Source organism: Rhyacophila brunnea, unplaced genomic scaffold, assembly GCF_057557595.1.
Source record: "Rhyacophila brunnea isolate RB1 unplaced genomic scaffold, BYU_Rbru_1.0 scaffold_9, whole genome shotgun sequence".
Classification (NCBI taxonomy): Eukaryota; Metazoa; Arthropoda; class Insecta; order Trichoptera; family Rhyacophilidae; genus Rhyacophila; species Rhyacophila brunnea.
The window spans coordinates 37,233,938-37,458,168 of record NW_028233361.1 but is presented as its reverse complement, the minus strand read 5'-3'; the positions used below and the strand labels follow the sequence as shown (position 1 = coordinate 37,458,168).

The 224,231-nt window shown below is 34.4% G+C and overlaps 9 protein-coding genes and 1 long non-coding RNA gene across 14 annotated transcripts; 4 read left to right on the top strand and 6 right to left on the bottom strand.

Moving 5' to 3' along the window:
• Window positions 1-1,526: 1,526 nt before the first annotated feature.
• Window positions 1,527-11,329, bottom strand: LOC147063592 (methyltransferase-like protein 22). Of its 3 annotated transcripts, none has more exons than XM_085959539.1 (6): window positions 11,142-11,329; window positions 5,170-5,248; window positions 4,790-4,900; window positions 3,904-4,095; window positions 3,336-3,500; window positions 1,527-2,027 (listed from the first exon to the last, which is right to left on the bottom strand). In XM_085959539.1, the coding sequence occupies exons 1-6, from the start codon at window positions 11,142-11,144 to the stop codon at window positions 1,729-1,731; spliced, it is 849 nt and encodes a 282-aa protein (XP_085815665.1). In that variant the 5' UTR covers window positions 11,145-11,329; the 3' UTR covers window positions 1,527-1,728. The 3 variants fall into 3 exon arrangements, with proteins under 3 accessions (XP_085815665.1, XP_085815664.1, XP_085815666.1); XM_085959538.1 differs by lacking the exon at window positions 11,142-11,329 and adding an exon at window positions 7,146-7,281; XM_085959540.1 differs by lacking the exon at window positions 11,142-11,329 and adding an exon at window positions 6,862-6,906.
• A 467-nt stretch (window positions 11,330-11,796) lies between these two features.
• On the bottom strand, window positions 11,797-13,451 carry LOC147063591 (uncharacterized). Its single transcript, XR_015072140.1, has 3 exons — window positions 13,417-13,451; window positions 12,954-13,179; window positions 11,797-12,649 (listed from the first exon to the last, which is right to left on the bottom strand). It is a non-coding gene; the product is annotated as an uncharacterized LOC147063591 (long non-coding RNA).
• A 2,477-nt stretch (window positions 13,452-15,928) lies between these two features.
• Pdi (protein disulfide isomerase) lies at window positions 15,929-27,739 on the top strand. Its single transcript, XM_085960068.1, has 9 exons — window positions 15,929-16,145; window positions 18,120-18,317; window positions 20,697-20,968; window positions 22,270-22,434; window positions 23,604-23,713; window positions 24,128-24,248; window positions 24,682-24,848; window positions 25,308-25,563; window positions 26,207-27,739. Exons 1-9 carry the CDS (start codon window positions 15,992-15,994, stop codon window positions 26,255-26,257), a joined length of 1,494 nt encoding a protein of 497 aa, XP_085816194.1. The 5' UTR covers window positions 15,929-15,991; the 3' UTR covers window positions 26,258-27,739.
• A 13,045-nt stretch (window positions 27,740-40,784) lies between these two features.
• LOC147063589 (uncharacterized) lies at window positions 40,785-73,926 on the top strand. Its single transcript, XM_085959609.1, has 4 exons — window positions 40,785-40,922; window positions 55,512-55,573; window positions 67,570-67,910; window positions 68,718-73,926. Exons 3-4 carry the CDS (start codon window positions 67,613-67,615, stop codon window positions 73,808-73,810), a joined length of 5,391 nt encoding a protein of 1,796 aa, XP_085815735.1. The 5' UTR covers window positions 40,785-40,922; window positions 55,512-55,573; window positions 67,570-67,612; the 3' UTR covers window positions 73,811-73,926.
• LOC147063588 (TOM1-like protein 2) lies at window positions 42,540-87,326 on the bottom strand. The gene is made up of 12 exons (XM_085959611.1): window positions 87,187-87,326; window positions 81,920-82,167; window positions 77,798-77,905; window positions 76,104-76,199; window positions 74,731-74,916; window positions 66,159-66,305; window positions 63,587-63,809; window positions 61,927-61,989; window positions 60,540-60,654; window positions 59,823-59,916; window positions 56,104-56,163; window positions 42,540-44,287 (listed from the first exon to the last, which is right to left on the bottom strand). The coding sequence occupies exons 1-12, from the start codon at window positions 87,251-87,253 to the stop codon at window positions 44,090-44,092; spliced, it is 1,605 nt and encodes a 534-aa protein (XP_085815737.1). The 5' UTR covers window positions 87,254-87,326; the 3' UTR covers window positions 42,540-44,089.
• Window positions 87,327-88,092: 766 nt separating this feature from the next.
• LOC147063587 (dynein regulatory complex subunit 3-like) lies at window positions 88,093-100,264 on the top strand. Its single transcript, XM_085959612.1, has 8 exons — window positions 88,093-88,528; window positions 90,261-90,433; window positions 90,797-91,006; window positions 91,568-91,708; window positions 91,875-92,079; window positions 97,264-97,449; window positions 98,557-98,696; window positions 99,957-100,264. Exons 1-8 carry the CDS (start codon window positions 88,133-88,135, stop codon window positions 100,114-100,116), a joined length of 1,611 nt encoding a protein of 536 aa, XP_085815738.1. The 5' UTR covers window positions 88,093-88,132; the 3' UTR covers window positions 100,117-100,264.
• Window positions 100,265-103,246: 2,982 nt separating this feature from the next.
• On the bottom strand, window positions 103,247-109,639 carry LOC147063586 (enoyl-CoA delta isomerase 1, mitochondrial-like). Its single transcript, XM_085959550.1, has 5 exons — window positions 109,505-109,639; window positions 107,324-107,571; window positions 106,705-106,851; window positions 106,119-106,331; window positions 103,247-104,321 (listed from the first exon to the last, which is right to left on the bottom strand). The coding sequence occupies exons 2-5, from the start codon at window positions 107,564-107,566 to the stop codon at window positions 104,067-104,069; spliced, it is 858 nt and encodes a 285-aa protein (XP_085815676.1). The 5' UTR covers window positions 107,567-107,571; window positions 109,505-109,639; the 3' UTR covers window positions 103,247-104,066.
• Window positions 109,640-110,449: 810 nt separating this feature from the next.
• On the top strand, window positions 110,450-115,812 carry Cnep1r2 (CTD nuclear envelope phosphatase 1 regulatory subunit 2). Of its 2 annotated transcripts, XR_015072113.1 has the most exons (5): window positions 110,450-110,574; window positions 110,665-110,736; window positions 111,243-111,377; window positions 112,429-113,692; window positions 114,652-115,812. XR_015072113.1 is itself a non-coding variant. In XM_085959717.1 (4 exons), exons 1-4 carry the CDS (start codon window positions 110,547-110,549, stop codon window positions 112,575-112,577), a joined length of 384 nt encoding a protein of 127 aa, XP_085815843.1. In that variant the 5' UTR covers window positions 110,450-110,546; the 3' UTR covers window positions 112,578-114,332. The 2 variants fall into 2 exon arrangements, 1 of the variants encoding a protein (XP_085815843.1); XM_085959717.1 differs by lacking the exon at window positions 114,652-115,812 and having other exon boundaries at window positions 112,429-114,332.
• A 5,097-nt stretch (window positions 115,813-120,909) lies between these two features.
• Window positions 120,910-149,766, bottom strand: LOC147063584 (CYFIP-related Rac1 interactor B). Of its 2 annotated transcripts, XR_015072135.1 has the most exons (5): window positions 149,106-149,766; window positions 135,216-135,347; window positions 130,747-131,039; window positions 122,746-128,866; window positions 120,910-122,367 (listed from the first exon to the last, which is right to left on the bottom strand). XR_015072135.1 is itself a non-coding variant. In XM_085959882.1 (4 exons), the coding sequence occupies exons 1-4, from the start codon at window positions 149,418-149,420 to the stop codon at window positions 128,602-128,604; spliced, it is 1,005 nt and encodes a 334-aa protein (XP_085816008.1). In that variant the 5' UTR covers window positions 149,421-149,766; the 3' UTR covers window positions 120,910-128,601. The 2 variants fall into 2 exon arrangements, 1 of the variants encoding a protein (XP_085816008.1); XM_085959882.1 differs by having other exon boundaries at window positions 120,910-128,866.
• Window positions 149,767-164,772: 15,006 nt separating this feature from the next.
• On the bottom strand, window positions 164,773-223,896 carry LOC147063583 (protein FAM135B). The gene is made up of 16 exons (XM_085959537.1): window positions 223,320-223,896; window positions 196,870-197,078; window positions 193,623-193,872; window positions 186,497-186,640; window positions 185,011-185,182; window positions 184,782-184,847; window positions 183,862-183,950; window positions 181,820-182,026; window positions 180,664-180,737; window positions 176,237-179,238; window positions 175,984-176,149; window positions 173,847-174,032; window positions 173,383-173,548; window positions 167,935-168,146; window positions 167,385-167,632; window positions 164,773-166,624 (listed from the first exon to the last, which is right to left on the bottom strand). Exons 1-16 carry the CDS (start codon window positions 223,394-223,396, stop codon window positions 166,439-166,441), a joined length of 5,454 nt encoding a protein of 1,817 aa, XP_085815663.1. The 5' UTR covers window positions 223,397-223,896; the 3' UTR covers window positions 164,773-166,438.
• Between the last annotated feature and the right edge of the window lie 335 nt (window positions 223,897-224,231).

The following is a 224,231-nucleotide window of genomic DNA, read 5'->3' as shown; positions in this document are numbered from 1 at the left end:
AAGTCGCTGGCTAGTTGGTAGACTTTCAATACTATTGACATTAAATGCGCGCAAGCGAGATAGCACTTGAATACAATTATATTTAAATTTATTAGTCTATGCATGTGAATGACATCATCTTATGTATGGACAATAGGTCATACATTTTCTGTACCAGCATATTCCCTCGGAAATGTGGTGAGGTGACTGAGGTGACGGCAGTTTAAAATAAAAAAATCATTGTTATTCATTTTATTATAATATAACATAAAAACAACTCATAAATTTAAAATGTGTTTAAAATTTTATAATAAATGGGACATTGCGAAAAGCCCAGCTCAGTGTATTTTTAGCGATTCTATTGAAACCGATATTTCAAATACTAATATGGAGCTAAGTTTTAGTTCCAGTTTAGTATGAGACTACGCACGCCAAACTCTCTATATAGTATTACAAATACTAGTAAGTATTTTGGAACATGTTTTGATACTAAGTATTTTTTTATACTGGTAGTAAGTATACTAAGTCTTCAAAATCGACCAGTTTTCCCACCTCTAGTGTAAAACACCAAGCAAAAATTTTATGTGAATTTCAAAGCCTTTGTTGTAGATTCTCTATACATTCAAGTAAAATTGTGAAATGAATTTATTATTAAACATTCATTGTCATCAAGGGACTGATGCACTAGATTATTTTGACGCTCAGCGGTAACTTTGGTGGTAATAAAATGAGCAGACATTAATTTCATACAAAATATAATTTTAATTTATTAGCATATATATTAGAAGTAACAGTAATTCATCAGTTTTTATTACAGTACTAACAATAAATGCAATTATTTAAGGGCCCATGTGTGTAAAAACATATATTATATCATTACCATAAAAGGGTGTTATTATAAAAGTCATCATTTGAAATTTAGAATAAGGGTAAAGGACAATTTGACGCCGGGACAACTGGACGCCACGCAATTCGAAAATAAATAGACATTTAATATTATTATATTATGATTTAATAGTTGGTGAGAATTTAAATATGCACACGTAAATAATGATTTAATCGTGCATATGTTTAAGTTCCAACGAAAAAAGAGTTTTTTATTTTTATATAAAGCCTTAGGCATCGTAATTTTCAATCCGCAATAAACAAAAATATTATGTTAACAGTAGCATGAATTAAAACTACTAAGTAGTAGATAGATACTGATTAAAATTCTTCGTCTACGTTCTGTATTCGTGTCTACGACAATGCGGCATTCAATTGACCTGGCGTCCAGTTGTTCCATTCCCCAGAATAAGGGTTTTAATATATTTTATTATAATCGTGACATGTTCATTTTTAAGATGAGATAAGACAGGAGATCATAATGACATATTATGCATGTTTCCTACAAAGTCTATAAACTGGTCTGACTACGCTCACAAAGAACTCTTCATTTTCAATGGTTATATGCAGAGCTCGAAATGACCGGAGCGCGGTTCCGGTTCGTGAAATCGGTATAATTATCGCTCTGTCTCGTGGAAAAAATAATTTGACCGTCTGAGCTAGATAATATACACATAAAATTTGATAACTATGTAAATATCTTCAGAAAATTGTCAAGCGCTCCGATTCGTAAACTTCTCCATTTCGAGCGCTGGTTATACGGCACTCGGGCCCTTAAATATTTGTACAAAAATTAAATATACAAGGCCATGGATAGCCACACTTTCAGACAGCACAATAATTTGAAACTAATAAAGATCTACGTTAAAACTTTCCCGAAGATATCTGCCATATGACCAGCTCTTTGACTCGGTCATATTTGAAATACTGCGGGAAGTCTGTGGGCAGCTGCTCGATTTTCCACTCGTGCTTGATGTTTTTGCACTTGGCTTTATCTAACAGGCTGAGGAATGTCTCGTAACACGGCGCCACCGACTCCATATTCTCCAGCGTGAAGACGTACCTCTTCTCCAACGCGATAAGGATTTTTTTCATTGGTGGAGTGTTCAAAAGCTTCTCCAAGATCTCCATAAACTTCTCGGTCAGTCTGTCATCGTAGATCACTACAATACAAAATGTATAATAGCTTAATTTAATCACAAAATGGATCCAACTTATTTGAATTAAAAATTAACATAATATAACTAAACAAAAACCACAACCCTCTTTTAAAATATTTTGTAATAAATACGGGTGGAAGAATGTAATGTAAGAAAAAACCAAATATTTGTAGTAGCGCAACATTACACGGAGAACTGCATGTTGGGCATAATGCGGAAAGACCGCAAAGAAATCACTGGATAAGGAGGTAGACAAGAGTACGCGATGTAATAAGCAGAGGAAATGACAATGGGCTGGACATGTCTCCCGGTGAGTAGATAATCATTAGACAATTAATGCTGTTACATAGTGGTATCCAATGAGCACTAAACAACCATAGGAATGTCTAAAACTCGCTGGATTGACGAGATCGTGAAGTTTAGTGGATTTTGTTTAGTGCCAGTGAAGAATTACGGACCAAGGAGAATGGAAGGAGCTAAGGGGAGGCCTTCGTCCGGCAATGGCTGATGACGATGACTGGTGAAAAAGTAAAGATTAATTTGAAATCATATATATTGCCCTCTAGAGCAGAAGTTCTCAATCAGTGTACTGTAAGTGATAGGCAAGTATGTCACAAGATATTTCTCCAATTAAGATTTGCTCCAGAATTTAAAGGATAATCAAACCATCGAAGTTCAGTTCAGAAATGTTAATTTGTTTGAATTTCGGATGACTAAAATAAAAGCTTTCATCTATTGGAGAAAATACAATACACTCTTATAATAATATAATAATTTAGTGGATACTTGTGGAACCCAGGTCAGAAAACACTTGTCTAGAGTCTAGTTGATTTACATACAATATTCATATCCAAAGGTTGCTCGTTCGATGCATATAGACACTAAAGTCAACAATATACTACAAAAAAATTATTACTTGCAGTCACTACCAATGAACTGAATGAGTTCACGGAACCCATAATATATTGACTGTTGAAAGTGAAAAACATTGTTATTGCTGATATATTTTTGTTGTTGTGTTTCCGAAGGAATTGTAGAGTAAAACAATGCAGAATTGTTGAGGTAATTGAAAGAAATAAGCTATGTATCCATACGAACATAGTATATTATATTATATAGGTCTTTTGGTGACAAATTTAATTGAGGAAACACTTAACCATTAATTCATATGCTATTTTTTCCTTGCACACAAAGTAGGAAAGGCTAATGTGAATATTGTTTATGTTATTTATACACCATTATAGGTTTTGTAACAATGTGTTGAAATCATAAACCATTATTGATGTTATAACAAAATAAAAATAGGCATACCGTCAGCTGCAAAAACAATGTCCACCGCTGATAATTCATTCTGAATTTGTTTGGAGAAGTCTTTGGTAAAATCTAAATCGCAAACTAAAAATTGCGATTTCATAAAAGTCTTGTTTCTGTCAGCGTTTAATTTTATTAAATCTAAGATCCCACCCATGTCCACATCTGCAAAACAAAACGAACACTTAAATTAGTACATTAGCAACTTTTAATTTTATTATATATCATTTAAAACTTAAGAATGTGTTGTTTTTTGTGCTTTGGGTGCTCAAACTGTCTGTTTATATATGAACAAAATAGCAAATTTTAATGGTTTTTCACCAGTACCTATTGTCGCCAGATTAAGTCATCAGTTTACCACCACAGGACCATTTCAGTTTTAACCAGTTTAAACAGTGATATTTTATAAAGTAAAAAGGTGTTCAACCCTGAGGGCTCCACATTTGTCTCTCCGGAGGCGCAAATACATTGTTATAATTTTTTAAGATGAAAAAATATCACCAATGATGATTTCATAACACTTTGAATTAAAGTATATTCAATGTCGGATTACTATTCTGTTACCAACCTGTGCACACAACTTTCTTTGAGTACATAGCTGCGATAAAAGAGGTGAGCCCTGTCCCGGCGCCCAATTCTAAAATGGTGGAGTTTGCAAGGCGACCCGTCTGCCCCCAGTACAATGCCAGATCACCCAATAAGAGAGCTCCTCTCCAAACTTGGAGACCAACCAGTGGAAGTATTGTCGACATGCTATGCTCTGAAAATAATATATTTTTTAAATCATTGTCATTCTGAAAGTTTTTCATGACAGTTAGACTTATTTTGGTGGAGTCAGGAATGAACACAATAAAATTAATACTCATTATAACTATAAAAAAATATACTTTGTCTAGAAGAAGCCACCCAGAGTAATGATTTATATAGAGGGCCTATTTTTAAGCAAAATGAAGCCGCATTTCTAGGGTATAACGCACAGTAGAACAACGATTTTATTATTATCAACACTATGAAACGTTATACCATCGTGTTGCTTCTCAGTACGACCACCAAATTTAAACACAGCATAGTTAACCATAATATTATGTTATATTAAAATAACTAAAAATTAACTTTATATTTAACACAAAAACAATAAATTTCAGCAACAGGCGCTCGCAGATTTTAAATGCATGTAATCAGCCAAACCAACTTTTTCCGGCGACGTTTTCATATTTTTAAAATTCAGCCGAAGGAATTCTATCTTACCCTAACGCATAGAGCGGAGATATAAGCGTGCCGAATGATTACTCACTCGCACTTATGGTTCATTTTTGTTCAGGCCTTGGAAGCCATACATTTTTTTCCAATTTTGTGGAAAGGTCTTTGTATACGTATAATTATAATCTGTAATACAATGTACATACATATTGACTAAGGTATGTTGTGAATACCTACCAATATTAATTACCTACCTATTTGTACTGCCCCTTTTTTGATATTCTCCACCAAAATATCTCCATCCTCGTCACACTTTAAATTTGATGTTTCATTTGGATAATCAAAGGGAAACTCTGAGACCACATCTGAAAATGAAAAGTTAACATTTTCGTGTTTAGTAGCCTAATAAATTATTACAACTATGATTTTATTTGTGTGATTAATAATTTTATTGATTATTGTCATGTTGGTGTATATTTAAATTTGGTATAAAAACGCGCGAAATTAAAAATACTTTTTAAGTTCAAGGTTGCCAACATGACGGCTACAAAAAATCTGCCGGAAGTGCATCGCAATTCAAATTTTTATTTTCAGATTTTAAAATTCGGTTGTTATTGTTGTTTTGTCAACTTACTGCCGGTTATAATCGGTCCTTGGGATGTTTTGTAATTATATTCGGAATATATTTCCGAGGTAACCTCCAATGCGGGCATCTGAAATTGTTAAAATAATTATCGATGTTTATTCAAATTTACATAAAAATATCTGATGTTTTGTTCGTTTTTTGAGCCTTGGCCTATCTATTCACGCCCGCAATATTAACGCAGAAATAAAATAAAGTTGAATACATTATATTATTGCGCAAAGAATAATAGTGATGTATTGTTTTACAAAATTAATTACCTACTATTATATCACGAATTTAAAATACTTTATAACTACCTATACATATTTTTATTAGTTTTACTTTATTATTTAACATGTTTTAAAAAGTGTAGATTATTTTTAATTGTTATGTTGTATTCTAACATCGGTGGATCTATTCTATACTTGTCTTATCAACCGCTAAAGTGATAAATATTATCAAACTTAGGGTAAGTTTGTATCAAAGTATTAGCACTTATTGTAACAATTACAATAAGTTGGTTGAAATTTTATTGTTACAATAAGTGCTAATACTTTGATACAAACCTACACTAAGTTTGATAATGTTTATCACTTTAGCGGTCGATAAGTATAGAATACACCCACTGGTGTCTAATTTACTAACGAGCGTATACATAGATTACAACAATTCAATAATTACAATTCAATTAAAGTTGGTAGGTATACGTTTAAAAATACATGCATATGCGTGCATAACTCATTCATAATAATTATTATTGATGACGCGATTTTTATCATAATAAAATGAATGAATACGATTCATCGGTTTTGTAATAAAATGAACATGGTAACAATCGATGTCATTCCATACAAGAATAAGTTAAGATTTAATCATTTCTTTACGAATTAGTGATTAATAATTTGTTTCTATTAATTTCACAAAAGCTATATAAGTAAATGATTAATGCAAATATGTACTAGGACACACGTTAACAGTTTTATTAATGCTATACTTCAGCTGGGGCATGGTCTAAAACGATCGTGAGTACGCGACGCGAAGTTTGTGCAAATGACGCGTGCACAACAAACATAATTTATCATAAAAATTCAAAATGCGTCCATTTAATGTTATGTTTATTGTTCTATTCGTAATAATAATAATAATAATATATTCATTGACATGTTTTCTTTTTCAAGTAAATGGGTAACGTTTTTTAGTAATCTTTACACGATTTGAGAATTCATTCCCCCGTCACCATCACAAAACAAATTGACGTGTTCACAGCTCGACTTTCATTGAAGTATGCTCTTAAACATTTGTTTAGAGCTGAGATTGAAATTTTAAAGTTACAAAAAAATAGCATTATTTGATGGATCGTAGTAGATTTTTGGGTTTCCACTGTGTGTCCTACTTCCTTCTTCACTCGACGTTTCGAGCTCGTTGCAAACTCTTTTAAACATATCATCTCTTGATAATGGCCTCTGCAACGAGCCCGAAACGTTGAGTGAAGAAGGAAGAAGGACACACGGTGGAAACCAAAAAATCTACTACGATAAAAAACCACCGTGAAAGCCTCAAACATTATATTTGATGGATATTAATAATATGACCATAGATAACCGAAAACATAATAGAAAAGTCACAATAGGATCACTGCACAGTGCACGTTTTGTGGTGAAATTATATTAAATAATTATTAAAATGAGTAGACAATTTTACCTATAGTATGGTTTACAAAATGTGCTTGTAAAAATTGAAACTTATTGCCATCCGACACGGGGACACTTCATTACAAAAGTGCATTAAAATAAATAGTGAACAGCCAAGATGATAGGATGCAACAGAATCCGAAAATACAATTCACGGTCGTTTCATTATGCAGCGGGCCAACGTTAATTTAAACGATTTCGCAACGCCTCGCATGCTAAGAATCCCATTAGAAAATTAATTATCACGCACCACAGATTATTTTGATATATTATAAATAAATAAATAATAATTACAGTTTATGTTTATAGCGTCGATTGTCTATTGATTAATTCGTTCTATTTTCAAAAAACGATTGTGTAGCAACCTGCTTGATGAAAGATTTCGCGGTAATGACATTGTCAGAAGTTACGGCGAAAAAAAATCTTATGTAAAACCAATTGGTGTTTGGCCCGTGGCCAAATATTTTGTTTTAATATTATTTTCCTAGGTTAAAAGCTATTTTTAATTATACTAATAATTCCACTAATAAATTACTGTAGGTGTTCCCAACCAACGACAACCGCGGAGATAAAATAACGTTTTGGCGGGAAAACGCTGCTGGAGCAAAAATAAAAACACGCGGTTTATGCTATAGTAAAAACGATTTTATTTGACTGTGTGTCTGTCCATACCAATGACATTATTAATGGACGACGCACTCAATACAGTAGCTAGCAAGTAAATTCGCCCATAGTGACATTCGCACGTGCATCGGTAGACGTTACGCACTATCCATTATGCGATATCACGCATCGGGAACTTATAGCAATATCACCTTTATTGTAACGGCGTTAGAACAGTGTTTCTAGTATCAATGTTCGTTTGAGCGAACCTGTTCGAACCGAACCATTCGGCAGACCCGACAAAAAGTTTCGGGAATTTATAGCAATATCACCTTTATTGTAATGGCGTTAGAACAGATTATGCCATTCGGCAGACCCGACAAAAAAAGTGAGTGTCATTTATTTTTCCAGATGCTTCGTCCATATTAATGTCATTGGTCCATACATATTGAGCTGGATGGCTAATACTAAATAATGGCGATTATAATATAACACCAAAGAACATAAGGAATAACCGCAAAAGTTGCAATAAGTGCTATATTTTAACAGCACCTCTCTTGCTGATGTTAAAAAACTTATTGTAATTGTTACAATAAGTGCTAATACTTTGATACAAACCTACCCTAAGTTTGATAATATTTATCACTTTATCACATTAGCGGTCGATAAGTATAGAATAGAATAGACCCACTGATATCTAAAGTTTTAAAAAATAAAACTATCGACCGAAAGTGCTCGATGGAATTTGAATTATAATTCTAATTGATTTAAATTTTGTACTATTCTAGTATTTAATTCGTTTTTTGCGGCCCGGGCTATAATCATATTATAATAAATTATAATTATTGATAAAAAATATGTTTAAAAGAGGCGAAATCGGTCACAAAAAACGACTCAAATGGAATAGTACAAAACTTATAGGTATCAATATAATTAATTGAAAGTTTGAAAGTTTATTTTTAGTAAACATTTGGGAAGGCCTCCTTTGCACTGGACAAGCTTGTACACATGCTGCTTATACAATTATAATTATATTGCTCAAATTCTGCCAAATATTGTTATATTATAATAATATATAATATGACATTGTAACAGATATTAAAAAACATATTTTAATGAGACAGAACCAGATCCGAGAGTTTTTCCAGCTTTTCCGAACAACTATTTTTTATCTTTTTATTTAAAATTGATTCGAGTTGTTTTTATCTTTTACGTAATGATACGATTTAAAAAATATGAGAAATTAAGTGCATGTCCATGATTTAAAAATATTTGCACTTTGATAATTTTGACTATTTCCATGCAAATCCATCCATCCATCCATTCCATCTAAGCACATTGTTTTTATATTCTTGACTGTCTGTTGTTCATAACTATTGGACCGATATTCACGAAAATTGCGTGGATTATAGTTTATAATATAATACATTTTGTAGTAATCCAAACATGAGGTCTTTATACAAACTTCCCCAAAAAAAAACTAATATTTTTGTTAACGATTGTCTGAAACCTTCACCGATGAAGCTGTGTACCAATTTAGTAGAGTTTCACCATTCTTGATATTAATATCTCAAAAGGTACCGAAGTTACTATATAAAACTTCTAAAAAATAACACACTAAGTAAAACGGTCAGATGTCAGTATCTATCTAAAGTCACTTACTGGATATTCATATGAATGAAACATATTGATAGGTGGGCTCACGCCTAGATCTAACCGTTGTGTATCTCATTAAAACATTAAATTGAATTATTCTATTTATTTATTTATTCATTTTGTATATTTTTAATATGCTAATTTCACGCGGACGCTAGAGCGCTAAGTCGCACGCTATCGCTAGTTCTTTGTACTTACATGCATTCAATATAATGTACTGTGTTCACAATGGTAGCAATGTTCAGTCAGTAACACTCGTGACATTTTGTTGTGAAAAAATCTCTAATTATTGAGAATTTCATAAACAATTTCAAGAAAAATGGGAATTAAGATTTTTAATAATTTTCCGCGAATTCTCTATCACCACATCTATCGATCTACACAAATCTACATAATATTTTTTTGATTTCATTTGATCGAGATGAAATATTTCGAAAGAGGTATTCGATTTTAGAATATTTTCATTGTGTTATCTCTCCTACATTACACAATAATGCAATATATTTTGCGAATACGAGTCTAGGGAACACTGATGTATATCGAAAATGATAATTATTACCTATTCCTATATCGATAGATAGGTAGCTCTGTGATTTTTTTGTTATCTATACTTAACCAAAATATTATTTATCATATTATTAGTCACCGATTACTATTTCAATTATTGATAATCTTAAATAATTTCAAATTTTCGATAAGAATCATTACGTTAACTTTGCTATCTTATATCATAGGGGTAGTCAATAAATGACGTGACACGATTTTCGGTAATTTTTGACCCCCTCCTCGTAGTGCCATACTTCGTGATAAAATATTTGACTACTCTGCCTAAAATCCGTTGGGAATGGTAAATTTTGATAAAATATATACTTAGAAAAAATTGAGCTGGTTTTGTGACGCATTTTATATAACTCCCCCCCCCTTTCCTCATCGTAACAAATCATCAAAATTATAACCGATTTCCCCCCCCCCCCCCCCCTTTAGGGCGTCATATATGGTTAAACTTGTACATTTGATAATATGATCATATGTAATGATGCAAAGGTTTTCATCTGTCTTGCACTAATTCTGACAAAATTTTAAAATCAATTCTTTCGCGGCACACCTAGAAACTTCTTGCAGCATACTAATGTGCCGTGGCATATAGGTTGGGAGACGGTGATCTATTATAGGTAGGTATATAGGTACTTAATCAATTAATGGAGGACAATATTTTGTAAAAAAAATATGTAAAATATAACATTAGGTATTTTAAATAATGATGAACAATATTATAATAGAAATAAAGAAAACTAAATACCTAACTGTAATATTGTGGACTTGGGATAAGTGATAAAATTTGAATAGTTTTTAGCAACCCAGGATTCGTCTTTCGGCATCTTCAAGCAATAAGTATGGACTTCAACAGTGGTAAATAAACAATTGATACGGATTGTTGTTATTTACAACATATTGAAATATAGTAAACATGCATTGTTGAATTGCCCGTAAGGCGCTGGACTTCCATCCCGTAGTTCTGGGTTCGATTCCCAGTGAGGTCAAAATATATTTACATAATCTAATATGTAAATTCCTGAAGCCTGGGAGTTTTACCACTATTATTGGGCTTCACGGCCTGTTGTGGTGTGTAATAAAGAAATAAATAAAAAGATACTTTTACTGTCTTACTAGGTATTTTTTAACACCATTATTATTATTACAGTGTATTTGCTTTCGATACTAATGTTTTAAAGTACAATACCTACAAATAAGTACCTACTTATATACTTAATTATGAAATACATATCAAAATAAATACGCTAGTATGTGTTTTATTAACTAGTAGTGAGTATGGTTATCCACCAAGAAATAATAGTACTTACTACTTATAGAAAATTAATTATGGTAGGATGTTTTAATGAAAATTTAGAAGTATTATCAATTTTAATCGCAGAATAAAACATGCGAATTATAATACACGGTGTTTTATTTTATTTTTTGAAAGGAATACAATACAGTAGGTTTATGGCTTTACAGACAATCACTACCCACCATCGTCTTTGTTCAATTTCTTTGTTAACGTCTTTCAAATTTCACCATAAATGATTGAGAACCATCATTCATCTCATAGGCATTTATTAGACAACATAATAGAATTGAGAACATTCTAAAAGTATCCACTATTTTGAATAAAGACGTGGTTTTGACAGATCAACTGACAGGTCAATATTATCAGTGTTGTAGTATCGAAAATATTTTTTAAATATTTAGTGTATCGTCACCGTTTTAGCAAAACCATCTATGTGTCACTTTTATCAAAAATGACTTTTAAATACCAAGTCATTCCTTATTTTTTTCTCTATAGGCCAGTAAAATGATCTATGTGTTGGGTAAACTCGCTCCGAAGTTATTTCAAAAAATAAAAAACAGCTATGTGTAAGGTTCAAAAACCACGATTCACAAAAACAACTATGTGTATATTATAGTAACATATAACCTCTTGAGACCCGAGATAGAACCAGTCATGAGAAAAAATATTTGTGCATTTTACTGTTCCATAAATACTATTAAGATCACAAAAAAAAAATTAAAATATTTTTTTTACTATATATTAACTAAAATCCACTACGTGCACGTGAGTGCATCTCAGGTCACAATAGAGTACAATATTGGATACAGTACAAACAATGAAATGAAACAAAAACAATGTGATATCCATATAATGATACAATTTTATTAGAAAAATAATACAATAATCATAATAATATAATGGTGATTGGAAAATTATATTTATTTAGATTAAAAATATAGTACATTAACGGTCAAAACCCTAAAATACTACACATTAATTAGCGCACTTCAGGGAATAGGTTTAGGGACAACCATTCTTTGCTGTAGAAGTAGATCTGTGTTTACTCAGTGTGTTATTGAAGCTAATGGTGAAGAGTTTCTTGGATGACCTTGTATCGATGATGATACTGATGGCTAAGTGACTTTCATACCAAATCGTAGGGTTTGCAAGTCTGATTTTCCATGACTATGAAGTATTCCAATGACAGTGAATATTTTCTTTCCTATAAGTTTGCATGTACAATGAGCAAACAATTTCATGTCCATGTCCAACAAGTCCATGTCCACAGTGGTCAAAGATCCTCACAGTTTACATGCTTGATGTCCTGTGAAGGCAAACACACCACTGTGAAGATTAATGCGGCTCATCGACTTGTAATCAGTATTTTACAACAGCTGACTGAGTGATGCATATCGTTCTTCGTCTTCTTTGAATCATAACACGTATTGGCCTGAAATAACGAATCGGTGAGGTTGAAGCTGGTAAAAAAGTCATATGTGTAGACGTACAAGGGCAGTTGTTGTGAAGCCAAAGTAACATCACAGCGTTGCATTGAGATTGTATCGTATCTTCACCAGATAGGTAGGATTCACTTCCCCACATGGAGAATAATTTATAGAGCAATTGGAGTCCAGCACCCAATAAACCATATATGGCCATGAACTGAACTCTTCAGCTCAGCATCATTCGTCTTATTAGGCTCAGCGTACTGAAACAATAGAAAATACAATACTATGAATTAATCGATACATTTATTCCTATTTATTAAGTATTCAACACCAGGAATATAAATACTAATGGCCAATAGTATTAATCACTAGGTATATTAAGTATATTAATTATTCTGTCCATCGAATCCTCAATATGGAGATCACAAAGCCCTTTCATCACAAACTGTATCAATTTAATTGGTACTTAATTGATTTTTTAGCAGTGCATGCATTTGCCTAATAAAATGATAAGTTTGATATTTATGACTAAATGATAAAGTAATATAATATGAGCATTGATACCTTATGGTTTCATAAGCCAGGATAGGATCCTGGATTGTGAATTTGAAGGATGTATCTCAGCCTCTAGCAGTGAGTAAAGTTCACTGGTTATCCAGAATAAAGTCATCATCTGGGCCCAGGAGATGAATGTGAACATCATTACTGTCGTCAGGGTTATATCCTCCACCAACTTCGACATCATTATCATTCAAAATATCACCAATATGCTGGCTATTCAAGGATTCGTCTAAATGTAAACAAAAAACATAACCTCAATAAATCAGATATACTAATGTCAAAATATATCACTCTAGACCTGAGTTACTCATGTGTGTACCGAATTTTGAAACTATGATTATAATATTTTACAAAAGTGTTAAGATAATTTAAAGTATACGGAATATTACTATGATTCATTGTGAAACTAAATACATCATTGGTTTTTAATATAAATAAATATTAATATTTAATTAAAAGCACTTACTTGTCAGAGTTGACTTTTTAGCCGCCATTTTTGTCTTGTGCAAATATCCATAACTTCAAAGTCAAAATAACAATTTATTTTAAAACTACACAGGCTAGTGTTTTGCTCTAGTGGTAGAAAAATATACTATCTATACCACTTTAGTCAAATGCGGTTCAAGTATCCATTCAAATCATTACTAAAAAATATTTAAATAACGTCCACATATGTGTACCTCAGGACGCAAGAGGATAAGTAAGATGGTATTTTGATATCGAGAGTGTAATGTTTTTTTACAGTTTGGCTACACATAGTTTGTTTCTATGTTATATGCTATGCATTATGGTCTTGCACGACGGTTTGAAAGATGCTTTCTCAAAAAGAGAGACAGGAAATATTCAATAATTTCTGGAAGATGCCTACATAGTCAATAGGGTATAGGCGAGAATTAATTTAAAAGTTGGATAAACAACTACAAACGTCTCGATGACAGTGGCCAATTGAAAGCAACAATCACAGGTAATAAGAATCTGACTGAAGATAAATAATTGGTAGTGCAACCAAAAATCAAAACGGAGAGATTTGTGGAAAAATGTTACATTATGGTTGGATCTAATTCCAAAGTTCCCAGCCATTATTGCAGAGAAAATACCTCCAGGGTGTATGTGGAATCGTGTTTCCGATCCAAAATACAAATGCATGATGAATATAAAAAATGGTCTCTGGAAAATGGTCATAAAGCAGCAGAATATACTCCAGTATATTTACCACCAAAAAATCAGTATCCACCAACCACGTAAAGATCAGTGTGCCATCACTGCCATCTGCTGTAGTTATAAAATGAAGAATGTTTCAGAAATGAAATACAATAGCCACATTATTAAAAAAAAAAGATGCTAGAAGACCAAAGATGAAATGAAGGAGAGTACCAGAAGTATTACTGGACGGTTAGTAATCACAATGGATCTCCAAAGTGTGCTGCTATGTCCAAAACACAGGCACAAATGTATTATAAACAAAAGCTGCAACTACACAATTTCACCATATACATTCTTCATAATGTATCTTCTAATGAATTTGTCTCATCTCATCGAAAGCAGGACAATACAATGAAATAATTCTAATATCGGATGGGTGTGGATATCAAAACCGAAATAAATTATTCGCTACTGCTCTAAGTTATATCTTTAGAGAGAAAAAACATCGAGATTCAACAGCTTTTTCTGGAAAAAGGCCACACCATGATAGAGGCCGATAGTGCACATGCCACCTAAGAAAAGTATTTTAAGCCTCCAATATATTCACCATCTGATTATATAGCACGTATGCGGCTAGCAAGACCAAAACAACCTTATAAAATTAATGTCATTGATTTTAAATTTTTAAGAATTATGGATAAGATTAAATCTGGATTAAGTTCAATCAGACCAGGAAAACGAATCGGAGATCCTGTTGTATATGATATTAAAATGTTACAGTATCTACCAGATGGAACAATCTTTTACAAACTCAACTTTATCAGTGCAACCGTTTGACTGCCTTTGTAATATATATAATGAATCATTGCCAATATCGCAGTCGAAATACATACATCTTCAGGAATTAAAAAGTGTAATAGAGAAAGATCACCACTATTTCTACGATAACCTAACATTTAAACCTGCTAATAGAAAGTAAACGAACTTATAAATATAATATCATCTCACTATTGCATTAATAATTAATAAAATGATATTGCAATTTATCACTAACGCACTATGTATATTTCAACTATTATTTATGTAACAGTTTTTCATGAATTTATTATTATTCACATTTTGATGAATAAATTAAACTATGTGTATTTACAAAACGGTCAAAACAACTTATGTGACATCACAAACTGTATTTTTATTATTTTTGTATTAAAAATAAAAGATTTTTGTAAACAAAATAATAATCTTAGACCATTTTCTGATTATAATAAAGCATTCTTCATAATTTTAATGTTTAAATGTAACATTATTTTTTTATTCAGTTTTATCCTTCTCCTGCACAATTTGAGAAAGTGCACATAGATGGTTTTGCTAAAACGGTGACGGTATACTAAATAGAAAAAAATAATATTATTCTTGCTTATGATTTCTTAAATAATACTCTAAAGAAGTAAGTAGAGTATTGGATGTTTCTAATTAAATATAAGATTTACATGATTTCATTTTAAAATGTAATTGCTAAAAACTTTAAGAAAAAATCGACTAAAACAATAGGTAATAAGTGTTTAGTTAATTTATCAAGAGTTTTTATCAACATATTCTGTCTTGATTGTTAGTAGTACGTGCAATTATTACAGAGTCGGTAAATAAAATTATATCCAAAACAAAATTTTAATTAAAAAGGTTTTTTTAGCAAATAATAATTTAAAAAAATCAAACCTATCGGCCATAATGGCAATTGCAGAGAAAGTGAGAAATAAATCCGCCAATCAGAATAGACCACGCTCGACGTTGCCACGTAAAGACCGGCTTTGCACATTTTGGCATTTCCTAAAGACCTTTCAATTCGGTGCCAGCTTAGTTGATAGTTTGCTTGTCTGGTACGTCGACGATCCTGCAAAATGTACTTTTTATCGGCGATATGTTTAGCGCTCGCCGTATTCGGAGCAGCCAACGGTGATGCGGAAATCAAAACTGAAGAAAACGTTTTAGTTTTGACGAAAGAAAATTTCCCGAGCGCGATAGCGGACAACGAATTCATCCTTGTCGAATTTTGTAAGTATCATCTCTTTATCTATCGTTTCGCCGGTTACGCGTCATTAATAATTAATTTAATTGTTCGGCGGGCACAGTAATGCAATCAATAGTGCTAAAGGTTATCAAAGTTATTAACATTCGTGAATAAAGTATGTTTGTTTTCCTTCAAAACTCGAAAAAATAGTGACACGTCAACTCATCAAGTCATGCTTGCGTAGTGACGTTAGCCGGCTACTATTGTTGCTTTGTTTAATTATTTCCGATCCAGTACAACGGTCCGCAAGCACAGCATTTAATTAACCCAATGTTTAATCTATTATGATATTTTTTTTACGAAATTAATAATTCCCATATGTATGCCCGTTTTCCCCATTTTCCTTGTCTTTAAAACAGTTGAAATTAGACAAAATGTTATGTACCTACTTCCAAAATGTACCATAATATTAATCTAATATCTGTACCTATCTAGAAAAAATATTTCTGTCATTGGAAGGTACTACTTTTGCAATAACCATACAGGTAATTGATTATCTGCGTAGGTATCTAATTAAATCATTTTGTCTTTTAATGCAATATTATGTTCTAGTATAATAAGGTTGGAATAAAATAATCATCGCTCTAATGATTTGTTCATTATTAGGCAGATTATTTATGTCATTAACCTTTCATTATTATCTAATAATTTAGTGGGCATGAAATAAAAAAAAAAACTGGTTTTACTGTTGTTCAGTAGGTGTCAACAACTTGCAAAAATATTCCAGCATAGTTTAATTTTAATTAAATGCTGATAATTATTTCTTTGTAATATTATGCATGTTTTGTATTAAATTTTATCACATACGACATTGCACGCATTTTTTTTCATCAATTTGATGACAAGAAATTTTATGCTGTCTAAAAAATATCTGAAGGCACTTTGCTACTTAATTGTGCAAAAATGTATAATAATTTAATGTAATATGCACGCTCATATTCATATTGAAGTGTCAATTTACTGATGCCTTCGGATATCCAATATGTGATTCAAATTTGTACATTGGACCCCAAAGACACGCCTAGCGCCTAACGATTAGGTGGCCATTAGATATAATTAGCATACTATTTAAATATGGTAATTAGTTAGTAATTATCTAGTCAGCAGTCAATGTGTTAAAAGAGGAAATCGGATTTAATTCCTTAAATTGGTATTGGAACATAATGATTTAATTGACTTTCTTTGAAATCTAAGAGAATCAAATTGAAATAGACGTTTCTAATTTCCCTTTCAAGGGCCCCTTTTAACTGATGCCCAGGACACAGTCCACCTACTTACTAATAATCTTTTTTTTTTAAAGAAAAAAAACTGAATTCTTTTTGAATTTTATGATTTATTTATTTTGAAGAATCGATATTTTGCTTTTGATGGTTTTGCGGAATGGATTATTTATTACACCTTTCTTCTTCCTTTTTATGGCGTCTTCTATCAAAGATTGGCAATCAAATTGCAGTACATACACCTCTTTATCCTAGGCTGGTCATTTAGATCTCCCAACACATTGAACATTGAGTCACGGAGTGCATAGTCAAGAATCTTCTTCTTTTTCTCATGCGTCTGATGTCCTCTACCTTTCCCTGCATTATAAACTGTAGTAAATCATATTTCTCATTGTGGAAAGTATGCAGAAACTCTCGGTAATGTGATCAGCTCAGAAAATCATCACCGTGCACCAATACAGCACATCTTGAAAGTCTCTAATCTCTATCTTACGAGGCTCGGTTTTTTTAATGTCCCGGCTTTGACTCCATAGATCAGCACGGGGGTTTAATGTAGAACCCTCCGTGTGCCCCGATTGCAACAGATGATTCATTCATATCCTTACTTGTGACTGAATAATTTACTAACATAGCCATGTGTTGCTACGAACATAATAATATTCATGAATTGCACAAGATAAATTTGATTTCTTTTTTAGGTATGTAAGATATCCTTTAAAGGAATTGTAAAATTTGCAGACGCTCCATGGTGCGGTCACTGTAAGAGTCTGGCGCCGGAGTACGCGAAGGCAGCTACTCAACTCGCGGGGCAGGAGTCAGCCATCAAGCTCGCAAAGGTTGACGCCACACAGGAGCAGGACCTCGGGGAGCAGTACGGGGTCAGAGGATACCCCACACTCAAGTTCTTCAGGAACGGTTCTCCCGTCGAGTACAATGGTACGAAACTAAAACCAACCTCTTCTTACTTTTGTTGTTTCTTTCACACTTTTTCCGCTCTGTGTCATTCGTGAACGAATTTCTGATTACTTTTTAATGAACATTTACTGTTTTGTACTTGTATTTTACGGATTAATAATTAAATCTCATATGAAACATGCTGACCATTACCATAGAAACAGTGACGTTTCCGTATCGGCAGCCATTGATTCGAGGGCTCTAGGATTCTATTCCTGGTGAGGTTACAATATAGTTATGTGATTTTCTCAAAGCTGGGGTGTTTGATTGTTTCACTTCTACAGCTACATTATTGTTTTGCTATATTACTGTGGTTGATCCTCAAGTTCAATATATATATATATTTTTATATAAAAAAGTAGAGACCAAAGTGAAAGCTACAATAAATTAGATAAAAGACTAATAAAAAATGTGTCCACATTAAACAATCTATTATACTTAATACATTATGCAAGGATGGAAGAACCATTCCACCTCTACTATGATGACACAATAAGGAGTTATTTTTGTTGCCTTTCATGCTGCAATTTATTGTTATTTGTTTTTTTAGTTTTTTTATTCAATAGAAATTAGTGTATCCTTTAACTGTTTATTAATTTAATTTAATTTCAAATAGCATCACTACAAAACAATGTTTCTTTAATTCACTGTGTATATTACGGTGAAAAGTTCCTATTTTTAAATTAAGCTAATATGTCATGCTTATTGGATGAGGAAAAATTTTATTATTAACGCTGGCAATATTCTGATAAATGAAACATAAAATGCTTATTATTTATTTATAATCTCAATTCTCTTATCATTCATGTTTAATTACATTATTTAACTTTATTTAATTGCGACAATGATGTCGGAGCATTGACCACATTTTCTGTTATATTTTAAATGTTATTTGACATGATTCGGGACGCACATGTTTATTTGTCCACCCAACACGAATTTGCATACAATGTGATAAAATATACATTAAAATAAAATGTAATTTCATTTTACTATCTACTAAAAAAAGATAAGAATAAAAATAATATTATATTTACGTAAATGGTATGTAGTATTTCTTTGTAAAATACTGCTTCAAAAACACTTGTGGTAAAATAAATAAAACATCATTGTTATTCAATTTAAGGCCACAGATATTATGGCAGTAAGTTTTATCTGAAAATTCATAAACATAGCACATATTTCTAATATAATGAAAAGTAAATCACTCTTTCTCGACATGTTTTTGTTCGGTTGTGGTCATTCGTTCAATACGTGGGGTTCGTGACCTGGATTAAAATACACATATTGCAAAAACAATACGTGAAGTTCCTCAAGCCGGTGGGCTCTGAACTCGTGACCCACCCATCGGGAGCTGGCTATGATAACCTCTACCCTACGGTGGGTGCTTTAGTAATTGCAGAGAAACGGGGCTGTTGACTATTTGGGCCGTTTATTATGTAGACATTTGTAGATCATTCAGTGTTATCTTCGAGTTAAAATACAAATGCAATTGGAAAATTCAAATAAACGTATCCATGGATGCTGAAGAAGACCTTCTTTATATAGATGGAGACTGATATAATAAAGTGAAGCTGCAAAAAATCTACTGAGATCCATGATAATATTGGATGCAAGTCATTTGGTATTGCGTATTTGTTGCAATGTTATCGTCTGTTATTAAAACTGTCAACATTTTAACACAATTTTGGATTAAACTAGTAAATTCTCTATGAATTATGAATTTGTACAGTAATTTCCAAGATAAACCCGGAAACTTGAATTTTTTATGAATGGATGGTATTGTTTTATTAAATTTACTTCATGCAACGACACAAAACGTGATTGACTTGACATAACCAAAATATTCTCATTATAATACAAATGTATCCATAACTACCTGTGAAAGAACAGGCTGCGTCAATTAATTTACATAAATAGACAACTAAATAAACAAACATAATTATTTAGAATATTTTAATGAGCAATCACAAAAAATCGCTTATGTCATATGTAGGTTTAATAATGAAATATTACAAAACAGTTTGTCAAAGTTTATAGCTCTACCACGTATCAATGTGCCAATGAACTCGTATAATATGGAAACACCTGCGCCTTAAGCAATGTAAAAAAGACGAAAAGCCTATCATATAGGATGTGTTATTTACAAATGCATAAGTTCTGATTGATAATTAGGTAAAGTAAATACGATGGCAATGTATGTATGCTATTGGTGAGATTGAATGAGCAATTGTTTAAAAATGCTTTACTGGAATCTGTTCTCAAAAAGGCTGAGTTGACATTGGTCTATGGTTTTTATCGAATCGGGTGAATAGCCACCTAGTGATGCTAAATTTCCTTTTTTCTCTTATCAACGAACAGGAGGCAGACAAGCCGACGACATCGTAAACTGGCTGCTGAAGAAGACCGGTCCCCCGGCGAAGGAGCTCACCACCCTCAAGGAAGCCAAAGACTTCGTGGAGTCGGTTCCAGTCGCAGTCGTCGGTTTCTTCAGAGATCGCGAGTCAGACGCAGCAAAGAACTTCTTGGCTGTCGCAGCCGGTCTGGACGACCAAGTCTTCGGTATCACCAGCAGCGATGAAGTATACACTGATTATGAAGCCAAGTGCGGAAGCGTTGTGGTCTTCAAGAAGGTAAGAATAACCACAGCATACTAAATATTCAGAATAAACTACATTTACATTAAAATTCAAAGGTTGCGAAGAAGTGTCCATTTAATTTTCTACAAACACGTATCTCAAAACATACTTTATAACATAATATATTTAAGCAATGACTAAAAACTCTTATCACAATAAAAGACTTTTATAAATATTATTAGATATCTTGAGTTATGTGTTTGTAAGTATACAGAATACTGAACTCCGACAGATGATTATACTGAAGTTGTTTCTCGTAAGTCAAGATACGTGTTTACTGCAGTAATATTGTGAAATGAGTCACAGTAAAGTTGCAACGCATTCTCGTATCTTCGACAATGATCAGTCGAAAGTATAGTGCGATAGATTGAGAAGAACCATAACTTTTTTTTTCATGAAAATATAACTATACTATATGGATATTTCATAGAAGAAAATTTATTTCTGAATTAAAAACTGAGAATAAAGTTGTTATTTGCCTCTCCTGAAAAGTTATGTTTTTTGAGATACGTGTTTGTAGAAAATTACCGACGATTTATTGCTGGAACTATATTAATCGCACTGAAATTTCCTAACGATAATTAACTAAGGTGTTATTTCAAAATCCAAGGTGTTCAATCAAGAATGCTATGTTCTTAATTGATATTGAATATAAAATAGTTGATTCCAGTTAATAATTTGGTATTGTTGTTTTTGATTTTGGGCTGTTGTGGCCTATTTAGTGAAATAAACAATCATGCGAGTAGTTTACTTATTTATTACCACAACTTGGGTTGTTTTTTATTTTTATAAATTTTGTTAGGTACATCTTGACTCGTGGCCCATAAAGTGAAATAAATAATCATGCAGGTAGTTCGCTGTTGCTTAGATATTGTTATTACTGTTACTTGGATTATTATAGTTTTCAAGCGTAAGTGCATTTAGCATTGTTTGTTTTGTTTCATTATATAATTTGACATTGAAGTACGTCCTTCATGCTAGGTGTTTTAATTAGTATAATATTATTATAACTTCAGTTTAATTGAATTGTTTTGGACAAGGAAAAGTTACATGAAGCAGAAAATTTTTATTAAATACTGAATATATTAAATACACAATTCAACATTGTACCTGTTTATAATATTTAAATACAAAAATTTATAATCAATTCCTTAGTTGTTATCAAACTTGTTTTGGTACATATATTATATGAATAAATGCTAATCAAACAGCTTATTTAAAATATCTGTCGGCATATCATAACATCTTTGCATAATGATACTATTTTATTATCAACTATTATGTTTTCTTTGCAGTTTGATGACGGTCGCGTAGAATACTCCGGAGAAAACAACGAGGCCGATTTGAAGAAGTGGATTGCCGCGGAAGCTCTTCCTCTCATCGTCGACTTCAGCCACGAGACCGCCTCCAAGATCTTCGGTGGAGAAATCAAGAACCACCTCTTGCTATTCTTGTCCAAGGTATGTCCATTACTATGTCGATCATTTATAGTCTGCCCGGATGAAAACGTCTCCGAGCTGATTCCGTTCATCTCGGTCTTGTGCATGTATTACGTTGCTACATATAGCCACAGAATGTCACTATATCGTCGTTCTAAAGGCCTATAGTCTACCTTTCAGACGTTTTTCCTTCGCATGCAACACTTTTTGTTGACTAGGATTGTTTTTTTTCGAACTACTTGTCCTGGCCATTCTTCCTTATTATATCCTTCCATATTAACCAATAATTATTCTCCAAGTTTATTATCTATGTAGTTGTTGAGTCGGTACATGGCTGTATTTGATTTTATAGCTTGTACATGAAGAGATCATCATCATATCTTCTATCTTAGTTAAAGTAATAATACATGTAAGATTGCTTCTTATAGCTTGTCTAGGTTCCAATAATTCTAATAGACTGCCATTACATTTCATTCTCCATTCATCGATACTGTACTTTTCAAGCAGAAAATGATTTTTTGGGTGGGTTATCCCACACTTAAATCCTACACAAAAGTATTCTTTTTAGAAAGTGTTTGTTATAGTTTTATTTGGGCGTTTTCTGAATGCCACAGACTGTACAAATTAACAAAATTAATTTACCCAGCTCTTGGCCAATTATCTTACAAGAGTCATTTCGTCACTGTTCTGGCAGAAGACACTAATTCGAAAAAATTACATATTGAGTTAGTACCGAATTGTTCCTTATTTCAAACTTTACCGTCTGGAAACCTTCTTAATAAATAAACAGTATTTATTTTAAAGTCGTCTTTTTTACGATTACTTAATAAACTCACATGATAGACCATTATTTCAAACTTTTTAACATCTTCAAAGTCAAATTACTCAAAACTAGTATTCTCCAGTTAGTGTGTTCTGCCAGAACAGAGACGATTTTATTGTAGCTTTGATTTTGATTTATATGTAAAATAAATTGTGTCTCATAACCGTTTGATCGATTATTAGTAGTACCAATATAACAAGGTTAAATTTTGCAGAACTAGAGTGAAAAATTTATTGATAACCAACTGAATTCAATCAATTATTTTCATATATAGATAATGGCCGATGGGAGCTGGTCATAGTTTTAAATGTTGTCAATTATTGAAAGTCATGTATTTTAATGCAATTGTTTCTCCTTTGAATTCCAGGAAGGAGGAGATTTTGACAAGTATCTGGAGAATTCCAAGCCTGCTGCCAAAGCATTCCGAGGAAAGGTACTCTTCGTTACCATCGACACCGACGAAGATGATCACCAAAGGTGAAGATAATGAATAGCACTATGATTTTCCATATTTTCTCACCTCACCCCTCCCCATTCCAGTTAAACTGTATGTAACCCTGCAACGTGGAAGAATTGAGAATTTTTTCCCTATTAGGGTATGTAGCGAAGAACACCAAAAACACATTCTACAAAAACTGTAATGTGAAATTTTCTAACTGACTAGGAAGTCGTGATTCAGTTTTATAGATTACTCGTCTGACACTTCGAATTTTATCTAAGATGATTGACATATTATACGATGCATCATTTCACTACTATAATACGATACTATTTTCTGTATTTTTCTTTTTGTTTCGTGATAAATAATATTCAATTGTAATTACTTATTTATTATCTTATTGGTCTGTTACTATGTGCATCATTAGTTGAAATGTTTAATTTTATCGACAGAATCATGGAATACTTCGGAATGAAGAAGGAAGAGGTACCTTCGATGCGATTGATCGGCTTGGAAGAGGACATGCTGAAATACAAACCTGAGAACCCAGAATTGACTGCTGAAAACATTGAGGTTTGTAATAATCAATGTTTGTATATTTGCTACTTGCTTGAACTATCTCCAGATAGCAGCCTGAAGATTGGCCTGTTAACTTCCATCAAAAGTTGAAACGCCTGCTGAGAGAATTGAGTAAAAATATTGCATGATTTTTCTTTAAAGAAGTAAGCAAGAGAGTAAATAGTGTGTCAATAATATGGATACTATAAGGCATTAATTAAACTTCCATTTATTTATGTAGTAGAACTCCACTATGGTTTAGAATCAAATGTTTTTGTGAACAAAATTGATTAACAGAGACTCTGTAAACTGACTGACTATAAAGCATTAAAATGATTTTCCTGCTTTTTTACCTTGTGTGTCAAATTCTTTTGCTGAAAACTCAAAGTATAAATTGTTCTCCTGTGTAACTATTGGATTTTTTAATGAACGAGTTTCCTTTGCGCAGGGCTTCGTGTCAGACTTTTTGGCCGGCAAGCTGAAGCAGCATCTGTTGAGTCAAGACATCCCTGAGGACTGGAATAAAACTCCCGTGTGGACCCTTGTCGCCAAGAACTTCGATGAAGTCGTCTTCGATGAAACTAAATCAGTTCTCGTTGAGTTCTACGCCCCATGGTAAGAAATTTTTCTTATGTTATGTACTTTGATTGTGGAAATGTTTCCAAAAAAATGGAAATCTCAGAAAAATCTGAAGGAAATATGCCATGCACAGGAAAGACGCGGTGCATGTGTCAGCTAGTTAGGTCTGGGAGAGGATAGGTGATTTTCTTCATAGACTGATTGCTCGGAAACTCTTGCGTCGTGTGTATGCTTGAGTGAATGTGTCTTTTCACTGTTATCGCTCGTCATTATGATGGTTTCTTTACTTCCTTGTTATGCATTATGGTAATGACTGCACACGAGGCTACGATCTATCCAAACATCCGGTTTTTGTACATTGAAAATTTGGTAAAAACATCATTCAAACAAGACATGCTCGTGATGTTTACACATGCATACCGTGTATTCAAATTTTTTCTAAGAGAAATACTATAATTTTATTTTGCATTTGTTAAACATATTTTTTGTCCTTAGGTGCGGTCACTGCAAACAGTTGGTGCCGATCTACGAGAGCTTGGGCGAGAACTACGCGTCCAACAAGGACATCGTGATTGCCAAGATGGACTCTACGGCCAATGAGCTGGAGCACACCAAGATCACATCGTTCCCCACACTCAAACTGTACTCCAAGGAGAACAAGGTGATTGAGTACAACGGCGAGAGGACCCTCGAGGGCATGATCAAGTTCATCGAGTCCGGCGGAGAGTACGGCCAAGCCACATCTGAAGAGGTAACCTTCATTGATTACTGCATGTAGTGCAAATTATATTGATTTTCAGCCATTCCTTGGTGTCGTACGCTAAAGATTAGGTCTCAGCTCAGTTACCTCTGATATTTCATTCATGCAAGCATGTCCTACAGAATTGAGGGGATGAGCTTTGAATAATAATTATTGAATGAGAAAGAATGCACCTTCATATAATAATATATTGAACCATTTTAAATCAATAAAGAATGTATTTTGCTATGTACATAATATATTAATGTTGAATGAACATTAAATGTGTATAATGCACGTGTTTAGTAGAATATCAATTTTTAAAATGTGATTAACCACTGATGATGGACTTATGGCTTTATTTTCAAGTTATGAATGAAGATGTTTAAAATAATAGTCTTTTATGGTGTTAATATATATTTTTTATGTTCATTAATAAGAAAAGACACAGCATCATAATGACACATATTTCCTGCAAATTGTTCAGGCTCCCTAACATAAATGTCAAATTAGTAATTTTTCGAAGAAAGTCTTTTCAAAGAAACATGTGTTAATAATATGATACATAGTATTATAGTATACAGAGGAAAATTAGGAAAGAAATATGTGCGTAGGTATTGAATTAATTAATTAAATAATATATTTTTCTTCTCAGGCGGAAGAGGAAGATGAAGATGACGACACACCAAGGAAAGACGAGTTGTAAGAGACGGCAATAAATTTAAAAAAAACTATACAATCAATTATTTAACAACATTTCATCAAGAGTCCACGCGGCATCAGGAGATCTCAAACCGACATCAATAAGAATATCAGAGTATTTAAAGAGGCGGGCGCCGGAAGGTCTCGACGGACTCCAACTGGATTCTCCGCCGCCGCCGGTCGAGACTTCCGCGCCGCCCTCGAGAGCAGACGGAGAAAAACCTTAGATAATTTAATCGTCCGCGATGGCTATATTTTTTTAAGACGCCCGTCGGCCGTGTCGCCGTGCGTCAAATATTATTAAATTGAATAAATGAAATCGACGGCATCTAATCAGTGCTGAAAACTACTGACGAGACGTTCCATTTTTTCTATACAACACGTCCAGCCATCAGTATTAGGTCAAACAGATTGAACTATGCTGTCTTATGATGGTGGTTTGTCTCGTTGAATTGCAAGTGCATTTGAAAAGTGGAGCATCTCTTCGGTGAGTTTCTGTTTGTGAATGAGTGAATAATGCTTCATGGTTGTTTGTGAGTTGGAGTTGTAATTACTTAAGTTCTGTTATCGATTATTGTTCTTTCCTATTAAATAAGTCGTTCCCTATCACCACGCCGGCCGCCTACGCGGCGTGTCCGGGCACAATTCTGTTAATTCTTCCACATTCCGAACGATCTGTTTTACTTATAAAGTTTTTATACTCCCAAAATGATGATTTGTAGATATTAACTTACTAGAATGCATTTAGAGCCTCCACTGTGCTATAATCGTGAGCCATTCGATGTACAGTTGTTATTTACCCTCCTCCGTAAAACTGTGTTTCCGTAAAAAATGTTTATTCACCCGTCGGTTGCACCGCTAATATATTCTTAACTTTTTATTCACAAGTTTTATTGGAATAAGAAGTAAGAGAAAGTGTAGTAGTTTTATTTCCAAATTTTTGAATGACTACATTTTGGTGAAACATCACAGTGGAGGCTTCGTAAATTTAGTTTATTTTTTTATCGTAATAATTAAGGATTTTTCCTCTTCAACGAATCTGTCATGGAGCGTTACTTTAGTTGTTTGTACCTTCAGAGGAAAATTGTATTTATGATATTGCCTTTTTTATACAAAGATTTATTTTGTCTAACTCGTTTTTTTTTCAAAATCTACGGTAAGATGTGAGAGTGGTGTGAGCTGTTATTTATGATGCAATTTTAGCTTGAAGAATGTACGGAGCGTACCGACCGCATGGCTCGTGCGAGACAATCTCGCGGCCGGTTATAATTTATGACGGATCGGACATGTTTTAATCGGTCACGTGTCATGGAGTTTTTGAAAAAATGTGTAAATAAATATAATTGTTTGCGGCATCACTTCGATGGTGTCAGTTAATTATGATTACAAAGAGACTGTACTTCCCTGTATCATCCCTATTTTAACACGACATGTTGTGTACGCGAGTGTATTTCTAAAGTTAGAATAAAACAAATCTTCCAAAATACTTTCCGCTTTTTACTTGAAAACACACCCTTTCCCCTTTCACAGACAAAATTGATACTAGTATCTTTAATTAAATCTAATTATCGCACCTCCAGACCTACACTGACGTAAGTCAAAATCAGCCATTTTCCAGGAGAGCCGAAACAAACTTTTTGAACCATGTTTATGGTAGTTGATTTAATGTCAATGCCTTTACAATGTCCATTTTTTTGTAGAATTGGAAAAAAATATATCTTTCTAGTGGCATTCATTTAAAAGTATCAGAGTTACTGGAGTGTTCTTCTCAATATTTGACTCAATTTATTTAAAATAACACTGGAGTTACGGGTATGTATATCTCGTTAAATATTTTTTTTAGAGATACGCCAGTGTTCTCCCGAGATAGAGAAAAATAAATGTAATTGAACTGCATTCATAACTCAAAACAGCAAAATTCAGACTTACGTCAGTGTAGGTCTGGGGGTGCGTTCTATTAATTATACAGATTGGTTTACTCGTCAATAGTTGTAACACTTAACGGTGTATCATTGCCTTATAATAAAAATCCTGTCACCCACGATGGCCACGCGGCTTAAGCGTCGGCCTATTGTGTCGTGGGTCCCAGGTTCGAATCCTGGGTCTACCAAGCGCACATATTGTTTTTCAATTTGTGTATGAGACAGAGTATGGACCTAATAGGTTGAGCAAGTGGCTGATACCCATTTCTTGTAAAAACAAAATCTGTTTAATACAAACCTCCACTCTGTGGAGGCCCGATCCCTATTAGGATCGGAATGACTATATAATAAATCCAAATAAGTTTCATGCGGGAAAATGGTCTATTCACCTCAGACCAAGACAATGAGTTACCCCGGTCCTGGAATAACCACAAGCGTGTTATAACCCTATCCGGCCCTGCCCTTAGACCAGGTTGAGAACCCCTGCTTTAGGCTAGCTCAGCACTAAGTCGGAGGAGGTAGTCAACTAAAAGTTCTTATCGACACTTACGAACACATCACAACGATATTGTTATATTAATCGTTCAAAATCGCCACCCAGTAATAGGCTGACGTCAGGATCCTTTAGACAGTTTATTAATCTTTGATCCAAATTCGTTTCGCACCCACGTGCGCGAAACGTCAAAGAACAGCTGTTAGCTGTCATCCAGTTCTTATACTGAATTATATTCCCGAGAAATATATCGCGGATTTATTTCAAATAAAAACCTTCAACAGTATTGTTTTGATTATTTATTAGATTAATTTTCCATAAATAAATTTATTACAATTAATGTTTATTAAACAACTTAACACTATATTTTATTTCTAAATAATTACTATATTTATTATATAAACTTATTTTAATTAATTAATTTATAGTATAAAACGATCCGTATTTATTTTAATTTATAGGTATGGCTGCACACTTATTATATTATCCGGCACAGACTATAAAGTTTGGGAAACCATGTTCCTTTTATATATATATTCGCGGGTACTTGTTACTAAGTAATTAGTGACGTATTCGCTTACGAGCGAATAATCCCCGTCGCCGCGTTATATATCAACGTCGCAGATCGCGATGACGTAGCCGATATGACGCGCTACTCATTCTACGCGAGAAAACTTCCGATCAGGTTTTCAAAACAACGCGAATATCTGCAAACTCTCCAAGGGGAGCTGCACAGGTCAGAGAACTTATCTCTAGTAGCAGGAGCCGGCGACTAAATTTGTATAGAAAAATATGGGTTTTTATACCCGTCAGATGGGGCCTCCCCGAAAAACTGACGTCAGGGATACGAAAAACCCCCTCCCTAATTTTAGGTTTTCATCAATTATCTGAAGAACCATTAATAATTCTGATTAAGAAATTATGTAAGCGCGTAGGGGTTCTGATACCCGTCATCGTAATATAGATTTTAATAACTTGAAGTTTGAAAAAGGGTGAGAAAAAGCCGTACATGACTTTTCGGGGCGTGTTTACACGCGAAAAGTGGACCAATGAGGTTATTATTGCCTCCTTCCATCAGACCAGGAGCCAGACCTTCGGACCAATTACGGAAAAGCGGTTTATTTTCCCGCTTTCCCGGAAAATTACGAGCATCTAATTAAGTTAAAACAAGCGGCCTACAGGTGAGACAAGTTTCATAATCATTGCAAAAGCCCTTCTGGTACTTTTGACGTAGATTAGATAAATATTTTCTGATTCAATTATCACCATTTTTTTTTCTAGATGCCTTTATGGATACCTCGCATTTACTATCGAGGTTTCTTAAGGACTTTGGCACGCAAACTACTCTACTTGATGCTAGTCAAATGAAAATTGTGCCGGCTGAGAGAATATGCCTTATTGAAAACTATTCTTCTACCCGCATCGGGTATTGCTAATTTGAATTCGGCCAGGGCCTATGAAACCGCCTTGCAAAAATCCTGGAAAATTCTTAGTAGCGCAAGGCGGAGGTGATTCTGATGAATATTTTGTCGTATTCATTGGGAACTGAGGACTGCGATTTGTAGTCGAGTTTTTTTCCCATGGTAAAAGAAATGTCGCATAGGACTGATATTCTGAGCATATTAATCCTATCTTATATGATTGCAGTCACTTGATCTGAAGGGCATGAATCATCATTACATGTCACCATTTATTATTTTTATTCTTTTTATTACATCAATACAGAAATTAGAAAGTGCATCTCTTCCGGCCTCGTTTGCCATGGTCCCCGAAGGTCTCGAATGTCATCTCAAAACACAGCCTCTTATGCACCCTGACGTCTCGTGCTGCTGAAATCGAAGGTAGAAACTTTCGGGTCAACTCCCCTGTCGATGAGTTTATGTATCGTGAGTTCCATTCGTTTTTCACCATATCTGAAATTGTAATTTTTGCGTAGCTCAGAGGAAATTTGTCATAAGCTATCGCGGTCTTGGGTTCAGAGGCACCGTGCCGAGCCAATTTGTCGGCTCTTTCATTTCCTTCTATCCCGGTGTGTCCCCTTATCCATTTGAAGTGCACCTCGGGGCGGTGCAGTCTCAGTATTGTGAATAGAAAAGACAATCGAATTAGTAGACAAGGGATCTCCAATTGCTTGGATTGAGCTTTTGGAGTCCGAATAAATACAAATACTATGGTTTTCGGTGAGCTTTCGTTGGATTGGATCTGAGCCTGCCCACTCCAGAGCGCATTGGATGGCATAGAGTTCGGCCTGCATTACCGTACAATAGCTGGCAAGGCGGTACTTATGAGCCGCTATCTCACCGCCATTAATGTATGCCGCAAACCCTGCACCAGTACTGCCATCAATTTTGCTCCCATCCGTGAAAATCGGTATGTTATTGCATTCGTTGCTTTCCAACGTTGCAGGATAAGAAACCACTTCAGAAAATAGTCTAGCCGGATGTGGCAGCCTTCTATAGTCCATCGGTTTTTCGTAAAGCCTATCGTCAGGCAGAAAACCTGCGAGGCCCTCCTCGCCCTTCTTAGCTTTGTAAGTGAGAGCGATTTGTTTTAAACGTAAATCTAGAGGCATAAGTCCTGCTAGAGCTTGCGTTGAATTTAGCGAAGCCGTGCGGTAAGCTCTGCATATTCGTATTGCTAGTGCTCGCTGAACCGTATTGAGTTTTTTTTGCTATGTTTTTCCGTTTGGCAGCTTCATACCATATGCTGGCCGCATACGTGATCATAGGCTCAATAGCACAAGTGTAGAGAATTCGAAGAGCTTCAGAAGATACACCCCATGTGGGTTTGGCCATTCTTGCTAGTTTGAGCGAAGTCACCGCTGCTCTTTTGCAGATGCTGTCCGCGTGCTTTGACCAATTTAGTTTGTCATCGATTACTACCCCTAAAAGTTTAAAATCCCTAGAAAAAGATAGAGGTTGCACATTCATCACCAGCGAAGGCGGAGAGACGCGCCTCCTAGTAAAGAATAAGGCCTTCGTTTTCTCCGCGGAGAAAGACAGTTTGACTTTCCTTCCCCAGGCCTCGACGCTCTCCAACACGCTGTTAGTCATGGTTTCTAGAGAACCAAGTTCTTTGGATTCCACAATCAGCAATACATCATCAGCAGAGGCCTGTGCGTGTACACCTTCAGGAAACGGCATCGTCAAGAACTATGTTCCACAGGGCAGGGCCGCAAGACGAACCTTGTATGCATCCCTTTGATGTCTCTTTGGTAGCAGATGCTCCAGCATATTCGACGAAGACTTCTCGGTCGGATAGATAGTTTTTGATGAGCCTGAAAATGTTAGCGGGACAATTTTTAGATTTCAACTGTTATGGAATATATGTATATAATAAGAAGATATGGCCACCATGGGTTGTCAAACACGCCTTTGATATCAAGAGATACCGCCACTACGAGCTGACCATCGCGGTTAGCCCCCCTGATTCTATCAATTGCTGCATGAAGCGCGTCTTCAGTACTCTTTTGAGGGGTGAAACCGTACTGGTATTCGCTGAGCAGATGTTTAGTCTGAAGTTTTCAGGAAACTCGATTAATAAATAATTTTTCGAGTACTTTGCCGAACACGGGCAGCAATCCGATGGGCCGATATGACGAGACGTTAGCGTAGTCGTCCTTTCCCGGTTTGGGAATGACCACCACTCTAGCAACCTTCCAGATTTTTGGAAAATGACCAATTCGCAAACAAGCATTATAAAGAGTGACAACTATGCTAGGAACAGTTAAGAATGAATTGAGACAGATATCCGCCGTGAAGCTGTCGTGTCCCGGAGCTTTAGCTGGATTGAACAGCCTCATTGTTCTTTCGACCTTCTTGAGAGTGAAGTTCTCGTCGTCATCTTCCTTTGAAGGAATCGAGGCGGCATTTCGGATCAATGTCTGTTGCTCTGTTTCGTTTGCAATATTGTCGTCTGGAAAAAAATACGCAAGAAGTGCCTCTGCAGATTTGAGAGCCGAAGAGGTCATGTGACCGTTGATTGTCAGAGTTTCAGGCGGTTTGAACGCCTTACTTTTGAGCATTCTCTGAAGACTGGACCATACATTCTCTTTTCCCTGAGCCGAGCAATGGCTCTTCCAGCTTTCTAATTTCGCTTCCGCAATCGCAGTTTCATACTTATTCTTTGCTGTTTCAAAAATCGGTCGAGTGAACAGCCGTCGAACCACGCCTGAATTGCGAAATTTTGTCCTTGCTACTCTAAAAGCAGTCTTCAGTGTATCCAGTTTCGGACTCCACCATGGATTACTTTTTCTTTGGAATCCTTCGCTCGAAGAGCGCACCATCGTGCTCTCGCATGCCGACTCGTTCGCCAATGACCATTCTTTGACAATGTCTTCGAGCTCATGTGCGTCTGTGATGCTATCCAACCTATCTACAGTGATACCGCAATCCTGAATCTAGGAAATAAGTGCAAGCCCAAAATCTATCCAGTTAGCCTTGGACGTCTTAAACAAACCTGGTCGTTGTTGATTGACATTTGAACTTTTGTTTGCAGCGTAGCTATCTGCGGCCTGTAATGAAAAACAATCGCATTGTGGTCGGATCCCAACGCTGCATCACGACATATTCTCCAATTTTCAACTCTGGTGAGCAGAGCGTTGGAACAGGCAGTAATATCAATATAGCTTTCCAGCTTACGAGTTCCTCTGATCGTTTCAAACGTTGGGATAGAACCCTCGTTTAATACGTTTAGGTCGTCTGTGCTAAAGAATCTGACACGGCTGTGCCTCTGCCATCAGTACGTCGACTGCCCCACCTGATGTTCTTTGCGTTTACGTTGCCTCCGAGCAACAGCCTGTGACCCTTTGAAGTGTTCATTAGCCTGCTCATGCCGGTCAGCGATTCATCGATGTGCACCGACCAGTAGCGTTTCTCCTAAGTAGTCGAGTTCTACAACAGCGCAACTATATGAGCTAAACTCAGAAAGTAAAGTGCAGTGGGTTAGAGATGACGTTCGACGCACAAGGTCGCTATCCATTACTGAAGATATATTCTCAAACTATAATTTGATTGGTTCTGAAAGTGTACGGTTATTATGGATATTGATTGCACTATGACAAGATAATACATTCTGATGGTTGTTTGATTTATTTTATTGTGTCAGGATTTTGGGTTAACACTGTCCGCCGGAGACTATTGCCAGCCGAATTAACTGTTAATTATAGCTTGAATTTGAAATCCAATAAACTATACCTGTGGGCTTAGACAAATAAAGACACGGCAAAAAAATGATTTGTAATAATTCTCAAGCACCCTTTTTAGAAAAATTTCTTAGATTTTAATATCTAACACAAAAAACACAATCCCTAATGGAACTGTCAAAAAATTCTCGGTGTCCACCCGAATTCCGGAGTGGTGTAGGTCATGGCTGGGGAGGGCTGACAGAGCTCTAGCCTGGGGGCCCGGGCTGTGGGAGGCCCGGCGTGTCGGGTTGACCAGATAAGTGTGATAAACACACATCATAAATTAGCTTTAATAGTAAAAAAAGTCGCCTGCGGCACTATTATACTTCATGGCCATGAACATTTTCAATTACTTATACAATTGTGCAATATATTTTTTGATTATTATGTGTCGATACTCGACAGCTCCATTATTAAAGTAGATGTATTAAAAATCGCCAATAATTCACTATATAAGTACCCTTAATTTTAACTGAAACACAATTTGAAGAACATTAATGTAGTGTTTAACACTGCCTTTAATCTTAGCGGTAGGTAAGGGGCCTGCCAAATATCGTAGGCTGAGGGCCCGTTTCAGGATGTGGGGACCATGGTGTAGGTACACCGAGTGCAATAGACAAAAGACCGATAAACGATAAATTAGGCTGTGAAAAAGAAAAAGATCCTATAGGACTAATTTACATTCTCCTCCTTGGCCCCCCCCCCAATATTAAATCCTGAGTGCGCCACTGATTGCAGGACAGGCGGCGAGGACCAGACATCAGTGGACATCTTTATTTGAGCCGTTCGAGGTCCATACTGGGAGATTTTTGTGTAGGTAATGAAACATCGATCTTCATATAAATGATTTAATATTTGGCATATAAGTACAAAGATTATAATAGAAGCTATATGAAAAGTATAACAATATTATATTATAATATACCCTCAACATAAAGTTGACAACACGAAGATACGTTAAATCTAAAATCATACATTCAATATTTTATTTCAAGTCTTACATAAAAAGCAATTCTAGCGATTAGGATTATTTTAATAATAATACAAAACTCAGAAAAATCAATAAAAAGCAGACTTGTTAGCACAGGTTTTCTCTTGTTTTCTTAAACAAGCCTGATGATGACATATTCTTTTGTACACAAAGATATACATATTATGATATTTTTACACAACCTCCGGAATTTACTTTCAATTATCACTTACAAAATACATTATGGTTTGACTGAAATCAGTTTTCTGGTAGGTACCTATAATTCAAATATATAATCAATACACATATTGTTCGACAATTAGCAATATGCCAGAACACACAAGGAGGGATAAAAACTATATACATAAAAGTTGTAAATAGTTTCTTCTGTGTTTTGATTATCATTTTTTTTTCCGACCATGTCCGATCCTATTAGGATCATATCGCACCCTCGCAACTAAACCGCCACAAGTCCAAATTTACGTGTTTTGAGTTAATTACTACGTTTCATTGTCTATCGTTCATAGCATAATATGTACCGAAAATTTCATATCTCTAAGTCGTCAAATTCAAGTCAAAACTTCATTCAATATCTAAACACAGTACAAAAATGCGAAAGGTAAAAACTTCAAAGCTGATTTTCTCTGTTTGACGTTTTTTGGACTGTGGCAGTTTAGTTGCGAGGGTGCGATATGGGCCTCCACAGAGTAGAGAGGTTTGTATAACAGATTTTGTTTTTTTTAAGAAAAAATGGATGTCAGCCACTTGCTCAACCTATTAGGTCCATACCATTGAAAAACAATATGTGTACTTGCCAGACCCAGGATTCGAACCTGGGACCCACGGCGTTATGGTCCAACGCTTAAGCTGCGCGGCCACCGTGGGCTATACCTCGCTTGAAAAAGATGACATATTGGCAATGTGATTTTATGTGAAATATTAATTTTATTATTTAAAAGTATTTACTTATAAGCTTTACATTTGATCGTTTAATCTTCCACTTCGCAGGCTACGCATTGCACTGAGATGCAGTTCATCTAGCGAACAAAAAAAATGCCGAAATGTAGACAGTTATGAAATCCTACTTCAAATTGATAATAATCACAATTTACCCAAATTAGTGGATTATGACATATTGCAGTTTTGTCGAACGATATATCTACATTTGAGGTATTAAAACTACAAGATGTTGAGTACATTTTTTTCATCCGCATCATAAAATAGAGAACAAAAGTAGTTTAGTAGTTTCACAAAATCACAAAAGTTCAGATCAAACAGAATAAGACCTATTTGTAATCAGTTCAACATTGAATAAAGGTTTTTATTTACCGACTCTAAGCTGATGTAAGTAGTAGGTTTACATGACGTGAATATTGTATGCACAGATTTGATTACCATTACGATCCGATATAATTAGAATTAATTCAAAACGATCGCCCGTGGACTAATTCATGTTGTGTTTTAATCCCCTCATTTCTTCAAATACTGACATAAAACATTTTAATTGTTGTAAGAAACACATTGATTGAACCAATCAAATAAAATTGTTTAAATTTTCTGATTTATTAATCTAATTTTTGATTACAGTGCAAAAAAACAATGCGAAATTTTATTTAAATCTTGTTCAACAAGAATAAAAACAGGTTTTGTTATAAAAATGATTCGGAATGCATTTACATGAATATTATTGTGATATTGGCTACGGCGGTAGATAGAATGGCAGAGATGTGAAAGATAAACCTTAAAATTAAAGTACAGTGAAATAGATATTAGTGACATCTAGTGAGAGAATGCATAATCAAGAAAAATTTAAGCTTTATAAAACAATCTACTTTTTGTCAGACCAATGACAATCAATATCATTAATATCATTAATAAAACTACCTCAAAAATTACAAAAAAATATCACAGCAAGACAGCTCGATTAGATATAAATAAAAGAATTTCAAGTTAAAAATGTTGTATTGATCAGCATGCATATCTCACAATTTTGTCACTTAATAACACACCACTTTAAATAGGACTATTTGCCATACCCGGACAATTGACAATTACAGATTTAAGCGTCTCCTTTAGAATGATTCTAATTTATAGACAACTCAATGAGTTACACCAAAGATTCTTTTACCTATTCATGGATAGTGCAGCCAGAAACAAATAAAGGGTTGAAAAATCCTGGAATTAAAATATGGCTTTTTTCGTCTGCGCTATTGCAATGGTCAATCCGTGAATCACATTCACATCCGTTTATTAGGCATATAATTCCTAAGATTGATATTGAAAACCGTTCACAGTTCTACCTACTCGTAATACATAATATAAAAAGTTAGTTGGCTTTAATATGTGTGTGTGCTTCATCTAAATAAATAAATGTTATTAATAATTAACACCAATATGTGTTTTTTAAGAAATTATTACAGAGAACAACTTAGTATTTATTATACAGTGAAAAGTAATTAAATTTGTGGATCGTGCTGTCTTTCAAGCAATGTAAAAATAATGAATGAAATTAGGTATCAATAAATTGTTAGGTAGGTCGCACATACAAATTGGACGCGACTGTGACATGACATGCCAATACAAAGTCACAGTATTTTTGTCTGATGTATCCGGCTTGAATATTTGATAGTTCTACTCAATGACATTATTAATGGACAACGCGCTCAATACAGTAGCTAGCAAGTAAATTCGTGCATATCGATATTCGCACGTGTATAAGTAGACGTCACGCAATTTCCATTATGCAATATCACGCATTGGGAATTTATAGCAATATCACCTTTATTATAATGGCGTTAGAACAGTGTTTCTAGTGTCAATGTTCATTCGAGCGAACCCGTTCGAACCGAACCATTCGGCAGACCCGACAACAAGTATTGGGAATTTATAGCAATATCACCTTTATTGTAATGGCGTTAGAACAGATTATGCCATTCGGCAGACCCGACAAAAAAGTGAGTGTCATTACTTTTTCCAGATGCTTCGTCCATATTAATGTCATTGGTTCTACTACATGGATTAAGCCATGTCTTATGTGCAGGATTGAATGCAACTTTGCTACAATTTCTGAGTCGCGGAAAGTTAAATGTCAACTGCCACCCTAAGTCAACCCTAAATTTAATGGAGGAAATTTTAATACAATAATGGTAACATTAAATTTAATTATATAATATCTAGATGAATTTTATACTTGCTATAAAGCAGTCCACAAGAAAGTAGGATATTACAGTATTAGACTTTTACCAAAATGTGTTTGTTACTATTGAGAAAATCTTAAAAATGTACAATTTTAATTGAATGAATAATTTGTACTTATTTAGTTTGTAATTAATTTTGTATTTCTTGAAGATTAAAATTATTATTTCAAATTGCATATTTATTTGTTTCTATTCAAGTATAGCACAATAAAATAAAACTTTGTATTGACTTTCATTCCTTATTGGGGATACACAGACTCATATTATTATATCTGAGGGTCTCGAAGAATGGGTAAGGTCAACAGAGCGTGTCCCCCCCCGGAGCAAGTCTCGAGTAGCAAAAATTGAAAGCCCTCGATAGACTGGAACCGTGGTAAGATAAGCCTGGAAGTATGGCGAAATGCAATGCATGGAACACCTATGTTGTAGCACACAATAAAGAAAATATATCTTTGTAGATGGGTGACCATAATAGTATAAGTCAAAAAGGCTTAGGAATTAAATAAACAATAATATTGCAATTAAAAAAACAGTAAAATTATTCATAAGCGTATGAGCCTTCTTTCATCACACTCTGCACACATTACGAGGGTTTCATTTTGTATCGATATACCCAATTCTGGTTGTTTCGGATGGATTTTGCCAGTCACCTTGTATTGGTCGAAATATTACTTGTATTCCTAAAGACATCTATCATAGATATTTCTTTATCATTATTATTTATTACACATGTAGGAAAGGTCAATAAAGCGCCGGCTAGATGCTCACGCTTTACGACAATCTTACCTGCGCAAAACGGTTTGTATCGGGAAGCCCGTGCGTATGGACGGGAAAACAAAAAGCGCTGTAAAAGACTATTTATTTTATATAGCATTACGAATAAATTGTTGGAAAAAAAAATTGAAAAGGAATAGAATCAAACTGGCAATAATGTATTGAAATTTTAAAATGTCTATCAATAGAGATTCTGCATATTTGGAGACTAAATAATTTTTAGAAAGATGTTCACGTATTTTTATGTAGCCTTGAAAGAATTATTAAAAACAAGCCTGCGTTGAAACATAAGTTATTAAGTTACTACCTCTATATTATACAGTGAATAAAATCAAATAATTCTAACCCACATTTTAAATCAGAAATAATAAATTCATATTTCAATGTGTCAATATGAAACAAACATGTTCAGAGACACCTGTGCAAATGTTATAACTACGTAATACAAACAAACCACCCGACAACGCATGTCACACTATACGCACTGGTACGAGTTTATTATACACACATTTTCTTTAAAGATAGTTTTGATCATTTACAGTTGTTTAAAATTGAAAAGATTTTATACAATCTATACACAAAAAAGTTCGTTTTTATAAATAAACATAAATAAAATTATTAACAAAATTCATAATAATTTACGCAACACAAAAGTTCTTCATTTCATCATATTATGCTAGCCTTTTAATGTAGCACCTATTCCATTATTTAAAAGATAAATCTTTCAAATTAGCTTAACCACTTTGAAAGATTTAGAAAACATATTATTCTGCGGTGGAGAAAAAGAGAGACAATTCAAAGCAACGTGCAAAACTGATAATGTACGCTGATTATAAGCCAGAATCACTTTCTACCTGTCAGATACATCTCAATTGCATGTTTTTGAGTCATCTATCCTTTCTTTGAGACCGCAGACTTAATTAATAAATAGTGGTGTGATTATCGATTGTTCACCTAAGAAGCTCAAATTAAATGCGGTTTATATAATGTCGAATGAGTTATTTAACATTTTTAGTATTCCACGCTGGTGATATTGTTGGCATGTGTTGTTTTAGCCTAAATGCCTGGAATGCATACAATTGGCAGAAAAATCTCTTACTTCTTCAATTATTCAAAAAAAAAAAAACAAATAAACATTTACAAAATTCATATTATATTAGTCTACGGTCGCAGACAAAGCAAACACGGTTGCGAAAATAAGGACACATTGTTTGCATCACTGAATGTCAACCGTCAATGACACTTCACTAAAGAAGAGAGAAAGTATTGCACAAAATAATGTGACACAGCGCACTATCAATTAACGATTATTTAAATTTGGCACTATTTAAAATATAAACGAAAAGCAGATAATACTATTTTTCGCTATATCAAGCCATCATTTCCATACAATTGAGGTTTATCTTTATTAAATGAAATATAAGCAAAGCAGCTGTCATTTTGACTAAAGAGCCATTTAAGTAATACAGAACAATTCAAGATGTTTTCCAAATTTCATAACAAGAATTGCCAATGTCATCAGACACTTGACTTATTTGACAAATATCTTTACTTTAAAGTTTCGCAATTAAATGTCAGTTTCCTATAAATGTTTTTTAATTGATTCAGACTTCCAGTCATAATGAGAGTCACTTTTTAGTATGTATGTACATCCTCCATTACAGATTTTAAAAATAATATTCCTTATTGAATTTATATCTTATACCTTATGCAACATTCCGAATAAAAAAAAAAACTTCTTTTTTACATAAAAGGTGAAAATATTATCTTACATTAATGATTGACACAATTTATTGTAAAGAAAAGAATATTTATTATTCATTCAATCATTCTTTTCGATAAAAATTGAATAACAAAAAACACATTTTGTCATTGAGAATATTTATTTTATCTTAGAATGTGAGCTATGTGTAGCTTTGTAGAAATCAACATTTACTTTATTTGACATATTAATATTTCGCATATTGCCATGGTAATAAATAATAGGTAACTACCGACAAAACGGAAAGTCTGGACACCGACAATGAGAGAAAGATGGACATCTCTGAGAATTATTGGGCTGTTACAAAAAATTACATTTGGAGGCGTTAAGGCGGATTATGTAGTTGGAATAGACTTCGTCTTATCGGTAAGATTTTTCCTTAATATGAAATTTGAAAAAATCTCTTTCGAATCCCGATTGATAGGGCATACGCCTGGATTTGCTGAAGGATCGATGTGTGAATTATGGGAAAATACTTCCTTCAATGGTAAATTTGGAAAGTGTCTGTTTGACACTTAAGTTGGTTGTTTACAATTGTGGCTGACAAAGGTCGCATGTATATGTTTAGATCAGATGTTAGCCGTACCGTGTCGTTTGCCAGTGGCCGGTGGGTATATGCTGAGATTGGTGGTCGTTAGCAGTGATTAGCTACATACCCGACCACAGCTGCAGTGAGTCATACGTTTTTGATACAGCGATGCCAAGTGTGCAAATTTCCATTACATATGGTATGACAGATACAGTCTGTGACAGCCGCTGTGAATGTAGTTGGAGTTTCAATATTATTGGCATAATACTATGAACGCAAATTAATGTTTTAAGTGTCGCTATCAATGAATGAATGAATGAGATGTATAATAATCATTTTTCTATTCATTAGTTTACAATAAATCATGTCAACACTATGACATTATAATAGACATTGCAAGAATAAAAGAAAAATGGCTCTAATGCTATATATCCATTATGACTATAATACTATGAGACATTATTATTATTAAGCAGGATGTGAATGTGAAATGCATTTCAGTGAGTGATACATATTGTATAAATGCAAAAAAAAAAAAAAAAACAATATACCCATATTATAAACAATAGATTAATAATATAAAACATAAAACTATTAAAATATTAATTGATAATGTGTAGGTACTTATAAATTAATAAAAATATTATATAGTTTTAGGGCCTGATGCATAGTATGTTGGTGATATGTAAAGCTAGCTAATTATGATACCAATGCATACATGAAATTTAACAAAACAATAACATGACAACGTTGCTTTCTGCTATCATCAAAATTATTGCCATTTTTTAAATTATGATTTTCCCTAAATTATTTTTGAATTGAAATACAATGGTAAATGCAAGAAAACCGTACAGTATAAATTGAATAATTGCAAATTAATTGTTAACATAAACTTTCAATACATTAATGGTTGCTTTGCCAGTGGTTAGTTGAATAAATGCATACACCACGGAAGTATTCAATAATATTATTCACAAATATCTTAATCAATTGCACAGTGAAATCCAGTGAAATCTACAAGGTTTGCAATTGCCGAAAACGTATGCAATCGCTTGGTGTTTACGTAGATAATTAAAATGATAAATAATATTGATTTGTCTGAATATTTACGATTTCAGTTAGCAACATTTAATTATTCACTATCAGCTTTCACTTTATTTCGTAGTCAGGAGTGTCACCTGTTTGTCGTTATGCGCTATTTATTATTTAGCTGAAAATCCGATGACTAAAACATATTAAGCCGACTTATTTCAATACGTATTACTATGCATTAGGCCCTTAGTATATTTTCTTAAATTATAAAGAATACATCTTTGATTTATACATAAAATAATTTTGCGATACTTTCATATTTGCTTTAAAGTCTTAGTAATTTTATTAATCATTTACGATTCCTCTATTAATTTTATATCATGATTAGGTACTTACTTTGAAATTTTACGATATTTTTTTTTAAAGATACTTCGGTTTATAATTTTCGATGAAAATATTCTCGAGATAAACATTATGTACATTATATTATTTTATATTCCTCAACAATTATGATCTACAAATAAATAAAATCCTTTTAATATACTCACTCATTTCTGACAGATAAATAATTGCCAAAAGTTTTCATCGCTTTGCAGATTACAAAATTAAAAATCAGAGATGAAACGCATTATATTCTAAAAAAACAAAAACTATTCTTACGACCGACGCTTTCTAAGATGGCATCAAAAAATGTTACATCATTTTACAGCAGAATTCAAGATGATCGACATGTCGCACTGTGAGTGTAAAACCAAGGCATCTGCAAATTTCTCAATATCGAGATTAAATGCAAAACAACTGCAAAAGTCGTGAACTTGATAATGTAAAAGTGAAGTAACTGAAAGAAGATGCAATATAATATAGATATAAACCAAATATTATGATTTTTTTTAGAAACTCTATTTCTCCTAACAAAACGAAGACTTCAAACCCTAATATATCCAAAATATGTCTTGGTTTTACACTCACGGTGCGATGTGTACAATGAAAATAAGATTTCAGAAAAAGTTAATATGTAATGGCTCTCTTAGTTGGTAGGTACTTAACAAATGTTTATAAATTAATGGAATTTTATGAATATATAAAATAGCACTTTATCCATACTTAGTGTATTAAAAAATGATAAATGTTTATACATAGGTATTAATTATTGTAAACAAAAGAAATGGTAATTTTTAGTTTTGTTAAAAAAACCAATATAAAAATATCACTAAGAATCAGAATTAAATGCTAACAAGATAACAAACCAAAGATTTTATTTTATTCTATCAATGTTTGCGTAATATCTAATATTGTTTATTGGTTTTAGAAACTAGCCAAAAGCTAAAATAAATTTTGGTAATAGTTATTATAATTCTTTAATTTCTTACAAAACGAATGCGACTCAGAATCGAATGTATGGAAGTCACTTATTTTACGTTTAACATCTCAATGGATATTCGTTAAAATTATCCTATTCCGATTGACATTGTAACATTTTAGAAGCATCGGTGGTACCTATTTTATTTTAAACAATTTTTGTTTGCATGTTCTTGTACCATGTTCCAATAATGCCATCAATTAAGAAAAAAATAAGTTATTAAAGGACAATATCGTAAATTCATTGTTCAAGTTGAACTGCGTGATTGACCGATTTATTGATGTTATACGCGTCAAATATACGTAGATACAATGTTACAATGATTCCTCCTTTGGATGCCCAATATGCCCGCTTGTGAGTGAACATGGCAATCTACATTTCTTATATAGAATAAACATGTACTATTAAGAAAATATGTGACTTCTCCACTTTCAACTGTAAGAAGAAATCTATTGTGCACTGAAGATGAATGTTGAGCCGTGAGATAAAAATAAAACTGGCGTATAAATAAATGAAGCCTGAATAAGGAATCGTTATCACCATTCAGGCAGGCGACAAAAACAAACATGTAATCTAAATAAGGGTGGCGAGAGTGGGGGGGGCGCATGGCGATCAGAGCGCGAACATGGACGCGTCGTGTTCGGGCTTCTTGGGGGCCGGGTGCCTCTGGCCGGGGTGGGGGGCCTGCGACGACACCGCCAGGGAGGGGGGAGGGGAGGAGGAGTCGGCGGCCGCCGCCCGCTCTGCCAGGAACTTGTCAAAGTCGCTGCTCGTTACGCTCTCGTGTGGTTCTACTGCAATTCCTGACGCCTGTAAAGTCATATAACTCTTAAACAAAACATATCATTACAGCATTAATGAAATTTGCTGGAAGAAAATCTATAGACCATAATTATGAAATCTTTCAAAAATGATACACCCAATAAGGATAAAGAGTTTACCAAGCATCTTATTGAAAATTCACGTAAGACGGTAGTTAGCCTATCGGTGTAATGTCTCTATATTAAAAGGATCAGTAATAATGAAAATTTTATAATACAAATTGCCTTTATTAAATTCAACTTGAAATTTATTTAATTACTACAAATATTGTCATAATAATTGCATTCTACCTAATGTAGATTTTATTTTAATATACTATCGAACGATGCCTCCGGAAACCCATAATGGCATTAACAAAGTATCCAGAATACTAGTATTATGTTTAAAATAATTACCAGAGTAAATGAGAAAAAACCCTTCGTCTCTTTCGGTGAGTAACATATTATTTAAAGCCAAACTTTTTATACAAAATAGTCTTGATAACGGTGTTACAACAGAAATAACTATTGAGTAGAATTTAATATTATACAACCTTTAAATTAAATAAGAAATATTTATACAGGCAAACAAATAGAATCTTGTTCCTTTTAGAAAGGGTTGAATTACGTGTAACTATACTATATATATATACAATATTCAAGAGGAAAAATCTTGAAAAGATATTTATCGTAGGTTCATAAAGATGTGATTTAATCAATTAATGAATTAATGCATGATGTGACCCAATTAGTTTTAGATTATTTCAGCCATGTGTTATGTTTACAAATCGATTATGCAATAACATCTGTCATATAATGGTAATGATGAAAGAAAAGCGTTTAGAGAAGAAATCGGTATACAAATGCAACATGCGAAGCAGATAAACAAACAAACATGCAATGAGAAAAAAGTAATTCACAGAGTGATTCTTTTTATAAGAATTTTTTTCCTATTAACTCTCATTGGGTCAATACTGTTGGCCTACGGATTGAAGTACTGGCCATCTACGATATATCATTTGTTGACGAAATTATAGTACATTTTACGTAGTCTAAATTCCAAAATTTCCATCAACGGTAGTTTGGTACATCATTTATGTCTACATTATAATTGTTAAAAAAATATTTGTATTACGCTGCTTTTCTTATTTTTTAATTCATATAATTTGACTAATAAAACAGATGAGTGACGTTCAAATGAGTACCTGAGACAGCGAATAAGCATAAAAACAGGAGGCTGGAGGAGGTATTTTATATACTACAGGAAATCTTGGATATCAAAAGTTTTATAAATATTAGTTTATATAATAGATTACGTGCTTATATCATTTAATTTTACACCTATTTTCACTGCTATTAATTTATTTCACTCTTCTATTGTTTTTATTGTATATTTAGTGTCCGACAACAATGAATTGGCGATAACAGGAAGTCGATGTTGTCGCATAAAGAAGACTTCTCAGTGACATATTATCAGTCATAGTGGCAACACGTGCTAAAGGCGTGTCTAAATGATGTATCAGCTCTACTTTTAGATGTTGACTCTTTTTCTTCTTCGCAATAAACCAAAAGTTTAAGGGCACACATGCTTACCTAGAGTTTCTGTTTTTTCATTTAAAGTTGAACTATGACATTGAATACTAGGTATGATTTTTAAAGTGAAAGTGATATTATGTTACATCTCTTTTACGCATGCTAATATGATTAAAAAGTTTTTCTTTCTCTTTCTGTCACATTCGAATTTGATTACCAAAGTTTAAACATTTACTATGCGTATTAGCTGACGTGCTTCGTCGTTTACAAATTATAACATGAATTTAAAAAATATATGTATTTATAATATTAAATATATTTTATAATGTACACAGATTTTTTTAACAACTATATTATATATACTTTTATTTATTTGTCGCATATTCAAAATGTTCTTGCTATATTAAAATCTTTTTTTTAGCCGGCCAAGTAAATCCGTATTTTTGGCCATAGACTAATAGAAAAAACTCTCTGCTGTCAGATTATGTTGATAGCAAATTGCAAGATACCTAACGAAGGAATTGTGTTTTATATCAGGAATAAGAAACACTATCTGTAAGTACAATATTATGTTATTTATTACTGTAGTAGTATTCTGTGTGTTTTGCATATATTATTCAAGTGTTAATTTATTGTTTTCTTAGTCTACATTAGTTGCGTGGTTAGTTTAGAGGTTATTGCGAGAATGCCTGTGATTTCATATTTATTTGTTTGATATAATCTAAGGCGTTCTAGTTGTTATTAAACATGTTACCTACCTGATTACTTTATTTTAGTTAATCAATCTTTTTTGATGCTTTGTATTATCACTAATCCATTTTAATTACCATTCTTCAAACAGTCGCACACTATAAAAGATTAAAAATCACACTATTAACAGTTCATATGTTATGTTTTTTGCAGATGGAGAAAATGTCTACCGAGATCTTTGCTTGTCGACGGTTTCATATGAATAAGATGGAATGAAATAAATCTTTTAATTAATAATGAAATAAATCCGACTTTCGGCGTACGATCCGAACATGGCGTGATTCATATAATATTATTTATGACGTAGACCATCAAGCATATATACCCATTTTATAGATTTAATAGTACAATTACAAAAGGTAAATATAAAGTGACTAATGTTTGTAACCTATAGCTATGTCTATCTCGCATACATATTTAAAAAATAAAACAATTTTATAATTACATTTTTGCACTAAATTTATTATCGATAATGATATAAAAGTTGCTAAATTGATTCATAATATTCTAAAATATAATATAATTTTGCATATCAGTTACTTGTATCATATCAGGTATGTCATTTGGTAGAGCTTACTCTCCAAGTCTTTTCTTTTTCATCCTCAATATCACTTTGATATTAGAAACATTGTCTTTCTAACACCATTTCAAAGACTTTAAGTTTTCTAGATGCTGTATATTAATTCTTCTCTTCGGCTATATCTGCATCTTAGTTGCAGCATATGGATACAATGCGGCGCCTCCAAGAATCTCTGTCACTCTAGTTTTTTTGCATCGTTCCAGGTCATACTAGCAGCCCGTAACTCCGCCAGATATGCTATATAGATAGTATTTAGCGGCCATCCAGGACGCCGGAATCCGGTTGGCTTGAAGAACAGGCAAACCAGATTGGGATTCTCTTCAGGCACTCGCAGCACGTGGCCGGGCCAGGTACAAAGTTGCGTATTCACTCTCAACGTGATGCGAGGCTATTTGGTGCGTTCTTTTATCTCCCGTTACTTCTAAAATTACCGCACACCCAGTATCCGTCGTAAACATCTGTTCTCGAAGCTCAGTATACGGTTGCTCGGAGCCTTTGTAAGGTGCCATGACATAAAAACTAGTAAGATATTTAAAATAGCTGCTAGAATGAATACATTGTTGAAAGGAAATGAAAACTGATAATATGATATATCAATTAATTTGTCCATCTGAAGTTGTAGATATCAGTTAATAATTATGTGTTATACCAGTAATTAAATGCTGACTTCAAATGAAAATTGACTATTAAATATTGAAATAATATATTACCAGTTTTGATTTTTTTAAGTACTATACTATATCCATGGTTCATATTACAATGTCATAGTAAAACTTAGAAGAATAAAATATGTCGTAAGACGAAATCAATCTTGGGGTTTTAATATAAGTTAAATAAATAGTACACAGCTAATTTGTTATTACTTTGAATACATGCCATGTCTTTACATCAATAAAAAACAGAAAAACAATTTAATAATGTATAAATATTTATATAAGACTTAACAACGTCTAGTTAGACATCTAGTTAGACACGATGACCTCCATTTAATTTCCTCTTATTTTAAAATTCACCAAGATATATCCTAATAAGTAGGTAAGTATATTACATTTGTACATATAATAAGTAAATCAAGTACTTAACATAAATAATTATACTGTAAAATTAAATTACAATTGAAGCAGTATATATGGACCCCACAGAGTAATTAACAATATAATAATTTATATAATTATATCGGGTATATACTATATTGACACATTTTAATGAAGTCTATTTTTCTTGGTACCTACGTTCAATGATAAATGTTGTTTTATATTGTAACATAAACAATGGTAATATGCATTGATCTTTCTGATTTTTAAACTGTGATATCTATTTTATATATCTATTGATTTCTATGTGTATTATTGATACATTATTTATTTCAAATACAATAATTTCAAAACTATCAGTAAATAATATATAGAAAGCGTCATGTTGTTTAGTTGGAACATCTACTAGGAAATTCCATCCAATCCAAATTCAATTTTTACCAGGTGGGTACTTGTAGGTCAGTTATTTTTGGAATAAAATGAATCCCTTAAAAAATATGAAATAAGAATAGAATGATAAATATTTGTGAAAATTTACCAAATCAACATGTTTAACGTGAATATTTTCACACTAAAATGATAAATATTGTTAGGAAAATATACACAAACAGTTCATTCAGAAGTTATGACGTTTAAAAGATCCCGCGAGTTAACTCGTGCGTGGCACTGATCATGAGGTGATATCAGTTATAATCATTTATGAGGAATGGTTATAAGCCATTGGCACAACCAATTTGGTTTTTGACCTTGAGAACAAAATGTACTTTTTACACGGAACCAAAACTCACGGCTGCAGAGACGAATGCTTATACAAAATATGGCGCAGTGGAATCGCCAGCAAGATCAGGTATCATTATTTAGATGTAAGTATACATATTATTTTGAATTTCATAAAATTACACTCGTTCTGGGTGTCTCGTAACAGTAAACTATATTAGTAAATTAGATATATCTTGATGAACTATAAAATAGTGATGTAATATAGACTTGTTGAAAATATATTAAGCATAATAAAATTTAAAATAAAAATTTAGAAATTCAGCCTTTCTGGTTCTCTAATATTCATAGATCTACTGGTTCTGGGATCTACTATTTCTGGCAGTAGACAATTCATATAAAAGTGATATATCTTTTTTTCAATCTTTTCAATCCAAAATGTCTCGTCTTTTTTGATTAATTCTATTTTAACAGGAAAATTATGTCCCGTCCAAACTCCAAATAAACAGACATCTTTCTTAGTAATATGAAGCTGCCCCTGAATCTGGAAGTACCAATCGTGATTTTTATCTATTACCATATTCCTGTCTTTATCTACTTTCCAAAATTTAATTTTTTTCTGTACAATAGCTTCATCTGCACTTATTCCAGCAGCTGAGAAAGGACATTTTATTTCAATAATTGTATCATCATCGCTGATGCCATCTGGCGTTGCACCGATAAAATCATACACATCATCGATAAACAATCCACATCTCTCAATCTTAATCCGTTCTTGTACACTAAGCTGTTGTAAAGCTATTGATTCATTTTCTTTACCATATTTTACCGCTTTCACGTTGGCTAATGATTGGCTATATAATAAACGTTTTACCAAAGGCCCAAATTTTGTATTTTCTCGCCGCTTACACACCTTACCAAAAACAGAGGCAGTAAGAAGGTTTCGTCGCCTTTCTAGCCATTCTGCACATTCAGATTGTAATACGGTGCGTCTTTCTATATCCCTCCTCTCATAGTTTGTCAGTTTGAGTTTTTTCAAAAAAGTTTCTTTTAACAATTGATATTGATTTTTGTCCATATCAGGTTTTTGGCAACTCTCTCCATAATCTGGATTAGATAAAGGAACAGTATGTATTGGTTTTCGCCAAGATTTTCCTATTTTTTTTTTATTTATTTTCAACCTTCTTGATTCTAAGCGATTTATGAAGGCTTTTGGGCTATTTTTATAAACTTGTTTTTGAATTGTGCAATGTAACTTATTTGTATTAAATGCGATTACCGCCGCTGCACATCGTCCCATGTACGATTGTCTTTGAGAGTAGTTAATTCTCTTGCCGCCTACAAATTTTGCAATCATGTTATTAAAAGATTCTGAAATATTAGTAGAAAAATTATAAATTAAACTTTTTGAATTTAGCACCAAACGAGAATTATATATCATTAATTGAGAAAATAGACTGCATTCTTTTAATGCTGGTACATAATTTACATCAAGCATGTCCTCTGTATTTGGTTCATTTGTACAAAAATATGGTAGACAAGAAGTATGGTCTCCAAAAACATGGTGCGGTCCATTAAATAAATCTTTTTTCAGAGCGATAACCTTTTCTTCGAAAGTACTATCTTGTAGTTTTCTATACTTGATTGCACCTATGACGGCTTTCCGCAGACGTCTTTTTCTTGACGCAATGATTTTTCTTACATTCAAGGGATATCTTGTGTCTTTGGTTAATGCCTCTATTTTGCCACAATAATTTCTAATTAAATGGTTTTTACATTCAACTTTCTCGACAGTTACATTCGGATAAGGGTGACAATCAAGAATTTTTTTGTATGTGCTGGAATCTCCATCAGCAATCAATTTTGAATAAATCAATCCATGTGTATTAATAGATTCTTTAAAGCCTTCTAATATTGCTGTAGATTCCATTCCACCTGACGGACCGGTATAATTTAAAAAGCATTTATGTTGTTGAGCAGGGATATTTTTATTTTTAGCTTTGGCGCACAAATCGCAATATTTATTTTTCACTGACATGTACAAAATCTTTCCGGTTCTTTGACCAATGATCGTGGCAGCGCCAGATGCTGCGGAATAATTGCATCTGTATGAACGTTTCGACCAACAGCCGTCTGCAACAACTGATATCATGGGAATACCAGAAGAATCGACGTCACCATTTTCGATTGCAAGTTGTCGCTCTTCTTTCGCAGCGTTTTCCATACTCTTATTTTTGGTTTCTTCAAACCACTCGTACACCTTCTGTTGACTCTTTCTGTATGTTCTTGCTGTAATCGATGGTACGTCAATTGCTGAACACATTTCTTCCAGATTTGAAAATCCACTGCCGATACTGATTATACTGGATACAAATGCGTCACACAGATTCATTTTGTTTTTGTTCATTTCAGTGGTATATAATTTTAATTTTTTACCACAAAGTTTACATTGAATAAAAAATGTACTACTAAAGTTATCCCGATTTTCCCCAAAAATTTCTAAATGTGATAAATTACAATTAAATGGAGAATCATGGTGGCTAATTAATTGAAGTTGTTGGAAAAAATATGAAAAGTCTATAATTCTACGGCCTTCTACACGGAATTTAGGGCTTGAATCTTCAATTTCATTTTCTATAATAAATTCTTCGTGTTCGTGTTCAAATGTGGGATGAAATTCTGGTTCAGGTAGTATGCTTTGAGGATTTCCATGCTCAGGCATAGTCTTCGGCAATATATCAATACTATAATACATTCAAAAATATTAGTTTAGTAGATAGTTAACAGAAAACAAAATGTATAGCTGCTATTAATTATTGTACCAGATTATAATTTTTGTCACAGACACACTAATTTCGAATAAGACATGGCACAAACATAATATAAAAATAATATAAGTACAAATGATCATTATACTTAATTGTGTGTATTAATAAGTAATACGCAAAACTTCCTTTTGCAAGATAAATAAATATTGTGAACCAAAATTTTCTGTGAAATGTGGTTTTTTCAACTATGTATAATTATGTCAAATTATAAAATAATAATTTCAAACCTTTGTGTTTTTAATGTATTAATATTTCCATCTTTTCTCCTACGTCTTTTTTTGGAACTTCCAGCCATCGGATAGTGAGTTCGTGGCATTTTTTGTAAGTACAATCGATATAAATAATTGTGATAATATTGTTAGGTACCTATGTCAAAAACCGAGGATGAAAATTTCGCATTCCCGCTGAAATAAATGACGTTCATAGTATTGCCAGGCTAAACTTTCGAAATTAAAGTTAGTTTTTAAAAAAAAAATTACATTGGAAAATATTATGTAAGTACAGGCATCCATTATTATGTTATTTGATGAAAGTATTCTTTAAAATCATCTGTATTATTATAATCTCGCAAATTCATAATTTAGTAAAAGTTAAATTTTCTGTAATATAAACATCAGTAGGTACCTAACCTATGTTGATTCATAATTTTGGCTAAGTAAAAAATATAGATATTTTTACTTCGCGATGTGTTTGGGGTGTTCTAAATTATGTAAGTATGTTTAATAACAAATGTGAAATTCGTAAAACCTCATGTGTATTATTTATTAAATAAAAATAGTAAAACTAATAGTAGATACAAATGGTGAAAAACTTCATTCTCTTATTTACTAAAATATCAATTCAATAATATTTTAGTAGATATGGCAATACTGGACGACCCGATATATGTCACTGAAATAAAATAAAATCTATCACAATTTATAAAATACATACCTACTACAATCATAATTATTTTGAATGTAGAGGGAGATAGTTATAGAAAGGGACAGAAAACTGATTGCTATGTTGCAATATTAGGCAAAATAGATTGCAACAGTGTTAAAAATTATAATGTATGATTTAGTATGACATAACGTAGAATTGACGCAAATACAAATTTCTTCAGATTTTTTTTTGTTTTGTCCTCAAATGTCAAAATATGTTTTCCTTTTGAATAATATGTTCGAATTTGTGTTTGTTTCGCCTATTTTTGTGTTCAATTTGTAGCATTCACTTTTATAAACATATTTTTGTACAATACTTGTGTGTTGGCGTATTTTTTTGGTCATATAAAGTTAAAATAATACCAGCTAAAGATTCCATACATCATACACCAATTCGCAGGTGGGTCTGGCGGATATCAAGATGGTCGAATATTTCGTGGAAACAGTTGTTTTAAAAAGGTCTCTATTTAGTATTACAAATTTATAACTAACAAGATATTTCATCATTTATTCAATGATTAATGATAAACCTTCTGATACGTAGCTTTATATTATTTCGTATGTCTATAATTGTAGCATATTTAAATAACAAAATGTCCACTCGCTTCCATTAGATTTAGAACCAATAGAAACTGCAAATATTATAATTATACTGAATATATTTTACTACATTATGTTTTATAACATTACAACTATCTATAATAAATCGTTTGAGATAATAATTAAGGGAAAAATTTGTCATCATCACAGCCTATTAATGTCACAAAAATATGGCTTCGTTCTCAATTATCACGTTTCACGGTTTCAAAGAATATTATTTTACGTCATAAAAATACTTTATGTAGTTATCAAATGTTTTACATAAATATTTGACGATGAATAAGCTTCATAATGATATAAATAGTTTTTCTACAAATCTTACGTACTATTCAGGCTTAACCTCTGAAAATACCAGAAAATAGCTGACATGGAACACCTTCCCCCTTAATAATAATAATTCTAACATCACTCCTGATCGTTTTAGACATATTTTTGCTATAAAAAGCTTCAAATTACGTAAATTGATAGATCCGTACACCACGGGAGTGTAAAATGAAATGATAAATTTGGGGATGTTCCTCATTTGATTAGCATTTAAAATTTGATTAAACCCTGCCTAATGAAAACTAGAATAGATATTAGATAAAAAAATCCTTTGATCTATTATGATTTCGTTAGGCAGGGTTTAATCAAATTTAAAAAATGAGTTAAAATAAGTTAAAACTATTTTTTAACGTGTATAAAATTTTGTATCACAGCATTTTCATTTTAATATTTTAGTCATTTTGCGAGGAATCCGCTTCTCATAAGATTTTTGAATAATTTAATAATTGTATGACTAGTTTGAACCGTTTCGGGACCCCTTTTAAATCTTCTGACGAATCAATTGAGTTGTAGTTGTGACGTACGTTGGGCTCTTGCTGTATGGATATTTATTTGGTGTGGAAATGGAATACATGCTGTCATTTACTATGATCCTCTGTCATGCAGCCCTCGTAGTCCAGTGCATAAGGCACTGGTTTCTCATCCGAGGGCTCCGGTTTCGATTCCCAGTGAGGTCACAATACATTTATGCAATTTTCTCAAAGCCCGGATGTTTATGTGATTGTTTCACTTCTAGTATCACTGCTGACTACTGTTATTGGGCCGCAAGACCTGTTGCAGTGTTAAAAAGATTATATACAGATCTAAATATATATCTATATTTTATATAACATTATATTAACAAATATATTAACATATATATTAACATAAGTGACACACGGGAATGAAGTTTGAATAAGAATGAACATAATATTATTATAGTTTGAAATTTCAATTTGCAAATATTAAAAACTATTAGTGAGTGCCAAGGATGTCAGTATTAGATTTGTATTGGCTTAGTTATTATGAATTATTCGCAAGAAAGAACACTTGGGTCAGTAACAAACAGGTTGGTACATTTCTGAGGTTTTTCAAAGTGATGTATTTTAATATAATGTGTTTGTTATTTGATTTAGCAAAGTAAATTATAGTTTCAGATTTTATTGAAAAGTGATATTATTATATGTAAGAATATATTATTATTGTATTATCAGTATTTTTAAAAAGGGCGTACATCAGTGGCGTACGGTGACGTTTGCTCGTAAATATGCTGTTGAGAAAGATACATACACATACGAGGACTGTTTAACAAGTATCTGACTATATGCTGAGAAAAAACAATTACGTATGTGGATATATGAAACCCTAATCCCCTTCAAAACAGTTTCCGTGGGATTGTATACATTTCTCCCAGCGGTTTCGCCATTGTCGGAAGAATTTCTGGTACACCTTTTTGGCAATGGAGTACATACAGCTGGGCTGCCGTGTTCAGCATAATGTATTCGCATAACTCAGATCGGGTGTACCTTTCAACAGTATTTTCAGTTTGGATAATAACTAAAAATCACTAGTTCGTGTAGTCCAGTATGTCTTGTGAGATTTGTAGACGGAGTTGCTTCTGTAACATCATCAGTACGAATTTCATGGACTCACTGTAAAATCACTCACTCAAAGTGGAGTGTACCGAACCAGTGTTTTCTCCACCTTGTCGGCAAGTTGTCGGACGGTGCCACGACGGTCCTGCATGACCAAAGTCTGCATATGGTTAATGACCACTTCGGGTTGTTGAGGGCCTACTGGGACGTGAGTCGCTCTCCAGTGACGTGTGGCGGTCTTTGAACATGACTCTTTAATTTGTGTAATGCCCACGGCATCGTCACTGAGAGCCTGCTGATTCTAACAAACGGTTTTCACTTGCCATAATTTGGTATAATATCATTGATCGAATCGTTCTGTCTTTTTGCAGAGTACACTCCCTCACTCACAACTTGACTGACGATCTCTGTGGGCAGGAAATAATTCATGCAGGTACGTGAAGATACCATTCAACTCCTCAACAGAGGAAACCTCACGTGCTTCATTTGTTTACCGTGAGAAAAACGAACCGCGAGAAAAACTTTATGAACAACCTTCATATAACTACTATTTGCTTGGGGTTTTGAAACTAATTGAATCTTTATAGATAGCAGATGAAGTAGCATGGGAGGTAGAATTGAGTGTGATAGCTCTGATATATTCTATAAATATTTATATCTTTCGAAGATAGATGCTAAGTACTAGTACAATCTCATTGTATAATAAATATTATCGATTATACATGGGGATGCTCTAAATCTACAGCAACTATGTAATGCACGCCACTGTTATACATATACGAGTAATTAGTATTGTATCAATTATTTTTGTTAACATATCGAGCTGAGATTTGACTATTGATTAGTAAGATTGAAGCCCATTATTAGTTGTTTAGTTTAAATGGCAAGAATTGAGAGTTGAAGTATTAAATGAAGAATGTCGGTGTAACGTGCTGCTGCTGTTTGATGAGAGAGTTTACAAACCTCGTCGGCGCGGAGCCACGCGGCTATTTCGTCAAAGTCTCTTTCGTTACCTTCCGCCGCCTGCAAATGAACAACAGATGCCACAAAAACAACCACAACATTCAACAACAACATCACACAACATACAATAATGTTGAACGTTAACCGCACATTGAATATTCTCAGAGTGGCGCCGCGCCGTGCACAAATGAAGTGTCTGTTTCCAAAAACGGATAGATCCACAAATGGTCAAAATCGAACAAAAGATACGTATATATTCTGTGTAAATTCTCATAATAATATGTAATGATCTATAACTTACAAAAAAAAACCACTAAGCATACGTAAAAAACTACTTACAGAAATTGATTATTTAAAATATTACAAATTGATAATATGTCCAATATTTTATTTTTTATATTTATTGCAATAAAGGGTTTATTTGCTATGTAATAAAAAAGAGCATATTTAAAAATACAATGTGATAACGTTAATCTTAAACATAAATGTCATTTACCACGATAATTATTGTATTGTGGACATATATCAGTAGTTGGAAATAAACCTCACATATACCCTGTATTTAATTAATTACACACGAGAATATTGTTACAAATATGAAAGAATATTTATTCGATCAATTGGCTATAAAATAGGTCATCTAAAGAAACCGCACGTAACTGGACAGATTTTTTATAAACCTTCCTGTTTTGGCGGCATAAATAGATAAAAGTGGCCACTTTCTGCCTCCAAAGCAGCCGATCGCTCTGTCGAGTTCTAGTTTCGTGGCTAACGAATCGCCAGCAACCACTACTAAAAATGTTTTATATATTGTATGCTAGTGGTCGCTCAGGATAATATTGTTTGCGCAAGCAATTCAATCTCACGGTGCGGTAGTTTGAATCATGCGTCTGGCAAATACTACATGTTGTTTTTTTAATGTGTATTTGATCCAGAGCAATGATCCAATCACACCATATGTTCAGATTAGCTTGCAATCTAAAAAGAGGATGATGTAAATCAAACATTCAAATATTCAATGTGCAGTTTTGTTATAACACATAATTCTAACATTTATAATTTGACTGCATACACCTGTAGAAAAATTATGAATAAATAGGCATAGCAAAATAACTGTTTTATAACACAAAACACTAAATTAAAATTTTTTTGATCAATACAATAATTATTACTAACGCTACCGATTGAGATCATAAAAATCAAAATGTCAAATAAAAAATATTTTAGCAGATGTGCCAATTAGAAAATTTATTTAAACCTGCAAAAATGGCCAATGCTATTACATGCAATAGCAAAAATAATAAACTTGATAGATAATTAAAGATAAAATGGCATACATTCTATAAATTATGCAAAAAATTATGTTTAACTGTAGACAATAACTATTATTCTTCGAAGAATATTATTTTATTATGTTTTAATTCAGGCATGCCCAACCCGCGGCCCAAATTGAGACTTTTTGCGGCCCAAAACTCAAGCTTTAAATCTGAGCCCAATTGGGCCAAAACGCTGAAAATTAGTTACGGTCAAATAATTCAATTCATTTCCCATTATTAAATGACGTTATTAGTGACCATAAAGATTTTTTTAAATATTCTAATGAAGTCACAAAATTAATTAAGGAATTCAGTACCAGATTCGCATTTATGCAAAAGTATGAGGAAATGTTCAAAATATTCTTAACTCCATTTAATGTGGAGGTGGAATCAGCGCCTCTAAATTTACAAATGGAGCTAATAGAACTGCAATCAAGCATAGAGTTAAAATGCATGTTCGAAGGGAATAAGCTTGAGTTTTATCAGAAATATATCCTCGAAGATAAATTTCTAGAATTCAAACGACTGGCAATGTGCATTATAGCAGCATTGAGACTATATATCGCTGTGAATCGTTCTTTTTGAAATTAAATGTATTAAAAACAAGTGTCGCAGCAGGTTGCTCGATGAAAACACGACCAATCAACTGCGATGCGCGTCGGCTAAATTACAAGTCGATATGAAAAAGATATCAAACAATATACAAAAGCAAGTGTCATATTATAAGGTAATGAAATATTTTGAATAAGTTCTTTATTTTTTTTTTTTTAATATGTTTGGCCCACCTAAGCTAAAATTTTTTTTGGCCCACCAAACGATTTGGGTTGGGCACCCCTGTTTTAATTAGTAGTACATATTTCAGGAATGGAAATACAACAAATACATACGAGATGAGTGCACCATGCACTTACCACACAGATATCAATGGCATCTCTCTTTGAAAATCGCATACAAAGCATTGGATTATCAAAAATATTATGTTACTATGGTAATGACATTCCAACAAAGAGACTGACTATTTGGCAGGCACTAACGTGAAGTTACGAATGATAATATGACTTCATCGAACCTAATGTCTGATGAAAAATATGTTTGAATAATAAATATTAAATTATATACAGTCGAACTTGGTTATTACCAGGAAGATGGGACCGACTGAATTTGCTCATTACAAGCATTACTCGTTATATAACATTTTTCGCGCCACGTTCTATTTAAGCATAGAGCATAAAAATTTTGAAAACCATCGTAAAAATCCCCGAAACAAGCATGGCATTCATAAACTACCAAAGAAGTTGTTTATTGTAACGAAGTGCTGAGCTGCCGGCGCTGGTAGGTACCTACTGATTTCACAAAGCTTGCATTTTTACATGCAATTTCAACCACATGCGTGGATACTTTTTCAATGTTGTCGGCGAAAACACCAATTAGGTACTTCGATACATAACTAGTGTCATAAACGTAATCCGATCCCGGCGGCATCGGTCTCGTCAAGTGCCCGATCGGATTTTATTGCTTAGGGTCGAAAATGTTGTTTTTAAACGATCGACACATTAACAGTTTTGCTCGGTATACCCAAGAAGTAGCTCATTATAAAAGTGAATAAATGTATGGAGAAAATCAATGTCAAAGAATGTTTCCTCATTAGATTCGAGATCTCGCTATTTCCATGATCGTAATAACCAAGTTCGACTGTATTTTTAAATACATTTGTATGAAAGAATTTTTCTTGGGCATTCATATGTACTGCAGAAAAACTTCAAGAGATCTTTATTTGGCAATGTGTTCTTTCCGACTTATACATTGTGTAAATGATGCCATCCTTGTGAGTGTTGATCTGTGTGCCGTTATAATAGTCTGAGTGATTACTCAGACTATTATAACGGATTACGAATGTCCATTGGTTATTTTCCTAAGGGAGGATGATAACCGTGTTCAACTAAATCGCTTCGGTCATTGATATATTCCACTTGCGTGAGTGGCTGTTGAGTTTGGGTGGATGTTGTTTTATTAACTCTTAAGATAGGGTCTACTTAATTCATTTGGTGGACTTTCTTGTGTATTTGTATAACACTTTATATATTTTTTTCGCACTGTTTTTATTGTGTTACCTTCATTATCTGAATGTATGAATCTGTGAATGTTTTGAACTTATAATTTGTAATGTTCACTCATGTAAATAAATAACATTTGAATTTAGTATGGCAGATGTCTATGTTGTTGTTTTGCCATATTAAATTCCCCCGATCGATACTAACTTCACTCCTGTGCCTGCTAAATAGTCAGTTGCTTTGATAAAATGTTCCTGTCCTGAAATTGTCTACGATTAAAACAATTAGAAACGTATGAATACGTACGAATAAGACTGCGTAAATGAGGCTAGCATATATAGAATGGACTCACTTGTGGTTGTCCGGTTGTGGGTCTGGACTGTGAGAGAGCTGCGAGGCCTACGGTGGCCTGTTGTGGCTCCAGGTTGTCCGCGTAACTACTTGTACTGTGGCAAACAAAACATTTATTTCAATAAGAATTCTGCACAAATTTCATTTCACAGCAAAGAATTTCGATTTAGCATTATATATTATCAGGAACGCTCACTGTTTACAGTAAAACCTCGTTAATACGAATTCCACGGGACCGAAAATAGAAAAAAATTCGAATTACGAATTGTATGGGGGAAAAATATTAAAATTAAAAAATTTTTTTTTTTTTTGATTTTCATTAATATTATTGATGCTCATAGATGTGCCTACCTAATTTCCGGTTCCGTGTGTGTTAACGGGTCATCAAATGCCAGGATTATTTTTATTACCTTCTTAAAATAAGTAATTTATGATGTTTTACGAAAAGTCTGTCACAATTTACAATGACTGGCTCATAGTGTACTTTATTACGATCTATTAAATATTTTTATATGCCAGGACTATATAATTTCGAATTAAGAAATTCGAATTAAAGGAATGGTTTTATATGAAAATAATGTTCAAGGGACTTTTTTTTCGCGAAAATTTCGAATTATGGCGAATTTCGAATCATCCGTTTTCTTATTAACGAGGTTCTACTGTATTATGATACTTAACCGTATAAATAGATGTGCATTTATGAGTGAAAGTCGCTTACCCATTCTTGGAGCTTTCATAAGTGAGATTTCTCGACTGTGCGAACATGTCGAATTCATCTTTATCGGTTCCACTGCTGGGGCGCTTTTGAGGAGTTTTATCGGCACCTCCCAGACCTGAGTATCAAAAACACAATAATATGTATATCTAATATGAACCAGTGCATGAAATTCTTACATTTTACACAGAAAGTTATGTCAATGCAGTAGTTATCTAAGATGACAGTATTGTTACCTGCAGAGCTATTCTTAACTGTTAACATGATAACACTTTTTCGGTCCAAATTAACACGGAAGCACATCCGTATGAATGAAATATGTAAAGAAATGGCGTATTTCAAAAAAACACTACCTTATTCTTAGGTCAATAATTATTATAAAGCAATCATTATTCGTAAGATGTTTATCAGACTTGAATGGTCAAGGACATAGCTTATAATTAGTATCTTTAGAATTATCTTCAAATGTGTTAATCTTGCCCATTTTTTTATTAATAAAATGCCAAATTCTTGTCAAATTTGGGATCACAGAGATTATCAATATAATTTTTTATCGTAAATATTTCACTATAATAATGTCGACATAAATTATACTGATGGTTTTATAAATGCGTTTAAAAAATAATAAATGTAAAAAATCTTAACACCACTGCACATTTATGTACTGAAATATGACTATATTCTAAAACAATATAGCGAGAGGTTTAAAAGAATACTATTTTATGTAATAAAAATACTTTATGCAGTCATCAAATGTTTAAAATAAATATAAAGGATAATAAGGCTTCAAAATTATATAAATAGATTATCTACAACGTTTAAAGAATCTCCAGGATCATGATTTGAAAATATAATAAAAGCTCTATTTTGACCTACGCTGAGCATGTCCCCCCTTAATGTATTGGTAAAATTCAACACATGAGTATATCATGTTGAATTGAACAAGTAATTCCGATTTTATCAACTCAATAGGACATCTGTTTCTTGTTTCCGACCATTTTAAATTCATCGGAGAAAATACCCGTTCGGTATAGCAATTAGATGACCTAAAATAAATGACTTTAGCTTGAAAATATTTTTAGTCTCTTTTTCCAGGAATAGCTCACATAACTCACAACTGTCATTTTTGTGCAGGTGATTCTTTCGAATTTTTTGCATCAATAGTTAAATTCCTCATTCTCTATCATGCATCCATCTTTTTCTTTTGTCTTAACCTAAACATCTTATTTGTATCTGTTGAATAATCGTGAATTTAGCTGGACAAACTATTTTTGCTTAAAAAGCGGGCGACGTCTGGCAACGCTGGTGATAAGTGATATGTTAGAATAGCCTCGCTGAAGGTTTGATTATTAATATTATTGAATAAGTGAAACGGTGACTTTTGACTCACTTAATTTAGACATGTTGGGAGTTTCGTCACCGAGATCTATTAGAGAGGCTTCGACAGGATTTGCTGCAAATATAACAATAACAATTATAACAAATTAATTAATTTATTAATTAACATATAAATATCATATTATATAGCAGTACCGGCCAAAATTTAATATAATAGCATACTGGTACTAAAATTCATTACATTTATCTCACGCATGATGGCCTTGTCCCAAAATTATGTATAAAAAACAAGGTTGTTACCAAGGCCTGAACAAAAACGATGCATAAGTGCGAGTGAGAAAGTATTCGGTACCCTTATAATCTCTGCGACACACGCTAGAATAAGATAAAATGTTTACAGATCTGGGAGATGGTTTGCTACGATGTAGCCGGCAAATCTTAGCTTATTGCATAACTAAGTGTAGATAACCGTGTTGCTAAAATTGCTATTTTTTGTGTTAAACAAGTCAGTGGTAAATTTTTTTAGTTAATTAAGTAGAAAAGATGGTTCTGTGTGTTGTATTAAAATATGGTAGCCATACTGATAAGCAAGAAGATGGTATTACGTTTCATAGGTAAGTTGATACATGTTTGTGATAATTTATTTGTATATTATTATATATTTTAATATCAGTGACCTAGTGTTTCTTTAAAATAACTTAAATTATGGATATCTTTACCTAATGGTTGCATTTTGACCGCTTAAAAATACTATATAACGTAAAAAAATAGAAAATTATATTTTAATTCTGAGCGTCTAGTGCGAGCACTAGCGAAATGGTCTATGGTCTCGAACATTTGTAGACGAATGCGTTCGCTCGCCCACAAACCAAACGCACGGCACGCGGCTTCATTCAGCAATGCAACGGGTGGCGTCTAGATGTATCTATAGTCTATGGTTGTTACATTGTTTCTACAATTTAGTAACGAGGTTCAATTAAACTTTGGCTGGTACTACTATACTGTTTTGTAAAATGTGTTTATTAGTTGGTGTTTATCACGTATTATAAAGATTGCTCATAATAAGTGGTAATTCATATTATTAATAAATTTTAAACCATTATTCCTCTTCCTTCTTCAAGATTTTTCCATTAAAAATTCCCATCCTCTACTCAATTATGAATACACCTAGGGCTCGAAATGAACCGGAGTACACCGGAGCACCGTTCCGGTTCATAAAATCCCCAAAACTATTGCTCCGTCTTGAGGACATATCAATTTGACCACCTGAGCTAGATTTGCCACATAATAAAAAATCTAACACACTTTTTATAAAATAAACGTAGTGAGATAGCAATGTTAATATTTTCGTAAAATTATCGAGCATTCGGTTCGTAAAATTCTCCATTTCAAGCACTGAATACACCCATATATGCATCACGATGTTAGATCCTAAGAGGATTATAATAATGGCCCTCTATAGGATGACAGTTGCATTATATAGGAAATGGATGTAAGCAACTTGCTCAACCTATTAGGTCCATACCTTGGTCAAAACACACATTGAAAAACAATATGTGATGTTTTTTGAAAAAAATGCAGCTCCATGTGTACATGTCAGCGCAGGAGTACTATTTTACTAAGCATGACAGTTTAATGTGTTATAAACTTTGTTTCATTCCGATTTCAACCTGGCCCTTAAGCTATCGGTGTTAATATCAATTGATTCATACTTGCGGTGATTGGAGGTGCTCCCATGGCAGCGGCTAAGACAGCGGAAGGGTTTTGAGTGGCAGCCGACACCCCTCTGTTCTTAGTGAAGCGCTGGTGGCGCAGGAGAAGACCGTTGAGCTCGTCGTTCACCCGCAGCAGCTCTCCCGTAAGGCTGTCGTCCGACAGTTTGCCGATCAGCTCCACCAGCCGGGACTGCATCGCTTGCAGGGTGCCATTTAATTCCTAAACCATTCCATCAAAACAGATTTCAAATTTAAATTGATGATTAACTCACTGTAAATCAGTGGCGAAGGGTGGAGGTAGGCTGTTAAGATCCGACATAAATAATCCACAATAAACTATGTGAGTCATATGTATTTGTTTTCATTGAACTAAGAATACAATTTACAGATGGTGTTGGTTCATTTTTTTAAATTTCGATTAAACCCTGCAAAACCAAGCCATAATAGATAATAGTCAAAAAATAATTGTCTATCTATAAAATATCTAAAATTATGCAATTAAATCATACATAACTTTGGGTATTTTATAGATAGAATAATGTTTTTTATCTATGTATTATAGTTTGGCTTCTTCTTCTTGGTCGTGCACTCATGGCTGAGGATCGTGACCACATTTGAACTTCGCCATTCTTTGAGCGACCAAAACTCTCATCCTTCTCGATCTTCCGCTTCTCTCAGGGCAGAATGGATGGTGCCCCCCCAGTCAGCTCTTTCACTTGGTCGCTACAGCGCGCATACGCTCTTCCTCTGCTTCGCTTCCCTGGAGGCTACCCAAAACTACCAGTCTCTCCAGGATGTGCGGTCCGCACCTGACAATATGTCCAAAAACCTGCAGAATTCTTCTCAGACATACTGTCGAGAGCTGTTCCTTTATCTTCAGACTCTGGATAATTGACTGGTTCGTCCTGTGCTACGTCCTCAATAGACCGACCAGAAAGGGAAATGATAGTCGGGATCAGCGGCGGCTCCTCTAATACCATGCAAGTGCTACGCACCGCCTGCATTTTTGAAGACATCGCTCAACTTTTCATTGTTATCCATATGTGTATCACTCACTTCACGAAGTAGAACATGTAGCAGTATTATGAACAATACTCCATTCGTGGGCGCAAAGCGATTGCGATCCAAATAGATTTTCAGTTTGCACAGGATTACAATGAGGTCATTGTATACTTCTTAAACTGTGGTCCAATGTTCCTGTAGTAGCGTTTTGTGTAGCATTTTTTACACACTTTATGATCGGCGCACGAAATTAGGACTCTAGAAACAAAAACGCCAGTTTCTGTTTTATAACAATGTTGACGAGTTAATTTTTAACATTTTTACATTTAAGATTTAATGAATCGCCAACATTTTACGAAAATACGAACCGCCGCATTTATTTCAAAACCACACAAATACATTCAATATAATAAAAAAAAAACACAACAGCACTACATGAGTAGTAGGTCGTAGCTGAATATAAAATAAGAACGATAATATAAGAGAAACATACTTTTAATGCCATATAAATACATCAGAAATAAAACTGAGTTCGAATGAACGTTGATTTACAATATAAATATTACCCGCGTAATGTTAGTTCATTTTATAATTTCACATAAATTAATAATAATGTGAGATTTAAAAAATAAACATACTGCTTTACACTTTTAACAAAGTGAATTTACCCAGACGTTTGGCTGACGCATTGTTCTGAGCGTAAAACCATAAACGGTGACATTTATATTTCTTTATTGATCTTAAATTATTCTACGTGTTCAAAAACTTTTTTAAGAAATAGAATAAATAAACAAAGACATATTTAATTTACCTTCTGAGAAGTTCGACGTTCAGTCATTTTACACTAAGATATTATCTTAGCATATGGCCTTCGATGATTAAGGTAATCATGAAGGGACGCTTTACGACTTCTACGTGGCTAGGACACGTGTTCCTGATGCCGCCAAATAGTATGACACTTCGTACCCTTATGGCACAGCCTCATGGGTTACGTTACCATGGCCGGCCCTTCCTCACCCTGCAGCGGTGCCACGAAAGCGACCTACGTGCTGCAGGTCTGACATGGCGGGAGGCGCAAGAGTTGGCGATGGACCGAGGGAAGTGGCGCGAACTTGTGCTTGCCCTATGCTCCAATGCTGGGTTGTGACAGGGTGAAAGAAGAAGATCTTCTCATTATAGAGGGTAAACCATTGCGCACTACCAGAAAATGCTATTTTGAAGACCACCGGCCGCCACTGGTTGGGATACCTAAACTGGGGTGGTTGAACAGATCAACCCTGAAAGGAGTGAACAGAGCTTACAGAAGACAATGGAGAGTGCAGCCGAGACCCACACTGGATTTTAGTGAATAATTATAATTATTACAAACACACAAAATGATATCGGTGGAATGCATTATAGTCATATTATAGTTGCACCGTTTAAGTTCCAATCAAGACATGGATGGCAGGACAAATTTTCATGGGAAAAAACAAGAAACTGTTCTCTATAATGGTTTAAATAACGATGTAAAATCAGATAGATGATGGAAGACGATGATGATTACTTTTCTGATAAATGGACTCACTTGTAGCAATTGGAGGTCACTTTCGTGGTGCTCGTGTGGTTTTGTGGCGTTCATTTCGTTGAGCATGTCGGCCATCACTGTCATGTTGCCCTGCACTACGTTCAAGTCCGCCTGCAGCTTGCCGACCTGGCTCGGTGACAAATTTACCTGTAATTATTTATACTAATTAGAAATCAGGTCCGAGAGAGCACCATGACAATTATTACAAGAACTTAACTAAGGTGGGCTGCACATAAAAACTCAGTACGACTGTAACACAATGTCTATGTGATTTAATTGGAACTTCCAACAGAGTTGAAATCTCTCAGCAGGAATGTCAATTTCAGGCGGTTGAAAAAGTCACCGTTAACACTATCAAAAAATACTTACTTGCGATGAGCATAATTGTGTTGTTTTTAATTCAGAACCATTGAAAAATGTGAACATAGCTTTCTGTCTTCTCTTCTTGGTCGTACACTCATGGCTGAGGATCGTGACCACATTTGAATTTCGTCATCCTTTGAGCGACCAAGACTTTCCATCCTTCTCGATCTTCCGCTTCTCTCAGGACAGAATGGATGGTGCCCCCCCAGTCAGCTCTTTCACTTGGTCGCTCCAGCGCGCATACGCTCTTCCTCTGCTTCGCTTCCCTGGAGGCTACCCAAAACTACCAGTCTCTCCAGGATGTCCGGTACGCGCCTGACAATATGTCCAAAAAACTGCAGAATTCGTCACAGACATATTGTCGAGAGACGTTCCGTTATCTTCAGTCTTTGGATGAATGACTGGTTCGTCCTGTGCTCCGTCCAAGAAATATGAAGCATTCGGCGCCAACACCGCATCTCAAAGTCTTTTTATGTCTTATCAATTTTTAACATGGTATTCCAACAGAATCTATTGCCTACAATAATTTATAATAGGTAACTGATCTATCAATATAAATTAAAACCCTGAACTCTTGGGTATGATTCAGTTTTGTGTCCCTACCAGATAAAAAAAATTGTCACCTATTTTATGCTGATTTTTATAAATCAAACTTCTCAAAACATTTTTATTTATATTATAGTTTACCTACAATTGTAGAGTTTTATTATTTTTGAACATACTGTATTTTTTTAAATGTCATTCTTATTTTTTGCATGTTACAACTTAATAAGTCTAGCAGAATAGCAACTGGTCTTGGGCAAGTATGATGATTATTCAAGTATATAAAAAAATAAAAAAAAGAATGTAAAAACTGACAGCCATAAAAAATTCACCATTTTGAAAAAGGAATGTTTTTCGTTTTTGTTTTGCCATTTGACATTTGCAGGAATTATTTAATGATTGATTTCAACTTTTTTTTAACTCTTTACAATCCGAATTGTTTTAAAAGATTTAATTGTTTTTAAATTTTCCTTGGAAATTGGGTGCCGGCTGCGATGAACAAAAGAATTGACAATAATGCAGTCGTAAACAGGAGCTCCCATCTCAGGATGAGACCGCATCCTCCTAGACCGGATGAACTTACTAGAACAGAAATTATGCTCATAGAAGACGAATTCTATTACCCCAAACATCAAAGCGCAGATGTAAGCCGACGAGTGAAGACTGTGAAAATCCTCAAGAACAAACAGCGCACGTTCACCACTGAGCAGCCCGCCACATTATTTGACAAAACTCTGTCTACATTTCCATTCCATGATACGGACGGAGCGCCGAGTACTTCTCATCAGTTGACAAGGAACCGGATGTCTAGACATCCAACTGGCAGAGACCATTTGAAATACAATAGTATGTCCAAAAATTCAACATAACAAACAGTTCAAAGATCACATTTATAAATTTTAATCATTAATAATTTAATTTAATTTTCTAATAACAGTTGAACTTGGTTATTACGATCATGGAAATAGCGAGATCTCGGATGTAATAAGGAAACATTCGTTGACATTTTAGTTCATGATTTTCTCCATACATTTATTAACTTTTATAACGAGTTACTTCTCCGTTATACCGAGCAAAACTGTTGATGTGTCGATCGTTTAAAACAACATTTTCGACCCTAAGCAATATAATCCGTTCGGGAAGTTAACTAGACCGATGCCGACGGGATCGGATTACGTTTATGACACTAATTGGTGTGTTCGCCGACAACATTGAAAAAGTATCCACTCATATGGTTGAATTTACATGTAAAATTCCAAGCTTTGTGAAGTCAGTAGATATCAGCACTACATTACAATAAACAACTTCTTTTGTAGTTTATGAATGCCATGCTTGTTTTGGGGATTTTTACGATGGTTTTCAGATTTTTTATGTTCTATGCTTAAATAGAATGTGGCGCGAAAAATGTTATATAACATGCAAATTCCTCATAATAACCAAGTTCGACTGTATTACGACATAATTGAGTGGCTGAAGAAGTAAAAGTGAGTTCGGTCAGATCAGTTTTTAGATCACCGAATTCCTATATTGAGCGGCTTCGTCTTCGTATACAATGCTATCAGCATATTACGTAACAATCTGACAAACGACATGACTGACTGTTTATCTTCTTGGAAAACTGGAAGGATATTATTAATAGTGTGTTATTTTCAGACTTTATGACCTCTGAGAACAATACGAACGGTTTCAACTCGGAGGCAGAGGAAATGCCAACAGTCAGCGCTAGAACTGACAATATCGACTCAGAAACAGAATTGCCGTTGCACGGAGACGCTTCTACTGAAATGAGAAGCACCGAAAGAACAAAAAAATACCGGGACAACCATCAATTTTCTGACGATGGATCAGATCTGGTTGGATTTGCTACAGATTCAACAGACCCCCGTGACTATTTACAAATGTCAAACAGAAGCGGGTTGCCTGCCCCTCTGATACGAGAGCCAAACAAATCTTACTCGAAAGGACACTACGAGGAAGAATCACTCGGCGATCGTCTGTGGAATGAAAAAAGTCGTAGTCTGATTACGAATGAATCGTTAGCGTTCATTGAGTCTCCGGAAGACACTTATCTGGATGCACATTTTGACGTGGATAAGATGAAGGAACTCGATAGGTACATAAGAAAGGAGGCGATTAAAATTCTCCCACAGTTTGAAAACATGAAGGCAAGAGAAGAATTTTCATTCTCACGCAGAAGCGGTGCAACATTGCCAAAATCGAAGATTGCGGCGAGCGGAATCTCATTAACTAAAACTCCCAGTAATCTCAATTCACCGATGAGAAGGCTGGACAAGTATTTAAGGAAAGAGGCATTAAAAATTTTACCGAGATTTCAATATTCCACGACAGAACCTAAAGATTCATTCACCGCCCCCAATTCTGAAATTGTTCCGGAACAGAAAAAGTTATATTTTCCTTCAAAGAAAGAATCGAAGGTGAAAGATTACTTGGAGTGGCCATATTCATCAGTCAAGAGGTTCAACGGCCCGTCAACTCGGACATTGCCCTCGGAGACGTATTCGAGTGAGCCCACTCGTCTCGAACATGAAAAGATGAATTTAGTCGACGATTCAATGGGGCACCACGAAAACACCGAAGATCACCCCACGGGTGGCAATAGGACATATAATAACAGTTTCGCCTCTCTCAACAGATACATCAATGACTCCTCCAATTCGAAAAGTTGCGAGGTTTATGACGGATTGAAAGACGGTATTGATATTTTGACCCCCAACACTAAATGGCAGAACAACCTTTCTGGAGCAGAAAAGGAAATAAAACACTTTAATGAAGCTCTGATTGGTCAACCGATGCCCATACAATACTCGCAACCACCGAAACCGATAAGCGATCATGACTTTTCAGATATTTCGATGTATCAAATGCCAAACATAGATCGAGAGACAATGTCTTTGGTGAACAGTACTACCATGTCGTCGACATTGCATTACAATATAACAAAAAGTATACACCCTGACTTTAACGATGAATCTATGAACTTGACATTGTCAAATGATAATAGTGGACAAAACACATCGAAAAATTTACAATTTATAAAGAAATCTATGCTATCTGCTAGTATTATGGATGAAAGTCCACCAACGATGGAATCTATGAGAAGTTCAAGCCCACAGTTCAACAATGAATCTATGAAATTGCCAAATAGTGGGCAAAACATATCGAGAAATTTACTATTTTCAAAGAAACCTATACTATCTACTGCTATTATGTATGAAAGTCCACCAACGTTCGAATCTACGAAGAGTTCGCACCCAGAATCCGATAAGCATTTTAAAAACTCACAATATCTAGAGATATCTATTTCATCTGGAATTATGGATGAAAGTTCACCAACGTTCAAATCTACGAGGAGTTCAAACCCACAGTTCAACGATGAATCTATGAAATTACCTAATAGTGGACAAAATTTATCGAGAGATTTGCAATTTCTAAAGAAATCTATGCTATCTGCTAGTATTATGGATGAAAGTCCACCAACATTCAAATCTATGAACAGTTCACATTTACAATTCAAGGATGAATCTATGAAATTGCCTAATAGTGGGCAAAACATAATGACAAATTTACAATTTCCAAAGAATTCTGTGCTATCTGCCGGTATTATGGATGAAAGTCCACCAACGATGGAATCTATGAAATTACCTAATAGTGGACAAAGCATATCGAGGAAGTTACAATTTCCAAAGAAATCTGTGCTATCTGCTAGTATTATGGATGAAAATCTACCAACGATCGAATCTATGAGGAGTTCGCACCCAGAATCCGATAAGCATTTTAAAAACTCACAATATGTAGAGATATCTATTTCATCTGGAATTATGGATGAAAGTTCACCAATGTTCGAATCTACGAGGAGTTCAAACCCACAGTTCAATGATGAATCTATGAAATTGCCTAATAGTGGGCAAAAAATATCGAGAAATTTACAATTTCCAAAGAATTCTGTGCTATCTGCCGGTATTATGGATGAAAGTCCACCAACGATGGAATCTATGAGGAGTTCAAACCCACAGTTCAACGATGAATATCTGAAATTGCCTAATAGCAGGCAAAACGTATCGAGAAATTTACAATTTCCAAAGAAATCTGTACTATCTACTGCTATTATGTATGAAAGTCCACCAACGTTCGAATCTACGAAGAGTTTGCACCCAGAATCCGATAAGCATTTTGAAAACTCGCAATATCTAGAGATATCTATTTCATCTGGAATTATGGATGAAAGTCCACCAACATTCGAATCTACGAGGAGTTCAAACCCACAGTTCAATGATGAATCTATGAAATTGTCCAATAGTGGACAACACATATCAAGAAATTTACAATTTCTGAAGAAATATATGCAATCTCCAGGTGTTATTGATGAGTTAGAATCTGCGAGGAGTTCAAACTCACAGTTCAACGATGAATCTATGAAATCGCCTGATGGTAGACAACACATATCAAGAAATTTACAATTTCTGAAGAAATATATGCTATCTTCTGGTATTCAGAATGGAAATCTACCAAAGTTAGAATCTACGAGGAGTTCAAACCCACAGTTCAACGATGAATCTATGAAATTGCCTAAAAGTGGAGAAAACACACCGAGAAATTTACAATTTCCAAAGAATTCTGTGCTATCTGCCGGTATTGTGGATGAAAGTCCACCAACGATCAAATCTATGAGGAGTTCAAACTCACAGTTCAACGATGAATATATGAAATTGCCTAAAAGTGGAGAAAATACACCGAGAAATTTACAATTTCCAAAGAATTCTGTGCTATCTGCCGGTATTATGGATGAAAGTCTACCAACGATCGAATCTACGAGAAGTTCAAATTCACAATTCAACGATGAATCTATGATATTGACTTATAATGGACAAAGCATATCAAGAAATTTACAATCTCTAAAGAATTCTGTGCTATCTGCTGGTATTATGGATGAAAGTCCACCAATGTTCGAATCTACGAGGAGTTCAAACCCACAGTTCAACGATGAGTCTATGAAACTGCCTAATAGTGGACAAAGCATATCGAGGAAGTTACGACCTCTAAAGAGATCTGTACTATCTGCTGGTATTATGGATGAAAGCTTACCAACGATCGAATCTACGAGGAGTTCAAATTCACAATTCAACGATGAATCTATGATATTGACTTATAATGGACAAAGCATATCAAGATATTTACAATCTCTAAAGAATTCTGTGCTATCTGCTGGTATTATGGATGAAAGTCCACCAACATTCGAATCTAAGAACAGTTCACACCCAAAATTCAACGATGAATCCATGAAATTGCCTAATAATGGGCAAAACATATTGAGAAATTTACAATTTCCAAAGAATTCTGTGCTATCTGCCGGTATTATGGATGAAAGTCCACCAACGATGGAATCTATGAGGAGTTCAAACCCACAGTTCAACGATGAATCTATGAAATTATCTAATAGTGGACAAAGCATATCGAGGAAGTTACAATTTCCAAAGAATTCTGTGCTATCTGCCGGTATTATGGATGAAAGTCCACCAACGATCGAATCTACGAGGAGTTCAAGCTCACAGTTCAACGATGAATCTATGAAATTGCCTAATAGTGGACAAAACATATCGAGAAATTTACAATTTCTAAATAAATCTATGCTGTCTGCTGGTATTATGGATGAAAGTCCACCAATGTTCGAATCTACGAGGAGTTCAAACCCACAGTTCAACGATGATTTTATGAAATTGCCTAATAGTGAAGAAAGCATATCGATGAAGTTACAACCTCTAAAGACATCTGTGCTATCTGCTGGTATTATGGATGAAAGTCAACCAACGTTTGAATTTACGAAGAGTTCACACCCAGAATCCGATAAGTATTTTGAAAACTCACAATATCTAGGGATATCTATTTCATCTGGAATTATGGATGAAAGTCCACCAACATTTGAATCAACAAAAATTTCACATCCACAACCCAAAGATCAATATTTCGAGGAATCATTATTAAAAGAAAACAATATAAGTAAAACATTTGATTCAATGAGTTATGACATAATTGATGAATCACTTCCGCAATATTCAGGGTCGCAGGATACAATCAGCACTTTTCTACCAAAAGAAAGTTTAAGATCGACCCCTAAACAAAATCATAAATTAATGGCACGTTTTGAAGATTCAGATATTTCTCTAGGGAGTGTGCCAGAATCTTCACATGAATTCGAAGTGATAGATCAACATCCCAGGGGGGGTCGTCAGTTATTTTCACCCCGGGGTATGGATTATGATACTGAAGAAATGTTGAATAATATATCAGAGATAGCATTGACCGACCCATGGTTGTCCCAGAAGAGCCTAAATACGTCTATTTTAAAATCACACGAGTCAGATATTAATTCTTCAATGACTCTACATAGCAGAGTTCACGGTTACGGTTACGGAGATGGAAATGTGATGGTTATATATGGCCCCAAAGACAAAAAATGGATGATCGGCATGCAAGTCTCACAATTGGATTCCGATCAAAATTTGATGGATTTTACGCCACCTAATAACCAAGATTTCAGACATCTTGACAAATTGTTAGAAGTGTTATCGGACTCGAGTCCATGTGATGTCACCGCGGGTTCAAAAAATTCACAAAGGGAATACGGCAAACCGGAGCGCCCATCGAGTGGTTACAAGCCAAACAGAACGTCAAAGATACCAGGCCTTAAAACATCTAAATTTTCATGTTCCTCAAAAAATAGAAAATAATCCGGGATATGTTACAACATCAGTAAAACTCGATAAAAAGTCATCAATTCGAAATGTCTACTTTTTATAATATTATTACATGGTGAATTTGAATAAAAAATCTTATTAGGTGTTTTAATTCCAACATTTATTCATTTTCCCACCTACATTATTTATAAAAATAATAACCACATTTAAATTTGTGATATATAATATTAAGAGCATACTTCAGTGAAACGGCAAATAATTTTCAACTATATGTGCGACGAAATTTCGAACTAGCTGCCAATCGGAGAGCAATAGTCGAGCTGTAAACACATCAATTTCTTTTGTGATGGCGTCGGGGGAATTAATTCTAAATCGTGTAAAGATGACAAAAAAACGTTACCCATTTACTTGAAAAAGATAACATGTCAATGAATATATTATTATTATTATTACTAATAGAACAATAAACATAACATTAAATGGACACATATTGAATTTTTATGACAAATTATGTTTTGTTCTGCACGCGTCGTTTGCACAATCTTCGCGTCGCGTACTCACAATCGTTTTAGACCGTGCCACAGCTGAAGTATAGCCTAGGTATATAAAGTAGGTATGAAAGAATCTCACTGATCCAACACCAGATAATATTAAACCTGTTGGTGCTTGCTGGATTACCTGATTACTGGAATATAATAATAAAAAACTAGAAAATAAAAAAAACATGAATCCATATTATATATTTTGATACCCAATATTTCCAACATAAAATCACCGTTTTGCTGGGAAATTGAACATTGAATTTTTTACAGTTGACTTTTTGACGTTATAGATTAGGTTAGGTCTGCATGCACGAGAGAGAATGGTTTGTGTTTCGGAAATCGGATTGGCGTTGGTGTCGATCCGAATGTCTGCTTGCATGTTTTAATTAATTACTCAAATATGATAATTACCATGGAAGCGGGAGGTGTTTCGCGGGCCCCCCTGGGCTGCGGCGAAGCGGGCACTCTCTGAGGGGAAGCAGCCACTCCGCAATTCTCTCCTAGAGCCACACCACCCACCGGAGGTATACCCCCGCCCGTTATGCTCAGCGCAGGGTTCGGGACTATGGCAACGTCCGGTTGGTCTTCCGGTACACTCTGTTCAATGAAAGTAACACATTACAAAAACCTGGCGTTTGATTTTATTTTCTATTTATAGACACATCTGCAGTGCCCAAGGCCAAGATTATACAATTTGATTCGTAGGCGATCTATTATTTTAGCCAATTAGGGGTGGTTATTATTTGGCATTCTGCGTTTTGACTAAAAATGTTGGTCACTTGTTGTTGACATTTTTCGTTCTAATTATTTACATAATTCTGTTGTAATTGTTTTGTCTCTTAAGGTTTTTATTGTTTCTTTTTTTGTTTTGTTTAAACTAGTTCAAATAAATGTCTCGAAAGAAAAACATTGTCAGTTTAAGGGAAAAGGAATATTCTCAAAAAGATGAAAGAACATATTGTTGTCATATTCACCAAACTAATTGGTGTGATTTTTTAATACCAACAATTTATGTTTTTCCTATATTTCCTATATACATCCACGATGGCCGCGTGGCTTAAGCGTTGGCCTATTCCGTCGTGGGTCCCAGGTTCGAATCCTGAGTCTGGCAAGTACACATATCGTTTTTCAATTTGTGTATGAGTCAGAGTATGGAGTTGAGCAAGTGGCTGACATCCATTTCTCGTAAAAACAAAATCTGTCAATACAAACCTCCACTCTGTGGAGGTCCATATGATCCTATTAGGATCGGACATGGTCGGAAAAAAAAATATTTGTCAGTCCTTTCAAATGTGAAATCAGATTTTCAATGTATATACCTATATTTTTCATTAATTAAAATCAAAAATCTCGATCATATGCGAATGTTTTGGTTCCAGCAGAAATCAAACATTTCATATTCGAAATTTTCATATTGTGTACAGCAATTAAAAAAAAATATCAACCATTCATAACAAATTCATGTTTCAGATTTGTCTTGCACATATTATGTATACGCACAATATAATAATGTATGCAATTGACTATTAGTGAATCTAAAATTGTATTGAAACGCTTGCAGTTTTTGACAGATGCAGCAGTAAATAGTGTGAAGTTTGTCACAAATGAATCCGAAATTCGAAATGACTCGCAGCTATTTTAAACGTTTGGCCTTTAGTCCATTTTTTAGCTTCACTTTATAATATTATAATATTGTAGAATTTTCTTCAACTTCTTCAATCATAACCTTTAATCAACGTAATCTCTAAAAATCAACGTATTTAATTACTTACTGATACACTTACCCTTTGGGGTGTGTAAATAGGCGCCATAGTGTCTAAGTCTGTCATTGGGAATTCAATGCCTTTAGTGCGTAATTCTTGATAAATAGAAACCACCCCCTGAAACAGTAAACATAGCACCAACTAAATAATGTTAATATTTAAACAAAAAATTTTAAGGACCTTATGCATAGTCGTACTAATGTAAACGGGCTTATGCATTATGCGTCACATGGAATGGGATTGCGTCTTTGTAAGATGAATGGTATAACCCTATTTGCACTTTCACTATTTCCCATTCCAAGAAACGCAAGCCATAATCGGAATAATCGAAAGTATGTTCCATCTGAAGACTTCTTCTTTAACCGTGTCCGTCACTTAGTTGGAGCATATGGACACCGCACGGCACCTCCAAGTTTCCTTGTCACTCGCCAATCTTTTTGCATCATTCCAGGTCGTGCCAACATCCCGTATCTTCGGCGTATACATTTGTAGATAGTATTTAGCGGCCTTCCAGAACACCGGAAACCTAAGGTTGAAGTTCTCTTTAGACGTCCGCAGCAAGTGGACGAGTCAGGTCCGTCTCTTCACTCTCAGCGTGATGAAAGGCTGCTCAGTGTGCTCTCTTACTAAACTTACTCACCCAGTATCTGTCGCAAACGTCTGTTCTCAATCAGAACACAAGAGTCGAATAGGCAGCATTTGGTTTCAACAGTCGTGAGTCCCAGACACTCGAATCAAATTAAATATTGCGTGATGTGTACCCTCAGATATTTGAAACTGTCAACACTCCATGTTTTGACTGTCTGGAAACTACTGTTGATTTAATTGCTCGTGGGGTAAAGATGATTGTAGAAAGTTTTAAATGTTTTTCAGTATTCTTCTCTTTCTGCTGCACTCACATGCGTTCAAAAATTCCAAGTTTAATAATAAAATTAATACGCTTTGTAATGCACGGTGTGAACAAGTTATGATTTCTTTACAACAGATTTGAAAATTAAATTTCCCATAATTATACGGCCCATGGCAGTTCCCCCCCCCCTCTATTATGGGCCTCATGTAAGTATACAATAAATGCGAACTCTGCCATTCTGGGCAGTGTTGACCTGTGTGTCCCTGATAACTATCTTAGAAATAGAGACCATCAGTTGTTTATTCTCCCAAGGTGCAGAACCAACCTGCCACTGGTAATGCCAATTGGGAGGGTGATAACTATGTTCAACGAAATTGCTTCGGGTGTTGATATATTCCACCTACGTGAGAATAAGTTTAGATGGACGTTGTTTTATAAATTCTTAAAATCGGGTCTGCTTAACTCATCCGGTGTACTTCCTTGTACCTATCTAATTTATCTACTCATCTATCTCTTTCTTATAATTTGTAATGTCCACAATATGTTAAAAAAATAAATAAATTGAAAATAAATTGATGTCAGAAGTGTCAGAAAAAAAAAGAAAAAAAAAAGGCCAGCAAGGTCCACAGATAGGCATACATAGACTGAAGATGCCGAAAGGAAAAACCAGGGTCACTAAAATCAATCTCTATGGAAACTCCATGAATTATAATATGCCTTAACCATTAACCATGGTATTTAGCTACAGTTTCATATATTCAAAGCTCAATCTATGTAGATACAGATGGTTTTTTCGATGTCTGATCAAAACACATTATAATAATAGTATTATAAAAATACTCAGTGCAGTATTAGGTTATCTTACCAATAAGTCTGGTTGGTGTTGGAAAGCATCTGCCCAGCATTGGATTAAGCTGAGTACTTTTTCTTGGACCGCAGTCGGAGGATCATTCTTCGGACCAATTAATTTTACCTGTAACACAATCTTGTTTGTAAAAATATATTTTTATTAAAATAAGGGTTTGGTATATTAGATTTTTGAAATCTTGAAAAGAACTCAAAATATATGCACATCCACAGAGTAAAGATCACAATATAGAAACTAACCTAACTTCAAATTTATATATTTTTTTCATTTCATTAAATTTATGTGTTGTTAATCATACAATCACAGTTATTTGTTTTAATAAAATAAACAATATGTAGTTTACTTTTAATTAGCTATTGCATGAAATGGTGTATTGTATTTTTAGGTCACATAACAGAATCAATGAAAATTAATTAATCAATTAAAAAATAAATGATTTTAATGGTGTCTCAAGATATGCCTTACACAAAGTCGAATAGATTTAAATAAACCTAGTACATAGTGTGTTCATAAATGCATTTGCAAATTAACTCCCACATGTGAAATAAAATGACTTTGTCGTGTTGACACATTTGTCCTCATATTCAATTTGCATTCATTTACTAAAAAAAAAACAACAATGACATTCCCAACAATTCAAATTAGCTTTTAATGAACCAATATTTTATTGCAACTAATTAAAAAATATTTAGTATTCAAAATGTATAACAGTGCATTCAGAGAGAATTTTGTATTGACAATTTTATTATAAAATGATACAAGTCACAAGAAGACAATAGTGTATTTTTGAAGGGGAGCCCACAGAAACCCGCGTGGCAAGAATACGGAATTGTTTGAATACTGGTAGAGGGCTTACATGAGACACTAAAAGCTCACAGTAAGAGTTGCCCACTGCACTCCGCACTTGAAATTGTCTATATAGATCAGTGGTGACGAACCTGTGGCATGCGTTTGAAGAGAAAAAAATATCTATAATCATAATAACTGACGGATCACATTGTATAAAAAATAGCAAGCAAATACTCTTCAAGAATAAGCATTACTTTTAATATTATTAATATATAACTGCATAGATCGTTAAACTTTATGCGTCACATATAACGTAACCTCATCAGGCGGCTGCGCCACGAACCTGTAATTTTGATTGATTTACAATGCTTGAGACCACTGTAACGACAGAATGCCTCATCTGATCGGAGCAATTCTGGTGTCAATATATGCGTAAAGAACCAAACTAACTAATACATTAACAAAGAATTTCATTTCTAGCCGCAAAAAATGACTGCACCAAATAAGAAACAAAAACTTTGTGAAGCTGGTAATAGTAATTCTGGCAGACCGTTTCAAAATTGGTGGACCGAAAATGTATGGCGTAATTGAAAAAAGTGATAAAGCTATATGTATGCTATGTTATGTGAGTGGTATCTAGAATATCATAATTTTTTTATTACGATTTTTAAAAACTATTTTTCCCCGTGAAAAACTGATCGGCATGCCAGACAGTCGAAAAACAATATTTGGGAAATTTTGGCACGCGTACATAAAAAGGTTCGCCAACCATGCTATAGATTATTTTCTCAAATGTTTGCCTTTAATTATTTCAGAAAGTAGACCAATGGCATAATTTTTTTTTTCAATTCAATCTGGAAACTGACAACAAAGAATTGATTGGAGGAAATTTCAGATAGATAGCAACGGTAAAAGAAAGTAAATTTTTGGTAAAACACGAATGTGAGGCGTTTTACCAAGCCTCGCACAGCGATAAGATGGCGTAGTCCCATCAAATCACTACTAATTTTCTCTGCGTTGTAAGTTTATTATTGTAGTGCGGGCCTTTCACCTTACTCGCTTAAGAGGCGAATTACGGGAAATTGATCGCATCCGTTGGAAGTGTCCCAGTTTGCCAATCGAAAAGAAAAATCTGACCCACGGTCGGCTAAGACGTCTAGACATCTAATGAGTGACAACGGTCTCAGCTAAATGAAAAGTTTTAGAGTTGCGAAAAACTATCATCAGGGTTTGACAAGGTCTTGAGTGATTGCTTTTGGAATGCTCCTTCATAGCGGGAATGTAGACATGATCGGCGATACTCATAAATATTGAAATGCAAAGCAAGAAAGTAAACATAAAATACCTGTTTTAGTAATGTCAATGAACTATAAAATTATGTTAATACATAATACATTAATTTTCCATTTATTTTTGCATAGATACACTACAGTTTACCAAATTCCTGGTAGACTTTATGCTCTGACAATCAGACTTATTTTTTATCATATTACAACGGAACTGGAACCCTTAATTATATTGGAACCAGAACAATTTAAAAATGTAGGGGTGCCGTGGGTTCCAATTAGTTCTATTATTTTTGCTCATCATTCACTCAATTATTTAAAAAAAAATATGTATTTAATTAAACATAAATAATTTGAAAACATTATAGATATATTATTAAGTATATACCTACCAGAAAAAATACGATGGGACTTGAACCTGTAACCACTGGATTCGCTACAGGCTTTCTACTTAATTACAACGAAGGTACCTAGTGTTTTTACATGAAACGCTTATAAAATTGTGTTACGAAGACACCTTAATCCAAAAGACGCCGGCTTATGATGATGATAATTAGGAATTATAAATCTATATTAAATTCTACAGATTGGTTTGTTAGTTGATAGCTATTTCGGTTGTTACACCATTATCACTAAGATTAATGGTGTAATAACTGTAAATTTTACACACATTAATAACAAATGAATGGATACAATCGTTCATGGCTTTGAAATACATATTAATAATACATATTTATTAGTATAGACCTAATAAGTTGATCAAGTAACTAACATCTATTTCTCGTAAAAACAAACATCTGTTAATACAACCTCCACCCTGTGGAGACTTATATCCTATTAGAATCGAAATGCTGATGAAACGTAAGAGTGGTTATTGTAAACAAGTGTAAAGCCCCAAAGTAAATGTCGTCATTTGCCGGTGACATGTTATTCTTGATATGTTAATGCTTGATAAACGAGTGTTTTCCGAATAAACAAAACTTGTTTGATCATGATATTCGCCATGACAACAAAGCATAGACTATTTATGATTGCAAAATATGTCATAAAAAGATACTAAAACAATCTATAATCAAAGTAGGAAAATATATTCTCAAACACAACACATTGAACCATGATAAAATCATGATACAGAAACTAGAAGAAAGCACGGAAACTATATGAAATTTATAATTAAGATCATATTATTATAATGGAAAAATATACAAGTTGGATATGCCACCTGCCAACGTTATCGGACGTGGCTTAGTTCTGCAACAGAAATTATTAATGGGAAATTCGATTTATCCACTCCCAAAATCTCTTCAATTTCAATTGAGCATATCGTCGTTGAAACTAGAAAAATGTGTAACTCCGTTTTAATCAAAAATTTACTTTGAATGCCATCTAGTGGCCGTTGTTAATATCTACCCGTCTTGCAAATGCTGTAACTCTAAAAAAATTGTAACATTGTTAAATCATGGATGATTTAACTCCATAACCATATATTTGTATATAAAACCATAAAGTTTTTTGTCTCTCCTGTAAAGTAGCGTGTTTTGAGATACAGAATTTTCTAGCTTCAACGTTTTTAGAGATATAAGTAGGTACCTATATCATTTTCAAAATCGTGTTGCCTATCCGACACCATACTTCCTATCCTATCCTATCGATACAATAAGTGTTAACAATTCGATACTTTCCTACCCTATTTAGCTGCCGTAGCGGACCAAAAGCAGGCTTGTGTATAGAATATATCGTCACTGTTCTGGCAGAAGACACTAATTCGAAAAAATGAAATATTGAGTTAGTACCAAAATGTTCCTTATTTCAAACTTTACCGTCTGGAAACCTTCTTAATAAATAAACAGTCTTTATTTTAAAGTCATCCTTTTTACGATTACTTAATAAACTCACATGATAGACCATTATTTCAAATATTTTAACAACTTCAAAGTCAAATTACCCAAAACTAGTATTCTCCAGTTAGTGTGTTCTGCCAGAACAGAGACGATATAGCATATATGCACAATACGCAGGAACCAAATCAAAACTATATACTCACCAATTCTTGTATAAACTCCTTGTTGCATACAAGCAAATGGAATTGTTTGCCGCAATTCTTCACGCACGTTTCGAGAACGGTCAGCGTGTACATGACGACGGCGTAATTTTTTCCAGCGCTCTGCGTCATCCTCTTCTTGATGGCTTTAATTGCGTCGCGTGGCCCGTCTGTGGTCGCGTTTATCAGGTCGCATATTTCCATGTTCAGTGCCCAGTTTTCTGATGCCAGTGTTGAGTCTGTCGCTTGCTCTGTAAATAAACGGATACCATTATGTTCATTTTGAAGTGAAACATTTTTACCCACGTACGGCAATTGTAATGTGTGTAATGGAAACCATTATAGCCTACAATAGTGGACAGCGTTGAGCTTTGAGAGAGATTTGATCCACATATTTGAGCCACGCTAAATTTTGCATTTTTACCATTGATATTATACTCGTTCAATCTCATTTCCTAACTCTGTATATGCGATGGTACACATGACATAAGTGAAATCATTTGTTTTACTCTTCATTATTATCACCTTTAATATCGTCATCGTCAGACATGCACAAGCGGGGGGAGGGGGAGATTCAGGTCTGGACCCCCCCCAGAAACGAAAAAAATACAAATCATAATGTGATATATTATAAGCAGATTTGCTTATATTATTATATTATAAGTAAGTGGAATATTACTTCTTATTCTTCATCAGGGCCTCATGACTGAGAATTGCGACCCGGTTGATTGAACATCGAACAGCCTTATGAAGTCTCAGCATTCAATGACACGCAAGGCCTGTAGTGACTGGAAGACCCATGGATGGTACTCATAAACTGATGCAACTATCAGATGGCATCCAATGTTTGCTTTAATATTTTGATGCGGCATGTTTGAAAGACAAGATAACGCGGACGGCACAAACAAACATTAACGATCCTAACAATCATGACCATAAGCCACGCATTTAATAACCATTTGTGGATTTGACAACTCATAGGTAAACACCCTTAGGCAGGTGTTTAGGAATGGAGAATATACCTTGAAAAGTGTGAGGGTCGGCGATCGAAGCATCAATAAATAGCAGGCGGAGTAAATGTGGAAGTCAGTGGCACCTGCTTCTTTTTTTAACCCTACCTCCTCTAATGGACCCTACCCAAACCATTTTTCTGTATGCACGCCTCCCTTAGAAGCAAATTTCTCTATACTGTGATTACCCATCACATTATGACATGCTGCCTCAGTCTGGGGGCTATGCTGATACCTACAAACCGTTTTAAAACGCTTCAGACTATACAAAAAAAATCTATGAGAATGATCACAGATGCCCCATGGTTTGTTCGCAACATTACTCTTCATAGAGACTTGAACGTAGAAACCATATACGACTACGTATTGAAACTTTCAAAAAAATTTACAGCTCCACAACAGCAGACTTCCCAAACCAGTCGATCAAAGATCATAACAATTACGATCCAGCCATCCCCAACGAATTTTCAAGACCACGAGCAATATGATCTTGAAGCCTCCTCCTTTTTCTAACAGTTCCCTCTACATCTGGATAGATATAAAATAAGATATTTTTCAGTGCTGACTCCGTCAATTCGAAGGAGAAACCACTGTAAAACGCCTATTTTTCCATTATTTTTTTTAACGAAGGGCCATGAGCTTTTTATTAATAGCTATACAAACGCGAGTACTACAGATGAAGAGGATAAAAGGCCGTTTGGCCTCGGTGCCTCATATTATACCTATCTATAATATAATAATAGCATGTCTACGGCAACTGTGCATTGAATTTTTATCATCACTGTGTAAGGTGTAAAACATTTCAGCTTCATTTACAAGCATACTCATAAGTTACTTAACAGTTACATATTTGAATACGTAAAAGACAAAATAGCCACAGTAGGTAATATCAGTGGCGAAGAGTGGAGGTAGGCTGTCAAGATCCGCCATAAATAGTGTACACTAAAGTTAGTCAGTCATACGTATTTGTTCTCATTAATATAGGATTACAATTTTCAAATGGTGTTGGTTAGTTTTTAAAATCCAATTAAACCCTGCGAAACCAAGCCATAATAGATAATAGTCAAAAATACTCATCTATCTATAAAATATTCAAAATTATGCAATAAAATCATACATAACTTTGGATATTTTACAGATAGAATATTTTTTATCTATTATAGTTTGGTTAGGCAGAGCTTAATGAATTTTAAATAATGAAAAAACAATAATATGTGTAATATGTATTCTTAATCCAACGAAAACAATTAATAAGTTGAATGAAAAAGTGTGCACAAATTTGTCGTTTCGCCCAAAATACACCAAAACTAAAATTGTTTGGTTTAGGCACGTGATACACCCCTGTTACAGGCGGGCTTCTCCCGGTGTAAAATAATCATTTAGTAGCTTAAGTCGAAACGTAACCCTGACCTCTAGAAACGGCTTCATAAAACATCTAATCTGATTCCTTGCTCAACCACGTAAGTATTTTTTATTCATATGTAAAGGCCTTCGTCCGGTGTGTGAAAATCGCATATTGGGCGGAGGTGTAATTAAGATAAATTTAATTTAATTTAAAAAGTATAAATGATGATGGATGAAAGCGATAATTTTAAGACTAAATATAAGTATTTAAATATAATAAATTTTGCCGCGCATTGTGCGTGAAATCCTCGCGCGCCGGCGCCAGGGTCAGGCTCGTGATTCGCCGAATCAAAGATCATGCGATAAAATTTGGCCAATCACGAGAGTCGTTTTTGCTGGACGGCGTCGGTACGCGAAATTTAAATAAATAAAAAGAAAATAAAAAGAATAAAGAAGGAGTAAGCGTCCCCTTTCCGACATATACGGACCTGCGTAACTAATTGCAAAACCTAAACATGTAAAGAAAGTGTAAAATATAAGGAATACCAAGTTACACGAGACAGACGTGGTTTTATTTAATTCCACCCTCAAATATATACTACTTTTTTTTTGTGAATCCGGGGTTCGATGGACACCTGAGCTAGCCGCAGGAACCCCGGGTATCTCACACGGTTTCAATTAAAACAAATACGTATGACAAACAAAATTTTTATTTGCACTATTTATGGAGGATCTTAATAGCCTACCCTCCACCCTTCACCATTGGGTAATATCATCGACACCTTAGTAGGCGTAAAAGGCCGTAAAGTCGCGTTGACACGAACCAAGTACACTTGGACCGAGCACCATCCAAGCGCACTAGTACGGGACATCTTCATACAAATTACTCCCATCCAAGCTACTTGGACCATGTCCTACTCATCCAAGCTAGCTTGGATAGGAATAACTAGTATGAAGATGTCTCATACGAGTGCGCTCGGTCCAAGTCAACTTGGATCGTGTCAATGCGGCTTAACTGCATTTTTGGATATTTTGACCTGATTGCCCTTTATTAAATAATTTTAAAGATAATAAATACAACAATAATCGGAATTTACTCAATATATCAATCAACTAAAAAATTACGATTCCAGCATTAAAAACTAGCATTGTGGTGTCATTCAAATTTATTAAAATCGTACTACTTACTGAAAAGTACGATTTTGCAGTTACGGACTTATACATAGGGGTCGATATGTTTAAAGTTTAAATTATGGCTTGCCTTTGTTTTTAATAAAAGTCTCAATCTGACGATTTCTGTTTTGCTATTGTTGAGATTTGCATGAGAATCGAGCGATGAGGTTGGCTAAAACTGACCCAAAATAAATGCAATCCACTTCATCCATCTTGCCAATCGTGTACTAAATGTTTTTAAAAATATTCACATTTGCTATTGCCTGAGCGGTGCAATTGGTAGCATGATCGGCAGTCAACTGAAAGGTTGGTGGTGGTAGTTGATTTTCGAATCGGTTACAACGGTTTATCGTTAATTGCATCAGCCAGATTCTCGAAAATTGTTGTTAAAAAGTTACTTAAAAAAAAATATTTGGAACAAAATTATTCGATGAAAGTGTTGGCGCATTGCATGTCTTATCGAGGGTGTAGATTCCATGTCTGCCATTTCATTATGCATATCCAGTGTATGGAAGTACGTAGTCTTCTGTGTTTTCTGTGAGTGTTTGGTGAAAAAGCTAATAATATAATATATCTGAATATTGCACTATGCTACTTAATATGCCCGGCCGTGGAGCAGAAATGGTGGATTATTTTACCATGATTTCTTGAAGAATGCATGAACTTTAAATAGGCATTGATTAGGTTCATTGAAGTCAATGACATATTAAATGGACAGCTCACTTCATATCGGCGCGCACGAGAAATTGTACATGAAAGTCATTCACAGATGTATAGGTAGACGTCACGTGACCATAGACGTATCCATTTCCATTATGCGATACAAGCTTCGAGAATTTATAGTAATATAACCTTTATTGTAATGGCGTATAGTGTCATTGCGTTAGAAACAGATTATCGGTTACTTACGACTTCTCGGAGATTAGACGCAAGTGAGCCCAGCGCATCACAGGCGTCTGTCCAATGGTTTCTGTCATTTAATTGCATTGAATAAACATTCATCAATATCTTAAAATGGAATTATATCAATAATAAATAATACTAACACATGAAAAGTGATATCCCATCTTTCTTGGAGTGTCTAGTAGATTTTTTTTACAATTTTTAACTAGGCACATTGGCATTTTGTAACACAATAATAACGGCGGAGTCGAAACCTGACAGTCAGAAATTTTGTATGGGCAGACCCAGCGGTATCGCCAGACCGCTTGCAAGCAGAATGTTTATTTGAGCGTAGGATGCCGATATTAAAATATGAATTTCGCCATCCGGCAGACCCGACACAAAGTGAGTGTCATTTTATTTTCCAGATGCTTCGTCCATATTAATGTCATTGATTGAAGTGAATGATAGTTCTCTATTGAGACTTAAAGCAAATAATCAAATTTAATGCATGAATTGAAGTCAATAGCCCCAATAAAATTTGCTTACTTCATTACTGGTATGTCAACATCGTTTTGAACAAAGAATAGACATTGATTTGAAGTAGGTATAACAAAAGGAAGTATTGCATCTGTTTCAATATTGACTGTCTAATACGATTAATAGAACATTTTCGGAAAGGTTCGAGTGAAAGCTAATTGAATTCGATATGATTAGATCTGTGTATAAGAGAAATCTTCGAAGAAGTAGAACGCGTCGAGACGTAACATAAAACCTGAGTCACGGGATTACGCCGCAGTTAGCAGCTAATGGCTAATGTAATCGATAAAACAAATGAAATGAACGGAGGCGCAAACTTACCGATCTTTTGACCCACAACTGTGGAAAATGGATTTCCACTCAGAGCTCCCACATTGAAGAAAGACATTTTCGGTGTTTTTATTTTGCAAAATATCGTCTGTCACTTTCCAAAGTCTCGTTCGAGTTGTCAAATACACAATAAATAAAGAGCGTTCGCATTTGCACTAATTTAACCATGTTCGCAAAACTCTCAATACTCGTAACAATACTTTTTGAAAATTACATTTGAAAATTTATTTAATTAACCACCTAGAGACCCTTATCATTTTCAATATGGCAATATTAAAGGTTATTTCAATTGATTTAAAAAGCATTTATACGTAACATAATACTAACTAGGTAAAATTATATTACAGATCTACAAACTTATCTAGAGAATGGCCAAAAATAGAACTACTAACTACCATAGGACGCCATATTGAAAAACGTCATTTGAATGTGTGTTTTGCCATTTACGAGTCGTGATTGGGTGGTTTTCGTCAGTGGCTCCCCAATTTCATTCTCGAGATAAGTTTGTAGGTCTGTAGGTGGTAAATTGATAAATTTTAAAATATCAAAGCAAAGAGATTATACTCCGTGCAATGCCGTTGTATCAAAGACATTGCACAAAATATAATATTTATTTAACAAAAAAACAGCAAATAAAAGATGAAGTTCATTAATTTCTTTTAATTTAGCAAATAAAATTTAAATATATGGGCTAATTTTTGATTTATTAAGTTTTTACAAATTTCATAATCGAACACGCTAATGCGGCAAATTTGAACCAACACTTTTTTGGTTGTCATGGATATAAAATGTTTATTTTAACAGTATCAACAAAATAATATTTTGCTTCACAATTACTTGCTACTCATGTGAAACGAGATATTTATAATTGCAATTTGTTATCATGACTAGTGCTATCATACATCCGAACACAGAGCCGGGGATTATTGATAACAATATGTTAATCAAATGTGTTCTCGAACAAGGACCGAAAGGGGAAGCGGGTCGCTTGTTTGCAGAAGAAGGAGTTCACCTTGAAGATGTAAAAATTCTTCGGCTAGAATTTTTGAACATTATAAGAATCGATCATCTGTGGATGTTAAAATCATTGACAAAATTGACTCTCACGCACAATCATATAGATTGCATCGAAAATCTTGAAACCCTGGTGAATCTTAACGAACTCGATCTATCGTTTAACAACATTAGCAAAATAGAAAATCTCAACAGTCTGTTGAATATCGAAGTACTGATGTTGAATCATAACAAAATTGAAAAGATAGAGAGTATGGAAAACCTAGAAAAACTTTTAATACTAAGTGTTGCAGGAAATCATATAACAGACTATAAAGAGGTAGGTATCTAAAAAATAATCCAAACTATGTTATAAACTTAAACAAAGTGATCTAATAATATACATAATAGATGAAGTATAGCGCAACTTCTATATTACGACCCACATGTCAGAGCACTGTATACAGTGACGGCTTGATGACTTTCTAGGTGGTGGGGTTTAGCCATTAATTATTAAATATACATACCTACCTACTTTCTCATATTATACATTATGTATCAAGCTACTAATAATTATATGATTTTGTTATTGGGAAAATGAGTATTTTTTCAGAATAAATAATATGATTTCTGAGTCGTTCTTAATCATCTCTAAAAAGCGTGCTTATAATAACTTACCTGATTAATAATAACAATAATTATAGACTTTCCATTAACAGTTTTGAACAATGACATACAAAGAGAGTTTTTACTCACTTATGGGGTTATTTGATTCACTCCTCTGTATGTGTATGCTAATGCTAATGCATTCACATCCTTTGTAGAATGAGATTTGTACCGTGGCGACGGGATCGGACAGAGTGACCCCACGTCGGTCAGTGAAAAATAAATGCCATAGCTTTTTTAATTTGTACATAAGTGTCACCGTGAAATAGGGCGTATTTAATTTAATTAATTATTATAATACCGCGTAATCATTATTATGTTATTATATATTTTATAAACATTGCTTTATTTATTTGTATAATAATTATAGATATATCTATAAAATTGATTTAGATGGATAAAATAAATTAAAAAGTTCATTTAATCATATAATTAAGTAGGTATCGGACGGTATATATCGGATGTGTATTTTTGACATGATAACGATGTGGGGATGGTCCCTACGAACCCTTAAGGTAGAGCCGCCACTGACTGTATATATTGTGAAATAACAGTAGTGGGGGTATAAAGAATGTATGTTAAAGAGCCGGGATAGGGGAATTTTTAGTTACGGCAGTGATGGTATGTCGGCCAAAAATTAGCAGAAAAATTAATATAGGTTTTCTTTACTATAGGTTTCTAATTTACTTTTCTTTAATAGAGGTTTTCCTTAGCGAACTCGTTGTGAGCATCGGTTATTAGCCATTATTCCAAATATATTTTGCCAAGATATAAAACCTTTAACCAGCTAGAATTTGGGTTCTATTAAGACTAGCACTCCCGTTGGCCTAGTGCGTAGACCGGCTGTATTTATAAATACTATATGAAGTCTGGGTCGCAGGTGAAAACCAACGGCTGGTCAAAAAAATGCATATTGTTTTTCAATGTATGTTTGATCTAGCGCAAGAACCCAATGTGTTGGGTGAATAACTAATAAGTTTAGTATTTCTTTAAACGTTAATAAAAATGTTAATAGAACCGCCACTCAGCAGGGACTCATATGCTCCGCTAAATATCATAATATAGGTACATTCACTTTTAGTCTAAGCTGTGGCGGCCCATGGCAGCATCAATTGTTTCTACTTGTAAGGTGGAGAACTAACCTATCATTGGTAATGTCAATTGGGCGGGCAATAACTGTGTTCAATGAAATCGCTTTAAATATTGGTATATATTACTTGCGTGAAGATGAGTTTACGTAAACGTTGTTTTATAAGTTCTTAAAAAAATAGGGTCTCTAGCTCATTATGTGTAATTTCATTTCATGTGTTTACTCGTATTATGTTGTGAATGTCGTTCACTATAAAATGTAAAAAAAAATGGATTATGACAATTCCCAGAATATTTAATCGATGTATTCATTTTAGGTGATATACTTGCGTCAGTTTAAAGAACTTCGATCGTTGAGCTTCAAAGACAACCCATGTTGCGAGGATCCAAAATGCATGATCTTCCTGAAAGCTACGCTGCCAACGGTTACCTACATTGATTATGTCATGGTCAGCAAAGAGGAGAAAAAAAAATGTTTTGCTGAATACAAGTAAGTCTAAAGAACCCTACAGTGTTATTATATAGTGTAATTATAATTAATACTATGTAGGGTGCTTCCACAAGCTGCCATCAAAGACCTTCTCAGAGGCGTGTTTCTCTAACGCAACATGATGCAACCGATTCGTGAAAATTTTTTAAAGGGGGCCCCATAAGAGTTAAAACCTGCCACTCTTATAAAATGAATGAATATATAGAAGGTTTTGTTTAAATATACCTTCATTATTGTAATTCACATATTTCCTTTCTATTCGATTGTAAATATACCTTAATTCGTGAAAACTATTTTCCAAATACTAAATTGGTAGGTATAGCACACTTGTAAATAATAAATATATGTTCAAATACTCGATAGATCGCTGATGAGGCAGTTAGAGGAGGCTGATGAAATACTGGAGGCAGCCAAAATGAAGAAGCGAGTACACAATGCACAATTGAAGTTCTATACTCTGTCTTTTGTGGAGTCTCTCAGCGGACCAGAGCTCTTTGAGGAGATGTTTCAGCAGGACGCTGATGGAAACGCTTTGCTCGAAGCTGGCAAAGAAATTAATGTCCTATGCGAGGAGTATCCTTTGATTGACTAGTTAGGTTTTGGTCATAGGCGGAGGACTGTATGGATCAAATCAATGATTGCCTACAGAAATTGGTTGATTATTAGATACGCCGATGATGGTCGAGCGGCTTACACGTCGGCTTATAATGTCGTGGGTCGCAGGTACGAATCCTGGGTCTGGCAAATACACATATTGTTTTTCAATGTGTGTTTATAGTCAGAGTATGGACTTATAGTTTGAGCAAGTGGCTAACATCCATTTCTCGTAAAAACAAAAATCTGATAATACAAACTTCCGCTCTGTGGAGGCCCTTCTAACCCCTGTGATCTTCTTAGGACCGGACATGGGGATATTATATCTATTATATTAATACAATAATGATGTTTTCTAGGGCTAAAAAGTAGATGGGGACTCTCTATATTAACCCCAAAGATGCAGCCGGCCCCGTCTGCCGTACTTGTTTTCCTTGAATGTACTATGTGGTCTTTATACTTTGTAATGAAGCTTCTCGCTGTTTGACCATTATATTTTATAAATAATATAAAATATATTTTCTTAACAATATAAATAAGATACAAGGTATTCTACGTTCAGACAATGCAGGATTTGGTTGAATTTGGATTGACTCAATATTCAGTGAGGGAAAATGAAGTCAAGATGTTTAATGAAGTGATCGACAATGCTAGACAGATCAGTCTGCACAAATGCATAGAGTATGTAATTCATTTTATTCTCTCTTAATAATTCTAAATTATATCAGAAATATGATATACCCAGACTAAAGTTGGGAGATTTTTTTCTTACGGTGATAATTGGTAAATTAGGTGTGATTGGTAAATTTGAAAAATCAAAGTCCCATTGAGAAATGTTTTCTTTTAGGATAGTAAATGAATACATGAAAGAAAAGCAGCAGCTTATCGTGTCTCTTTCCTCATTGGAGTTGCCGACGTCCGCATCAGACGGTGGCGTTTTCGCCGACATGGAGGAGTTTGTGGCTGAGCACAATGAAAAATTTGCCACGCTGAACAAAAATTTGTGGAACGTGCTCATGACTGAAGAGATGGCACTTTTTGAACAGTGTGAAGTGAGTGATGCTAGAGTCATTCAGATATAAGCTATTCTCATTAGATACGTAATTACTTTAGCTAGTTCCATTGGAGTAATGACATTTTAATAGGCCTAACAGTGGGTATCTATTATTGTACCACAGTATTTCCATATTTGCTTCTTTATTTGGTAATTTTGGTATTAATTTGTTATTGTATTCTGTGTCAGTGTGTATTTGCCATTTCTGAATGCGTATAGTGCTTGAAGATGGCGAAAGGTGAAACCCGGTTCGCAAAAAAATACTTAAATGGAATACATAGAACAAAACCTGAATCAATTATAATTTAAATTCAAATTCCATCAAGCATCATTAGTCTATACTCTATACTTTTTTCTTAACCTTTTTACACCTGCGGACCACTGAAAATAGGAGAAACGTTTTGCGGACTGTTAACATGGAAATAAAAAATTATTGTTTATATATTAACGTATAATGACGTCTGATCGCAGTTGATTTCACACTTCGTCGCTTTAGGATTTGTTTCCCGAATAGACCAAATGTCAATTTTTCAGGAGACGAAAAACAAATTTCATTGTCGTATATTGAAATATCAGTAGATGTATCAATCATTCTTTCTACACTGTATGATTGCAACATTATCTAAGAATAGATTCCAAGAATAATATACTGGTATAAATCAGTAAATGCACAGAAAATGCGTTTTATTTACAAGTACTCGTTGTGGATATTCGGGAAATTTTTAGCGTTCTCTCAGAATAATGGATATTCGGGACAAAACAAGGACGTTCGGGACTTAAGTCCGTAGCGTATTGCTGCACGGCCCACGGATTACTGAGTGGTCAAAAAGTACGCACCTCAAATGTTATATTTATTTACACGATAATTGTTAATGATTACTTTTACTATTTAAATACCTAATGATCGTAATAACCCAAGTTCATAGATAATAATAACATGCGGCATTCGCTTTTTTCGGTTTTTTTCGTAATAAGTAATAAAATAGTTTTTAATAATCTTTTTTTATTATTCAACGAATAATTCACAAGATTTAAGAATGTACCATTCTAATTATTGAACATACATAATTTTGAAAATCACTTCTGAGAAAATATATTATAACCAATAGAAAAAATCTTTTTGAAAAAAGTAAGACACCCGGCAGGAATCGTCCCTGCATCTCCTGGGCTTACGATCCAGTCCACGAATTATCCACTATGCTACGAGGTGACATACTTATGACGACAAACTTTAACTATTGGCCTTTTAATACCTGCTCATCAGTATTCTTCAAAATCAAGCGACTATCGGCGATCGGTTTTTGTTTATTAAATAAAAGTAGGTATCTACTACTTCAATTACTAACCGACGTCACGGATTTCTCCAATATTTTATGATGGTACTTACTCGTACTTGCTAACAATTTTATATTAATACTTTTTCCAAAAAAAAAAAAAAACTATGTATATAATATATCTGTATATTATTATATCTATATATTTCTATAATTAACAATTAAACTTATTACAAACCACCAAATAAATATTATATATTTACTATTGGAATGACAACACAAAATAATAGCATCTATAAATTAATTACCATTGGCTGCTAATATTAGGTAGATACCAATATCCTAAGTATATAATATTCACCAAATAAATAATTACTAACATACATATTAAATTAAATTAACTATCAGCGCATTCAAAAATAAATAATAGCATCGCCTTTATTTTCATAGAAATACCTAGATTAAAAGTAAAATAAAGACAAACAATGTTTGATTAAAAATAATTTGAAATAATAATTATTTTTTACGTCATAGTAGTTGCCGGGTCATACTGTAGAATTCATGTAACCGTTGGGATTTTGTGTCATTTATCAAAACAAAATGCAGTGATTTAGGTTAAAATACTCACTTCCATAACTCTACTGTAAGTTCAGGGCGAACTGGTGATGTATCAGCTATGAATGATCTCTTCAAATTTGATGAATTCACTATTAAAACAATAGTAACTTTAAAAACAATATCAATAAGACGAAATTTGAAAGAGCACTCCGGACGGCCGAAAAATATGAAAGTGGGCGTGATTGTTTTAGAGCTAGACAGCGTGAATGTGGGAGCGAGATGCACGGCGTCAGCGCGGTTTGATTGGCTAAAAGTCATATTCGGGAAATAAAAACTCAGCCAGAGATTTATTTCGACCGAAATTAACTTGGATATTCAGGTACGAATAGTTGGACATTCGGGAGAACAACACGGAGTAATTGTAACTTAACATGGCGTATTCGGGTTTTTCAAAAAAATATCTCTGTTCCTAGATAAAAATATATTGTTTTTATAAATGATTTCGGTAGAGTTCGATAAAAGAAATTGAACTGCATTAAAATGTCGATTTCGACAAAATGGATATTCGGGAAACAAATCCTATAGCGACGACTTGTAGGTGCATGGGTTTTGAAGATTTTATTGGAATTTTTAGCATAGGCATTTGAACGCGAAAAAGTCGTGGCTACCAGAAAATTTCTGCGGACCATTTTTATTTATTTATATTGTTGGAAAAAAGATAAAATTATGTAAGATAAATATCCCAAATATATTTAATAATAAAATATGCCAATTTTGGGATGCGACCCATAGATGTATATTATTTAAGAGTGATTTTGCATTCTATTAAAACATTTTTATATACGCTTGTGATAATAATGCTGAGCATTTTCATCTCAGTGCATCCCAGGCAAATAAATCTTAAAACATAAATGTATGTTAGCTACAATAATGAATTTAGAAAATGAAATAGCATATTACCTACCAGTGGCGAAGACTCCATCCCGACCATGTCCGATCCTAATAGGATCATATGGGCCTCCACAGAGTAGAGGTTTGTATTAACAGATTTTGTTTTTTACGAGAAATGGATGTCAGCCACTTGCTCAACCTATTAGGTCCATACCCTGACTCACACACAAATTGAAAAACAATATGTGTACTTGCCAGACCCAGGATTCGAACCTGAGACCCACGGCGTGATAGTCCAACGCTTATGCCGCGCGGCCACCGAAGACTCCATACTAGGCGATTATTTAAAGCCTACCTTCTTAAGAAAAATATTTTTTAATATTATATTGACATATTAAATAATATAATCACATCATAATAGTTTTACGATTTTTCCACTATTTCAATAAGCACCATTTATGGCATGTCTCGAAGGTTTAAAAAAATAAGCGACATCTCGTTTCGTTTCACATATTGTATGGATTCTGTTCGCGTGAATCGAAAACTTTTTTTACATGAAGTTTGTTTCTCATAATTTCAAGACGTCTGCGGCGGCCCATATAAATTGGTAAGCTATTTAAGGAGCGCTTACATTTTACGTAAGTGCACATTTATTCAAAATAATTTATAAGATAATTTAAAAAAATAATTTCTATGGGATTCAATCACAATATATAAATATTGATTGTTGTTAAAAATAATAAATAATTTATCTCGTGATTTTTATTTGTCAGTTAGTTTATTCATAGACTAAGACAATTTATTCAGCCAGGTATGTCAGTTGAAATCTGATGTCGTATCTAAGTCTGTGTTTTAAATATAGAAGTATTTTAAAATGTCTAGTTTACGGGTTAAATTATAAATTGTTATGTAACAGATTCACAACAACGGATATTTTCAATATATTTTGAGCGTATCTTGCGTTTATATTTAGGAAAATACATATTTCAAATTAATTGCTTAATTTTATACCATCAGTGAGCTTTTGAAATTTCATCGGTTTTTGTGTAGGTACCTACCTATTCATCAGTAGTTATGTCGGATTATCTTCTTATTTCCCATAAATACATCTAACAAGTATGCTTTCTCCACAGCCTACCTGTTTCCAAAAGTCACCCTTCGCCACTGTTACCTACATATAGGGTGTTCATCCAAAATTTTCGAATGCGATTTTACGCCAGATATATAATACGCCCGTATAATTGCGTTCATCCAAATTTAGTACATAAGCATCTCGCCGAACCCGAACACCTAATGCCCCTCTACCATAAGTTTAGCGAACCAATTGCTAAATTCGGCAGAGTCCATTTTTGACAGATCGCAACTGACAGCCCGCGTTTGTTGATAATTGTCATAGGTACTTGTTTTCTTCCGTATTTCATTATGATTCAGTGTATTATTTTGATTATTGTCTAATGGTACTATCTATTTTACAATTGATTCTATAATTGGTGCTTCATTTTATTCAATCATGAATGCTTTATTTATAGGTACTAAACTTTGCTTTCGTAGATAAAGCTAATCTACAATGCCGCAAATTTCGTAAAAGCGGCAACGCTTTCAAATTTAAGAGTCTCGTTAGTAAATACACATCAGACGGAGATTCATGAAATCAAATAAATACAAGTAATATAATATTTTGAACAACTCAATTCACATGATTATGCTGGAATCGATTTATGCATAATAATTATATGGTAGGTAGGTATACTATCACGATAACCATTTACTTTCATTTGTTTATATTGTAATGATTATTTATTCAATAACGTTTATTCGGCATTCGGATTATCCGGCCATGATGTAGTATTAATCGAAAAATAAAAGAAATAATACGAAAGTAAATGTAATAGCGAGTTCAAAATATATGGACCACTAGGGATATCTAGCGGCAAAATGTGAAAAATTGTCATTTATTTGACAGTTAAGTGCCCATAGCATCAAAAACTGACCATAGAGAAAAAATATTTTTCTGTTTTAATATAAGGAATACTTGTTTCAAATAGACGCGCATGTACAAACACCGTTATTTGAATGGAGCATAATGGAACACGGCGGCACCCGTATATACAAATCCGCAGATAAGTGGGTGAACACTCGACAAGTTTTATTACGGCAATAAACGGTTTCGGCGTAAGGTGAGACCGTCATAAACCATTCGGTTCGGCTTATTTCCATGGATACCTTGATAGTCTTAGTAAATCTTTTTTTAGTTTTAATTTCATATTTTTACACACTATAGAACAAAATTTTAATCAACATCTTTCTACTATATTATAGATAGGGCATGCTAAAGCAAAGTTAAAGTAGTATATAAAATCTAATAAATAAATGAAACTGAGAAATAGTCCGTTTGACAACGGGATAGTTTGATACATAGAGATTGTTCTCCCTAGTAAAAATGATTGGTATTCTTGCAGGAAACGCGAGTTCAGTTTGCAGAAAACGTGAAAGACTTGGCGGTCAAGATGGTCGAAGCGACGAGGGCCGCGTTCACCTCGTGGCGAGAGAGAGAAGGCGCATGGACCATACGGCAAGGGGAGGTACTTACGCAGATGATGGGGGCCAAGAATCCGCCTTACACTGAGGATTCCCTCGTCGGAAAGGTATAATTGTTGGACTACATAACTGGGCGCAGGCCAAAACGTCTCGAATGGATGCAGAATTTTATGTCTACATTTTAAGATATCAAAGGATGAAAATTAAGAATTTGAGGTATCTTTGGAATCCTTTGATCAATCTGTAGGCTTTTATGTCAAGATATATGTCATTATTATGCCCTACCTTTTCTCATCCTAGAATAATGAACGTTTGATGATCATATAAAATATATTTGTACCATAAAAGGGTAATATTATAAACGTCGTTGTTTGATGAGAATAAAGCTAAATTCGTACGATACGTCAGATGTACGTTGTTATAGCACCTCGTAATTTAAATTGTTCTTTTATCAAAACACACATAATACCTTTCATTTTATTGATAAATAATATTCTTTTCTTTTGACCATCTCCGATCCTGACAGGGCCTCTACAAGATAGGGGTTTGTATTAACAGATTTTTGTTTTTACAAGAAGTACTTCTTAGCCACTTGCTCAATCTATGAGGTCTATACTCTGACTCCAAACACAAATTGAAAAAAATTATGTGACCCAGGGTTTGAACCTGGGACCCACGACATTATAGGCCGACGCACCGCTCGGCCATCGTGGGTAAAACTGTAGGCTATGCTTAGGTTAGGGCAGGACTGTACTTCATAGAATCAAATAATATTACAGTAGTTAGTAAAATATATTGAGTTGGAGTTTGTAATTGAATAATATTTGAGAAATTGAAGCATTCTGCATTTATTTATATTACGATGGTTTGATATATTATTACAAGATGTTGTAACTGATGCGATTAATAATTTCTTCTTCTTCACTTTCCTAAATCTTCACATCCTCATTCTTTTCTGATTAACTGACAGCGAAAGCGATATCTGCATCGGCCATATTATGTTTCAAAGCATAAGGAAGTCATTCATTTTCATTTTGCTTACAACACTTGTTTTCTATTTCGAGCTAATTTGATTTATATAAAAATATCGAAACTTTGTCCATTTTATGCACGGATTTGTCGACGAGAGTTGACAAAGCTGTTTGTAATAGTAGCAATGGTACATAATTTATAGTTAAATGTCACTGAAGCCGTTGAGTATGGTGTTGTTTTAGTTCATGGCGGACAGGGACCTCCTGATGGACGTAGTGGCGCAGTCGGCCGACTTGCATGTCCGCTTCATCGACAAGAGAGAGGACTACACCATGTCTCGAATCAACACCTGGCAGAATGATCTGGTCGATGCAGTCAACAGGTGGGTTTCAAGCGACAGTATCTGATTTATTCATTTGCATGTCCCTCACTGTTGAGGATCATGAGTTCTTTGAAATGTTCTAGTTATGTTTCTCCAGTGTGGCAGGTCAACCAGATAAGTGAGATAAACGCAAATTACAAATTTGCTCTAATATTAAATAAAGTCGCCTGCTCTATTTTACTATTCTGGTATTAATATTTTATACACTTTATTATTATTATGTCAATACTCGACAAATAATTATTCTTAACCCGAAAACTAACCATAATTCAAGTGGATGTATTAATAAATAATAAACAAAAAATCACTAAACATACAATCAATACCATTAATTTTACCTCGAATACCATTTGAAAAACGCTATTTTAGAATATCACACTGTCTTTAACCTTAGTGATAGGTAGGGGGGCCCGCCAAAGATCCTGGCCTGGGGTCCCCCTTCAGGATGTGGGGTCCATGTTTTCGTATATAAATTGTTTTACGTGTGGTGTGCCGCGGAATTCTGGGAAGATCTTTGGTATGCAGTGGGCGAGAAAAGGTTGCGGAGCACTGGTGTAGGCCACCTCTCCCTTAAGTGTCGACCCTCGATGTTTCTGATGGCAATGAACCTTTCCAAATTATTGTTTTCCCTTCAGGTTGGTTACCAATATTAACAGAATTTGAGATAACACCTATAAATTGTCGTTGAGAAATTTCGTAATTACCTGATATTGGTGTTGACTGTCCCCATAAGCAAAAAGGCAGCTTTTCGCCAAAGTCACATTTTGAGACAATGAGACATTAACATTTTTACAACTTTTCTTAATAAATTTTTAAATAATTTGTATGAATCATTTGTTATTTATATATATGTATATTTTTAATCGATGCTGTGTTTTTGCTTATGAAACTCGTTATAATGTCTTTTTGTTTAGAATAACTACCGCTTTTGTGAAAAAAAACGAAAAACAATATGTCTATTATTATATTGAAATAAATTTTATACCGCTTTTGACTTTATGTCAAATGGTTCAGAATTTCACATAGAGCATTATCTGTACACTAACTCAATTTCTTATTTTTGTCGAAAATCATGCCTTTTTCCTTATGAAGGCAGTCAGTAGTGGAAGACCGCTAACTAGCATTCCAATACTAATGGCAGATTGGTTCTACATCTCGGGAGAAGAAACAATTATTGCTCTATTGAAGAAAAAACAAAATAATATGCATTATTCTTCATCAATACACTTCTTACTTTGTCAGGTTTTCTTTATTTTGTAGGGATGAGGTTGATCGCGATAGGAGCCGAGTGTTGGAGATAGGTTATTTCCTGGACAATCAGAATGATGAATGGGAACGACTCATTACTGATTTAACGACAGAAAAGAGCACACCTGATATGTCTGCGCTACTTTTCAACAAGGATTCAAACCTCTCATAAACTTAAACTTGCACTTCAGCAAACGGTTGGTCTAATTCATTAGGTACATATTGGCAATGTGTTATGTTTACCATAATTTCTATCAATTATTTCTAATGAATAAACTAGATAAATATTGTTAACGTGTGATTAAAAACCAATTGGGGCCAAAACAAACATTTATTATTTTTTCATTACTGGATGATAATATGGTTTAGGAGTGAAGCGGTAAATAAACTTCCACTAGATCTGAAAGTTATTAATGAATAATCTGATAAGACTGATAACAATGTAATGTTAGACAAACGAAAATAATGTTATAATCTTTATAGAACATACATAATATAAAAACAACTCAAATACGGTGGAACCTTTATATGAAGCGTCTAATTCCAAAAAGTGATAAGTCCAAATTTGGTTAAAATCGAGAAAAAAATCCGCACGTGTTCTTTGTATAATTTTACACAATATGTATTGATCTATAAATTCCATAACGCGACATAACCCTACGAAAAAAAAAAATTTAATTCTCGATTTATTACAAAAAGCGCCAAGTCCGTTTTTCATATTATTTAAAGCTTGGTTGATTTCGCGCGTGTTTAAGTCAACCAATAAGGGAACGTTCAATATTGAAAAGGGCGTCTCCCATGCTGTAGCATCTGGTAAACTTATGACAGTGCCACGGAAATATGTACCTTATGCGGGATAAATTAAAAAGTGAAGTGCAAGTAGCGCTAAGTCCAATTTTATTTTGCCTATATTTATTACATTTAAGAGTTTATCGGCTGAAACAAATTGCCCTTTGGTTCTAATTTCGACATAGAATACAACGGAAAAAATAATCTCACATTAAAACAAATAATTGAAGCTAGAAACATAAAAACGTTGTTTCCCGAAAATATTGAATTGTGGACTTGTCGATTTTTGTAATTAGACCCCTCATATAACGAATTAATGCGATCGTGAGGGGTGTCCGTTAAGGCCAAAAGTCCGTTATATAAAAACACAAACAAAATCCTTTTATCATTTTCAGATGATATGACGACGATGTCGATGTCGACGTGCTTTGAAGAATCAAGTTTTGTTTGCACTTTTGAAGTCTGCTGTTTTTTATATAGTCAACTCTCTAAAATTACGAAAATCAGTCATAATGTGATACCCAGGGTCACTTTCATCTACTTCTAACCATTGTAAACTTATTGAACGAAGTAATAAATGCATCCATTCACTTAGAGTAAACAAATTAAACTGCTGTACAGTTCTGTGAATTAGCGGCCAAGTCCGTTCAGTCTATTATGACTCGAATTATTATCATGCAGAGAACATTTTTTACAAGCGGTGACACTTGGAATTAAACATGTCTAAAATTAACAGTAAGACGTATATGTATATGATATTTTGTCCGTTATATCGAGATACTACTGTATATTATTTATGTCTACTAGAAAAAACACCCGGCAGGACTCGAACCCGCTTTCACCGGATTCATGCCAATGTGCTTTACCAATTAAGCCACATGCGTCGTACCTAATTATGAAGAAATTAGCTAGTGTTCATACATTAGAAGCGCGTAACAAATTGTGTCAATTTTGGCAATCGGCTTTTACGGTTTGAATCAAGGTATCAATAATAGGTACTTTATCGTAATAGATTTTTCGGTTTCCGTGTGTACTTCTTCCTTCTTTCCACGACATTTTGATAATGTATAAATAAATTTCTTGATAATAGCCTCTGCAATGAGGATGAAAGAAGGAAGAAGTACAGACGGTGGAAACCCAAAAATCTATTACGATAAAAAACAACCGTGAAAGTCTCAAACATTAAATAGGTAGGCACTTTACTTTCCTTTATTGCTAGCCGACATTAGGATCTCTGAAGATTTTAGGTATAACATTCTTTATTGATTTTTTTCTTGTAGGTATATTATCTGAGGTGTTTTTAAATTATGTATGTTCAATAGAGATGTTATATTGCCAAATCTTGTGAATTATTCGTTGAATAAATTACATTAAGGTGATGATATAACAATCATTATTTGATAGATATTTATGGTATATGAGGGTGCCAAGGATTAAACAAATGCATACAACCATAACAAATAACTCTTTATTACTACATATTCCTTGAAAAAATACTGATATTTCTTTGTGTTTTTAGTGTTTGATGGACGACAAGTCGAGCCAAAACATTTAATATACGGTTGCTATGAAAATAATAATGATATTTTATACAAAATATCCATGGGATGTACAGACCTATAGTGTGAAAACATCTTCTTGGCTACGTGTTAAAACTGTGAACTAACATGCTCCGCCCATTTTTAAGCGCATTTCCATTGTAAACTAGCAAGCTCCTCCCATTTAGTAGACAACAGCGCCTAAAAGCGTAGCCAAGAAGATGTTTTCTCACAGTACAAACTTATTTAAAGAATAGATGGGGGAGCCACAGTCGAAAACTACCTAATCAAGACTCGCAACTGGACAGAATCTGACATTTGAATGTCGTTTTTAAAATGGCGTCCTGTTCCATTTTTTACCGTTCTTTATAAGTTTGTAGGACTGTTAGTACCTACTCCAATGTTGGGAATGAAATGGAAAACAGATCAGTTACCTACATGTTTGAATCCTGTTTCACGTATAAATAGACTGCATAACTCATTTTTTAATTAATCTACCCGTAAAATTGCACATGTTCTATATCTAGTAATAAAAGGAACAGAACACGTTTGAGAAGAGTAGTGCAAACTCTGCAATTGAGTATGGGGTTTAATGGGTTCAAAATAAGCATACATAAATGTCTCGCCACATTTCAAAATCAGCCAAGTCCACCTTTAGATATTTTTGATTTTTTTTGTGAATTGCTGAAGAACTACTGATTTCTAACATTTCTGCATTATCAAAATGTGGAATTTATTAATTTTAAATATTCTTTACTCGAAATAATATAAACTTTCACCCTTGTGACTGTGTATTTGAGAAAACAAAAAGCTGTTTTTCTCCTATTCATCTATTATGGACTTGGCTGATTTTGAAATCTAGCGACACAAATGTACTTTAGATTAGAGGACAGTAGGGAGGGGAAAGAAAAAAGTTTATTATTTAAAAATATATATTTTATTTCCAAAATACATAATCTGAATAATTTAATTCTTACATATTATTATAAATTTTTACATAAAGTTTACTCTACCAATAATAACTAACAGTTTTAAAAAACTATTGATGAAATATTGAATTGAATGAGTCAGTCTGGTTGTGAATTACATAAGAATGAGAGATGCATATGGCAGAAGCGAGGACATGAAATGAATACAGGAGACTTAAAAGATAACATGTTTAAGTAATTGATGTTGTGATGAATCAAAGGTACAAAAAAAATATCCATCTAGCAATCGCTCCACCTCATATTGTTGCAAAATATTGACACAGAATTCGTAAGATTCGTGAACAAGTGCGTTATTTTTTGATATCAAGAATTGAGATGCAAATCTACACTCTTCTAGGTTAGTACCAATAACGTAGTGTGAGCTGTGCAAGTTTCATCAATAATCGTCGAATAATTTTTGACTTGTAACGGAACAATCGGACAGGTAGACACTCAAAGTGTATTATCAGTACAACCTAATGCCTATTATTAAACATTTTGCTTTATCTGAAATATTGTTATCTGACACTGAGAGTTTTTATTTTATTTACGATGTAGGTTAACATTTTGCAACTTATGATGTTTTAAAAAATCGGTAAAATAATTTTTACAACATGAACTTTGTACATACGTCAGTAATATAGGAAATAGCTTAATTACATTTATAATTCAAAACTATCTTATCACAATGCGTGACCAGTCGAGCTGCTTCTCATTTCACTGCTACAAACCCAAAGGTGAAATGCAGTAATTAATTATTTGGTATTTATATTATTTTGGGTAGGAATAAAACAAATTGACATAATTTCTAATGGTACATTCCTCGATTACTTGGCCTTACCCTTGAGCGCCTGCATGTAGGCCTCGAGTGACTTCTGCACTTTGGGGGCGGTCACGGCCATCAGAAAAATGTCCACGTCCTGTTCTCTGGTCTCCTCGAGGGCGCGCAGAGTGTCTCCCCTGAAGAGGCCTTTGGTCATGGCCCTGGCCTGCGGACTGATCTTTTCAAATCTGGCGATGAACTGCTCCGCTTTGGTGATAGCGTCCGCCTTGTCGGTGGCCACCTCGTCAATAAGCCCTATCTACAAATTGAAAACGCAAATTATAGTAGTTTCCTAAATTGGCATTGAAAAGTCAACTTTAGGGCACACAATTAATGTTCAACTAACAATCAATTAAGCAATTAGGTGAATAAATTACACATTGTAATAGTCATAAAATCGTTCCAACCCAAACATTGTTTAAAAAAAAATATTTGGTTGATGGAGGGGAGGGTTCGTTTTCAGACTGTGATACATGTCTATATGTATATCTAAAATTATCCTGACATAAAATAGTGGCAGGTGAAATGCGACATAGTGCAAACAGGTAACCAGATTTGTTTAAATTAATAAGTTACGTAGATGATTCCTATGATTTGTTTTTACGTTAATTAAATTTGAAATCGTTTTTAATTATTTATGAACAAAGTATAAACTTGACAAGTGTCTGAGGGTTGACAGTATTTTATCTCAGACCCTTCATAAATTATTAGAAGAGGGTGTAAAATTATATTTGTCCACACTCTCACATCAGTCATTTTGCACGTGTGTTTGTTGCAGTAGTCGCATGGTAGGCTATTGATAGCACACTGAGGGTACATAGCCTTTCTCGGAACCCATATAGCATACAGTTGAATATATATGCCAAGATACCGTAACTTTAAGATTTGGTTCGAATGGACGACAGAGGATAAAGTGAGATTTTTAATGTGGGGTTTGTTGTAGTTAAAAACAAAAGTTCCCATGTCGTCACAATGGTTTCATTTAAACAAAAGAATTTACATTAGATATTAAATATTATGAATATAATTTCAAACAGTTATAATATAATCCATTGATACAGAATAGAAAATCGAATTGATATAAGGTCTCGCAACCTCTACAAAGAAAAAATAAAATTCTGGTTCAGATATAGGCAGATATTATAGATGTTTTGATCATTGTTACTGGCAACTGGCAAAAAAAAATCAGTTTTCAGTTACTTGGACATACCGCCGACCTGCAAGATTTGGATGGCATTTACAGTACACTCTCAGTAATCCGCCGCTTGATTATCCGACATCTACTATAATTCGCCGTTATTTTTACTAGTTGAAAGCACAGAATCAAGGTCTATAATTCGGCGGTATTCAATTGTCAAATTCAGTAGTCCGCCGTGTAAGTATACAACGCAGATGAGACGGGTTTATTTTGGAAACATCTCCTTCGTAAAACGTACGTTTTCCGCGAAGAAAGTAATGTACAAGGGAGGAAAGTGCCCAAGGACCGCATCACAACAATTATGCCGTGCTCCAATGCAACCGGGACACACAAAATGACGCTTTTGGTCATAGGGAAAGCCAGGAATCCTAAGCCATTCAAGAATATCTGCCTCACTGAACAACTGGTTGTGTCAAATGATTTACTGTTTAATATTTAGTTAATAAACTTAGTTTATAAATATGTATGTAGGTATAATTTAGTAAATACTTGATTTTGATTATGAATAAAACCGTAATTTGCTAGTACAAATTTATCAAAAAAACTATTTTTACGAAATACCTGTTTTAATTTTTACCATATTTTGTATGTATGCACTATAATTTTCCGCTTTCACTAATTGGACACTTGTCTGGTTTTTGGAGAGGCGGATTACTGAGGGAGTACTGTATTGATATTTTTTTCAAACTTTGTCTGTGGTAAAATTGTGCGAATTTTGGAATTAAAAATCAAATCTGTTTTTCCAAAAACAATAGTATATCATCTCATATGATCTGACGATGCATTATTATGTCAGTGAAAATATCTACAGCAACACAATAAAATTATTTATTTGTATATTAATTTTCAAGTGGTTACCTTCAAGGCTTCGTCAACGGAGAACAGTTTTCCCAGAGTGAGAGCGAGTTCGGCTTGTCTGGGCGCGATGGTGTTCCTCATTGTATTCTGGAACCAACTGGGGGCGATGATGCCCAGAGCTGTCTCATTCAGGCCAATGGTGTATTTGCCGCTGACCATGATACGGTATTCGCAGCACATGGCCAACAAACATCCGCCGGCCGGAGAATGACCCTGGCAACATTTTCTTACATCATTCTCCAAGTTATATTCAATTTAATGGCTTCGATATTTATTTTATAATTTATCAATGGAAATCGCAATTGCATCAGGGAAGTTTATTATAATTTATATTCTTCTTCATCGGAGGCTACGTGCCACCTCTCTCGTCATTCAATGACATGTTACTGCCTGTAGTGGTGGAAAACTAGCGCCACTCTTAATTCGGTCTGTCCATCTGGAGGAAGGTCTTTCTTATCAACAAGAAGACCGAATAAAGTAAGTTCTTCTATCAAAGTATGCGGCCAAAGAACTGGCGAGCGCAGTACAGATACACTGAGGACAATCTGTCCTATCAAGTTTTTAATTGACTTAAAAAATGTCTTACGTTAATAGCAGCGGCTGTTGGAAAGCTTGAACCATATAATTTCAACCAGACATCTTGAAGAGTACTCCAGAATGCGCGCACTCTCGTGGGATCCGGTTTGTACATTTCTGTGATATCTAGGCCACCGGAGAAGATTGTCGGAAGACCCTATAAAAATAGAAAATATTAATATAATAAAACACAATTACTATTCTAAAACCATCATCTCTTGGCTACGATTTTAAAGCGATTTTTATAAGGACTTTAGTAGGAGTCGGGGGGATTATATATCTGAAAGTGCAGGGGGATCCGTAGTTCCGCAGATCACCGCTAAAACGTCTGCAGCCATGATATTATAATGGTGACTATTAGAATTAAAAAAAAACACTAGAAATGAACACTGCCAAAATTAATAAGAAAATGTGTGTGGTGAAATATTCTGTTTTGCTCTCTATTCTTGAACATGATATCATCTTTACGGCGTTAAAATCTCTCGACTTCATGAAGCAACAGTTTAAGATAAACTGGGAACCCTGCACTCTCGTTCCTAGCATAACGTTATGGCGTACTGTACACCTGAAACGGTGCAGAAATGTCGACGAATGACATGGAATGAAAGCATGTGTATAAGATTACTTACGGAAGTTAAAATGGCCCCTCTTGATCTGTTGGCGGATAAATCATCGATGGTTCCAGAGAGAGCTTGTAATAATTCCAAGTTTAATCCGTTTACGGGTGCTCGTTGCATTGTAACGGTGGCTACACCAGTCTTATCATTCACTGTCACATCCACCATAGGAGTTGCCGAGCTCATCCATCTTTTGTTTGTGAGAGCGGTTCGCTCGCCCAATAACAGCTTACCAAATTGACGCGCTGACATCATTTTGGCTGGGAAATGAAAAATATATCAATTCTGTACCCTGTACAAGTATTACTATACGCCATATACTTTTATGGGGTCTACTGCGGTTTACTGTGTACGGTTGTCCCTCAGAATACATTGTAATTAAACAAAACAAAAAACTTTGAACAGGATCAAACCACCAAAGTATAAAAGGCATCTCAAAAGGAATCACTTTGATCTATTCTATATTTGGCACAGGTGAATGCTGAAGATGCTGAAAGCTGAAACCCCGGTTGCTAAAACGATTCAAATGGAATAGTACAACACTTCAATCGATATGAACTCAAATATTTAGTAGTCATTCTGTATTAGTAATTTATTATGCAGAGTTTAATTAATATTGTCTCATTTTGAGGTAGTGGTCTCCTGAGACCTGAAAATAAACCAAAGTCTAGCGCAAACGTGGGGTTTTAAGTTTAGAAATAAATAGTGGCTAGTTTTGTTGCATTCGTTTCTGTCATTGATAGGTTAAATCGTGTCTATTTCTGGTAGGTAATGAATTATATAAATTTGTCTAACGTTGTCTAACATGTCTAACAATTTTGATTTCTACATTTTAAAAACTAATCATTTTTCATTTTTTTTGGCGATATGGAGCACTGCTTATCGAAAAACAGGTAAATGTGCCGCAGATGTCGTCATGAGATTTTGTAACTTTCTTTTTAGACCAAACCAAACCTAACCTAACCTACCCCAACCTAATATTACCTAGTAACTAATCATAGTTTGTGATAATGATACATCAAAATGTATGAAAATGTCAAATTTTAAATTAACAATTATTGGATCAAAAAGGCTATGCGCCGACAGGAAAAGGTATTTATTATACACATTTTCATTCATATTTATGTCCACATGGAATGAACTGTTTTCGTAATAAAAATATTATAAAAGCTCATGACGGCACGGCATCTGCTGCACAATCACCGAAAAAAATATTACAGATGATCTTACCATAAATGTAATGTGAAACACAGATATAAATGAAAGTAACGTTACAGAAAAATTTGTACACTTCTTTAAATATTGGCGAGAGGGTATATTTATAGTATGAGGACAACAGGTGGTATTTATATTAAAGAGATATTTTCCATGGATACGGACTACAAAGGGTGACATTCATTTATGATGGTTACTAAATATTGATAATCGCTTCAACCGTGTATGTGATTAACAAATAAAGGATTAGTTGCTTATGTCAAACTGTTATTTGGTTATTAGTATGTTTACAGAGGTATAATTCAGGTATATGATTACACGAGTATACACACCATATGATACAAACCACAAATGTTACGAACGAAGTGTGCATAAGATATAATCACAGTTAGAAGGCACACTTCTGTATGAACGTTATTCTAAAAAGTATGGAGTAATACAAAATACCTATGGTTTTTTCAATAACTTTGTACTATCACGTAATCGTATATACAAAAGGTAATTATGCTGCAGATGCCGTCATGAGCTTTTATAATTTTTTTTTTACGAAAACAGTTTATTCCATGTAGACAATTATAATAAATACCTTTTTCTGTCGGCGCATAGGATTTTCGATCCAATAATTGTTAATTGAAAATTTGAAATTTTCATACATTTTGATGCATCACTATCACAAACAAAGGTAATATTAGGTTAGTGTAGGTTACATTAGGTTAGGTTTGGTAGGTTAGGTATGGTTTGGTCTAAATAGAAAGTTATAAAATCTCATGACGGCATATTTACCCTAAAACGTATGTAGTAATACAAAATACCTATGGTTTTTTCGATTACTTGGTACCTACTATCATATTTAAAAATCTATATAATCAAATTATACTGATAGTAAGACAACAAATTTAGTATAAAAGAAAAAGGAAAAAATACAAAATCATATTATTTATAAAGGTATAAAAATATCTGTGAATTATGTTTACATACCGGGTTTTATTAAAATTTATGTCGTAATATTTGTTAGAGTCTATTTACACGCGTAAATAAAACTATTTGTCTAAAAAAATATTATGGACTACGACCAAAGTCCAAAACTTTTTGCTTTTGACACTTGACAGGCAGCAGAAACAATGTTGCCATCTTTTCAAAGTGGAATTATAGTACAGAGTCTCCAAAAAGTATTTGGGGGAAAATATAGTACGCGTTGTCATCTGTTGGAAATGTATAGGTTTGTTGTTCTCAGAAAAAAAAATGACGGAGAATTTGAGAAACTCCGAGACCCCTTTTTATTAAGGTACCTCTTCCGACCAAAAATGCTTACCGAAGAATTCAAGAAATTTCATTTTTAACCAAAGTCAAGGGATTTTTTTACGTTTTTCAAGAATTTTTTTTCCCAAGTTATCCAAATCTTCTTAAATTGTGAAATTATAGTACTTTGCACCAATTTATCGAATGGACATATCGAAATTTTAGTACTTTTTATATATTTTTTTCCCGATAGTATTCAAAATTATAGTATTTTGGGCGTACTATACCTGTTATATCGTACATAGTACGCAGACCAAAATTATAGTACAAATACTATAATTATAGTACGGTTGGCAGCACTGGGCAGAAATCTTCCGTTTGCAAATTTTAGCAAACTGTGTTCATAAAAGTAGGGCACTGCCATAGACTAATATACTTTTGGCACTGCCAAAGAGATTGGGAAGGAGTCCAATCTCTTTGTTTTTTCTATTATTTCTGTAAAATGAGTCATATGAGTGGATTAAAAATGTTTAGCTAGGTTCTTAATTATCATAATATGTATTAAATTACTTTGAATATAGCTGAAATAAAAATATTGGTTCAAATAACCGGTATAAATCGTCGGCACAGTAGGGATCTCTAATATCCCACAATTTTTATCGTTTTTGCTCGTCATGTTATCTCACTGATGTTTGACGTTTGACAGATACAAGTCAAACAGTTTTCTGATAGTGTTTGATTATCTAAATTAACATTTATTGTTTATGAAAACAGTGCAAACATGTCTCTAGAACAGACTGCATGCGATGGTAAAAATATTTATATAATATATGTTAATCGTACTGTGTGTTCTATTTAATAATATATTTGTCGATCCTAACCTAAAACTTTTTGTTTAGATTTAAAAGCCTTCGAAAGACGACTCACCGAAGTCATAGCATGTCTTCAACCGGCTACCATGAGATGGAGGAGTGAGTAGTTAATACTGTTTAATTCGATTCCTTTTGATTATTGTATTGATGCATAAGAGCTACATTTTTATAATTTTATCAGTCTATTTTATCTGTGTCATATTTCTTGTGTATAATTGAATGCAGAGTTTTTTTGAAATATAATATGGTCGGTTTCATGATTTCCTCATTAGCACTAGTTACATTTTTTTAGAACGTCATGTGAAGGAAAAATGTGATGAATTGAGAGGCTTCGAAGACAGTCAGACTCCAGAATTGGTCATGTTGAATGAAGCGTATGTCAGGTCACTGTGGTTGATTTTAAAATTAAATCTTCTTGACTTGCCACAATGGTGAAGTCTGAACTGTGGAAGATGCTTGTGAGGTAGTTTGGGCTATTTTTGTTATTTGATTTTCTTAAAAATGGCACATTATGACTAGATTAACAGATTACTGTAATAATACAAATATTAATTAAGTCCTGAATCCCAAAAGAATGAAATAATTGATATCTGTCTGTTCAACAGTCGTGTTAGCTGTAATTGGGGTGTGCATAGCAATCGGCACATGGTACTGGCTGACGGATCCTCTCACTGCGATGGTCTCCCTCTCCCAGTCGTTGTTCAACCATCCCTGCTTCACCATCACTACAATCCTCCTAGGTAATGTATTCTTCTAAATATAAATTATTCGCTCAGAGCACGGAAACGTATCCATTAGGAACAATTGCGGAGGTCTACTGGTTCACAAGCATAGTGGATATGCAGCTTTTGTCTTTAAATTAAACATGCTGTTAATCGTGAGATAATTTTTTTTTAACCGGATGGCTGCCAATGAAGTCTTAAGATGCAAACTTTTCTGTGAACGGAACGCCGCTCATACAAAAATGACATCTTTGGACGTCCCGCTTTAAACGGGAAACGGGGGGTAAATCAATTATTTTTAACATACAAATATGTTGAACACACAACGACATATATTGGGAATGTCGTCACATACTCACAATTGAAACAGAATTCGTTTTTACCACTTGAAACGTACATTGATTTTATTTTTTTATTTTTACAATAAAATTCGTGTTTTTGCAAGGTAGTGCAATACATACACCTACCGGCAGTAAAAAGGTTAAAGATCCCCTGTCTATAAAGTTTGTCAACAATCACGTAAATTCATTCTCATCTATTTATCTCTTTGATTTAATTTTTTGCATGTTATGTTTAAGAATTCTGTGGTTGTAGGGTATAAGTTCTGAAGTCAGTTTGGTTGCAGCGAGATAATCAGTTTTGGAATAAATCACATGTTTTCAAAATACTCTTGCTTAGAAGATAATTGCGTAACCAACACTATCTGAAATTTGTGGTCTTAGTTCAATGAAAACAAATAAGTAGGTATATCTGAGAAAGTTTAGTGTGCAATATTTATGTCCGATCTTAACAGCCTACCTTCACTCTTCACTACTGATAAAATGACGCAATATTTAATAGTAGAGCAGTGCGTAAGTACAAAATTCGAATAAACCACAATAATTGTGCTTAGTTGGTATTTTCAGTTCGGTTCTGATTTTATTAGGTTTTCGGTCTGGAATTGAATCATAAATTTGGTAGCACTGCATAGGAAAAGATTTTTATTCAAATGTTTTAATTAAAGTAGACCTCCCGAGTCAGTATAGGGTGTTTTGTAAATATTTTCTAATCGGTTCAGTTTCGGTTTCAGGGTTTCTATTCCTGTTTGGAATCCACAAAAGGGTGATCGCTCCGAGTATCATCACAGCAAGGACCAGAACGGTTCTGGCAGACTTCAACATGTCATGCGACGATACGGGGAAATTAATCCTCAAGCCCAGGCCGGCGAATAACACCTAAATCCTATTTTTATAATTGTTATTTAAATATTATTTATTCTTTACTCGGAGTTGACATAAATAAATAGACATGGTTCAGGTATGCATGTGTTATAGAGTGATATGATAGTTTGTCGGAATGCATGTGTACATATAAGTAGGTACATACTATCAGCTTTTATTACAAAGTTTGATACTGCCAGCAACAACAATTAAAATTCCATAAAGAAAAGATACTGAACGTGGCTGAGACGTAGTACAAAGTGATTATTTAAAAATAACGGTGGAAATGATTCGATAGCAAATGAATATTTGACACTTAACCACAATTTGAGTTTACCTTGACTTTTAAAGAAACGTTTTTAGGGCTAGAAATGATTCAAATTGACATTTTTGTGTCAGTATATTTAAATTACGCAAAGTGAAATCTATCTAACCTCAAATTTGAATTATAACAAGCATAATTGACGTTTTAAAAATGCATGGATGGCTGTGGTGCCTCCATAAAAAAAATATCTGCGCTGTATGGAAAAATTAAGCACCTAGCGAGTAGTCTGTTGCATTACTAAAAAAACAAAACTGTATGTTTACAAAGAGAAAATTGTATAAAAATAATAGTGTCTTGTTTTTCTGTTGTAAACGTTTGGTTTGAAACTCAGCTGTAATTGTTTTAAATTAAAAATAAATATTTCTTCCTAAAATTTTTCATAACACGGTCCCCAAAATCTCAGCCTGAATCTATCCACTGCTGGATGAAGCCGTCTTCAAGCTGCTTCCACTTTTCTCGGTCCTGTGCGTTGTGTTGCCACGTACTTCCGCAGAACTTTATCACTTCATCGATCCAGCGGCCTTTAGGTCTACTTTGTGGACGTTTTGTACCTCTTGGATACCACTGGATGACTAAATTTGTCCAACGATTGTCTAACTGATATCTAACAAAAACTATTAAATGTGCGCAATTTGTAATATCAGTAGATTCATGGAGCTGGATTGCAAAGAACTTGCTATGTTTAGTCCGAAACATTAATTGACTTTTATTGTCTCCCATGCATTCAATTCTTCTTTTGATGGTATTATTTTCAGTCAATATAAATATTTTAACTCTCATGACCGAAGATCATGATCGTTCCGGAATAGGTAGTGCCGCATTCTGGATCAGCCATCTCCTGCTTTCCCTATCCTCTGCAAGCCTCGTGGTGGATGCTATCGATTTTCTAATAAAAATTAAAAATTCCTTCACTAGGTCATTCCACCTCATCGGTGTTTGGACTTTAACCTTTTTACCATGCATATTGCCTAAAACAATTAACCTTTTAAGGCTTTTGGTCCATGGAACAATGTGTTTAAAGAATCGTAAAATATGACACAAGCATACAGGAGACTTGCGGATGCACATTTCTTGCAGTATAGTCATTGTATTCTGTCCAGGACACCTTCAGCAGTCATTGTTAGCACCACATTTTGTGAAAGTCAAGCATTTTTTTTCCTCGGTTAATAATGTCCCGTGACGCCCACATTGGCCGCGTGGCTTAAGCGTCGGCCTATAATGTCATGGGTCCCAGGTTCGAATCCTGGGTCAGGAAAGTACACATTGTTTTTTCAATTTGTATGTGAGTCAGAGTATGGACCTAATAGGTTGAGCAAGTGGCTGACATCCATTGCTCGTAAAAACAAAATCTGTTAATACAAACCTTTACTCTGTGGAGGCCGGGTCTAGGATGATTTGGCGCCGGGACAACTGGACGCCACGCAATTCGAAAATAAATAGACGTTAGGTACTTTTAAAAAAAATATTTAATATTATTTATATTTAAATTATTATATTATGATTTTATAGTTGGTGAGAATTTAAATATGCACATGTAAATAATGATTTAATCGTACATTATGTTTAAGTTCCAACGAAAAAAGGGTTTTTTATTTTTATATAAAGCCTTAAGGCATGGTAATTCTCGATCCGCAATAAGAAAAACATCATGTTAAGAGTAAAATGAATCAAAACTACTAAGTAGTAGATAGAAACTGATTAAATTTCCTCGTCTACATTCTGTATACGTGTCTACGACAGTGCGGCGTCCAATTGTCCTGGCGTCCAGTTGTCCCATTCCCATGGGGGCCCATCTGATCTTATTGGGATCGAACATGGTCAAAAAAAAAAGTGATGTCCAGAATTCTACCTCATATATGAAAATGGAAAAACGTCAAGGATTGTATCAGCCATGCAAAACCAAATACATATTTTTTGCACAATGTATTTGCATGCACCTAAATAATCTCCTACATTGTTCTAAACATCGTAAATATTGTTAATATTTCCACCATCCTTTTGGATTGGTTATGTTCTGCTGTAAAACAAGGTGTGGAAATATTACCAGTATAGTTAAATGTGAGATTAAAAGATAAGTGTCGTGCTGATTGAGCAAATTTGATCAATGTTCGACTATCTCAGTAAATATATACAATATTACATAGATAAATGTTGACATTATTCTGTCTCCTACTACATAGTGATTACTTAGGCCAGGGCCAGATAGGCAGGTGCCTTGCTTGGTGGCTACGTGCTAAGTGACATATCCTAGTGAACGAACGCACACTATTCTATCGCAATGGCCACACTGCACGCTTCGCGCCTTGCTACTTGATTTATGAGTCACCTCGTGCGTCTCCCGGCGAACAAACGTGTTGGTTATTTTTATTGTGTCAACTGGTGATTTTGCCATTGTCTATGGATTTTTCAAGACGGCGGTTGATTCTTCAGTATGACAAACGTCAAACACCGTATATTTTGATGTTATGAATAATGATGCATGGGATGAATGCATCCAACAAGTTTGATTTAAATTCTCTGTGAGAAGTAGCTTTCTGGTTAGTTTTGAGTGACATATCGTTGTTGACTTGAGCGCTCCCAAATGTCAAATGAATTTGTACCTAAGCACGTAGCCTGCAATGTGGCAGTAGTGTTTTTAGTAGACAAGCATAGCTTCTAGTGAAGCACCTGCCTATGTGGCCGAAGCCTTACTGTTTGTCATATTGTATTATTATCTAACCCTAACCTAAAAAATTATGTAAGTTCAAGATATTGATTGTCCTCAGTTATTTTTATGTAAATATGTTTAGAAAAGAGTCTATTTAGTTGTGACAGGTTTGATTTGTACATTTTTTTATGTTTAAACACAGTCACTTGTTATGTTGAGCAAATGAACATATTTTTTATTGAAAACTATTCAACAAAAATTTAAATAAACTCGTTTATTTACAAAACCTGGTTTTTTTTTATCATATCCCGATTTACTGATCCTCTTCCAATTAGACAGGTTGCAGTTAACAGTGAAAATTGACTACCCACTAATTTATCATCATATACGAGGGTGGGTCAATAATTCCTTAGAAAAAAGCATTAAAACAGATTTTATTTTTGTATTTTTTTTTTATTTCTCAACATAATTTCCTTGGAGCTCAATAGACTTGGTTAGACGTTTCTCAATTTTTTTTAAACCGTCAGAAAAATAAGTTTTCGGAAGGTCCTCAAAATAAGCATTTGTCCGATCGATGACTTCTTCATTTGAAAAAAAACGTTGTCCACTTAGCCATTTTTTTAAGTTTGGGAAAAGGAAAAAGTCACTGGGGGCTAAATCTGGCGAATACGGTGGGTGGTCGACCAATTCGAACTTCAATTCTTTAATTTTAGCCATTGATCGTAAACATGTGTGAACACGGGCATTGTCCTGATGAAAGAGGATTTTTTTCCTGTTTAAATGAGGCCGTTTTTCTTCAATTTTGTTTTTTAGCTGGTCCAATAAAGATGCATAATAATCCCCTGTTATTGTTTTTCCTTTTTCCAAATAGTCAACGAAAATAATTTCACGCGCATCCCAAAATACAGTAGCCATAACCTTACCAGCTGATTTTACGGTTTTCGCCTTCTTTGGACATGGTTTGCCTTCGCAATCCACTGCTTTGACTGTTCTTTCGTCTCGGGAGTATAGTGGTGTATCCATGTTTCATCTACAGTCACAAAGCGACGAAAAAATTCATCCGGATTGCGTTGCATGAGCGACAACAGAGCTTTAGAGGCCACTACCCTACTGCGTTTATTGTCGACTGTGAGCAAACGCGGCACCCATCTTGCAGAAATATTTTTCATGCCCAATTTGTCATGTAAAATAGAAATGACGCTACCTTTTGAGATCCCTGTAACCTCAATTATCTCACTCAACTTTAATCTTCGGTCATTTAACACCATATCGTGGATTTTATTGATCATTTCTGGTGTAGTCACCTCTACAGGACGTCCTGAGCGTGGTTTATCCTTTGTTGATGTACGACCACGTTTAAATTCATTTAACCAGTTATAAATAGTTGCAAGTGAAGGAGCAGATATGCCGTGAACTAAATCCAACTCATTTTTTATTTCCTTTGCTGTTAACCCTTTTATATTAAAATGTTTAATAACAACTCTAAACTCAATTTTCTCCATTTTCCATTTTCCACAAGCAAATTTTTTTTTTAAATGTACGAGAAACACACAACAACCCGACCAATCTGATTGAAACTTCGCAGCATACTGAATCGGTAGTGCCGCTGCATGAAAACAAACCGCTTGCAGTACTAGTCGCGCCACCTGTCGGCTTTTCTAAGGACTTATTGACCCACCCTCGTACCTAGAAAGTTGGTAACTGAAGTTGTCCATTGGTCTTCAGACGTAGTTAACATAATAATATTGTCACTAATATAGGAGAAATCAATAAAGTTGAGTATATAAGCTGACTACGCGGGGTGCAATGACTGCTTGCGAGTCTTGAAATGGGGATGACATTATTTACTGGTTGAAAAAACTTAGGTATGTGAATATTTTTAAAAGAATTGCTGAAAATAAAGTGAGTATAAGTGATTACTGTCCGACAACAAGATCTCATCGATAACCGGAAGTCGCTGTAGTTGACTAAACAGGAGGGGCTTGTTAGTTCACAGTTTTAACACATGGAAAAGAAGTTCTTGTTCGACAGTACAAACGAGTTAGAAGCGGTTTTCACATCATCAAATACTATTCTATGTGTGAAACAGGCAGATATAACTAAGCATTTTATTTCCAAGATTGGAATATATCTCATGGACATGTGGTTGTGATTGATTCAACAGATATGTAAAGACATTGAAGCTAGTTTCGGTTTATTAATTAATGAGTCAGACCATAAAATACAAGAAATCCAAAGTCTACCAAGTGTATTTCAAAATTTTAATGTATAATTTTTATCATTAGAGTGGCTAGACATTCTCTAACTTCTTTGTCTTTTAATATTCTTTAATCCAAAACTTTTTGGCTAGGTAGTATTTTATTGTAATATTTTAATAAAGCAAATACAGTCCTACGTTTTACAATTAAACAAGTCATCAAAATACGAAGAAATGCAACGATGGGTACGCGACAGTATATGAGTCGCCTAAAGTCATAACATTTTGTAATTTTGATTTAAATATACCAAGTGATCCTAGAGCAATGATACTCAACCTTTTTTTTCTTCGGGCCAAATACATATATTTGTAAAGTAACGTGGGCCGCATCACTACTGGTGTGATGAAAAAAATCATGAAACCCCTCCTTTTTTACAAAACATTTTTGAGATTTAAAAAATTATGCGTGTTTTTTAAATTAAGCGTGTGTAATAGCAACACTCTTATACCAGATCTGATGTGGACCATAATGACAATCCTCTTCGGGTGTCACTATCTGTGCGTCAAAGTCGAAACAAATCTCAAGATATACGAAATTCCTGATAATAAATGTGTTTCGGGCCGCACATAAAAGCTTAAAGGGCCACAGGTTGAGTATCGCTGTTCTAGAGGCATTAATCTATATAGAAAAATAGTAGGCTATCAAGTTCTTTAAACCATGTGAAAATTGTTGACTGTTGGTGTCATAACTCTTTTTTACTGAATAATGTGAGTTCTGTCATCAAAGCTTTCTAATCAATCAGGGAGCTCTATTTCTCATAGTGTGCTGTGTCTGCAGCCTTAGGAGTATTATATATATATAAAAAAAAAAATGTAAATCGACTCACTCATTGATATTCAAGGGAGTTAAATACTTTTCTTCTAATTACAAAAAACAGTGCTCTGGTGGTTTTTTGTGATTATCTCAAAACTTGATTTCTGGAATATGTGAATTATGACTCTAGGCAACTCATTATTAGATATTGCCTGGGGGCAATATATTACTTATCACATAATGCAATCAAGGTAATCAATGATATAAATAAAACAAACGGAATTATTGTGTACGTTCTTTATATTCGCCAAAAGTAATTAAATTAATTTATTCACTTACAATCATTCTAAAACATCCACACATAAAAATGGTAATATAACATTATGATAGTTTATACTCTGTGCGAGTTACAATATTTTCTATTTTATTAGTTATTACATTATTGATAATATAAAACCAAGTCATATTTGAACAGTACAGAACATAAATAAGTTCACGGATCAAAGACATTTAAAATATAAATGAATTATTAGTAGCTAATAAATACATTTAAAATGGCAGTTTTTAGATATCCTGTGTAGAAATATTGGATGGTTATTAAATGGCAAGAAAACCGAAAATAATTATTGCAATGACATTAACTTTCACTTTAACATAAGGAAACGCCAATGTGGCGTTCTGTAGCAACTAACGGTTACCAACTGCATACGCCATTGTGGCATACTTGTGGTTCGGAACCGAGGTCGGTATTAAATAGTGTCGAAGTGAAAATGTAATTTCTTCAATGAACAGGCATGCAGGAGTGTTTTGAAACATCAGCTTTGTTATTTTTTTTTTTATCACAGTAATAACTGAGAAGTCACAACAATAAAGTAACTGTCATGGATTAGTGATACTAATACTTGTGCAGTCGATAAAAATCTTCTTACATTTAGAAATTAATTTTTATTTGAACATATCGGCAGGTTCAAAAGTTATAATTTGCTGATTTTTATTCAACATTTCCAGTATTAGGTATCTACTTTGCGTAATTTTGCGCAGTAGATAAAGTGCTAATTAATGGTGGCTCAATAATTAAAGACGTTATTAATGCCAACGCAGATCCAATTTTGACATATTTGAGCATATCTTATATTGATATTAATAAAACATTGGATTTAATTCAGCTAGTGTTGTGGGTGAGTTGCAACAATTGACACATGTTTATTTTTTAAATATTGGTATAAATTCTGTTCCCACTGACCAAATGGTTGGAAACCATCCGAGATTACTACACGAATGGAAGCTTGAACTCCCTTCAGATGACTTGACATCTTGCCAACCGAGGGTCATAATGACATCTGACATGACCGCAAGTAATTCTTGCACCACTGCTATGTCAAATGAACGCATTTTACTATAAAACATTCATTACCATCACCATTAGCTTAACAATCAGATGTGGATCTTGAATACTCTCTGAGATTTCGTCATAGTAGGTATTCGGTAAGGCAGCCCACCGACAGCTCGATAATGATGTAAATAAAAAGTGCGATATTAGAATCATCTATTTGAAGAACCAACCATAGAGAAACAGAAATTTTACCACTATGTAGAGTCTCCAAACAGTATATATCAGGTTTAAGTCAGTCAGAGTGTAAGGTTGACGAGACGGTAAGGAAAAACGGACCTCGAAAACTTTGTTCCGGTGGTCGTTTACTCAAAATGACTAACGTCTTCAGAGGTAGCCTCCCACCCGTCCAAAACACTAATCATCTTTAAAGCGGGACCGTGCCTATTCCCTAATACGTATTCTGCTATCAAAAAAATATTGGTAGAATTATTTACTGTACCGAATATATGAAAAGTGGCTCAACGGCAGTCACGAAGATGATCTACTGAATTGTAGAATAAAATGAAAACTCAAATCTATATAAGATTTTGGAATGTTCGGTAACTGTAATCCTCATTGGATGGGTGAACGATCAATAATAATTATTAATAAAAGGTCTCACTCTAGAAATATATTTGTAAAAAGTTATTTAATTTATAATACAGAATTTGTAATAATTTATCATGTATCTATCTATACAATGAATGATTACATAATACAATAAAATTTTGGTGAACTATTTTTTAATGCAATTTCTTACTGGTACAATTAAAATGAGACTTGTTTTTCAATTCCGATCAACATTTGTCACTTTATTACTCGTGAATTTATTTAATAATCGATTACTCCTAATTAATTTTTATAATATTGGCTAAATAATGGTCTAATATAATATAATTATTATTAATTCACTTGGAAAATTAATTATTCCTTAAAGCGCTCATATAATACAATATAATTAAAGAAATTAATCTAAATTAATTCTAATTTGGTGATTGTTTTGTATATTATGTATGATGTGTGAGGTGGAAATATTTAATAGACCAATTAAACTGTAACGTTATGTAAAAAATGTTATCTAAAACTCGGTACATATTTTAAAGATATATTATAAGAATCTATGCGTAAGAGTAATAGTTTGTTTTCTTTTATATTTCAGCAAATATTAATAACATAACAATTAAAATTATTGCAATACAATAGTTAATTTGCTTTTTTAAACAATTATGTCTACAATGAAATAATGACATAATAACCGAGTGGTAGATTTCGGTAAGACATGCACATTTTATCTAGTAAAATTGGTTATAAACACTCAAATTCATACCTAGTAATATTATTTTTATGGTAAACTAAATTTCAACACGCCGGGAACATGTCGACATCTGCACTGCAATATAATAATTTTATTGTTCCTCTTTTAACAATAATTTACGCTATAAAACATACAAAAAATTCTCATAAACTATTTGCATTTCAAAATGACTATCAGGATAAGGTACTAAATTATATTTTATATCAGACATTGACTTTGGTTCGGTGGACAATATGGTTAATAAATTTCATATTTGTCAAAATCTGCAGGACGCCGGGAATACGAGTAATAATTATATTAATATTGCACAGGACATTTAATAATCTTATAATATTTTGCCAGTCAAAACTTACACTGAGCTAATCAATTTATAATACACATTGTAAATGATACAAAAAAATATCTATAAACATAATATTCAAAAGGAACATTAAGGAATAACTTTACAATGTCCTTAAAATAACATTTTTGTGCAAGTTTTTTTTTTATTAAAGTCCATTATATAAAACCATACTTTTGGGTCAAACAAATCAATGTGTCATCGTTGAGCTGTAACCTCCAATGTGAAGAAATTAAAATTTTATAGTAGAAACAAAAAACTGCTTTATGAGTTCAAAAGTGAAGGTAGAATTAAAGGGCTCCTCGTCATTATTGAGTATATATTGTATTATATATGTGATATATTATATACATAACAATAAGGGGTTTACTAAACTACATAGGTAGTAATCATTATTAATGAACAGAAAATATAAAAATAGTATTTTGACAAATTTGTCACATAGGAGGTTTCAGCAGCTCGACGACGATATTTACATAATATGAATTGTGTTTTAGTTTATATTACTTTCATATAGATATTTGGCTCTCTAAAACATGTCTCCAGAGCTACGGCGGTCCTTTGGATATAGCCAGAAGGGATAACGACAATATGGAGATGCTCATCGTAAATAAAATCAACACAGATGAGGGAGGTCTCTCACTTGTTCGTTCGCACAGGTGAAAGGTAAAGAACACCGGATACATATTGCAGAAGGGAGCTATTCACAGAGCCATGAAAACAAAGTATTAGTCAGATGGCATTGATAGATCATAAAATGTTTTTAAGTGAGATAATCGGCTTGAAAGTTCAATGGTTTCTTAAGGTGACGCATCAGTGAAACGCCAAATAATTTCCAACTGTAGGCGCGACGAAATTTTGGACTCGCTGCCATTCACTGAGAGAATCTCGAGCCAGAAGCACGTCACTTTGCTGCGTGATGGCGACGGGTCAATTAATTCTAAAATCGTGTAAAGATGACTAAAAACGTTACCCATTTACTTTAAAAAGAAAACATGTCAATGAATATATTATTATTGTTACTAATAGAACAATAAATAGAACATAAAATGAACGTATGTTGGATTTATATGAAAAATAATATTTCGTTTGACAGGTGTCATTTGCACCCGCGACCCGCAGTCCGCGCATCGCCTAGCAACGATCTTTTTAGACCGTGCCTCAACTAATGCATGGCCTTAAATATACATACACAATTAATGTGGTGACTTTTACTTTAAAACTCTCAGACATGAATGTTTGGTCTAGGCAGGGTTTAACCTCACCAAACCTAACCTAGTTTAACCTAATCAATGCAATCTGCAATATGTATTCTTAGTTCAATGAACACAAATAAATATGACTGAAAAAGTTCAGTGTGCACTATTTATGTTGAATTTAAACAGCCTACCTTCGCCACTGATATTTTTGGTTGTTTATTTAGTTTTAAACGTTTAAATACTATCATTCTTTCAGATATTATGTTGCTTGATCTGATAAACCGTAAAATATTGTTTCTTATGAACTGAAAATAATATTTTCCTTTAAATTGTTTGACGAATCATATAATGGTGAATGTGCATCAGACGAGTATAAAAAAATACAAGGACAGATTTTATTTCCAATTCTAAATGAAAAACAATAGAATGTCTTTTGTAACAATAATTTTACAGTACTCTCGAGCAATATTTGCAAGTTAGATATTATGAAAACTTATCATTAGTAAATAATTTTATTATTGTATACTATGTATGACAGTAAATAATAAAATTAGAAAGTAGTAAAAAAAAAAAAAATTTGGTATTTTTTAATAATATATATACAATAATTATAGTAATACAATGTATTCAAAATAAACAGTCTTGAAAATTGATCATAAAATTAGTGTAGTCATAAGGTTGCGATATTGATGACAGTGATGATATGAAGCAATATTTTGTGCGGTTATGATGAAGGATTATAGACACCAATCGATCGAGTTTTGACAAATTGTTACACATTATACAGCAGTTGCTATCACTTCTAGATACGCTGTACAATATTCCCTTTTCGTTATTCACCGATACAATCGGATGTATTGGCCGGGAAATCTGGCGCATGTAATGCTGAGTTAGATTGGTTGCAGAAAATACTACATGACAATCAGAATGGTGTCAAAGGTATAGCGACAAATATAGTTAAATTGACAGTTGAAATACTGCAATTCAAATTATTACTCATAAAATAACACCATTTCCAACATTTAATTAGAAGTAGGCATTTGCATTAATGTAAGTTAATTTCAAAAGGGCCTGTGGTTATCTCAGCTACCCTAGTCATTGTATTCTATATGCCACAAGTGTATGTGTAAGTTGAGCTAATGGAACGCAACTTCCAAGACAAAACTCACATACACTCGCAATTGTCTGTGTTCGTACTGGATTCGATTGCCTATTTTGGGATAACTAGTTAAGTGTGTAATGAAAAATAAAATTTGCTTTAATGGAAACCCTCTATGATATTTTAGAACATAGATAGTGTAATTTTTTTCATTATCATGAAGTGTGTGTCTTAAATAATTATATTAATAATAAGTTATCAACGTGGGGACTTAATTAACATAAAAATAATCACACCATGGCACATAACTGTGTACCACGTTAATTGTATAAATATAAAGAATACAGAAAATAATACATACATTTACATAAATAATAATAATTTGTAATTATTCTAAACAAAGCAAGCTAAAAATAGGCTTGTCATGTTTGTATTTAAATTTAAAGCCTGGCAATTATCGTGTTTCGACTACTTTTAATATGCAAGGAGTGTTTTATTATCTATTCAAAATATTTAACTTATATTAATACAATCAGACATTACATTGTCCTGTGAAAATCTATAAAAAATAATATAAATTTTTTACATAATACTATGAATTGAGGGGCGATCAATGGGAATTGATTTAAAAATCATGACTATACAAAACTTGTCCATAATATAGATCAGATATATATACAGCATCTTCGAGTGTTATGTAATCTGTTTAACATTGCAACAGGCCATGGGGGTACCATTTACGTTTACGACATTCGGTGTTTGAGAAAATCATATTGATGCATCGCTATCAATTCTCTAGTCTGTCTAGAGTGTCTCTGTGCTCATAATTAACAATTAAAAATTTATGATCATTTCTGTATATTTAAAAAATAATAATTATAGTACAATATAGTAAGTCTTTTATTTCTGTCAGATGTATAGATACGTATTGTAGTTATACACAAACCTGAAGATACCAGAACATAAAACCCGAGTGGCAAACGACAATAAATAGGTATACAAGTAACATTTGTTTCAAGGATGATACGTCAATTATTTTGAGTATGTCGTAGACAATTATTATTTATAATAAAATTATGCACATATTTGTCATGATAATGAGGGGCCAATTCCTGCGATTTTACACAACATGGAAGCGGTAATATGTAATGATTTAATTATTCCATTCATTAATTTGTATCAGTAACGATATAAATACACATACTGATAAAAAATTGCGAGAAATATTAATATTTATTTAGCACGGTTTATTTTTAATCAAAAGTGAGGATGGTTTAAACCGAAGCTTAAAATACTATTTATTTATGCGTGTTGTATTTAATACTTCATTTATATTACTATTATTTAAAAATATTATTTTGTCCTGTTTGGAACATTTTACATAGAGAATATACATCCATTTAATTAGATACGGAACCGGTTACTTTCTTCCAATAAAACCAAACCTTTGTATTTATAGTCTCTTGCATTGATTACCACTTTATAAAAATTCATCACTGTAAACTGTTTATTTTAGTCTATGGTTTATTTTTAACACATTTTAATAATTCACTTATTATTTATTATTGAATATCTTACTTGGCTGTACCCGATTGCGAGTCATAGTGTAGAAAATGACATGCACTTAATATTTTGTACAGCATTATAATATTATTGATGATATATTTATATTTTATATGTTATAAGCCCTTCTTTGTGGTTTAAGTGAAAATAGTTTGAACACATAATGAACACTTTTATACAATGAAGTCTGTATAAATAATTAACGCATTTTTACTGATGAATTTTGGTAATGATCACAAATGTAAGTTTTGGTAACACAACGGTAATAAAAACATTTTTCACAAATATGTGTTTAAATAAAATATTACAAATATACCAATACTGGAACAGATCACAGAAAAAAAAAACTTTTTTAAAAATATATTGTTTCAATAATTGAGAAGCTAAGAATTCAAGGCAATACGTTGACTGTAGTGTCCCAAACACATGCGTAGAGATTTATATATACGATCTGTAGGCAAAGTCATAAGTATAGGTAAACCATTCTACAGTGGCACCGTGGCCGATTTGCATGTGTATTAGTATAACAATGCCGTTTCAATGATAGCAATCATTAATATGACTGCAAATCGCTTTTACCGTACCGATGCTGCCACTGATTTACCAATCGCAATAAAAACTGAGACGAGCGATTTTATTTAGAATTAAAAAATGTTAAACCTAGATAATGCCAACAGGAAAGAAATTATATAAACAAGCTTAAAAATAGTGATTTGAATGTTTTTTGAGACTACACCTAATTTTTACAAAATGACAAAAATAATTGTCAATTTTAAGATTGCATTGAAGTCAATTCGGATACCTTCAATTCTCAGAATCTCAAATATACAATACAACATGGTCATGGAAAAATACACAAGGAATTTCAAATGAGCTTTTTTACACAAACGAAAAAAAATGCTTATCAATAGAACTCGCAGAAAAATTTACATTATCTTTGATCATTATTTCAATAATTATAAATGCAACGAAAGCGAGGCTTGATGATGGCAGTTAAGGTTTTACCTAATTCATAAATAAGTTTAGCGTCTAACTAACAGATGATATAGAAATTATGGCAACTTCAAAGTCTGTGGATAATTGAGCAATATATTTAGATACACATCTTCTATATTTATTATTAATGCGATATTTTAAGACATTCCTTTAATTATATACATTATTGATTCTCTTGTTTGCGTGAAACATTTACATTTGAAATACAGTACAACCCTGTTAATTCAGAACCAACAGGACCTAAAATCTAAAAAAAAATTGAATTATGAAATACAAAATGTACCTATAACAACGAAACAGTTATTGCAATTTTTTAACATTGTTTCTGTTCACAATACAATTTCTTTCAGATTGGTTAATTCATCAAATTAGTGGAAGTCAAAGTAAATAGATTTTATGAATTTCAGCAAATATTTCAATTTACAGTGAATGTTAAATTAACTGTGTACCTACGTATTAACGGAGTTTTACTGTAGTCATCTACAGGAAAATGTTAAAAAAACAAGCTCATAAAAGTCATCAAAAAAGAGAAGACATATTTCTTCTACACGTAATCATAAGGAATAAGAAAACATTGTTTCCTTACAGAGGGTCAAAGGGACTTAGAAAGAATGTAATGTATTGAAGGGTGAAATCATTAAAAATAATGACTTCGGTCATGAGCACAGTGAAAAGAAATGCCAATATAATCGATATTGAGCTGTAAAGATCATATATTTATTTTGAAACAACATCCTTGCTCACTTCATATCATAAAAGTCAATACCACTTGAAAGAGATATAACAGTCACCCCTACCGTGAAACTGTGTGACTAGCACCTGTCCCGATTCAAATTTCCCCCTGATTAGCGTCGAGTAAAAACTGTGCCGACAGTTTTGAATATTGTGTGCACATTAGGGGAAATGGCACTATGCGAAGACAGCTCGCTATTCGAATGGGAATGGCTTGAGTAATATTAAGCTGAATGCGGAATATCTGAGACTCACAGCTATACTCGGTTACAACCAAATGTCGTCTGTTCGACGGTTAAATTCTGATAGTACCACTTTACAGTAGTGACTCGTGACTCATGGAACAGCACGAAGACAACCGTAATAATTGTACTGTGAACAGATGCCTGCGGCGGAAACTGGGTGTGCGGTGGTATAACTTAAAGAGTAACAAGAAGGCGGATGCCTATATAGGCTACGGATGATTCTAGAGTTTCAACCTGGCCTGCCAGTTTTTCAAGCCAACCGGATTACAGTGTCCTAGATGGCCGCTAAATACAATTTATGACCTGGTCAGAAACAGGGATTCTCAGAAGCACTGCATGACGTCCAAATGAAGTGAAATTAAGGAGTGAACATGGATTAAGAAGAAGGTGCTGATTTATATTGTAATCGAGTGGTGAGATTAGCATAATAATGGCATTAATGATTTGCAGTCGTTTGATGTCGCAAGATTTTCATTATCGTAAAACAATACAAATGCATCATCTTTCGAATTTTCTTTGGATAACGAGTCATTCAAATAGGTTTGTTGATTTATATTATTTTACTGTTTTCTTACTTTAGGGGTCTGGAACCGTTACTAACTTATTACCTTATGTCCATTTGAGCAAAATGTATCAAGCCCCGCGCAATACATTTAAGTCTTATATTAAAAAATTTCGACGGACACCGTGAGATGTGACAACTCGCACGGCATTCGTCCAAAGTGATGATCCTAATCTATCATCCCATCGCCGATGAGACATCAACTAGGCACAGTTGAACTACGACAGTTAAGAACACATCATTTTATTTCGAACACCTGATAAACCACATCAGTGTAACGTAATTGTCATACTAAAAACGGTGACACATTTGTGAAGGTCGTCTTATTTACAAGTTTCACTAAAAATGCATTTTATTAACCGTATTCAAGTTATTTGTTTAACCATACAACTGTTTATCGACGGACACTATATATTACGCAAAGGTCTCGATTTAATCACTACATTGATGTTCGGAAGCGACTCAGGCTTGCTGGCATTGTAGTATTTTTTTTGGAAACCCCGCGTGATGTTTTGTGACGCGACGAACGGAAATAACAGTCGATCCGGCACCGCGGCGGGTGAAAGCGGGGCGGGTAGGCTAGGCGGGCGCGCGAGGGTCACTCCATGCAGCAACACGCGAGGCTGGAGTGATGGCCTCACGCGTTGAGCAGCGTCTTGATATTCTTGGGCGTGGAGGGTTGGTTGAGGTGGCGCGTGGTGTAGCGCAGCGCGTTCAGGAGCGGCTCCGCCTTGGCGGGCGGCTGCTGCTGCAGGAACTTGACGCATCCCTTGACGTCGACGGAGGAAGAGCGGCAGAAGGCGCCCGACGGATGCACCCAGTCGTACAGGATCACCAGGCCCACCATCACACGCAGCACCAGCAGCGATGTCTCTTCGCGGCTGAACTGCGCCACCAGCTTCCTGCAAATCCGATATTAACTCCATCAGCTCTGCTAACATGGCACCTTTCATATATTTTTTTATTAAACTATGTTTTATTCAAATTAATAAATATTTATTATGAATACAAGCTTTTATATTATTTATATATTTATGAAATAAAGTCCACGATGGCCGAGCGGCTACACGTAAGGCTTATAATGTTGTGGGTCCCGGAGCTGGCAAATTCACATGTTGATTTCAGTATTTTGACCCAAAGTACAGACCCAATAGCTTGAGCGAGTGGTCAACATCCATTACTCGTAAAAAAAAAAAATCTTTTAATACAACCCCCACTCTGTGGAGACCCATTTGATCTTCTTAGGATTTGACATGGTTTCGAACTTGGTTATTACGAGGAAGATGGGACCGACTGAATTTGCTCGTTATAAGCGTTACTCATTATATCAGAGAATAGGTATGTATTTTTAAATGAACGGTCACATAACACAAAAAGTCGCAATTCAAACAAAAATACACAATTAGAATTGTTCCCCGAAATAAGCATGGTATTCATAAACTACAAAAGAAGTTGTTTATTGTAATGAACGCTGGTAGGTACCTAATGACTTCACAAACCTTGGATTTTTTACATTCAATTTCAACCATAATATGCATGTATACTTTTTCAATATTGTTAAGGAAAACACCAATTAGGTAGGTACTTGGACACTTAGCTAGTGTCATAAATGTAATCCGATTCCGGCGGCATCCTGACCGGTCAGATTTTATTGCTTCGGGTCGAAATCTTTTTAAATGATCGACACATTAACAGTTTTAAGAAAATTTTTGCTCGGTATAACCGATAAGTCACTCGTTATAAAAGTGAATAAATGTTTGGAGAAAATCATAAACTAAAATGTCAAAGAATGTTTCCTCATTACATCCGTGATCTCACTAGTATGTAGTGGGTTGCAGGTTCAAAATCCTGATTCACATATTATTTTTTTTACATGTGTTTGAATTGTTGGAAAATAAGGGTACAGTGAACTGGACAAACGGTTGACGGTATTAATAAATGTTCATAAAGTCATAAAAGTACTAAGTTTCCTACCACACTCTAATGAATTATATGTTATCACAAATAAAATGTGACATTAAGAAAAGAAAAACAATAGACAGTTCAAAACACATACCTACATACACAATGTTGAAACATTAGAGCAGGATTTGCATTTTACTGTTTATCTGTAAAATTATAAACACTACCAGAGAACACAATATTTATATGCAATATTTTTATATTATATTACATTCATTTAATTTAAAACAATGATATCTCTACTGCTTGTCATATTGTTCAACATTTGAGATGATAAAATAATAAAATATATACCTACTGAATTATTCCTTGAGGACGCATAGTCCCGTAGCATTTATAGAAATATACGCCTTTTATAATTTTATAGTTTATCATTCCACCATTCCACACACTATTAAGTGACTAGATAGTCAAATATTTTAATTTGTGCCAGATAATTGTTAAATCAAAACAAGTGTGCATGGATTATTATTTAAATTGGTTTATAGAAAACAATAATTTGTCAACAATTCAATTATTTACAGTAGTGAAATAATAATGCAAGGAGATCTAGCTATTCGAACGGGAATGGCTGGACGACAATCAATTCAATACGCCAGATCAGGGACGCCATGTCGTTTTAAAAGTGTCGCTTGACGGTCACGCATAGTCACTCATAATGTACTCACCCTGACAATTATGTGGGTTTGATTCCCATTTGGTTTTTTTTTCTAGGATAGTTTATAGGTTTTTCAAATTTATGTATTATGACAGCTTTTAAAATTAATAATACAATGCATTGACAGTTGACACAATTAAAGATATTATGATGTCTACTTACGGGTTCTCCAGCATTCTCAGGCACACCTTGGCCATGGTTCCGAGAGTCTCGGTAGTGTTTTCCAGATCCTGCTGGTTGTCGTCCACAAACTGCGATGTAGCCTCAGAGAGCACTTTCAGCATTGGCGTGGCGTGCGCGTAAAACAGTGACATCCGATTGGCCAGCTCGGCCCCCAGGTGCACGGGTGGCGCCCCTGACGCCTCCGATGCGCCCGACGCCGCTAAGGCGCTGCCCCCACGCGACACGCTGCGCCGGTAGTAACTGAAGTCATTCTGTATAGCGGGCGTCTTCATCTGAAAGAGTTAATTCAATGTTTAAACATGTAGGATTCGGATTATACCTAAGTCGAAACTATTGCAATGTTTATTACGTTGAAATGATAATGAATTAATAATAATACACTTATTTCGCAAAATATTACTGAAATTGTAATGTGTCAATATAAGCAAATGTCACTTTGGTCTAATGAAGGTGCTACGACGCTCTAGGGAATGAATTAACGCTTGAAATGTATCTAGTGAAAAACACTAATAATGCCAGTTGTCACGGGAACCTAGTGCATAATGAAAAACATGGAAAGTGTTCTGGACCCACAGTCAGTGTGAAGCCGGGGATACAAAAAACTGTACACTTTGTACATAAGATCACATATCATACAGGACCGCGTCAGATGGCTAGGTTGTTTTGGATGAGTCACGCATGACAAAGAAAATTATATTAGAAAGGCAAACGAAGAAATGGTCGACCTCACACAAGATGAAGGGATAGTGTCAGAGCTGGACGGTAGCGGCTTTGAATAGATCGGAATGGATGTAGAAACTCGAGAAGACTAAGACACACGTCAGCTTATAGCGTCAGGAAGGCAAATAATAATTAAGTCTCAATTCAAGGTCTTTATAAAAACAGGGCGATATTTTTAATATGGTAATATGGTATTATCCAATTATCAATCATCAAGGCATGTCATCGCATGTGATGGGTTGAATTTACAAGGAAGAGCTCCATTATAATTATTGTGAGAAACAAATTTATGTTAATTCAATTAATTAAAATGAATTACAGTCAGTGTGATTGATTTGATCGTTAATGAGTAATGTTTTACTGTCAAAGACATTGTCATATTTCTATTCGCATCACACGATAAATCAATAAATAACGTATAGGTACTTCTCTAATAATATTCAGGAGGCGATTATGAATTCCAAATAATTATGCAAACGACATGTCGATGCCACTTCGATTTTGATATGCTACAATCAACGACACGAGAGTGTCGCCAGATATGGAAGGAAAGCATCAAATAAAATTTGGAATTATACTAAACAACAGTGACTTGAATTTATAATGAAATTCTGACGAACAAGCTTTTGCAGCCAAACTAAATATATGTGTTGAAGAATATCTACATCATTTTATTATATGTTGTATACAACTGTTTTTGAAACCTTTCAATACAATATAATCAAACACTGCAGAATGCATTTATATTGGAAAACATCCAACAATTTTATGAATGCTTAAGGGCCCACATACCACGTAGGTCAAAATGGAGTTTTATGGTATTTCCAGAGCATAAGCCTGGACATTCTTTAAACGTTGTAGATAATCTATTTATATAATTTTGAAGGCTTATTATCCTTTATATTTATTTTAAACATTTGATGACAGCATAAAGTATTTTTATTACTTACATAAAATAGTATTCTTTTAAACCTCTCGATCTAATGTTTTACTGGCGTATGCATATAACAGCAGACTGCATTCAAGCTATTTAATGCAAATTTGCAGGCATAAACCTAAATTGAGTCCGTTGAATAGTGACGTCACGTCACTGACGTAATACGGGTCATGCCGTGACTAATGTTACCAACTTTTAAATTTTGATTCCCCGATATTTAATTAAAAATTTTGAAATTGTGAATAGGTGTAAAAATGTGCAAACGGTACCATATAAATTTAATAATTATAAATGAATAATTATCATGAACTTCAAATAATTTATTTGTTATAATATCATATTTATTTTATACTTCTTAATACACAAAAGGATAAAGTATACCCAGTAAACATTTCCATAATATGGCAATACAGCTTCGCGGGCTCATTGACAATATTGACATTTCCATCGATCCTCGATATCTGTATACATTTTTACTCATGAATCCATCTATAGCCCAACGACGACGGGCAGTTAACTTCAATCAAGATGAACTAAACCTACTAAACGCTTGTTGTGATGAACTCATTTTAGACGTATATTAAAGTGACACTGACAGATCGCGCAGATTGCCGCCATTTTAAGTTTGGTACGCATTCCTGTACGCATCTTCGTGACGTATGCATTTTTTATAGTTTTCTTCTTCGGCCAATAAACCACTAACTGTGTTGAGTGCGGTTCGTGACTGTATGAATACGGCTGTTAGAATATAGTCATATTTCAGTACATCCATGTGCAGTGATGTTAAGATTTTTTAGGTTTATTAATTTTAAAACGCATTTATAAAACCATTAGTAAAAATTAATGTTAACTTTATATAGTGAAAAATTTACGATAAAAAATTATATTTATAATCTCCGTGATCCCGAATTTGACAAGAATTAGGCATTTTATTATTCAAAAAATGGGCACGATTACCACATTTGAAGATAATTTTAAGATACTGATTACAAGCTATGTCTTTGACCATTCAAATGTGTTAAAACATCCTATAGCCATTTTGTTTTTTTTAATTCATTTACAAATTAAGTCACTGTAATATTATTAATTGAAGTATGACAGCACATTTTCGTTATTGCGAAAATGATGCCATAATTACGCAGCAGGAGCAAGTCTGCCAAAGTGGCATTTTTATTCATTTGATCATGAATTTTTAAAAAACTATGCTTGCACTCGAAATAGAAATTACATTCAATAATTGTTCCAGCATGAAAGTAATTATAAAAAAGTATGATTAGCTTAGATTTAATACACTAAAAATCAATATCTGAAACATCACAGCAATTGCTTAAATTATTACGTTTGTGCTTTTGCATCATTCGCATATTACGTATCATTTTGCGACTATTAGACAGCCTTAAGTTGTTGTCAATGTTTATGGAACATGAAGTGAACATTAATTATAATACTATTGCGATAAAGTGAAATTTAAAAACTATTATTGGGTGCAAGAATAAATTAGAAAGGTGGCATTAAACAGTATTAGCTAAAAAAAAAAAACAATTTCATGCAATATTATTTAAATCCCCAGTTTTATTTTTAAAAATTAGCACAGTTTTGCATTGCACCAGTGTGAGTGCGATGACATAGACGTTTAATTCATTCTAAGTACATCAAAATTAATTCAAATAATGTAAAACAGTGACGGACCAAAGAGATAGGACTAGATCAGAGGTCGGCAAACTTTTGGACGAAAGGAGCCAAATATGAGTGGCACAACGGTTAAAAACAATTCGAGAGCCATGCTTACATACATTTTTATAAATATGATTTATTTAAATGAATTAATTACATTTTATAATTGTTTATTTATTAAGCGAAGAAGATTTCCCGAATAAAACTAACATAAATATATGTTTTTAATGTTGAAATATGAAATGGAGAAAAATTTAATTTCTCAACTTTTGCAATGGGCGGATTAAAAACAACAACAATCATACCTTTTTGCATCAACCATCACGGAGGAAAAATTAGTTTCGCGATAATGTCATTATATATAATATAATAAGTGTACAAATCAATGATAAAAAATTAAAATTGTGAATTTGGAATTTGGCAAAGAGCCGCACACCAATACCCAAAGAGCCGCATGTGGCTCGCGAGCCGCGGTTTGCCGACCCCTGGTCTAGATGAAATGAACTTTTTTTATTACATTCAACAGGGATTTTAGTATGGTTTAATTGAAATTTTAGTATGTTGCCAAGAGTCGTGAATTTGATACAGTGGCTATTACGAATGCACGCTGTTTGATCCGGTGCAAGGACATAAAGGTTCGACAGCCATGCGTACAGCCGCGTGTGAGCAATAAGATAATATTAAGTCTAACTACACCCTCATGTACCAATCAAGAAATTTTAGATGGATCGTTGACAATCCGTGAGCCTAATACTACAAGGTTCTAAGTGTTCGTCCTTGAAAAAACAAACCCAACAAATAAGTAGTATTCTAAGCTGCATCATTGTTACTTTTGTTTCTCCAAGGACAAACACTTAGAACCTTGTAGTTCTCCACTCGCGAATCGGCAATCCTCTGATAAGTGCTATTTTACTATCAACAAGTCGTCATCGAGATGTGATATTGCAATAAGTGATTTTCGAGCTACACTGAAGAACTTGGTAAAGTACCAATGCCTCAATCAAGTTCAAAACAAACTATAAAACAATGACAAGATCAGGACTCGAAAGCTTCATCACTTCTACCGAGTGTGTAACATTTTTATTATTCAGCATATGCGTATTCGGTTTCAACTCACTTTGCATTCATCGAATTTGAGGACAAACTCCAAGATCTCGGCGAACTGTTTCACCAGCGCCTGCTGCTGCTCCAAGTGCTGCGTCGGACTCATCGGACCTCCCACCAAAGAGCCCAGTAGACGCGGCACCACCTGCGAAAAAAATGAATAATGTCAATATTAGGTTAGGTTTATTTACACTACATGTCTCCGGAGAACACGAGACAATATAAATTTACTAATATAAGTCGTCCGCTGAATGAGGGGTCCAGATGGTAACATTTGGCATGTCATTCTTTATTTTTTATACTGTGAAGAGCTTACTTCCTACAGTGGACGATTTATTTCGGTATACCTATAGTAGTCTCTTAAAACAGATTTCAAAAGGTTATGTTACACATATGACAGTCAAGCGTAAAAATATAGTTCTTTCATGGAGGACTGCACACCATTGATTCAATTTCGGCATTACAGCGCATGTACACATGCATAGATTTACTGGCAACAATAGTGTATAAATTAAACTATCGCGACAATAACTGTTTACACACAAAAGTGCTGACTGTCCCGTCGATTTCATTCTTCAAGCGTAAGCGAACGCGTTTGTTGTCATCGTGTAGTGCTACTTGACAGGTTAAACAGGTTAGCACGGTTTAGTTCGTATTTTTTTCCGGTAGGTTTGCCATTATCGTTCTACTGCACATGTCATGCAAGTTGCAAACTATCGTGTGAAAATTCAAAAGCCGCTAAACTTTTTTGATCTATGCAAATTGCACGATAATACGTATTTTGCATTTTATTGTTATGGTCGTGACAATACGTACTGTCTTCAGTAAACCCATGATCGTGGAAACAGGCTATATTATGCTTGAAACGACTGCTTTGATTTTATGGCCAAATTGTCATCATAAATAAGCGTTGTTAACTTAGTATTCTTGCCAGATCTAGCATTTTTGACGGATGTACAGGCAGCAAACTATAGACTGAGTAGAAAGAGCTAAGGGACGCCTATATCCAGCAGTGGGTTGACCTCGGCCGATGATGTAAAGATATGATTATTGACAGGATTAATTATTTTATTAAGAATCTGAGAATAAAATAGATTATCAAAGTCTGGCAAATATATCATCATTAGAGGATATTCCTTCATAATATGATTAGATGTACCTATAGCATTTTTGTAGCGGCCATTTTGTTACAATCTGCCGCGTGGTTCTGTTTGTGAATTGTGTGGTTTCTGTGGTCTGACGGTGGACAAGTTAACTAACCACAAATGCGCGAATACATGCTCAAGATTATACCACCTACGCTATATTTTAAAATAGTTGTTTACAAGGAATTCGAAGAATTGTTTAAATTTAGACACACATAGCTGCACATGTGGGATAATGAAACACGAATTGCTAATTTATTGGTTATGTCGGCTTTATAATAGATTAAAAATACGTTTTCATTAATTTTTCTCATCTACTTAGCTGTTTACCATGCTGTATACGGTAATCATAGTCAGGTTCGGGCAATGACATATTAAATGGACAACTCACTTCATACCGGCGCGCACGAGAAATTGTGCATGAAAGTCATTCACAGATGTATAGGTAGATGTCACGTGACCATATGACGTTCCGTTTCCATTATGCGATACAAGCTTCGAGAATTTATAGTAATATAACCTTTATTGTAATGGCGTATTAGTGTCATGACTCATTGCGTTAGAAACAGATTCTCGGTTACTTAAGACTTCTCGGAGATTAGACGCAAGTGAGCCCAGCACATCACAGGCGACTGTCCAATGGTTTCTGTCATTCAATTGCATTGAATAAACATTCATCAATATCTTAAAATGGCATTATATAAATAATAAAACACATGAAAATGGATATCCCATCTTTCTTGGAGTGTTTAATAGATTTTTTTTACAATTTTTAACTACGCACATTGGCATTTTGTAACACAATAATAACGGTGGAGTAGAAACCTGACAGTCATAAATTTTGTATGGGCATACCCAGCGGTGTCGCCAGACCGCTTGCAAGCAGAATGTTCATTTGAGCGTAGGATACCGATATTAAAATATGAATTTCGCCATCCGGCAGACCCGACACAAAGTGAGTGTCATTTTATTTTCTAGATGCTTCGTCCATATTAATGTCATTGGGTTCGGGGCCCCTATAGTTTTTAAAGATTCAGTTGCACATGTGAATGGTTCAGTTAAAAATAAATAATCAATCCCCATTGATGGAAGTACGAGTGTAATGCAATTCTTTTATTAAAAAATATTTCATCAAATCTTAACACGTAAGTACTAAAAGAAAATCTTTTGTTATCAGAACATTTTACAAATTTTATTACAGTGGTACCCAGGACTTTTTTTTTTAAAAAACAAACGTGCCGGAACTCACTTCTTGCCAAACTTCTTACCTATTAAAGAAAATTGTATTCAAATATCATTTAAAGCAACTTTTGCTATGCCAGGAAGCGCATAAACAAATAAACAACTAAAGTTGTAAAAACATAATATATTTGAATAAAAGTATAATACCCACGGTGGCCGCATGGCTTAAACGTTGGACTAAAATGCCGTGGGTCCCAGGTTCAAATCCTGGGTCTGGCAAGTACACATATTGTTTTTCAATTTGCGTCTGTCAGGGTATGGACCTATTAGGTTGAGGTATTTGCGTTCACATTCACTTGAAGGAATGGTAATAGAATTCAATGCATATATCAAATGCGATAGTTTTTCAGGATATGTCTTTTCATATGAGATGATTCACGAAAATTAACTTGTACTATGTAAGCGCGAACATTGTTTCGTCTAATTGATTTTGAAACATTAAAAATACCGTGAAAAAAGGTGCCGGAACGCCGTTCCACCGCGTTACTTGACAAAGAAAGCCCTGGTGGTACTAATTAAGGCTTCAGGTGCCACATAATGGTCAAAAATTCAGAGTTTGGGGTAAATTTGGGAGCCGAGTCTGAACAACCTATAGACATCATAAGAAAGATATGTATATTAGAAAGAAATCAATATTCCATGATCATAAAATAAAATATATACATGACGCGAGTGGAGAACTACAAGGTTCTAAGTGTTTGTCCTTGGGGAAACAAAAGTAACAATGAGGCAGCTTAGAATACTACTTCATTGTTGGGTTTGTTTTTTCAAGGACGAACACTTAGAACTTTGTAGTATTAGGCTCGCGATGGGTGTAATTGTAAATGTTACTCGAAATTGGTCATTTAAAACGATTTTTTAAATTATTATCCTGTCAATACCGCTTCATATCTTTAATTTTATTAAAAAATAACATTAGGATATAGTGAAATATATTCAGTAAACTTTTCATTGGAGTTTATAATTGACTGGTAATTTTGGAGAAATCGGAACATTTTACATTTTGATGATATATGTATTTTATTTGGATTTAATATAATATTATTTCAAGATCCATTCTTTCCCATTCAATAAAAATAATAATAAAAATATTTTGGCTCAAAAAGTACCGGACCAACATTGATAGCTTTTAATTAATTGGTAGAATAGGTAGGTAGTAGAGTTTAATAGCGATATCACAAAATATTCCACCAAAGTTAAAAAATTATTTGCAGAAAATAAACCACTTGCAACAATTCATCATGGATAGGTAAAATGCTTACATAGCAGCGGTGGAATGGTGCGTTTCATTTATACGTTGATAGTTTTGGCATGAAATAAGTCATAGCCGAAGTGAGAGAAAGCGATGCAATATGCGTGATGTAAGTAGTCTACAAGGGCAAGCGTAACAATAATCGCATTAGGCCTGCCTAATTCCTGCGTATGAGAAGAAATCGCATTCATGTATTATGGTAAATTGGCTTCACAGGGAACACAAAAACAATGGTAAATGCGTCGCCTTCTGGATGAGGTTATATTTCTCAAGTAAATCGTAAATCTTGAGTGTGGAGAAATATGGGATAAATAAAAACATGTTATTTTCAATAGTTACATCTGAAACATATAAAGTTTGTTAAGTAAATGAAATACGCATTCAAAATTGGTAATAATTGAGGATACGCTTTGTGTTTTATGGCCTAACTGTTATAAGATAATAAACCGAATCAGGTTTCAAAACCGTGGTCCATGGTCACTGTATTTCACATTTATATCTTACTAGCGAGTACCCGGCATGCGTTGCAATGCCACTCAAAGAAAGAAAGTGTTTGTGTTTTAATTCTGTTTATTGAAGTGCTTTTAGATAAACAATATTTTTTATTCCCGTCTGGTGCGAACACGAATAAATCAGAAGGTTTTCCAACGCGTGGGCAGGCCACATACAGCTGTCCAAATTTGGTATAGGAACGCATACGAATAGAAGAAGATGGTTGTACTAATTCAGAAACCTTCGCGGGCGTGCGCACAACAACTCACCAAAGTTTCATTGCAATCGGATGAATGGTATAGGAACGCATGTGAATAAAAGAAGAAGATGGTTGTACTAATTCAGAAACCTTTGCGGGTGTGCGCACAACAACTGACGTAAGTTTCATCGCAATCGGATGAATGGTATAGGAACAAATACTAATTCAGAAACTTTCGCGGGTGCGCGCACAACAACTGACGAAAGTTTCATCGCAATAGTTGAATGGTATAGGAACGCATAAGGGAGAGACAGACAGATAAACAAACAAACATTAATTTTTATATATATAGATTTATATGTTCTGTGGTTCCACTACAGATATAACACTGTCTATATAGGTGGATAAATTACATTCGAATCAAATCAGTTTTAATTATAAAAATAGATAGCTGAAATCTGATTAAATTCATTCATCTGATCAAAATCAAAAATTTATCAATATGCACTAACAATCTGCAAATATATAGAGCTAAGTGATCAATTCCAGAACAAGTAACTACATAAGTAGATATTTAATAGTCGTAAGTAACAAGTTACTGAATAAGCAATTCCTGCACACCAAAATTGGCACAAATCAGTTGAGAGTATTAAGTACAAAGTCAACTTAATTATGTATGTGTCGCTAGATAAGTGATTCCTAACCTTTTTCGTTTGAGGAAGCATTAAAATAAATTGTAAAATTTCAGTGAACCCCTACTAACTGGCTGACACATGTCTGGAAGTGACGTAAGTGATGAAATCTGCCTTTTCAATTGCGGCAATAATTCTTGTTCTTTTGTACGATATACATTTATTCAGCGATGAATATTGATTGGTTCATGGGATGTTAATGTGACACTCAACTGGTCGGTCAGTGGATTAACTTCACAAAAAAAGAGAAGAAAACTTTTATTATAATCATTGCTATTGGTGTATTTATTATGGCACAGTGGCGAAGGGTGGAGGTAGGCTGTTAAGATTTGACATAAATAGTGTACACTAAACTATCCGTCATACGTATTTGTTTTTATTGAACTAAGACTATAAATTGCAGATAGTGTTGGGATAGTTTTTAAAATTCAATTAAACTCTGCGTACACCAAGCCATAATAGATAATAGAAAAAAAATATTTGTCTACCTATAAAATATTTTTTGTCTATTATTAATTATGGCTTGGTTTATGCAGGGTTTCAATTGAATTAAAAAAAAATAATAAACACTGTCTGTAATATAATATGTAGGTATTTTTAATTCAATGAAAACAAATAATTATGATTGAAAAAGTGTGTACTATTTTTGTCAGATCGCCCATATCATACCTAAACTATTATGGTTTGGTTGAGGCAGGGTTTAATTGAATTTTAAAAACTAACTGGCATCATCTGCAATTTGTATTCTTAGTTCAATGTAAATAAATAAGTATGACTGATAAAGTTTAGTGCGGACTATTTATGTCGGATCTTAACAGCCTACCTCCACCCTTCGCCACTGTACCATAATAATTATATTCAACAGCCACCGATATGACATATTCGATGTTGAAACTAGAAAATTGTGTAACTCCGTTTTAATCGAAAATTGACTTTGAATGCCATCTAGTGGCCGTTGATAATATCTATCCATCTTGCAAATTTTGTAATTCCAGAAAAATTGTAACATTGTTAAATCATGGATGATTTCACTCCAAAACCATATATTTGTATAGGAAACCATAATGTTTTTTGTCTCTCCTGTAAAGTAGTGTTTTTGGAGTTACACAATTTTCTAGTTTCAATGACGATATGGTGTTTTTAGTGGTAGCCCCACTGAGTTGTGCTAAGTGATCCAATATTATTGAAATATTTTTCTGAATGAGTATTTCCTGTTGACATGGGTGTAATCTATAAAAATTCAATAAATCCTGTTATATGTATTGGATGGGAATATTATGATGATTATGTTGTTTTGAATGTTTAATTAAAATAATAAAACAGATTATTACTTATACTTATTTCACAAAGTTTTAATTATGTGTAATGGTAAATATAATGGTAATGGTTAAGTAGGTATACATTATCCAAGGGATTTCCACATCTACCTAAGTGAATCAAATTATTCAACTGTACCTGCAGAATGTTTGAACATAAATGAAGCAAGCTTATGCAAATTGTCACAGAACAGGTTGGGAATCACTGTATCAGATGAAGCAGTTGTTAAGTTGTTTATGCCTTTATTTGAAAGACAAACAGAGTGTGACCGCTATCATAATAATATCACCATACCTACTTAAGTGGTACTGAACTCACCGAGTGTTAAACTACCTATCACTCTGTTGACCATGTTTGCTTATTATTGGAGACAAACTTTTATTTTAATTAACTGTGAATAGATTTATACAGCAGTGAAGGCTGACGGATAAATTTAAGGTAATCTTGAAATGCAATGACTTCATTAATTTGATCAATAACATTTTGGCAACCAGAATTTAAATGACTTCCCAATATCCTTGAAGACATTAATTAATGTGACAGAGTTGATATACCTATCTTAGGTAGAACTACATTAATTATACATACAATTTTCGAGTTGATGTCGACAGCTGTTTTAGGCTACAAATTCATAACCAGACACAACAACCACTTGACGATGCGACAAGTAGGCACGTGGAGGCCAGTATTCATTGCAGACGGTTTGAACAACATGTTTTATGTGTGGTAATGCGAGGGTGCCGCATATGTATTAGGTACTCAAGGAAGGAAAGTTTTATGTGAGGAATGGGCAGTGGAGTGTGGCATAATAATTTGATAGGATGCCAGTCTCTGAAGCCGTCCGTGGGTGCGGATACGATCCCACGTCTGGCAAAATAACTATTGTTTTCAATGTGTGTTTGATTCAATAAAATGTGTTGAGCCCTTTTAATAGGTACCCATTTGGTAGGAATAATTCCTCATAAAGGAAGTGAAAATCTATCATTTAAATTCTTCAATAATTCTAAGCATCGTAGCAGTAGGTACAACTTGGTGGCTCTTGGCTTATTTCTAGAACTCCCTTAAGCTATACCTATGAGGAGCAAACATTCAAAAAGTGATTTGTGACACATTTTGAAAAATGCCGTTTATTGTCAATTCTGATAGTCCATATTTAAATCTATGAAAGGAAACCAGAATCAGTGTTCAAAGAACCTTTTATCCTATAAAAAAATATAATGCCTTGATTTTCATTCAAATAGTGTTTTGCCCACAAGCTTCATGCAAATCGTGTTTTGTCCAAATTTCAAATCAAAAAATGAACCACTTCCGCGAATTTTGGATTATACAAAATACCAGGTTTAAAATTCTTTCCTTAAACAGTTTTATAATAAAAAAACCATTTTGAGTACAATATGTTTTTCTTGATTATCTCAGCTCAACATCTGTGTGACAAATCACGTTTTGAATGTTTGCTCCTCCTATATAAAATTGCCACTCTCGACATCGACAGATCCGCCAGATTGTAACAATTTATCTTTCAATTCACAATGTTTATTTGGGTTTTTAGCTCAATTTATATATTTTGTCATGTGCTGGAAACTCTTGCTTCTATTGCTTGAAATCTATTTTATAATTCTACAAATTCCGTTTTAAATAAAATTTGTTTAACATTATAAAGGAGTGTTCTACATAAAAGGCAGTCAGATGTTATACATACATGAATGCGGTTACAAACAAAACAAAACAAACAAAAATAAGAGTACAACACATTGTCACACTGGAGAATGTGACACAGATGCTCCAGTAATGTAACAGATATTCCCTCCGTACTGAAGGTAGATAAGTACGTGACAACAGCATATATTATTAATGTTGGGATCATTCATTGGTTTAGAGAATATTTACATCCAACAGCAAGATGATTGGAATAATAAGGAAGGGGGGAAAATAGAGTAGTTGTCCACATGTTGGTGTTGCATGAATAGAAAATAATGATAATTCATTTCTAGTTCAAGTATATCAGACCTCTGCAACATTTTTGAGTTTTAGGGAACATAGCGATGAGCTCGACAAAGATAAAAAACGCCATCGGAAATATCCTCTGTGTTTATTTGTTATACAAGCCAGGATTAAAATATTATTGTCACGAACACAGCTTTATTTTAAACAGATTCTGCATTGAATTGTTAGTATTTCATGTTTAATTTACAAAAAAAAATGATCTACTTAAGTATGTTATGTACATTTGAATTGTTTTTAGCGACCTTTTGGTATATTCTGGCAATCTAATATCCATCAGTTGTACCATTTACCAAAAAATGTGCAATTTAATATGTAGTACAGAAAGGCAAACAGAATTAAAATTCATCTAATGTCCGTATTCATATTTAAACTCCCAGTTGATAGTATTCATTTAGTAATTTAAAGTTTTAAAACTAAATGTACCGACATAATAATGCATAAGGCGATCTAGTTGGTAGAGCAGCCATCTCTGAAGCTGTGGGTGGTGGATTTTGACCCACGGCTGGCAAAATATGCATGTTGTTATTTTAATGTGTATTTGTTAAGGACCGAATCGGTTAGGTGAATGGAAAATAATGGGTCCTTGCGCTAGATAAAACACACATTGAATTTACCAGGACGATTCATGACATCAGTGGGTCTATTCTATGCTTATCGACCGCTAAAGTGATAAAGTGAAAAATATTAGCACTTATTGTAACAATTACACGAAGCCGGTTTTTATTGTTGCAATAAGTGCTATATTTTAACAGCACCTATCTTGCTGCTGTTAAAATATCGCACTTATTGCAACAATAAAAACCGGCTTCGTGTAATTGTTACAATAAGTGCTAATATTTTGATACAAACCTACCCTAAGTTTGATACTATTTATCAATTTAGTGTTCGATAAGTATAGAATAGACCCACACAAATGGACAGTACCAATACTCTAGATTAGTTGCACTTTACTAACAAAAATTCAAGATATAAAACATACCAGAATACCTACTGTATATAAGCCTCATCAGACATTGTGGAAAAAAGACAATGAGAATATTTATAAAAAGTATAATTTTTTTATATACTTAAATAAAATTATTAACACTAAGTACAACATGCCACAAGGTCCAATTATAGCTGTATTATTATATAGTGAACATTAGGACTGAAAATAGTGAAATAATCACAGTAACAATCAGAGGCTTGAGAAAATCACAAAGAAATAATGTGACCTCACCGGAAATCCAACCCTGAACATCAGTATGAGAAGCCAGTCCCTTACACATTGGACTATGGAAGCGTCTGCCGATACGATTATTGAATTTTAGTTGACGGCTACAAGATTTCAGTTCAAGTATTATAGATATAGTTCTACTATTACATTCTGCCCGATATTCAAGTACATCTCTATGCTCCGGCCCCTGCTTCACTACATGCATACAGTTCACGTGATGTATCGGCCGGAATATAAAAGTTGCTCTGTAGTAGTGATGGTAACCGGACAAAACAGAACATGACAAAACAGAATAGCCAGGGGAAAAATGAAACATTAATTTTTGTGGAATCTATTTTTTAATTAAATTTTAAACGAAATACACATACTTATATATAAATATTTAAAAAAAAAAGTGAAATCATCAAGGTATAATACATTTTTTTATATATAGAGTATATAAAAATGTATAATGTAATCACTGCATGTTGGTCATTCGGCGTAAATACCTCAATTTATCTGAAAGCCCACTGCAACAATCTCGATTGACATTTTGGCAATTATGCAGCTGCTAGATTTACCGTAGGTTAACACCATTTATTGTAAAACCATTTAAATGATTAAATTAGGGAAAACACAAGATATGGAACGGATTATAAAATGCATTTATTTTATGGCGCTTTGGAAATAATTTGTATCCGCAAACTATGTATAATTGTATACAATTATCTTGTTGGTCCATATTCAACGGAAACCGTAATAAGAATTAAATTATCCATCCCTTTTTAATCCTGGCATCCCAATGTTGCTAATAGATAGATTACAATACATATTCAAACAGCTAAAATTCCGTTGTTTATCTCTGCAGAATTATTAAACTGATTATTTCGTTGTACCTAGTCACCCAATCATTTTGAACATATTACATTGATTAAGATGAGATATCCTAAGCTTGCCGGCAATACCGAGTTAAGTTTATTTGAGGCTTTCTAGCAATTAGTGATGCAGAAATTAGGTATATAATTTGATTTATTATTAATTGAGCTAGCATTTACTTGATAGAATTCCATTTTAAAATAAATGAAAATATAATTAATATTAAATTCTACAGGTTTTTTCAAAAAAGGTTTGTCGATAGCTATTTCGGTTGTAGCGCATGATTAACAACATTATACTAATAATATTTTAATTGATTAATAATGTCAAGATATAACCAAAGCACTTGAACACCGTACCTTCGATAAATTTTGTAAATTTTGATATCCATTAAAAAACCCACTTAGGGTTTCAAAGTATTAATAGTATTACAATTAATAATAAGTATACAAAGTCATAATATTATTTGAACGAATAAGAAAATGTATTCTGTCTCTATCTATGCATATAGTATTTAAGCAAAGGCAAACGGCTTATCTGAATAGTCTTGATAATGGTGTTACAACCGAAATAGCTATCGACAAACCTTTTTTAAAAAAACCTGTAGAATTTAATATTAATTATATTTTCATTTATTTTGATTTATTATGGTGTATTGAAAATCTGTGCTATTAAAAATCTATCAACATAATAGAGATAGGACAATTTCAACATTAAATATATATTTTTCCTGAAAGGTCATAGTTATATTTATCGTTGTTCTGTTTTGTCGTGTTCTGTTTTGTCACTGTTCTGTTTTGACATGGAACCAGTAGTGATAATGCAAGTAGTAATGTATAGTTCAATTAAATAATATGAAAATGAATGCATGAATGAAAATGTAGATAATTATTTAGTGATTGGTGTAATTTGTCACAATTTTATTCTTCATAGATGATTAGAGTTTATCTCGAACAGATATTGTGACCGTATCTCCTAAAATTACCGACACAGATTCTGTCAAATCCTGTTGACTCATCGCTCAGTCAGTACTCACTTATGTCGGGCCATAGGATGATGAGCTATTTATAAATGGTATAAGTTACATTGAAAAATACATGCTTCACTTCAACAGACATAAATTGGCGCATTGCCTACTTACATTTTCTGACAAAGAACCTGGGTTTTACCACTGACGGAATTTTTAAAATACCATGACGATTGGAGTTGAAACGTCGGAATCAAAATCAGAATTGAGATGGCAAAGATAAACATTTTCAAACATATTCTCTTCGGTGATAGAATGTGCATTATCAGATAGGTAGGTACTTAAGTTTACCACCGATAATGGCTTACAAGGAGATGCACTTGCGTGCTTACTACTTATTCAACGTCACCACAGAACAGATTAATAAATAGTAATGTAAAAGCTATCACCGTGGACCAAAGTTCTGAAGCAGGGTAGTTCAACCGCCATAAAAACCAAGTAAAAAAACCCGTGCCAACTGTTCCCAAAGATTGAAACCACGTTACAATAACGTTTCAAACTAAAATGAGTATTATCAACTGTTGAAAATAGCATATATTCTTTAACACGTGTTTAAGTTTATCCCATATTTTTCCACACTTGAGATATTATTTAGTCTGTTATACCACACCCAGTAGGGTAAAGCCAGTTCCCATTCATTTTGTGCACAAAAAAAAATTTCATTGTAGGTTTCATTGTTCTATAGCAAACGGCAGGTAGAATGGGACTTTAAAGTAAAAATGCAAAAAAACAAAAAAATCCACCAGATTGTAAAAAAAACATGTGAGTATTGTGCGATGATTCAGAGACATAACTACAATCAAGAGATCTATGAGCGAAACTTAACTGCATATTTTCTTCTTCTTCTTCAACCATGTCCGATCCAAATAACATCATATGGATCTCCACAGAGTGGAGGTTTGTATTAACAGATTTTTGTTTTTACGAGACATGGATATCAGCCACTTGCTCAACCTATTAGGTCCATACTCTGACCCAAACACAAATTGAAAAACAATATGTGTATTTGTCAGACCCAGGATTCGAACCTGGGACCCATGACGCTATAGGCCGATGCTTAAGCCGCGTGGCCATCATGCATATCTACTTGATCGGTATACTTGTGCAATTTTTCTTGACGATCATCATCCACATCCACACTCCACACAACACAAGTATACATTATCAGTGTCACATTACGAATCAAAAACACAATAGAAAACTTGCGCAAGTTTCTGTTTCAATTGTACCTGCGCAAGTATATAGTTCGTAGCTAATCAGGGGGAATGTCGACAGTTTTAAATACCTGGAGGTGCACACAATGAGAGATGGCTCTTTGCAAAAACAGCTCGGTATCCAAAGAAAGAATTTGTAAAAACCCATAGTAGATACATTAGATACCTACTCACTATTAATCAGCAGGAGCATTAAATTGTCATTGGAATCATGCATTACTTCTAAGCCAAGAAGTTAGTAGAAAAGAATTATTCTACGAAAACAAAAAAATCAGAGACAATACAAATCAAGACTCCTCTCCTCCCAAAGAAAAAGTTAGACAAAACCCTCATCGAGCCCATATGGGTCTGGGTCTTATAAACAAAATATTGAGAAGTCTTTGGACCCGTATCCGACAAAGATGGCACATGGCGATGGAGGCGCGACCATGAACTATACATGTTGCACAATGATCACCCTATCGTCTCGAGCGTGAAAGTGTGGTAACTGTGTTAGGCAGTTCATGTGGCAATAATGGAAGACATCCAAATGGAATAAATGGTCAGAAGAACCAGACTAAGGGTAAAGAAATACGGCACACATGCAGCTAAAGCGGTGGAAGGAGCTTGCGACAAGACAGAGACGAGTGGAGACATACATTTACTGGAGGTGGCCAATATCTAGATTGGGTTGTGGTGGCGGTGATGAATGAATCTATTGGTATCTTCGACAGAGTCAATATTTATCAATACCTGTGGTGTAGACTATTATGGATAACATTGTCACAGTTCTGGCAGAAGACACTACTTCGAAAAAATGACATATTGAGTTAGTTATACCAAAATGTTCCTTATTTCAAACTTAACCGTCTGGAAACCTTCTTAATTAATAAACAGTCTTTATTTTAAAGTCATCCTTCTTACGATTACTTAATAAACTCACATGATAGACCATTTCAAACATTTTAACAACTTCAAAGTCAAATTACTCAAAACTAGTATTCTCCAGTTGGTGTGTTCTGCCAGAACAGAGACGACATACAGTTGGGAGAAACGGTGAGATTTAGAAGATGTTGTAGGATATTCTGTTCAGAACATGGTGGATTAAAGGCAGTGAAGCCGTGGTAAAATTCACATCTTGATGAAATGTTAATTTGAATTAATTTTTAAACGGATTGTCAGTATTAGTCAAAAGTAAATGTGGTTGTACTTAGCTTTATTTATTGTAAAGTTATTATAGCAGGTATGCCGAAAGGAACGTCATCTCACCCTTTGAATTTGCAGAGAATGTTCGTAGCACCTGACCAGCTTAGCGACCAGAGGACTGACAGCCCTCCATGCCCTCTCTTGACAAGTGGGGGAAGGATCGGCGATCGCTTCTTTTATTTCCTTCCCCGCTCCTTTGTAGCACTGTATCTCGTCGAGGATGTTCTCCGAATCGATGAGCACCCTCTGCACCTCGTCGAAGATCTCGCGCTCCGTCTCCGTCGGCGCGGCGTTCTCGAAGTCCAAAAACACTTCATAGCGCTGCGACGAGCAACACGTAGACTCATCTCGCGCCAGCAGACTCAGTAATTTTCCCATCTTACGACTTATTGGACACTTTATTTATTTATTTTATTAGCGGAAGTGCGACCACCACATTATTAATCCAAGAAATTAGACAAACGCTGGCGTCGGGAACGATAACCGGATAAACGAACGCGACACTCTTTACGTGTACTTTATATTTCAGTGCATTGGGGGCGCGATGCGGATTTAATGATCGACGGATTGCGAACGAATATTTCACGCCTTTTGACAGATATAATGAATGTCGGAGAACACAAATTTCCACACAACCGCAATGAGTAATGACTAACTAGAGGGCGTTTCTGAGAAAGAATAAGACAGAAAATCACAAAATCCGTCTATCAAAATAATGGCTGTCAAAAGGGTTGTCAGCATCAATAATAAAAATTTCAATTGTCAATAAAATTGCGTATTTCCCTAAAAAAATAATACAACTCGAACGAGGTTTAAATAATTAAAAGAGGTAAGGTGAGTCTGGGTAAGTGTGACATATAATTCAATGAGATGAATTTCAGCCTGGTTCATGATGAATAGGTGTGTTTTAAACAGTTGAAAACTTTACCGTAGGATCTACAAAAGCATTACAATTAATATGTACAGAAGGAACCCACTGTATATTATCATAATACGATATTTTAATATTTTTTGATCACTAGTCAGTTTGTTACACTTACCCCAATATTGGGGTAAGTGTAACTAATTCATCCTTATTCCAAAAGTAAAGTATATTAGTCTATGCAAAAGTACTTCAAAACCAAAGAGATTGAAGACTATCTCTTTGTTCAAAACCATAATGTATTAATATGCATGGAAAGGTAATACTTCATTTAATGGATATTGAGTCTTGAGTTAAAACTACAGTAAGGTAAACGTACCAGTAGTTGACCATTTAAGAAAAAATTCAACAACAATAACGATTAACGTTTAGCATTACACCAAATGTTGGCAAAACAAGTCTACTCATAATGGATCAAATGTCTTAATTAATATGACAAGACAAAAATTAAGAAAGGGTCTGTTTCAAAAAAATTGTGTTCAATTTTTCAAGAACAATTTTTTGTTCCAGTAGTTGACCATCCAAAAAATTGAAAGTTCCAGTAGTTGACCACTATATGTTTCAGTAGTTGACCATGTCTAATCAGGGGTTCCAGTAGTTGGCCACTATATTTTTCAGTAGTTGACCATGTCTAATCAGAAGGCTTTATGGCAAATCTGGCAGTGAAGTAAGTCAGTGTAAGTGAAATAATTTTATTTAATTTATCTAGTAGTTGACCACCCTGGTTAACTACTGATACAAATAATATCGATACGTATCGTCGCTATAGGATTTGTTTCCCGAATATCCATTTTTGTCGAAATCGACATTTTAATGCAGTTCAATTTCTTTTATCGAACTCTACCGAAATCATTTATAAAACAAATATATTTTTATCTAGGAACAGAGATATTTTTTTAAAAAACCCGAATACGCCATGTTAAGTTACAATTACTCCGTGGTGTTCTCCCGAATGTCCAACTATTCGTACCTGAATATCCAAGTTAATTTCGGTCGAAATATATCTCTGGCTGAGTGTTTATTTCCCGAATATGACTTTAGCCAATCAAACCGCGCTCACGCCGTGCATCTCGCTTCCACATTCACGCTGTCTAGCTCTAAAACAATCACGCCCACTTTCATATTTTTTGGCCGTCCGGAGACTTCTTTCAAATTTCGTCTTATTGATATTGTTTTTAACATTACTATTGTTTTAATAGTGAATTCATCAAATTTGAAGAGATCATTCATAGCTGATACATCTCTAGTTCGCCCTGAACTTACAGTAGAGTTGTGGAAGTGAGTATTTTAACCTAAATAACTGCATTTTGTTTTGATAAATGACACAAAATCCCAACGGTTATATGAATTCTACAGTATGACCCGGCAACTACTATGACGTAAAAAATAATTATTATTTCAAATTATTTTTAATCAAACATTGTTTGTCTTTATTTTACTTTTAATCTAGGTATTTCTATGAAAATAAAGGCGATGCTATTATTTATTTTTGAATGCGCTGATAGTTAATTTAATTTAATATGTATGTTAGTAACTATTTATTTGGTGGATATTATATACTAAGGATATTGATACCTACCTAATATTAGCAGCTAATGGTAATTAATTTATACATGCTATTATTTTGTGTTGTTATTCCTTACAATGGTAAATATATAATATTTATTTGGTGGTTTGTAATAAGTTTAATTGTCAATTATAGAAATATATAGATATAATAATATACGGATATATATAAATAGGTTTTTTTTTTTTTTTGGAAAAAGTATTAATATAAAATTGTTAGCAAGTACGAGTAAGTACCATCATAAAATATTGGAGAAATGACCGTGACGTCGGTTAGTAATTGAAGTAGTAGATACCTTATAATATATTTTCTCAGAAGTGATTTAAAAAATTATGTAAGTATATTCAATTATTAAAATGGTACATTCTTAAATCTTGTGAATTATTCGTTCAATAAAAAAATAGTTAATTACTTAAAAACTATTTAATTACTTAATCCGAAAAAAAAAATCGAAAAAGCGATTGCCGCATGTTATTATTACATACAAACTTGGGTAATTACGATCATTAAGTATTTAAATAGTAGAGGTAATTATTAACAATTATCGTGTAAATAAATATAACATTTGAGGCGCGTACTTTTTGACCACTCAGTAATCTGTGGGCCGTACAGCAATACGCTACGGTCTTAAATCCCGAACGTCCATGTTTTGTCCCGAATATCCATTATTCTGAGAGAGCGCTAAAAATTTCCCGAATATCCACAGTGAGTACTTGTAAATAAAACGCATTTTCTGTGCATTTAATGATTTATACCAGTTTATTATTCTTGGAATCTATTCTTAGATAATGTTGCAATCATACAGTGTAGAAAGAATGATTGATACATCTACTGATATTAAAATATACGACAATGAAATTTGTTTTTCGTCTCCTGTAAAATTGACATTTGGTCTATTCGGGAAACAAATCCTATAGCGACGGTATGACTGCCCGTAATGCATTAACTTGATATTATGAAGTCAAAAACATTAAATTGCCATATGCTTACATCCACTGATATCCTTAACAATTTACTTATTAAGAAATTAAAAATAATATGCTTACAGCGTGATGTCTTGTTTTAAAATAGCTGCTATGACCCTCCTATGACATATCGTCGTTGAAACTAGAAAATTGTGTAACTCCGTTTTAATCGAAAATTCACTTTGAATGCCATCTAGTGGCCGTTGATAATATCTATCCGTCTTGCAAATTTTGTAATTCCAGAAAAATTGTATCATTGTTAAATCATGGATGATTTCACTCCAAAACCATACATTTGTATAGGAAACCATAATGTTTTTTGTCTCTCCTGTAAAGTAGTGTTTTTGGAGTTACACAATTTTCTAGTTTCAACGACGATATGGTGATGTGTTAGTTCCTCAATCCGACCACAGATGGCTTCACTTGTCTCAACTTTACAATTTAGAACAATCCCGTGTCTACGTTTCTTATTTTGGGCATTTTATTGAAAAAAGGTCAACTACTGGTACATGGTCAACTACTGGTACATTTACCTTATAGAATTTCAACAAAATGGATTAAAAAATTTTTTTGGGGTAAGTGTGTCATATTAATGTATGAAGCGCTAGTGATGTCCCGAAAGAAAAACGACGTATTTTTTATTAATTAACCTAGGTAGTTGACAAAAATCCGATGACACTAACGAGTTTACTTTTTGAAGGATCATGGGAAAAACTTGTTATGTCAAGTTGACAGTCAACATTATATAACCGTTGTGGAAAATCCTTTAAATTCAGGTTGACGATTGTACTGTTCAATAAGACAAGTTATAGTACCAATTGATTACAAAAAGATCGCAAATTTTTTTTCAAACATATTCTACGGCTTGCGGTTTTTAGCATGGAACATGCTTTTGTCTTGACCACCCGGCCGGATTCGTTACGAAAACATCGCACAGGCAGCGGTAACGAAAACAAAAAATAAAGTCACGAAAGTAGCGCGGCGCGGGCTGGAGTGGCTTCAGTCGGCCCGCGGCCGCGCACGGTGCTTCGGGAATAACGTGTAACCCGCGCCCCGCAATTTATTTTATTTTCCTTCGAATTTGGACAACCAGCATTCAGAAAATCAGTGGGCAAAGCATGTTCCATGTTTAATAATTTTAGCCGTTAGAGTTTAAGTAACCATCATATTTAAATACTAACTTATTTTTTTTAATAAAACCTATAAACCAATTTGTCCAGGTACTTCGTTTTTAAACGGTGTGTTGATATTATTTTCTTTAATATACTGTCCAATTAATTCGAGGACTACCTACTTTTTTGTGACACAATATGCTTTTCCAACGTATGCAAATTGTCTGCAAAAGATGTTTCAATCTCTTTGGGTAATATTGTACTTCTGCTAAAACTGTCTTCTCTTCTTTCGTAAACATGATTATATACATTTATCCATATTATGACATACCTATCCTGTTTTTTTACACATTCAACTGTTTTTTGTAATTTTCCTTGGTCGTAAGCTCCTTTATCTGACTTTCGTTTATATTTACATGTGGAAAAAATTCACATTAATTAAGTATTGTCACATGTTAGAGAAGCACTTATTTTAAAAACTTGTGTATTAAATTGAAACACATGCACTCTTCCGAGTACCTACTGACATGCCCATGGACTTCCCATCTTAAATGGGAAGTCGGAAATAAGGCTTTGTAGGCCTAAAAAGCGGCTCTTGACCTCCTAAGTCAATTAGCGGAGTGGAATACATATGACCGTACCACTTGGTTATTTTGCGGGATTCTGCTGGTGTAAGGGATGAGCGGAAGCAAATAATTAGATATTGAGTATTAGGAATAGTGAAATTGTAATTTACCAATATGCGATTTAATATTCAACGCAAGCTCTAGCAGGACTTATGCCTCTAGATTTACGTTTAAAACAAATCGCTCTCATTTACAGAGCTAAGAAGGTCGAGGAGAGCCTCGTAGGTTTTCTGCCTGACGACAGGCTTTACGAAAAACCGGTGGACTATAGAAGGCTGCCACACCCAGCTAGACTATTTTCTAAAGTGGTTTCTTATCCTGCAACGTTGGAAAGCAACGAATGCAATAACATGCCGATTTTCACGGATGGGAGCAAAATTGATGGCGGTACTGGTGCAGGGTTTGTGGCATACATTAATGGCGGTGAGATAGCGGCTCGTAAGTACCGCCTTGCCACCTATTGTACGGTAATGCAGGCCGAACTCTATGCCATCCAATGCGCTCTGGAGTGGGCAGGCTCAGATCCAATCCAACGAAAGCTCACCGAAAACCATAGTATTTGTATTTATTCGGACTCCAAAAGCTCAATCCAAGCAATTGGAGATCCCTTGTCTACTAATCCGATTGTCTTTTCTATTCACAGCGAGTCCACAATACTGAGACGGCGCCACCCCGAGGTGCACTTCAAGTGGATAAGGGGACACACCGGGATAGAAGGAAATGAAAGAGCTGACAAATTGGCTCGGCATGGTGCTTCTGAGCCCAAGACCGCGATAGCTTATGACAAATTTCCTCTGAGCTACGCGAAAATTACAATTTCAGATATGGTGAAAAACGAATGGAACTCACGATACATAAATTCATCGACAGGGGAGTTGACCCGAAAGTTTTTACCTTCAATTTTAGCAGCACGAGACGTCAGTTTGCATAAGGGGCTGTGTTTTGAGATGACTCAGATTCTTACAGGTCACGGAGTCATGCGAGCATACCTGCACCGGTTTAAAATAACATCTGATGGAAAGTGTCCATGCGATGACGGAAGCGACCAGGACGTCCTACATTTACTCCTAGATTGTCAAATCTTTAGCAAGGAGCGGCACAACCTGAACTTTTTATTACAGATGGCAGATGCGGACATTCGAGACCTTCCGGGGACCATGGCAAACGAGGCCGGAAGAGATGCACTTTTTAATTTCTGTATTGATGTAATAAAAAGAATAAAAATAATGGTGACATGTAAAGATGATTCATGCCTTTCAGATCCAGTGACTGCAATCATATAAGATAGGATAAGTATATGCTCAGAATATCAGTCCTATGCGACATTTCTTTTACCACGGGAAAAACTCGACTACAAATCGCAGTCCTCAGTTCCCGATGAATACGACAAAATATTCATCAGAATCACCTCCGCCTTGCGCTACTAAGAATTTTCCAGGGTTTTTGCAAAGCGGTTTCATAGGCCCTGGTCGAAAACAGCTTAAAATACAAATTCATTGTAAGGTTTGTTTTGTCAAAAATAAATACTTAAAACGTTGTAATATTAAATTCGCGAAATAACAATTCGATAATCTCGATGCGATAGGTAGGTATATTACGCACGCTGCGAGTATATTGAAATAAAGGCATAGGAAAAAAAATCAAATTAAGAATGGTACAGGAATGTCCTCGATGCGTAAAGATGTGGTACCAAATTCACGAGGTCTCGGCAAAGAAAAATTCTATAATTGAGGCGTCTAATTACAAAAAGCGACAAGTCCACAATTCAATATTTTCGGGAAACAACGTTTTTATGTTTCTAGCTTCAATTACTTGTTTTAACGTGAGATTTTTTTTTCTGTTGTATTCTAAGTCGAAATTAGAACCAAATGGCAATTTGTTTCAGCCGATAAACTCCTAAATGTAATAAATATCGGCAAAATAAAATTGGACTTAGCGCTACTTGTACTTCACTTTTTAATTTATCCCGCATAAGGCACATATTTCCGTGGCACTGTCATTAGTTTACCAGATGCTACAGCATGGGTGACGTCCTTTTCAATATTGAACGTTCCCTTATTGGTTGACTTAAACACGCGCGAAATCAACCGAGCTTTAAATAATATGAAAAACGGACTTGGCGCTTTTTTTAATAAATCGAGACTTAAAATATTTTTTTTCGTAGGGTTATGTCGCGTTTTGGTATTTATAAATCAATACATATTGTGTAAAATTATACAAAGAATACGTGCATATTTTTTTCTCGATTTTGACCAAATGTGGACTTATCGCTTTTTGGAATTAGACGCCTCAATTATGTACTTACCTACCTAATATTAATTAGAAAAATGTTGTAAATGAAAGAAACACACATAAATATAATTATTTAGGCTTTATTAAGAATTGTTTGGATGTACAAAAACAAAACAGCTAGTGTACTCCTAAAAATCAAATATATTGTATAATAATGTTATATACACATACAATAAATAAAAAATAATGCACATCCATCCAATCACGTAGGTCGTAGGTATATTTCTTAAGTGAGCAAATTATGAGGTATTTTATCATTAAATACACACTCATCTGATAAAATTTACATCTTTACAAGATCATTGGACAGAGTAAGTCAAATAGCTCGGCCGAGGGGAGACTTTTAAACATTTATCAGTCACATAAAATATAACCTCTAATGAACATCGAGACACTATTACTTTATAATATAATAAGACGTTAATCAGTCTAACATTCGATATACCACACTCTCTTGTTTTTATCGACATAGCTCTACTTTGAATCCACTACTCGACACAAGCGCACCTTAAAACTATATCATTCTACGTTTTCAACATAATCTTCATACCAAAACTATGTTCAGCCATCTCTTTAGAGAGAAACGGTGAAGAGATTGTAAAACTCCCAGCCAATTAATTAATGAGCTTGAAATACTGCTTCTCCACAAAAAAAAGAAAACGTAAAAGCAGAGTATGCTGTCAGTTACTTTACACTTAAGTCATTTTTTGTACCGCACATGACTAAATAGATTTGGTTGCTTCTTATTATATTGAAATTGTAACAATACTTTCGAGAGTAGGTGTATTGTTTGCCCGCTGAAATCTGAGGAGCTGAAGAAAGCAGTGCTGCCCTCACTCACTTCTGGAGGGATACCCTGTAGCCATAGAAGACCCGACACGACGAAAAATAAATGTTTGCGTATATACAAAACTTGTTTATGAGGACAATGTTATTGATCTTGCTTTATCGATCGTCATCACTGTAAGAAGCCATTATACGGATGCTCAAGCGAGTAACAGACTATTCAGAACGAACATCTCAATTTAATATTTACACAACCCGATATAGACTCGTAGTGAAGTGGAATTTCAAGCTCATTACACATAAAAAAATTTCAATTACAGATCATTCTACAAATTTAATATTCTAAGCTGAGTAAGGTATCTATTCGAAATTATTAAAAGTCCTTTTATGCTCAGTCAATAAAAATATCGCAATCAATAAGTGTAAGTAGATGACCTATATTGTACCCCTCTTCAATGTCTCATAATATTATATTAGGTCAATTTTTACTAATCAAAATTATATCATATAATAAATGTATATGTGACCGATCGTTCAGTTCATTAGTCAGAGGACTATGCAGTTTTGTGTAAAATTTTACACTCTACCTGGTTCAGTACTCAGATATCTCCAAAATGCCACCAAAAAATGCTAATGCTGATAAACTTCTAAGGAATTAAACGAAATGTTGATATTGTCTGGTTCATTAAATGAATATTTCTAAATGTCTGTAAAAGTACCTAATCTTTAAACACCTTTTGATAAAATATATAAAATTCGGGCATAAATCAATAATATTTGATTTTTTTTTGACCATTACAATATTGCTTTTGCTATTATCTCAAAACTAGTTATTTTGAGTTGTCTGACTAATGAACTGGAAGATCGATTACTTAAGTAATGGAAAAAATGCATTTGTTGATAAAATAATTTAATCAGGTCAGTACATTTATATTTGAGGCGCTGAGTATGAAATGTGTGCAAGTGAGATATTATAATTTAAAAATTACTTCCAGATAGAGCCTTCTGAGCCATCCCTATAAAGATTGCTGAAGGCTGTTTGTAATTGCTAATTTTTGTATGCACAAAACAAAGATAACCCTGAATTGTGTTTGCAGTAATGCTGTGTATGAAAAATGGTAGTGCTTTCACTTCACCATCACTTTCATAGTAACATGTTTAAGCTCCACTCTATACAGTATACAGTATATAAGAAGGGTTTCTTCAACATTTCACATTGCCACATACCTACATTTTATTGCATGGAACAAAATAAATATAATTTATATTATATTATATAACTGCTCTGTATGAAAATTATAAGCATTTTATTCCAGACATCCATTATTGGATATATCTGATTGTAGCTTATAAAATGTATTACATAAGTATGTAAAATGCGTAATTTTTATGTAGTAACATATTTAATTATAATCTTTTAGCCTGACTTGTCCTCCTTCAAACATTAAAGATAAAAATATTAATTTTTTCTTGCAATAGTAAAGATCTACCATCGTAAGTTGGCAGCCGGTCGAATTTGAAACTAAAATTGTTTATCGAGGATAAATTTGTTATAAATGCCATTTAATTTTACAACATGTTTCTCGAATTATGGATTGCATAATATTTGTACAGAAATCTACTACCAATAATAAATTATAAATTACTATTTTTTTGTTAGTTATGGTAAAATTCTCAATGTCATACTAGCGCCCTCGCTGAAACGCCAATTTATGATGGTAGATCTATAATAATGGATCATTTAATAGCAACACCTCATTTACTGCATGTTGAAAACAAATTACAATCGCATATTTAAATTAATTGAAGGTGGTTTACTCAAATTTATCATTGGTGCTGCACTTGTATTCATTCAATCCTCAGCTACTCAATTGTGTATTTATATCAACTCTGACAATGAAATAATAATATTGTTTGAATAACAACTGAATTTTACAATGTTAAATGTTATAATTTCTGCGATGATTTTATAAAATAAAGAAATAAAAGTATTTATAATAGTATGAAATACAAATTATCAAATGAGTATTTATCAGTTTGCAATTGTAAAAATACATAATTGTTATATTTTATTAAATCATAATATATATCTAATTATTTGTAAAACCAAATATCAGTCATTAAAATATTATGGCACATGAAATAATACTATTTACGTACATCGATCAGTTATTTACGATCGTTAATAATCACCCCTCATTATAAATCTGTAAGCGGTGACAGCCCTCAATAGTTTAGTTTACTCCGACGAATATAGTTACGGTAACATACCTGGCCAGTGTTGGAAACTTTGTCACTATAAAGGTTTTTAAATTCGATTACCTATCATTTGTTTAGATTTTAAAATTTTATACAGTCCCGCAGACTGGACTTGAATATAAAAGAATTTAATAAATAGATTAAAAATGCAATGCGTAATATTCATGTTTATATTAATATAGTGGCCATCATCAATTTTTAACAGTGGGTTTACAGGTTCATATAATTTGCACTCAGATCAAAACTGTGTACTTAATTTGAACAAACTTTGCACATAATTTAAGGCTTGGGCAAACCTCGGATTTATGTTTAGACACAACGATTATTTTGCACAAATCATTTGAGCACGTAAATCGATAATTATGATTAAAAAAACAGCAGAAAACTTCTATTTAATTAATAGTAAGTAATTATTGTTGAAAGGTAACATAAGAGGAATTTATATTACTGATTGTATTGTTCTAGCAATAAATGAACCACAGTACTTTTTAGATAATAATATGTACCATTTTTTGACAATATCAACATCAATCAATGAACATAATTATTAACATTTTGTCTCCATATAAAACATACAAATTGTCATTATTCAGGTAAAAGTCGCTATCAACAATGATATCGTTTTAGGATAAAGCTCTTTAAAAGATTAGTATGTAGAATAAGTATTATTGATTCACTAGTGAAGTGAATCAGAGAGTTATTAAACGCAGAACTATTTTTATCAGCGAAGGCAGTTCCGGGAGAAATTAGCGAAAGAAATGCGTTTTGTTTATTGAATGTATTAATGGTTTAAAAATCATAATGTAAAAGTCCAAATCGGTTGGGATCTCTTGGAGTCATGAGTATAAAACGGCTGCTAGAACACAGTTATTGAGGCCGAGCTTGAGGGTCTGAGAGGCTAAAACCTTATATTTACTATCATGAGACTTTCTTTATGCATTGGTGTATGCTGTTTTTATTTCTACAAACGTTATAAGCAATTATAAAGTAATACTATTTTAGACATAATCATTAGTGAGAGGTCTACAAATCCTACCTTGCCGAATACAAAGACGAAGTACAATGTCAAAATCACATTTGTTTCTTTTGACAATATATTTTTATGTCCAACAGTTATATTTCAGTGAAAGTTATCATTTATGCTGATAGTTACTTTTAACCAGAATAGCGACGATACTATCATATCGTATTATATTATGTATATCGACACCTCCAACGTAAATGGTTGGAACTGCGTGCTTTGCTGTTTTGATTCAATTGCCTTTTATTAAATAATTTTAAAGATAATAAAATAATGATATCAAAAAATAACTAAAAATACAATCAATATTATAGTATAGGCGTAATTAAAAAATTATATTTCCGGCATTTATGTTGTGGTGTCATTAAAATCATACTATTGAAAAGTTACCATTTTCCAGTTCAAACCTTAATATAATATGTAGGTGAATAATGAACATATTAAAAAGAAACATAAACATGAATATTCTAATAATGAAACATTATAATATGGTCAGTGAGTTAAAAAATGTGTAACAAATGATTATAGTTTTGAGCAGAAAAGAATTTTTTTATTTAGGCAGGTAGTATCTGAATAAACTAAATTAAATATTCAGTCGAGATAAAATTATTTGATTATTAATAACAGTAAATCATTTTTTTATCTAAGTAAAAAAAAGAGATCTAAATATTATGCAATATCCACCATTGACTAATATTATGTCCAAACGGTATCCAAAGAAATAAATATTTTTACTGAGAAACAATTATCGGGAGAGGGAAAACAATATAATATTACAACGATAATTCTAATTACTTATACATCACAACATAGATACGCTGTACCATGTATTAGTTGAATTCATCGAAAATAGGTCCATTATAATAATATCGAAACAATTGTTATTCTAAGCCTAGTATCTCGGCGAGGCAGATTCTATCCGAGAGATTACCAAAGTGTAATGAACATCGACAATATAATACGGCTTAAATTTGGGTAACACCTGATGCCATCTACACTCAGATTAGAAATATAATCAATTACCTTGATTCATTTTATTATAAAACTTGATTGGCATTCCATTGGTAGAATTTGTAGAATCTCGGTTAACGTAGTTGCTAGAATCAATTCATCGACAAATCGGTAGGTATATGATAAGAGCACTCACCTGGACAGTGAGAGATGTGAGTTTGAATTTGATTCGGTCCAAACTTTATTTTCTAGGACTTTTTCCCAATAGATATGTTTCTGAGGTTATTCAAAATTATGTGTTTTCTGTAAGAATCTAACTATAATAATATATTCGTATTATATTCAGTATTGTATTAAAAAATAATTTAATCAATAGAAATGTTATAGCAAGTACTTATCATATCTAAAACACCATTGATTTTTCATAAAATAATTAATCAATGTAGAAAATCAAAGTCAGAAAAAATCTGTAAAATATTGCCTGTATTTTTAACACTCAATGGCAGCTTATGGCGTAGGGAATATTTAAAAAAGAGTGTCTCTAAATGTGTCAGCGCCTTGGGCCCATACGCACTAAAACCACCACAGGGCATACATAGGATTGAAGTATTATCAGTTATGTCGGTACTCTTCGGTTATCAGGAATACAGCGGAAAACACATTTTGAAAATACCCGATATACTGGATTATTTGTTAGTTTGGGTTAGTTTAGGTTAGGTTAGGTTAGGTTAGGTTAACCTAACAAATAATCCAGTTTATCGGCTATTTTCAAAATGTGTTTTCCGCTGTATTCCTGATAACCGAACAGTACCGTTATGTCTATACTTACAGCGTCAAAATATGCTGGGCTGGTTAAAAACTACCCTGAAACCCAATAGTATAGTCCGGCCGTGACACGAAACTGTAAACTTCGATGGTAGTGCTAGATATTGCTCATACTTTGAATGCACTATTATAAATTGTTTGTAGAAAAAGATTGTTGTATATTGAAATACAATGGTAATATTTTTTAAGTAATTAGTAAGGTTCCGCATTGCATTCGAAGATAATCAATAACTAGCCATTGTAATTCACAATTCAGTACGGCCTGAATATAGTTGACTTTGCAAGTAGGTAGATACCTAATTTTATTTCAGCTTGCACAAAAAAAATGATACACCCGAGGAGAATATTACTTAAAAACAAACAATAAATAATAAAATATTATACAAATTCATTGTTAGTTGAAATCATTGATATACTACTGGATGAATCATATGCTTCTTAAAATGACGCCCGATTTTCAGCGACTCGGCCAGTGTTAAAACTTACTGTTTTAATATCAGCGGATTTAACTCGATATAAGCTCACTTGATATTTGTCTCGAAAACGACCTGGCAATAATTATGAGTAAGCCCGATCTAGCTTGCATCTTACTCTAACTAATAGTCAGCGCATGACGACTTGCTCTGTCCGCTCAGACATGAATTTTTGGTAGCTTGCAAGCTTTGGGTTGCAGACACCCTTAGGGTTACTATTCCAAGAATGCAAATTTAGTTTTACAGCCAGGGCAATACGGGTGAAATTCGGGAATCCATGTTAAAGGTCTTAACGTATTATACCTACAAGGAAATATTATAAGACGATATTATTTTATCTTCTTTTGTGGTACATTTTTAAAATGACACTTGTATGGTAACTCCTCATCTAGTAGTATATCAATGGTTGAAATGCTCAAGAGTAACACCGACAGTTATCATGAAAGACATGTAATAGAACCCCATAACACCCATTAACACCGTCACCATAAAAGATGCCATGGCTTTGATAATCTCTCGTATAGCTTGCACCACGATTAGGTACACGTTGTTTGTTAGTCAAGACATTTTTAGCACAGCACCACTCTATATGTAAAATATTTATAACAATAATTACACCCTCTCTTACCAATCCTACCTACATACTTACAATAATCCAATAACGTTAATTTATTATAGAATATCATATTGACTTCTGTTATATATTATTTATTACTAATTTTTACGTATCTCTATAGCCTACTCATCGTCAATAAAGTAAACAATTACGATCTTTACAATAAAACGTAGGAAAACCGAAAGATCAATCAAAATTCAACAAACCTTTTTGAACTACACATAGGAATATTTGGAAGCCAATTAATTATTTTATTTTATCTCCTTGACACTGGAAGAAAGAAATATGGGAAGGCTGCGGGTATTAGAAGAAAGAGATAGAAATAGAAAGAAAGGGGAGCAACATATTATAATTTAAAAATATTTAATAAATAAATTATTGAACACAATAATTATATTTTTATAAAATGCTAACATTAAATTTCGGTTTAAGGGTAGTGTACCGGCGACATCTAGCGATGGCATTACAAAACATGCAATGTAATACAGCGCACAATTTTTTTTATCTTTAATTAATAAAGATGGAGATGTCTGAACAAAGACTGTACAGTCTGCCTAAATGATCTGTTACGCCTGCAAAATTTAGTAGGAAATTATTGATTAAGCACAAACGGAAACCGAGTCAGTTTAGCGACCGTCTATGAAGCTGAGTCCAATGGCCTGACAAAAAAATGGTTATTGTTTTTGCAATGGTTGACAACTATTTCTCTTTAAAAAAACTGTTTATATAAAAACCACTGTATGCGGAATGTGGAGGTCCATAATATGTTCCGCTTAAAACCGAACATGATAATTTATTAAAGTACTTTTAAATGTAAATTATATTAAAATGCATGTTTTGTAATTCCTCCATTAGATGTCCGTTGTAGTATTATAGTTTCACTTCACTTTAAATATCAAAACAGGTGATTGACAATTTTTATCATTACTAGGCATGGAAAACTGAATTCCCATTTGTATAGTAATATGTAATTATGTAAACACGAAGATCATTGGTTATGGTAGTCAATAAATCTAAGACATAATAATTATGTAAAAGTTATCTTTGATAGGTCACTATTTTAATAAGTTCGTTACAATATATTTATATAATTTTATCTTTATAAAGTCTCAATAATTTGGTGTAAAGATAATCGTTACTACTAAGTATGTATGCATTCCGAATAATCTCGAGCGGCGAACGGTTAATGTTCACAGTCGCAGCGAGATGTCAACTGTTTTACGTTGGGGCAGTTGATAAAACGGCGGACTTAGAAGTAGGATGGAAAAATGCGATGAAACAGATTACAAAAGAAATTAACACAATTAATTTTTTTACAATAAGGTAATATTGATTCAAAAGTACATAATTTTGTCATACGTAGATATCTGTTTCAAATGGCTTGAAAAAAACTTGACGATTTCTATATTGTATCTGACAAATCAGAGCGTTGTGTGTAGTTTGAAAGGACGGAAACGGGGGCATGGCCATCGAGATGTACGCGAAACAAAGGGAGGATTTAGGGTAAGCACTCGGAAGACTAGAAACTTTACACGGGGAAGCAAACCATCCGTTTGACGGTGGTTGATGCAGCGATTAAAACTCGACAGAGGCAAAGGAATATTGGCAAACAAACAAGTGGCGGAAGAAATATTTAAGTCGGTTCAACCTTATGTCAGGCACATAAGATCGTCCGACTGAGTTGCCACAAAGGTCAATTTTACTTCATTTAAAACATTTGTGTCATTCGGTAAACAAGAGGATCTTGTCTCTAAGTTGCTGTGACCACTTTTTCTACTTTTCATAATCCTTTGATCTTTTCCTAGCGTTCGTTTACCACCGTGAGTGCGTGTCAATGGTATGCTTGGGTAGGTGATCTTAAGACATGCCCATACCTAAATAATTGCAGATGCGTTACATCACCTTTTGCGCTTTGGGATATGCAAATACATTAGGCACGGGCAAGACTTGGGTGGTCATTGTCAAGGTATGGGGATAGGGTATAGATGTATATGTGAAAGAACGGAGTGATTTTTAGTTCACCAGATGGCCGTGGTGATGTATCAGCCACAATATAGAAGTAGCCCTGTCAGATAATTAGGCTCCATAGGAATAATACTTCGCAGTATAAGGAATAGCAAAATTAAACAATTTTATTATAAATGCAAATTACATAGGTACTTTTCGAAGAGCAAAGGCATCTATATAGTGTTAAACAAAATTAATTTATGAGAATTTGAAGAGTGATAAAAATAAATGCACTGTATTTAAAGTGACTAAATGAATGACTTAGGGCCTGATGCATAGAATGTCGATGTTATGTTAGCTACCAAAGAACGCTATGCATAGATGAAAGTGGAATGACAAATAAGCAAAACAGTAAATAAGTTTTATCATCGTTTAAATTACTATTTTTCGTATAGTAAAAGTATGAAAACCGCACAGAAAAAAAATTTAATAATTTTAAATTACCTATAGTTAAGTAGGTAATGCAAGTTGTAAATAATTCAATGATTAGTTTATTAGTGTTTTAATAATAGTTGTAAATGCACGCAACGCGGATAAAGAATTCCCAGCATTATTTTTCTATTATTGAAATGACAACACATTCTCCGTGTTCATTTATATACTACACAAAATGCTCAATCGATTAAATGCTTGAAGATTTTTCTAGATAATCTAAAGTTTACAAAAGATAATAATTTGACGGCAGTAGCGCTGTCACCCACTTATTTTTATGTGTAAGTTCTTAGTTCTTATGTGTCCGAAAATCGTAAAAAAAATGTATAAAATATGTTAAATAAGTACTTCTATGCATCGGACCCTAAGTCCGGAGTTACATTAAAACAGTGATTCTTTAATGTGATGTTACATTGCAAAACCATGGCAGTAAAGATTCGTAGAAGGTACCTAGTTGATTACAAACTTAAACTGAATTATGATTTAAATTAGTTAACCATAGAGATAATGATGGAGTTGGGTGGGTGCATTGGCAAGGGAAGCTATCGGAAGTATTTGAGGGCGGAGACGAGCAGGAACTTCTCGATGAAAAGGTCCGAGTCGAGGGCGGCGATATGTGCGGCACGGCCGATGAGCGCGTTTGCGGTGTGCGGCAGTGCGTGTTGCGCATCGTACCGCGCCACCGTCACCGTTCCTCGACTCACCAGCGGCGACACCATGTTGTGGACCTGAAAATGAACAAATAAGGACATTATTCATTTACTACTATTATCTGACATAATTTTAATAGGTAGGTAAGTACTCATTTTTATCAGCAATAATGGTAACGTTATTTCAATCTTAGAAATAAATGCTAAATGAATCTTCTTTTTCCTGGTCTTGAAGTCCTATATAGGTCTTGGCTTCCTTCAGCATCCGTCCCCATCTGGGACTGTCAAAATCTACTTCTCTCCAGTTTTAGACAGTGAAAATTTTAAAATTCAACTCGACAACATCTCTACACTTTAGAAGATCTCCAGGCGCTCTGATCTGCTCTTTTGCCTATTGATGTTTAAGATCTAATACATTGAATATAAGAAGACTTCATAAGCGGTGTTGACATTTGCATATATAAGTTGCTGGAATAAGTGACCGGTGAGTATCGACATACGCGAAATAAGTAGCTGATACAAATAATATAACTACTGATTATTATAGTTACTCATTACCACTGCCAAATATGACTCAAAAATCTGACACCAGATACTTTATTGAGTATCTATTTATGAAACTAATATGTCAACAGCTGCAATCTAAGTGTAGTGTCCTTGTTTATCTTTCCCCACCAATTACTCCTTACGACTGCTAAATAGAAAGTGAATATGGTGTCATACATAAGTATGACGATATAAGTGTCAGATGTAAACGTAGCATTTGGTATCGAGAGTCAGCCGATCTGATTGACTGGAACATTTCCAAAAAACTTGAGAAGTGTATAGTGATTGTTACCATTTCCCTGTAGGCGGATCCCAGCACTCCTCGGTCCCTGACGGCGGCCTTGCAGAGTTCGAGTCGGGCGGAGTGCAACGGCACGTATCGGTCCTGGCCGCTGCCGCACAGCAGCACATGCTGGAAGCGGTGGAGGGCCGATCGCTGGGCTAGGCGGTACAGGAAGCTCTGGCGGGGATCCGGCGCGTCTCGCAATGACAGCTGCAGGAGAGAGCCCGACCTCTTCCATTTTTGCATGAACCACATCCCTGGAAAGGTTGTTTGTACATTTCTTTATGACTATGGATATTATTTATGGTAACAGACAACGATTAGAATTTCATACTGTATAGGTATATAAATTAACATATTCTTGTGGAATAGTACAAAACTCAACTCATCAATAATTATAATTAAAATCTATTTCCATCAACAATCCTCAGTCAATAGTATTAATTAAGAGAGTAAAACTAATGCTATTCCCCATAATATTATATTGTCTTCCGATTGAAGTCATTTTAATATGGTTTTATTCAGAAGATGCAAATTAAAAAGGTAGGTATGTTGTTACCGGCGTTTACGAGCCCACTGGAGTTGTAGAGGGTGCCGAGGTGCGGGCCACTTAGCGAGAGGAAGGTGTGGAGGCGCGGAAGCAGTGGGCGCAGCTGAGGGCGCGCCAGGGCCGAGCGCACGATGATGGTGCCCAGAGAGTGGCCCACGAAGCTCACCCGTGCCGGCTCACTCCTCAGAGACTCCACGTGATGCAGGATCTCCTGGACAAGCCTGCCGCAAACCAAATATATTAATATGTTATGATCAACTCGAAAATAACCAATACGCACCATGTCATTTAATGTATGTAGTTAGGTACTAAAGAAGACGAACCAGATAAACTTTTGAATTATAACTACAAGATTGTATAATATACTATCGTTTAAAAATAATAACTATAATTATAACACCCGTTTTTAGAATTTTATGAATATTTTGATTATAAATATTTTTATTATAAATTACAGTGACATCTAGTTGAGATGCCTCGAAGGTTATTTTCGGTTATACGGAATACAGCGGAAAACGCATTTTGAAAATAGCCGATAAACTGGATTATTTGTTAGTTTGGGTTAGTTTAGGTTAGGTTAGGTTGGGTTAGGTTAGGCTAGGTTAGGTTAGCTTTGGTTAGGTTAACCTAACAAATAGGTAGAAGATTCTATTATATTCGCTTCGCAATTCGGGTAATATATGTCTCTATGAAATCACAACGTTTGATGTGATCCCCCTTAAATGGTTCATTGTAGTGCATACAATATAATCTAGAACAGACCTTTTAGACAGTCATTTTACAGAAATTTATGCATCTACTAACAAATTAGTTTTATTTATAATCAAAATCAAGTTTTTACTGAATTATACATATTTATGAACTAAGTTTATTAACTAAATATTAAACAGTAAATCACTTGACACAACCAGTGAGGCAGATATTCTTGAATGGCTTAGGATTCCTGGCTTGCCCTATGACCAAAAGCTTCAGTTTGTGTGTCCCGGTTGCATTGGAGCACGGCATAATTTTATTGTGAAGCGGTCCTCGGGCACTTTCCTCCCTGGTACATTACTTTCTTCGGGATGAACGTCCGTTTTACGAAGGAGAAGTTTCCAAAATAAACCCATCCGTCTGCGTTGTATACTTGTAGGTACACGGCGGACTACTGAATTTGACAATCGAATACTGGCGAATTATAGAGCTTGATTTTGTGCTTTCAACTAGTGAAAATAACAGCAGATTATAGTAGTTGTCGGATAATCGAGCGGCGTATTACTGAGAGTGTATATTTTTTTCTTCCTGTAGGTATCTTTTGTTTATCTAATCCGGTTATATTGAAGCCAATTAATCGTGGCAACTAGCTGTCATAAATGAGTGATTGATAATTATATTATATGTTATAATATTATATTATATCTCTATATCTAATATATAAAAATTAATATTTGTGTGTTTGTTTGTTCGTATTGAATGCGCAGCCACACCGTTCATCCGATTGCAATAAAACTTTGTAAACTTATTGCTTGCACTTGCGGGAAGAGTATAGGCTATACTAATATATAAAAATGAATGTCTGTCTGTCTGTGTGTCTGTCCCGTATGCGTTCCTATACCATTCATCCGATTGCGATGAAATTTTGGTAAGTGGTTATATGCACACCCATGAAGGTTTCTGAATTAAAAAAATCATCATCATCTTCGTCTTCTTCATTCAATTTTCTTTTATTCGTATGGTTCCTATACCATTCATCCGATTGCAATAAAATTTTGGTAAATGGTTGTATGCACACCCATTAAGGTTTCTGAATTAGAAAAATTATCATCTTCTTCTTCTTCTTCATTCTATCTTCTTTTATTCGTATGGTTCCTATACCATTCATCCGATTGCGATGAAACCTTCGTCAGTTGTTGTGTTAACACCCGCAAAGGTTTCTGAAATAGTACAACCATCTTCTTCTTCTTCTTTTTCTTCATTCTATCTTCTTTTATTCGTATGGTCCCTATACCATTCATCCGATTGCAATGAAACTTCGTCAGTTGTTGTGGTAACACCCGCAATGGTTTTTGAATTAGTACAACCATCTTCTTCTTCTTCTTCTATTCGTATGCGTTCTAATTCCATTCATCCGATTGCAATAAAATTTTCGTCAGTAATTGTGCAAACACCCGCGAGGTTTCTGAATTTTACAACCATCTTCTTCTTCTTCTTCATTCTATCTTCTTTTATTCGTATGGTCCTTATACCATTCATCCAATTGCAATGAAATTTTCGTCAGTAATTGTGCCAACACCCGCGAAGGTTTCTGAATTAGTACAACCATCTTCTTCTTCTATTATATCTTCTTCTATTCGTATGCGTTCCTATACCATTCATCCGATTGCAATGAAATTTTGATCAAGTGTTGTGCTCACGCCGCAAAGGTTTCTGAATTGATACAACTATTTTCTTTTTCTTCTATTCTATCTTCTTCTATTTGTATGCGTTCTTATACCATTCATCCGATTGCGATGAAATCTTGAACAATTGTTGTGAGCACGCCCGCGAAAGGTTCTGAATTAGTACAACCATCTTCTTCTTCTTCTATTCGTATGCGTTCCTATACCATTCATCCGATTGCAATGAAAATTTGATCAAGTGTTGTGTTTACGCCCGCAATCTGAATTGATACAACCATTTTCTTTTTCTTCTATTCTATCTTCTTCTATTCGTATGCGTTCTTATACCATTCATCCAACTGCGATGAAATTTTGACCAGTTGTTGTGCGCAAGCCCGCAAAGGTTTCTGAATTCGTACAACCATCTTCTTCTTCTATTCTATCTTCTTCTATTCGTATGCGTTCCTATACCATTCATCCGATTGCAATGAAATTTTGATCAAGTGTTGTGCTCACGCCGCAAAGGTTTCTGAATTGATACAACTATTTTCTTTTTCTTCTATTCTATCTTCTTCTATTTGTATGCGTTCTTATACCATTCATCCGATTGCGATGAAATCTTGAACAATTGTTGTGAGCACGCCCGCGAAAGGTTCTGAATTAGTACAACCATCTTCTTCTTCTTCTATTCGTATGCGTTCCTATACCATTCATCCGATTGCAATGAAAATTTGATCAAGTGTTGTGTTTACGCCCGCAATCTGAATTGATACAACCATTTTCTTTTTCTTCTATTCTATCTTCTTCTATTCGTATGCGTTCTTATACCATTCATCCAACTGCGATGAAATTTTGACCAGTTGTTGTGCGCAAGCCGGCAAAGGTTTCTGAATTAGTACAACCATCTTCTTCTTCTATTCTATCTTCTTCTATTCGTATGCGTTCCTATACCATTCATCCGATTGCAATGAAATTTTGATCAAGTGTTGTGCTCACGCCGCAAAGGTTTCTGAATTGATACAACTATTTTCTTTTTCTTCTATTCTATCTTCTTCTATTTGTATGCGTTCTTATACCATTCATCCGATTGCGATGAAATCTTGAAAAATTGTTGTGAGCACGCCCGCGAAAGGTTCTGAATTAGTACAACCATCTTCTTCTTCTTCTATTCGTATGCGTTCCTATACCATTCATCCGATTGCAATGAAAATTTGATCAAGTGTTGTGTTTACGCCCGCAATCTAAATTGATACAACCATTTTCTTTTTCTTCTATTCTATCTTCTTCTATTCTATGCGTACTTATACCATTCATCCAACTGCGATGAAATTTTGACCAGTTGTTGTGCGCAAGCCCGCGAAGGTTTCTGAATTAGTACAACCATCTTCTTCTTCTTCTATTCGTATGCGTTCCTATACCATTCATCCGATTGCAATGAAACTTTGGTGAGTTGTCGTGCGCACGCCTGCAAAGGTTTCTGAATTAGTACAACCATCATCTTCTTCTTCTATTCGAATGCGTACTTACACCATTCATCCGATTGCAATGAAACTTTGGTGAGTTGTCGTGCGCATGCCCACGAAGATTTCTGAATTAGAAAATCATCTTCTACTTCTATTCGTATGCGTTCCTATACCATTCATCCGATTGCAATGACATTTCTATCAAGTGTTGTGCCCTTGGCCGCAAAAGTTTCTGAATTAGTACGATCATCTTTTTCTTCTTCTATTTGTATGCGTTCTTATGCCATTCATCCGATTGTGATGAAATTTTGACCAGTTGTTGTGCGCACGCCCGCAAAGGTTTTTGAATTAGTACAACCATCTTCTTCTTCTTCTATTCGTATGTGTTCCTATTCCATTAATTCGACTGCAATGAAACTTTGGTGAGTTGTCATGTGCATGCCCACGAAGATTTCTGAATTAGAAAATCATCTTCTTCTACTATTCGTATGCGTTCCTATACCAATCATCCGATTGCGATGAAACTTTTGTCAGTTGGTGTGCGCACACCTGCAAAGGTTTCTAAATTATTATTATATAAAATACAAAGTTTGTTGTTTGTTTGTTCCATCCAATTTTGATTTTTTTTTTACTACATATTAATAACATTAATAACGTTTTAATATTTTGGATTCGATTTTAATTTAGTGTTCTTATGTTTGACCTTTACTCCTATTAGAATTATTTTCATATTGCCATATTGTATTACACAGATATTTTAATATTAAAAAAATAATTACCTCTTATTATTTTTCAAATATCTAAGATAAATATAACCACGAAGCGACCCTGTGCGAAGCCGGGTACTTCAGCTAGTAATATATCAAAATCTCGTGTCACCGTGTTTATGGTCGCACTCCTCCGAACCGGCTCGACCGATTTTTATGAATTTTTTTATGTATATTTGTTAGGTATGAGAATAGGTCGTAAAGTATATTTCATACCGCTAGGTGATTAGGGTGTCCCTATCCAGAATTTTTTTTCTATTTTTTTGACAATTTTTTCAATTTTTAATAGATTTGGGCACACCATGTTTTTCACACGGACAATTATTATACGTGGCATGTTCTCGCGTGGGCAAACCATCGAGCTTATTTGTGTTGTCTAAAAACGGACTGACAAAAAATATCGTACACTCAATTGCTCTTCGAAATTAATATTGATTTTCTTTATTTCATTTTCCTACTTTAGGATAAAAAATTTATTTCTTTTTTTCACTTTACATTTGACTTTTAAGAGATCAAACAATGAATATGTCCGTTACTTTAATGAAATACATTGAATTGAGAAAATGAATGGTTGGTGTTTTATTGTTTTAATCGGTGGTCATCGTCTACAGCGCTCCATTTCTCTTTCTGCCATAGATCCCATCCCCACACACTTACAATACATTCATTATTTTTTATTTAACAACCAAAATATTCACTAGAAATAATATATATGGCAGAACAACGTTTGCCGAGTCAGCTAGTATATAATATAATATAATATGATATATTATATATTATAATATTATTATTACCCATATCAAAAGGAAGCAATATTAGGTAGAAACTATACCTATTATAGATGGAGAAAGATTGAAGCATCATGTTTACCTATCAGTCATGGTGTCGAAATCGGAGAAGGTATCTCCCTGATTCCTTTCGGACATGAGGAAGTCGAGATGCGCACCGGGCAAGCCCAGTTCTAGGTAAGTCTTCACCAGACGCAGGTCAGCCGAGTTGCCGTCCAAACCGTGGACGCATATTATCAAATGGAGACCTGTACACCACAAATCAAAGATTGCAATTCAAGCTAGATACGAATGTAAAATACCAATTATGAGAGCTTAATATAACATAATATTATAGTGGAAGCAAATGTAGAAGAATACATGAGCACTCCTAGAATAAATTATGTGTGACATTTTGGTAAATTTGATGAAAATATTATTTAGAACATCCAACCTATCCAAACATCTATTATAACAGTTTTATTAAATATTCAGTCAATTTGATTGCAAGAAAGAAAAATAGTCTATTTGCTAAATCTACAAAGAGGCTTGAGAAAAGTTTGATACCTTCGGGGTTGAACATTCTGTATTCATCGCTGATATGAAAGTAAGGCAGTGAGGCATCACAAGGTGGGAAGTCAGAATAGAGTGAGCCGGGATACTTGACGCTGCGCCGGAACTCTGAACGGCACTTCACAAACAGTTGCTCTGATTCCGCCAGACCCACTACCGACGCCAGGCTATTGTCACGATCTAAATACATGTCATTTATGTTAGTTTAGATAGGTGGATTATAAGATTATTGTATATGGAATTTTTGAAGTTATACTTCTTTTGGCCGGTTTGGGAAAACAGATCAGAGTGTATTTTTGGCATGTGATGCCGATGTAACGCCTTTGGCGTGTGTCGGAAGTTGCGCGCGCCGATGCAACACAATTTATTATTATGATTATTCATTAAGATTTGAGGCTATATTTATGTAAGTATTATTTATGAGTAAAAATATATATCAATAAATAAATAAATTTTGTGAATGTTGAATTGGTAAATGATTCAAACACTGGTATGTTGTAAATTTACAATATTTAGACACTTCATACACAAAAATACATATTTTTACAGTTTAGGATAATATTTGTCGCATATCCCATGTCAATTTATTTATTAGCGGTTTATAATAATTGAAGACGATAATAATTATTTCATCACAAAAGCCAATATCACGTTTCAGTTAACAGGGGAGGGCAAACTGCGGCCCGCCGGGTATTTTTTTGCGGCCCGCCATCATTAATTGTACTTCTGATTACGAATACCTTTTTTATATTTTTTAAAAAAGTATTGACAATAGATTAAAATTTGAAGAATTTGTTGTTTCGTTAATGTATTATCTCAGTACGTCTTCCTTGCGTCTCGTCTCACACTATGTAACCACTATTTTCTATGTTGAACATCGTGACACATTTAAATACTTTTAACTCTGCGTTGCAAGGAAAAAAAATATATGCCCACGATATGGTGAAGAGTTTGAATGAATTTCAATTAAAACTCAAGTTGTTCCTTCGACAAATATCGAATAAGAACGTGGACCACTTTCCAACTTTGAAGTTGCTGAATATACCAGAATATAAATTTGAAGAATATGGTAAAATTATTAAAGCTCTGAATGACGATTTTTTACAAAGATTTGGTGACTTCCGAAAAATTGAGACAAGTTTAGCAACAGTACGCGATCCATTTTCAATAGATATTGATAGTGTACTGATAGAGCTACAACTTGAGATTATTGGTCTGCAGTGTGACACTGATTTAAGAGAATTGCATCGTCGTGAAGATATATCCAAATTTTACAATGCCCTTAATTCAGACAAATTCGAACAACTTAAAGATTATGCAAGAAAAATGTTCGTTGTTTTTGGATCAACAATGATCAAAATGTGAACAAACATTTTCGATCATGAACCTCAATAAAAATTCTTTACGATCAAATATCTCCGATGCCCATTTACAAGCAGTTTTGAAAATATCAACCACAAAATTAACACCTGAATTTGAAAAAATGTACAACACTTTCATTCTTCTTATTATTATTTTTATAATGTTTATTTTTCGTGATAATAAATAGTGTATATCTAAAAATGGTATTTTACTTGCGGCCCGCCGCTCATTTTGAATTCTTGAATTTGGCCCTCCATCCAAAAAGTTTGCCCGCCCCTGAGTTAAGCCATTAAATAATAGGGCTATGTTTTTCTTTTGATTTGTAATAAATTATTATTGTTAAGGAAAATAGTTGTACAGTCATCTGTTTAAGCAAAAATGGTCGAAATAGCGCTTTGCTAAATTTTTCAAACACAGGTTTTGAGATTTTTTTCTTCCAAAGTAGGTACATTCTGCAATAATATTATTTATTCGCATACAAAATATTATTGCTGACGATACCTATATTGATAAAATACCCTTGAGACCGAAATGAATATAATCGTAATAACACACCAATAAAATTTGATTTTTTATTAATTCATCATGGGCACTTCTGAATCGATTATAACCATTGTATGGCAAAGATGAGTTTTTTTGTTTTGATACGCCAAAGAAGTATAACTTCTAACGCGTGTACATAAATACACACACAGATTTTTATTTTTTTGGAGAATTCATCAGAGTGACAAGGAAATTGATGATAATCATGAACGTGGAAGCGACTGACCTTCATCCTCCTCCTGATTGTGATTGGCAAGCTCTCCTGTGCTCTGTGACTTGGTCATGCCGCTGGATGTAATGGATCCCGCTCTTCTTTGACGTCTTTCTAAGGCGCCCTCGTACACGTGGTAAAGCGGGTTGTCTAGCTGGAGAGGAGTCATTGAGGGCGGGTCCTAGAAACATGAGCATACAGTCATCATTCTTATGATACATTGGAAGGTTTTATAAATTGACTGTTTTGACTAATATGCTATACTGACCTTGAAAGCATCGGGTGGAGGTGGCACGTCTCTGAACTGCTGCGGTGGAGGCAATCTCAGATCTTCATAGGGAGAATCTGTGATAAGATGGGAGAGATCCACCTCTGATTTGCTGTTCCTCCCCTTCTGGCCCGATCCCTCGTTCATCATTTGGTTTCTCCGCGAGAGTTTCGTCTCCTTGCAGATCCTGTCCATCGTCAGACTTCTTATCTCTGCCGCCAATAATTTATCCGTGTATTCGATTCTCTCCTTCAAGGTGTTCTTGTCGCCAGAATTGGCTTGTTGCTGTTGTAGAAGTTGGGCTTTACTAGGAGGTGCGGCGACTTTTAGGGGAAGTTCTTTCCTGATATAAGGATGAAGTGCCTGAACCGCGTTCTCGGGTAAGGTTTTGACTATGGGCACGTCTTTGACGACTCCGTTAATAAAGCAGGCCCCCTTTTTTCCGTTGACGGAGTCGACGGCGTTGAAGGAGTCGTGCCGGGGGCCGAGGCGAGGTTTTCTCACCGCCGCGCTCTGGTACTGCCCATTCATCATCATCATCATGGAAGATCTGTCCGGCGGAACGATTTCAGTGCGCTCCGGCCGCATCGTTCCGTTAACCGAGTTCCCGTTGCTGACTGAGCTACCGTTCAGCGCGGACGGATCGTCGCAACACGAACACATGTCGTAGGCGGGTACGGGTCGACTGTCGCAACAGCACTCCATGCTGTCCTTGAGATTGCTCTTGGCCACCTTGATGGCCAGCTTCAGAAGTCTTTCTCGCAGCTGTTCTCCGTTCAGGACGGTTCTTTTGACTTCTCCGACGGCGTCGCCTTGATCGGCCTGCTGCTGTCGACGATTCGGGTTGGATTGCAGGGTGTTGGTGTGCAGATTGTCGGTGTCGGGTCGGGCGGGAGGTCGAGAGGAACCTTCGTAAGACTTCCGGTACTTGGGAATTTCGGGACTGGAAGGGACGGAACTGCGGCCGCTCGACACCCACCCGCTCTGCTCGCTGAGGCTGGAGGCTGATCCACCATTCGCCGTTTTCCTGTCGAGTTTCAGATCTTCCTCGTTTTTGAACGTGTCGGGAGGTAAAATTTTAAAGTTTTCATCGTCGATGTCGAGAGGAGGCGAGTCGAAAGCGGGAGGGGGGGCCAGATTGGGCAGGGACTCGGAAAAGAGGTTACCGTTCACGTTCCCCTCGTCGAGCATGGAGGCAGCGCTGCGGCAGTGGCGAAGGCCCTCCTGACCGCGGTCGAGGCGATGAGGAACGCTGGCGGACGACTCGAGCCGCTTGGTCGCTCTGGGCGCACTCTCGTCGCTGGAGCTGGTGCCCGCTTCCGACATTTGCTGGCTCATTCTTTCGGAGGGTTTACGCCTGCCGCCGACGATCGACCTCTTCTCCGAACGGGGAGTGGAGGACCGGTCGGTCTTGCTATCTCTCGACCTCCCTGAGTGATGGCTACTCAGGGAATCTTTACTGGCCGTGACGCGGGACAGTTCTTTTGCGCTGTGATGCAGTTTAGTCTGCTCTTTCGTCTTGCTCTTTTTGTGTCTAGGTTGAGCGGCAGGCTGTGCGGAGGTCGGCGATTTCACTCCGACGTAATTATTGGTCATCGGCAGGACCGGAGATTTCTCCATAAAATTCATGACAATACCCGAATCTGAATTCTGTGTGCCATATTTCGATCCGTTTTGGCAAAGCGCCGTGCAATCGTTATAACTATGATTATAAGGTATGGACGTTTGCGAGAGAATGCCGCCCTCGTTGATGCTTCCTTCCGTGTATCCTTTCTGGTGGAAGGCGTGCGTGGAGTTGGAGCGATGAATATTCTTGCCAGGGTTGGCGCGGGCGGCAGGTTCTGACGATCCGGGTTGACTGGCTTTATTACTGACGGGCGGGTATGAGTTTCTGGGTGGCAGAACAGGCCTCGGAAGCGTCACATTGTAGCCACGCTGGAACTCCAGTGGATTGCAGACAAAACTGTCCGGCGGCCTGTTGGGGTTTCCCTGGTCATTGTAAACGAAATAAAATGGATAGGTCAGGTTGTTGAGTATTCCGGTACTGATTATTTCGGCGGGCTTATATTCGGAGCCCTTCAGTCGGTCCACACTCACCCCCCGCCCGTTGAGATCTGCCCCACATGGGTTCTTGTATTTTTCTCTAAACTCATTGATATTACGCCGGTATTCTTCGCCTTTTGTACCATAAGTGGTTGCGACATTCTGACTACCCGATCTCTGTTGCAGCTGGGAACCTTTGAAGCCGGAGGCTTGTTCGGAATACCTTTGAGCCTGCGCGGACGATCCCGGCATATTTCTCGGGAGCGTTTGAGGTTTCTGCGGCACGTAAGAAATGGGACACTGATTGGGGCCCATCGTTCTCGAGAGCGACCTCTGCTGATGGCCTCCCTGTAGAGCGAGGGCGTTGGATTGCGGCGAGACCTTTAGCTGATCTAAAGATTTGCTATGCCTCGCGGGTAACGTGCTGACTCCACTGACACTGTTTCTTCCGGAAGTCGAAAGATTTGCACTCGTCTGCTTGAAGACCTGCCGCTTCCTCACTCCGAAATTTTCATCGTCACCGATATCCAAAAGGGTGGAGGCGGAATATCTCGAAAGAGCTATGCCATCCTTGATGCTATTGGAGGAGAAGGATTCGGCTCTTTTGGGAGCCATTTGGATCTCGCTGATTTGATTATTGTGGACGATGAAACGGCTGTTACCGGTCACCTGGACGTTCTCTACTTTCTGTTTCTTGAGCGTGGACTCTTTCACGGTCTGCTTCACGAGGGCGGAGCGTTTAGGTGAGCCGTTGACGGTTTTCTGCGGTGCCAGGGTGAGAGTTGCTTGCAGAATGTTGGGGAGCTGCGCTGTAAGTTGCGGGTCCATGGCATCCATGATCTCTTTGGGCAAGGTGAGTGAAATTTTTGAAGTTTCCGAAGAAGGTCTTCTTGAATCTAGTAAGGAGACCACTCCACATGAGCAGTCATCCGTGGCAGATTCAGTGCAAAGGAGCGGCTCTGTAAATGCCAATACAATTTGTTAACACGTAAGATGTGGTAAATGCTAATAACCGATTTAATAGGGTAGGGTTCCCGACAAACATACCTATGTATTTTTATTTTTAAGGGACTTAATTTTATATGAAGCATAGAGGGGTGGTTGAATACTCCCCTTATATGTTCCAAATAACAGAAATATGGTGATTTAAAAGATTTTGAAGAAAACCTTTTTATATATAGAGATGGGGAGCTTAAACATAAATGAAAGTGAGACCACAGGGATCACCAAATTTATAAAACATCGTATTTGTTTCTTTTTTCATATAAAAATAGCACTTTCACTCAAAGTGAAATTGCTTTCGATGATTTTTATAGGGAGACCCCAGAAGTTTCCAACCGAAAGAAGATTCAAAGTCTTTGGGTGGTTTATATTTTCAATAAAAAATGTGATAAAACGTAGATGAACTTAAGGCTATACTTCAGCTGAGGCATGGTCTAAAACAATCGTGACTACGCGACGCGCAGATTGTGCAAACGACGCGTGACGAACAAAACATAATTTGTCATAAAAATTCGACATGCGTCCATTTAATGTTATGTTTATGATTATTTAAGTAATAATAATAATATATTCATTGACATGTTTTGTTTTTCGAGTAAATACGTAACGCTTTTTAGTTATCTTTACACGATTTAAGAATTAATTTCTCCGACGCCATCACAAAACAAATTGACGTGCTCATAGGTCGACCATCGTTCTCCGAATGGCAATGCGGGCGAAATTACGTCCCACCTATTGCTGAAAATTATTTGCCGTTTCACTGAAGTATGCTCTTAAATTAATGTTCGGGCAGGTTCAGACAGTAGTAAATCCGTACGAATGTTCGAGATCAGGTGGCTCCTGATGATTTTCTCTAGAATCTCCTTATGACAAAACATAACGAATTTTTAAATGAACAGAAATTAACAAGATTTGTTGACCAGTTTGGGTCAAATTATTCCAATCATAATAATACATCAGTTTACAATCCTTACCAATGCATTGTCACGATGGTAATATATACCTACTGTAAATATAAATAATCGTAAGTGCCCATTTAATTATGTCTTAACCTGATCCGTGCCACGGACGAATTAACTCCCCAAAGCATGTATGTCGCGTCAGGCCACGGACGAATATATTCGCGGGTTCTTGTAAACGTCATAACTTCTGAATAAACATTATGTGTATATTTTCTAAACAATATTTATCATTCTAGTGTGAAAATATTCACGATGAACTTGATAAACATGTTGTTTTGGTAAGTTTTCACAAATATTTATCATTCCGTTCCTATTTCATATTTTTTAAAGGATTTATTTTATTCCGAAAATAGCTGGCCTACAAGTGTCCACCTAGTAAAAATTGACTGGCAGTGATAAGGTTAAATTTGACAAACTTACCGCTTCCGGATTTAGCAGTGCCAGGAGTCAGAACACCGGATCTTCTTCGCGCGAATTCCTCAGTGTCTTGATACCTAATAAAAAGAACAACATTTACTTTGATGCGAGTAAATACGATTATGGACCATTGAATATAAGGTCAATTTTGCATGGACGACAGGGTCTAGGGCTAGTACGAGGACGGTGATAATAAACGATTTATGCACGGACGAAATCTCTCCAAGCGTATTTATTTTGGCGTTTAACTTCCCCTTGCCCGGTATAACATAACAATCGTTTGGTTTGGCTATATTTTTATAAACAAAACGTTCTGACGATATACGTTACGAGGACTGTTCCACTCAGTGGTGCAAATGACGGGAAAATAATAATAAAAAATTTATAGGGCCTTGTTTAGATCAATATTTAAATCTCAATCACAATGATGCAACCGATACTATAATAAGGCCAATTATCTTTATTTAAAAAAAATGCGGCGTCTTACTGCGGGCGTGAAGATCTCTTCTCAGATCACATATTTTTTGCTGTCCGTATGATTAGCATTGTTTTCTTTGCTGTTTACACAACGTAATTCGTAATTTCCATGTGCTTTTCTCTTCCTAGCACTTTGCATTAAAATAAACTCATTAAACTCAGTCAGAGCTCACTTTGAGCGTAGCAACATAAGTCTTGGACATCTTCTCCCAGGACACTCCCAGTCCAATTGTTTCAGATGCTTCACATCACCAATTTTAGGGTCCCGCGATACGTTCGATTAAGACCGAGTGTGGTGCGGGGCGGGTTTCGGTGGAAGGCGCTTAACTTCAATGGATAGTAAGTACTGATAGATTAGATTAGCAAAGGCTAAATCTCAGCTATAAAAACCCGCCATCTTCCAGTCCCAATCCGTTTACGTACAAAATATTTTCTTTTCTCCTGACTAGGTATCATACCAAAATGTTCTATAAATGTCATCAATTTAATGCTTAAATGTCATAAGGCTCTTTATTTGTTGTCAAACCCTTAGTGTTAATCTAACCCATCAATCCAGACTAGGAATTTGGGCGAATGGCTAACCACGAAAACTTCCAAAAAATATTAAGACATTCTGGGGAAATCTGAAGAAAGATGATCTAGTGAATCGACTACATACTTGAAATTGACCGTGCTTAGTTACCTGTCTTCGAAGATGATGGGCATGATGTGGGGATCGCCGTCGAGGGCGATGCAGTGCACGGGCAGGGGCGGCAGCAGCGCCAGGTATTTGGAGCGCCTCGTCAGCTCGCTGATGGACTGGTACGACTGGTAGTTGGCGTCGTAACATCCCGCCAGTGACTGACGAGGATTGTCCAGCACAAAGAAGCACTCCGAGAAACGTTTTACTCTGAAATCAACGCATAGATTAATGGACGGGGCTGGGGCGGCTCTACCTTAAGGGTTTTTAGGAACCATCCCCACATCGTTATCATGTAAAAAAATATACGTCCGATATTTTTATCATTGTCATAATATACCTACTTAATTACATGATTAAATGAACTATTTAATTCATTTTATCCATCTAAACCCATCGCAATTTTATGGAGATATTTATTATTATTACTTATACAAATAAATACAGCAATGATTGTAAATTATGTAATAACATAATGATGATTACGCGGTATTAAAATATTAATTAAATTTAATACGCCCTATTTCACGGTAGCACCTAGTTTATTTTTCGCTGACCAGGGTCACTCAGTCCCATCCCGTCGCCGCGGTACAAATCTTGTTCTACAAAGGATGTGAATGCATTAGCGTTAGTATACGAATACTGGGGAGCGAATCAAATAACCCCTAGGTGAGTAAAAACGGACGCTGTATGTCGTTGTTAACTGATAATATGCTAAGTCTATAATAAATATTATTATTAATTAAGTTAATATTTTAATAATATTTTTAAGCACGCTTTTTAGATGTGATTAAGTAACGACTCAGATAATCATTTTATTATAAATAGCTTGGTACATAATGTGTAATTGTGAAACTAGGTGGGATAAACTCCACCACCTAGAAAGTCGTCGAGCCGCCAATGGATGGGGGCCATTCAATACGATGAACACATCTCGAAACAGGTCTCAACCAGTCTTATAATAGTTACGAACGTTTTTAAATCAAACCTACTGTTGTCAGTTTAAACTTTCCAGGATTAGCTGGAGAAACTAGAAATATTGTTCGGTAATATATTAGTCTGGCAAATGTATCATATGTAGCTATCCATTATTAGATAAGGCATGGAAACAAGTCATGCAGTCTTGCAATGAATACTTGGTGTTCGAGTGGTATAACATTAAGAATAACGAGGTGATCCGAAGGCGGATCATGCAGCATCTAGTCCAGTGGTTCTTAACCTTGTTGGAGGTACTGACCCCCACCAGTTTCATATGCGGATTCACCGTACCCTTCTTAATTGGAAAAATAAAATATGATTTTTTTCAAATTCAAAACATAGGTATATTTTTTACTGGTGCACAAAATGAACCGTGCATCAACATCACTGTGTTCAAAGAACAAAACCATTAAAACATGATTTTCACACAAAAACATAATAATGAATATTTACTGCAAATCAGTGTGACTTCTGCTGTTGTCTTTCAAAGACCAGTTCAGAAATGCGCGGCTTCACCTTGGCAAGTGCCACTCTCATGTCATTTTCGCAACAAAGTCTGTTCCTTTTCTTCGTTTTTATGTCCAGCATCCTCGAAAAGGATTGCTCGTAAAGATATGTTGTAACAAACGGTATGAAAATCTCCAGAGCGGTCATCACGAATCATACGAGTCGGGTGTGTGTCTTAACCTCCGCCGAACCCCTGAGACTGACTCGCCGAACCCCTGGGGTTCGATCGAACCCAGGTTAAGAACCACTGATCTAGTCACTTAATAGTGAAGAAGCTACGTTGGATCTGCCTTGACTACTAACTATGGATGTCTAAGTAGTGGATATGGACTAACTAAGCAAATAAGTATGGAATGACATTAATTTCAGGATTCCTTGTGAACTGTATTTTACAATGTAATAACAATCAATTTGGTATAGGTAGAAATAGGTGTAGGCGTAGGTAATATTGAAAGTAAAATATCAATTAATGTCTACTTGTTCTACTTTCTCTAGCATTTCTAATCTTCAGATTAGAAAAAAATCATATATTTAGGTATGCTGAGAAATGTGATACACACCTAAGGGCGTGGTGTACAGCAGCCAGGGCATGATGAGCGTGCGGTCTTCCTGAAACGGCTCGAAGAAGTCCAGCCCACTGCAGCGTCACCTAAAAAATTACATTTTATGCCACACTTATTAATTAATTGACGTTGAATCTATTTAATCGAGTATACGATACTCCATAGATACAGGGAAGACTGAAACCAATGCCTCGACGTTGTAGAAGATGGACATCAGAGAAAGACAGCCTAAGATCTACCGGTAATACTAAGTTGACAATATATTATATCGTCAACTTTTTTGTACACATTATTTGGTGGCGCTTTTCGCAAGTGGACCGTAATTTGTGAAGGATGATGTGGATTCCGGATCTAGGGGTGGGGACGATTAAACAGAATACCAGATACTGACCTTTAGGATGATTTATAGCGGCTCCGTGGTCTGGTTGCACTGTCACTCACGCGGTATTGTTTGTTTTGGGTCTCCCGGTGCATGGCACTCGACGGTACACTTGTTTATGGATGATAATGTGACGTTGATGAATGATGATGATTGGTGATATGCAAGATGAGAGCCGGTATCACGGCTTGGCAGGTATTCAGGTCTGTACAACGCAATGCGGTATCAAGCACTCGTTTATTCGCTTGAGCTGACTACGCACAACGGCTGTCTTTAAGTCACTGACTGCCTGTTGTTTGCAATTACAGTCTTCTTTGACCCATAATTGCTCATTGTCTGTTATTGTAACAATACTAAATAAGGGGATTTGAGTAGGGGGACGAAGGATGAGTGCGACCACAATTTGGCTCAATCATTATTATTTTAACTCCAGAACAGACTGTCACAAGGCAGAATAAAAGTTCTGAAGTATTCCAGACTGGTAAAGAAGAAGACGAAAAAGTAGAGTAGATATACTTACAACAAAAGGATTTCTTACCTCGGCACAAAGTCTAGCAATGTCCTGAGCTGCACTACATGCAAATTCTTCTTCACTATCGCCACACTGAAAACACAAACAATTATTATTTGTAATAAATACTTTAATTTTAAAACAATTTTAAATTATATCATAATTAACGAAAATGCGAATTCTGTCATTTTTTGTTTCGTCTTTTGCGACTCTAGCCTAGCCTTGTCATTGGTAAATGATAGTTGAAAATAAGAACCTTGGCCAGGTCGCTGAGTTCGCTCATTCTCTGGGCCACATCTCCGATGAGCGTGTTTGAGGAGTTGGTGTTGCTGGAGAGGGAAGCTCCGGCCGATCCGCACAGCGCCAGCGCGTTCTGAAGGCCTTCCAGCGAACCCAGTAGAATTCCGCACACTTCTGCGTGCACTTGCCTGACAGAAATACGAATAGACATTACTTAATAATATAATGCTTGATTTGACATAATATTTGCTAATCATCTACCTATGTATTTTTTCTCTTGTTTCTTTGACTTTTATCTATCGTAGTATTTTCTTTCTTTACACACGTCAATTTCTTATACAGTAGTAATAATTGATATAATATACTTTACGTGGTAGAATTAAATTTATACAATTTATAAAATTGACACTAGTATAATAATAGTGTTATGATGGGTGATGAGATTATTTTGTCCAATTTTATTATGTTCTTCGAGTTTCAGCGATATGTTTATATAAATGCCTGCCATATTTTTTATATTTTACTGCACCGAAAAACAAGTAAGTGTGGAAATGTTCGCAGGAACTTTTATGGAGTAGATATCGTTTTGATTAAAGCGCGCCATTTTTCACAATGTGGACAGTCAAAATTGTTTTTAATTAATTTATTGATAGCAATGTCTGCAGGTGTGGAGTCTAAGTTTCAAAGAAATATTTGTGTATGGGCAAAAGTTTACAAACAGCTGTAAATATAATTTATGCGTGGGAAACCTACCACGATTACTACCCAACCTTCCCGCACCACACCCTGTCATAATCGGATATATCATGAGGCGCAAATAGGCACAGTGTGGGTTTTGCAGTTTAATTAGCCCGGGAGGGAGCTTTCATCAATAATTCAGTTCGCCACACACTCAACTGTGCTTTGACTGAGTTTAATGAGCAAGCAAAAGTAAAGAATGGCCGAAAAAGTAGAAAAAGGAAAAAAGTAAATGGTCGAGCTGACCAAGTGAAGAGATCGCCCCATTCGCAGTGTGGCGCTGTATTTTTTTTAAAAGCGTCAAAGTCGGCATTTATAGCGACCAGGTTCGGCGGCCCGACGGGTCCACCAATTGGCTGGACTATACCATCTTCTAACGTAGAATCTAAGCAAATGCGCCGAGACTGACTCATGACGTCATTGCTAAAAAGCTACGTTTCCATAGTCAGAGTCAGATGTTGCCTGTGAAAGAGTGACCAGCTTGATGCTAAAGCAAATTTTTATGATTCATGACTTGTTAAAATAATTGTTTCTTCGATAATAGTGAGACGTCATGAATGATGAAAATTAAAAAAATGGACTCACGTGTTAAAATGTTATTGCGCAATTCGTTCAAGTTTCCAACGGACTCAAATGAACTAACCACTCAGAACGGATCGTTGCCTCTAATTGAACGAAAGTCTCCGAGTTATTACTGAGTAACTCGTTTCCCATGGCTAGTAGGTATGTATTATACTAGGATTAATATTCACACGCTATGTTACCTTGCATGGGCTATGCGAGTGGATGCACTTCCTCCTCCGCACTTGGCCGTGGAGCTTCCGAAGAGGACGTTCTCGAGGGCGCCTCCCCCGCTCGACGTCCCACTCCTCACCAGCTTGCCCCACTGCTTGCTCGACCGGGGGGTGCTGCAGCATCACACAAGCGATTCATATCAGCCTCGCTCATCGGGTGCATTATAGGTACATCGTGACATTCAACATATTATTGCAAACAAGTCGTAAATTTGGTTGACTGTATTTTGCTGTCTTGAAGAAAACGCATTTATTCATTCATCATTAATACAGGTGGATACGTACTAGTCACTTTATTTCTTAATAATATTGAAAATTGTACAATTACTTATACGCATATTATTATTTTCAGAGCGTTGGAGCGGACCCTTTTTTGAGTTGCTCCGCTCCGGGACCTAATACTTGCTCCGGCTCCGCTCCAGGGTCTGCTCCGCTCAGGGTAAAAAGTTAATAAATATTATTAAGTCTGTTGGTAGTTGGAATTTATGATTTTTATTATTTTTTGTGGGGCGCCTCCAAATCAGTCAGTTAATTGTGTATCCAGATCACTAAACGCGCGACTGTTCTGCAGAGAAGACGGAGCATTTATATATTTTTAGGATATCAAATCGTATTCTATAGAACTTACAATCCTGATATAACGGGTGGATAACAAAATAAAGTGAAATTCGTCGATTTCTTAGTCTGTAATGAAAATTTATTTAGGCTACTTATATAATATAAATATTTAGTAATAGTTCAGTACATAGGTATTATCATTTATACATTTCAATGATTATAAATGCATATTTGACCTAACTATAGAAAAAGGTCGGAAAAATAAATACATAGAAATTTTCATGTAAGTATGTATTTAAATATTTTTAAAGGTGGAGGCTTCTGTGCCTTCCTATTAAAATCACAGAAGCAAGTTGTAGTTTGTCATAAGTAAACATTTTCTATGCAACCAGTAATGAATCACTTTAAAATTAGTAGACCAGTGGTTCTCTTTTGCTTCACTTCCATATCTCTATAGAAGGTTTTCTTCACCATCTTTGGTACAAACTAACTAACCGCATTCTATAAAATTATATATTTATTTAATTATACATGATTATGTATTTTATTATTGACAGAAATTCTAATCTTTGGGATTTCGAGATACAAAAAAAACAGAGCAAGATCTCGCGAACTGATCGTAAACCCCAGTAGTTCATTTCGCCAATTTATTTCAGAGTTTGTATTTTATACACGATCACGAAATATAGTCAAAGACGAAACTAATTGAATAGTTGCGAAAAATCAGTGTTGCTATTTAGATTTATTGTGATGGTCTTACAAGGAGTGACAACAAACAAAATCATTTGTTTATACCTAAATAAGAGGATATTATAAAATCACACGTATAAATTTCTGTAAAAAAAATATGTAAGTAACATATTAACAATAGGTATCTATTGAAAACGTTGAATAAAAAACAAAAATATATTATCATACTAAAAACAAACGTTACCCAATTTCATGCATTATTTTTTAAGTCAGTAGTGAAAAACATACTCGTAGGGATTGCAATACCGTTATTTGAAAACCGGTATTCAATTAATTATCAATACCGAAATACCGGTTTCAAAAATCCAAAATACCGATATTTCTTGGGATTAGAAACCATACACGTACTTACCTATATGTTTTTCAAAAATTAACTAAATGTTCTCTTTTCATCACTTTCTACTATATTGTAATTGTGTCGCTAAATTTTAAAACCCGCTATAACACTTTTTTGAAATAATTAAGATATATATATATATATCGTTGGATTCATTATTAGAATCTCTGCATGAAAATTGTACCGCCTCTTTCAAAAACCGCTACGATTAACTGTCAAATCCGGCTATAATACTACTGAAACATTCAAAAACTTTTTTAGTTCAAAAAGTTTTTATTGATTTTTCAACATAATGAAAAAGTGTTATAGCGTATTTTGAAACTCAGCGACACGTATAATATTACATTTTGTGTACCACGAGTTTTATGCTGCCAACACGCAAATATATTGACTGAAACCAACATACATTAAATAACATTAAAACTAAATCCATCAAATACACTTAGGTATATAATTGTCGCGATGAATTTACATATTTCGACATTCATGGCAAATATTTCCAATAATTTTATAACTTATTGATCCAACGGATAGTAGGTATATCCAACAAGCGTTGGATTCCAGAGAGATTTTCTGTACCTGGACTTTTGTAAAAATTAGCAGTTCTAAAATATTATGATTTATACATATTTACAAAGGTCAACACTCAACATAATAAATGTAGCTAGGTACTTTAGATTGCTATAAAATAGTGTTTTAACCAAATTGTAATAGTTATATTCATTGATAAGTACTTCTTTGTTTCAATAATATCTGTCGCCGAATACCGGTATTCAATAATAAATACCGGTATTGATATATTCATTCGGTATCGCAACCCCTACATACTCCCTCTGATTTTATAATAATTGAAATTTTTCATGGCATGCAGTAATGCTATAATTATATGCATTAAAAAAATAGTGTACATAAGCACCGAAGGCACTAATGAGATGTAAAACTAGGCATGATTCTATAATGGTAATGGACAGGTTATTGAGGCATGATCGCATTGAATAAATGTATATATATATTTTTTTTTAAATACCACCCTATAGTTAGTAAATTTTATAATTTATTCATTAAAAAAATACTTAATATATTATTATTTCAATGAATCAGCTTGAAGCATGTTAATACCAGCCAAAGTTTAATAGGTACGACCGCACAATTAAAATTTAATATTCATTTAAGACATACTGATCAGTATAACTATTCTATACGTAATCACGTGTCCGGAAACTTGTACGTATGCAGTTCGCCGTATTACACTTCACCGTGAAATGTTGTATCGGAAATATACGGCCGTATATTAAGGACAGTCCAACCTCTTTGGGTCGTATAATACTGACATAAAATTCATATTTAAATAAAATACGATTCTTGTCGGTTTACACTTTCTCTAGATCTCTTCACATAAATTTTGCTGCCTGTATGATTAGCTTCGTTCTTTGATTTAATAAACAAGTAGCTTCATTTTCTTTTTAGTAATTTACATGTGCTTTTTCTCTCCCTGGCACTTTGCATTAGAGTAAACTCAGTCAGAGCTCACTTTGAGCGTAGCAACCTAAGTCTTGGGCATCTTCTCCCAGGACACTCCCAGGCCAATTCTTAGATGCTTCACATCACCAATTGACGGGTCCCGTGATATACTCTCGATTAAGACGGAGGGTGGTACGGGGCGGGTTTGGTGGAGGGAATTTAACTTTAATGGTTTACACTTTACAGGAAGCCAGCAACAAATAAAGTTTGAAAATAGCCGATATATTGGATTATTTGTTAGGTTAGGTTAGGTTTTCATTATTGAATTCACGAATTTTGTCAAAATCGGCTATGAAAATTGAATTAATGTTCATATTGAATCTAATAAAATTGTATACTGTATAGTATATGGTCATCACTTTCCGATAGAAAGCTCACGGCGAACTGTGCCACGGTGAAATGTTTTTCGTACAATTTACATGTAACCACATAATCAACGGTTAACCTCGATCGTGTAAAAGGAGGAATATGAATATTATAACAGTATGCCTTAAGAGGGAATGTGACGCTACTGGTGATATCTTGTGACGGAATTTAGAAGAATGACATTAAAAACAATACCTACCCGAAAAATTACTTTAAATCAAAACGTATGTTATATTATGTATATTATAAAATGAAGGGCCCAGGAGTAAATAATTTTAGGCGACAAACCAACAGAGATGCTTACAGACTAGGCTTGATATAACAAAATCGGGTTATATATATATTTTTTTAACAAAATTAATATATATATATATATACACCTACATCGTTCATCTCCTCGTTTATATTGAATATCAAAAGAAACATAATATTGGATGTTTTGGAGAAACCAGCAGAATGTACTTTTGTTCAAACATTTGACTACATTTAGATTATAAAAATAATCATAAAAATCGATCGTTATAATATCATATAACGAACGCTCATTATTTTATACAATTTATTTAAAATCGTAAGTTTGTCTTTGAATTAAAAAATGTTTTAATTTATTTTAGAAATGAAATAATTAAAAAACTTTTAAATGCACATTTTCAGTAAACTGTATCAACTTGAATGTTTCGTAATTCCGTCACCAGATGTCCCAAGTATTGCCTCACTTCGCCTTAATTATTAAATTCTAGTTACGGGTTATTCCGAAAAAGCATAGGCAAACGATTGCTTTGTGTAAAAATCGTGGTATGTACTTTTAGCGCTTAGCGACGAAATAAAATGTGAACTTTCAAAAAACTCGCCCTCAAAATTAAACGGCTAAAGCTGCAGATAGACATGCGCCGAAGAATTACCACGCCAAGCACGCGCAATAAACGTTACGGTGTGGATTTACCAAAGAAACATAAATCGACAAACTTTAACTTTTCTACATTGTGTTACGACTAAGTGTTTAGTGTCTTTAAAACAAGATGAAATATTGTGCCTACACCTGTGTGAGACACCTCAAAATGTCGGATGAAGGTGTAGTTAAAGATGGATATTCACCAAAGGAACACAAGCTAACAACACACATCAACGTGTAAGCCTGTGTTGCAGTTGCATTATGTTGATCTTGCATTAAGATCAAACTGGATGTTTTAGTTAGTTCAAATGAAAATATGCAACACAGTTAAACATTTTACTAGTCGAGTCTAGTTTCAACCAAGTGGATTACATTTTTTTTTTTATTAATTTAGTTAATAATAATTATTATAAATTAATAATATCCGTGTCTATGAGCATATATTAGGTATGTAGACATGAAATATATGCGAAAAGGTAGACTTAGAGTGCAAGTTTTTGAACCTTACATCCATACAAAGTTTTCACGAAAGCAGCCAATTATTTCTCAAAATTCTTCAATAGTTCATTTCAAATGTGAGCGTTTTGCTTTTGTAAACTTGGACAAATCCAGTACTTATACTTTCGTTTTCATGATGTACATATTTGCACCAATCACTACAGAGCCAGCCATTATTAAATTCTCTTCGATTGACATTTTCACGTACATTCAACACGATTCGGTTTTAAAAGACACTAAGTGATTAGCAACATAATGCAATAAGATTATTCCGGTGTTGCTAGTTAATTGACCGAAAGTTGTTTTTTCAAATTCGAAACATTATGAAATAAAAAAAATGTTTGTTGGTATGTATCTATTATGTTTTTTTGGTACACGCCCATGTCTATCAGCAGAGAAACATTATTTAAAAAAAAAAGCAAAATCAAAATCAATGTCATGACATAGGTAGAATAATAATGAATAGTAAGTTAATATTGATTGTCTCACCAGCTTTGAACGTAGTGCAATATACTTTTCCTTTGTAAAGCAAAAAATAAATAAAAAAACACACAATAAATTGATTAATTAGGGCTTCATTTCGACACAATAATTATATTTATTAAGTTCACATTCCTACTGTAAGAAGGATATTGGCAAGCCTCAACCGGACGGACATGGAGACATACAGAGTCGGTCGTTAGCTGATGATGAATAAACTCATGAGAAGGGTGGAGAAGGCTGGCAGAGTTTTGGTAAAGCGGTGGACTAGCGGTAAAGCTAATGATGATGGCATAATTGTGATGAGACAGCGTTAACATTTTCATTAATGCAGTAGGTATCTATGTAATGATGTAAATTAAATACTATTACATTGTGAAGGGTCACTCCTTTTATAGTCCTTCAGCGTCCTCTTATTACTTCCATGGGTCAATGTTGATAATTGTATCTTTGTAATTTGCCAGGGAATTCTGATTTGTATTAAATATGTTATTGATAATCTAAGTGAAATAGTCATTTGGAGCAGTTATGTGCACATTATTATATATTATACATTTGTGACATCTTCATAGAAATCATCAACAAATGTTGGTAAATAACGCAGTCAAGAATTACCATTAAATTGAATTCCAAGTCATTTTTAAACATGAACCGAATAGCGGTATAAGTAGGTATTAAAATGGCTAGGTACTATGCACGTTGAAATTCGAAATACTGTAGACAGTAATGACTAAGCAGGGTGGAGGTAGGCTGTTAAGATCCGCCGCAAATAGTGCACATTAAACTTTGTTAGTCATATGTATTTGTTTTCATTGAAATAATACTACAATTTACAGATGGTGTTGGTTAGGTTTTAAAAATCAATTAAACCTTGCCTAAAACAAAGCATATTAGTTTTGGTATGCTATGGGTGATCCAACAAAAATAGTACATACTTTTTTGGTCATACTCATTTGTTTTTGTTGAATTAAGAATACATATTACAGATGGTAAGTTTTTTTTAAATTCATTAAGCCCTGCCTAAACCAAACCATATTAGATAAACAATATTTTCCTACCTATAAAATATCATGTATGTATGATAACGGCATAGTTTTAGATATACAAATATATTTTGACTATTATCTATTATGGCTTTGCGAGTTAATTTTGTCGCTTTTATGATTTTGTTTGATAAATGCCTGTTTTAAGATTATTATTTGGTTGATAATGTCCCTTTGAGGAGGACGAAACCTAATAAAGTGGAATTAAACAAATGGAGGTGTTAAAAAAATAATTCATCAAATAATAATTAATATTATGGCTTGGTTTACGCAGAGTTCAATTGAATTTTGAAAACTAACAGATACTATCTACACATTGTAGTATTAGTTCAATGAAATAAAATACGTATGACTGACAAAGTTTAGTATGCACTATTTATGTTGTATCTTAACAGCTTACCTCCACTCTTCGCCACTGATAATGACGTATTTATAACTTACGTCACGCGGTTCAGATCATGTTTGCCTGGTGCTTAATATTATACAAAATAAGTACTACAGTGTTGGAAGTAAATATAATATGTATCAATAGTATATCAATAAGAATACACCCGGACTATTTTTCTAGTGTCTGATGTTTTCAGTACCACGACGAATGATTTTGATGGTAGTAGCCATGTTTTAGTCGGGTGTTTGCGTTTGGTAACTCACTTGATGTAGGGCTGGTGTAGGGCGACGAGGGCGGCGTGGACGGTGATGGAGACGGAAGCGAGGTGGAAGTAGTCAAAGAGCACGGGCAGGTGATAGTGCAGGCCGCACGACGGCCGGAAGTGCAGCCGCAGAACGCGGCAAGATACTGGTGCGAGGGTATTGCTGGCCGGAGTACCCTCCCCGCACCATAATTCTATACCGAGACTCCATGACGCTCGCTCCAGGCTCTCTTTAAGGTTTTTGCTGTCCACTGAAAACGTAATAGATAATTTTACAACTATGAAGTGTAAATGCATTTCAAGACTTAGCAGTTAACTTTTAATGTTATAAATGTCAACTCTGTCCTTAACCCGGGATGGGCCTGCCCAGCGCCATCTTTAGATTAATAAAGCCCCAGCATATCTTGTTGAACAAGCAACGAGTGGTCCACTGTTCAGCGGTCAAAATCAGATCCCAGATTGCTTGACATAGTGATTTGCCCTTTCTCGTTTCAAATTGAATTATAAAAAATTCTCAAAGCAAATATATTAACAATCAGTGTTATTTATAAATAGTATACATTCCTGTTATTCATCAGCTGTCAAAGTCAGACTAGTCCTTTATACAAAAACTGGTGGTAATATCGATTTCCAAAAAATATGTAGCATTGATCTATGCATTACATTAATGTAGAAGGTGTGTTAATGCTAGTGTATTATTTATCATGTAACTCATCTATCCAAATCAAACCATTCCCTGTGTCAAGACAGCTGGAAATATCGATTTGTAATAACCACTAAATCAGATGAACTCCGAGATCTCCAAGAGACGTTAAAATAATCTGAAAGAAATCTGAAACTAAGAATACTCTGACAAATGAACATGACAGACACGTCAGTATGAGCACTATATAGAACAGGCGGAAAAGGTAGGACCAGTCGTGAATGTTTCGGCTTTCTCTTGAGTCAGCAATGGCCTGACGAATAGCAATTTAATAACCATGCCCTCGCTTTTTCGTACAAGGTGGTTGAGAGAGTTAATTATTGGTTATGATATTGAAAAATTTTCTCGATTACAGTTTTTTAGGTGAAGTGTGATATGAAAGATAATTAATTATATTCTTCCATTTATGTTTTTTAATTTTCTTTATGGCCAGAATTAGATATGTGTGTATTGCTCTTGTGCTATTTTGTTGTTTAGTATTTTGTAAGGTCAATTTTATGATTGTGTTGACTACACAGAGCTCCGAAATCCCATCGCTCCATTTCTAGTATTGGACAGTCGTTGATGATCGGCAATAATATATTGAGTGATACAAGAGAGATCGATTTTATTCCTTTCAAATTTGTGCATGCCGGGTTCATCTGAAACGGATTTACCGGTAAGTTTTTTATAATAAAGCTTTTGGTGTAATCAAATTTGAATTATATATATATATTGGATATTCTTCCCTGAAGAAATTGATGTTAGCCACATGCACAACATATTTGGGTTCATCCACTGGATACGAAAAATATAATAATCTCTCATTCTCGGGATTTCAACCTGAGACTTCATAAGCGGATATAGTAACACTTATTCACCGGGAGCGCTTAGTAAATACTGTTATACTATGTGCATATTATATAAGGTTAAATAATAAATATATCCATGCGGCCAGTATCAATGATGCACGGAATACGTTCACGCCGCTGTTTTACTGGCAGATCCGCCAAAAGATGTAAACAAAACTGTAAATCTCATCCCTTCGGCCATACAATCTGCGAATGTCTTCAAATGCACAATATACCTAATATGGTTTCTTAAATCTATTGTGTAATAGGTACCGATATTTTTTTTTCATTGTTTTCGCGTGCTGGGATAATTAATATTCACTGGAAATCTTTATTTTTCAAGTGAGAGCATAGACATGTCAAATAAAACGTCTATGGTTCGTCGAGTGTCAAAACTGAAAACGGTAGGGGCTTGTGCAATTCTATGTATATAGTCCCAGAATAATGCAACAATACAATTGATGTGTTATCGACATGATTTTCGAATAAAAATATAAAATTTCTATAAGTATCAATAAATAAATATTATTACAATACAATATGTATAAAGACCAGCAGATAATCGCCGTCATTTCTTCGATGTTAAGACTAAAACTTTTGATATTTTGTTTGCGATGGATTATAAATACCCTCTGAAGATTGGACAAATGAACGAATCTAATATATAAAAATAAATATTTGTTTGTTTGTTTGTTTGTTCGTATTTTATGCGCTGCCATACCGTTCATCCGATTGCGATAAAACTTTGTCAACTTATTGCTTGCACTTGCGCGAAGAGTATAGGCTATATCTTATATATAAAAACGAATGTCTATCTGTCTGTCTGTCTGTCTGTCTGTCCCGTATGCATTCCTATACCATTCATCCGATTGCGATGAAATTTTAGTAAGTGGTTGTATGCATACCCGCAAAGGTTTCTGAATTAGAAAAATCATCATCTTCTTCTTCTTCTTCATTCTATTTTCTTTTATTCGTATGGTTCCTATACTATTCATCCGATTGCGACGAAACTTTCGTCAGTTATTGTACGCACACCCGTAAAGGTTTCTAAACCATCTTATTCTTCTTCTTCTTCTTCTTCATTATATCTTCTTTTATTCGTATGGTTCCTATACAATTTATCCGATTGCGATGAAACATTCGTCAGTTGATGTGCTAACAACCGCAAAGGTTTCTGAAATAGTACAACCATCTTCTATTTCTAATTATTTTTTATTATTTCTAAAATTTATTAGAATTATTTTCATATTGCCATATTGTATTACAAAGATATTTTAATATTAAAAAAATAATTACTTCTTATTATTTTTTACATATCTAAGATAAATATAACCACGAAACGACCCTGTGCAAAGCCGGGTACTTCAGCTAGTATATTATAAAATATTTGGTATTCACATAAACATAACTATGATCTATTTTTAGAAAGAATCATATTTTGTATGATTCATATTAAATTTATGGAAACGAGTGTCTTCCTTGAAAACCTTGTGATGTTTTGTGTTTGACCCGGTCACCCTGCAGCAATGCTCCAAGAGCAATAATTATGTGACAGTTGGTATGGGATGTGACAATGTATTGCCAGTTGCAATAAGCTTACAAGTGATTGCCCTATGATCACACATTGAAGCGTCACCAAGTGATATCAATAAATGCCATTTGCAATATAAATTATATATAACCAAAATATAACGATGGAATGTCAGTGGCCTAACCGAGTAAGTGCGCCCTGAACTGTATGACGTCCCTGAGCGTGACCTCCTCGTTCCTGTAAAGGATCTGGAAGGGCCTGGAGGCGCCGAGGCCACCCGCGAGAGTGGCTCCTCCGACGCTGCCCCCCGTCGATGCGCCCCCGCCGACCATCGCCTCGATCTGCACTGGCACCTTCGGGGATACGCGAAGACCCACCCGGATCTGGTACAACCTGAAAACAGTTAGAAGAAAGTTATGCCTATTTCATCCTGTCCATTTCTTAGACAAAACATACGAATATCACAATGATGCATCTTGGCAGTTGTTTTACGAATAAGTTTACCCATCGTCGAAACTCAGTTTCGTATTTTTTTCAAATACGATTTTTTTGGTGGGTACCTATATATCTGATGTGTTCAATATATAGAACGTTGCATTCTCAAAATCTTGTGAATTATTAATTAAATAAAAGAAATCGTTTATTAAAAATTGTTAGCAAGTTCAAGTAGACGTTATATAAAATATTTGGCAAGAGCAGGGCGTCGGTTAGTAATTAATGCAATTAATATTCCTTGATTTAATACACAAAACCGATAGTCAATTATAACGCAATTTGATAAGCATTTCATGTATGTATATAGTTTAAAATTATCGTAATTATATAGGAGGCTAGTAACATAATTGGTTAATGCATAGATTGGCGCAACACCAATGGTTTTACGGGTTCAAATCCCGTCAAGTCTCGTTTTTTTTTTCAAACATGATTTTTTCTAGTGCGTATATATCTGAGGCGTTTTCAAGTTATGTGTTTTCAATATAATATGGAATGTTACATTCTCAAAATCTTGTGAATTATTCATTGAATAAGAAGGGCGGACGTGCTCAGCGTGGGTCAAAATGGAGCTTTTTTTCTATTTTCAAAGCATGATCCTAGACATACCTTAAACGTTGTAGATAATCTATTTATATAATTTTGAAGCCTAATTCTTAGGTCAATAATTATTATAAAGCAATCATTATTCGTAGGATGTTTATCACACTTGAATGGTCAAAGACATAGCTTATAATGAGTATCTTTAGAATTATCTTCAAATGTGTTAATCTTGCCCATTTTTTGAATAATACAATGCCTAATTCTTGTCAAATTTGGGATCACAGAGATTATCAATATCATTTTTTATTGTAAATATTTCACTGTAATAATGTCGATATAAATTATACTGATGGTTTTATAAATGCGTTTAAAAATTAATAAATGTAAAAAATCTTAACACCACTGCACATTTATGTACTGAAATATGACTATATTCTAAAACATTAGAGCGAGAGGTTTAAAAGAATACTATTTTATATAATAAAAATACTTTATGCAGTCATTAAATATTTAAAATAAACATAAAGGATAATAAGGCTTCAAAATTATATAAACAGATTATCTACAACGTTTAAGGTATGTAGAATAGAACAAAAGCTCCATTTTCCGCATGTCCCAACTTTCTAATGAAGCTAATTGTTTTTGATAGTTTTATTAATAAACCTGCGATAAATGGTTATCCGTCCCGATATCGCCAGGATAATTAGGCTTATATAGTATAGACATATACTATAGAGGTGCCTAATAACAGTGAGACGGAATATATTATGTTTGGTAAAATTGTGAGACGCGTTTAAAACCTCTGCGTGCTAAGCTATCGCGATTTTGACGCGAACACTTCGAATCCGTGATCGGCGATCATGAGCGCTGAATAAACGGCCAAACCAATCGACGACAGATAGCAGATAGATAGGGGTTGAAGGATCGGGGACACGGTGAATGAGGGTTTTGAAGATGACCGGGGATGCGATTGAACAACTCCCCGGGGAGGCAGACACCCTCACTCACGCCCTAGCTCCACAGAATAAGAAAATGACAGGAGCTTGACAGGGGGTGAAAATGTTGCGTTTTAACAAAATGCTTCCACGATTTATATTTCTTTTATAATAATTTCACACTTCACATCAGTATGTAGTCAGTTCTAATATGAAAAATGATATATACGCCTATAGTCCTTCTAAGACAGTGATTCTCAAAATTTTCATACTAAGTAGCCTGTTACCCTCATACTTGCATAAGAAGTCTATTTTAAAAGGCGAAGCGACACTCATAATCTATAACATAATCATATAATAAAAGTTTACAATATTTTAGATTTCCTCTCACTTTTTTACCGTTTCAAAATGAAATTTCGTCACGACACCCTTTTGTATGTTGTACGACATAATTTTTTTAAATGTATTTATCTAAAAAAAAGACACGTTGAGCACATAACAAATTATTAATTCAAGACGTTCACAACATGACATTTAGAATAAAAAGTAAATCAACTAGAGAAAAAAATACAAATTAAACAAAACAATAAAATAGAATTTAAAAAACAGAATAATGCATCGCTAAAGTGTCAACATCTCTAGGGAGTGCATTGACTAGCCGCACGACCGTCGCTATTAGTTCCTGGTGAGCCTGACACGAGAAAACAGCTTTCGCCTAAAATAGGTCATGGCTGTGACCACGCATGTAATTGACGGATGCATAAAAATTCAAATTTTCTAGAATATTGGGATTGGAAACTATACCACGTGAGAGCACGGAAAATTGCTTTACGAGCAGAAGTGACCTACGAGCTTCAGGAGAATGAAAGGCGAGCATGCCGTGAAGAAAGTTAGTCGGAAAATACTCGTTTGAGAAGCTGTCAAAAGGAAAATAATTATATTCATTACAATAAAGATGTCGAAGAATTTTTTTCTGAACACGCTCTTAAACAAGCTTATATAGGAAACCTCATAAGGACTCCAGATAATGGACCTATACTCAAGAATACTCCTTACTAACAAACAGTTAAAACAGTTGGATTCTTGGATAGCTTGGATTGTCTCATGACGAATCCTGTAAGCTTGCTCGCACGCAATGCCGTAGAAGTGATGTGTGAGCGAAATATAATTATAACCACTTACATGTCTGTGGGGTAGGAAAAGAAAGATGCGCCGCAGGCTCTTGATTCGAGGTTAACAAATTATTAGGCATTATTTTCTTGCAATGTTGGAATAATTGTGTTTCAGGCAGTGACGTCCCGTGGGGGTAGGCAGATTGAGCGTCGCTTGGGGGCGGCAGTTACTCGAAGGGCGGCAAATCGAGGAGAATCATTAGGCACATATAGAAATAGCTACCTAAACTTAGTAATAACGGAAATATCTTTCCATTAAAAATTCAGCTCACTGGCTGGAAACAAAATGTATTAATTAACATACCTACAAGGTTTAACAGGACTGTATTTTTTGTCGGGTTTGCGATGTCTAGTTTACTTCCGTTGATCACGTTCTTGATGACCAGCAATGACACGTGAAGATTTTTGAATTATAGGTAGGATTTTTGCCAGTCACTCGCGAATTTTGGAAGTTAACAGGTGTATTTTTAAATGTAGCTGAAACCGTGGAGTCACAATATTTCTATTGAAGCAGAGATAGCATTTAAATTTAGTAGGTATTATATATTTTGTCGGTAATGTATCTATACAACACATCTCTTAGACATTTTAGTCATGAAAGGATAATGAAAAATACTGTATAAAAACGGGGCGGCCTTTTTTCGCTGCCTAGGGGCGGCATTTTGTCTCGGGACGTGACTGGTTTCAGGACAACATTCATTTCCGAATTTAGTGAGTCGAACTTAATGATATCATGATATTTTTTGATTTTGAGAAACATAACACCATGAAACACTGAATGCTAATTGATTTTTTTCACTTATCCCTGTTTTGTGTATTTTTGTCATTTCAGGAACAGGAGACTAAAATGGTTCAGACGTATTTTATGATTAAGAAATTTGGTTACACCTCACTAGCATCTGTTTAATTATTTGTGAGGCCGTAGTAAAGAGATTGTGCTAAATGAAAATAAAAATAATTATTGCCTGGCGAGTATCATACTACAAATTGTACACACTATAAAAACATAATTATAATAAATATATCATTAGTTCAACCAGTGTGTGCTTCCCGTGATCACATATGCGTGTGAAACATGGACCCTAAGTAAAAGAGAGATCCAGAAACTTAGAGTAGCACAACGTGGTATGGAGAGGTGCATGCTGGGCATAACGCGAAAGGACAAAAAGAGGAATGAGTGGATAAGGAAGCAGACAAGGGTTTGCGATGTAATAGAGTTTATTAAAAGCCTTAAATGGATATGGCCTGGACACATAGCACGAAGAAGAGACAATCGTTGGACAAATCTAGTCATACAGTGGTATCCAAGAAGTACAAAATGTCCGCAAGGTAGACCTAGAGGCCACTGGATCGATGAAATGATAAAGTTCTGCGGAAGTACGTGGCAACGCAATGCACAAGACCGAGAGAAGTGGAAGCAGCTTGAAGAGGCCTTCATACAGCAGTGGATAGATTCAGGCTGATAATGATGATGCTATCATTAAATTCCGTCCAAAGACAGTAAATTTTATTTTACATGACATGACACCCCTTAAAACACAAATTGTATTTAAATTTCTTTTAGGTACTTATAGGATCCCCTAGAAAACGTTTCGCGACCAACTCGGGGGTCGCGACCCATGAGCTATGAACTAGTGTTCTTAGAGGACTCAGATCGACTTATTTTCAAGCTGCTATCTGACTCAACGTTCATATTTAAATCATTGTATTATTTTACTCACACACATATATTATTTGGGAGAAATTGAGCTCCTGCACTGTGTTGACACCGAATCTAGATTCGATATATAACTAAAAAAATTTCATCTTACACTTACACTGTTTTACATTTAAGAAAAATCGTTGTTTTTAAATTAAATATACCATACATTAAAACAATGAATTAAGTATTCAAAAGTTTCTTTGACAAATAACTTAATAAACGTGTTTATAATGATGGCATTACCCATTACCATGTTCGATTATAAGTGGATTATATGGGCCTCCACAGAGTTGAAGTTTTAGTAGGTACTTGTATTAACAGAATTTTGTTTTTTTTTTTACAAGAAATGGATGTTTGCCACTTTTGTTCAATCTATTAGAAATTAGATCCACACATTGAAAAAAAAACACGTGAATTTGCCAGACCTGATATTCGAACCCCGAACCAATTTTATAAGCCAACACGTTACCTTTCAGCCGTCGTGGGCGTAAATGATAAAGATGTAGTATTATCTACTACAACTAATATGCAACGGTTCGATTAGATCCTTTGACTGTGGGATTGTAGGTTTATCTTTTGCTTTAAAATATATTTATTAATCTTTTTATATTTTCAGATACCTACGTATTGTTTAATTAAAATACTAAATTATCAATACACTGTGTCAATTAATTGAAAGCTTCATATTTTTCGGCTGGGTGCCTCTAGTAAGCTGAGCATTCACCTTAAGAAATCTCTTCGTGTGGCGGTCGAGACCGACGCCGGATTATAGAGCCAATGTAAAAAATGGTAATTATATTTTTTACTTACATGCAGAAATATGAAATTCATTACATCGACATATTTTGGATACGAAGCCTTAGAAATAAATTTCGGTTGAGTATTTAATTTCAAATCGTTGTCGCTAGAATGAAATGTGAGGTCGCACAAGCAAATATTAATAATTGTTTAATTGTTATTTTGGATTATATGTTACGTGCCCATTTACATAATACAAAGAAAGGTCACGAATTAAAATCTCGTTTTCAGCAGCTACTAGTGGTTAGTGGGAGAAATCGACAATCAATTACAAATCATTTAAGATCGTTCCTCGACTTGCCATTTCGCAATCGGGCCCGGTCTTAGGGAGATTGAACCGATTGAGAGCAATCAGGCTTCGCGCTTTAGGGTGCTTTCCGTGGATCCAAATGTTACAAAACAAATAAAAACTGGGTCTCTCAGATGATGGTTACTTAAACCCTGACGGCTAAAATAAAATTTCCACTCTGTAGAGTGTAGAGGCTCACCCATATGATTTTATTAGAATAGGACATGTTAAAAAAATCGCACCATATGACAGCCTATGAAAGCCTCGCGAATATGCTCTAATCCATGGTTTCCCAAACTATGGGTCGCGACCCACCAGTGGGTCGCGAGCGAATATTGAGTGGGCCCTCGCCACTGTATACATGAATTTAAAAAAAATAGAAAGTGATAAATTTGATATTTCATTCAGCTATTTATAATTCTTAAAAATTGAAATAAACTTAAGTTACGGAAAATATTGTGATAAAATAATAATAATTTGAATTGCCAATGCACTACAGATGGCTTGATTCGTTGCGTTGGATTTGTAACCCATTTCAAGATGACTTACCAACTAGTATGTCAACAAAAGCAAGTGAAGAACTCATTGATTTATCAGAAGATACGTCACTGAAAAATAGTTTCAATCGTAAACAGTTAACGAAATTCTGGCTCTCAGATGCTGATAATTATCCTTGCCTGTTCGATGAAGCTATGAAAATCTTCCTTCTCTTTACTACCTCATATCTATGTGAGGTCGGATTTTCGGCTATGGTCAACATTAAAACTAAATACCGAAATAAATTGGATATATCAAACTCACTGCGATTAAAAGTAACTGAAGTTGAAGTTGATGCTAAAACTGTAATGAAGAAAAATAAGAAATAAATACATCCTTAACATTGAAATAACTTTGTAAAAAAACCTTGCAGGTGTAGGTATTTAAGTAATGTTTTTTTTTTATTTAAGTTGTGTTTCTTATTTCAACAGTCTTTCATTCATATTGGTAACACTTATAAAAAATATTTTTTTTATTTCAATTAGAACAAATAAGACAGCATTAAGTAGTTCCACGACTCGCCACTAGGGAATCTTAGCATTACCAATATTTATACCCTCTTTTCTCTAAGACAGCTAAGAGGTGGGTCCCAAGATTGGAAATTTTTGTTAGATGGGTCGGGGCCCAGTCAACTTTGGGAACCACTGCTCTAATCTATTCGGCCATGCATTGCCAGGATCGGCCCTGACCACAGTACCTTTAATATCTTCATTCATAATACTTACAAAGAAAAAATAACTAAGGAAGTAATCATACTTGTTACCTTAGTTAAACTAAAACTTCAGTGAAATGCAAAAAACAGTATCTAGATTTTTTTGCACATCGAACGTCTAATAAATAAACCGAAATATATAATATATGTATGGCGATATTATTAAAAATTGAATTAATAGGCATTTCCATGTAGGTTTCAAGTTATAGCTAACTTTGTAGATCAATGACCGCGACAATAATCTTTGTATATCTGTTCTCACTTAGTTAGTTAATAGCCTAATTATTACATAATTATAAGTTGATAAAATAATTATCAGTACGTCATGATTGATAAAAAGAGAATTATTAGATTGTAAGTTTTCGACCGAAGCACATCGCTCTGTGCTGTGATTCGCATTATTGTAACAATTGTACACAAATGTACATACGCAATTTAAATAAACTCACACCCTTCATAATCACGACAACGAATTCTCATCTCTCCTCGTCACCACACCATTGGCCCTCACATCGACGACTCCAACATATGCAATATATCGATATATAGGTATTATTTGATTATAAGCTAAATATTTTTAATTCTGTAAAATATTCAGAGGTTTTCTAAAAGCTATGTCACGTGCTCACGTATGGCTGCAAGACGTGGACCCTCAATACGAGAGATGTCCAAAGGCTAAGAGTCACACAGCTAGGCATGGAGAGGTGCATGTTGGGCATCACGCGAAAGGACCGTAAGAGAAACGAATGGGTTAGGAAGCAGACAAGAGTACGCGATGTAATAGACGTTGCCAAACAGCTGAAATGGAGATGGGCGGGGCACATTGCTCGCCGAAAGGACGGCCGCTGGACAAATGCCGTCATCCAATGGCACCCAAGGGGTACGAAACGGCCACAGGGTCGCCCTAAAAGCAGAAGGATTGACGAACTGGTAAAGTTCGGCGGAAATACGTGGCAGCGAACGACACAGGACCGAGAGAGTTGGAGAAAGCTTGGGGAGGCCTTCATCCAGCAGTTGATTGATCCCGGCTGATGATGATGATGTCAAACGAAATATAAAAAGTCGAAATATTGATGAAATTAAAGTTATAATCGTATATTTTTTAAAACTCACTTTATCGAATTAATAATATTTAACTATGAATATTTATATTGGTATTTTTTATGCATTCATAAATTAATTCACTTATATATTATTATTTGTATTTACTCAAATCTTTTCCTCTTATTATCGAAAATTATTTGGCGAATATGGGGTAGCACGCGATTCATGTTTTTGTTCTTTTGACTTATTATATTATTATAAATTAAAAACAAACATTACCTACTAGAAAAACCCTATGCTTGCAACCGAAAAATAAATCATTAATTAGAATCAATGCTTGTCCGATAAAAAATTCGAACATTAACGCCTTAATTCGATAAAAAATCTTCTGCTGTAGGATTTAAATGATTTTAAAAGTTCGATAAGTTCTAAAAGGTACTATAATTATATAAATAGTTATTTTTTTTGAGATTTGAAAACAGATTCATGAGACGATATAAGAAAAAAAAATTGGCCTCAGTATTCGAGCTTGTGATTTCTCGACTTTTTTCGTTTCTCGAGACTCGAGAATTCTCAAATTCAAGAATATTTTTTCTAAAAAAATCGAGATTGATTTATCGAGTAATATCTTAATTTATTTTTTTAACTCATCCAGCTGAAATTTTCTGCTTTCCGATTCCGTTTGAGATCAAATTTGAGAAATTTTCTGTGTTTAGCTTGCCGTGTCAAAAAAATGTCACCGGCGAATTTACATAATTCTGTTCCAAAGTCTTTTTTAAATGCCAAAAGGAAAGAATTTCCTAAATATTTTAACGGCCGAATTAGCCTTACTTGACCAATTATTCAACAGCGAATAAGATATTCCATTCCGGTTAAAAGTCAAATGCTTTTTTTTCCTTCCCCAGGAAAATTGAAAGATCCATTCCAGATCCAGATTAAAGTCGGCGGCTTTATTTTTCCGTTTGTTTTTTTTTTCTAGCAGAATTTTTTCAAGATTAACCTTTTCTATTATTTTTTCGAGAATTCTCGAGACGAGATATTTCGATCACAACGTTAACTTCAGATCTGCCATGATAGAATTAAATTATTTGAATAATATATTTTATAATACAAATTTGGAGACATCCTGACACCGAAACATGCCAAAATAATAACGAGATTTAGAAAGCGCTTCAGTTGCAATAATAATTGTAAAAACACTAGTTAACTTCGTCGTAATTAGATAAGATATATACTTACAGCTAGTAGTTAGAGTACATGCAATAGAGGATATAGAGCTGGGTGATTATTTCTGGATTGAGAAAAAGATTTTTTTAGTGGTTAAATGTTTCTCCGACGTGTTTCCAAACGATATGTGTTCTATAGGTATACCCGAATAGATAATAATCCAAAGGAGCGGTATCCGATAAAAAATATAAAGGTGTGTTAGAACGTCCCAATTTAACTCATGACTTATTTTGTACACTAGGTTGCAGTCGCACTGAAAAAATGCGCACTTTGGCGTGATAAAGAATTAGTTAACCCATTCGGTTAATTAGACTTGTTTACCATATACCTTTTTCAAATATTGCCCTGCACTGTAGATCACTAATGCAAGTTTCTGTTTCAATTCCTCGATTACTTGACAAGATTTTAGCAAATCATCGTCAAATTTTGATGGTCACAAACTGAATCAAACAGCAGTACGTAAAATAATGCATTTCTTTACGGTCTCCCATAATTTATTTGTTGATTTGCATGATCAAATTATCGGTATGGAGGCAAATTTCATACTCTATAGTTACAATTTTCCTACCGCATCACGTCGTTTGCATACGTACATGTGCGATCATTATGATAGCTATAATACGTTATCTCTAAAAATAATGCTTTCCATAATAAATACTGTATTTTTATTCGTAGCGTTGCGTTCTAGCTTACAAAACGTGATACAACTCAACTTTTGGCTAATAGATCGTTAAAACTTTTAATGATGACACGCACAAATAATAATTATTATTACGGGACTGAAAAAGCTGAGCTAATTTTAACAACGTCTATTTAAATATCTCAAAGATAAAACGAATCTTTTTAGTTATATAATACATAATATTATAATATATAATTAAATGCGTGTGTTGTCGTTTTTTACGAAATAATTATCTTCAACCAGCGGGCGAAGACTGCATGTTGAACAGAGCTAAAATATTATAACAAATAAAAACAACACTAATCTACACTTCTTGAGGCATATTAATTTGTCGTAGCCTTGTGACAGGTTAAGCCAAGGCCTGAACAAAAACGATGCATGAGTGCGAGTGAGAAAGTATTCGGCACCCTTACAATCTCTGCGACACGCGCTAGAGTAAGATAAAAGGTCTACTAGCTACAAGCCAGTTTCCAAAAGTATCGCCATCAAATCGGGGCGAAACGCTTCACATAGCATCGATAACTTGCGAGCTCGTGTTGCTAAAATTGATATTTTTTGTGTTAAACATAAAGTCAGTGGTAAATATTTTTGGTTAATTATGTAGAAAAGATGGTTCTGTGTGTTGTCTTAAAATGTGGTAGCCATACTGATAAGCAAGAAGATGGTATTACGTTTCATAAGTAAGTTGATACATGTTCGTGATAATTTATTTGTATTTTATTATATATTTTAATATCAGTGACCTAGTGTTTCTTTAAAATAACTTAAATTAAGGATATCTTTATCTAATGGTTGCATTTTGACCGCTTAAAAATATTATATAACGTAAAAAAATAGAAAATTATATTTTAATTCTTAGCGTCTAGTGCGAGCACTTTGGGCGAGCACTAGCGAAATGGTCTATGGTCTCGAACATTTGTAGACGAATGCGTTCGCTCGCTCACAAACCAAACGCAAGGCACGCGGCTTCATTTATCAATGCAACGGATGGCGTCTATATGTATCTATAGTCTAAGGGTTAAGCCTATTCCTCAGTTGAGGCATGGTCTAAAAAGATCGTGGCTAGGCTAGGATTGCGGGTCGCGGGTGCAAATGACGCATGTCGAACGAAATATAATTTGTCATATAAAACCAATATGCGTCCATTTAATGTTCTGTTTATTGTTCTATTAGTAACTTCATGGGAATTGCCGGTTACGCCTCCAGCATTTGGCATTCCCGAGTAAACTCCTTAACTCTCGTGAGACGCGCACTACTAAGCGGGCAGCGACTTGCGCTGATCTCGCTTACCAAAGCCTACCGCACAACTTCTACTGACGCGCTTGCCGTACTCGCGGGGGTGCTACCCCTCGATCTGCACGTCCAAGTCAGAGGATCGATCACCCTCCTCTTGAGGGGGATCAGCACAATACTCGCCGGTGTCCATCTGACACCACCGCAGAGATCCGAGGACGTTCCTTACAGGAAGACTGTAAGTGACATTGTGTACAAGACCGCATTTGCGGCATGGCAGGCGAGGTGGACCGCCTCCCCCAAGGGGCGGCACACTTACCGTTTTTTTCCAGACGTATTCTGCAGGCACCAAACTAGAAGACTCCAACCTTCGCACTGGATTAGCCAGTTCCTCACCGGCCATGGCAATTTCGCCGCCAGACTCCATGAGTTTGGCTTGATAGTAGATGGGCCGGGTTGTACCTGCGGGCATGACCACCAAGATGTTGAACACATCCTCTGGGATTGCCCGCTTATGGAATTCGAACGAGCGGAGCTGTTTGCCAGGGTCCGTCCTCACACGGGCCCAATTGGTCATGGAGATCTGGTAGCAACCGAGGCCAACTTTGCGGCATTTGAGAAATTTGCAGCGTCGTATGGGGAGCGGGATAGTCCCGACTCTTCTGTAGACTCATCCATTTCAATTCTTGACACTCAGTATGCGGGTACACAAAGCGCTTAACGTCAGCGGACAGCAGAGCCAGTCCAAAAACAAACATTTTCTTTCTTAACTTTCTTCTTTAAGCACTACGGTGCATGGTTGCAGCATCAGTCCCGTGCGGCTCCGTCTCGGGACGGAATGAGCACTTAAAATCTCTTCTTTCAGACACGTTTAAAGCGTCATAGAAAGCGGCCGTGCATATCCACGGTTGTGCATATATGACGGGTGGTGGTGGGCACTTTAAACTGTTCTATTAGTAACAATAATAATATTATCATTGACATGTTTTCTTTTTCAAGTAAATGGGTAACGTTTTTAGTCATCTTAACACGATTTAATAATTAATACCCCCGTCGCCATCACGAAACAAATTGACGTATTCACACCTCGACGTTCACTCTCCAAATGCCAGCGAGTCCAAAAAAATTGAAAATTATTTGCCGTTTCACTGAAGTATCGTCTTAAGTCAAAATCTGAATGTAAATGGTAATACTATAAAAATACCATAGTGTCTTACCTTTATCCATTGATTGAATAAGATACTTCAATAGTTCTAAAATCAATATGTTTGACTACTTATTCTATACTAGAAGTATTTTTTTGATTTAAATAAATAATTCTATTACCTGTCCCCATATGAGACCAAATCCCATGAAAGGGAGTCATGTAAATTCAGTCAAAGCAAATTTGAGTGCATGCCGACCTTAGTCTTGGGTAACTGCTCCTGAGACATTCCCAGTCATAAAAAATGATGCTTCACATCCAAACGTAGGGATACGCCCGATTAAGACCAGTTTGGTGCGGGGCGTGTGTGATTCGGTGGGGCCATTAACTTCAATGTCGTATTTTTCTGATCGGTATCGATCGAGATTTGTGGCTGATTTTTATTAATGTTCAGATAAAAAAATATATATATATATTAGGTATGATAATAGTGACTAGAATAAAGTAATGTAACAATGAATGAACGCGTTTGAAGAGCTTCAAATTATTGAGTCAATGTTTTGAGTTAAAAAGCTTTATTTCTAGTAGCTGTACACTATTATTGTACACCCACTTACTTAGGTACGCATTATTAAAGCTAGGCTAGCTAAGGTATTTCTTATTATGATAATAATTGAGATCGAACATTATAGTTTCTTTTTAAATCTCTGGCAACAAACGTTTAAACGATTTTTAACATAAATTAAATACTAAATTATGGTAAAAATGTTTTTTTATTTGAGACAGGTATGTATTCAGTATTTTATGATCTGCGCATCTATTCTATACACAAAACTGCTATCGGCAGCTATCAAAGGTAGTTATTCATATGAGTATATAATAAGTTAGTTGTAATTGTTACGTGCTATGTTTTAACAGCACCTCTTTTGGGATAGACAGTTTTGACTATTTAGACGGCTGACTTATTGTAACAATTATAATTCTTCGATACAGACATAGTCAAAATTGTCTATCCCAAGAGAGGTGCTGTTAAAACATAGCACTTACTGTAACAATTACAACTAACATATTGTAATTGTTACAATAAGTGCTAATACTTTGATACAAAACTACCCTCGATAGCTGCCGATAGCGGCCGATAGCAGTCTTGTGTATTGAAGAGATGCGCTAGAATACTAAATATCTGAAATCTACACTAAAAGTAAAAATTATCAAATCGTTATGTGATATCAAGTAAGCATACACGAGATTGAAGAAAGTAAAAATATGTACTGTTGAAAAAACCTCGGAAAACATATTGATTAGAAAAATGTATTATAAAGAAAAGGTACACTGAGTGGGACTGTAATCTTACATCTTTTACTATCCGGGTAAGTGTTCTTAACAGGGAACTCAGAAATAATGGGAACTGAAATACATAACGGGTAAGGCAATAGCAGGTAACCGACTCGAGTAAGGAGGAATCCGGGTTAAACTTACACACGTGTTAAGAATACGTTTTACGTCGAATACTAAAAACTGCTCTTGGTTTATGCATTTACGCTCATTTAATGTTGGTGTATTACACACACTATTGCACGTGCATAATGCGTGCTTCATTTTCGTAGGACACTCACACATTCAAAACCCTGCTTCAAGATGTGGGGTATTGAATATAGCCAATCGGTATTCTATTTATTATCTGTTCTGTGGTTCTTAACCTTTTAGCTATTTTCTAGATATTGATAGAGATTTTTTTCTAATTGTTATGTTTACTGATTTTTCAAAATTATGTATTTTCAAAATTAAAAAAGTTTAAGAATCTATATATTCTTAAAAAAATAATAAAAAATATCCATTCATAATATTCTTAACTTGGTTGTCTGTAACTATGTAGGTACTACCTACTGCAAAGTTTTAAAACGTCTTCGGTGTAAGAACTTTTACGTGCGAATCAAAAGGCAGGTGTGAATGTTTGCCGCATATTTTTAAAAGTTTTTAACTGGTAGAAATGAATATTTTTGTCCTTTCTGAATAATAAGAGGAGAAAAGATAACCAGACCGAGTCCAATGCCGGTTGAATTCCGGTTCGTAGTCAGTTGATCACGGCGCGCTTTATAGAATTCCACATAATATGTAGGTATGCTTATATTGTGCCGACCCGTATGATTCCACTCAGAACCTCTGGGAGTGTCCCCATAATATATCACATATATTATTATGTCAGTGGTGAAGGGTGGAAATAGGCTGTGGAGATCTGACTTAAATAGTGCACACAAATCTTTGTCAGATATACTTATCTACGAGGGTGGGTCAATAAGTCCTTAGAAATTTCCTTTAAATTCCCTTTAATTCATATATAATTATAGACATTTTATAGATACAAGAATATTTTTTATCTATTACGGTTTGGTTCAGCAGGCTTTAATTGAATTTTTAAAACTAATCAACACTATCTGCAATTTCTATGCCTAGTTCAATGAAAACCATTACGTAGGGATTGCAATACCGAATGAAAATGTAAATACCGGTTTTTCGGTATTTCTTATTAAAAACCGGTTTTAATACCGATATTTCTTAAACATTAAAAAATAGAAGTAGGTGCTTATTAATAAAAATATGTATTGATCATAATTCTTATTTTTTTTACAAATAATTTGAATGTATTGATAATTTTAACAAAAACCCTCAAAAGTTCAAGTGCAAATAAGTCCCGCTGCAGGAAAAGCTTCTTAAATTCAACGCTTGTACAGTCATCAATAATTATAGAATAAATCAACATTTTTGTCAAGGATGTTTTCTATTTCGAAATAATATTATGATAATTCATCGTGACAATTACTTATATAAATATATTTGATGACAATTGTTTTATTATTTTTTCACCTCTGTTGGATTTACTCAATATATTTGCATTTTAGCAGCACATAACTTATAATTCATTTTCTAAAACGTAAACGGGTGTGCTTTCTTGATACCAAAAATTCCGGTATTTTGGATTTTTAAAACCGGTATTTCGGTATTGATAAATACTGGAATACCGGTTTTGAAATACTGGTATTGAAATCCCTACCATTACGTATGACTGCGGTATATTTTTGTCAGATCTCAACAGCCTACTTCCACCCTTAGCCACTGATGTAGGTACATAATATATACAACTCGAATCTGCTTAAATTATCCAGACCAGCTATCGCGGCATGTTTGTTTGAAAACTTTGTTTTTAAAACCTTTCAAATGAAACAATTACACACAAAATAATCATTAAATAAAATTATGGATTATCAAAAATGACCTTTTCTCTCACTGTATCTACGTTAAGATATGAATTTTGAAATCATCAATTGATTTTTCATGTTACTATTTTCTTAATGTGAATTATCAATCACATTTTTAATTTCTTTAGCAGTCTCTCTCTATTATGAAAAACCCGACTTTCACAGTGTCATTAATATAAAACTAATATTTATCTTTTCCACCGGTAGTAACCGAAAGTTTTTTGTGGATATACTTTTCGATGCACTTTTACAAATTTAATCCTGAAACTGTGTATTCCCATTTCGAGCAGAACTTTCCAATTTTCGGGGGTCTACCGAATATGGATTTCCCAAGTGTCATATAAATACTCACACGCAGAAATATGTACATAAATTGTTCACAATAAATAAATGTAAATATGTGATTCCATTGCCGAGTCTGTTATTCAAATATTGAGAGACCAATTTAAATTTAATCTTAATATTAAAATTTTCATCATAGTCTGGAAATCAATGTTATATATTGTATGTATATTATTGAAATAAAACGCAAGTTGTATGATTTAACAATCATCTTCAAAGAAAATGGCCCACCGAACAGTTGGCACAACATGGTTTATTTTAATTCCAGTTTTTATTATTATTTACACTCCACCTATCACCTAAAAGAACAATCTTCGGAAAATGTAATAATAATAAATATATTATATTTTCCGACAAAACAGAGAGAGAACAAATGAGATCAAATCATCTTAATGCAAGTATTTCACCGTTTATTTGTTAAATTTGTAATGTTATTAATATTATTATAAATTGCCCATCATAAGCGACATGGCAATAATGCGAGCCTGCGACATTTCCACGCTGTCATAATGCAATAGGGCGATTAGGCATAATTTTACTTAGGCGCGTGGGTTCACGTCATAATCCCACCTAATGCCAGAAATAATGAATTTGAAACGGGGTTTTTCGAAAGAGTTGAAAGTACTTACAATAATTCCGTAATATTATGGGGGCCGGATGCATAGAGTGTCAAAGTTATGTAAAATGAAGGCTATGTATGCATAGATGAAAGTGAAATGACGGATAACAGAGAAGTAGTTTCTAATATGGCATCGTCGCATCCCGCGCTTAAAGGTGTAATTAATCTATAATTAACTATTTCTTTTATTCAACGAATAATTCACAAGATTTAAGAATATATCATTCTGATTATTGAACATATATAATTAAATTAGATTTGGAATAGCACTGATGAGTAGGCATTAAATTGACCAATAGTTAACATTTGTCGCAATTAGTATGTCACCTCGTAGCATAGTGGTAATGCGCGGATCAGGGCGTAAACCTGGGAGATACAGGGTTCGATTCCCCGTCGGGTTGGCTTACTTTTTTTCAAAAAAGATTTTTTCTATTGGTTATAATAATATATTCTCTCAGAAAGTGTTTTTCAAAATAATATATGTGTAAGTAGGTAATCATTTTTTAAATCATGATTTTCCGTGAAATATTTAACTATTTTTAATTTACATAATATAATGTTAAAAGTAGAACACTGCCCAACATAAAATAGATAAAATAAGTACAAACTAATAGTTAATGTAAACTTTACATAATTAAATACCCATATGCTTTATCAGCGGACAATTTAAATGAATGCACGCACCCTGGAAAGTGGATACCCTCCCTAGTATTTGAAAAATATATTTATTGAATTGTAAGTTGCAATCGGCAGATGGTAATCATGGTTCAATGAGTTAATGGTTAAACTTTCAAAGGTCATTAATACTTATTGTATATATTAGGTATATATGCCAAAATATGGAATGATCGAGGAATGTCAACTACCACAAAAATTTTGGAGAATAATGTAAGATGAGTTGAGTTGTGATTGATGCCTTTAAAATATGAACAGAACAAACCAAAATGATCATATAGATACTCGAAATAAATGAACAATACATATGTTCATTATGAACAAAATTCCGACACCGCTCGTCGTGGGTCGGAGAATCTTGAGAGAACGTAACGTAAAAACTGATATTATTTTCTAATTCGACGTTGTTATATTAATTTAAATTTTAATCCTTATTATAATTACGCCCACTATGACCGAGCGGCTAACGCGTCGGCTTATAATGTCGTGGGTCCTAGGTTCGAATCCTGGGTCTGGAAAATACAGATATTGTTTTTTCAATGCGCGTTTTGAGTCAGAGTATAGACCTAATAAGTTCGTAAAAAAATCTGTTACTACAAACCTCCACTCGTGGAGGCCCATAAAATGATCTTCTTGGATCGGACTTGGTTAAACAAATAAATATCGTATTACTCGTGTGTAAGCTCTGGTGAATAAAAATATGATTTAGAAGACTTGAAATATATTTTAGTAAATCAATATTTATTTCTTTATTGAACATTTATAATTTGAAGAGAAATCTATAACCACTAACAAATAATTACAACATAAAAAAAACTTTTTATATACCATGTTTTTAAATTTTCTAATGAATCATAATATAAACTTGACAATTCTATGTATTAATAAATACTTTTTTTTGTACTTGATAGAAATAGGTACTGAATAAATATTATAGAATACTGAAATGTCATTTTGACATTTCATATTGATTTCCATAGTAAGGCACGTATATATTATTAATTTAGTTGCCAGGACCACCCACTAAGCAACCAATAATAGTATTTTACTTTTTACGGATTTTTTCCGAAATAACTTTTCATACAAAACAGAATTGACTGAAAATGAATTCAATTCTACTTAAATATGGCTAAAAGTATTAAAAGAATGCATTGGCATCGTGTTTTGATATATTCTAAAAGTTTCAAATGTCTAGTTAGTCGATAGTTAAAAATCGATTTCAAGATTTGTACTGGATAAACAACCACCGGACAAACAAGAATACGAGCTAAGAAAAATGTGGTAAAATACGACGCCCAGCGGAATTCCAACCCGCGCCTCTGGGATTCGCTTCCATATGCTCTACCAACTAAGCTATGTGCGTCCTATCTAATTGCGACGAAATTAACTAGTAGTTTTTATAATTCTCTCCGAAGCGCTTTTTTCAAATAGATTTGATAGAGGTTACATATTAATTCTCTGAGGTGGGCGGCTCTCGCGGTGCAGTGCGCAAGGCGCTTGCCTTCCACCCGAGAGTTCTGGGCTCGATTCCTGGTGAGCACACAATATGTATGTGTTTTTCTCAAAGCCTGGGTGTTTGTGATTATTCAAAATTACTAACAACCACCTTGTACGAAAAAACAAGGGCATGGTTATTAATAATTCTAAAAAAAAAATTAAAAAAAAAAACAAAATTCTCTGAGGTGTTTTCAAACTATGTATGTTCAATAAAGAATGTTATGTTCTTAAATCTTGTGAATAAAATGGGGGTCCCTTATCTATCGATAAATCCGCCCCTTGATATACGAGTCACGCGTGGCTCCGGAGCCATCAGTTATTAAACAGCTGGGTTATGTGAAAAAGAAACATCTCGACGAAAGAATTTTAACATTGAAATAAGAATACCCTTTGATGTCCATTTACTAGTGGATATATGTATTAACTACTAGAATGTTACGAGACGCGAGCCAAATTATTTCAAAGGCCCCTTCGATATTCAGCATGTTATGAAGTTAGGGGCTGAATACCCGAGGGGCACCAGTGACATCTTAGTGAAAATTGAGTTATGCGCATTTTCACATCATAATAATATAACTATTTTTATCTATGAAAAAATATCTAGATGGTTGTGGTGTTGTAAGCATAATATGTGTAGAAACAAATTGATGAGAGTGAAACTCAATTCAAATGAACTAAAAACTGAAATTGCTATGCATAAAAAAATATATTTTCGTAATAATTTATAAAATTTTGAATACATAGTTGTTTCCAATTTGGGCCTGGAATCTTCGACAGAACATGGTAGAATTCAAAATGTTTTTCAAAAAAGCATAAAAAAGGGGATGTAGGAATTTTACGGAATTAGGTTTTGTTCGTAATGTACTAATTATGTATTTATTTACGTATTTTAACTATTGGCATTTTTAACATAATCGCTGTTAACCTTTAAATTACCCTTTAATTACCACATTTAAATAACACGTTAATTATATCTAATGGCCAACGACTCCAAACGCGCCAGTCGCGGTGTTAGCACTAAATGCCTGCTCATAAGCGCTCTCCAAATTGAGTTCCGGTAGGCGATCGGTTATTGTATTCTAAATTAAAGTATTTTTTACTTTAATTACTAACCGACCGAGGTCTAAAAAGGCCAATAGTTAAACAATGTCGCAATTAAGCATGGCAGTCGTAGCATAGTGGCAATGCACAGGGCGCGATACCCAAGAGACGAATGTTCGATTCCTGCCGAGTGTCAAAAGAAAATTAACCGAAAACCATCGGGTCGTTTTACAAATGGCAGAAAAACATTCAAGCCGAATGAAATATTATGCTATTAATACTATCGACCGAAGGTACTTGATGGAATTTGAATTTAAATTATAATAGTTTTAAGTTTTGTACTATTCCATTTAAGTCGTTTTTTTGCGACCCGGGTTTCGCCTTTCGGCATCTTCAGGCGCCGTGTACACTCACCAAAGGCAAACACACACTGACAACGAGCACTATTAACTCTAGCTTTTATAATAAACCAATACAATAAAGTAAGTAAAAACTCCATTACCTACCTATCAAGTCAAAGGTCGCCGGGATGCCGGGTTTGATCTTTGCCGGGGGTGTCTTACTTTTTTCAAAAAAGATTTTTTCTATTGGCTATATTTTCTCATGAGTGTTTTCAGAATAATGCGTGTTCAAGAAATACAGTTAATATAAGTTGTTACATTTAAAAAAAATGACAATTTTTTTAAATCTATATTGTTCGGCGACCGCCTAATCTGCGTCATGAAAAATTGCCTCTGACTCGGATCCGTTGTCTACTCATCACCTCAATTTATTAATACAACGTGTTTGTCGGTCATCTGTATTATTAGTAAACCAGATAAAATAAACAAAAGAAACTGAAAATATCGGAGGAAAAAGGTGAAGTTTTGAAAAACATCGCAAGTCAGCTGAGATGATTTTCTGAAAGCGTTAACAGTACTATTTACAAGACTTTTCAATGTTTACATTATATTTCCTGCGTTCTGGCGGACATTGGAAAAACAAACAAACGGCAATTTGTGAAGTAACCATTTTTTTTTACTGACGATGCTTCATCACCCGATTAGTGCCAATTTTAATGTGTAATATCGCTCAATCGCCACGGATGTAATAATTATATTAGTATTGTCATGATTTTTGTCAAAGTCTCTGACAAATAAAAATGAAATAACTCATTTTCAATGGATGTTATTGTTAGTATTAGCGAAAATTTGAGAGCAACACATTAGGAAAAGAAAACCTGATCTACACAGACATTTGTAATCCCCAACTAAAACCAGAGATTTTGAGTTTTTTTTTCTGACAAATACATATAAGTAGCATATTTTTATGATCATAATAAACATAACTGAAAATAATTACAATTTATAAAAAAAATCTATCAAAGAAAAATCATAATAATAACAAAATAATGTTGACCTCTTAATTAACTCGTTCGACGCTGACGACACGGCTGCCGCCTTAGCCGCAAGAGTCTTGGCTTTTGAGCTTTGAGAATCGATGTCTCCGCCGAATCTTAGGGGTACATTGGTACGGCCGCGTTACAAACACCCGAGTTCGTGAGCAGACACAACAGCCTTCGGTGATTGAAGTTATCATGAAGAGACAATTTACGTAGCTGGGACACGTATTCCGGATGCCGCCAAAGAGTGCGGCACTTCGTACCCTTGTGGCACAGCCTCAAGGGTTCCGTCGCCGTGGCCGGCCCTCCCTCACCCTGCAGCGGTGCTACAAAAGCAACCTACGTGCTGCAGGTCTGACATGGCGGGAGGCGCAGGAGTTGGCGATGGATCGAGGGAAGTGGCGCCAACTTGTGCTTGCCCTGTATGCCCCAATGTTGGGACGTGACACGGTGGAAGAAGAAGAAGAATTAAAAGGCACGCAGATGCCGATTCTTAGTGAAAAGACATTATATTAATTTAATTAAAATACAATATTATGTACAGACCTGGCCAAAAATGGAACTACGAACTACCATAGGACGCCATTTTGAAAATTTCATTCGAATGTCAGATTTTGTCCAGTTACGAGTCTTGATTGGGTAGTTTTCGACAGTGGCCCCCCCCATCCCATTCTTCAGATAAGTTTGTAGGTGTCTGTATCTTGTAATTATTCCACGTCGTTTAATTGTGATAATGACCGGTTTTGTCCGCTTTAACGGGATATTGTTAACTGATAACATATAGCTAACATTTCGTTTATTCAACGAATAATTCGCAAGAATTAAGAATGTATCATTATATTTTATTGAATATACATAATTTAAAAACACCTCTGAAAAAATATATAACCAATAGAAAAAATCTTGTTTGAAAAAAAATACGACACCCAGCGTCTCTTGGGATTCGTGCCCACGCACACCGACCACAATGCTAAAGACATATTATCTAATTACGACACATTTTAACTATTGACTAACGTACATAATGTACCTATACAACTAATAATTTTTTCTTTAATTCGGTTGTATACATTCCGACCATGTCCGATCCTAATAGGATCATATAGGCCTCCACAAAGTAGAGGTCTGTATTAATAGATTTTTTTGTTTTGTACGAGAAATGGATGTCAGCCACTTGCCAAACCTATTAGGTCCATACCCAGAGTCATACACAACTTGAAAAACAATATGTGTACTTGCCAGACCCAGGATTCGAACCTGGGACCCACGGCGTGATAGTCCAAAGCTTAAGCCGCATGGCCACCGTGGGTGTATACATACCATTAATAAAATTCTATTATATGGACAGAAAATCATGGAATGTGAAATCCGAAAAATAACTTATAAATCAGAAACTTTATAATATTTACTTGAGACTTTCACGGATGTTTATTATCGTAATTTTGAAGTTATACTTCTTTAGGCGCGTTTGGAAAATCAGATCAGAGTGTTTTTTTGGCGTGTGACATGTAACACATAATTTATTTTTCCCACAAAAATAAACGCACTCGATTTGATTCGAACCACTGATCGTTCGGTTATCAGCCGAACGCACTGCCTTTACGCCACAGTATGATACCCCAATCGCGACGATTATACAGTATAATATTGTAGTTTAGAATTGTTCCGTTGCCTAGGCAGCGAATTTATTATTGTCGGCCATTTGCAATTCTTTACGTAAACAAACTATTAAACGTCACAATGGCGGTTGTTACTTTAAAAATAAAAACAACGATAAATAATTATATAATTTAGTAATATAAGTTAAAATGTATGGAAATAAACCAACGGCGTTCCAATAAGCGGTCCTTTTTCTTGAGTGTGTAATTTAACAAGATAATTAAGAGCTAGTCGACGAATCTAGGTTATCACAAGTTTTGTTTTTGTTTTGTTACGCCAAAGAAGTGTAACTTTTAACGCGCGTACATACGTACAAACACCGATTTTTTTTTTATTTAGTCAACATAATAATATTGTGTTATTAGTAATTGTTCTACCCTTGACGTTTCGGCCTCTTCGGACAGTTCAAAAATCATAATATATGACAGTAGAAGTAGAACAATTATAATTTCATTGTTTTTTGGATGAACGGACTAACTAGCTTGATATTATTTTTGTTATATTTTAAATGTCCTGATTGAATATTAACAATAATTCAATCAATACGAATTGAATTATTCATGTTTACGTAGAAGGGCTCTGTTATGTTTCAACTTGCAATGTATATAAAGAATCATTCGTAATAAAACGTATTCTGTGAAGATTTTTTAAAAAGTAAATACTCGTTAGTACGTAACCAGGATCAGCAACTGAAAAAAGGGAATTCTTTCTAAAACTGTTTTGAATGGGTGGACCATCGATTGATTTTTGACCATTCGCGCTAGAAAAGGGAGCGGAAGCAACCACGTACACATGTTATGGCTTAGATCCGAATATAAAATTTAATAATGCTAAATGATAACCCTAAGTGAATTGTTTATCGGTAAGGATCGGAACAGATGTCTTTACTTAGCAATGATTAAGATTTCTTGAATAAGACTAGATACGCACCTAGTTAATCAATTCTTCGTCAAATACGTGTCAATTACAAATCCAGGTATTGACGAGATATAAGTGGAACGGTGGCCAATTAATTAATCAACATTAATGTTGAATATTATGCTTTTATAATTACTGTTTTCAACATTCTGTAAATGAGGTATTCTTTACGATCGATCAATTTTACTATTTCAGAAAATATTAATATGTTTATACTTATATCAAAGTATTTTCAGCGACGTTTTTCCGGACAAATCATTAAAATTAGATACGTTTCGATGGAAGTAATAACAACAATTTATACACTGGAGTCCATGGAGTGTAATCACAGAACGGATTAATAAGGTACTGTTCGGTTATGAGGAATACAGCGGAAAACACATTTTGAAAATACCCGATATATTGGATTATTTGTTAGTTTAGGTTAGGTTAGGTTAGGTTTGGTTAGGTGAACCTAACAAATAATCCAGTATATCGGCTATTTTCAAAATGTGTTTGCCGCTGTATTCCTCATAACCGAACAGTACCAATAATAATATTGAAATATAAAAGCCATCGGCATGGACGCAGGATATTTAATGACGGGTAGACCATACAACTTAAATAAAACAAAATTGCACCGACTGCCATCAGATATTGAATGCGCGTTACATTTACGTGACAAACTTCAATATTAGGATACAGACATAAATATTGAAAATAACACATTTTAACACGTGTTTAAGTTTGTCCAATTTATTTCTACACTCAAGATCCGTAGCCTGTTATATCACACCCAATAGGGTAAGCCAGCACCGATTAATTTTGTGTTCACTGAGTGTAATCCAACATTAGGGGGAAAAATGCTTAAAACTGTTCATATAAAGCACTATAGCAGTTATGTATTTATTTATTTTATGGTGTTAACTATCGATTCTTGGAAAAGATACACTATATTAATTAAAAGAAAACATAATATTAATATGTAGTACATTTAAAACCTCAACCACAAATGGAAATGGGCTGGACACATAGCTCGAAGAAGGGACAATCGTTAGACAAATTTAGTCACCAAGTGGTATCCAAGAGGTACAGAACGTCCGCAAGATAGACCTAGAGGCCGCTGGATCGATGAAATGATAAAGTTATGCGGAAGTACGTGGCAACGCAACGCACAGGACCGAGAGAAGTGGAATCAGCTTGGAGAGGTCTTCATCCAGCAGTGGATAGATTCAGACTGATGATGATGATGAAATTTAGTGGATTTAGTACTACATATTATTTTAAGTTATACGGGTATAATAATATTATATTACTTAATGTGGTCCTTTGAAAACAGATCCGAGCTCATTTGTCACTTATTGTACTCATTTTAGCACCTCAATTAGGTATTTATTATAAGTAAACATAAGTGTTTTATTTATAAAACATCTTCTGATATTTACGTCAAAACTACCAAACATCTCAGAAGACTGTTCCGTTTTAAGTAATCAATGTGCCTTTTTAAAGTATTTGTGCAGTTTAATACTTACTTTATGTGAGCTTTGTAAGTGGCTTAGAACCAAGTGATTAGGTGGTTAAGGATTAAAGGAGTACAAGTGACACATTATAAGTATGCAAATGAGTTAGAAGCAATTTTCACATCACCAGATACCTATTTAGTCTTGAAAATACCCTGCTATTTATGTTTATACGAATACTGTGATTTAATTAAAAAAGAAAACACCTTAGATATCGTAGCTATCAGCAATAATTCAAATAATTCATATATGAATTGTTAGGTTAATCTTAATGGATATTAAAGGTGTGAGATTGAATTCTACTAGGTCCAAGTTTTTCTAATACACTCTTTTCAAATAGGGATATTATTGACGGTTTTCAAAAAAAAATATAAATATTAATAATTGTACTTCTAATATTTTTGTTTGTTATTATTTTTATAGTGACGTACCTATCCATTTTTAACCCTATAAACCCCTTAAAACAATAATGACACCATTAAGCATATCGCACACTGAGATCTTTAGGGTCGTAACTGCAAATAACATGATCTTGAGTAATTTGAGTTTGAATGTTAAATAATTAACTACAATTTAATTAATTGCAGTAGACTGCTGAAAATTGTAGCATATTAGAATAATTTTGTGTGCTTTATATTACTGTAGTTAAATATATAAATATATATTTTTTTAAATTGTATTTTGGATTTTTGCAGTTGCGACCATACAGTTTGAAAATTAACGCACAAACTTCCAATAAACTCGGAAGTGGAAGTTGAAACTCACGGAAGATAATGACATATAGCTCTAAATTAAAATTTTAAATATAAAATAACCATATGGACACAATTGTGTAGAAGGCCACTGCTTCCAAGTAGCATCTAATGCCATACAGCATTAAAAAATAGATTTTTTTTTATCGAACTGCATTCATAAGTCATTTTTGGGTTTTTTGCAGTTATGACTCTATAGATCTCAGTGTGCGATATATATAACATTATTTTTTCTTGGAATCGTAATAATGGACCATTTGAATACAATACATTCGTCAAAGAATTTATAATCTCATATTTAATTAATTTTGGATACGATTTACTGAAATTGGATACGTATATATTTGAATTATTATTTAATCTTCAATGAATTGGTAGCCGAATAATCTGATTCGAACAAATTTCAATTTGATAAGTATACGAACGATATTAAAAACGCATTAGAGATGGGTAATTAGCATTTGAATGATTGTCGATTACTCACCCTCTTTGGAATAAATCGACATTGTAGAATTTGTAGAGCTCGACTGAAAACTCGAAAGTGGCCTGCAGATCACTCATTGTGCATTTTCGACGAAAAACTACGGAGAGTCCGTCCGCAACGGGGCCCCTCGACCAAACAAACTCATTATGCCTTTATAATAAATTCACTGAACACACAACACTAATTTCCACCAACAGCGTAAATGATAATCAAATGCCAAACCCACTGTTTTCTCGAAATACCACCAATGTACACACGTCTGGCATTTAAATTATTCAATCATTCCGGACGAATGAAAAAAATGCCTCTGAATTGACAACTTTTTAATAAAATCTAACGTCTACCACTCTTAATGCGTTTTGTAACCTTTAACATTTACAGTTTTATCAGCTGGGGGTTTATTTCTTCAACCCAATTTGCGCAATCAAAACTGGGTTAATTTACGCTGAATATAATGAAAATTTCTTTTAAATACGCTAGATTTTTATAGATTATTTAGGTAGTTATCTATTTATTTAGTTAAAAATAAATGAATTCGATTATTGAGACGTGAGGAATATTTTATTTTAAATTATTCGAATGAGGCACGTTGACGTATTTTCAAAATATTATTTATACAGCGATCGACTTCTCGGAAATAAAGCTCTGACACATTTTTCGGAGGACGAGATCGTAAGCGATTAATCACTAACGTCACTTGAAAGAAATGCACTGCAACAAATAATCGTGATCTGTTGCCAAAAACCCGGGATCAACACCCGTCCGGGGTTCGTTTTCCGTTCCTGTCACTTTTTACACACACCCAATCGCTGGCGCTGCACCCTTGCCGCGGTAAATATGCAACGCGCACTCACTTTTTGATGGCTTTCTAAATATAGGCGGAGTATTAATACACCGTTGTTGATATTGGCT

What these genes read in the sequence shown, in the direction of transcription:
- LOC147063589 (XM_085959609.1), top strand. Translation starts at nt 67,613, where the DNA reads ATGAGACCGCATCCTCCTAGACCGGATGAACTTACTAGAACAGAAATT. An exon ending in AGACCATTTGAAATACAATA is followed by an intron (nt 67,911 to 68,717) that starts GTATGTCCAAAA and finishes TGTTATTTTCAG; the next exon opens with ACTTTATGACCTCTGAGAAC.
- LOC147063583 (XM_085959537.1), bottom strand. Translation starts at nt 223,396, where the DNA reads ATGAGTGATCTGCAGGCCACTTTCGAGTTTTCAGTCGAGCTCTACAAA. An exon ending in GTTCAGGGCGCACTTACTCG is followed by an intron (nt 193,873 to 196,869) that starts GTTAGGCCACTG and finishes TTACGTTTTCAG; the next exon opens with TGGACAGCAAAAACCTTAAA. An exon ending in CCCATCATCTTCGAAGACAG is followed by an intron (nt 180,738 to 181,819) that starts GTAACTAAGCAC and finishes TCTTTTTATTAG; the next exon opens with GTATCAAGACACTGAGGAAT.
- LOC147063587 (XM_085959612.1), top strand. Translation starts at nt 88,133, where the DNA reads ATGTTAATCAAATGTGTTCTCGAACAAGGACCGAAAGGGGAAGCGGGT. An exon ending in AAATGTTTTGCTGAATACAA is followed by an intron (nt 90,434 to 90,796) that starts GTAAGTCTAAAG and finishes AATACTCGATAG; the next exon opens with ATCGCTGATGAGGCAGTTAG. An exon ending in CACTTTTTGAACAGTGTGAA is followed by an intron (nt 92,080 to 97,263) that starts GTGAGTGATGCT and finishes GTATTCTTGCAG; the next exon opens with GAAACGCGAGTTCAGTTTGC.
- Pdi (XM_085960068.1), top strand. Translation starts at nt 15,992, where the DNA reads ATGTACTTTTTATCGGCGATATGTTTAGCGCTCGCCGTATTCGGAGCA. An exon ending in TGACTGCTGAAAACATTGAG is followed by an intron (nt 24,249 to 24,681) that starts GTTTGTAATAAT and finishes TCCTTTGCGCAG; the next exon opens with GGCTTCGTGTCAGACTTTTT. An exon ending in GCCAAGCCACATCTGAAGAG is followed by an intron (nt 25,564 to 26,206) that starts GTAACCTTCATT and finishes TTTTCTTCTCAG; the next exon opens with GCGGAAGAGGAAGATGAAGA.
- LOC147063588 (XM_085959611.1), bottom strand. Translation starts at nt 87,253, where the DNA reads ATGTCTTTCTTCAATGTGGGAGCTCTGAGTGGAAATCCATTTTCCACA. An exon ending in GTGACCTCCAATTGCTACAA is followed by an intron (nt 63,810 to 66,158) that starts GTGAGTCCATTT and finishes GGAATGGTTTAG; the next exon opens with GAATTAAATGGCACCCTGCA. An exon ending in TCCCAACATGTCTAAATTAA is followed by an intron (nt 60,655 to 61,926) that starts GTGAGTCAAAAG and finishes TTTGATACTCAG; the next exon opens with GTCTGGGAGGTGCCGATAAA.
- LOC147063584 (XM_085959882.1), bottom strand. Translation starts at nt 149,420, where the DNA reads ATGGGAAAATTACTGAGTCTGCTGGCGCGAGATGAGTCTACGTGTTGC. An exon ending in ATTCTCTGCAAATTCAAAGG is followed by an intron (nt 135,348 to 149,105) that starts GTGAGATGACGT and finishes TTTTTTTCGCAG; the next exon opens with GTGGTGCCGCGTCTACTGGG. An exon ending in CTGAGAATGCTGGAGAACCC is followed by an intron (nt 128,867 to 130,746) that starts GTAAGTAGACAT and finishes TCGGATTTGCAG; the next exon opens with GAAGCTGGTGGCGCAGTTCA.
- LOC147063592 (XM_085959539.1), bottom strand. An exon ending in AGGACCGATTATAACCGGCA is followed by an intron (nt 4,901 to 5,169) that starts GTAAGTTGACAA and finishes TTTCATTTTCAG; the next exon opens with ATGTGGTCTCAGAGTTTCCC. An exon ending in AAAAGGGGCAGTACAAATAG is followed by an intron (nt 4,096 to 4,789) that starts GTAGGTAATTAA and finishes TATTATTTTCAG; the next exon opens with AGCATAGCATGTCGACAATA.
- Cnep1r2 (XM_085959717.1), top strand. Translation starts at nt 110,547, where the DNA reads ATGTCTCTAGAACAGACTGCATGCGATG. An exon ending in GGCTACCATGAGATGGAGGA is followed by an intron (nt 110,737 to 111,242) that starts GTGAGTAGTTAA and finishes TCTGTTCAACAG; the next exon opens with TCGTGTTAGCTGTAATTGGG. An exon ending in CATCACTACAATCCTCCTAG is followed by an intron (nt 111,378 to 112,428) that starts GTAATGTATTCT and finishes TTTCGGTTTCAG; the next exon opens with GGTTTCTATTCCTGTTTGGA.
- LOC147063586 (XM_085959550.1), bottom strand. Translation starts at nt 107,566, where the DNA reads ATGATGTCAGCGCGTCAATTTGGTAAGCTGTTATTGGGCGAGCGAACC. An exon ending in GAGGGGCCATTTTAACTTCC is followed by an intron (nt 106,852 to 107,323) that starts GTAAGTAATCTT and finishes CTATTTTTATAG; the next exon opens with GGTCTTCCGACAATCTTCTC. An exon ending in CCGTTGACGAAGCCTTGAAG is followed by an intron (nt 104,322 to 106,118) that starts GTAACCACTTGA and finishes TTCAATTTGTAG; the next exon opens with ATAGGGCTTATTGACGAGGT.